The following is a 288358-nucleotide window of genomic DNA, read 5'->3' on the forward strand; positions in this document are numbered from 1 at the left end:
TGTGCGTGTGAGGAAGATGGTTGTGTGAGAAAGATGATACTTGAGATAACTCAAGTGACTTGACATGGTGAATGAACATGAGATGTTCAACCTTCTGCTTATGAAGATACCTATAACTTGTCTGTATCGATACTACGACCTGTTGATGCATGCTTTCACAAGCTGATTAATCATGACATTGCACTCAAAATGAGCTTTTTGCAAACTACGTACTTAGTGTTATATCATGCATTGTTATTGCCGCACTCCAAACCTGGGTTGCTTGCGATTACATTCAAAGTACTCATTGGCTTGCCACTGTTTATTTCCTTGACCAGGCATGAGAGAACAAGATGTGGTGAAGAATACCCCAGTGACGTTCGCACAAGCTAGGATGCTACCCAGCCAGAATGCCTATAGGGATAAGGCACATAGCATGGTTTCATGCTAATGATGAGATTTTCGCTACAAATATATGAAGAGTTGGCCATGAATGTCATATTCGAGTAAAACAGTATGTAACAGATGTAAGACTCTTGTTATTTAGTTTCTGTGTGTTCAGTGAGCATTGATCTCTAGGATCACTCTGCACATACATTGGTGATCTCGACTTATGAGTCCGGGTCCCCACAGAGCTGGTATCAGAGCCATCCTGATTGTAGGAAGCCCTTAGTTAGCATGGACATTAGTTTGGACAGACTATTTTTTTCAGACCTTTCAAACCACTTACAAAACCTATATATTTCTCACCTCTCCAAAATTTTCAAAGGAAGCGAGGGTTCTGCCTTAGCACATCCACCCTTATTCTCTTGACTCTCCTCGTCTGCTTTTTCAAAACTTGCAAATGGTCACTAGTGCCCTTATGCCCCAGACCACTGGATTCCTTGAAATCCTTGTGGGAAACTTGAAAGCAAGAAACCTTGCCAAACAATCACTCGCATATCGGTTGACAAGGTTGACAACACTACGACCAGACGATACCAATGGAAGCTACCATCTCGAGGAATGAGGACAACAAGACTCGGAAGATGGTGAAACTCTCGACACTGTCCTAGAGTGATGCAACCTTGGCCTACAACGATTAAGACATAAGATATGCAAGATCAGGATATGCATCGCTAATAGAGCGACTCTGTACTTACCTTTGTTGTGTCGACAACCGCCGGTGGATGGGAACCTCTCCATTTGGTTCGCCTCACCATAGTGAGTAGGAAAACGATTCTCTTCATCCCTCACTCTTGGTGTTGATATTGTCATCAACGTAACTAACAAGTTAGAACTCTATCAAGGTTTGTCGATGTTATTGCATAAAGAATCGTCCACCTAGAACTCTCGGTGCCTTAGAAGACAAGAAGACACTAACATGATTACGAAGACAAAAGAAGACCATGTCAACGACAACCATGAGGAACCCCCTTCGTCGACAGCTCACAAGATGAGAAGTTGTCAAGGACTCTTTCCAGCTCAACCCGAATTGTTTCGACGAACAACAAAAAGAGACATAGTGACACTGAGGGGACTCCTCTCCCACACACGAAGTAAGCACGACTATTGAGTCCGTGAACCCCTAGGGTAGGATGAGTCGTGTATCCCCTATGCGAAGTCGAGTCCATGTGATGGTTCGAACGGAACAATAGTATGTGTTGCTTGTTTTTCTTGTTTATGCTTTTATATAAGTTGCGCTTTTTCCCCAGGCAACAAGTACGCGACTATATCACCTGCCTCATCTTGATGTTTGTGTTTGGCCTTCCGGCACTTATTCGAATGCACTTGCACTATACCACCCCCTTAGACACTCGCCTCTTTGCTACTTTTCTCTCTCTCTCTCTCTCTCTCACCTTTCTCGACAAACGAAGACCAGCAAGACAAGATTCACCAAGCATCCACCTCGACACATGGCTTACACGAAAGAATTTAACTACAACATACTCCACCAGAAGCAACCCCGTAGAGTTATGCTTTTCTCAAGATTAGAAACCCCTCCCTAGACCGACCGAGACCTCACCAACTACCCTGTCTCAAACCTCTGATCTCGTGTTTAATACACGGGTTTGCGAGAACACTTGTTGAGCTCCAATAACCCCTGCTTAGCATTGGGTTCATTATGGAACAAGTGATCACAGTGAACAAGTATCCTTCATTCTTAAGCTAGCACCAGGACCTTGATGCCATAGGAAGGATCGTTCCAAGGATATACGAATTGTAGGCAATGATTTGATCTGACTATAATAGGTGTCTTGAGGATGTAGCTAACCCCCTTTGGTGGATTACGAGGACCTTCATGATGATAGATGACTTGGTGGAACACGTTGATAAAGTAGCATAACCTACATATTCCTGGAGTAGTTTGGATTCAGTAGTACAATTATGATTACGGACAAAAACTCTTGGTGGTGTAATAAATTGACTTTGTCATGTAGCAGTCATGGATTAATAATGACTTGGAGTAGCAAGTAAGAATTCTCTTTGGGCATGAGATTTGAATTTGATAGGTAATCCTAATAGAGTGTCGATGATAAATGGGATCACATGGTTTGGAGTAAATTGGAGTTAGTCAGATGATCTTGATCATGATACCATGTTCCTCCGTGAATGATAGTAGGAGTGATTGGAGTTGTCAAAATTGATTTAAGACTCCATATAAGATTGACCTTGGAGTTTAGTTGGTCATGCTATTGGAAGTTAGTGGATACTGTGATATAGTCCTGGCAATGATTTATGGATAATAGGAACTCTAGGTGATTATATATAACCCCATCAATATTGGATTGTAGGCATTGTGGGTCTGATCAATCGCATTTAACGACCACTTGATTGGATTCATAGGAAGGAAACAAGACATTGGAATGTTATACTACGTGTTTCCTTAAGCATAGTAATGCGGTACCCTAGGCCTTGGATAATTTAGCTAAGCACTTGAATTGTAGAATCCCATTCAAGCATATCGGCTTGCATGCTTTCCCGAAGATTTTTACATAGGGTTATAGATGAGATAGCTATAGCATACTTATGATGTTTTGGTTTAGTCCTTCTCTCAAACCTTGGCGTTGAATAGCACAAGTAATTTTGGAGTTGACTTATATGACGGGGTACCTTTTATGATATCGGATGATTCTGTTTGGAGGATTGGGTAGGAATATTAGCATCTAAGGAAGTGTGCACAAGGATAAGGTGATGGATGTTCACTCACATCCTAAGTTCCTTGAAAACCCGAAGCTTTACCAAGCTATAAAATGGTCGGATTGGGACCATAGGCCTTGGCTCTAAGTCATTAGACTATGGCCAATACTCCACCTCGACCACCACTAAACCCCTCGGCAAGTGACCATCCAAAGCAAATTCCCTCTCCTCTCGGATATCCCATGAGCTATGTGCTTATGTGATGCTTGGGGAAATATGTTATTGTCCTCATAGATGACATACTAATTTACCCAATAACAGAAGGAACACCCTAGTCTTAATGGGTAAGCCTAGAAGCACCGACCACCATGCCTCTAAAGTGTAAGATTTTACCTTGAAGGAGATGGACTCCTCTAAGCACCCTCCAACCAGCCGAAAACAGTCCTACCCAAGCAAGGTGAAGAACCACCATGGCTGAGAAGACAGGACAATGAAGAAGAAGTAATAGGGGTCAACCACCACTCCTCTGTCGGCTACATCAACTATGTCAAGAAGCGTTGACGGTCAAGCACAATGAAGCCTTTGGAGATCAATTGTAATCAAGAGCATCATTTGGCCCAGTCGAGGACATGAGTCCTAACTGGATCAAGGTGAAACCACTGTCAAAGGTGGTACACCCCGCTTGGCAAGTGTGAGACCTTGGGGATTGGATGATTGGTTTATACTTTTTGGTTAGCCAGCTCATCTAGAACCCCATCAAAACTTTCCTAGATGGTAGACCCCGTTCTAAACATCGAGTCTCTAAACTTAGACTTATAGATGAAACCTAACCCAGGCTTTTTCACGAGTAGCTACGAAGAGGCACTCGACGACCCATCGGAAACGTGCGTTCGTGCCGACAAAGACAAACAACTGAAGACAAATAAGGAACATACCTGGACAACTTTTCAAGCTGAAGGTCTCAAGCCTATGTTGACACTCTCAAGAAAGAAAACCACCTACGACTGAAGATCACGTGCTTCAAAGAAGTCAAGGACTTAACCCATCAACGGGAAGCTACACCAAGACTCGACTCTTCTATTCTAACATGAGACATCTAGAGGTCACTAACCAACGTGATCAACACCGGGACCAGCACACAGACACGCTACTTTGTCGTGTTTCCGACTTTGGAATAGGACCAGAACATCACCTTGAACCCAAATCTTTACCCAATGATCATGCCATGTGTATAGGACCACAACATATTTTTATAAAATATTTTTTTAATCAAAAAGAATTTATTTGATTTAGCTTTTCAGAAACCCCTAAATTGAGGTTTGTACAACAAGTCCTCAAATTAGGGATGATGTTTTGCCACAAATATTCTATTTAAATCCTATTATCAAAAAGACTTCCCAACGCAATATTATTTTGAAAGTTATTTTCCTATTTTATGTAAATACCTTTTTCTCAGGCCAAAAATGGTCTTTTATAGGAAAAAATATTTTTAATGCTCTAAAAAGATTTGAGAAAATTTAGGGAAACTCCGTGGACATATATTTTCCATATATAAGAGTTTAAACACATGGTCATGTTCAAAATATTGGACAACCCCCCTCCAAAACCTTTTTTGCCTATTTTTGGTATTTGAAATATTTCTATAAGAAATATTCTCAAATAATTCCACTAAAATTCCATCAAGTCACACATGGTATATGTGATGATCTTGCCAAGTTTCATCTCAATCCAAGTTGATCTGGTTCACCAAAATATTCCGAAACCTATTTGTCCAGAAACAAATTTGAGCAATTGTACATTGTTAATTTTCTCCTTTTGTGCTCCAATTTTGGGACGTATTCCAATCTCCTAAAATGCATCCACACCAAGTGGTGCATCAAGGAGAATGGATCCACTTGTCTAAACACCCTCAAAACCACTTCTGTTGTTTTCTAGAATTGACAATATTTGCATTGTCAAGTTTCTCCAATTGTACCCAAACTCTTTGGGCATGCTCTAATCCTCAAATAATGCCACCACAGCAAGTGGTGCATTAGGGGGAATTAATTTTCATGGATTTATCTAAGATAAAGCATTTCTGCCCATTTCTAGGGTTTGTCATGTTTACATTGTCAACTTTCACAGTATAATCTCCATAATGGTGACTAGCATGAAATGGTGTTACCATTTACCCCTCGTAAGCATAAGGGCCATTGGATACCCCTAGGTGCTCCTAGAGAGCACAAACACTTACTGCCATAAACTAGAGGGCAAGAAATGTTGACCCAAAAGGATTCCCCTTGCCTCCAATTTTCTACCATAGTATTTTCTGACCCTCTTCTACCCCAAGTAACCTTGCTATGGCCCATCATCAATTATTGGAGGGTGCCTCTCTCTCTCTTTCCATCTCCTTTTCATGATGGCAGCACCTCTTTTACCCCTCTCCTTCTATTTTGTTCATGCAACTACCCCAAGGCTTTACCACAACCTCTCTTACATGTTAGTGCATCAAACCAAACACAAAAATGGCATGATCATGTGGAAAATATGAGCAGCCCTTCGAAAACTAGATTTTCAGCAGAAATGTAGCCTTGAACTACAAGTGCTAGCTAATGTCCTTTCCGTGAGCTAAAACTTGGTGGTCATGTAGTCCTTGTGTAGCTAGGACTCTAGACAAAGTTTTGTTCCAGAGGTCATGCAGTAAACACCCTTTGGCACAACCCCAAGTCTATTGTTCGAAGCTTGCTCTCAGGAAAAAACCAAACTAACCTGCTCCACATGGGTCCAAAGTCCTCCATCACCCTCTATCGTGCATGCCATGCCCGTTAGACAACTTTCTCGGACCAAAAAGTCATCATGGACACGCTTTGGTGTGTTGACCACGTTGTTGAATTATAACAACAACGCTTTGCTAGAAAGGGATGTCCGTAGCTCGTGTCCAGCAGCGATCGAGCACCCCAATGCGCCAGACATCACCTCTCATCCTCCCACGCCCCTCACCGACTCTCGCTAGCTCGAAGGTCCCTCTAACATAGGTGTTTGATACGTCACCGTCGTATCTACTTTTCTAAACTCTTTTGCCCTTGTTTTGGACTCTAATTTGCATGATTTGAATGGAACTAACCCGGACTAACGCTGTTTTCCGCAGAATTGCCATGGTGTTGTTTTTGTGCAGAAATAAAAGTTCTCGGAATGACCTGGAAATTTACGAGGATTTTTTGTGAAATATATAAAAAATACTGGTGCAAGAATCAACCGGAGGGGTGGAGCGAGGAGCCCACAAGCCCACCAGGCGCCGCCCCCCTGGCGGCGCCTAGCAGTCTTGTGGGGCCCACGGAACTCCACCACCTCCAATTCCAGCTCTATTTAGTCCCTTTCATCTGGAAAAATCAAGGAGAAGAGTTCATCGCGTTTTACGATACGGAGGCGCCGCCACCACCTGTTCTTCCTCTAGAGGGCAAATCTGGAGTCCGTTCTAGGCTCCGGAGAGGGGAGATCGTCACCATCGTCATCACCAACCTTCCTTCATCGCCAATTCCATAATGCTCTTCACCGTTCGTGAGTAATCTCATCATAGGCTTGCTGGACGGTGATGGGTTGGATGAGATCTATCATGTAATTGAGTTAGTTTTGATGGGGATTGATTCCTAGTATCCACTATGTTCTGAGACTGATGTTGCTACTACTTTGCCATGCTTAATGCTTGTCACTAGGGCCCGAGTGCCATGATTTCATATTTGAACCTATTATGTTCTTGTCATTATATGTGTGTTCTTGATCCTATCTTGCAAGTTGTAGTCACCTACTATGTGTTATGACCTGGCAACCCCAGAGTGACAATAGCCGGAACCACTCCCGGAGATGACCATAGTATGGGGAATTCATGTATTCACTAAGTGCTAATGCTTCGTTCCGGTTCTCTATTAAAAGGAGAACCTTAATATCTCGTAGTTTCCATTAGGACCCCGCTGCCACGGGAGGGATGGACAATAGATGTCATGCAAGTTATTTTCCCTAAGCACGTATGACTACATACGGAATACATGGCTACATTACATTGACGAACTGGAGCTAGTTACATATCTCTCCATGTTGTAACTGTTGCATGATGAATACCATCCGGCATAATTATCCATCACCGATCCAATGCCTACGAGTTTTTCCTACTGGTCCTTTCTACGTTACTTTGCCGCAACTGTTGTCGCTGCTGCTACTGTTACTCAGCCGCTATTGCTGTCACTGCTGCTACTGTTAATTTGTCGCTACAGCTGTCACTGCTGCTACTGTTACCGGTGCTACTGTTGCTATCACACCACTTTGCTACTGATACTTTGCTGCAGATACTAAGTCTTTCAGGTGTGGTTGAATTGACAACTCAACTGCTAATACTCGAGAATATTCTTTGGCTTCCCCTTTTGTCGAATCAACAAATTTGGGTTGAATACTCTACCCTCGAAAACTGTTGCGATCCCCTATACTTGTGGGTTATCAAGACTATTTTCTGGCACCGTTGCTGGGGAGGCATAGCTCTATTCTCTGAGTCACTTGGGATTTACGTCTGCTGATCACTATGAGGAATCCGAGAGATCCAAAAACTAAAGTCTTGCGCTCAACTATGAGGGCAGGTAAGGAACTGTCATCTAGCTCTGCACTTGATTCACCTTCAGTTATGAGTAAGTTTGCGACACCACCTCCTGCTAGAAATTTTGATATGTCGCCTGTGCTTGATGATGCTACTTCTGCTATCCATGATGCTTGTGATGATGCTTTGCATGATACTGCTTTGCCACTAGGTGCATTCCTAGATGCACAAATTTCTAGAGTTGCTGCTAGATGTGATGATACTTCTGAAACTGCTGAGATTATTGAAGTAGAACCTTCTATTTCCCCTGTTAGAACTAGCTCTCCTAGATATGAATTGCCTGATATGCCTGAGGGTTATGTTATGGAGGGAGAGATAGCTGAGGACTTTCTTGCTTGTAAGGATAGCTATGATGTTGAAAATTTACTGCGCAAGTGGAAAGAAAAACCTTTGAACGCTAGGATGAAATACGACCCGAAGTTTGCTACTTCGCCTATCTTTGTGACCAATAAGGATTATGAATTCTCTGTCGACCCTGAGTTAATCACTCTGGTCGAATCTGATCCTTTTCACGGTTATGAGTCTGAAACGGTTATAGCACATCTTACTAAGCTGCACGATATAGCCACCCTATTCACGAGTGAGGAAAAGATCTGCCACTACTATATCCTTCAGATGTTTCCTTTCTTGCTAAAGGATGATGCTAAGACTTGGTTCACTTCTCTTGCTCCTGGTTGTGTGCGTAGTCCCCAGGATATGATCTACTACTTCTTTGAAAAATATTTCCCTGCCCATAAGAAGCAAGCTGCCTTGCAGGAAATATACAACTTTGTGCAAGTTGAAGAAGAGAGTCTCCCACAAGCTTGTGGGAGGCTCGTCCAGCTACTGAATGCTTTTCCCGATCACCCTCTTGAAAAGAATGAAATACTTGATATCTTATATAATGGACTAAGCGATGCTTCTAAGGACCACCTAGATAGTTGTGCCGGTTGTCTTTTTAGGGAATGAACTGTGGAACAAGTTGAGATCCTATTGAATAATATCTTGTGCAATGAGAATGCTTGGACTATTCCTGAACCACCTCCAAAGCCAACTCCCAAGAAAAGAGGTATCCTATTCCTCAGTCCTAAAGATATGCAAGAAGCTAAGAAATCGATGCGAGAGAAAGGCATTAAATCTGAAGATGTCAAAAATCTACCACCTATCGAAGAGATCCATGGTCTTGATAACCCAATACAGGTAGTAGAGGTAAATTCCCTTTGCAGATTCAACGAGAGTGATATTCCTTTTGATAAACCTGCTAGCTTATGCCTCGATGATTTTGATAACTTTGTTGCCAAACAACAAAGTTCCAATGATTATGTTAGCAGACAATTGGAACAGAATGCTCGCATGCTTAGTCATTTAAGTGCTTGTGTGGATAGAAATGTAAATGCTCTTAAGCTCTTGAGTAAACATGCCTCTATGGTTACTACTCAAGTAGAACAAGTACTTAAGGCTCAAGATGACTTGCTGAGTGAGTTGAATGACAATTCTGTTAGAGTCATCACTGGAGGCGGTAGAATGACCCAGGAACATTCGTATCCTGAGGGCCATCCTAAGAGAATTGAACAAGATTCTCAAGGAGTTAGCACTGATGCACCTAGTCATCCTAGGAAGAAGAAGAAAGATGATAGGAACTTGCATGCTAGCAACCCTGCTGCTGTTACACCTGAGAGTCCAAACGATGTCTCTGTTTCTGATGCTGAAACACAATATGGTGATGAACATGAGCCTAATGATAATATCGATAGTGGTGTTCATGATGATGCTCAACCTAGCAATGATAAGGATGTGGAGATTGAACCTGTTGATCTTGATAACCCACATCCTATGAATAAAAGATATGATAAGAACGACTTCGCTGCTAGGAAGCATGGTAAAGAAAGGGAACCATGGGTTCAGAAACCCATGCCCTTTCCTCCCAAACCATCCAAGAAAAAGGATGATGAGGATTTTGAGCAATTTGTTGAAATGATTAGACCTCTCTTCCTGCAAATGTGTTTGATAGATATGCTCAAAATGTCTCCGTATGCTAAGTACATGAAAGATATTGTGACTAATAAGAGGAGGATACCTGAGGTTGAGATCTCCACCATGCTCGCTAATTATACCTTCAAGGGTGGAACTCCTAAGAAACTAGGTGATCCCTGAGTGCCTACTATACCTTGTCCATTAAAGGAAACTACGTTAGAACTACTTTATGCGATCTTGGAGCCGGTGTTAGTGTTATGCCTCTCTCTCTTTATCGTAGACTTGAATTGGATAAGTTGACACCCACTGAAATCTCTCTACAAATGGCCGGCAAATCAACTGCTTTCCCTATCGACATTTGCGAGGATGTGCCTGTTGTGGTTGTTAATGTCACTATCTTAACAGACTTTGTTATTCTGGATATTCCCGAGGATGATGCCATGGCGGTCATCCTTGGAAGACCCTTTCTAAACACTTCAAGGGCTGTTATTGATTGCAACAAAGGAAATGTCAGTTTCCATGCCAACGGTAATGAGCATACGGTGCACTTTCCGAAGAAACAATATCGGGTACATTGCATCAATGCTATTGAAAAAACATCATCGATTCTTATTGGGAGCTTTGAATGCCCTATACCTACTGTCAAGATGAAGTATGATTTGCTTGTTGGAGATATGCAATTCCCCATTGTGGTAACCTAGTGACTATTCGAAAGTTCTCTGTTCTTTTTTCATGCGATTCGAAAAAGTTTGTCAAGGAGACTTGATCAACCTCATTGACGGATTTGTTTCGATGACCATGGGATGGATGAATCGAGGAGTCACAAACCTCTGTTCCAAGCTTTCACTTTCGGTTTCTTACAAGAAAAATGATAGATTTAGCTTTAGTTTTCCCTGTTTTCTGCTTTTTGCGTCCTGTAGAAAAATGTCCCGAAAATAAAAGTTCTCCGAATGCCGTGAAAATCAAGTATGATTTTTTCTGGAATTTTTGAAAAATTCTGAGACGGAGAGCTAGTCAGGGGGATGCACCAGTGGGCCACAAGCCCTGGAGGCGCGAGCACCCCCCTGGCCGCGCCTACCACGCTTCTGGGGCCCACTTGTCCCCCCTCCACTTATTCCAACTCCCATCTCCTTCTCCTACCTCCAGAAAAAATCGTTTCGCAGCTCAAACCCGTGTTCTTGCTGTTCTTGCTGCAATGTTTGATCTCCTTGTGCAAAGCCCCATTCACCAAACAGTTTTGGGGAAATTGCTCCTTGGTATGTGACTCCTCCATTGGTCCAATTAGTTTTTTCTCTAGTGCCTTATTCGTTGCGTATTTTTGCTGCTTTGGTGACCCTGTTCTTGTGCTTTGCATGCTAATTTTAGCTAGTCCCAAGTAGTTTTCATGCGTGATATGGCCTCTAGGCACTTGTCGAAGTAGTTGCTACAAGTTTCGTTGGGCCTTGTTCACTTTTTCCTTAGAGTCACTAAAAATTTGAGAAATTTTCAAAGATAGAAAAAGGAAAGATGAGGAGGTTCTTAAGAGGCTCTTCAAGCCGTGACCCCAAGGATGATGAAAATGAGAAGAAGAAACCCAAGTATCCGGTCCCCCGAGTTGCAGAAGTTCGAGCGTGCGAGTGGCCAAGCGATGTGTTCCTACGCGCCGCCGGACTTTATGAGGACTTTTACTACTTGGTGGAGAACGCAGGCCTCACCGCCTTCGTTGAAGATAAGTGTCCGCTATACCTCCTCCCACTAATATTTTCATGCAAAGCTTTAATTTTATCCAATGAAGAGTCCTCCTATATTTGAGTTCAAGTTATATGATATCCCCCAGCGCATGTCACTTTAGGATTTTTGCAATGTTTGCAAATTACCTTATGTTGGGGATATTCATGAACCTCGTCCATGGGACTTGGGGGCTTTCATAGATACTATTGTTGTAGGAGAGGAGAGAGGAGTGTCTTGCGCTAGAGCTCCTAGCATACATTTTCCCGTGCTTCGGTACTTCTCATTATTCGTGGGAAAATGTTTGATTGTCCGTGGGAAAGCTGGGGCCCTTAGCTCCCCAGGTCTTGCGGTCTTGCGTGAAGCCCTTTATAATGATAAAACTTATAGCTTGGGCGCTATAGTAGCTCAACAGTTGAACACGAACCGTTCTAAAGGCGTTGTTTATGGAGGTATCTATGCTACCCGTCTTGCTAGACATTTTGAGATACCTATTAGACTACACGAGGAAGAAGAGATACTTCTTCCTGAGAGATATCTAGATTATGATAGCATGGTTCGCCATGACTTTCTTGATAAAGATATAAATAAGAAGATGATTTATAACCTTGTATTTAGTCTGGGTACTCATGAGACTATTACTTTGCCTACTCCTTCTTTATTCAATCTTCATCTAGGCAGGTACGTTATCATGCCCTCGGACATCGATGCATATTGGGGCATAGCACCAGCACAGGTGCCCGTGCCCGAGCTACCAGTCGAGTACTAGACGCCAGTTTATCAGTGGGAGCCAGAGGACCTCACCCAGCAGTGGCACCCTCAGTCCACTCTGGAGTACTCCGGAGACGGTTATTTCCCTCCTTGGGAGTAGACCAACTTAGGCCAAAAGCCTAAGCTTGGGGGAGTACGTGTTTCTCACCGACTTTATATTCTTGCTTACGCTTTCACTTTGTTAGTCGGTGTTCACACTTCTCCACTGTATCATCCATGCTAGTTTATTTCTTTTTCTCGCTTTCTTCTCGTGTGTTTGTCCAGCTTGAGAAAACCCAAAAATATTTCTCGTTTTTCTTTTGCTTGTTGGGAGATTTCCCGTGTAAATAGTTTTCTTTTTCTTTGGGTCAAGGTAGAAGACCATGGTTACAATGTTTAGTGGCTCTCGCATGCATATATGTTTATCTGTCAAAGAGCCATATTACTTTGTCTTCTCCTTTTTGTTTTTTTTGCAGATTCCATCTTAGTCCAATGCACAAACACTCTTATTATTCTTTACATCATTCGGTCGTGCTAGTGAAAGGCAATAATGACGATATTTGATGAAGTGACTGAGCCTGGAAAAGCTGGTATGAACTCGATCTAATTTGTTTTTGTAAATATGACTAGCTCATCGTTCCTAGTTCAGCTTTGTTGTGAGAGAAGCATGTTTGCAATAACAGCTTAGAGATCATAGTTTCTGATGCCATGCTTAATTAGCTAGGAGCTTATAAAAGTTTGTCTCGGATGCCAACATGACTTTTGAGATGATTATGATGTAGTATGATAGGATGGTATCCTCCTTTGAATGATTCAAGTGGCTTGACTTGGCACATGTTCACGCATGTAGTTGAAACAAAATCAACATAGCCTCTATGATATTCATGTTCATGGTGATTTATGTCCTACTCATGCTTGCACTCAATGTTGGTTAATCTCAGTGCATTTTGATGACTGTTGTCGCTCTGTAGTTGGTCGCTTCCCAGTCTTTTGCTAGCCTTCACTTGTACTAAGCGGGAATACTGCTTGTGCATCCACTTCCACAAACCCAAAAAATTTCCATATGAGTCCATCATACCTACCTATATGCGGTATCTACCTCCCATTCCAAGTAAATTTGCATGTGCCACTCTCTAAACCTTCAAGAAATAATCTATTTTGCATGCCCAAACCGCTCATGTAGTGACAAGGGGCGAACAGTATCTTCCATGCTCGGCGTGTTATCCTCGATATGTGTTTATTCACTATCACTCACGAGAAAGGGGCCGGTAATTGGAATGCCCAGATCCATGCTCAAATTTAAAAGATAATTGCAAACAAAACTCCCCCTCGATTGATGTTGGTATGGACGGCACCCGAGTATTCGGCTAGTCGTGGAGTGTGATTGATCGGTGGTGGGGGAGTCAAAACTTTACTTTTCTGTTTGGGAACCGCCTATAGTATGTCTAGCATGGAAGATAGTGAAAACTCTTGGTCATTGCGTTGACAATAAAAGCATGCCACCCAAAATTATTTATCTCTATTTTAAAAGCTTGAGCTCTGGCACCTCTGCAAATCAATGCTTCCCTCTGTGAAGGGCCTGCCTATTTATGTTTCTTTTGAGTCATCGTCTTCTTATAAAAGCACCAATTAGAGAGCACCTCCGTCATTTTTATGCTTTGCTTTTGACTGATATTGAGTATGACTGTGACTGGATCTTCTTTGCCATGAATTACAATGTTCAGTCATCCCTTTGTCTTTGAAGGTGCTTTGCATTTATGTTTTGCGGTCTCGGAAAGAGCTAGCGAGATACCATCTGTTCACACTGCTTCATGATTATTTCGATTGAAGTGTTGACGTTTGAAACTTATTATTATTGCTCGCTAGTTGATTATGCCATTGATATGAGTTCCTCTTGAGATCTAAATGTCATCGCTTATGTGGTTAGCTTATGATCTTGCTGAGAATCTGAATATGAGTTAGACATAATTGCAACAACAAGATCAAAGAGAGTTCATAAATTTTTTTCTTTTCTCTCTTTCAGTTTGTCAACTGAATTGCTTGAGGACAAGCAAGGCTTTAAACTTGGGGGAGTTGATACGTCTCTGTCGTATCTACTTTTCCAAACTATTTTGCCCTTGTTTTGGACTCTAATTTGCATGATTTGAATGGAACTAACCCGGACTAACGTTGTTCTCAGCAGAATTGCCATGGTGTTGTTTTTGCGCACAGAAAGTTCTCGGAATGACCTCGAAATTTACGAGGATTTTTTGTGGTATATACAAAAAATACTGGCGCAAGAATCAACCGGAGGGGTGGAGCGAGGAGCCCACAAGCCCACCAGGCGCGGGCCCTAATGGCCGCGCCTAGCAGGCTTGTGGGGCCCACGGAGCTCCACCGCCTCCAATTCCAGCTCTATTTAGTCCCTTTCGTCCTGAAAAATCAAGGAGAAGAGTTCATCGCGTTTTACGATACGGAGGCGCCGCCACCACCTGTTCTTCCTCTAGAGGGCAGATCTGGACTCCATTCTGGGCTACGAAGAGGGGAGATCGTCGCCATCGTCATCACCAACCTTCCTTCATCGCTAGTTCCATGATTCTCTTCACCATTCGTGAGTAATCTCATCGTAGGCTTGCTGGACGGTGATGGGTTGGATGAGATCTATCATGTAATCGAGTTAGTTTTGATGGCGATTGATCCCTAGTATCCACTATGTTCTGAGATTGATGTTGCTACTATTTTGCCATGCTTAATGCTTGTCACTAGGGCCCGAGTGCCATGATTTCAGATCGGAACCTATTAAGTTCTCGTCAATATATGTGTGTTCTTGATCCTATCTTGCAAGTTGTAGTCACCTACTATGTGTTATGACCCGGCAACCCCAGAGTGACAATAGTCGGAACCACTCCCGGAGATGACCATAGCATGAGGAGTTCATGTATTCACTAAGTGTTAATGCTTTGTTCCGGTTCTCTATTAAAAGGACAACCTTAATATCCCGTAGTTTCCATTAGGACCCCGCTGCCACGTGAGGAATGGACAATAGATGTCATGCAAGTTCTTTTCCCTAAGCACTTATGACTACATACGGAATACATGCCTACATTACATTGACGAACTGGAGCTAGTTACATATCGCTCAGTGTTATAACTGTTGCATGATGAATACCATCTGGCATAATTATCGATCACTGATCCAATGCCTACGAGTTTTTCCTACTGGTCCTTGCTACGTTACTTTGCGCTACTGCTGTCGCTGCTGCTACTGTTACTCTGCCGCTATTGATGTCACTGCTCCTACTGTTACTGTGTCGCTACTGTTGTCACTGCTGCTACTGTTACCGTTGCTACTGTTGCCATCACACCACTTTGCTATTGATACTTTGTTGCAGATACTAAGTCTTTGAGGTGTGGTTGAATTGACAACTCAACTGCTAATACTCGAGAATATTCTTTGGCTTCCCCTTGTGTCGAATCAACAAATTTGGGTTGAATACTCTACCCTCAAAAACTATTGCGATCCCCTATACTTCTGGGTTATCAGTGTCCAGCTTGTGAGAGCGCGTCTGAGACCACCCAAGCTCCCTTCGGTCGCCCCCTCTATTTTAGCCGCTCCCCGAGCCCCCACGTGTCCCATCTCGCCCCCTCCCTCCTAATTACCTCCCTGGTCACTCCTTCCCTCTCAAAGCCTCACTAGAGGACCCCTGCTGCCATATGGAGCTCCCCCATGCTCCACTTCCCCCCTTTTGTTGGTTGCTGCCCCGTGCCCGCTATCGTCGCCGGCTACCTCCATCATGGCCAAGGAACCGCTTGACCTGCCCCCTAGCAAAATTGGAGACCTGGGGAGGCGCGGCTCACTCCCCGAGCGCGTCGGTGGTCGTGTCGCCACCAGAGCTGGCCGGAGCTACTAAGACGAGCGTTGGCACGCGTCGGCCCCGCCTCCCCTGGCTCTCCCTGGATCGAGCAGGAGGTAGGGGTGAACTCGACAAGAGGGCCCCACCCATTAGCAACCTTCCAGCCGAGCCCGACTATTTAAGTGAATAGAGCTCGCGGGCTCAGACTCCTACGCGTGAAGAAGGCATACTACTAGGAGTATGCCTTCAACATGGCTACTACGGGCACGCAGCTGCGCTGTCGGACCAGCCCATTTGTTATCTTGTACCATGGGCCCTGTTCTGGCCCATATGATTAAGCCCTTGCCCTTTTTCTTTTTCCAAAGAGGCCATTTTAATTCCTATGTAATTCATTTGTACTCCAAATTTGATGATTCAAATTCCTACAGATTCCTAAAATCATGTGCTATCCAAATATTTGCATTGCACATTTTTTGAGAAACATTTTCTGCAATGTTAATATTCAAATTCAATTTTGAATACCTCACCCCCCCTCTCTCTCTCTCTTTGCAAATTTTCTACAACATCCAAATAAACTCCAAATGGATTGATTCAACTTTCCTGAGACTCTAAAAATCATGCACTATCTTTCTAGCCTTAGTTAACAATTTCCTCATGCATTGTTTATCCTAGGACAAATAAATGGCTCCCTTTTCCACTATTTCGACCTTAGAAAAATCATAGGAAAATCATCCCAACCCCAAATCTAGTGAAACCACTTCCTAAATGTTTATTAAATCAAGCCCTATTAAATGAGTGCCTTCACTCATTTTTTGGAAAATATTATTTGAAGACTTCTTGTGGGGCCAGTGATGCCTCCATTTCCACCATTCAAAATTCTGTGATGATCCAACTTCATTATAACAAACATTAGGAAATTTTCTTATGACCAGAGATGTCCAAGAAAAATAAACTCCTATTTTTAGAGCACTTTTATTTTTTGCTTGTTGTGTTTCTCATTGTGGTTGTTCCGACGATAGTTGATGAAGTATACAAGGTGCTCGGAGTTGGACTAGAAGCTCGTGAAGACCTCGAATACTTTGTAGGACCAGGCAAGCAGCCCTTTGACCATGTCTAAGAAACCATTTTATTGCATGCCATATAGCACTCTACTTTGTTGCATCTGATTCATGTGGAAACAGTGACCACCTTGGTGGGTTTCTCTCAAAAAGCCCTTGTTGATACTTGCACTTGGGCATGACCCTACCTTCCTATGAGGGTTGTGCTGATGGGAAGTAGTTAGGTTGCTAGTAAATGCTACACAAATGGGGTGGGAATATGCATGGTGACGATGAAATAAAAGATTTCTATGACTTCTTGAAAACCCCGTCGGGTGCCACTAATGCCCGAGGGAGATGTGTTGTGCTAGGTAACCGCTTGATAAAGAAGTGGTGTACCGAGGCAAGTTGTGTGTGTGGTTTCTAAAATAGGATTAGATTTAAGATTTGTCGACCGTCCCAACCTTACATTTGTCGACCGTCCCTTTATGGGACAAGCCCTTGTTGATTACTTTGGTCGATGCTAGCAGAGAGCCCGCATTACTAGTGGAGGGAGTGGCATGGTCACTCTCGAGACGGGATCGTGCCAGGAAGGGCAAACTTGGGCTGTTTTCACAACCACGGGGCACACCATTGCGTGCCCTCATGGATGGTACAATCTAGAGCAAGGCTCATATCATGTACATCATGAGGGATGGAACCAGGGAGTGAACTCTTTGTTTAGTGTCGCCAGGGGAAAGGCATTGTTCGAGTGCTTAGCTCGGGCATCTTATATACAGCGAGTCATGGATGACATGGAAGTTCCCCGAGTCTTGTGGGTACAGCGTGCAAACTCTGCACAGTGTATAACTATTTGAATAACCGTGTCCACGGTCAAGGACAGTTGGGTGCTGCTGCTTAAACTATGTCCAGATGTTTTCGCATAAACCAAGTGTGTGTGTGTGTGTTAGTGAGGAAGATGGTTGTGTGAGCAAGATGATACTTGAGCTAAGTCAGATGACTTGACATGATGAATGAACATGATATGGTCAACCCCCTGCTTATGATGATATCTATAACTTGTTCGTATGGATATATGCAACCTGTTGATGCATGGTTTTACAAGGTGATTGGTCATGACATTGCACTCAAAATTACCTTTCTACAAACTACCTACTTAGTGCTATATCATGCATTGTTATTGCCCCGGTCCAAACATGGCTTGCTTGTGAGTATATTCAAAGTACTCATTGGCTTTCCACTGGATATTTCCGTTGGATGTGATGTGATGAAGAATACCCTAGTGATGTTCGTGCGAGCTAGGATGCTTCCCAGTCAGAATGCATGTAGGGTTAAGGCGGATGGCATGGGTTCACGCGAAAGATGAATATTTTCCATTGCAAATATATGAAGACTTGGCACGAAGGTCATATTCGAGTAAAACGACATGTACTAGATGAAAGACTCTTGTTATTGAGTTTCTATGTGTTCAGTGAGCATTGATCTCTCGGATTACTCTACACGTACATTCGGTGATCTCGACTTATGAGTCAGGGTCCCCACAAGTTATGATCAAGAAGTGATCCTGAACACCTACTTATGGTTCAAACATAACCGCACCATCTTCTCTTCCGAACTCCCTCAAAAAGAGACAAGCACGGTTACACACACGGTTGGTGTATCTTAATTGAGTTTACTTCAATTTTGCTATAACCAGGTGTTAAAAAAATTGTAAGTTGCCACATAATTGCAGGCATGGCTTTCCAAAAGATTGAACCCTGCAGGATTTCTCCAACTCATCCATCACAAACTAACCACAAGCTATCGTGGAAAACCTCAACCACAAGATGGCCCAAATAATCCTCGGAAACCCGATGCACAAAACATTTGAGAAGGTTCAAACGTATCAAGCAAGACCGCCCGGCAGGCAAAATACCGATAGGAGCCATGTATCTCATTCTCACAACACTACCAGATAAGCAAAGCATACAGTGGCTATATTAAACACCCAGGTTGCCCTAGGGTGGCCACACACGGTGTTCTAGTCTGGACCAATACTCATGAGGAGCACTGGCCGACGAGTTGATTAGTTATCCATAGGGTAGCTACTCCCTATACAATTTTAATTAGTTATCAATAAATGTAGTACCAATGTTGGGCCTTGCCGGAAGGGTTTTATCCCAAAATGAATAATCAAGGGGGTCCACATAACAACCCCAAGCATGTTAGGAGCTGTCAATATCGAACATAACACCACTAAACGGAAACTATGGCGACAAAGGTGGAATAAAACACCGAGCAAAAGGACAAGCCTTCCACCTTTTACCAAGTATATAGGTGCATTAATTTAAGTAGCAAGAATAATGTGATATCCCAAAGATATTGTGTTATCACATGGATCAACCTGCACCTGCAACTAGTAACGCTACAAGAAGGGCTGAGCAAATCGTAACTTAGCCAAACAACGGTTTGCTAGGATGTGGTTGGTTAGAGGCTTTTCATGGCATATTGGGAGGCTTGAGAGACAAGTGGTAGGCAGCGAGACGTAGTGACAGAAACAATAAAACTTGGTATAGCAATATTAGAAATTGTATCCAGGGTAATGATCATCTTGTCTTGTGCTTCATCGGTAAGATAGTAAGCTTGCTCGTGATAAATGTTCTCGACAGGTTCCTCAAACTCGTTCTCATCACTTGTCGCTACCCAAAACAAATAATAACAACCAATAAACACCCAACCATGGCATAATGCACAAACAAATGTGATGCACGATCATGTGTTGGATTTATCATGGCAATCCGACACTAGTCACATTTCACATGCAAGTTATTAAACTTTAGCATTATGTAATTAATAGCAATTTTAATTGGTTGTACGTGCATGAGAATGGAAATTATGGATTCTATACATGAGTGTGATGCAAAACCATATAAAGAACGTCGCGTTTGGAGCTATGGATGTCTCGAGGCACTCACGACAAGATACGGAAGGAAACGATGGTATATCGGGATTTTAGGAAGGATAGAGGCAAAATCTTGGCATACAAATTTTTCCACTAGATAGAAAATAGAATTTTAGATGGAATGGATGTAAAGATCATGAAAATCCCATGCAAAAAACTCCCACAATGATCAAAACAAATATGTAATGCAATATGTCACAAACAGAAATAGAGCAATTAGCAAATATCAAAACATCAAGCTAAACAAACTTAAAATGCACAAATAAAGCATGGGGCAGTAGTATATTATATGCACTTCATTTCATCAAAATAAATCATACTGAAAAGAGTCATGGATTAATTTCTAGGATGCTCACAACATGACTAGAAAACATGGCATGTAATGACTTACTGGAAATCACTGATTTTCACAAATAGATTTGACATGAAAGCTAATTCCTAGCAAGAATTGACTATGCTACAGAACTTTTCTTGGCATGAAAATGCACAGTATGGTAGTTTACATAGTGTTCTTCATTTTACTCGACATAAGCATGATAAAAAGATGCACACGATCATGCCTAGCATCCACACAAGAAGCGAAGTTGAAAACTAAAGATTCTTAAAATTAGTGAAAATTAGAGTAGACATGAGCAGCAATCTTTAACAAGTAGGCATGTTTAACACCGGAAATAAATATGATGTATAGTCTATTTATGGCAACTAATGCCACAACATGCTTTAAGAAACACCCAAAGTGAGCATACTCAAAGGAGCTTTATGTCGATGGCTATTCACTAGACAACATGCCAAGTTGCTAAACAGTTTCAGACTTGAAATATTTGACTATCTCAAAAATAGTACATTGAGTAAGCAAGAAAAATATAGATAAACATGGATTTCTAAGCATGGCAAAAATATTACTAGTAAGAAGACATAAAAGTAGCCCTAGCTCAAGTGCAAACTTTCATCATAATGTACATGGAATAAATCACACAAAAATGACAAAATGTCTAAAATAATAAAAAATTACATGCACCCAAACTTGCTCGAAATGCAAACCGAATCCCATAGTAAAATTCTATGGATTTTTCTACCCCAAAAGCACATATTATATGTATATGCTATAGTAGGAAAATATGCCACAAATATGATAACAAAAAATCCTGTCAAAATAAATAAAAGGAAAAATTCTAGGGTCATCGGGGACTGCCCCATCCACTTAGCCTAACTGGTGGGCCCTCGCACCATGCATGCCAATGAGAGGCTGACTGGAGGACCCCACATGTTAAGTGGCGTTGGGGGGATTCAAACCCGCGACTCCGTGTATGCAAACGAGCGGAGGCGACACTTGGCTAGGTAGGCAGATTTGACAAATATGGGGCTTAGCTTCATAAGAACAAGCCCCGACGTTGGCCTTCTTCTTTCTTGAGACAGGGAGAACGCCGATGTTGCGGCATGCATCGGCGCATCCCGGGGGAAAACAGAGCGCCGATGGGGGTGCGGGGTCTCATGAGGGGTTTGTTGTTGGCTGCGATGCAGTTCTGTAGTGATGGGTGTATGGGCACTCGAGCCCGCGGCAATGGAGACGCACGGGCAGGGAGGTGAGCGCGAGCGATGATGCGAGCAAGCGGTTGGAGCGTGTGTTGGAGCGCACGTGGAGGCAGGAGCGGCAACGCGGGTGAGGGCGAGCACAGAAGTCTACAAGAAAGGCACATCTTGCCTCGGGACATGGCAGAGTATGGGAGCATGCCAGATGGCATGGCGATTGCGACTAACACGTGGATGTAACAACGCTGGCAAGGAACAGAGAGGAATTAGGGACTACCTCGTCTACCTACGACATCACACCGACGACACATAAGCGATGAGAAGACAATGGCAAGGCGAGGAACTCCAGTGATGCTCCGATCTGAACTAAAGATAAATACGGGGAAGCACGGGACGTCGGGTAAGGAGATCTGGGGCTCAGCTTTGACATGAACAATGGAGCCACGGCTTCGTCGGGGTCTGAAAGGACGTGGATGTCGCCTAGAGGGGGGTGAATAGGTGCTTTAAAATAATTAAGGTTTAGGCTTGAACAAATGCGGAATAAAACTAACGTTTAATTTGTCAAGCACAAAACCTACAAACAAGTAGGCTCACCTATGTGCACCAACAACTTATGCTAAGCAAGATAAACAACTAAGTGATAGCAAGATATATTACAATAAACAATATGTCTATCACAAAGTAAAGTGCATAAGTAAAGGGTTCGGGTAAGAGATAACCGACGCACGGGCACACGATGATGTATCCCGAAGTTCACACCCTTGCGAATGCTAATCTCCGTTGGAGCGGTGTGGAGGCACAATGCTCCCCAAGATGCCACTAAGGCCACCATAATCTCCTCACGCCCTCGCACAATGCAAGATGCCGTGATTCCACTAAGGGACCCTCAAGGGCGGTCACCGAACCCGTACAAATGGCAAACCTTGGGGGCGGTCACCAAACCCGTACACGTGGCAACCCTTGGGGGCGGTTACCCGCACCCATACAAATTGCTCGGGGCAATCTCCACAACCTAATTGGAGACCCCGACACTTGTCCGGAGCTTCACACCACAATGATTGAGCTCTGAGACACCACCAAGCTTCTAGGACGCCAAAGCATCCACGAAGAACAATATCTAGGGTACTAAGTACCAAAGGTAGTAAGCTTCTCAACTTCTCACTTCCACGTATCACCGTGGTGAACTCAAACTGATGCAACTAATGCAATGGCAAGAACACACAAAGTGGTCAAGTCCCTCACACTCAAATCCCTCCACAACAACGAAAGCTATGGATAAATATGAGAGGAAGAACAAGGAGCTCACAAAGAACTCCAAAATCTAGATCCAAGGGGTTACCCTCACATAGAGGAGAAAGTGATTGGTGGAGATGTGGATCTAGATCTCCTCTCTCTTTTCCCTCAAGAACAAGCAAGAATCATTGGAGGGATTGAGAGTTAGCAAGCTCTAAGAATGTCAACAATGGAGGTAGAACAAGAGCTCAACAGATGGATAAAACCAAGGGGGAAGAAGACCCCCTTTATATAGTGGGGGAAGGAATCAGACCGTTACCCCAACTTACAGCCCGAGCCCAACGGTACTACCGCTGGCTGCAGCGGTACTACCGCTGACCCTCCAGCGGTACAACCGCTGACTGCAGCGGTACTACCGCTAAGCCCATGGTAGCGCAAAGATACTACCGGGCCAACCACCGCCAAGAAAGTCGTCGCAAAAAGTCCGACGCAGTACAACCTCAAAGATGACGGTACTAAAGTCCTGGAGCGGTACTACCGCTGACCAGAGGCGGTACTACCGCTGGGCCAGCGGTACTACCGCCAGCTTTAACGGTACTACCGCTAGGGCCAGCGGTACTACCGCCAGCTCTAGCGGTACTACCTCTAGGGCTAGCGGTACTACCGCTAGGTCCAGCGGTACTACCGCTCGCCACTGAAACAGCCATAACTTTCGCATACGAGCTCCGAATCAAGCAAACCCAAGCTTGTTGGAAATCTTAAGACCATGCTGATATGAAAATGTGAATGATCTAGAGATGTGAGACCTCTATGAACGAAGAACCGGAAAAAACTCCAACATCGAAAACATCATAGTAGTTGCATATGGACTCCGTTTTCGATGAACTCGAGCTTCTTATGAAGATGACCATAAGCTCTAAAACTCACAAAGAGAAACACCAAATAAGAACCAAGAAGTATGATGCAAGGATGCAAATGGTTTGAGCTCTCAATGAACGATACGATCAAGCTAATCACTTGAGAGCCCCCCTTGATAGTACAACATTCTATCCTAAACAAAAAACCTATCAAGGGCAAACCTATACCTTGCACCACGACCTCTTGAGCTAGATGATGATGATCTTGGCTTCCTCAAGATGGACCACCTTTCTTGATTGCGTTGGCTTGATGAAGACTAGTTGAGTGCTCCCCCATACTCACTATGGGTGAGCCACTCTTCAGCATACCTTCACAAGTCCATTGCCACCACAATGGACGGTAAGCTTCAAGCATGATATATTCGTGCTGATCCTCTTGAACTTGCACACCGCAATCTTGATGACGATCACCACTTGACGTCATCCTTCATGGGTTGTATGAGATCTTGCTTTTGACGCAAGCCCAAGGAAACACACCTAACACACACATAGAACTCTCACGAAGACCATGGCTTAGTATACAAACACGTAATGGACAATGCTTACCATACCATGGGATCACTTGATCCCTCTCGGTACATCTTGTATGCTTTGTGTGTTGATCATCTTGATTTACTCTTTGTCTGAGATCTTGATCAACCTTGTGTCGCTATGACCATTCTTTGGATAATACCTTGAATACCATCTGGGTCATCATATAAACTCCTTGGACCCAACAGATGGACTTCAAGAAGTGCCTATTGACAAATCCTATAAATATAACCTAAGGCAACCATTAGACCATAGGAATTGTCATCAATTACCAAAACCACATATGGAGATATATGCTCTAATAGGGTGCTTGGGGGCGTAGACGATGAGGCGGCAGGAGCTGCTACACCGACGGCATCGTGGTAATATTTAAAGAAAGAAAAATAAATCAAGTTTCAATTAACTTCAAACTTGACTCAGTTTCAAATTTTCCAAGACATTTTCAATTGAGCTGAAACTTGGAGGGGGGCTTCTTGGCCTGGTTTAGGTGTTTAAAAAAAGATGAACATTAAATTGAGGTAGGGAAGCACACTTGGCAAAATAACAAGAACTTAGGGAAGGGTGAGAACATGAAGTGGTTGGGATGGTTTAAAAACTTGATGCACTCAAAAATTCTCTTACTCAACACACTAGGGAGGCGAAACACCTCAACACACAATACGCACCAACACAAACCATGATGCAAAAAAGAAATGATGCCATGATGCATAATGGATGAGAAGGAAAAATTCATTACTCAAATGAAACATGGAAGAGTCATAGAAGCTTTGTCTCATGGAAATGGTTACAAGAATAGGAATGTTGCTCTTGGACTGTTATAAATCTCCCTCACTACAAAGAGATCTTTTCCCAAGATGTAGGAATGGAAGAAATCGGGATATTCGAAACGGAGAAGGTCCTTAGTTCCCAAGTGGCTTCTTTATAGGAATGATGGGACCACTTCGCTTTCAGGAATTTCATTAACTTGTTGTGAGTTTTGCACTCGGTTTCTTCAAGGATAGCAGCTGGGTGCTCACCATAGGTTAAGTCTTCTTGGAGATCATTTTCTTGGAAATCAATGTGTGCTTGGTTGTCTTGAAGCACTTGCAGAGTTGAGAGATGTGAAAGACATCATGAACATTAGAGAAATTGGAAGAAAGCTCGAGTTGGTAGGCAAGGTCACCTGTCTTGCCCACAATCTTGGAAGGACCCATAAAGCATGGTGCAATCATGCCCCTGATGCCAAAGTGTTGAGTGCCCTTCATGGCAGACACTCGGAGATAGACAAAAATAATCTATTTGAAACGCCATGTAACGAACTTGCTATCATAATAGCTCTTCTGACGGGATTGAGTAGATTTGAGCTTATCATGGATGACACGAGACATATCTTTAGCTTTGGTGACCATGTCATTACCAAGGAGTTGACGTTCACCAGTTTCAGACCAATTGAGCAGTGTAGGGCACTTCCTGCCATGGAGAATTTCAAATGGAGCCTTGCCCGAACTTTCTTGGAAACTATGGTTGTAGCAGAACTCGGCAACGCAAGGCAACCTTCCTAGTTCATGCCGAAGGAGATAAAAAAAACCCTCTGAGCATGTCCACGAGAATTTGGTTGACATTCTCGAATTGATCACTTGTTTGAGGATGGAAGGTTGTGATGAAGCAAATCTTGGTACGCATGGACGTCTGGAAAGAACCCCAAAACCTGGAAGTGAAGATGCTTCCACGGTCTCAAGTTATCAACTAAGGAATACCGTGCAAAGAAACTATCCTTGATGTGTACAGCTCTGCCAGTTGAGATGCCATGATAGATTCTTCGACTAGAAGGAAGTGAGAGACTTTAATAAGCTTACTGATGACCACAAATATGGCATCATTGCCTCTCTTGGATTTAGGAAACGCGGTGACAAAATCCGTCTCAATGTGGTCGAATTTCCACTCGGGGATATGTAGAGGCTGACAGAGACCTGCTAGACTTTGATGTTCCGCCTTCACTCTACAACACACATCGCACTCATTCACAAACTAAACAATATCATGCTTCATGCGATTCCACAAGAAGGTTTGTTTGAGATCTTGATACATCTTGGAACTTCCTTGATGAATCGAGAGGAGAGAGTTGTGTACTTCCTCTATTATGACCTATTCTGAGCTCTCCCTTTGGAACCACAAGACGGTCCTCCGAGAACAAAGTGTCTTTGCCATCGACGCACAAGCACTTAGACTTTTAAATACCCTTGGCCAAGTTGACTTTCACCTTCTTCATCATAACATCAAGAAGTTGTGCTTGGCATACTTGATCTTCCAAGGCTGGAAAAATTCTAAGGTTAGCGAGAAATCCATGAGGAATGAGCTCGAGGTTCACTTTCATGAATGATTCACTCACATCACGATGGAATGGCTTGATAATTAGGTTGCTGCAGTAAGACATTCTCCTCAAAGCGTCTGCAATCACATTTGCCTTGCTTGTAGTATACTCGTTGCTTGGATTATAATCTTGGATCATCTCCACACAACATGTTTTACGGAGATTGAGGTTCGGTTGACTAAAGATATATTTCAAACTCTTGTGGTCGGTGTAGACTTCGAATTGTCTTCTAAACAAGAGATGCCTCCAGGTAACCAAATCATGGACAACTTCCACCAATTCACGATCATGAGTGGTGTAGTTCTTCTCACTTGGCTTCAACTAGTGAGAGGTATAAGCTACCACTTACTTGTCTTGCATAATAACTCCGCCAAGTCCTTGCAAAGAAGCATCACTGAATACTTGGAATGGTTTGGAAACATCGGGAGGAGTGAGAAGCAGAGCAAAATTAACCTTCTCCTTGAGTGTATTGAAAGCAACATGACAGTCATCAGTCTATTCATATTTGACATTCTTATGGAGGAGGTTAGACAAAGGCTTAGCAATCTTGGAGAAGTTCTCCACAAATATTATGCTATAGCTTGCAAGACAGAGAAAGCTTCGAAGTTGCTTGATATTTTGAGGAGGCTCCCACTTGATAATGGCTTCAACATTTTCAGGATTTACTTTCATGACCTCATCAAAGATGATGTGACCAAGGTATAGCACCTCTATGATCCAGAATTCACACTTGGAGAATTTTGCATAGAGCCGATGCTCTTTAGCTTATCAAGAACAAGCTAGAGATGTTCTGCATGTTCTTTCTTGATCTCGGAGAAGATTAGAATGTCATCAAGGTACACCAAGACGAATGCGTTCTTGAAAGGAGAGAGATGAAGTTCATCATGCGGGAGATCGTTGGAGGATAATTTGGAAGACCAGTGGACATCAGCGTGTACTCATAAAAGCCAAAGCTTGTTGTGAAAGCAGTTTTTGGAATATCTTCTTCACGAATAAGGATTTGATGAGAGCCCATTCGAAGATCGAGCTTTGATAAAACCTTGTCCCCTTTCAATTATTCAAACAATTCGTTGATGTTGGGGAGGGGATACTTATTCTTGATTGTCTTTTTATTCAATGGACAGTAATCGACGCAAAGTCATTCCATGCCATTCTTCTTATTGACAAACAGAACAACACAAACCCAAGTTGGAGAACTTGGTCTCATCAAGCCCAGACGCTCTTGTTCATCTAGTTATTTCTTAAAATGTTTCAGCTCTGCGGGGCCTAGTTTATAAGGACGCTTGCAAACCAGTTCAGTTCGAGGTTCGAGTTCAATCACAAACTCCACTTGCCGTTGAGGAGGCATTCCTGGCAATTCTTATGGAAAAACATATTCATACTCACGAACAACGGTGACTTGAGATATAGCTGAGATTTCACCCGTCTCAATGAGAGCAAAGAGACGGATAGTTTCAGTGCGAGCAGCGAAAATGATCACGTTTTCAGAAGGATGAGTCAATTTGACTTCTATAGTTGCACAACCAATCTTTGCCTTATGCGCCTCAAGAAAATTCATGCCAAGAATTAGATCAATGATGGAAGTGTCGATGCCATAAGGAGAAGCCAAGAAAGAATAATTGCCCATCTTGATAGAAACATATGGAACCACCGAATTCGCTCTCCTCATTGATCATGGAGAAACAATACAAACATTGATGATGGAAAATCATGCTTGAAGAAAAATGGTCTGGACATGAAATAATGCGAGACTCCAAAATCAAACAGAACTTTTCTAGGACTAGATTTAACTAAGAGAGTACCCATTATCACTTTAGGAGATTATTTTGCTTGAGCTGAGTTGGCCATGTTCACTCTGACTGCTTCGGGGTTATGCTACACCATTTCATTTCTTGAGGGCCTGACTTGAGGAGGAGGAGGAAGGCGCCTCTGGTTGGTACACATGGTAGCATAGTGGCCCTTCTGACCACACTTGTTACAAGTAACCTGTGAGAATGGCTGGAAGATGGCTGGAGGAGCACCCCCTGACCTGGGCACCTAAGGCCTCTGCAAGAACCTTAGGTTGGGTGGGTGGGAAGAACCATGACCATCGTTCTGCTTATGCTACTGAGTAGGAAGAAACAAAGGAGGGTTTTGTACCATGAAGTTCTGCTACTTAGGAACCACGTGAGAGGAAGACGAAGAAGGGTGGGAGTCTCTAAACTACTTCTTGGAAGTCTCAGCCTTGAGCTAAGCTACTCCGAGCCTTAGAGTCATGTTGTAAAACTGATCAAACCTAGCTAGCTCTGCAAGAATGAGAGAAAGTTTAAGCTCTTCTCAGATGGTACCTCTAAACTGGTAGATCTTGCTCTTCTCGTTCGGCACACATCTTGCTTGGCATAATAGGCGAGATTACGAAACTCGGTATTGTACTGATAGACAACCAGGCTTCCTTGCTTGTGGTTTGTGAACTTCTTACGCATGCCCTCTAGAACACTCATCGGGATAAGATGAGCTTTAAAGTCACGGCAAAAGTCATCTCAACTGACCACTCGACATCCTCTCGAAACCTTGTACTAGTGCCACCATTTTGCTACCTCGTTCTTGAGATGGAAAGTTGCAAACTTGACATAGTCCTCGGGCCTATCGTTGCTGAACTCAAAATGCTTGTTGATGTTGATGAGCCAATTGTCAACATCAAGAGGCTGGCACGGTTGTTTAAGGACTTGTGTTTTTGGCAATGAACTGATTCAGAGTTCCAAACTTGAGGTGATTGTTAAAACTCCCATGTCGGCCTTTATTCCCTTGCTGGTTTTGGAACTCTTGCAATAGGTTGAGCGACATATGGGTATTTTCATTGGTTACATCCATGAACGTCGGCCATGCCTACGAAGGTGGACCTGGGTGGTGGAGGGTTATACTGCTCTCCATCATCACGACCCATATTTTGACGAGTTGTTGGAGCCATCCTGGAGATGGACATGAATATTACAACACCAATAACAAAAGATCGAGATGATAAGTTGAGTCAATGGCTCGAAATATAGCAACATATAGTCTTAGCAATTGCTTCAAAACTAGAATTAGTGAGAATGCTTTCCGGATATTAGACATATCATCATAAGATTTGAAAGTGACTTGCAACTAAACAAAGTATTGAGCTAAGAATTACTCGGAACAAATGTAGAACCCATCATACATCTAATGGAAAACTTCCAAGGTGACTAGTGGAATTCCCACCTATGAACTCCTGAAATCCTTTGGTTATGCATCACTCAACTCCTAGCAACATACTATAACCAAAGGTCTCGAAAAATCATCTACCTTAGACCCTCGTAATCACAACCATAGTAATTATGGCAGTACATGTGATCCCGCTCCCCAGTACTCGATACTGCCACACTCCTCTCGCCAGAAATAGTATTGAAGCAATTTTGAACATCCTCATCCAAAGATACTAAGGTAACTAGACGATATAGAGTATGACAAAAGAAACGCTAGAGCTCAACTCCCCCGGACCAATCCATACATACGGGAGGTACCAAGAACATAGTTCCGATCACACCGACATCATAGAGGTTCCAAAATACCCGCGTGATCCTAAAAAATTGAGTGGGGAGAGGGGTAGAATTAAAATTCGTACATAATGAATCGTCACCACGGTAGGGAAGAGGAGTAAAAATAATCCTACTCTCCGATATATAACTAGACTCAAAATACTTTTCTAGACTCGACTCGGCCATGTTCGGTCAAGCAAGGGGCCCCTATGGTCGGTATGGCTCTAATTACCAACGTGTAACGCTTAAGATGCGGTACTATCCTAATCATGGCTCAAGGCATTGATAGGGATAGAAGCAAATCTTGTCATTTCACAAGAATAGATATCATCACACATACATTTAAAAGACGAGATGAGTATATGGAGTTGGCTTACACTCGCCACAAGCTAAATAACATCATTCAATACAATCATCCAAAAGAACAGGGTCTGACAACGGACGAAATCGAACGGTAAAAGAGATGACATCTATCTCATTAATCCCAAGATGTCGACCAAGTATCCCGCTACTCGTCTAGATAGGTGATGTACATACGCCCACGCTCCTCGTCATATTCCCTCTATATCCTAGAGGCATCATCTAGATCGATCTCATCTGTACATGTACCTGTTGTGTTGTAGTAATCTATGAGCCACACGGACGCAGCAATTTCATCACCGAGGGTATTGAGTGTAATTAAGCTATTAGGTGAAGTATGGTTAAGTGGTAAGGTTGCAGCAAGCTCTAAGCATGTTTAAGTGGCTATCTTACGAGTACAAGAATAAATTGGGTATCTATGCATAAACGAACGTGAACTAGTTATGATTAAAAAGTGATCTTGAACACCTACTTACAGTTCAAACATAACCCCACCATCTTGTTTTCCCAAACTCCCTCGAAAAGAGACAATCACGGTCCTTGTTCAAGAATTCATCTAATTAACCAGTTAACTTGCCGATTAATCCCTACTCGTATGGTCACCGAGTAGCCAATTGATTGATAAATCGTCCGATTAATGGATTAAATGGACGATTAACTTGCCGATTAGCCTATTAATCCCCTACTCGCTAGCCAACTGAGCAGTTACCAGTTAACGATTTCCTCAACAATGATCACGGTTATACACGGTTGGTGTATTTTAATTGAGTTTACTTCAAGTGTGTTGTAACTGGGTGTTAAACAATTTCCAAGTTGCCACATAATTGCGGGCACGACTTTCCGAAAGATTTAACCTTGCAGGGGTTCTCCAACTCATCCATAACAAACTAACCACAAGTTGTGGTGGAAATCCTAAACCTCGAGATATCCCAAAGTATCCACGTAATCCCGGTGCATGAGACATTCGAGAAGGGTAAAACATATCCAGCAATACCGCCCGGCAAGCCAAATCCCGATAGGAGCCATGTATCTTATTCTCAGGACACTACCAAATAAGCTGAAGGGTTTTATCCCAAAACGAATAACCAAGGGGGTCCCCATAACAACCCCAAGCATGTTAGGAGCACTCAATATGGAACATAACAACAAAGGTGGAAGAAAACATCGAGCAAAAGGACAAGCCTTCCACCTTTTACCAAGTATATAGGTACATTAATTTAAATAACAAAAAGAATGTGATATCCCAAATATATCCATGTTATCACATGGATCAACCTGCACCTGCAACTAGTAATGATATAAGAAGGGTTGAGCAAATGATAACTTAGCCAAACAACGGTTTGCTAGGCTGTGGTGGGTTAGAGGCTTTTCATGGCATATTGGCAGGATTGACAGACAAGTGGTAGGAAGCGAGGCGTAGCGATAGAAATGATACAACTAGGCATATCAAAATTAGAAATTGTATCCAGTGTAATGATCATCTTGTCTTGTGCTTCTTCGGTGGGATAGTAAGCATGCTCCTCATAAACGTTCTCGACAGGTTCCTCAATCTTGTTCTCGTCACCCATTGCTACACAAAATAAATAATAACAACCAATAAACACCAAGCAATGGTATAGTGCACAAACAAGTGTGATGCACGATCATGTCTTGGATTTAGCATGGCAATCCAACATTAGTCACATTACACATGCAAGTTATTGATCTTTAGCATTATGTACATGACAACAACTTTAATTAGTTGGACATGCATGAACCTGGAAATTATAGATTCTACACATAGAAACGATGCAAAACCATTTAAAGAACTTTGCATTTAGAGCTATGGATCTCACGGGAAAATCACAACAAGATACACAAGGAAACGATGATAGATCGGGATTTTAGGAAGGATACAGGAAAAATCATGGCATCCCAAATTTGAACTTATCACGAAATGAAATTTTAGATTGAATGGATGTAAAGATCAAAAAATACCATGCACAAAACTCCCACAATGGTCAAAACAAAAGTGCAATGCAATTTTCTCAAAACTACATAATAGCAATTTGCAAACATCAAAGCATCAAGCTACAAGAACTTAAAATGCACAAACAAAGCATGAGACAGTGGTATGTTATATGCACTTCATTTCATCAGTAGAAATCATACTGAAAAGAGTCATGGACTAATTGCTACGATGCTCACAACATGACTAGAAAACATGGCATTTAAGGACTTAGCGAAAATCATAGATTTAACACGAAGGCTTATTCATAGCAAGAATTAACTATGCTATAGAACTTTTCATGGCATGAAAAAGCACAACATGGTAGTTGACATAATGTACTTCATTTCATTTAACATAAATATCAGAAAAAAGATGCACAGTATCATGGCTAGCATCCATACAAGAAGCAAAGTTGAAAACTAAAGATTTTCAGACTTTGTGAAAATTAGAGTAGACATGAGCAACAGTTTTTAATAAGTAGGCATGTTTGACACCAGGAATAATAGGATGCATAGTCTATTCACGGCAACTAATGGCACAACATGATAGTCCACAAAATGCTATAAAAACACCCAAAGTGAGAATACTCAAAGGAGATATAGGTCAATGACTATGCACCAGTCAAAATGCCAAGTTGATAAACAGTTTCAGACATGAAATATTTTGACTATATAAAAAACAGCAACATTGAGTATGCATGTTCACAACAAGAAAAATATATCTAAACATGCATATCTAGGCATGGAAAAAATATTATTAGCAAGAAGAGATAAAAGTAGCCATAGATCATGTGCAAACTTTCATCATAAGGTGCATGGAATACATCACACAAAAAAGATAAAATGCCTAAAATAGTAAAAAATGGCATGCACCAAAACTTGCTCAAATTGCAAAACTAATGCCATTGTTAAATTCTATGGATTTATTTACCCCAAAAGCATATATTATATGTATATGTTACACGAGGAAAACATGCCACTAATAACTATGCAAGTTTTACTCATTTCTAAGAAACAAATGAAATAACAGAAAACGCACTCAAAATATAAAAAAAGTCAAATGTCATGGTAACCAGGGACTACCCTAGTCACTGAGGCTGACTCATGGGCCCTCGCGCCACACATGCGAATGAGAGGTTGACCGAAGGTCCCCACATGTCATAGGCAGAAGCAAATGAACACGGGGTTAAATGGCGCTCACAGGTTCCAAACCTGCAACTACCTATGTGCAAATGGGCACAGGCGACCACTAGTCTAGGCAGGCGAGTTTGACAGATATGGGGCTTAGCTTCATATGAACAAGCCCCGACGTTGGCTTTCTTCTTCCCCGAGAAAGGGAGATCACCGAAGTTGCGAGCGTGTATCGACGCATCTGAGGGGAAAACAGAGCGCCAGCACGGGTTCTTTATCTCACCAGGGGTCTGTTCCCAACTACGGCGCGGTTCGGCGATAAGGGGTGCATGGGCGCTTGACCCCGGGGCCATGGCGAGGGATGGGCAGGGAGGTGACCGCGAGAGGTGATGCGAGCGAGCGGCTGAAGCGTGTTGGCTGGGTGTGAGCGTGTGCTAGAGCGTATGGGGGCGAGAGCGGCAACCCGGGCTAGCGCGAGCATGGAAGCTACAGTTAAGGCACATCTTGTTTCGAGACATGGCAGAGGACTGGAGCGTGATAGATGGCATTGTGATAGAATCTAACACGCAGATCTAGCAGCACTGGGAAGGAACAGAGAGGGGGTAGGGACTACCTCGTCTACCTACTACATGACAAAGATGGTGAAGACGCAACGGGAAGATGACAATGAGGCGAGGAACTCTGGCGATGCTTTGTCTGAAGTTGAAGATCAAGACGACTAAGCAGGGGCGTAGGGGAATGAGATCCGGGGCTCGATCTTGACGCAAAAGCGGAGCCGCGGCTTCGTCAGGGTGCTCGGGGACACAGTTGATGACGCCGGCAAGAAATCTTACACCGACGGTGAGGCTACAGCCGGGCCTGCCTTGGATCTTGGCTGCGGGCATGCGTTGTGAGGAACAAGAACCTCCCCTGTTCCTCCATGCCGGAAGTGCCCGGAGGGATTGATCATGCATCCAACGGCTAAGGGAGGAAGATACCGCTTCGGTGAAGAGGGAGTCGTCATCCGTCGATCCTGCATCCGACGGCCCATCTCAGCTCATGCGTCGTTGTTGGCTTTCCGACAAGGCGCACTACCAACTGTCTATTTACTTTAGTTGCTTTATGCGAGTTGGCTTATAAATGCCTCTCTTTCAAGTCCATTTGGGCATGTAATAGATGTGTGTGTAAAACCCTAAGCCGCCGGTGGTGTGCTCTAGCTACTTTCCCCATTTTGAGAGCAATACAATCCCTTCGTTAGCTGATTTCGATCTCTGAATTTGGTTCAAAAGAACATTCCTTCTTCAGTCAGTTAGCTAGATTCTGACAATTGGTATCAGAGGCCAGTCGATCCTCTTCTGGAGGTGGCGCGTGGAGGAGAAGTGACCAGGAGAGTCCTCTATGAGATCCAGATCGGGCGGAGGTGTTGGTGGTGGTAGATCGACAATCCAAGGTACTCGAATCAATTCCCACCACCCACCCCTATTTCTAGAAGCACCATGACAGGGCAAGCAGCCTCAGTAGTGATAGCGGATCTGCAGCTGGCGTCGTTGGAGTTGGATATTAAAACTCTGCAGAATAACAGAGAAGAGGATCGGAAGGAATTTCATGAATTGCGCGCCATGGTGAATAAAAAAATTGTCACGATGCAAATCAATTTTGACGAGATCCAAGAGAACTTCAGAAAGTTGTTGCTGGATCCTGGCTTTGAGGAGGGACAAATTTAGCTCTCTGAGCAGGATAGTGCCCAGATGAAAATTAATGAGGTGCACTCACCTGTTGTACCTGTAGGTAGGCCGAAGCAGTTGAACAACTTCGCACCACCATCAGTTCATGGGCAGGAGAAAGAAGCACCAGTGGAAGTAGGATCTGCAGTGTTGAGGGATCACACGGGAAAGGAGCTGAATTTGGATGGTACTAACAAGGTCTCATACAGGCATCCTCACTTCACCAACATCAAGCAGGAGGGTAATCAAGCAACAGGGCAACGGCAGCAACTGCAGTGACCCCGAGTTGATATGGGCACTATCGAAGAGTGGCCAGATGGGCAGAAGTAAAGGCAGTATTCTCCTTGAGACAATAGAAAGCCTGTTTTCACAGTGAAACCTGCAAAACTGAACATTTCTGAATTTGATGGACATGATCCTGAGGCCTGGATTCAGAATTTGGACCAGTATTTTGCTGCTGTCAGAACACCAATTGAGCGTAGAACTGAGCTGGCAATATCTTATTTAAAGGGGCATGTTGTTCAATGGTAGAGAGGAACTGGTTATGCACCTAGCAATGTGCCCTGGCATAAATTATATTCTTACTTATCTGAAAGATTTGCTATTGATTCATCCTGTGATATAGTGAGTTCATTCCATGCAATTCATCAAACTTCTACCTTGTCAGCTTATGTGGAACAATTTGAGCAGTTAATGAACATTATGGGAATGGAAAACCCTGGTATTCCAGATGGCTACTATGTGACTAGCTTTGTGACTGGCCTTAACACTTACATTAAGAGACATGTGGAACGTTTCAAGCCTAAGGATATGCAAACTGCTATATGGTATGATAGGAGAATGGAAAAAGCCCAACCACCAGTGCATCTGGTGCAGACTAAGGCTTATGTGCCACAACCAAAGAGGCAAGGAACTTTTGAACAGCCAGAGGTAGAAGGGAGTCCTGTAGTACAGAACAGAAATGTGGTGATACAGCAAGCAAAACAAAATCAAGTCTACTACTAGTGTAGGGAACCCAGGGTCCCAGGACATAGGCAAGTGTCTAAGATGAGTCAAAGAGCACATATTCAAACTCTACAAGCACAAGAAGAGGAAGTACCTGAGACCATCTATGTTACTCATTTTGCTGACCCAGACTTGGAGAACATGGACCAACTTCCAGCTGATGCAATTCTTCAAGTCTATATGCAAGCAGCTATGGGAATTGGAGCAACCAAAAATACTTTTGTTCTGACAGTCAAGGTGGGCAACACTTCTGCAACAGCATTAGTGGATAGTGGTAGTACCTCTACTTTTGTTTCACCAGAGATGGCAACCCAACTACAAGTAAAACCCAAGCCCACCCCTAAAGTTAGAGTGGTTGTGGCAAGTGGGGAGATACTATGGAGTGAGTTCATGGTACATGATTGCCTCTATGAAATACAAGGACAGCAGTTTACTAACAGTTTCAGAATTCCGCAACTGAAAGGGTATGACATGATATTGGGAGTTGACTCGTTAAAGAAGTACACCCCAATACACATGGATTTCATCAAAATGGAAATGAAGGTATCTGCTTTGGATGGCTAGTTAGTCACATTTTCTGATGAAACAGTGCCAAAGGCACAACCTGAAGAAACTAAAGATTGTACTGATAAACTGATGGAGCAAGCAGTGTGTGGGTTTGTCTTGTTTACTGCTTGTGTTGTTGAGACGGGAAGCACAACTAAGGAACTACTTGCAGAAATCAAACTCTATAGAAAAAGTATGAGCAGTTGTTTCAAGAACCAACTAAGCTACCTCCCAGCAGACCATGTGATCACAGAATTCCATTGGTGGAGGTAGCAAAAGTAGTGAATCAGAGACCTTACAGAATGCCCCGTCACCAGAAGGAAATATTGGAGAAGATCATCAAGGAACTGTTAAAATCTGGAGTGATTAGGCCCAGTACCATTCCCTTTTCCTCTCCTATGTTGCTAGTCAAAAAGAAAGATGGATCATGGAGATTGTGCACTAATTACAAAAAGTTGAACTCTATCACCATCAAGAACAAGTACCCAATTCCAATCATAGAAGACTTATTGGATCAGCTGAAAGGACCTAAGTTTTTCTCCAAAATTGATCTCAGAAATGGTTACCACCATATCAGAATGGCAGAAGAGGATATCTAGAGAACAGCCTTTGTCACTCATATGGGCTTGTTTGAGTATCTGGTCATGTGTTTTGGTCTTACCAATGTCCCTCCTAGCTTTCAATCCTTAATGAATTTTCTCCTTGGCACGCTAAAATTTGTAGTAACATTCTTTGATGATATCCTGGTGTTCAGCGCTTCTTTGGAAGAACATAAGAAGCATCTGACTTGGGTGTTTGATATTCTGCAAGAGAACAAGTTATATGCAACATTGGAAAAATGTTATTTTGGTCAAACTGAACTTAAATATTTGGGCCAGATTATTAACCAAGAGGGAGTAGCTACTGATCCATATAAGATCAAGGCAGTCCAGGACTGGCCAGCTCCTACCAACATTACTGAATTGAGAAGTTTCTTGGGTCTGAGTGGTTACTACAGAAGATTCATTCATCGTTATGGCTTAATATGCAGGCCCCTATTTGACTGCTTAAAGAAAGATGCTTTCCATTGGGGCAATGATCAGGACAAGGCATTTGCTGAAGTTAATGGCAAGCTCACTCACTCTCCAATCTTGATCTTACCTGATTTTTCCAAACCATTTATTTTAGAGGTTGATGCTTGTGGATATGGTTTGGGAGTTGTATTGATGCAAGAATGAAGATCCATTTCTTATTTCAGTAAGACAATTGGGCTAGAGCTGCTGCCTTGTCCACCTATAATAAAGAAGCTTTGATAATCATTGAGGCTATAAAGAAATGGAAGCATTATTTCCTAGCAATTGTTCTAATTATCAGAACAGATCAAGAAAGCTTGAAATACATACAAGGGCAGAAACTCACTCAGGGACTTCAGCACAAGTTGCTACTCAAATTGCAGGGATACAATTTCACTATTGAATACATGAAGGGCAAAGAAAACAAAGCAGCAGATGCACTGTCCAGAGTGAAGCATTTAGCTTCCATGCTTATTGCTAGAAGCACTGCTCCCACCTGGGTAGTAGAAGTGGTTAAAAGTTATACTCAAGATAGAAAGATTAAAAAGTTGATTGCTCAGTGCACTGTGAACAAGGATAACACTACTTCATACTCCTATAGGAGTGGTATATTGAGGTTCAAGAACAAGGTAGTAGTGGGGAATGCAACTCCTCTAAGGCAAGACCTATTGAAAACCTTCCATAGCTCTGAATTAGGGAGTCATTCTGGAGAAAGAGCTACTTATCAAAGCGTGAAATTACTGTTTAATTGGCCAGGATTAAAACAGGATGTCACTTCATTTGTCAAGGCTTGCCCAGTCTATCAAATTAATAACGCTGAACACTGTCCTTATCCAGGCCTGATGCAACCACTTCATGTTCCTGATTTTGCTTGGGCCCATGTTAGTATGGATTTTGTGGAAGGTCTACCTGTGTTTGAGAACAAGGATTTATTCTTGGTGGTTGTGGACAGATTTACAAAGTATGCTCACTTCATTGCCATGAAACGTCCTATCACAGTGGAATCTGTGGCAAGGGCTTTCTGTGAAATAGTTTTCAAGTTGCATGGTATGCTAGTAGTAATTGTCACTCATAGAGAAAAAATCTTTACTAGAAACTTATGGCAGCAATTATTTATGTCTCTGAAGATTAAGCTGCACATGAGTACTAGTTATCATCCTCAGTATGATGGGTAAACTGAAAGGGTGAATCAATGCATGGAGAATTACCTGAGATGTGTGTGCTTTTAGTGGCCAAAGAAGTGGCATGGATGGTTGGCTTTAGTTGAGTGGTGGTACAACACTAGCTTCCATACTTCCTTGCAGATGACACCTTTTCAAGCTCTTTATGGTTTTCCTCCTCCCATGGTAGCTGAGTCTGCATTGCCTGATACTATTTCTGTGGATTCTGACAATTTACTCCAAAACAGAGAATTAGCTTGGGAAGTGATCAAGCAAAACCTTATCAAGGCCCAGGCTAGGATGAAATGGTTTGTAGTGGGGTATGGTTTACTTGAAACTACAACCTTATAGACACACCTCTCTCAGTCTCAACAGGCACTTGAAGTTACACTCCAAATTCTATGGGCCCTTCAGAGTTCTTCAGAGGGTTGGTCTTCATGCTTACAAGTTACTACTACCTGAGGGTTGGAAGTTACACCGTACTTTTCATGTGAGTCAGTTGAAGAAGCACACTCGGCCATCAGTAGTGCCTTCCAAAGATCTTCCATTAGTGGGTCTAGATGGGTTAATCAAAATGGAACATGAGGGCATATTGGAGAGGAAATTAATTCTTAGGGTTCAGGGGGCATCAGTGTTCCTTTGGTGAGATATTTGATCAAGTGGGTGAATATGCCAACGGAGGAAGCTACCTCGGAAGATTTAGCCTTTATCCAAAAAGTTTTTTTTTCTTTTGCAGCTTGAGGGAAAGTTGCAGCTTAACACGGGGAATTGTCTGGAACGTGAACCTCCCCTTTTCCTGCGTGCTGGAAGTTCCCTGAGGGGTTGATCATGCATCCAACGGCTAAACGAGGAAGATACCGCTTCGGTGAAGAGGGAGTCGTCATCCGTCGGTCCTTCGTCCGACGGCCCAGCTCAGCTCCCGCGTCGATGTTGGCTTTCCGACACGGCGCACTACTAGCTGTCTATTTACTTTAGTTGCTTTATGCGAGTTGGCGTATAAATGCCTCCCTTTCCAATCCATTTGGGCATGTAATAGATGTGTGGGTAAAACCCTAAGCCGTCGGTGGCGTGCTCTAGCTACTTTCCCCCATTTTATGAGCAATATAATCCCTCTGTTAGTTGATTACGATCTCTAAATTTGGTTCAAAAGAGCATTCCTTCTTTAGTCAGTTAGCTAGATCCTGACATGCGTGCGTGGAGAGGGGCCGAGTAGCAGCAGCGGTGCGGAGGGAAGAGGGAGGAGGAGGAGAGAAACCCTAGGGCGCGAGCTTGGCTTTATAGGGGGCATGGACACGCTGCCATGGCCTCTGTGGTCATGTGCGATGTCTTTGTTGGTTTTACAGTTAAAGGGAGGTGGACGGATGATGAAGAAAAGGACGGGAAGGAGCCACTCGCAGATGGGGTTGTTCCCGGCATCCACGTGGAAGTTACCAAAGGGAGGGGTAGTGATGCGGATTGGGGCAAGATAGGAGGAGGCCCGGGTGGGTTGTGTTGCTTTGCGCTCTCTCTCTATCTATCTATCTATCTCTCTCTCTCCCTCCCTCCCTCACTCACTCACTCACTCTCTCTCCCTCCCTCCCTCCCTCCCCCTCCCTCCCTCTGCAACATTTATGCAATTCCAAAATAGCAACAAAAAGGAGAAAAATGCCAGAGGGTGATCGAAAGGGGTTTTTGTTGAAACAAAAATAGTTTTAGAGCTTTGAAAATATGAAGGATTTAAATAAAATGTCAGGGCAAATTTTAAAGAAAGAATAGTAAAGCAAGTTTGAATTAATTCAAACTTGAGTCTTTTTCAATCTGTCCAGAACATTTTGAGTTGAGATGAAATTGGGAGGAGGGCTTCTTGGCATGGTTTAGGGGGTTTAGAAAAATGATGAACATTAAATAGAGGTAGGGAAGCACAATTAGAAAAATAATAAGAATTTAGGGAAGGGCAAGAACACGAAGTGGTTGGGATTGTTTGAAAACTTGATCCACTTCAGAACTCTCTTGCTTAACACACTTAGGAGGTGAAACACCTCAACACACAACACAAATCATGATGCAAAAAACAAATGATGCCATGATGCATAATGGATGACAAGGCAAAATTCATTATTCAAATCAAACATGGAGGAGTCATACAAGCTTGGTCTTATGGAAATGGTTACAAGAATAGGAATGTTGCTCTTGGGTTGCTACCTGTGGTTTATGTGGAGAGCAGGGTGATAAGTCCATTTTGCATCATGCTTTCATGTTGATATTATCGCTTTATGGACTGTTATTAGACCTTGTGGAACCTTACTTATGCCTTTTCTCTCTTATTTTGCAAGGTTTATTTGAAGAGGGGGAATACCGGCAGCTGGAATTCTGGACTGGAAAAGGAGCAAGTCTGAGTCCTCTATTCTGCGCAACTCCAAATGCCCTAAAAATCAACCTGGATTGTTTTGGGAATATACAAAAAATATTGGGCGAAAGAAGTGTCAGAGGGGAGCACCCAGGGGCCCACAAGCCTGGTTGTCGTGGCCTACCCCCCTGGCCGCGGCAACAGGGCTTGTGGGCACCCTGGTGGCCCACTGGCCCCCCTCTTTTTCTATATGAAGGGTTTCGTCCAGAAAAAATCAGGGTGGAGCTTTTTCGTGGATTCTCCGCCACCACGAGGCGGAACTTGAGCAGATCCAATCTGGAGCTCCGGCAGGACGATCCTGCCGGGGAAACTTCCCTCCCGGAGGGGGAAATCGTCGCCATCGTCATCACCAACACTCCTCTCGTTGGAGGGGAGTCATCTCCATCAACATCTTCATCAGCACCATCTCCTCTCCAAACCCTAGTTCATCTCTTGTAACCAATCTCCGTCTCGCGACTCCGATTGGTACTTGTAAGGTTGCTAGCAGTGTTGATAACTCTTTGCAGTTGATGCTAGTTGCATTACCTGGTGGAAGAGTTTATGTTCAGATCCTTGATGCTATTCATTACACCTCTGATCATGATTATGATTATGCTTTGTGAGTAGTTACTTTTGTTCCTTAGGACATGGGATAAGTCATGATAATAATAGTCATGTGAATTTGGTATTCGTTCCCTATTTTGATATGATGTATGTTGTTTTTCCTCTAGTGGTGTTATGTGAACGTCGACTACATAAAACTTCACCATACTTGGGCCTAGAGGAAGGCATTAGGGAGTAGTAAGTAGATGATGGGTTGCTAGAGTGGCATAAGCTTAAACCCCAGTCTATGTGTTGCTTCGTAAGGGGCTGATTTGGATCCACTAGTTTAATGATATGGTTAGACGATGTCTTAATTCTTCTTTCGTAGTTGCGGATGCTTGCGAGAGGGGTTAATCATAAGTGGGATGCTTGTCCAAGGGTAGTACCCAAGCGCCGGTCCACCCACATATCAAACTATCAAAGTAATGAACGCGAATCATATGAACATGATGAAACTAGCATGACAGAAATTCCCGTGTGTCCTCGGGAGCGTTTTTCCTCTTATAAGACTTTGTTCAGGCTTGTCCCTTGCTACAAAAGGGATTGGGCCACTTTTCTGCACCGTTGCTACTACTTGTTACTTGTTACTTTTCGCTTGCTACGATTCACCTCACTACACCATCACTTGTTACCGCTACTTTCAGTGCTTGCAGTTATTACCTTGCTGAAAACCGTTTATCAGAGCCTTCTGCTCCTCGTTGGGTTCCACATTCTTACTTATTGAAAGGACTACGATTGATCCCCTATAGTTGCGAGTCATCAATACTCTTTTCTGGCGCCGTTGCCCGGGAGTGAAGCGCCTTTGGTAAGTGGAATTTGGTAAGGAAACATTTATATACTGTGCTGAAATTTATTGTCACATGTCACTATGGAAACTGTTCCTTTGAGGAGTTTGTTCGGGGTATCTTCACCACAAACGGAAGAACGAGGAGTTGTTCCTCAACCTGAGGTACCTTTTACAATATCTTTTATGAAATTTCTTCGGGTATGCTTGAGAAACTGTTGGCTAATCCTTTTACAGGAGATGGATCATCACATCCAGACTTGCATCTGATCTATGTAGATGAAGTTTGTGGTTTATTTAAGCTTGCAGGTTTGCCCGAGGATGAGGTAAAGAAGAAAGTCTTTCCTTTATCTTTGAAGGATAAGACGTTGACATGGTATAGGCTATGTGATGATACTGGATCATGGGACTACAATCGGTTGAAATTGGAATTTCATCAAAAGTTTTATCCTATGCATTTAGTACATCATGATCGGAATTATATTTATAACTTTTGGCCTCGTGACAGGGAAAGCATAGCTCAAGCTTGGGGGAGGCTTAAATCATTGCTATATTCATGCCCCAATCATGAGCTCTCGAGAGAAATTATCACTCAAAACTTTTATGGTCGGCTTTCTCATGAAGATCGTACCATGCTTGACACTTCTTGTACCGGTTCTTTTATGAAGAAGGATATTGACCACAAGTGGAATTATTGGAAAGAATCAAACATAAGTCTGAAGATTGGGAGATTGAAGAAGGTAAGGAGTCAGGTATGAATTTCCAGTTTGATTGCGTTAAATCTTTTGTTGAAACAAACACTTCTAGAGATTTTAGCGCTAAGTATGGACTTGACTCTGAGATAGTAGCTTCTCTATGTGAATCTTTTGCTGCTCATGTTGATCTTCCCAAAGAGAAGTGGTTTAAGTATCATCCTCCGGCAGAAGTCAACATAGTTAAATCCAATCTAGTTGAAGAGAAAGTCATTGCCTTTAGTGATCCTATTGTTCCTTGTGCCTACGCTGAGAAACCACCTTACCCTGCTAGGAAAAAGGTTATTCTTAAGCTCCAACTGTGATACGTAGGGGTTACATTAGACCACTTGCACCCCTTGAGGAAATTAGAGTTGAACCGAGTGTTGCTATTATGAAAGATCTCTTAGCCGAAGACATAGACGGGCATATTATCAAATTCTGTGAGGACTCCGCTAGAATTGCTAAACCTCACGCGAAAGACAAATACGGACCTGTAGTTGGCCTGCCCGTTGTTTCTGTCAAGATAGGAGATCACTGTTATCATGGTTTATGTGATATGGGTGCTAGTGTTAGTGCAATACCCCGGTCCCTATATGATGAAATCAAAGATGAGATTGCACATGTTGAGTTAGAACCCATTGATGTCACTATTACGCTAGCTAATAGAGACACTATGTGCCCTCTGGGAATTGTGAGAGATGTAGAACTCCTGTGTGGTAAGACGAAGTATCCTACTGATTTCCTCGTCCTTGCTCCTGCACAAGATAGCTTTTGTCCCATCATATTTGGTAGACCCTTCCTCAACACTATCAATGCTCACATTGATTGCATTAAACAGACTGTCACTGTTAGTTTTGAGGGTGTGTCTCATGAATTTAACTTCTCCAAGTTTGGAAGACAACCCCATGAAAAAGAGTCGTCTGGTAGGGATGAAATCATTGCGCTTGCCTCTATTGACGTACCTCCTACGGATCCTTTAGAGCAATATCTGCTTGAGCATGAAAATGATATGCATATGGATGAAAGAGATGAGATAGATAAAATTGTCTTAGAACAATATCCTATTCTCAAGAATAATCTGCCTGTTGACCTGCTTGGGGATCCTCCCCCACCAAAGGGTGATCCTGTGTTCGAGCTAAAATAGTTACCAGATACTCTTAAGTATGCCTATCTTGATGAGAAGGAGATATATCCTGTTATTATTAGTGGTCACCTCTCGAATCATGAAGAGAAGAAGTTATTAAAAACTTTGAGGAAGCACCGTGCTGCTATTGGATATACTCTTGATGATCTTAAGGGTATTAGTCCCACTCTATGTCAGCACAAGATTAAAACCGATCCTGATTCTAAGCCATTTGTTGATCATCAACGGAGATTAAATCCGAGGATGAAAGAGGTCCTGAGAAAACAAATATTACAGCTTCTGGAAGCAGGAATCATTTATCCTGTTGCTCATAGTGATTGGGCAAGCCAAGTACATTGCGTACCTAAGAAGGGAGGTATCACTGTCGTTCCTAATGATAAGAATGAACTAATCCCACAGAGGATTATTACTGGCTATAGGATGGTGATAGACTTCCGGAAACTGAACAAGGCAACAAGGAAAGACCATTATCCTTTGACGTTTATCGACCAAATGCTAGAAAGGCTATCTAAACACACACACTTCTGCTTTCTAGACGGTTATTCAAGTTTCTCGCAAATACCTGTTGCACAATCTGATCAAGAGAAAACCACCTTCACCTGCCCCTTCGGTACCTTTGCTTATAGACGTATGCCTTTTGGCCTGTGCAATGCACCTGCCACCTTTCAAAGATGTATGATGGCAATATTCTTTGACTTTTGTGAAAAGATTGTTGAGGTTTTCATGGATGATTTCTCCGTTTACGGTTCTTCCTTTGACGATTGCCTCAGCAACCTTGATCGAGTCTTATGGAGATGCAAAGATACCAACCTCGTCTTGAACTGGGAGAAGTGCCACTTCATGGTTAACGAAAGCATCGTCTTAGGACACAAAATCTCTGAGAGAGGCATTGAAGTTGATAATGCTAAGGTTGATGCAATCGAGAAAATGCCTTGCCCCACAGATATCATAGGTACACGAAGTTTACTAGGTCATGCTGGTTTCTATAGAAGGTTCATTAAAGACTTCTCTAAGATTTCTAGGCCTCTTAGCAACCTCTTGCAGAAGGATGTTCCTTTTGTTTTTGATGACGATTGTGAGGAAGCTTTCAAAATACTTAAGAAGGCCTTGATAACCGCACCTATTGTTCAACCACCTGATTGGAACTTGCCCTTTGAATTCATGTGCGATGCTAGTGATTATCCTATTGGTGCCGTTCTAGGACAAAGAGTTGACAAGAAGTTGAATGTCATTCACTACGCTAGTAAAACTCTAGATAGTGCCCAAAGGAAATATGCCACTACGGAGAAGGGATTTTTAGCAGTCGTGTTTGCATGTGAAAAGTTCAGATCTTATATAGTTGACTCCAAAGTCACTATTCACTCTGATCATGCTGCTATTAAGTACCTTATGGAGAAGAAGGACGATAAGCCTAGGCTAATCAGATGGGTTCTTCTGCTACAGGAATTTGACTTGCATGTTGTTGACCGAAAGGGTGCTGATAACCCTGTAGCACATAACTTGTCTAGGCTAGAGAATATCCTTGATGACCCATGACCTATTGATGACAGCTTTCCCGATGAGCAATTGAATGCCATTCGCAGTTCACATAGTGCACCGTGGTATGCTGATTACGCAAACTATATCGTAGCCAAATACATACCACCCAGTTTCACCTACCAGCAAAAGAAGAAATTCTTTGATTTGAGACACTACTTTTGGGATGATCCTCACCTTTATAAGGAAGGAGTAGATGGTGTTATTAGACGTTGTGTGCCTGAACATGAACAGGGACAGATCCTGCAGAAGTGTCATTCTGAGGCCTACGGAGGACACCATGCTGGAGACAGAACTGCTCATAAGGTATTTCAATCAGGTTTCTATTGGCCCACTCTCTTCAAGGATGCCCGTAAGTTTGTCTTGTGTTGTGACGAATGCCAAAGAATAGGGAATATCACTAAGCGTCAGGAAATGCGTATGAACTATTCACTTGTCATTGAACCATTTGATGTATGGGGCTTTGATTATATGGGACCTTTCCCGAGTTCCAATGGGTATACTCACATCTTAGTTGCTGTGTATTATGTCACTAAGTGGGTAGAAGCTATCGCCACTAAAAATGATGATCACCACACCTCTATTAAGATGCTTAAAGAGGTCATCTTCCGAAGATTTGGAGTCCCTAGATATTTGATGATTGATGGCGGTTCACACTTCATTCATGGTGTTTTCCGCAAGATGCTCGCTAAGTATGATGTCAACCATAGAGTTGCATCTCCTTATCACCCTCAGTCTAGTGGTCAAGTGGAGTTGAGTAATAGGGAGATCAAATTGATCTTACAAAATACCGTCAATAGATATCGAAAGAATTGGTCTAGCAAACTTGACGATGCACTATGGGCTTATAGGACTACTTATAAGAATCCCATGGTCATGTCGCCGTATAAAATGGTTTACGATAAAGCCTGTCATCTACCTCTTGAGCTGGAACACAAAGCTTATTGGGAAATCAAAGAGCTCAACTTCGATTTCAAACTTGCCGGTGAGAAGCGGTTGTTTGATATCAGCTCATTAGATGAATGGAGGGCCCAGGCATATGAGAATGCCAAGTTGTTCAAGGAAAAGGTTAAGAGATGGCACGATAAAAGAATACAAAAATGAGAGTTTAATGTAGGTGATTATGTCCTGCTGTACAATTCTCGTTTAAGATTCTTCGTAGGCAGGCTTCTTTCTAAATGGGAAGGTCCCTACATTGTCGAGGAAGTATATCGTTCTGGTGCCATCAAAATCAATTTTCCTAGGGTGGTAAACGGGCAAAGAATCAACCATTATATCTCTGGTACTCCCACAAATGTTGAGACCAATATCATCAATATCATAACTCCACAGGAGTACATAAGGGATGTTTATCAGCCTGTTTCAGACCGTGAAAACAAAGAGCTATCTGTTTCGGTAAGTAATTGGACTCCGAAACTTTTCCAATTGGAAATTTTCTCCGTTTTGGAATTTTTGGAAAATTAGAAAAATAAAAAGCAGTCTGGAGAGCGCACGAGGCGGCCACAAGCTTGGTTGTCGTGGCCTCCCCCTGGCCGCGGCAACAGGGCTTGTGGGCACCTCGTGTGCCTCCCGGACTCCGTTTTCTTGCGGAGCACTCCTTCTGGTCCAGAAAAAATCATTATATATACGCCCGAGGGTTTTGATCTCCGTATCGCGCAGTTTTCATCTGTTTTTGTTTCTAGCCCATTTCTGTTGCTGATCTAGATCGTCATGACTTCCCCAAAAGTTCCTAAGGACAAGATCTTCGAGAATGCCATCAATCCCTACCTCACGGAAGTATTGAGCACCCCCAATCTATCAAGATGAGCGAGGGGATGTTGCACATCCACGATGTTGAGGGGCCTAAGAAGACCGGAAGCGTGGAGACGAGGCTCGAAGCAATGGAGCAACAAGTCTTCAAGTGCCAAGGGATGGTGGAGCGTGGACTCAACGCCAACCACATGATGATCACGGAGTTCACCAGCAATCACAAGATGGATGCCATTGACATTGGGAAGCAGCTCTCCACGCTCTATGACAGGGTTGATCAACTTCAGGGCCAGATCTATGACCTGCGGAACCAAAACTATGAGTATGAGTATAGATTTAAATCAATACGGTTGGCTGCAGATTTAAGGATTCCGGCGACTCGTTCATCCTGCCATGATGGAGCACCTATGCCTTGGAAGACGGAGGACCAGACTACTTCAACAACACCACCACCATCACCACCAAAGGAAGACAACTAAGCATTGGTATGGGCAATCCCCTTGGTTTATGCCAAGCTTGGGGGAGTTGCCCTGGTATCGAATCATCTTTATATATTTTGCTTTTACCTTTGTTTTACTTCTTTCCTTTTCAGTTTTATTTCTTCTCTTAGTGGAATAATTATTTAGTGTTTAGTTTGAGTATTTTGCTTTGTGTCTCCCCCGATGTATACAAGCTTGCGAGCTATATAATAAAGAGTATCTTAGTCAAGGGCTTTGCTTTGTGCCGTGATCAAAAGTATGAAAAGAACGATAGCATGAAAGATCATGAGATGATCTTATGGAAAGTGATAGCTTCACGTATAACAAGTATGATGATTGAAACTTATCGAGAGTAGACCAACATAGACCTCAGTCATTGTGGCAATTAATAAGAAGTAATAAGGAAAGAGAGGTTCACATATAAATATATCATCTTAGACACCTTCTATAATTGTGAGCACTCACCAAACTATTACATGCTTAGAAGTAGATGTTGGACAAGGAAGACAACATAATGAATTGTGTTTGTTTGGTTCCAAACAATGTTATATGATTAGAGATCCCTTAGCATGTGACGATTGCTTCCACCTCATATTAGCCAAAACTCCCGCACCAAGTAGAGATACTACTTGTGCATCCATAAACCTTCAACCCAGTTTTTCCATGAGTGTCCACCATATCTACCTATGGATTGAATAAGATCCCTCAAGTAAGTTGTCATCGGTGCAAGCAATAAAAATTGCTCTCTAATATGTATGATCTATTAGTGTGTGGAAAATAAGCTTTGTACGAACCTGTGATGAGGAAGACATAAAATCGACAGACTGCATAATAAAGTTCTTTATCACAGCAGGCAATATAAAGTGACGTTCCTCCGCACTAAGAGGACACGCATCCAAACCTCAAAAGCGCATGACAACCTGTGCTTCCCTCTGCGAAGGGCATATCTTGTACCTTTACTTTTTGCCCTTGTAAGAGTCATGGTGATCTTCACCAATTCCTTATTTAGCCTGTTTCTTGGTGAAGGTCATATGCTTGGGAAAGATCTATATTCATATATCAACTTGGAGCTGAGTACTTATGCTTTATTATTGTTGACTTTACCCTTGAGGTAAATGATTGGGAGGCAAAATTATAAGCCCCTTATATTTCTCTGTGTCCAACTAAAAATTTGATACCATGAGTACTACGTGAGTTGTAACAATTATGGAAAACAAAAGAGATGATTGAGTATGTGGATTTGCTTTTCAAGTTCTTATTTGACTCTTTCTGATGTTATGATAAATCGCAATTGCTTCAATGACTATGGACTGTTGTTGGCTACTTCTCGGTAAGGTTTTTGTTTCATACTTTGCTTTGTGAAGGAATTGTTACTTTCCCGTAAGAATCTCTATGATGTATTGCTGTTCTATGTGTGATCATAATGCCCTCATGTTCGTATTATGTTTTATCGACACCTTCATCCCTAAACATGTGGACATGTTTTGGGTCTTGGTTTTCGCTTGAGGACAAGCGAGGTCTAAGCTTGGGGGAGTTGATACGTCCATTTTGCCTCATGCTTTCATGTTGATATTTATCACTTTATGGGCTGTTATTATACCTTGTGGAACCTTACTTATGTCTTTTCTCTCTTATTTTGCAAGATTTATTTGAAGAGGGAGAATACCGGTAGCTGGAATTCTGGACTGGAAAAGGAGCAAGTCTGAGTTCTCTATTCTGTGCAACTCCAAATGCCCTGGAAATCAACGTGGACTTTTTTGGGAATATATAAAAAAATACTGGGCGAAAGAAGTGTCAGAGGGGAGCAACCAGGGGCCCACAAGCCTGGTTGCCGCGGCCTACCCCCTGGCCGCGGCAACAGGGCTTGTGGGCACCCTGGTGGCCCACTGGCCCCCCTCTTTTGCTATATGAAGGGTTTCGTCCGGAAAAAATCAGGGTGGATCTTTTTCTTGGATTCTCCGCCACCACGAGGCGGAACTTGAGCAGATCCAATCTAGAGCTCCGGCAGGACGATCCTGCTGGGGAAACTTCCCTCCCGAAGGGGGAAATCATCACCATCGTCATCACCAACACTCCTCTCGTCGGAGGGGAGTCATCTCCATCAACATCTTCATCATCACCATCTCCTCTCCAAACCCTAGTTCATCTCTTGTAACCAATCTCCGTCTTGCGACTCCGATTGGTACTTGTAAGGTTGCCAGTAGTGTTGATTACTCTTTGTAGTTGATGCTAGTTGGATTACTTGGTGGAAGAGTTTATGTTCAGATCCTTGATGCTATTCATTACACCTCTGATCATGATTATGATTATGCTTTGTGAGTAGTTACTTTTGTTCCTTAGGACATGGGATAAGTCATGCTGGTAATAGTCATGTGAACTTGGTATTCGTTCGGTATTTTGATATACTGTATGTTGTTTTTCCTCTAGTGGTGTTATGTGAACGTCGACTACATAACACTTCACCATACTTGGGCCTAGAGGAAGGCATTGGGGAGTAGTAAGTAGATGATGGGTTGCTAGGGTGACAGAAACTTAAACCCCAGTCTATGTGTTGCTTCGTAAGGGGCTGATTTGGATCCACTAGTTTAATGCTATGGTTAGACGTTGTCTTAATTCTTCTTTCGTAGTTGCGGATGCTTGCGAGAGGGGTTAATCATAAGTGGGATGCTTGTCCAAGTAAGGGAAGTACCCAAGTGCTGGTCCACCCACATATCAAACTATCAAAGTAGCGAACGCGAATCATATGAACATGATGAAACTAGCATGACAGAAATTCTCGTGTGTCCTCGGGAGCGTTTTTCCTCTTATAAGACTTTGTGCAGGCTTGTCCCTTGCTACAAAAAGGATTGGGCCACTTTTCTGCACCATTGCTACTACTTGTTACTTGTTACTTTTCTCTTTCTACGTTTCACCTCACTACACCATCACTTGTTACCGCTACTTTCAGTGCTTGCAGTTATTACCTTGCTGAAAACCGTTTATCAGAGCCTTCTGCTCCTCGTTGGGTTCGACATTATTACTTATCGGAAGGACTACGATTGATCCCCTATACTTGTAGGTCATCAGAGGGGTCTTAGGAAATCGATTAGGACTGTTTTTTCTTTTTGAGAGACTAGGAGCTATTATGTACATGGTCTGCGTGTATGTAGAGTAGCCAACTCTGTGTATTCCCATCAATTTAAGTCAATTGCTATTTAGAAGTGGACATGTTTTCATGCTTATCTGAATTTAAACGGAACCAGATATGTAAGGTTGTCAGGTTTTCAAAAAAGCATTTGTGGTGTTAGTTAATTGAGCTCTAGCTTTTTCAGAGGACCACCACCGGTGAATGATTACAGAATTTTGCATGTCATTATAGACTACTTTTTTTTCTTTGATACCACTCTTTGCGCTACTAAAATCTTCATTTCTTCTTAGGATAGAAAAACTTGCATGTGTACTTATATTTTCTTGTACTAAGTGATGCTACGTTTATGAGACCATGTCAAAATAAAATTTGTGTTTGAGGTAAGAATTATATCTTCATGTGATGCTCTCTGCTATGCCTCTCCATTGTGTTGCATGGATCTATATCTGTTTTTCTACCTATTATTCACAAATTATATTTTAGAAAATCTGGAAGGCCCTCCCCGGCCCCATTTATATAAATGAAAACACCTTCCGACACAACAATCTTCTTCATAAAATGTATCAAATTATCAATCAATTAGGCAAGCTACCTCTCGCTCTGCAACTTTGTTCTCTTCCAAACTTCTGTAGCTATTTTGTTGCCCCTAATTATCTATACTAAATCATAGAAGTGAGCAGTTAATTTTATACTAACATGTCAGTCCATCAATATTTCTTGTCAGTCTTCAGTTTACTTTTTAGACCCTCAGCATGTATCTTCTTTCTTCAGTTTGTCTTATTTTCTAGAAAATGTGATTCGGCGAGCAGCACAGCATGAAAATAGAAGCGCGTGGGGAGGTACCGTCGTTGAATCACATTTTATCGGAAGGCACAGGACACTATCGCTAAATCTCATTTTTATTTGAGTAGAGGAAGCTATCGCTGAATCATAATTTTATTGGAAGGCAGAGGAAGCTATCGCTGAATCATAATTTTATTGAAAGGCAGAGGAAGCTTTATACCATGGGAAGAACATACTCCCTCCATTTCTAAATATAAGTCTTTTTAGAGGTTTCACTAGAAAACTACATATGGATGTATATAAACATACTTTAAAGTATAGATTCATTCATTTTGTTCTGTATGTAGTCCCTTAATAAAATATCTAAAATGTCCACGAAAAGAATACCCAAGAAGTGGGATGGAATTTAAACTCGGCTCGAGCGCCCCCCCCCCCATCTGCGGTGTGGCCTCCGTGGCGTGCTTGCCATCACCCCTCCTGTCCCCGACGTCATCGGCCCCCTGTTGTGGTGAGATCCCCGCCTGCGCCGCTCGGGGGTCCTCCCACCCCTACGCCGTCCCCTTGTCGCCTTCGGTGTCGCACTTGCCGTACGTCGTGGAGGCGGATGACATCGCGGTCGGGCGACCAGGGGTGCGCTGGACTCTACCGGCTCGTGCGGCCGTGACCAGCCTGGAGAGCGGCTCGACTCCCCGGTGCGGCGGTCCGATTGCTCTCTCGCGGTCGTGCACGCACCCCGTTGTGGCTCGCTAGTCGTTGCCTCTCAAAGGCTCGTCCTTGGTGCACCAGACCGCTCGCCGCCGCCGTGCTTCGGCATGGGGTCTAGCAGGGCGGTCTGATCGTGGTGGCGCCCGGGCCTCGTGGCGCGCTCCTGGCCCCTCCATCCCCAGTCCCGGTGGCTCACTCCCCCCCCCCCCTTCGCCAAGGCTACAAATCCCCCGGCGTGCTCCTGCATCTCCGGCCGCTGATCACTATTCTATCCCTTCATCACTTCTTTTGGGTCCTCTGCGCTCCAGTTTGTCACTAGCCCCCTGCTCCTTCAGCGCGAGCGCGCTGTGGCATCCGCGATGTTGTCGTACCCAGCCGCGGCGACGATCGTGGAGCGTGCAAAAACCCTCGGTGCTGGCAACCACCCTTGCGGCTGGGCCGTGCCCAAGTGGGCCGGTGGTGCTCTTCCCCCCCCCCCCCCATGGTGGTAGGGCGGCCTGGTCCCTCGTGGGCCACTTCGGTCTTGGATCTGGCCCCCTTCCTAGATCGGCGCGGACCTTCCCTCTTGGGCCGGTCTCTCGCCATATATGGCCCCCTGCCGGTTTCCCTCGGCGCCCTTCCTTGCTTCGTCCCCCGACTCCTGATTCATTAACCCTCGCCCCCATTGATGACGCTGCTTCCCCTCCTCGTTCCCTCCCCAAGCCGGCTCTTCCACGCCCCCTCCCATGTCGCACGAATGAGGATACGATGAGAGCCGCCAGAAGCATAGTCTGGCCGACAACCAGGACGCCCCTCGCCCCTCCCCTGATGCCATGCATCGAGAGGAGGACCTCCGCTAGCATCTCTCCTATCGGGACATGTACCGCTCGCCGTCGCGTCGGGATCTCCGCTCGCCTCCCTCTTGCACAACTAACCGCGAGGATCGCCGCTCCCTTAGCCACGAGGACCGTTGCGGCCATTCCCGCTCTCCGCCCCCCGCTGAGGCTTGGAGGAGGTCGCATCTCTGCTCCCCCTCCCCGGTCCGACGGCCGGAGAGGAGCTACTCTCCGGGTCATTCAAGCCGCTCCCTGCCTTGCATTCAGCAGCAATAGTAGCAGACCGACCCCCCCCCCCCCGCGCTCCTCCTCGCCGGTACCACCTGCCGCGCATTGAGCTCGGCTTACCCCCAACGGCAACGGGGCTGCTCGGGACAGGCAGGGGGCGAAGAAAAAGATGAAGCGTCGCGGCCTGCGTGGGGGAGCCGGCCCAACACTACCCCCAGGAGCGGCGAACCTTGTTACCCCCCACCCATGGCGCTCGCTCCCGCATTTGGCAACTCCTTTGCCCAAGGGACTTGCTTTAACTGCGGCGTTTTCGGACACTCACCAATCTCCTGCTCCAATCCTCCCTACTTCTATTTGTGCCAGGACCCGGGCCACCCTGCTCTCCTCTACCTAGACCTCCCAGTGAAGGAGGAGCTCATGATGTATGGACACGGCATCGAGGGTGTGGGCTTCTTCCACATCGAGGTGCCCGACATCCCACCTCCGACCCCCCCCCCTTGCTCCTTGCGATGGTAACCGTCCTGGGTGAGGGCGTGGCCTCCCGTGTGATGATCGAGGCCAAGCTCAACCACTGCTGCCACTACAAGTGGGGCTGGCAGATGACCCCAACCTCTGAGAACGTGTTCATGGTTCTCTTCCCCGATGCGGTCAGCCACGGTTACGGTACCCGCACTGGAGAGATCACGCTCACCCTCAACAAGCTCATGGTATACATCTCGGAGCCGGTGCGTGCCCCCAAGGCGCCCTCTGTTTTACACATGGCATGGATCCTCATCGGCGACTTCCCTGACATTGCCCGCTCGGAGCGGGTGATTTGCCACATGTCTCGGTTCATCGGCGTGATGGTGGTTGTGGACAAGCTCTCTCTCCGGAAGGAGGAGGAGGTTCGGGTCAAGGTGAAATCCTTTGACTCGTCCAAGCTTCGCACCACGGTCCGCGTCTTCTTCAACGATCAAGGTTTTGACCTCCGGGTCTCCCCCGAGCCCCCAACCACGTCGGTCGTCCTTGCCTACCTAGCTTTGGGGGTGGCCCGGGGGCTGGGGGAAATGATGGCCACCAGGGTCACCACTGTCACTCGCGCCACTCGGAATCGGATGATCACGAGGAGGAATCCAACGAAAACCGCTCCCCCTCCATCGACCCGCAGTCCCTGCCCGCTGAAACTGAGGGCTCGACTACGGGACGCTCTCTCAGCTCACTGCCCGTCGGCTCAGACGCTGGCCCCGTGGTCCAAACCACCCCCCCCCCAACACACGGTATGGCCTCTCTGTCTTGCTCGGACGTAGAGAGTGGCACCTCCAGCGTTAGACTGCTGTCCACCCGGTGTCATCGCCCCGGTCCCCCGTCGTGCTCCAGCCCATCCCTGACTCCTCCCTCGATGCTCCGGTCATTTTCGTGGATGTGCCCCAGCTCCCTCCATCCTCCGACCCTAGGGTTGCCGCCCTGGAGCCCATGGCGCTATTGAAAACTGCTCATGTGACAACAGCTCCAGCTTCGGGACTCGGTGGCGACTTCCCGGTCCTCTGTGCTCCTCCGTCCTGCTGGCCTCGCCGTCGGCCCCAACTCCGACCTCTCTGTCCCCCGAGTATATGGTGGTGACAGCGGTGGTCACCACACCAATGGCATCCCACCCATTGGCTCCTCACTCGGCTGCCTACTCCACACGGGGCAGAGCATCCTCGATGTCGGTGACATCCTCGTGCACTAGTGCTCAGCAGGAGGCGGCGCGCCCCATTGGGAGCCCGACGTTGCCTATTCTGGAGCGGTTCATGCTTCAGACGGCGGTATGGAACCTTGAGTCAGGTACCACGACATTCCTTGCTAGCTCCACAACTTGTTTGCTTTCTGCACTTGAATTGATTCTGCTTGGCCTCCTTGTGATGCTTGCGGCCGACTCGGCGATTGTGTTCAAGGGCGAAGTCGATCCTCCCTTAACCCAAATTAAGGAGATTCGTGCTTGAGAAATTCTCGACGGTCGTCTGGCCGAGGCTCGTGCTTGCCTTCAGTCTATCGTCGGATCGGACCCGTCTGCTCGCCCTAGGCCGTCGCGGACACCCCGCCCCCCGGAGGAGGCGGTGGAGGTCCAAGGCCGCACTCCCTCTCGCATCGTCGTCTTGCCCGCCCAGAGCGCACCACTTGTCTTGGGGTCAAGCAGCCCCCGATGGCTCAGTGATGCGGACGCTCTTCTGGAATATCTGTTGCTTCGGTCAGGATGGCCGGTGCCGCCAACTGATCGAATATATGCATGACAAACGGATTGACATACTAGCCATTCAGGAGACAATGGGTACTGAGTTTTCTCTCTCGGAGCTCGAGCCTTTGAGCTCCCACTTGTTCGACTGGCATTGGCTCCCTTCTAGTGGGACCACTGGTCACTCGGGTGGCATCCTTTTAGGCTATAAGGATGCCACCTTCAAGGTTGGAAGCATGGACCGAGGCAAGTTCTTTGTGAGCATGGAGCTCTTTGAATGGGCGTTGAACTACAAGTGGGAAGTGATCGTGGTCTATGGACCTGCCGACCATGGTAGATCTGTTTCTTTCCTTGAGGAGTTAAGGAGGAAAGTCGCCACGGCTCATCTTCCCGTGGTTGTTGGTGGCGATTTTAACCTCATTCATTCGGAGGAGGACAAGAGCAATAATTTGGTCAACTTCCCTCAGATGCATATGTTCAATGATTGCATCGTCGAGCTTGGCCTCCGGGAGCTAGATAAGGTTGGTGCAAGATTTACCTGGACCAACCGCCAGGCCCACCCTATCCACTCTGTCCTCGATCGGGTTCTTGTCTCCCCCGAGTGGGAGGTCCATTGTCCTCTTGCCTCGCTCCGGCGATTACTCGGGTTGGGTCAGACCATGTTCCCTTCCCCCTCTCCTTCGATGACGACCGCGCGCCACCTCCTCCGCGGTTCCGCTTTGAGCTCTTCTGGCTTAACAAGAATGGGTTTGTCAAGGCCATCAATAACAAATGGTGGGCCGCTCGCCTAGCCCCTCTCTGCACCCCTTCTGCAGTGGATTCCTGGCATCTCTGTGTAATGCGATCATGCCAATGCATGAAGTTGTGGGGTGCAAACCTCGGACGGGACCTGCGGGTGCGGAAGCAATCTCTGCTTGCTTCCATTCAGCTTCTAGATCTCCATGCTGATAGGACGGACCTCTCCACCAAGGTATGGATGCACAGAAATGATCTTGAGGATCCGCTCACCGTCATCGACACTAATGAGGAGGCTTATTGACGGTTGCGAGGTACCCAAAATTGGTTCCTCAAGGGAGATGCCAATACGACCTATTTTTAGGCTACCGCTAATGGTCGTAGCCGTCGGAACTCCATCCCCTTGTTTTGGGACCGTGATTACCTATTGCAGCGGTCGACAGACATCCATGCCCACGTAGATGGATTTTACAAAGCCGTTTTTCCGCATCCCCACGGGGTGGGCTAGCCCTGGCTCCCGACGTTTGGCCGGCCCACAGGTCGGTCTCCGTGGAGGAGAACGCGGCCCTCACGGCTCCTTACTCGGAGGAGGAAGTTTTGTTGGCCATCAAGGGCATGAACCCAACCTCCGCCCCAGGCCCCGATGGCCTATTGGTAAAGTTCTTTTAGACCTTCTGGAATACCATTAAACCATAGGTCATGATCATATTTGAGGAGTTCTTTGTTGGCGCCATTGACCTCGCTCGCCTCAACTTTGGTATTATCTCCCTTATTCCCAAAGTTCCTTGGGCATCTGACATTAGTCATTTCCGCCCGATCACGGTGATTAGTGTCATATTCTGCATTGTGGCAAAGGAGTACGCCAATATAGACCATTCTGCCTTTATTCGAGGTCGGTACATCCTCGATGCCATCCTCGTCTTCCATGAGACTCTCCATGAGGTCAGCGCCAAACACCTCAAGGCGGTCTTCCTAAAGCTGGACTTCCACAAGGCCTATGACACTCTCAGCTGGGCCTTTCTTAGGGAAGTTCTTCTCCGGAAGGGTTTCAATGATTGTTGTATGACACGGGTGATGTAGATGGTCTCTACGGGCCCGACTGCGATCAACATCAACAAGGAGATCGGGCCTATTACCCCACCCGATGTGGGGTTCGCCATGGCGATCCTGTTTCCCCATTCCTTTTTAACATGGTGGTTGATGCGCATGCTTCTATCCTCGACAAGTCCAAGGAGGTCGATCATATCCGTGGCATCCTCCCGAACCTAGTGGGAGGGCATGGTGTCTCCCTCCTGCAATATGACGATGATATGATCATCAAGGTAGAAGGCTCCCAAGCAGACATCTCACACCTGAAGTCCCTCCTCCTCTGCTTCCAGCAAAGTCGGCCTCAAGATAAACTTCGATAAGAGCATTGTTGAGGAAATCGTTAACTCGTAGCCGCTCGGTTGGCTAGCAATTTGGGGATTAATAGGCTAATCAGTAAGTTAATCGGTGATTTAATTAGTTAATCGAGTGATTTGTGAGTTAATCAGCTACTCAGTGACCCAACGAGTACGGATTAATCATCAAGTTAAGTCGTTAATCAGACAAATTCTTGAACAGGGGATAAGAGTGCGGTCATGGTTTTGGGATACCCCCTTTCCGAGGCCTAGAGCATAGCTGACCGGCTCAATTGTCAGCTGGGCACCTTCCCCGCTTCCTACTTGGGGATCCCCATTAGTGACCCACGCCTCATGGTAGGGGAGCTCTGATCAACAGTCAACAAGCTTCAACACCGTATTGAGCTGTGGCGGGGCCGATGGTTGTCTAAGGCTGCCCGGATGGTCCTCGTTAACTCTTCTCTGTCCAGCCTACTCCTCATCTTGATGAGCTTCTATAGCTTGCCCGAGATGCTTCATCGGGAGATTGCCATGGTTCACGCGCAGTTCTTCTGGGCTGACGAGGGTTATAAGCATAAGTACCACATGGTTCGTTGGACCGAAGTCTGAAGGCCTTGTGAACACGGTGGGCATGGGATCATGTCCTCCAAATGCATGAATATCGCTCTGCTCACCCGCTGTCTCTGGAGGATTGCCAATGGGGAGGGTGGCCTTTGCTTGCGCATCATTCAGAATAAGTATTTGCATGTCTAGCCCCTCGCCTTCTGCTAGTGGTCTGGTGGTTCTCAGTTCTCGCAGTCCATCATCCAGCTTCTCCCAATCCTTCGCATTTGGACCTCTATTGCAGTTGGCTTTGGCGTGTCCACCATGTTTTGGTTTGACCGCTGGGCTAGCGAGACCCCCTTTGTGGCGTGTTTCCCGGACCTGTTCGACATGGAGGTCGAGCCTAGGATCTTGGTCGAGGTGGCCCTTATTGACTTAGGGCCCTTGCACTCCAGCGGCCATTAGGACCGATGGACGTGATCGCCTGGCGGGACCTCCTAGATTGCATTGCTTTACATGAGCCGGATGTGGAGCAGTCGATTGGTCGCTTCTCCTGGCATCTAGAGGCCTCAGGTAGATTTTCCATGAAATCCCTCTAACTGGCCATCGCGCTGGCTCGAGGACCCGAGCCGCTTGCAGCTATCTAGTCATTCTGACTCCCTCTGAAGATTCGGATATTCCTCTCGTAGTGGATTCGCGGCCGTGGCCCCTCGGGTGTTGAGGTTCTCAAACAAAATGGCCCTCGGGACGACGTATGTCCACTTTGTGCGGAGGAGGAAGACTCGAACCACATCTTCTTCTCTTGCGTGTCCGCGCAATTCCTTTGGAGTTGTTTCCGTGAAGTGGTCAGCGGCACTTGGTGCCACACTAACTTCCCTGACCTATACGTTGAACTCCACGCCTTGCCTCCATCTATCTACCATACTATGTGGCTAATGGTTGGGGTGCTTGCCAATACGCTATGGACGGTTCGAAATAAGCTTGTGATTCAGCATGTTCCTCTTCGATGTGCCTCTGACATTGTGTTCAAAATGTGTGGCTTCTTGCAGCTTTGGCAGCCTCTTAGCCACCCACGAGATCAAGGTGCCATCAACACCATCATATCCCGTCTTTGTGTGATGGGTCTTTGCTTGGCTCCGCCGCTTCCTCTGCCGCCTCCGAAGCTGGATTAGTGTCCTCACTTCAGATCAACGCCTCCTGTGCTCTTTTTTCCTTTCTCTTGGCTTGTTGAGCTATGCCCTTAGGAGACCTTTGAACCTTATGTTGTGCTACCTTGCGTGCGGCGTGTGTGGGTGTGTGTTTGTTGTGATTGTGGTTGGATGTTGTGCTTCGGTGGTTTGCTCTATTTATAAAGCGGGGAGAAAGCCTTTTTCAGAAAATATTGAAAAAGACTTATATTTAGGAACGGAGGCAATAGTTGCTTAATTCCATTTTTATTGGAAGGCATGCCAATGAAAGTACATACATACATGATTGATTATCTGCGGTAAGTACGATCCCCTTTATCTCAGTGCTGGAAATTTAGGTGCTAAATAATGGAAAATGTCACATGAGCTTGTGGAGTGCATTGGCCAACCCACTCATTTTGGTTTACAGTTATTTATGCTCGAAGACCAACATGGCTTTCTCAGCCAGTTGAAAACATGCATATATTTTATGAAACAATGAAAAATACTTGCCATTTTCATTAATTAAGTAGAAGATTTAGACATGAGCCACAAAGCGGCAAAAATAAAAGATTACTCTCGTGATATAAGTGCACTCAGATGTTTAGCTCCCGCCAACACCCAAAGGCAAGCCTCCTCTTTGATCTTAGGAACAATAATGGTGGTCAGAAGCCGTGTTGCGAAAGACTCTCACGTTTCTCTCCTTCCAAATTTCCCACATGACAAGCATCTGAATTGATACTGAAGCTTTCTTGAGGTGTCCTCTCGTGTTGATCGTCTTCATCCACCAATCTTGGATCATGTCTTCGTGTCACCAAGCCTGTGGTGAGCGGTCGTGTATGCTGAGCCAGGCGGCTACCTCATTCCAGACGCGGGTAGTGAATCTACACTAGAAGAGAAGATGGGTGGCGAATTCTTGGACTTGATTACAAAGGGGAAATTGACCGCAGTTTGACCATCTACGATGTTGCAACCGATCTGTGGATCCCAGTTCCTCCAGATTGTGGTGGAAGTTGGGCTGCGATCTTCTCCCTAGAACTGCGCCATGTATGCCATAGACGCCGAATATTCACCACCAGAGGTGAATATCCATGATATAGTGTCCTTCCTAATAGGATTGAGAGCTACACCATCAATCATCTCCCAAAGGACCATGAACTACTAGAGATGCGCCAAACTGAGTCCCTGTGTTATGTTAGTTTGTTGGGTACAGAAGTTGTTATCAAGAGCCTTGCATACCAAACATGTCTTTTTCTTGGATATTTTGAAGATCTTTGGTGCAATATATTTAGGTCGGAGGCCATTTAACCATTGTTGAGGAAATCGTTAACTGGTAGTTGCTCGGTTGGCTAGTCATTTGGGGATTAATAGGCTAATCAGCAAGTTAATCAGAGATTCAATTAGTTAATCGGGTGATTTATCAGTTAATCAGCTACTCGGTGACTGAACGAGTAGGGATTAATCGGCAAGTTAACTAGTTAATCGGACGAATTCTTGAACAGGGCATTTAACCAAGAGGATTCCCCAAATTTTGCCATTTTTCCATCTCCAATAGTCACCATCGTGGATGCCACAAATAGATCTCTGTCACTTTCACTATAGGGTGTTTCCATCCCCACCTAGGAGTTAGGAGCGTTGACCCATTCGAACCAAAGCCATTGAAGACGAAGGGCGGTTGCAAATATCTCGAGATTAATCACCCTGAGGCTGCCAAAGATCTTGGGTTTGCAGACAAGCTCCCAATTGACCTTACACTTTCCACCGGGAACCTTACCGCTACCAGCCCAAAGATATGCACGCCGCAGGCTATCAATCTTTTTCCAGACCTCCGCAGGGAGCTCCAGTGGCATGAGGTGATATATCGCAATGGCCATGAGGACCGCTTAGACCAAAATTATGTGTCTAGGGGCAGCTCCATGTATACTCGACCAAGGCAGCAGTTTGCCCGCAATCTTGTCATCGAGGTATTGAAAGTGGATGCCCTTGAGTCTCGTGAGCGACAAGAGAAGGCCAAGATACCACAAGGGGAAAGAGGTCCGAACCACCGGGGAGGCCTGGAGAATATCATCAAGGTTAATGTTGGCACAACGAATGGGTGCCACTAAACTCGTGTTGCAGTTGGTGACTAATCCAGTGACGTCACCGAACGCAGAGAGCGTTGAAGCAAGGAACTGTATATCTTCCTTGATGGGAGCAACAAAGATGGCCGCACCGCCAACATATAAGGAGGCCCGGATGGGGTTGCCATGGAGGGGGTGGAGGTTGCCTTGTGCGGTAGCCTTGGCCAGGATATGGTCCAGAGGATCAATGGCAAGGAAAAAGAGCAGGGGGAGAGGATCCCCGTGTCGAAGCCTACTTTGATGCTTGATTGGGTCGCCCGCAACACCATTAAGTAGAACTCTGGACGATGCCATGGAAAGGAGAGCAGATATCCAATCATAGAATTGGCTCAGGAATTGATAGTGGCACGGCAAGTCCATAAGGTAATCCCATCGAACAGAGTTATAGGCATTTTTCATGTCCATTTTGAGAAGCAAGGTTGGGGTTTTTGTACGGTGGAGTCGTCGGTCCAGGTTGCGTACGAACATGAAGTTGTCGTGGATACTTATTTTCTTAATGAAGGCGCTTTGCGTGTTGGAGACAGGCTCGGGCATGTGAGGGGCTAACCGAGTAGCCATCATCTTAGGCAATGATCTTAGCAACAGCATGAATGCGATTCATAGGCCGAAAGTCGGAGATGTCTTCCACCCAATCTTTTTTAGGGATGAGGGCAATGTTAGCCGAGTTGAGCGAGTGTAGGTTGTTGACATGAAGATTGGAAATATTATTGAGCACAAGCATTACCTTCGGCTTAATGATGTCCCAACATTCTTTGAAGAAAACATGCATATAGAGGTCCTCTAAACTGAACTTCTTTGGGGGTATATGATGGATGAATTTTCTATTCTGACTTCACCCAATAATTACCTTTTGCGGCACTAGCCTTGTGATGCACTTAAAGTGTGCAGTATGAATTAAACTGGATGAGCTTCATCACACACTTCTTTTAGTTGGGAAAAGGAACTCTTCTCTCGTAAATCCATGTTTCCTTCTACTTGCTCTACTTGTTGTCTATTACATATCTTACGTTCTTAATAAGTTGGTACCAATTCTCTCAACATGCACGGCGCCAATCTAAAATCCCACTAAGCAATGCATTTAAATCTTCACTCCCACTAATCCATTTAAAATCTGCCACATAAACGCTCTCAACATGCATACTGTCCATCTCAACTCCCACTAAGTCATGCAAAATCTGCCACATAAGCGCTCTCAACATGCATAGTGTCCTCCTCAACGTCCCACTAAGTCATGCAAAATCTTCCACCTAAGCGCTCTCAACATGCATAGTGTCCACCTCAACGTCCCACTAAACAATGCATTTAAATCTTTTATCCCACTAAGCCATGCAAAATCTGCCACGTAAGTGCTCCAAACACGCAAAGTGTCTACCTCAACGTCCCACAAAGCAATTCCTTTAAGTCTTCTCTTTCATACCCCATACAAAATTTGCCACATAAGCGAGTTATGCATTTATCTTATAAATTACAATTATTTTTTCATTATTTTATGCATGTAACGCTCCCACACCATATATTCATGTTAGTCATCCTTCACATTTTTGTTCGGAATGACATTTAACTGTAATTAAAAAGTCTTTACTCTATTTTTAAACACTTTATTTTATTGATTTTTAAGTTTATATTTCCTTTTCATTATATTTAGCAACTACTTGCGCATTTTTTATCAAAGTTACCGCACGAACACGCGGGGGAGAGTCAACCTCACTACTCATGTCCAAATTTTCCTCAATGAAGAAGACACCTGCATTGACAACTCCAAAGCATTTTAAAATCACATTATGCTACTTATGTTTCAAAATTATTTTGCAACAATAAACTAATCAAGTGAAATAAATCTTATATAAATGTATTTTAATGCTCATATATTTAATTGTAATATTCATGTTCCACATAACCAAGTATCATCTAAACATATTGCCATCAATTCTCGCAGAAATGTGTGGGGAATTGTCTAGTATTTAGTGGTTTGCTCACAGAGGGGTATATCAATCAAACTATGATGTTATAAGTGAAATACTTTGAGATATACTTTTGTGAAAAGGAGCATACACCCCATGCCTCTGCATTTGGGTGATGCATCCACCCACTTCAATAATTATTCACAAAAAACTTACAAAGTAATACATCAGTGAGCTTGAAGCCACCATCTTGGCAAAACCTGTCGCTACTTATATGCCCTTGATGAAGGGGTGCCGAATATCCGAGCCTAATACCAAACACACATCGCGCCAAAGCCTAACATCTAAAGTCAGGCGCCCTAGCCAAGCCACATACTAGGAATGTGTCACACAGCGGTCCATGCACACTCTCAGAAGTCGTCGCCATCGTCTTCCATTGGTCCATCTCCACAGCAGGTACTAGTGCACCAACCTTGTCAAGCCTGCCATCGACACCACCACAATGCCAGACAGTGCCACCATCCTACACATATCCATCCGCCCGCGCCCGTCGCCGAGACTCCATAGCGCCATGTCATCGGGATCCGTCGGTGGCCTTGCGGCAGAGGGAATACGGATCCTCCTCAAGTCCCCTCCAGCCAACACTTGCTCCAAAATGATGCCCATGGGAGGTCGGACAAGACTAAAGGCGTTGTCGTCATTCCATCCGGGAGACCCAGATCTAGGGTTTCCTTCGAGCATCCAGAGACTAATGACACAAACTACAAAGACGATGCCTCAACAAGGGAACGACATCGGAGACGCCGCCATCGACTGCCATGATCGAAGTCATCGTGATATTCATCGGCAGTCACACCACAGTCTGTACACCGTGGGCGTCGCTAGTCCCTTCCACCTGATTAAACTCCAAAGACGATGCCCTCAAGAGGAATTATGATTTGAAAGCATCGTCATCGCTTGATCCCAATGAGACCTAGGGTTTCCCCTAGAGTTGCCCGCGGTGTCAAGGACCCAGACTAGGGTTGAATCCCGACATGATCAGAAGAGCTCGTTGAGATCCACCCAGTTGTCAGTGGGCTGCACCCGCCACTGCATCTTCCGTAACTCGGTGACCAAGGGTCAGCCACTGGACATCACGAACGCGTCTAACCACCAGCCACGGCCAGGTCTGGCCGAGGCCAACGACCCCCGCCCGTGATCCCATGTCGTCGTCGCCCTCGTCATTGTATGCTTGGATCTGATGGAACCAGCATAGCAGCTAGCCGCCCCGCCTCACCACCACGCCAACATGTCCCGCCAAAAATTTCATGCACCCGCCTCCGCACCATCGCACCGTCGCGCCCTTAGCACGGTCGGACGCGTCGTCGCCGAGACGCCCCATGAGAGTGCCTCGCTCCTCACCAATATGTTGTGTCCCGCGCTGCATAGCACTAGGGGACGAGGGAAAATGGCCCGGCAGCCGCCGATGCCAACCGGGCTTCACCAGACGACGACGACGGCTAGGGTTTCCAGGGTGATGACGACGATGAGTGGTAGGGGAGGTGAGGAAGATGCCTCTGGCGGGCGGCGGCTAGGGTTTCCCCGTGGTAGCCCATGGGGGCGAACGAGGGGGTCCTATAAAATCTGGGTTTTCCTGGGTGATGGTATGTTTCCAGTTAATTGTTGTAACATTATTAGAAAATATTACCACTCTTAAGTGCAAGCAAAATCTCTTGATGATAGCTTATGTGTCTTCTAGACTTTTAGATGATGAATCTTACATTCTTAAGAAGTTGACCCCCACTACTACCAATTCTCTCAACATGCACACTATCCACATCATCATGGTGCCGCGTCAGCATTCAGTTTCCAAGCGATGTGACACATCAGCGGTTACATCTTCCAGTTTGTTTATAGAACAATTCCTTCGGTGGTTCTCTGCCAATGAATCGTTTCTTAGCACGTTGTCATATGAGCATTAATAACTCAAGAGACTACTAGCCCAATGCATTGTTTCTTAGATGATACCTCTAAATTTAATGATTTGGTGCTCATGCATAGATGTGATTAGGTTATTAACCATTTTTACCTATGGTGGCGTGCAAATGTTGTATCTTAGCTAAGATACAACCCTACTCTCTCTCATCATTAACTAGTGTGACACATCAGCAAAACGCCTATGAACCCATGCTAAGAAACCTCCATTGGCACAGGCCTAAACAGCAAGTACATGCAGTACATTACTCCATCCACAATTCCACATGCATCCCATTCATAACAAGTGATCCAACCAGCTGAGATCGCGATTGGCGATGCATGCGGTGGCCCGCCTCGGGCACGGTGGGTTGATTGGGCGGAGGCCGAAGACCGTGCGGCGGAGGCCATGGTGGTGGTCATTCGGCGTCCCGCCGTGCGCTGCTACGTGGACCGGCTGGCGGAGCTTGTTGCCGTGAAGCTCGCTGGCTCTGCATCCCCTCCCACTCCTTGGTACGTCCCCATCCCCCTCCTCTTTCTCCTCTCTTAGGCTGGGTCGGTCCTCCTCTCCTCATGGCGGTAGGCATCGTCGGTCGTGATCCTGGGGTGTGCTGGGTGGGGCGAACCTCGGGGCGACTGCCAGGTCGTGGTGCCGTTCGGCGGGCCTTAGCGGCCGACAGGATGTCGTTGTGCCACCCCTAGGAGCAGGTTCCTCCCTTTGTCGGCTCCTCTATGGTTCCCCGCATGGCATCCTTCCGTGCCTTCATGTCGTCGCCACCAACAGTGGGTGTTGGCCGGATGGCACCGTCACGTCTCTCATGGAGCGGCGGCCAGGTGGAAACCCTTCCCCCCATCCCGCGGCGGTGCACGATGGGATGGGCATGTACTTGGGCCCTGGGCCGCAAGTGTCGGGGGTGGCTGGGCTCCTGGCCCCAGGATAGCGGTGGGCCTAGATCCTGGGGTGGGCTTGGTCTCGCCAACTGGGCTTTCTCGGTCAATGGTGGCGTGCTACCTCTTGAGCTTGCTTTGGTTTTTTCCCTTGAAGAGGAAAGGGTGATGCAGCATAGTAGCAGTAAGTATTTCCCTCAGTTTGAGAACCAAGGTATCAATCCAGTAGGAGTATCAAGATGAGGCACCAATATACGTACGCAAAAACTGCAACCTTGCACCCAACGCTACGAAGGGGTTGCCAGTCCCTTCACGATTGATTGCAAGGTGAGATCTGAAGGTGGAAAGTGCAACAAAGTAAAAGTGTAGGGCTGAAAATATGATGTGAAGTAGACCCGGGGGACATAGTGTTCAATAGAGTCTTCTCTCAAGATAGCAAATATTACGGTGGGTGAACGAATTACTGTCGAGCAATTGATAGAACCGCGCAAAGTCATGACGATATCTAAGGCAATGATCATACATATAGGCATCACGTCCGAGACAAGTAGACTGATACTTTCTGTATCTACTACTATTACTCCACACATCGACCGTTATCCAGCATGCATCTAGTGTATTGAGTTCATGATAAACAGAGTAATGCCTTAAGCAAGATGACATGATGTAGAGGGATAAATTCATGCAATAGATATAAACCCCATCTTTTTACCCTTTATGGCAACAACACGATGCGTGGCTCGCTACCGCTTCTGTCACTAAGTGAGGTCACCGCATGGTATGAACCCAAAACCAAGCACTTATCCCATTGCAAGAATCATAGATCAAGTTGGCCAAACAAACCCACAACTCGAAGAGAATTACAAGGATATGAATTCATGCATATAATAGATCAAAAGAAACTCAAATAAGATTCATAGATAATCTGATCATAAATCAACAATTCATTGGATCTCGACAAACACACCGCAAAATAAGATTACATCGTATAGATCTCCATGAAGATCATGGAGAACTTTGTATTGAAGATCCAAGAGAGAGAAGAAGCCATCTAGCTACTAGCCATGGACCCGAAGGTCTATGGTGAACTACTCACGCATCATTGGAGAGGCAATGGTGTTGATGAAGAAGCCCTCCGTATCAGAATCCCCCTCCGGTAGGGCACCAAAACGTGCCCAGATGGGATCTTGTGGAGACAGAACCTTGCGGCGGCAGAAAAATATTTTGTGGATTTCTCTCGTGGTTTTGGATATTTCGGGGATTTATAGGCGAAAGAAGTAGGGCAGATGAGCCACACGGGGCCCACAAGCCTGCTAGGCACGGGCCCCCCTAGGCCGTGGCTAGGGGGCATGTGGCCTCCCCTGGCGCCCTCTAACTTGGTTCTCAAGCTCCTTGCGTATCTTCTGTTCCGGAAACAATCTTTTCAGAGGTTTTATGCTGTTTGGACTCCATTTAATATTCTCCTCTGAAAAGGGTCAAAAACACGGAAAAAACAGGAACTGGCACTTGGCACTGAGTTAATAAGTTGTTCCCAAAAAATATATAAAAGTCATACAAAACATCCAATGTTTGACAAGATAATAGCGTGGAACCATCAAAAATTATAGATACGTTGGAGACGTATCAAGCATCCCCACGCTTAACTCCTTCTCGTCCTCGAGTAGGGAAGTGATAAAGACTGAATTTTTGATGTGGAATGCTACCTAGCATATTTGTCCTTTGTAACTTCTTTCATGTGACATGAATGTTCAGATCCGTAAGATTCAAAACAATAGTTTTCTATTGACATGAAAACAATAATACTTCAGGCAAACTGGCAAGGTAATCATGAACTTTCGAAATAACAATGCCAAAGAAACTTATCCCTACAATATCATATAGTCTCGCTATGCTCCATCATCCCCACACAACTAATTTAAATCATGCACAACCCCGGTATTGGCCAAGTAATTGTTTTTGCACTCTTACTTTCTCAAAACTTTTTCAACTCTCACGCAATACATGAGCGTGAGCCATGGATATAGCACTATAGGTGGAATAGAGTGGTGGAGGTTGTGAGACAAAAAGGAGGAGATGGTCACATCGACTCGGCGTATCAAAGGGCTATGGAGATGCCCATCAATAGATATCAATATGAAAGAGTAGGGATTACCATGCAATGGATGCACTTAGAGCTATAAGTATGTGAAAGCTCAAAAGGAGAACTAGTGGGTGTGCATCCAACTTGCTTGCTCACGAAGACCTAGGGCAATTTTGAGGAAGCCCATCATTGGTATATACAAGCCAAGTTATATAATGAAGATTCCCACTAGCATATGGAAGTGTCAAAACAAGAGGCTCTCAATCATGAAGAACATGGTGCTATTATGAAGCACAAGTGTGGAAAAGATAGTAGCATTGTCCCTTCTCTCTTTTTCTCTCCTTTTTTATTTTTTATGTTTTTGGGATCTTTGGCCTCTTTCCATATCTATCTCTCTTTTTTGTGTGTGGGCAACTTTGGCCTCTTTTTTTATTATTTATTTCCTCACATGGGACAATGCTCTAATAATGATGATCATCACACTTCAATTTACTCACAGCTCAATGCTTAGAACGATGAGGACTCTATATGAAATGCCTCCGGAAGTGTACCGGGATGTGCAACGATCTAGCTTTCCGTATGACATTGAAACATCTCGCTAGCTATCTTACGATCATGCAATGGCAATATGAAAGTGACGGCACATGTCATGAGACGGAACGGTGGGAGTTGCATGGCAATATATCTCCGAATGGCTATGAAAATGCCATAATAGGTAGGTATGGTGGTTGTTTTGAGGAAGGTATATGGTGGGTTTGTGCACCGGCGGAAGTTGCGCGGCACTAGAGAGGCTAGCAATGGTGGAAAGTGAAAGTTCATCTATACCATGGACTCACAGTAGTCATGAAGAACTCACATACTTATTGCGAAAGTTTTTATTAGTAATCGAAACAAAGTGCTAAACGCATACTCCTAGGGGAAGGGTTGGTAGGTGTTAACCATCGCGCGATACCGACCGCAACACAAAGGATGACAATCAATAAATCAATTATGCTCCGACTTCCTAACATAGCGGTTCACCATACGTGCATGTGACGGGAGTCACTAACTTCAACACAAGTATTTCTAGATTCACAACAGCCTACTAACATAACTCTTAATATTACCAAATCCATGTCTCAAAACTAATTGAGAGGAATCAAACTTCTCTTTCTAATCAATGCACATTAATATGGAAGTTTTATTGTATCCTCTTCGCGTGCCTATCACCTTTGGGACTACTTTGATAGCACAAGCCAACTACCAAGTTACTCAGAGAGAGCACTCTCAAAAAGATATAAGTGAAGATCGAGAGTTCTTATTTCTCCAAAATATGAAACTGTCGTGCTCTAAAAGATCTAAGTGAAGCACTTAGAGAACAGTTATCTAGCTCAAAAGATATAAGTGAACCACATTTGAGCTAAATTGCCTAACTAAAAAGATATAAGCGAAGCTCTATGAGTATTCTAGAAAATACACGATGAGTGCATGTATGTCTCAAAAGGTGTGCAGCAAGGATGATTGTGACGCAACAAAAAGAAAAGACTCCTATAATACACGATGCTCCAAGCAAAACACATATCATGTGGTGAATAAAAATATAGCTCCAAGTAATGTTACCGATGGATTGAAGACGAAAGAGGGGATGCCTTCCCAGGGCATCCCCAAGCTTAGGCTTTTTGGTGTCCTTGAATTTGGCTTGGGATGCCTTGGGCATCCCCAAGCTTGGGCTATTTCCACTCTTTATCCCTTTTGTCCATGAGAACATCACCCAAAACTTGGAAACTTCACAACACAAAACTTAAACAGAAACTCGTGATAACATTAGCACAAGAAAACAAACTACCACCTCATGAGGTACTGTAGCAGCCTTGATTTCTATTTATATTGGTGTTAGATTACTGTATTCTCACTTTTCCATGGCTAGTACCCCCCGATACTATCCATAGTATCATAAAAATAAGCAATCAACACAACAAAAACAGAATCTGTCAAAAACAGACCAGTTTGTAGCAATTTGTATACTTCGTATACTGCTGTTATCTCAAAAATTCTGAAAAACTACGACAGTTTGGGCAGTTGGCATATCAACCAGCAGAGAAACGAATCAACTCAAAAGCTCTATCTGGATAAAAATGAAAGATAATTTTGTGAGCAAAAAGTTTCTGTCTTTTTCCAGCATGATCAAACAACCATCACCAAACTAGTCATAAAGGTTTTACTTGGCTCAAACACAAAAAGAAACACAAAAGACACAATCATAACAGAATTATGATGGTGTGGATGCAACAAAACAGAAAGCAAAAAAGCAAAGATAAATTCATTGGGTTGCCTCCCAACAAGCGCTATTGTTTAACGCCCTTAGCTAGGCATAAGGCGATAGAATCACGTATCGTCGTCTTTGGTACTCAAACCATAAGTGGCCCTCATCATGGATTCATAAGGCAATCTTATTTTATTTCTAGGAAAATGTTCCATGCCCTTCTTTAAAGTAAATTGAAATCTAATATTCCCTTCCTTCTTATCGATGACAGCACCAATAGTCCTTAGGAAAGGTCTACCAAGAATGATAGGACATGTAGGACTGCAATCAATATCAGGCACAATGAAATCTACGGGTACATAGTTCCTATTTGCAATAATAATAACATCATTGATCCTTTCCATAGGTTTCTTAACAGTAGAATCCGCAAGATGCAAATTAAGAGAGTACTCATCAATCTCATTAAATCCTAGAACATCACATAAAGACTTTGGAATCACGGAATCACTAGCACCCAAATCACACAAAGCATTGCATTCATAGTTTTTTATCTTGATTTTGATAGTAGGTTCCCACTCATCATGAAGTTTTCCAAGAATAGAAACTTCCAATTCAAGTTTCTCTTCAAGATATTTCATCTTAGCATCGACGATATTATCGGGAAAGGCCTTGTTTTGGCTATAAGTGTGTGGAGAGTTTAGCATGGATTGCATCAAGGAAATACATTCAATCAAAGAGCAACTATCATAATTGAATTACTTGAAATCCAAAGTAGTAGTATCATTACTACTCAAAGTTTTGATATCCTCTACTCCACTTTCAACGCTTTTAGCATCAAGATAGATAGACTCGGAATCATTGGGGCATTTTTGAACCAAGGTGGATTCATATTCAGCCCCATCATCATTAGGTTTGACACTAGAAAACAAGGATTCAATGGGAGTCACACCAAGCACTTCAATATCTTTGTGATTCTCACCACGAGAACACGCCTTTCTAAGCCATTCATGTCTAGCACGAATTTGGGCGGTTCTTTCTTTACTCTCATTCATGGAAACACACATAGCTTTCAAAGTTTCATCCATATTGATCTTGGGAGGAGCACATCTAAATTTCAAAGCATCAATATCAAGAGACATTGTATCAACGCTCCTAGCCAAATCATCAATTTTGAATAGTTTTTCTTCTATGGACGCATCGAAAATCTTTTGCGAGTTGATAAACTCTTTAATATTACTCCCTAGATCAGAGGGTAATTTATTGTAATTTCCATGAGCATTGTTGTAGGAGTTGCCAAAGTTATTAAAGGGATTACTAGGGAAAGGCCTAGGAATATAGTTTCCTCTAAAAACATTGTTGTTGCCAAAATTATTCCTTCCAACAAAATTAACAACCAAGCTTTCATTGCTACTCTCAATCAAGGAAAATAAGGGCATATCATTTGGATCTAAAGGAGCAACTTTACTAGCCAACAATTTCATTAACTCATCCATCTTAGCACTCAACGAGTTAATTTCTTCTATAGCGTGTACTTTTTTACTAGTAGGTGACCTTTCAATGTGCCACCAAGAATAGTTTGTCATGATATTGTATGGGAGTTTTGTGGCTTTTCCTAATGTGATATCCATGAAAGTTCCACCGGAGGCGGAGTCCAAGATATTCCTAGAAGCAAAATTCAAACCAGCGTAGAAGATTTGTATAATCATCCAAAGACTCAAGCCATGAGCGGGACAATTTCTAATCATCAATTTCATTCTCTCCCAAGATTGTGCAACATGTTCAAGATCAAGTTTCTTAAAATTCATGATATCATTACGGAGACAGATAATCTTATCCGGCGGAAAATACTTGGATATATAAGCATCTTCGCACTTGTTCCAAGAATCAATACTATTTTTGGGCAAAGATGAAAACCAATTTTTTACTCGATCTCGCAATGAGAACGGAAATAGCTTCAATTTAATCGCATCATTATCCACATCTTTCTTCTTTTGCATATCGCATAACTCAATGAAGGTATTAAGATGGGATGCGGCATCTCACTAGGAAGGTCGGAGAATTGCTCTTTCATAACAAGATTCAGCAAAGCAGCATTGATTTCATATGATTCCGCACTAGTGGCGGGAGCAATCGGAGTACTAATAAAATCATTATTATTAGTATTAGAGAAGTCACAAAGTTGTTTTCAGTCATGGTGACTTCAGCAAGCACACAAGCACACAAGCGAACAGAAAGCAAGCGAAAGAAAAGGGCTAACGAAAAAAGGAAAATATTTTTGTAAATTTTTGTTTTTCAGAAGTGGGGGAGAGGAAAACGAGAGGCAAAAAAGTAAATGCAAGAGATGAGTTTGCGAAACTTACTTGGATAAGCTTCACTTGATGCTCCCCGGCAACGGCGCCAGAAATTCTTCTTGCTACCTCTTGAGCTTAGGTTGGTTTTTTCCCTTGAAGAGGAAAGGGTGATGCAGCACAGTAGCAGTAAGTATTCCCTCAGTTTGAGAACCAAGGTATCAATCCAGTAGGAGTATCAAGATGAGGCACCAATATACGTGCGCAAAAACAGCAAACTTGCACCCAACGCTACAAAGGGGTTGTCAATCCCTTCACGATTGATTGCAAGGTGAGATCTGAAGGTGGAAAGTGCAACAAAGTAAAAGTGTAGGGCTGAAATATGATGTGAAGTAGACCTGGGGGGCCATAGTGTTCACTAGAGGCTTCTCTCAAGATAGCAAATATGACGGTGGGTGAACGAATTACTGTCGAGCAATTGATAGAACCATGCAAAGTCATGACGATATCTAAGGTAATGATCATACATATAGGCATCACCTCCGAGAGAAGTAGACCGCTACTTTCTGCATATACTACTATTACTCCACACATCGACCGCTATCCAGCGGGCATCTAGTGTATTAAGTTCATGACAAACAGAGTAACGCCTTCAGCAAAATGACATGATGTAGAGGGATAAATTCATGCAATAGATATAAACCCCATCTTTTTATCCTTGATGGCAACAACACGATGCGTGCCTCGCTACGCCTTCTGTCACTGGGTGAGGTCACCGCACGGTATGACCCCAAAACCAAGCACTTCTCCCATCGCAAGAATCATAGATCAAGTTGGTCAAACAAAACCCAGAACTCGAAGAGAATTACAAATATATGAAATCATGCATATAAGAGATCAGAAGAAACTCAAATAAGATTCATAGATAATCTGATCATAAATCCACAATTCATCTGATCTCGACAAACACACCACAAAATAAGATTACATCGGATAGATCTCCATGAAGATCATGGAGAACTTTGTATTGAAGATCCAAGAGAGAGAAGAAGCCATCTAGCTACTAGCTATGGACCCGAAGGTCTTTGTCGAAATACTCACGCATCATCGGAGAGGCAATGGTGTTGATGAAGAAGCCCTCCGTATCCGAATGCCCCTCCGGCAGGGCACCAGAACGTGCCCCAGATGGGATCTTGCGGAGACAGAAGCTTGCGGTGACGGAAAAGTATTTTCGTGGATCTCTCTCGTGGTTCTGGATTTTTTGGGGATTTATAGGCGGAAGAAGTAGGGCAGAGGAGCCATAGGGGGCCCACAAGCCTGCTAGGCACCCCCCTAGGCCGCGGCTAGGGGGCTTGTGGCCTCCCCTGGCACCCTCTGCCTTGCTTCTCAAGCTCCCTCCCTATCTTCTGTTCCGGAAAAAATATTTTCGGATGTTTTATTCCGTTTGGACTCCGTTTAATATTCTCCTCTGAAAAGGGTCAAAAACACGGAAAAAACAGGAACTGGCACTTGGCACTGAGTTAATAAGTTAGTCCCAAAAAGGATATAAAAGGCATACAAAACATCCAAAGTTTGACAAGATAATAGCATGGAACCATCAAAAATTATAGCTATGTTGGAGACGTATCATGGCATCAGGATCATCTGCGGGGTTAACCCTAGCAGTGCCGCTCGTCTTGGATGCCTCATCCGCTCCTCGTGCACCTCCCTTACCGCATCCCCCTACATACTATTGCTTGTTGTTGTCCGTCCCCATGGCACGTGACATCGACGATGGTGCTCCCCGCCCCAAGCGACACGCCCCGACGCGAGAGGGCGAGCGGGAGGCCGTGTCGCGGTGCCCTTCCCCCTCGGCCAGCGGTCGGGAGTCTGAGCTTCGCAGTTCTGTGCTCAAGGGAAAGGTGGAGGCCATCGAGGAGACCTCGTCCTAGAATGACTCTCGTCTGTGCGCTCACTCCCCCGACCACTGGAGGGGCCAGGATGACCGATCCTCGTCTCGTGGCCGGCGATCTCGCTCCCGCCGGGCTGAGGTGTCCCCTCCATGCCATTACGACCCACCCTAGCACCAGCCCCAGTTCCCTCCGGCTGGTATCTGGTGGAAGGAATGACAAGGGGGCCTTACCCAAGAAGAAGAAGAAGAAAGGCAGCCAACCTTTTCATGGTGGTACCGGCCTGGCATCCTTGGTGTCCCTTCCGCCAACCTCCCCCCCACCCCCTGTTGGTGGAAGCGCCTTCCTCGGTGGCTCTGTGCACCACGTCCGTGGTCTGCTTCAATTGCGGGGTGGAGGGGCATTACCAGGTTGATTGCAAGCAACCTCCATCCTGCCACTAAAAGTGCATTATATCGACTAGAGGGGGGTGAATAGGAGATTTTTAGAATTTCATCACTGAGGAAATTCCTTTTGAGGAAATTCCTCACTGATGACTAACTTATAGCGGAAACAGTAAAGGATCAGAAGTGCAAAGTTTCACAATAGCAGTTTTTCAGAGTGAGGAATGTGAACACAGATTGCACAATGAGCAGGCACGCAGAAAACAGATGAGGATTAACTAGCGTGAAGAATTTGGGGTTGAGGAAATTCAGAGAAAATCTTCAGCAAATTCTTCAAACAGTAACAGTGAAAGTCATCAACACATAATCTGAGGAAAGTAAGGAGTTGAGGAATTAGAACCCGTTTCTGAGCGAAGACAATAGTTGATGACCCAGTTCCAACTGTAGTGACAGTCGTACATCTGGTTTGGAGCGGAACCAAAGGACACACAGTCCCGGGACACACAGTCCCTACCGTGTTCTCCTTGGGCTAAGAACACACGGTCCTCGCCCAACACTCGTGGTAAGTCTTCAGGGCAGACTTCCAAACCCTCACAAACTTGGTCACCCGGCGATCCACAATTGACTGCTAGAAAGCTCTAGACCATGATGCCTAACCGTCTGGAGGATGCACAATCCTCAAAGGTAAAAGGCTTCAGTCCCACACAGGAACAACTTCTTCAGTGATGCTCAATCACTAGGTTTGGTTTGTTGTTTCGGTGTATGGGGTATTTCCTCACTGATGAATTACTCTCGAAGACTCTGAGGAATTTGGGTTGCTCTTATGACAAGTGTCAGTTCCGAATGGAGCAGCCAACCAGCTAATGGTTGTGGGGGCGGCTATTTATAGCCTGGGAGCATCCCGACATGATTTGACACTAATGCCCTTAAATAATATGACCGTTGGTGTGGATAAGACCAATGACTTGGCGTGGCTATCAAAACGGTTGGAACCCTCAATTGTGAGAGTCGTCATGTCACTCGTATTCCTCACTTGAGGCTTTTGGTAGGATTAGGCTTGGGTTGAGCATCATGAGGAAATTCATTCCAAAGTGTAACTTCGACTCCCTTTAACAGTACGGTGTTCCTATTACTCAAGTGTGAAGAAAATAAAACAGAAAGAGTAAATCTTCATGCTTCACAGTCTTCAAAATGATTTTCTTCAGGACACACTGAATTCCTCAATTTCAGTATCTTCATGAGGAATATCAATTTCATCGCAGTTTCTTCGCGATTCAATTCTTCAGCTTCAGACCAATTTCTTCAACCGAAGATATACATTTTTAGGTGTCGATATTCATCAAATATCTCAAACTCCTCAGTGACTTATAGATCATGTGTACACTCATAAACACATTAGATACTTAACCTATAAGTCTTCAAAGCACCAAAATCACTAAGGGGCACTAGATGCACTTACAGCCACAAGTGCAAGAGTGTTGACCACCCGGCCTTGCTATGCCCGTAGGGCGGTCTGGATGATGATATGGCATTGTATGGCCTCGCCCTTGATGTCTTTGGTTACTATCAGATGGACATCTCCGAGGCGTCGACTTGCTCGTCCCTCACTGCCCTCATCTCTATTTTGGGCGAGAGGACTGCGTCTCCGTCCATCATTACGGCGGAGCTTCAGCACCTCTTCTGGCCATACTAGGATTGGGGGGTCACTCCGATCTCGGATCACGAGTTTACCGCCATCTTCCCCGACCTAGCAAGTCTGTGCTTGAGAACGCACAGTTATGAAGTGACCATGTCCCTCAACAAGCTCACGATGAATATCTCGGTCCTGGAGGTCGACCCACTTGCCGCAGCCGTGCTTGAGCCGGTGTGGATTCAGATTCGGGGCCTTCCTCCGATCGTCAAGCAGACCAAGGTGATTCCCAAGATGTCTCACCTCCAGGGCAAGATTGTGGAGGTAGATGATGCCTCTCTTTTTTGGGCGAGAGTGTGCGCCAAGGTCTTGACCCCTGATTCATCCAAGCTCCAAACCACTGTGCGTGTCTTCTTCAGTAGAGTGGGCTATAACCTACGCATTTCCATCAAGGGCGAGGGGGTGCAGTGTGGTGGGAGCTTGCCGCTCGGCGAGGACCCTCCCGAGCCCCAGGCTGATGGGGACATGAGCGATGGCCGGGGACCTCCCGATCGCCGTCGGTATGTGACCCCTACCTCCGACGACGAGGATCGGGCCTTGGGGTTGGACCCACCGCCCAAGCGCGCGGCTCGTCTGGGGAAGTTGAGGGTGGCCCCAGATGACGTTCCGCTCGATGCTGGTGCCCGGGAAGCTACTCCCACGTGGCTCGGGGATGTTTCTCGTGACACATTGTTGGGGATCGTAGTAAATTCAAAAAAAATCCTACGCCATACAAGGATTTATTTATGGAGAAACCAACAACGAGAGAGGTTGTAGAGCATCTTCATACCTTTGACGGTCGCTAAGAAGAAGCGTTACTATGAACGCAGTTGATGGAGTCATACCCGCACCGATTCAGGTCGTGGTGGATTCCTATCTATGTGTCGAACTACGGCACCTCCTCGTTCAACACACGTGCAGCCCCGTGACGTCTCCAACACCTTGAACCAGCAAGGAGGAAGGAGAGGTTGAGAGAGAGAGCTCAGGCAGCACGACGGCATGGTGGCGGTGGAGCTACGCGGTTCTCCAGCACAGCTTCGCTAAGCTGTGCGGAGGACGAGAGGAGAGAGGTGTAGGGCTTCGCCGGGAGAGGAATAAATCGTGTCTCCAAAAGCCAAAAACCTCCACTATATATAGGAGGAGAGGGAGGAGGTTGCCCACCCTTAGGGTTCCCACCCCCAAGGGTGAGGCAGCCCTAGATGGGGTAGGGAGGGCGGCGGCCAAAGGGTGGAGAGGGGGCGCGCCCTAGGTGGGCCTTGGGTCCCCTCTGCGCCTAGGGTTTGCCCCCTCCACCTCTCCTTGCGCCTTGGGCTGAGAGGGGAGGGTGCACCAGCCCATTTTGGGCTGGTAACCTTCCACCTGTTGGCCCATGTAGCCTCTTGGGGCTGGTGGCCCCTCCCCCTGGATCCCCGGGACCCTTCCGGTGGTCCCGGTACGTTACCGGTGACACCCGAAACCTCACATCCTATATATAAATCTTTACCTCTGGACCATTCTGGAGCTCCTCGTGACGTCTGGATCTCATCCAGGACTCCGAACAACCTTCGGTAACCACGTACACTGTTTCCCTATAACCCTGGCATCATCGAACCTTAAGTGTGTAGACCCTACGGGTTCGGGAGACGTGCAGACATGACCGAGACATCTCTCCGACAAATAACCAATAGCGGGGTCTGGATATCCATGTTGGTTCCCACATGTTCCTCGATGATCTCATCAGATGAACCACGTTGTCAAGGATTCAATCAATCCCGTATGCAATTCCCTTTGTCTATCGATATGATACTTGCCCGAGATTCGATCGTCGGTATCCCTATACCTTGTTCAAACTCGTTACCGGCAAGTCTCTTTACTCATTCCGTAACACATCATCCCGTGGCTAACCCCTTAGTCACATTGAGCTCAATATGATGATGGATTACCAAGTGGGCCCAGAGATACCTCTCTGGCACACGAAGTGACAAATCCCGGTCTCGATTCATACAACTCAACACACACTTTCGGAGATACCCGTAGTGCACCTTTATAATCACCCAGTTATGTTGTGACGTTTGGTACACCCAAAACACTCCTACGATATCTAGGAGTTGCACAATCTCACGGTCTAAGGAAATGATACTTGACATTAGAACAGCTTTAGCACACGAACAACATGATCTAGTGCTATGCTTAGGATTGGGTCTTGTCCATCACATCATTCCCTAATGATGTGATCCCGTTATCAATGACATCCAATGTCCATGACCAAGAAACCATGATCATCTGTTGAGCAACGAGCTAGCCAACTAGAGGCTCTCTAGGGACACATTGTGATCTATATATTCACACATGTATTACGGTTTCTGGTTAATACAATTATAGCATGAATAATAGACAATTATCATGAACTGGAAATATAATAATAACAACTTTATTATTGCCTCTAGGGCTTATATCCAACAGTCTCCCACTTGCACTAGAGTCTATAATCTAGTTACATTGTGATGAATCAAACACCCATAGATTTCTGGTGATGATCATGCTTTGCCCGTGGAAGAGGTTTAGTCAACGGGTCTGCGATATTCAGATCTGTATGTACTTTACAAATATCTATATCTCCATCCTGGATGTATTGACGAATGGAGTTGAAGAGGCGCTTGATGTGCTTGGTCTTCTTGTGAAACCTGGGCTCCTTTGCAATAGAAATAGCTCCAGTGTTGTCACAGAACAGAGTCATCGGGCCCGACGCACTTGAAATCACTCCTAGGTCGGTGATGAACTCCTTCATCCAGACTCCTTCCCGTGCTACTTCGTAAGCAGCTATGTACTCCGCTTCACATGTAGATGCCGCCACGACGCTTTGCTTGCAACTGCACTAGCTAACTGCCCCATTATTCAAAATGTACACGTATCCGGTTTGTGACTTGGAGTCATCCGGATCTGTGTCGAAGCTAGCATCGACGTAACCCTTTATGACGAGCTCTTCGGCACCTCCATAAACGAGAAACATATCTTTAGTCCTTTTTAGGTACTTTAGGATATTCTTGACCGCTGTCCAGTGATCGACTCTTGGATCACTCTGGTTCCTCCCCACCAAACTTACGGCAAGGTTCACATCAGCTCTGGTACACACCATGGCATACATGATATAGCCTATGGCTGAACCATAGGGGACGGTACTCGTCTTTTCTCTATGTTCCACCGTGGTCGGTCATTGAGTCGCACTCAACCTCACACCTTGCAATACAGGCAAGAACCCCTTCTTAGCCTTCTCCATATTGAAATTCTTCAATATCTTGTCAAGGTATGTGCTTTGTAAAAGACCTATGAGGCGTCTCGATCTATCTCTATAGATCTTGATGCCTAATATGTAAGCAGCTTCTCTAAGGTCCTTCATTGAAAAATACTTATTCAAATAGGCCTTCATGCTTTCCAATAGTTCTATATCATTTCCCATCAACAATATGTCATCCACATATAATATGAGAAATGCTAGAGATCCCCCACTCACTTTCTTGTAAATACAGGTTTCTCCATAAGTGTGTATAAACCCAAATGCTTTGATCACCTCATCAAAGCGAATGTTCCAACTACGAGATGCTTGCACTAGCCCATAGATGGAGGGCTGGAGCTTGCATACCTTGTTAGCACTGCTAGGATCGACAAAACCTTCCGGATGTATCATATTCAATTCTTCTTTAAGAGAACCGTTCATGAATGTTGTTTTGACATCCATTTGCTAGATTTCATAATCATAAAATGCGGCAATTGCTAACATGATTCGGACCGACTTCAGCATCGCTACGGGTGGGAAGGTCCCATCATAGTCAATCCCTTGAACTTGTCGATAACCCTTAGCGATAAGTCGAGCCTTATAGATGGTCACATTACCATCCGCATCAGTCTTCTTCTTGAAGATCCATTTATTTTCTATGGCTCGCCGATCATCGGGCAAGTCCACCAAAGTTCATACTTTGTTCTCATACATGGATCCTATCTCGGATTTCATGGCCTCAAGCCATTTGTTAGAATCCGGGCCCGCCATCGCTTCTTCATAGTTCAAAGATTCACTGTTGTCTAACAACATGATTTCCATGATATGGTTACCATACCACTCTGGTCCAGAGTGTACCCTTCCCGACCTTCGAGGTTCAATAGCAACTTGATCCGAAGTGTCATGATCATCATCATTAACTTCATCTCTAGCCGGTGCAGGCGCCTTAGAAACATTTTCTTGCGCTGCGCTACTCTCCGGTTCGAGAGCAGGTACGATTACCTCATCTAGTTCTATTTTCCTCCCACTTACTTCTTTCCAGAGAAACTCTTTCTCTAGAAAGGATCCGTTCTTAGCAACAAAGATCTTGCCTTTGGATCTAAGATAGAAGGTGTACCCAATAGTTTCCTTAGGGTATCCCATGAAGACGCATTTTCCGCTTTGGGTTCTAGCTTCTCTGGTTGAAGTTTCTTCACGTAAGCATCGCAGCCCCAAACTTTAACAAACGATAGCTGAGGTTTCTTGCCAAACCATAATTCATATGGTGTCGTCTCAACGGATTTAGACGGTGCCCTATTTAAAGTGAATGCGGCAGTTTCCAATGCATATCCCCAAAATGATAGCGGTAAATCGGTAAGAGACATCATAGATCGCACCATGTCCAATAAAGTGCGATTACAACGTTCAGACACACTGTTACGCTGCGGTGTGCCAGGCGGCGTGAGTCGTGAAACAATTCCACATTTTCGTAGGTGTGTGCCAAACTCATGACTCAAATATTCTCCCCCAAAATCAGATCGTAGAAACTTTATTTTTTGTCGCGTTGATTCTCCACCTGACCCTAAAATTCCTTGAACTTTTCAAAGGTTTCAAACTTGTGCTTCATTAAGTAGACATATCGATATCTACTTAAATCATAAGTGAGGGTGAGAACATAACGATATCCACCGCGAGCATCAACGCTCATTGGACCGCATACATGGGTATGTATTATTTCCAACAAATTAGTTGCTCGCTCCATTGTTCCGGAGAATGGACTCTTGGTCATCTTTCCCATGAGGCATTGTTCGCATGTGTCAAATGATTCAAAATCAAGTGACTCCAAAAGTCCATCTGTACGGAGTTTCTTCATGTGCTTTACGCCGATATGAACAAGGCGACAGTGCCACAAGTATATGGGACTATCATTATAAACCTTGCATATTTTAGCACTCGCACTATGAATATGGGTAACATCACGATCGAGATTCATTAGAAATAAACCACTAACCAGCGGGGCATGACCATAAAACATACCACTCATATAAATAGAACAACCTTTATTCTCAGATTTAAATGAGTAGCCATCTTGCATCAAGCGAGATCCCGATACAATGTTCATGCTTAAAGTTGGCACTAAATAACAATTATTAAGGTTTATAACTAATCCCAAAGGTAGATGTAGAGGTAGCGAGCCAACGGCGATCACATCGACCTTGGAACCATTCCCGGCGCGCATCGTCACCTCGTCCTTAGCCAGCCTACGCTTGTTCCGTAGTTCCTGCTTAGAGTTGCAAATGTGAGCAACACCATCGTATCAAGTACCCAGGAGCTACTACGAGCGAAGGTAAGGTACACATCGATAACAAGTATATCACATATACCTTTGACGTTGCTGGCCTTCCTGTCCGCTAAGTACTTGGGGCAATTTCGCTTCCAGTGACCGGTTCCCTTCAGTAGTAGCACTCAGTCTCAGGCTTAGGTCCTTTCTTTGACTTCTTCCCGGCAACTGGCTTACCGGGCATGGCAACAGCTTTGTCGTCTTTCTTGAAGCTTTTCTTACCCTTGCCCTTCTTGAAACTGGTGGTCTTATTGACCATCAACACTTGATGGTCTTTCTTGATTTCTACCTCTGTAGATTTCAGCATTGAATACAATTCGGGAATAGTCTTTTCCATCCCTTGCATGTTGTAATTCATCATAAAGCCTTTGTGGCTAGGTGGAAGCGACTGGAGGATTTTGTCAATGACCGCATCATCTGGAAGTTCAACTCCCAGTTGAGTCAAGCGGTTGTGCAACCCAGACATTCCAAGTATGTGCTCACTGACATAACTATTCTCCTCCATCTTGCAGCTAAAGAACTTGTCGGATACTTCATATCTCTCGACCCAGGAATGAGCTTGAAAAACAAGTTTCAGCTCTTCGAACATCTCATATGCTCCGTGTTGCTCAAAACGCCTTTGGAGCCCAGGTTCTAAACTTTAAAGCATGCCGCACTGAAAGAGAGAGTAGTCATCACTCCACGACTGCCAGGCGTTCCTAACGTCCTGGGTTGCCACGGGAATGGGAGGATCACCTAGCGGTACATCAAGGACATATGCCTTCTTGGAAGCCATGAGGATGAGCTTTAAGTTATGAGCCCAATCCGCATAATTGCTACCATCGTCTTTCAGGTTGGTTTTCTCTAGGAACGCGTTGAAGTTGAATGGGACATTTGCGTTGGCCATTGGATCTATAATATTTGTGTAACACCCTCTGTTCAGCTTTCCTGACTAATTAACTTATTTCAAAAATTAGGACCAATTAATTTTTTTGTGAATGCTTGTGATGCTTGTAGTGACTGTTGTTTGCTTGCTTGCTGGTATGTTGTGTTGACTCTCAATAATTCTTGTTATTCTCCAACTCACCTCCTTAACCCATGTTCTCCTGCCTAATGATCATGCCATGTGTTTAGGACTAGAAAGTATTTTTACCAAATATTATTTCACCAAGAAGGCCTTTCTTTGAATTAAGCTTTCAAACCCCTGAAATGAGATTTGTACTACAAGTCCTCCAATTAGGGAATTTATTTTTCACCAATTATTTTATTCGAAGCCTATTATCAAATTGTCTTACAAAAACCACAATATTATTATTTTAAAAGTTATTTTATTATTTTATTTAAATACCTTTCTGTGAGGCCAGAAATGGTCTCTTATGAAGGAAAGTTATTTTTATTGCTTTCAAAATATTTAAGAAAATTTAGGGAAACTAAGTGGATATATTTATTCCATATATATGAGTTTCAACACATGTTCATGTTCAAAATATTGGGCAAATCCCTCCAAAACCCTTCCTCCCTATCTCAAGCTTTTGAAATATTTCTATTAGAAATATTCTCAATAAATTCGAGTAAAATTCCAGCATGTCACCTATGATATGTTTGATGATCTTGCCGAGTTTCATCTCAATCCAAGTTGATTTGACTCCCCTAATTATTCAAAAACCCTATCTGTCCAAATTCAAATTTGAGCAACTCTTCATTGTCAAATGTCTCCTATTGTGCTCAAATTTGGTGGGCATGTTCTAATACCCAAATAATGCATACACACCAAGTGCTGCATCAGGGAGAAGAAAAGAACTTGTCCCAAGCCCCTCAAAAACCCTCTCTTTTGATTTCTGACTTTGAGAAACTTTACATTATAAAGTTTCTCCAATTGACCCCAAACTTTTTGTGCGTGCCTTAATGCTCAAATAATGCCCCCACACCAGTTATTGGATTTGTGGGTTTGATTTGAATAGTTCTGTAAGCAAAAAAGCCATTTCTGCCCATTTGATGGGTTTTCCAAGTCTACATTGGAAACCTTCTCCACCAAATCCCAAATTTGGTGTTCAAGCTTATTTTCATCTATTATTTGATCCTGTTAAGTTTCATATCCATTGAAGTCCATCTGATTGCTCTGCACATATCAAACACCTTGTGTGTATTCACTTTATTGGCTACTTTGGCCTCTTCCACTATAACCCTTGAGCTCAACTTTCTACCACAGCTTCATATAATTACATTTTACCTCCAGTAACATTTCCATGGCCACTGGTCAATTATTGGAGAGAGGCTCCATGTAGCTACTTGTCATTTTCACCATAGGATCACCATCTTTACCCCTCTTGCCCCACTAGTGCTTAAGCCAAAGCTTCCATCTCTTTCCAAAGGACCCATAGCATCCCAGGGAATCATGTTAAACCAATAGATGGCATGCTCATGTAGGAAAAATGAGCAACACATCTACAAGTTGATTTATGGCAGAAATGTAGTTTTGTACAACGAGTACTAGCTACACACCTTTGTCTGATCTCAAACTTGGCATTATTGTAGTCCTTCCATGATTAGGACTGGTAGACAAGGTTACACCTCCCATCCCTTCCTGTGAAAACCACTTGTGCCAGCCCCAAGTTTGTTGCCACCAACTTAACCAGAATCCAAACCTATTCAAGCCACCTCCACTAGTTGCCAAACTCCAGAGTATCCTTCTAGCATGTGTGCCCTATGAATGGGACACGTTGGACTGGTCCTAGTGGCCCTGTGGACACGAGTGGCCATGGTGACCGTGCTGGCAACCTGCAGAAACGGTGCTCTACACCCATTCATCGTCCTACAGCTTGGGTCCCTCCATGGCAGCATGTCCCAGCGCTCCAGGACGCTCCCCTTGAACAGTCCAAGCCCTCCCCATGTTGGAAATATGCCCTAGAGGCAATAATAAATTAGTTATTATTCTATTTCTTAGTTCATGATAATCGTTTATTATCCATGCTATAATTGTATTGATTGGAAACACAGTACTTGTGTGGATACATAGACAAAACACTGTCCCTAGTAAGCCTCTAGTTGACTAGCTCGTTGATCAAAGATGGTCAAGGTTTCCTGGCCATAGGCAAGTGTTGTCACTTGATAACGGGATCACATAATTAGGAGAATCATGTGATGGACTAGACCCAAACTAATAGACGTAGCATGTTGATCGTGTCATTTTGTTGCTACTATTTTCTGCGTGTCAAGTATTTGTTCCTATGACCATGAGATCATATAACTCACGGAGACCGGAGGAATGCTTTGTGTGTATCAAACGTCGCAACGTAACTGGGTGACTATAAAGATGCTCTACAGGTATCTCCAAAGGTGTTCGTTGAGTTAGTATGGATCGAGACTGGGATTTGTCACTCCGTGTGATGGAGAGGTATCTCGGGGCCCACTCGGTAATACAACATCACACACAAGCCTTGCAAGCAATGTGACTTAGTGTAAGTTGCGGGATCTTGTATTACGGAACGAGTAAAGAGACTTGCCGGTAAACGAGATTGAAATAGGTATGCGGATACTGACGATCGAATCTCGGGCAAGTAACATACCGAAGGACAAAGGGAATGACATACGGGATTATATGAATCCTTGGCACTGAGGTTCAAACGATAAGATCTTCGTAGAATATGTAGGATCCAATATGGGCATCCAGGTCCTGCTATTGGATATTGACCGAGGAGTCTCTCGGGTCATGTCTACATAGTTCTCGAACCCGCAGAGTCTGCACACTTAAGGTTCGACGTTGTTTTGTGCGTATTTGAGTTATATGGTTGGTTACTGAATGTTGTTCGGAGTCTCGGATGAGATCATGGACGTCACGAGGGTTTCCGGAATGGTCCGGAAACGAAGATTGATATATAGGATGACCTCACTTGATTACCGGAATGTTTTCGGAGTTACCGGGAATGTACCGGGAATGACGAATGGGTTCCGGGAGTTCACCGGGGGGGAAACCCACCCCGGGGAAGCCCATAGGACATAAGGGTGGCACACCAGCCCTTAGTGGGCTGGTGGGACAACCCAAAAGGGCCCTATGCGCCATAGAGATAAAAAATCAAAGAGAAAGAAAAAAAAGAGGAGGTGGGAAGGAAGGGAAGGACTCCCACCCACCAAACCAAGTCCAACTCGGTTTGGGGGGGAGCCTTCCCCCCTTGGCTCGGCCGACCCCAAGGCAAGGTCCCCTCCCTCCCACCTATATATACAGAGGTTTTTGGGCTGATTAGAGACGACTTTTCCACGGCAGCCCGACCACATACCTCCACGGTTTTTCCTCTAGATCGCGTTTCTGCGGAGCTCGGGCGGAGCCCTGCTGAGACAAGGTCATCACCAACCTCCGGAGCGCCGTCACGCTGCTGGAGAACTCTTCTACCTCTCCGTCTCTCTTGCTGGATCAAGAAGGCCGAGATCATCGTCGAGCTGTACGTGTGCTGAACGCGGAGGTGCCGTCCGTTCGGTACTAGATCGTGGGACTGATCGCGGGATTGTTCGCGGGGCGGATCGAGGGACGTGAGGACGTTCCACTACATCAACCGCGTTCACTAACACTTCTGCTGTACGATCTACAAGGGTACATAGATCACTCATCCCCTCTCGTAGATGGACATCACCATGATAGGTCTTCGTGCGCGTAGGAAAATTTTTGTTTCCCATGCGACGTTCCCCAACAGTGGTATCAGAGCTAGGTTCATGCGTAGATGTCTTCTCGAGTAGAACACAAAAGTTTTTGTGGGCGGAGATGTGCGTTTTGCTGCCCTCCTTAGTCTTTTCTTGATTCCGCGGTATTGTTGGATCGAAGCGGCTCGGACCGACATTACTCGTACGCTTACGAGAGACTGGTTTCATCGCTACGAGTAACTCCGTTGCTCAAAGATGACTGGTGGGTGACAGTATCTCCAACTTTAGTTGAATCGAAATTGACCGATGAGGTCCTTGGATGAGGTTAAATAGCAATTCATATATCTCCGTTGTGGTGTTTGCGTAAGTAAGATGCGATCCTACTAGATACCCATGGTCACCACGTAAAACATGCAAACAACAAAATTAGAGGACGTCTAACTTGTTTTTGCAGGGTATGCTTGTGATGTGATATGGCCAACGATGTGATGTGATATATTGGATGTATGAGATGATCATGTTGTAGTAGTTAATATCGACTTGCACGTCGATGGTACGGCAACCGGCAGGAGCCATAGGGTTGTCTTTATAACTAACGTTTGTGCTTGCAGATGCGTTTACTATTTTGCTAGAACGTAGCTTTAGTAGTAATAGCATGAGTAGCACGACAACCCCGATGGCGACACGTTGATGGAGATCATGATGATGGAGATCATGGTGTGACGCCGGTGACAAGAAGATCGTGCCGGTGCTTTGGTGATGGAGATCAAGAAGCACGTGATAATGGCCATATCATGTCACTTATGAATTGCATGTGATGTTAATCCTTTTTTGCACCTTATTTTGCTTAGAACGACGGTAGCATTATGAGGTGACCTCTCACTAAAATTTCAAGATGAAATTGTGTTCTCCCCGACTGTGCACCGTTGCTACAGTTCGTCGTTTCGAGACACCACGTGATGATCGGGTGTGATAGACTCAACGTTCACATACAACGGGTGCAAAACAGTTGCGCACGCGGAACACTCGGGTTAAGCTTGACGAGCCTAGCATGTGCATACATGGCCTCGGAACACATGAGACCGAAAGGTCGAGCATGAATCGTATAGTTGATATGATTAGCATAGAGATGCTTACCACTGAAACTATTCTCGACTCACGTGATGATCGGACTTGAGATAGTGGATTTGGATCATGTACCACTCAAATGACTAGAGAGATGTACTTTTTGAGTGGGAGTTCTTAAGTAATATGATTAATTGAACTAATTGTCATGAACATAGTCTAATGGTCTTTGCGAATTACGATGTAGATTGCGCTATAGCTCTACTGTTTTTATATGTTCCTAGAGAAAATTTAGTTGAAAATTGATAGTAGCAAAACTTTGCAGACTGGGTCTATAAAAACCGAGGATTGTCCTCGTTGCTACGCAGAAGGATTATGTCCTTAATGCACCACTCGGTGTGCTGCACCTCGAGCGTCGTCTGTGGATGCTATGAACATCCGACATACACGTTTCTGATGACTACATGATAGTTCAGTGCAAAATACTTAATGGCTTAGAAGCAAGGCGCCGAAAACGTTGTAAAACGTCACGGAACATAAGTGATGTTCTAAAGAGATGAAATTGTGATTTCATGCTTGTGCCCTTGTTAAGAGGTACGAGACCTCCGACAAGATTCTTTGTCCACAAAGTAAAGGAGAAAGGCTCAATCGTTGAGTGTGTGCTCAGATTGTCTGAGTACGACAATCGCTTGAATCAAGTGGGAGTTAATCTTCCAGATGAGATGGTGATAGTTCTCCAAAGTCACTGCCACCAAGCTGTGAGAGCTTCGTGATGAACTATAACATATCAAGGATACATACAATGATCCTTGAGCGATTCGCGATGTTTGACACTACGAAAGTAGAAATCAAGAAGGAGCATCAATAGTTGATGGTTTGTAAAACCACTAAGTTTCAAGAAAGGCAAGGGCTAGAAGGGATACTTCGTGAAACGGAAAAACAGTTGTTGCACTAATGAAGAGACCCAAGATTAAACCCGAACCCGAGACTAAGTGCTTCTATAATGAGGGGAACAGTCACTGAGGCGGAGCAACTCTAGATACTTGGTAGATAAGAAGGCTGGCAAAAGTCAAGAGAAGTATATTAGATATACATGATGTTGATGTGTACTTTACTAGTACTCCTAGTAGCATGAGGGTATTGGATACCGGTTCGGTTGCTAAGTGATAAGTAACACGAAATGAAAGCTACGGCAAAAACGGAGACTAGCTAAAGGCGAGGTGACGATACGTGTTGGAAGTGTTTCCAAGGTTGATATGATCAAACGTCGCACGCTCCCTCTACCATCGGGATTGGTGTTAAACCTAAATAATTGTTATTTGGTGCTTGCGTTAAGCATGAACATGATTGGATCGTGTTTATTGCAATACGATTATTCATTTAAAGAGAATAATGGTTACTCTATTTTCTTGAATAATCACCTTCAATGGTTTATTGAATCTCGATCGTAGTGTTACACATGTTCATAATATTGGTGCCAAAAAGATACGAGTTAATGATGATAGTACCACTTACTTGTGGCACTGCCGCTTGAGTCATGTTAGTATAAATTGCATGAAGAGGCTCCATGCTGATGGATCTTTGTACTCACCTGATTTCGAATCACTAGTGACATGCAAACCATACCACATGAGCAAGGCCTTGTTTCATTGAGATGAAATAAGATAGTAACTTGTTGGAAGTGATACATTTTGATGTATGCAGTCCAATGGGTACTGAGGCACGCAGTGGATATCATTATGTTCTTACTTCACTGACGATTTGAGTAGATACAGTAGTATTTACTTAATGAATCACAAGTCTGAAATGTTGAAAAGTTCAATTCCGTTTCAGAGTGAAGTTCGTCGTAACAAGAGGATAAACTGTCTACGATATGATCATGGAAATGAATATCTGAGTTACGAGTTTTGGTACGCAGTTAAGACAATGTGGAAATTGTTTAGCAGTTCATGCCACCTGAAACATCATAGTGTGATGATGTGTTTGAGCGTCATAGCCACGCACTATTTGGTATGGTGCATACTATGATGTCTCTTATCGAATTACCACTATCGTTTATGGGTTATGCATTAGAGACAACCGCACTCACTTTAAATAGGGCACCGCGTATTTCCGTTGAGATGACACAGTATAGACTGAGGTTTAGAGAAATCTAAACTGTCGTTTCTTGAAAGTATGGGGATTCGACACTTATGTGAAAAAGTTTCAGTCTGATACGCTCGAACCCAAAGTGGATAAATGCATCTTCATAGGATATCCAAAACAGTTTGGTACATCTCCTATCTCAGATCCGAAAGCAAAGTGTTCGTTTCTAGAAACGGATCCTTTCTCGAGGAAAGGTTTCTCTCAAAAGAATTGAGTGGGAGGGTAGTAGAACTGGATGAGGTTACTGAACCATCACTTTAACCAGTGTGTAGCAGGGCGCAGGAAGTTGTTCCTGTGGCGCCTACACCAATTGAAGTGGAAGCTGATGATGGTGATCATCGAGCATCGGATCAAGTTACTACAAGCCTCGTAGGTTGACAAGGTCGCATACTACTACAGAGTGGTACGGTAACCCTGTCTCGGAGGTCATGTAGTTGAGCAACAGTGAACCTACGAGTTATGGAGAAAGCGATGGTGGGCCCAGATTCCGACAAATGGCTGGAAGCCATGAAATCCGAGAGAGGATCCATGTATGAAAACAAAGTGTAGACTTTGAAATAACTACTTGATGGTCATAAGACTATTGAGTAAAGATGGATCTTTAAAAGAAGACAGACGATGATGGTGATAAGTCACTATTAAGAAAAGCTCGACTTGTCGCAAAGATGTTTTCGACAAGATCAAACAGTTGACTATGATGAGACTTTCTCACTCATAGCGATGCTAAAGGTCTGTTAGAATTATGTTAGTTGTTGATGCATTATTTATGAAATATTGCACGTAGGATGTCAAAACATTGTTTTCTCGACGGTTTCCTTGAGCAAACATTGTATGTGATACAACCAGAAGGTTTTGTCGATCCTAAAGATACTAGCAAGTATGCAAGCTCCAGTGATCCTTCAATGGACTGGTGCAAGCATCTCGGAGTTGGAATATACACTTTGATGAGATGATCAAAGATTTTGGGTTTGTACAAGGTTTATGAGAAACTTGTATTTCCAAAGAAGTGAGTGGGAGCACTATAGAATTTCTGATAAATATATGTGGTTGACATATTGTGGATCAGAAGTAATGTAGAATTTCTGTAAAGCATACAAGGTTGTTTGAAAGGAGCTTTTCAAAGGAATACCTGGATTGAGCTACTTGAACGTTGAGCATCAAAGATCTATGGAGATAGATCAAAAAAGCTTAATGGAAGTTTCAACAAGATGCATGCCTTGACAAGTTTTGAAGGAGTTCAAAATAGATCAGCAAAGAAGGAGTTCTTGGTTGCGTTGTGAGGTGTGAATTTGAGTAAGACTCAAAACCCGACCCCGGCAGAATAAAGAGAATAGACGAAGGTCGTCTTCTATGCCTTAGCCGTAGAATCTAAAGTATGCCATGCTGTGTACCGCACCTGATGTGTGCCTTGACTCAAAGTATGTTGAGAGGTACAGAGAGTGATCCATAATTGAATCACTAGCAGCGGTCAAAATTTATCCTTATTAACTAATGGACTAAGGAATTTTTCTCGATTATCGAGGTGGTTAAAGAGTTCATCGTAAAGGGTTACGTCGATGCAAGCTTTGACACTAATCCGAATAACTATGAGTAGTGAAACGGATTCGTATAGTAGAGTAGATATTTGGAGCATTTCCGAACAGCACGTAGTAGCAGCATCTATAAGATGACATAAATATTTTTAAAGAACGCACGGATCTGAAAGTTTCAGAACCGTTGACTAAAACCTCTCTCACGAGTAAGACATGATCAGACCCCATAACTATATGGGTGTTGGATTCGTTGGAATCACATGGTGATGTGAACTAGATTATTGACTCTAGTGCAAGTGGGAGACTGTTGGAAATATGCCCTAGAGGCAATAATAATTAGTTATTATTATATTTCTTAGTTCATGATAATCGTTTATTATCCATGCTATAATTGTATTGATTGGAAACACAGTACTTGTGTGGATACATAGACAAAACACTGTCCCTAGTAAGCCTCTAGTTGACTAGCTCGTTGATCAAAGATGGTCAAGGTTTCCTGGCCATAGGCAAGTGTTCTCACTTGATAACGGGATCACATCATTAGGAGAATCATGTGATGGACTAGACCCAAACTAATAGACGTAGCATGTTGATCGTGTCATTTTGTTGCTACTGTTTTCTGCGTGTCAAGTATTTGTTCCTATGACCATGAGATCATATAACTCACAGACACCGGAGGAATGCTTTGTGTGTATCAAACGTCGCAACATAACTGGGTGACTATAAAGATTCTCTACAGGTATCTCCAAAGGTGTTCGTTGAGTTAGTATGGATCGATACTGGGATTTGTCACTCCGTGTGACGGAGAGGTATCTCGGGGCCCACTCGGTAATACAACATCACACACAAGCCTTGCAAGCAATGTGACTTAGTGTAAGTTGCGGGATCTTGTATTACAAAACGAGTAAAGAGACTTGCCGGTAAACGAGATTGAAATAGGTATGCGGATACTCACGATCGAATCTCGGGCAAGTAACATATCGAAGGACAAAGGGAATGACATACGGGATTATATGAATCCTTGGCACTGAGGTTCAAACGATAAGATCTTCATAGAATATGTAGGATCCAATATGGGCATCCAGGTCCCGCTATTGGATATTGACCGAGGAGTCTCTTGGGTCATGTCTACATAGTTCTCGAACCCGCAGGGTCTGCACACTTAAGGTTCGACGTTGTTTTGTGCGTATTTGAGATATATGGTTGGTTACCGAATGTTATTCGGAGTCCCGGATGAGATCACGGACGTCACGACGGTTTCCGGAATGGTCCGGAAACGAAGATTGATATATAGGATTACCTCATTTGATTACCGGAAGGTTTTCGGAGTTACTGGGAATGTACCGGGAATGACGAATGGGTTCCGGGAGTTCACCGGGGGGGCAACCCACCCCGGGGAAGCCCATAGGCCATAAGGGTGGCACACCAGCCCTTAGTGGGCTGGTGGGACAACCCAAAAGGGCCCTATGCGCCATAGAGATAAAAATCAAAGAGAAAGAAAAAAAAAAGAGGAGGTGGGAAGGAAGGGAAGGACTCCCACCCACCAAACCAAGTCCAACTCGGTTTGGGGGGGGGGAGCCTTCCCCCCTTGGCTCGGCCGACCCCCTTGGGGCTCCTTGAGCCCCAAGGTAAGGTCCCCTCCCTCCCACCTATATATACAGAGGTTTTTGGGCTGATTAGAGACGACTTTTCCACGGCAGCCCGACCACATACCTCCACGGTTTTTCCTCTAGATCGCGTTTCTGCGGAGCTCGGGCGGAGCCCTGCTGAGACAAGGTCATCACCAACCTCCGGAGCGCCATCATGCTGCCGGAGAACTCTTCTACCTCTCCGTCACTCTTGCTGGATCAAGAAGGCCGAGATCATCGTCGAGCTGTACGTGTGCTGAACGTGGAGGTGCCGTCCGTTCGGTACTAGATCGTGGGACTGATCGCGGGATTGTTCGCGGGGCGGATCGAGGGACGTGAGGACGTTCCACTACATCAACCGCGTTCACTAACGCTTCTTCTGTACGATCTACAAGGGTACGTAGATCACTCATCCCCTCTCGTAGATGGACATCACCATGATAGGTCTTCATGCGCGTAGGAAAATTTTTGTTTCCCATGCGACGTTCCCCAACACCCCGTTACCAGGATGCAGCCAAGGTGGCTCAGGCACGTGTGCCAACCGTGCCAGAGAGCACCAGGGAGCATTCGAGGTCTTCTCATCTCCCCCCACCATTTTGACCGTGTCCCGAGCCCTTCTTCACCCCATGTCCTTCTCATCTCCTCCCGGAAGCCCCTGGATCAAGCCAATTGAGCTCCCGAGCTCCCCATGCCCCTCATGGCCGTGAGGGAGCCGCCTCGGCCTAACCTAAATCTCGGCTCCCCCGAGCTCCTCTCACCTCCCTCTCGCCCGTATTGGGTTCCCCGGAGACGCACCATCCTCCGCGGCACTTCGGTCGCTCTCTCCATCATCATGGCATGCCAGCCAACAGCAGCCGGCGTCGCCGTCCGCCCCCTTCGGGGCCCATCGTCCGCGGGCGTCCCCAACAAGAGCGAGTGCCCCCACGCAGATGCGGCGCTCGCTCCTGAGCGCGCCGGTGGCGAGGCCCTCGCCGGAGGAGGCTGGTAGGGCAGACCAGCGACGGGCGCCTCTCTCTTCCCCTCCTGCTCGGGCAGGAGGAAGGGGAAGGGCCCTACAAGCGGGCCACCCTCGTCAGCCTCATGACGGTCGGGCCCTCGATTTGAGTGGTCGCGCCCTCCGTTGGCTACCGCCTCCCTGCGGTGATGGCGCCCTCCCGAAAGCCGTTTTCGGCGTGTCCTCCTGCTGCCTCCAGGCCGACCAATGGGCCGGCCCACTCCTTCTCCCTCGCCCAGGGCGTAAGATAACCCCCAAGGCTGAGCCTTTTCTCTTTTTCCTATTTTGGATTATCTTCAAAAATCCATTATAAATTCATTTTAGCTCCGATTCTAATGATTCAAATTTATATAGGTTCCTAAATTCAACTCCTATCCAAATATGTGTGTGGCACATTTTTCCAGAGCAACTTCTAGTGGAGTATCTATTTAAATCCAAATCTAATTATATTTTGCCCCACTTTATAAAAATCCTTGAGGACTCAAATCAGCTCCAAATGGAGTGATTCCAAATTCCAGAGCCTTCTAATAACATGCCCTATTTTTAGAACCTTGGTTAACATTTTTGTCAGGATTGTTCTGTTGCATTAAATAAATAGCTCCCTATTTTTATTTATTCCATATTAGGAAATTCCTAGAATATTCATTTCAACTCCAAATCCAGTGAAACAACTTCCTATATATTTCTAAGATTTTTCTCTGTTAAATGAGTGCCTCCACTCATTTTTATCATAATATCTTAAGTGGGCTTCATAAAGAATCCCCTACTCCTCCTTTTATCCATTCATAAATCCCTGATGATCCAAACCTCCTATGGTAAGCTTCAGGTATTTTTTTCTTATGGCCAGTGAGGTCCAAGAAAAATATAACTTCTATTTATGTAGCACTTTTGTTTCTGCGTGCTGTGTGGCTTACCATGGTTGTTTCTGACGATAGTTGACGGGTAGACGGAGTACTCGGAGTTGGAGCGGAAGACCTCGAAGACCCGAGGACTTATATGAGCAAAGGCAAGCAGCCCTTTGACCATGACTGAGCATATGTTACATTGCATGTTAAGATAGCAAGTATTTCTGTTGCATAAGATCATAAGTTCCGGTAATCATTTGATATGATGTTATCGATGGCTCCTCCGGAGCACATGCATTGATCCTGATCCTACCCCTTTTGAGGATCACGCTATTATCATGTTGACAAGTAATGCTAGAGCAAATAGCATGAGCATGTTGTTGGTATAAATTAAAGATTTATGAAAACCCCGTCGGGTGCCACCAATGCCCGAGGGTGATGATGAGTTAGGTGGCCACTTTTGGTGAAGTGGTGCACCCGGTATTTGTGTGAGTATGGTTTTGGAAATGGGATTAGATTTATGATGTGTCGACCGTCCCAACCTTACCAGTACGACCACGTTACCCCTTATGGGACGGGGCTATGTTGATTACTCTGGTCGGTGCTAGCAAAGAGCCACATTACTAGTGGCGGGAGTGACGTGTGGTCATCTCGTGATGGGGTCGTGCCAGGTAGGACGACTATGCCATTTTTATGAGTTCTAGGCACACCGTTGGTCCCTGCATGGTTGATATTGTCCAGAGTCAGTGCTCGTAAGACGTACAACATGTGGGTTGGGTACCAATCGAGTGGACCTCTTTGTCTAGTATCGTCAGGGGAAAGGAATTGATCGGGTACTTACCTCGGGTATGTTATATACCGCGAGTCGTGGATGACACGGAAGTTTCCCGAATCTCGTGGGTCCAGCGTACTACCTCTGCAGTGTGTAAAACTATTCGAATAGTCGTGGCAACGGTCAAGGACAGTTGGGTAATCCTGCTTAAGCTACGTCCAGTTGTTTCCGCATAAACCTAGTGTGTGTGAGTTGTGTTGAAAAGGAGTTATTATGAAAGTAGTGATATTACCAAGTTTGGTGACTTGGCATATAGGGTGAACCCGGATAGTTCAGCCCTCGACAGATACATTGATATCTGTAACCTATCCTTCAAAAGTAATTCTTTAACTTGATGCGGACCTGTGATCATGTTTATTTACCACCAAGAGACATCCACCAAAGATACATGTTATTGTTATCCTTCACTTCCATTGTTCACGTCATGGGCTATTTGCGAGTACAATCAAAAGTACTCATTGGCTTGCCACTGGTTATTTGATTGACCAGGTATGAGAGAACAGGATATGGTGATGAGTAACTCGGTGACGTTCTTGCGAGCTAGGACGCTTCCCAGTCAGAATGCCTGTAGGTTAAGGCTGATGGCATGGGTTCACGCTTTCAACCAATAATTCCGCTATTGGTCCAGTTGGTGTGTTGGCCTATAAGGCCCTATATATGTAAGACTCGATCGAAATGGGCACTTATTGTATCAAAGAGTATGTATGGATGTAAGACTCTTATTATTCAGTTTATGTGTGTTCGGTGAGCATTGATCTCTAGGATCACTGAGCACGATCATTCGGCGATCTCGACTCGTAAGTCGGGGTCCCCACAATTTGTAAAGACAATTTTAGACTACGTTCATGATAATTAAGTTCATCTAATCAAATTACTAACGAGCTCCCACTTAGATCGACATCCCTCTAGTCATCCAAGAGTTACATGATCCACGTCGACTAGCCCGTGTCCAGTCATCACGTGAGACGGACTACTCATCAATGGTGAGCATATCCATGATAATCGTATCAACCATATGACTCATGTTCGACCTTTCGGTCTCCCGTATTCGAGGCCATGTTTGTACATGCTAGGCTCTTCGATTTAACCTAAGTGTTTTGTGTGTGTAAACTGGCTTACACCCGTTGTATGCGAACGTTAGAATCTATCACACCCGATCATCACGTGGTGCTTCAAGATAACAAACCTTCGCAATAGTGCACACTTAGGGGAATACTTATCTCGAAATTTTAATGAGGGGTCATCTTATATTTGCTACCGTCGTTCTAAGCAACAAGATGTATAATATGATAAACATCACATGCAATCATATAGTGACATGATATGGCCAATATCATCTTTCTCCTTTGATCACCATCTTCAGGGCACCATGATCATCATCGTCACCGGCATGACACCATGATCTCAATCATCATGATCTCCATCATTGTGTCTCCGTGGAGTCGTCACGCTAACTATTATTTCTACTACTATAGCTAACCATTTAGCGATAATGTAAAGTAATCAACATGGCGTTGCATCTCATACATAAATTAAGACAACTCCTATGGCACCTACCGGTTGTCATACTCATCGACATATAAGTCGTGAATCCTATTACAAGAACATTATCAATCTCATACATCACATATGTAACATCACATCCTTTTGGCCGTATCACATCACATAGCATACCCTGCGAAAACAAGTTAGACGTCCTCTAATTGTTGTTGCAAGTTTTACGTGGCTGGTTTGGGTTTCTAGCAAGAACGTTTCTCACCTACGTGACAGCCACACGTTGATATGCCAATGCTATTTACCCTTCATAAGGACCCTTTTCATCGAATCCAATTCGAATAAAGTGGGAGAGGCAAACACCCGCTAGCCACCTTATACACCAAGTGCATGTGTGTCGGGGGAACCAGTCTCACGTAAGCGTACGTGTAAAGTCGGTCCGGACCGCTTCATCCCACAAAACCGCCGAAAAAATATAAGACTAGTAACGGCAAGCAAGTTGACAAATCAGCGCCCACAACTTTTGTGTTCTACTTGTGCATAGAATCTACGCATAGAACCTTGGCTCGGATACCACTGTTGGGGATCATAGTAAATTCAAAAAAATTCCTACACCATACAAGGATCTATCTATGGATAAACCAGCAACGAGAGAGGTTGTAGAGCATCTTCATACCTTTGAAGATCGCTAAGCGGAAGCGTTACTATGAACGCGGTTGATGGAGTCATACCCGCAGCAATTCAGATCGCGGTGGATTTTGATCTATGTGCCGAACTACGGCACCTCCTCGTTCAACACACGTGCAGCCCGGTGAAGTCTCCAATACCTTGAACCAGCAAGGAGGAAGGATAGGTTGAGAGAGAGAGAGCTCCGACAGCATGACGGCATGGTGGCGGTGGAGCTACGTGGTTCTCCGGCAGAGCTTCGCTAAGCTGTGCGGAGGACGAGGCGAGAGAGGTGTAGGGCTGCACCGGGAGAGGAAGAAATCATGTCTCCAAAAGCAAAAAAAACCTCCACTATATATAGGAGGAGAGGGAGGAGGATGCCCACCCTTAGGGTTCCCACCCCCAAGGGTGCGGCAACCCTAGATGGGGCAAGGAGGGCGGTGGCCAAAGGGTGGAGAGGGGGGCTGATATGTCTCCATCGTATCTACTTTTCCAAACTCTTTTGCCCTTGTTTTTTACTCTAATTTGCATGATTTGAATGGAACTAACCTAGACTGACGTTGTTTTCAGCAGAATTGCCTTGGTGTTATTTTTGTGCAGAAATCAAAGTTCTCCAAACGTCCTAAAAATCTATGGGGAGCAGTTTTGGAAAATAAGAAAAATATCTGCGCCAAGTTCCACCTAAGGGGGTGGGCCAGTGGGCCACAATCCCTGGCTCCGCCACCACCACCCTTGGTGGCGGTGGGCAGGCTTGTGGGGCCCACACGGCTCTGCCGCCCCCAACCTCAGGTCTATAAGTTCACTTTCGTCCCAGAAAAAATAAAAAGAGAAGTTTTCGTCGCGTTTATGATACGGAGCCGCCGCCACCACATGTTCTTCATCTGGAGGGCAGATCTGGAGTCCGCCTTGGGCTCCGGAGAGGGGAAATCGTCGCCATCGTCACCATCAACCTTCTCCCCTCTCCAATTCCATGAAGCTCTTCGTCGTTCCTGAGTAATCTATTCGTAGGCTCGCTAGGCGGTGATGAGTAGGATGAGATCTACCATGTAATCGAGTTAGTTTTGATGGGGATTGATCCCTAGTATCCACAATGTTCTGAGATTGATGTTGCTACTACTTTACAATGCTTAATGCTTGTCACTAGGGCCCGAGTGCCATGATTTCAGATCTGAAATTATTATGTTGTCACCAATATATGTGTGTTTTAGATCCGATCTTGCAAGTTGTAGTTACCTACTATGTGTTATGATCCGGCAACCCCGGAGTGACAATAACCGGAACCACTCCCAGTGATGACCATAGTTTGAGGAGTTCATGTGTTCACCAAGTGCTAATGCGTTGGTCCAGTTCTTTATTAAAAGGAGAACCTTAATATCTCGTAGTTTCCTTTTGGACCCCGCTGCCATGGGAGGGATGGACAATAGATGTCATGCAAGTTCTTTTCCCTAAGCACGTATGACGACACACGGAATGCATGCCTACATCACATTGACGAACGGGAGCTAGCCACATATCTCTCTGTGTTATAGCTGCTGCATGATGAATATCATCCAAACAAATCACCGCCTCATTGCCTACGAGTTTGTCCTACTACTGCTATTACTTGTCTTGCTCTGCTGTTGTTGCTACTGTTGTTACTTGTCTTGCTCTGCTGATGTTACTACTATTGCTACTGATGTTACTTGTCTTGCTATGCTGCTGTTACTACTGTTGCTACTGCCGTTACTTGTCTTGCTCTGCTGCTACTGTTGCTACTACTGTCGGTTGCTACTGTTGCTACTTGCTACTGCTGTCACTACTGTTGTTCCTTGCCACTGCTATTGCTCGTTACACTGCTGCTACCTGCTACAATCTTGATTCGTTGGTCGTTGACGGGAACTGACAACTTCCGTCAACGAGGCAACTTGGCGCCATTGATACAATCGTTAGAAATAGGCTGTCATGTCAACAGATCGTTTCTGACACCGTTGTTATCATACTACTTTGCTACTGATACTTTGCTTGCAGATACTAAACTTTCAGGTGTGGTTGAATCTGACATATTCAGCTGCTAATACTTGAGGGTATCCTCTCACCTCCTATAGGCGTATCAACAAATTTGGGTCGAATACTCTACCCTCGAAAACTGCTACGATCCCATGCGCTTGTGGCCGTCAACAACATTCTTCTAGTTTCGATTGCCGGAGAGTGCTAGCAGCATTCTTGTTGTGCCGTTGCAAAGGGGAAGAACAGTTGGCATCAAGCATTTTTCTAGCGCCGTTGCCGGGGAGGTATTGCCATATTCTCTGAGTTACTTGGGATTTATATCTGCTGATCACTATGAAGAATCTGAAGGATCCGAAGACCAAAGTCTTGCCCTCAACTATGAGGGGAGGTAAGGAAGTGCCATCTAGCTCTGCACTTGATTCAGCTTCAGTTATGAGTAAGTTTGCGACATCACCTCCTGCTAGAAGTCTTGATATGTCGCATGTGCTTGACGATGCTTATGACGCTACTCCTAGAGATGCTATGCTTGATACTATGCCTGATGATACTATGCTTGATGTTATGCCTGATACTGATATGCTTGATACTTCTAGAGATGCTATGCTTGATACTGCTTTGCCTGATACTGCTAGAGATGCTATGCCTAATGATGCTTTGCTTGATACTTCTAGAGATACCACTTTGCCTGATGTTCCTCTAGGGGTGTTCCTTGATGCTCATATTGCTAGAGTTACTGCCAATGCTCGTGATGCTTCTGATATTGGCGATACTATTGAGATAGAACCTGCTTTTGCTCCTGCTAGATCTAGCTCTCCTAGATATGAATTGCCTGATATACCTGAGGGTTACGTCATGGAGGGGGAGATAGGTGAGGATTTTCTTGCGTGTAAGGATGCCTATGACGCTGAGAAATTACTTCTCACGTGGAAGGAAAAATCTCGGGAAGCTAAGATGAAATATGACCTGAAGTTTGCCACTTCACCTATCTTTATCACCGATAAGGATTATGAGTTCTCTATCGATCCTGAGATAATCTCTCTAGTCGAATCTGGTCCTTTTCACGGTTATGAATCTGAGACGGTCGTAGCCCATCTTGCCAAACTACACGATATAGCCACCCTTTTCACTAATGAGGAGAAGATCCGTCACTACTATATCCTTAAGATGTTTCCTTTATCTCTAAAGGATGATGCTAAAGTCTGATTCACCTCTATTGCTCCTGGATGTGTGAGTAGTCCCCAGGAGATGGTCTATTACTTCTGTGAGAAATATTTCCCTGTCCATAAGAAGCAAGCTGCCTTGCAGGAAATATACAACTTTGCTCAACTCCAAGAAGAGAGTCTCCCACAAGCTTGGGGGAGGCTCATCCAGCTACAGAATGCTTTGCCTGATCACCCTCTTAAGAAGAACGAGATACTTGATATCCTCTATAATGGACTTACCGATACCTCTAGATACCACCTAGATAGTTGTGTCGGTTGTGTTTTTAGGGAAAGAACTGTAGAACAAGTTGAGACCCTTCTGAATAACATCTTGATCAACGATAATGCTTGGACTATTCCCGAACCACTTCCTAAGCCAACTCCGAAGAAAAGAGGTATTCTATTCCTTAGTCCCGAAAATATGCAAGAAGCCAGGAAATCTATGCAAGAGAAAGGCATTAGATCTCAAGATGTCAAAAATCTACCACCTATCAAAGAGATCCATGGTCTCGATAACCCGATACAGGTAGTGGAAGTGAATTCTCTGCGTAGGTTTGATGAGAGTGATATTCCTTTTGATAAACCTGCTAGCCTATGCTTTGATGAATTTGACAACTTTGTTGCCAAACAACAGAGTTTCAATGATTATGTTAGTAGACACTTGGAACAAAGTACTCGTATGCTTAGCCATTTAAGTGCTTGTGTAGACAGAAATGTCAACGATCTGAAGCTTCTGAATAAACATGCCACTATGATTACTACTCAGATAGAACAAGTACTTAAAGCTCAGAATGACCTGCTCAATGAATTAAATGACAACTCTGTCAGAGTCATTACTAGAGGAGGCAAAATGACTCAGGAACCTTTCTATCCTGAAGGTCATCCTAAGAGAATTGATCAAGATTCCCAAGGAATAAATTCTCATACACCCAGTCATCCTAAGGAGAAGAAGAAGGATGATAGAAACCTGGATGCCAGTTTGCCAAATATTGTCACACTGGAAGAACCTAATGATATTTTTGCGTCTGATGCAGAAACACAATCTGGTGATGAACATGAACCTGGTGACAATATGGACAGTGATGTTCATACTAATGCTCAACCTAGCAATGATGAGGATGTGGAGATTGAACCTACGGTTAATCCTAATAACCCACAACCTAAGAAATACGATAAGAATGACTTCACTGCTAGGAAGCATGGTAAAGAAAGAGAGCCATGGGTTCAGAGACCTATGCCCTTTCCTCCTAAGCCATCCAAGAAAAAGTATGATGAGATTTTTGAGCGCTTCGTTGAGATGATAAGACCCATCTTTCTGCAGATGCGGTTAACTGATATGCTCAAGATGTCTCCGTATGCCAAGTACATGAAAGATATCGTGACTAATAAACGGAAGATACAAGATCTTGAGATCTCCACCATGCTTGCCAATTATACTTTTAAAGGTGGGACTCCTAAGAAACTTGGTGATCCTGGAGTGCCCACTATACCTTGCTCCATTAAAGGAAACTACGTAAGAACTGCCTTATGTGACCTTGGAGCCGGTGTTAGTGTTATGCCGCTCTCTCTTTATCGTAGACTTGAATTGGATAAGTTGACACCCACTGAAATTTCTCTGCAGATGGCCGACAAATCGACTGCTTTCCCTATCGGCATTTGCGAGGATGTGCCTGTTGTGCTTTTTGCTTCCTGTTTTGTTTTCTCCACACCATCATAATTCTGTTATGATTGTGTCTTTTGTGTTTCTTTTTGTGTTTGTGCCAAGCAAAACCGTTATGATTAGTCTTGGTGATGATTGTTTGATCATGCTGGAAAAAGACAGAAACTTTCAGCTCACGAAAAGAATTTTCATTTTTATTCTGTAAGAGCTTTTGAGTTGATTCTTTTTGGTGCCGATTGCTATGCGATTTCTTCAGACTTTCGTAATTGTTCAGATTTTTTGAGGTAACATAAGTATACAAAGTATACAGATTGCTACAGACTGGTCTGTTTTTGACACATTCTGTTTTTGTTGAGTTGGTTGCTTGTTTTGATGAAACTATGGTTAGTATCGGGGGGTACTAGCCATGGAAAAGTGAGAATACAGTAGACCATCATCAACATAGATGGAATTCAAGTTTGATACAGTACAGAAAGAAGTGGTAGTTTGTTTTCTTGTACTAATGTTATCACAAGTTTCTGTTTAAGTTTTGTGTTGTGAAGTTTTCAAGTTTTGGGTGACGTTCTCATGGACAAAGAGATAAGGAGCGGAAAGAGCTAAAGCTTGGGGATGCCCAAGGCATCCCAAGCCAAATTCAAGGACACCAAAAGCCTAAGCTTGGGGATGCCCCGGGAAGGCATCCCCTCTTTCGTCTTCAATCCATCGGTAATGTTACTTGGAGCTATATTTTTATTCACCACGTGATATGTGTTTTGCTTGGAGCGTCTTGTATTGTAGGAGTCTTTTATTTTCATTGTGTCACAATCTTCCTTGCTGCACACCTAGAGAGAGAGATACATGCACTCACCGTGATTTTGTCGAGCTTCACTTATATCCTTTGAGTTAGGCAATTCAGCTCACATGTGTTTCACTTATATCTTTAGAGCTAGTTGATTTTGCTCTATGTGCTTCACTTATATCTTTTAGAGCACAACGGTGTGTGGCTTGGTAGTTGGCTTATGCTATGAAAGTAGTCCCAAAAGTGGTAGTTATCCAAAGGGTTACGAAAACTTCCATCTTCTTGTGCATTGAGTAGAAAGAGAAGCTTGATTCCTCTCAATTAGTTTTGAGTTGTGGTTGTGGTAATATTGAAGTTATATTAGTAAGGTGTTGTGGATCTAGAAATACTTATGTTGAAGTTAGTGATTACCGTAGCATGCACGTATGGTGAACCGCTATGTGATGAAGTCTGAGCATGATTAGTCTATTGATTGTCATCCTTCGTGTGGCGGTCGGGATCGCACGATGGTTTATACCTACCAACCCTTTCCCTAGGAGTATGCGTTGAATTCTTTGTTTCGATTACTACTAAAAATTTTGCAGCAAGTATATGAGTTCTTCATGACTAATTTTGAGTCCATGGTTTAGATGCACTTTCACCTTCCACCATCACTATCTTCTTTAGTGCCGTGCAATTTTCGCCGGTGCACAAAACCCACCATTAGCCTCCCTCAAAACAGCCACCATACCTACCTACTATGGCTTTTTCAAAGTCATTCCGAGATATATTGCCATGCAACTACCACCATGACATGTGCCACCACTTCTACATTGCCATTGCATGATCATAAGATAGCTAGCATGATGTTCCCATTGATGTCTATGCCATGTTAGATCATTGTCACGGTACACTACCGAAGGCATTCCATATAGAGTCATCATTGCTCTAAGTTTTGAGTTGTAAGTGTGATGATCATCATTGATGGAGCATTGTCCCATGTGAGGAAATAAAAGAGGCCAAAGATGCCCACCAAAATGAATAAAAAATATAAAAATATAAAAAAGAGGCCAAAGAGCCCACCAAAAAATGAGAGAAAAAGAGAGAAGGGACAATGCTACCACCTTTCCACACTTGTGCATATTAAGCACTATGATCTTTATGATTGAGAGTCTCTCGTTTTGTCACCACCATATAGCTAGTGGGAAATTTTCATTATATAACTTGGCTTGTATATTCCTATGATGGACTTCCTCAAAATTGCCCTAGGTCTTCGTGAGCAAGCAAGTTCGATGCACACCCACTAGTTTTCCTTAAGAGCTTTCACATACTCATAGCTCTAGTGCATCTCTTGCATGGCAATCCCTACTCATTCACATTGATATCTATTGATAAGCATCTCCATAGCTCATTGATATGCCTAGTCAATGTGACCATCTTCTCCTTTTTTGTCTCACAACCTCCACCACTCCATTCCACCTATAGTGCTATAACCATGGCTCACGCTCATGTATTGCGTGAGAGTTGAAAAGGTTTGAGAAAGTAAAGGTGTGAAAACAATTACTTGGCCAATACTGAGGTTGTGCATGATTTAAATTCGTTGTGCAAGGATGATAGAGCATAGCCAGACTATATGATTTTATAGGGATAACTTTCTTTTGGCCTTTTTATTTTGAAAGTTCATGATTACCTTACTAGTTTGCTTGAATTATTACTGTCTCCACGTCAATAGAAAACTATTGTTTTGAATCTAACGGATCTGAACATTCATGTCACATAAGAGGAGTTACAAAGGACATCTATGCTAGGTAGCATGAAAGCATCAAAAATTCATTCTTTGTCACTTCCCTACTCGAGGACGAGCAGGAGTTAAGCTTGGGGATGCTTGATACGTCTCAAACGTATCTATAATTTCTGATGGTTTCACGTTGTTATCTTGTCAAACTTTGGATGTTTTATATGCCTTTTATATCTTTTTTGGGACTAACCTATTAATTCACTGCCAAGTGCCACTTCCTGTTCTTTCCGTGTTTTTGACCCTTTTTCAGGCGGAGTCCAAACGGAATAATTCTTTCGCGATGATTTTTTTTGGAAAATATCAAAAATACCGGAAGAAAAGGATACCGGAGAGGGTTCCCGAGGAAGCCACAAGCCCTGTTGGCGCCGCCCCCCCCCCCCCCAGGCCGCACCAACCAAGCTTGTGGGCTCCTCAGGGACCCACTTGACGCAACTTCACCGCCATCTGGTCCTATGAATCCAAAAACCTCCAGAAACAAACCTAGATCGGGAGTTCCCCCGCTGCAAGCCTCTGTAGCCACCAAAAACCAATCTGGAGCCCATTCCAGCACCCTGCCAGAGGGGGAATCCATCTCCGGTGGCCATATTCATCATCCCGGCGATCTCCATGACAAGGAGGGAGTAGTTCTCCCTCGGGGCTGAGGGTATGTACCAGTAGCTATGTGTTTGATCTCTCTCTCGTGTTCTTGAGATGGCTTGATCTCGATGTACCATGGGCTTTGCTACTATAGTTGGATCTTATGATGTTCTTCCTCCTCTCCCTCTTGTAATGAATTGAGTTTCCCCTTTGGAGTTATCTTATCGGATTGAGTCTTTGAGAACACTTGATGTATGTCTTGCATGTGTCTGTCTGCTGTGATCAACTTGCGGTTTTGTGACATTGGGAACCTATGCATATGGGTTGGCACACGTTTGATTCATGTGAGTACTGGATGTCTGTTTTGGCTCTCCGGTAGAAACCTTGGGGCGCTGTTTGAAGTTCTATGTGTTGGTTGAATAGATGATTCTGAGATTATGTGATGCATATCGCATAATCATGCCCACGGATACTTGAGGTGCCAATGGAGTATCTAGGTGACATTAGGGTCTTGGTTGATATGTATCTTAAGGTGTTATTCTAGTACGAACTCTATGATGGATCGAACGGAAAGAATAGCTTCGTGTTATTTTACTACGGACTCTTGAATAGATCGATCAGAAAGAATAACTTTGTGGTGGTTTCGTACCCAACAATAATCTCTTCGTTTGTTCCCCGCTATTAGTGACTTTGGAGTGACTCTTTGTTGCATGTTGAGGGCTAGTTATATGATCCAATTATGTTATCATTGTTGAGAGAACTTCACTAGTGAAAGTATGAACCCTAGGCCTTGTTTCCACGCATTGCAATACCGTTCGTGCTCACTTTTACCATTTGTTGCCTTGCTGTTTTGTAATTTCAGATTACAAAAACCTATATCTACCATCCATATCGCACTTGTATCACCATCTCTTCGCCGAACTAGTGCACCTATACAACTTACCATTGTATTAGGTGTGTTGGGGACACAAGAGACTCTTTGTTATTTGGTTGCAGGGTTGCTTGAGAGAGACCATCTTCCTCCTACGCCTCTCGCGGATTGATAAACCTTAGGTCACCCACTTGAGGGAAAATTGCTACTGTCCTACAACCCTCTGCACTTGGAGGCCCAACAACGTCTACAAGGAGAAGGTTACGTAGTAGACATCACGCCCCCTTTTATTTTCCGTTGTTTTCCTTCGAACTGCTAGTGCTGCTTGTTTACCTAGTGTGTTCCCTCTGTTAGAGGAGTTGCACCGCAGCAGTGCAGTGGCAACAGAGCCACCTCTCATGTAGCAGGCAGGGGTTCGACTCCCCTTGTGCCCCTTTTTATTTGTTGGGTGATTTCCCTCCTCGTTAGTGAGGCAGAGCTAGTATATGTGGTGCGCTTCCCTTGTTAGTGCAACTACACTTGCTTAGCCTGGTGGCAGAATGTTGTGGGTGTGTGGATGAGGTGGTGGGTTCGACCCCCACCAGACCCCTTTTTATTTCATGTTGATTGTTGTGTGTAGGTGCCACTAAAAGTGGGCCACAGGGCCCATGTGTAATGCACTAGGGGCCCTCGTGCATATGACCAGTGGGCCCCCTGTCAATTAATTGTAATATTTTATTTTATTTTCTGTTTGATGTGTTAATTCCATTTTTGGAATAGTCCGGAAATGGAATTTTCCTTATCTGGTATATACCAACTCTCGCAGGTACAAGAAGAGTCCCTATTCCTGACATGAGTAGATTTTGATTCTCGTTAGATTTTCCCTATTGTTTTCTCATGTTTTTCTGCATGCAAGTATATAGGTATGATATATGGATTTGGGCTAGAAAAACCCCAGGAATCCAATGGTGGCACTCGATTCCATATTTGGGAAGTTCTGCAAAAGTGTCGTTTTGTGATGAGGTGGCACTTTGTCGTTTGAGTAGGATTGTTTCTGTGCATATTTTGAAGGTTGTGCATACATGCATCATATTGTCTGTTGCAGTATCATTTGCTGGTGTTTATTTGTTGTTATTTCATTGGGTGGCATTGGGTACGGGAAACCAGTTCGATGAGTGCGGTGAGTTCATTCTGGAAGATCAGGAGCAGTTCCACTCTAAGGATTTCGCACGCAAGATGATCGTGACCTTGACATAGTTTATAGCTTTGTTATGCATAGTTGATTTGTTTCCTTCATTATTTCTCCGCTGCCTACCACATGATATATATGCCATCAAACATTTCCATGAAACCACAAACACCTCCCCTCCTAGCAAAAATTGTTTGGCTAAGTTAGGCTTGTTGAACCATTTTATTAGCATTGCTAGTTGCAGGTGCAAGCTGGTCCATGTGATAACATGGGCAATTTGATATCATCTTATTTAAATGCTATTTAATTAATGCACCTATATACTTGGTAAAGAGTGGGAGGCCTGGCCTTTTGCCGGGTGATTTGTTCCGCTTTGGCCGCCTTAGTTTCGGCTACCGGTGTTTTATTCCAAAACTGAGTGCTCCTAACGCGTTTGGGCTTGTTATCTGGACCCCCTTGGTAAAGTGCTTTAGTGTTAACGCTTGTCTGGCAAGACTCAACTTTGGTGTTAATTGCTAACAACTTAATAATAAAAGGCATAGGGAATAGCTACCCCGAGGAATTTAATCAAACCCCCGGTCTAGTGCTCCTCATGATTGTTGGTCCAAACTAGAGCACTGTGTGGGCCCAACCCAGGGCAAACTTGGGTGATTTCTATCAGGCCACCGTACGCGTCGCTTATCCGGCGTGTCTTGAGACTGAGATACACGGCTCTTATCGGGGACGTCGCCACATAGGGTGGTCTTGTTGGACTTGTCTTACATTAACGATATATCTTGTGCATTGGGATTCCGGTGAGACTTTGGGTCTTCTTAGAGTTGAGGTTTTCATCTAAGGAATCCGATGAGATCGCGAGTTTCGTGGTCGAGGATTACTATCCGGTCTTTGGTAATTTGTGATGGATTAGTTGGAGCACCCCCGCAAGGTTAAATCTTTCGGAAAGTCGTGCCCGCGGTTATGTGTCAATCATGGATATTTTGTTAACATCCGGTTCTAGATAACTTAAGGTAACTTAACTAAAACCTGCCAATCATGTGCGTAACTGTGACTGTTTCTTTCAGAGCTCCTTTTCTCATCGAGAACACGGTGGGGTTATGACTGACATAAGTAGGTTTTTAGGATCACTTAGTGATTATATTAGTTAACGACTGTCATGTGTAGACCACTGAATTATTCTTGTTCAACGCAAGTTAGCCACCATAAATGCTTAGGTTGGTGCAAACTCATACACATTCCACATCCTTACCTAATAACTTAGTTAGATTCGATACCAAGGTCATGAGATTGTTGAGTCCCTATGGCTCATAGATTACTACAACCACCCACACGTATAGGTACCACAGATACACATGCTTCCGAGGAAACCCAGCTGAAGTGGGAGTTCGACGAGGCCAGTGCCAGACTATACGCGATGTATCCCGAGGACTAGAGGCACTTGGTCGTGATCGTGGGCCTAGCAAGGTGGGATAGCATTAGCTTTTGTCGTTTATCTTGTCTGTAGTCGGACCTTGTTTTCCATTTGATTAATGTATGACGGTGTGACTCTGTAATTTAGCTTGTGGCGAGTGTAAGCCAAATCTTATTACTCTTCCATCTATTATGTAATGCAATGTTTATCCTTCTTGCGAAACATTTAGATGTGACTCTTTTCCCTTTTGAGGCCTCGCCCCCAAATAAGGAAAGTGACGCATCTTAGTCGTTACAACCATGTACTCCTATTGCTCTCATCGGCGGATGAGAGCCCCCCCCCCCCGCACTCGGGTCCGCTTTGAGGCCTTTTGGCTTCGACCATCGGGCTTTGTCGAGAGAGTAAGGGAGCATTGGATGGACGCTCGAGGGGAACCCCATCGGATAATGTCCGCGGTGGATGATTGGCACTTCTTGGTCAAACGTTCCAGAAAATTTATGGAAGGGTGGGGTACCAATGTTGGGCAGGACCTTAAGCTCCGAAAAGATGTGCTTCTCCTCGAGATGCAATGCATGGATCTGCATGCAGATACGTCTAGACTCTCCGCTGATGAATGGGACTTACGGTATAATCTGGAGGATGAGCTCTTAGATATCTATCAGTAGGAGGAGGCATACTCGTGTCAACGGGGTCCTTCAATTGGGTCCTCTTTGGGGATGCTAACACGACTTACTTTCAGGCCATCGCCAATGGTCGCAAACGTAGGTGCACCATCCCACTCCTTTGGGATGGTGATCGGCTGTTACAGGACCCCGAAGAAATCCGGACGCATGTGGACGGCTTCTATAAGGAGCTCTTTGATGCTAGACCCCAGCCGGGCATTGCCCTTTCAGAGTCCATCTAGGGTGAGGGACAACGGGTCGCGTCCGCGGAGAATAGGGCCCTTCTTGCTCCCTTCGAGGAGGACGAAGTGGCCGTGATCATCAAGGGTATGAATCCCTCTTCGGCAACGGGGCCAGATGGGCTCCCGGTCCATTTCTTCCAGACATTCTGGCCCTCTATCAAAGGGGAGATCATGGCGCTCTTTCACGAGTTTGAAAATGGTGTTTTCGATCTCTCTCGGCTGAACTTAGGGATTATCACGCTTATCCCGAAGGTCCATGCGGCCTCAGATATTAGGTGGTTCCTGCCTATTGCACTCATCAATGTGATCTTACGGATTCTGGCTAAAGGTTACGCCAGTAGGGCAGCCATGACAGCACCCCGGATTACTCATCCCAATCAGACGGCCTTCGCCAAAGGCTGCCTCATCCTTGATGGAATTTTGGTCCTACACGAGGTTATCCATGAGATCAAGTCAAAACGCCTTCGTGTTGTTTTTTTCAAGATCGACTTCCACAAAGCTTACGACACGGTCCATTGGTCCTTCTTGTGGGAAGCGCTTCTCAAGAAGGGTTCCAACCCGCAATGGATCACGCGGGTAATGCAAATGGTGATGAGTGGTAGGACTGCCATTAACATCAATGGCGAGGTTGACCCCTACTTTCCCACGGCTCAGGGCGTCCGGCAAGGAGACCGCTTCTCCCCATTCCTATTCAACCTCGTGGTGGATGCCCTGGACGCCATCCTTGACAAGGCCAAGGGGTCAGGCACCTTACGGGTTTATGTTGCCACCTCCTTGGGGCTAGCGGCATCACCCATCTCCAATATGCGTATGACACGATCCTTATGGTAGAAGTATCGTGCGAGAACATTGTCCACCTAAAATTCCTCCTCCAGTGCTTTCATGAGATGTCTGGCCTAACAATTAACTTTGCCAAAAGCAGGTCGTGGTTATGGGCTATTCGGGCGAGGAAAAGCTCAGTATAGCGAGCAGACTTAATTGTCGTCTGGGGACCTTCCTGACCACCTACCTAGGCATGCCCATAAGTGACACTTGCATCCTAGAAAAAGATTTGCAACCCTTGATGGCCAAGGTCCAACACCGGGTGGAGCCGTGGCAAGGACGTTGGTTGTCCAAAGCGGCTCGAGTTGTGTTGATCAACTCGTCAATGACTAGTTTATTGATGTATTTGATGGGATTCTATAGCCTCAATGAATCCCTTCATCATGATATTGCCAAGTACCAGTCCCGGTTTTTCTGGGCGGGGAAAGGCGATAAACAGAAGTATCACATGGTCAAATGGTCGCAGATATGTAAACCCAAGGACCAGGGCGTTCTTGGGATTATCTCATCCAAGCGGATGAATATTGCCCTCCTGTCTAAATGGCTATGGAGGATCGCCTCCAGAGAGGGAGGTTTGTGGTTAGATATTATTCGGGCGAAATAACTACATGGACAGCCACTAGCGTTTGCCCCAAGATCTGGGGGATTGCAATTCTGGCAGTCCATTGTTCAGCTCATGCCCGTTCTATGGCTTGACTCCTCTATCGAAGTGGGAAATATGCCCTAGAGGCAATAATAAATTTTTTATTATTATATTACTTTGTTCATGATAATCGTTTATTATCCATTCTATAATTGTATTGATTGGAAACACATTACTTGTGTGGATACATAGACAAAACACTGTCCCTAGTAAGCCTCTAGTTGACTAGCCCGTTGATCAAAGATGGTCTAGGTTTCCAGACCATAGGCAAGTGTTGTTACTTGATAGCGGGATCATATCATTAGGAGAATCATGTGATGGACTAGACCCAAACTAATGAACGTAGCATGTTGATCGTGTCGTTTTATTGCTACTGTTTTCTGCGTGTCAAGTATTTATTCCTATGACCATGAGATCATATAACTCACTGGCACCGGAGGAATACCTTGTGGGTATCAAACTTCACAACGTAACTGGGTGACTATAAAGATGCTCTATAGGTATCTCCGAAGGTGTCCGTTGAGTTAGTATGGATCAAGACTGGGATTTGTCACTCTGTGTGACGGAGAGGTATCTCGGGGCCCACTCGGTAATACAACATCACACACAAGCCTTGCAAGCAATGTGACTTAGTGTATGTCATGGTATCTTGTATTACGGAATGAGAAAAAGACTTGCCGGTAAACGAGATTGAAGCGGATACCGACGATCGAATCTCGGGCAAGTAACATACCGAAGGACAAAGGGAATGACATACGGGATTATATCAATCCTTGACAATGAGGTTCAACCGATAAGATCTTCGGAGAATATGTAGGATCCAATATAGGCATCCAGGTCCCGCTATTGTATATTGACCGAGGAGTCTCTCGGGTCATGTCTACATAGTTCTCGAACCCGCTGGGTCTGCACACTTAAGGTTCGATGATGTTTTATGCGTATTTGAGTTATATGGTTGGTTATCGAATGTTGTTCGGAGTCCCAGATGGGACCACGGACGTCACGAGGGTTTTCGGAGTGGTCCAGAAACGAAGATTGATATATAGGTTTGTCTCATTTGATTACCAGAAGGTTTCCGGGCATTACCGGCATCGTACCGGGAATGACGAATGGGTTCTGGAGTTCTACCGGGAGGGGCCCACCCACCCGGGAAGAAGCCCAAAGGCTTTGTGGGGGCACACCAGCCCTTAGTGGGCTGGTGGGAAAGCCCAAGAAGGCCCTTGCGCAGGAAGAAGGAAAAAATAACAAGGGAGAAAAGGAAAAAAGGAGAGGAGGTGGGACAAAAGAGGAGGACTCCTCCCCCTCCAAACCAAATTGGAGAGGGACTCCTCCTCCCCCTTCGGCCGAACCCTTGAGGCTCCCTTGAGCCTCAAGGCAAGGTCCCTCCCCTCCTCCTATATATATTGCGGTATTAGGGCTGATTTGAGACAACTTTGCCACGGCAGCCCGACCACATACCTCCACGATTTTTCCTCTAGATCGTATTTCTGCGGAGCTCGGGCGGAGCACTGCTGGGATAGATCACCACCAACCTCTGGAGCGTCGTCACGCTGCCGGAGAACTCATCTACCTCTCCGTCTCTCTTGCTGGATCAAGAAGGCCGAGATCATCGTCGCGTTGTACGTGTGCTGAACGCGGAGGTGCCGTCTGCTCGGCACTAGATCGGGAAGGATCATGATGAGATCGCGGGACGGATCGCGATGAAGTTCGCAGGACGGCTCGTGATGAGATCGTGGGATGGAGTGTACGACTATGGTGATTTGAATCATGCAAGCTGTTCCACTACATCGTCCGCGTTTCTTAACGCTTACCGTTGTGCGATCTAGAAGGGTATGTAGATCTGAATCTCCTCTCGTAGATGAACATCACCATGATAGGAATTGCGTGTGCGTAGGAAAAAAATTCCCATGCGACGTTCCCCAACACTGGCATCATGAGCTAGGTTCATGCGTAGATGTTATCTCGAGTAGAACACAGAATTTTTTGTGGGCGGTGATGTGCGATTTGCTGCTGTTAGAGCATATATCTCCATATGTGGTTTTGGTAATTGATGACAACTCCTATGGGCTAATGGTTGCCTTAAGTTATATTTATAGGATTTGTCCATAGGCACTTCTTGAAGTCCATCTGTTGGGTTCAAGGAGTTTATATGATGACCAAGATGGTATTCAAGGTATTATCCAAAGAATGGTCATAGAGACACTAGGTTGATCAAGATCTCAGACAAATAGTAAATCAAGATGATCAACACACAAAGCGTATAAGATGTACCGAGAGGGATCAAGTGATCCCATGGTATGGTAAGCATTGTCCATTACGTGTTTGTGTACTAACCCATGGTCTTTGTGAGAGTCCTATGTGGGGGTTAGGTGTGCTTCCATGGGCTTGCGTCAAAACGAAGGTCTCATACAACCCATGAAGGATGACGTCAAGTGGTGATCGTCATCAAGATTGTGGTGTGCAAGTTCAAGTGGATCAGCACGAATATATCATTGAAACTATTGTTAATGATCATGTGTTGATAAGGACAAGCTCATGTGCTAACAAGGAAAAGATCAAGATAAGCATTCCTGAGCACTACATGCTTGATTCTTGTGGATGTTCACATGGTGGACAAATGAATATGAATACATAAGCTAGGCTTTCCACATTGTGTATGGGAGAGCTACTTGAAGACTTCATCATGTCTTGCTTTCAACTTGAGCCAAGAAGGAACAACAACATCAAGCTCAAGTGAAAGGGCCAACTCAAAGGTATCAGTTCCTTTGACGTTAGTGGTGCGGAGTGATGATCAGCGAATAAAAGTATACACTCAAGTATGGATCATCAGTATCCTTTTATGATTCTTGAGTCCTTAGGGATCCCGCACTATTAAGAGGGGATCACAGGTTTTGCGATGAACTTGCTCAAACTAAATCTCCACTGTTCTGCTAAGACCACATCTCCACTGCTCTGCTGTTATCTGAAAACAGAACCAGTGCCTCGGACATCCGGCTTCCTCCGGACGTCCGAGGGTTGGACGACCGACTGCTTCAGAAATCCGGAATCCTATACCAGAGAAATCAGAGCCATATAACTCGGACTTCCGGCTCCCTCCGGACGTCCAAGGCCCGGACGTCTGACCAGCTTCGGAAATCCGAAACTATGCACCACATAAACTTGAGCCATATAACTCGGACTTCCCGCTCCCTCCGGACGTCCGAGGGCCGGACGTCCGGCAAGCTTCGGAAATCCCGAGCTTTGCACCAGAAGAACTTGAGCCATATAACTCGGACTTCCGGCTCCCTCCGGACGTCCGAGGGTCGGACGTCCGTCCCCTTTCGGAAATCCGGAATCTTGCACCACAGAAGTTTGAGTCGAATAACTCGGACTTCCGGCCTTCTCCGGACGTCCGGTCCCTGTTCAAATCCATAGTGGTTCCAGATATATTTACAGCCCTCGGACGTCCGACCCCTGTCGGACGTCCGACCCCTTGTGGACGCCCGGACATCCGTGAACTGTCGGATGTCCGACCCCTGTGTGACTTAAAGTGTCCCCAACGGCTGTTTTTTCTCCCCACTATAAATACCCCCCTCCCACTTCGTGAGAGGGTGCCCAACACAGCCTTATCCTCATAAGAACACTTTTCTACCTCACACACATTTTCTCACACCAAATCTTAGATCCCAAGAGCATTTGTGAGCCCCTTTGAGAGTTGTTCCAATCAAAAGATAGATCGTCTCCCTCTCCTCCTCTCAACCCAAGCTATTTGAGATTTGAGCAAGTTTTGAGCATTCCCCGTGATCTTGTTACTCTTGGAGGTTGGAGACTCCTAGGCGGTAGGAGTTCTTCGGAGAGGAATCAATCTGTGTGATTTCCCCCGGAAAAGTTTGTGAGGGTTTGGAAGCCACCTCAAAGGCTTACCACTAGTGGTTGAGAAACGCCTTCGTGGTGTTATCTCAAAGGGAGAATAGGGTGAGCCTTCGTGGCGTTGGTGTGCCTTCGTGGTAACATCCACCTCTCCAACGGTGACTAGCTTCCCTCCAAGGAAGTGAACATCGGGATACATCTTCGTCTCAGTGACCTTGGTTATCCTTAACCCTAACTCCTTACTTGTGTTACTTGCGCATACATACATTGCATATTGTTTGTGCTCATTATATTGTGTTGGCTATTTCTTGTACAAGATTAATCATTCAAGCATACCCTCTATATCCACACGTTCACACTTGTAGCTTTTGATATATCGTGTGCTATAGTGTGATCTAGTATCTTGTGTCGTTCACCTACTTGTCGTGTGATATAGCTCAAGTAAGTTTGTGTAACTTACTTGTGCTTGTTAGTAACTGTATTGTGTCCATCTTGGTAGATCGTGTTGTTGATACACGTTGCAGTGCCTAGTGCATTTAGGATTTGTGCTTGACAAGTATCCTCTTAGTTTATTTCCGCATTAGGTTTAAGCCAAATCCGAAGAAGTTTTTAAATAGCCTATTCACCCCCCCCCCTCTAGGCGTCATCGAGGTCTTTTCAATTGGTATCAGAGCAAGGTCTCTCTTTAATTATGTTTCACGACCTAGAGATTATCGATGTCGACTATTGGATTAGTGCACAATGGCACCTTTGACTTTGATGGCACAAATTATACCCTACGGAGAATCTGTATGCTTCATCACTTTCGGGCCATGGGCCCAAATACTTTACGAATTGTTCTTGTAGGGATTGCCGACAAAAAGGATGATGCATCTTCATCTACTAATGAAATGTATCTTGATTGTGAGGCTTTTCTTGCCATTCATCGAACCATAAGTCCTGAAGTGTTTAAGTCTATCTCGACTTGCAAGTCAGCTCATGAAGTTTGGACTAAACTTGAAGATATATATGGTGGGTCCAATCTTGATGAAGACGATATTATGATGAAGGAGTTGGTGCATGAGCTCTTCACTCTTTTCGATCATAAAGAGTCCACCACTACTTCCATATCCGATTGCTTGCACACCTCAGCATCTTCAATCTCACAAGGTAATGACATGGTGAGTGAAGAAATATATGTTGATGAAAATGTCATAGCCTCTATGGACATGAGCATATCTAGCACCACACTTAGTGTAAATTATTGTGCTGATAGGTCATGCATTTCACCTAAAGATCCCTCGACAAATGTCTGTGGTGATATGCCTGCTTTCCCGTGTCCTCTTGATCAAAATATCTTGTTTCTCCCTAGTTGATCTATGACTAATCATTTATGGGAAATCAAGAAATATGAAGTACTTTTGACTAATGAAGAATCCGATTCACCAAAAGAATCATCAACTCCTCCAGTTCACATGTGCCTCATGGCAAGAGGTAATAATGAGGTATCATCTTCCCTGTGCAATAACGATGATATTTGCGATGAGGATGATGATGATGACTTGACTGAAAATATCTATGTGATCAGTAAAATTCTTCATAAAGCTAAAAATAACGCTCTTCAAAGGTTCCAAGATGTTCTTGCTTACTTTGAAAATTGTAATGATTCACTTAATCATGAACAAGCTAAAAGTGAACAACTTGAACATGAACTTGAGAAGAGTCATCAAGCATGTAGAGACTTAAGATCTTCAAAAGGAGAGATTGAAGTTACTCATGATAAACTTAAAAGGGATTTTGATGTCCTTCTCCTTGAATGCAAGAATGTCAAGGGAGAGCTCGTCAAAACCTCTAAGATCTATGAGGAGCTTCAATCTACTCATGAGAACTCTCTAATCGCTACTTACTCCTCTCATATTGTTGATGATACTTGTACATCTAACCCTATCTCTTTTGAAGTATCAACATTGAAGGAGAATGTTGAGCTACGTGCTCAACTTGATTTACTAACTAGCAATTATGGGAAGTTGGAAGAAAACCATTTAATGCTCACAAGCTCTCATGCCGATCTTCTAACATCCCATAATGTGCAAAAGTTAGCTCATGAGGCTATCATCACCAAGGTAACATCAAGTGAGCCTCATGTGGACAATGGCACTACTTCTAGTCAAAGTACTATATTTCCATGTGCTAGTCCTCGTAATTCGTCTACTCATAATGTTGCTACCTCGTGTGATGAATTACTTTCCTTGCCTTGTTGCTCTAACATTGAAGCTTACACTTCCTCTAGTACTTGCATTGATACTAACCGTGTAGAGGAAATCGAAGAGCTCAAGGCCCAAGTCACTTCTTTGAAGAAAGACTTGGAACAGTGTCATGAAGGGATGTCCACACTCAACAACGTCCTGTGTGAGCAAACATCTCCGAATGACAAAAATGATGTTGGAGTAAACTCAAACAAGAACAAGAGGGGCCTAGAACAAGTCAAGAATTCGGCCAAAATCATTTGCTTCAAGTGCAAAGTAAAAGGGCACCATGTTAGATCTTTCCCTCTGAAGACGAAGTCTCAAAGTCACAAGCAACAAGGGAAGCGGCCACAAACTCAATCACATATTCAGCTACAAGTTGAAGGAAGGCCTCTTCCCAATAAGACCCAAGCCAACACTCCCCGAGGTGAGAAATCAACTGGGAAGAAAGCAAAGGGTAGATGTTGCTACTTATGTCGTGAGAAGGGTCACGTCGCTTCGTCTTGCACAAGAGGTAACTTATCCAACCCAATCACTATTGATGATATCTATTCCCTTGGGAAGGATAAGGTTGGCAATGTGTTTGCCAAGTTTGTTGGTACTCAAAATGGTGTCAAGAAAAGAACCATTTGGGTGGCCAAGCCTATTGTGATTAACCTCTTAGGACCCAACGTAGTTGAGGACCAACGAGCTCAAACTTGATCAATAGGTGACTATGGAGGACATTAGAGACTTGGATACATAATGAAGAATTAAGGGGTCTTCATCATTCATATTATCTCAAGCCAAGTCATTTGGATTATCGAGTTTCTATCTTATATCCAATGTGCCTCCTTACGGTAACTTGTACTTAAACTGTTTACATTGTTAAGTGCTTGCCCCTTTGCATGTTGTGGTTTTGTACCTTGCATACGTTTGTATATGTTGTGCTTCCAACTTGCTTATCTTGAGTAATCGAGTATGTGTATGTTGGTTTGCATCTCATGTACATGTGAGTCTTGTATTGAGCCTTTTGCATCTTGTTTGTATTTTTGTTGGCTCTTGTGAGAGATTAATGGATTATCCCATTGTGGGGGAGTGATGTGCTTTGCACACCTCACAATCCTATAAATGTGTATACATGGGGAATACCACTTAGTTTTGATATTTCAAGATTATCTAGTTTCTATGTGGTATGTCTTACTCATGAGAAATTCAAATTCTATATGGTCCATTAATTATCTCTTGTTGGTTTTAATTTGCCACTTGTTAATATTGTTGGTTTATCACATTATGGGGGAGTAATATGCTATGTGCATATTACAAACCTAGAAAATGTGTACATTTGAGGTGTTGCCACTTAGTGTTGATATTGTAAATTATCTTGTTCCTAGGTGGCATGTTAGCTCTACAAGTGTCATTTGCTTGCGTTTTATGGGTAAAGATGATCTTGGATATATTTGCGATCTACCAATGAGTATCACTTCCAAAATACTTATTTTCCTTAACAATTGGTATTCCCATGATGTGATAGGAATTGCTAATCGTCTTTACATTGGATTTTATGTTTCGTTTGTCTTCCTTGCCTCTTATGGATCTATTTTAACATGTCTAGTGTTTCTATAGATATAGAGAACGTGATGATCCCATCGTGTGCATTTTGTATTTAAATGCAAATTCTATATAATGCACGTCCCTTGGGGGAGCTATTCTATTTACTTTAGAACACTCTCTTTATTCACCCATCATAAAATCTTTTGATCCCCATCAAGTGTGTGTTGATGGGAGGCAAGTCTTGCTCTTTATGATCCTTTGTGCCATCATGAAAATTTGTTGAGGGCTTGGTTTGTTGGAACCTAGCTCTCTTTTGGAAATTAGATAACCTTAAGTGATAGTTCTTTTTTTTGTTTAGGATCTTATTATCACTTGATACCTTGTCTTTTGGTGACTTATCAACTTTGTGTTGAGTTGATTCTTGAGAGTCTTGAGCATGCATATCTACTATATACAACTTCTTTTGCTTGCTTTCCTTCTTTGACCCAATATATAGGGGAAACTCCACCTTGTCATAAATTGGCTAAAGTGTGCATGAAATTCAAATTCATATCTATATGCACATATGTATGTGGAGTTTGTCCTATGTATTGCTGGTTTTCTAACTCTTTGGTCCCAATGAGTTTGGGCACCATTTTGTTTGTTTTGCTGTTCCAGGAACAACTGGAGATGCATTGGATGCTCGGCTCACCTATAAGGAAGGTGTTGAGACCATGTGATTATTGGAGCCAAGTTAGGATGATCAAAGAACAACTATCTACTATATCAATCCAATGTTGTCTCGGTAACAAGTATCCACTTCATGCATTCTTTTCTTGCAATGGCCCCAACCTGTCTTTTCTTTTCCAGGTTGCATCATGGCATGAATCTCTTGATTCGTTCTTGTAGTACCTGTTTGCTTTCTCAAAGCATCCGAACGATGATGTCTTACTACTAGTTGGGATGTCTTTGATGTTCGTATGTTGGAAGTTCATATTGTAATATAAGAAAATATTAGGCCATGTGCTATGCTTCCAAGCAAAATATCTCATTAATATATTTATGACTTCCTTTTGAATATCTAGTTTGTTCCTTCTTGTAACCATTTCGTGTGTACATCCTTGTTTGTGGATATATATCATCATGATTGTCTTCTACTTAGAATCTTTTACACATGAGAGAAGTTACATCTCTAATTGATATCCTCTTTTCTTTCACGTCCATCGTTGCATTTCCTTTTTCAGTTTTTGGTGGCTTCGTGAAAGGATTTGTTTTGAGTGTGTATCTTATTTTCCTACATCTTGATGCACTCTTTGCCCGTGAAGATTATTTTTCCTCATGCTTGTCTTGATGAGGGTTTTGCCATTTCAATTAGTATCCTTCCTCTTGACAAGGTTCTTACTTCCTATCTTCACAATGGGTTGTCACAAGCGTTGGTTCTTATTTTGTTTATTAGTAAGCTTGTGAACCCATTTTCTAGTATGTGTGTGTGGGAATGATATGTCTTGCACTTTGTATCTCATTTCATCAAGACTATGTTGATGAGTAATGCTCATCCTTATCTTAGTCTTCTCAAGTGCTTTGTCATGACTCACACACATTACTTTGGTTGAGCCTATTCTTAAGTTGCTTCTTTTACATGTTGCTCAACCATTTGTTTTGCGCAATTGATATGCTTATTGTCTCATCTATCTTCTTGCACTCGTTGTGTGTTTTTATTCATTTTGGGGGAGCAACGATCCTATTTTGTGCACCTGTATCAAATACAAAAATCTCGTACTAGTGCACAAATCATGAGGAGCTTCTCTAGTTTTTGATAAAACACTATGTTGTCTTTATCATAATATCTTTTATTCATGCGGTTCGAAGGACCATATGATTGTTTGTTCCATCTAGAATCTTTTGATTGCTTGCCTCTATTTTTGTATGTCTTTGTGGCATACGATCCTTTTATTTGTAATCTTTGGGTCCTCAATATAGTTTGTTTTCCTCCAACTACTTATCATTGTATTTGTGTATTTCTCTGCACTAATTTGCTGAGAAGTACACACTTTTTGGAGGACCACCTACTATATTGGCTTTCTCAACTTTTCGTCCATTTTGGCAATCGATGCCAATGGGGGAGAAGTTTAGAGAGTTTACTTTGGATATGTTTAGAGGGTTTTGCTTTTATTGCGTAAGCATTTACATCTTGCACGCATGCATTATTACCTTGTATGTGTGCACTTGGTTATGCTTATTTCCTTATATAAACTCTCTTGAAGTGGTTGTCTTCAATTACCAAAATGGGGGAGATTGTTAGAGCATATATCTCCATATGTGGTTTTGGTAATTGATGACAATTCCTATGGGCTAATGGTTGCCTTAAGTTATATTTATAGGATTTGTCCATAGGCACTTCTTGAAGTCCATCTGTTGGGTTCAAGGAGTTTATATGATGACCAAGATGGTATTCAAGGTATTATCCAAAGAATGGTAATAGAGACACTAGGTTGATCAAGATCTCAGACAAATAGTAAATCAAGATGATCAACACACAAAGCGTATAAGATGTACCGAGAGGGATCAAGTGATCCCATGGTATGGTAAGCATTGTCCATTACGTGTTTGTGTACTAACCCATGGTCTTTGTGAGAGTCCTATGTGGGGGTTAGGTGTGCTTCCATGGGCTTGCGTCAAAAGGAAGATCTCATACAACCCATGAAGGATGACGTCAAGTGGTGATCGTCATCAAGATTGTGGTGTGCAAGTTCAAGTGGATCAGCACGAATATATCATTGAAACTATTGTTAATGATCATGTGTTGATAAGGACAAGCTCATGTGCTAACAAGGAAAAGATCAAGATACGCATTCCTGAGCACTACATGCTTGATTCTTGTGGATGTTCACATGGTGGACAAATGAATATGAATACATAAGCTAGGCTTTCCACATTGTGTATGGGAGAGCTACTTGAAGACTTCATCATGTCTTGCTTTCAACTTGAGCCAAGAAGGAACAACAACATCAAGCTCAAGTGAAAGGGCCAACTCAAAGGTATCAGTTCCTTTGACGTTAGTGGTGCGGAGTGATGATCAGCGAATAAAAGTATACACTCAAGTATGGATCATCAGTACCCTTTTATGATTCTTGAGTCCTTAGGGATCCCGCACTATTAAGAGGGGATCACAGGTTTTGCGATGAACTTTCTCAAACTACATCTCCAACGTTCTGCTCAGACCACATCTCCACTGCTCTGCTGTTATCTGAAAACAGAACCAGTGCCTCGGACATCCGGCTTCCTCCGGGCGTCCGAGGGCTGGATGACCGACTTCTTCGGAAATCCGGAATCCTATACCAGAGAAATCAGAGCCATATAACTCGGACTTCCGGCTCCCTCCGGACGTCCGAGGCCTGGACGTCCGACCAGCTTCGGAAATCCGGAACTATGCACCAGAGAAACTTGAGCCATATAACTCGTACTTCCGGCTCCCTCCGGACGTCCAAGGGCCGGACGTCCAGCCAGCTTCGGAAATCTGGAGCTTTGCACGAGAAAAACTTGAGCCATATAACTCGGACTTCCGGCTCCCTCCGGACATTCGAGGTCCGGACGTCCGTCCCCTTTCGGAAATCCGAAATCTTGCACCACAGAAGTTTGAGTCGAATAACTCGGACTTCCGGCCTTCTCTGGACGTCCGGTCCTTGTTCAACTCCACAGTGGTTCCAGATATATTTACAGCCCTCGGACGTCCGACCCCTGTCGGACGTCCGACCCCTTGTGGACGCCCGGACATCCGTGAACTGTCGGATGTCCGACACCTGTGTGACTTAAAGTGTCCCCAACGGCTGTTTTTCTCTCCCCACTATAAATACCCCCCTCCCACTTCGTGAGAGGGTGCCCAACACAGCCTTATCCTCATAAGAACACATTTCTACCTCACACACATTTTCGCACACCAAATGTTAGATCCCAAGAGCACTTGTGAGCCCCTTTGAGAGTTGTTCCAATCAAAAGATAGATCGTCTCCCTCTCCTCCTCTCAACCCAAGCTATTTGAGATTTGAGCAAGTTTTGAGCATTCCCCATGATCTTGTTACTCTTGGAGGTTGGAGACTCCTAGGCGGTAGGCGTTCTTCGGAGAGGAATCGATCTGTGTGATTTCCACCGGAAAAGTTTGTGAGGGTTTGGAAGCCACCTCAAAGGCTTACCACTAGTGGTTGAGAAACGCCTTCGTGGTGTTATCTCAAAGGGGGAATAGGGTGAGCCTTCGTGGCGTTTGTGTGCCTTCGTGGTAACATCCACCTCTCTAACGGTGACTAGCTTCCCTCCAAGGAAGTGAACATCGGGATACATCTTCGTCTCAGTGACCTTGGTTATCCTTAACCCTAACTCCTTACTTGTGGTTTACTTGTGTTACTTGAGCATACATACATTGCATATTGTTTGTGCTCATTATATTGTGTTGGCTATTTCTTGTACAAGATTAATCATTCAAGCATACCCTCTATATCCACACGTTCACACTTGCAGCCTTTGATATATCGTGTGCTATAGTGTGATATAGTATCTTTTGTCGTTCACCTACTTGTCGTGTGATATAGCTCAAGTAAGTTTGTGTAACTTACTTGTGCTTGTTAGTAACTGTATTGTGTCCATCTTGGTAGATCGTGTTGTTGATACACGTTGCAGTGCCTAGTGCATTTAGGATTTGTGCTTGACAAGTATCCTCTTAGTTTATTTTCGCATTAGGTTTAAGCCAAATCCAAAGAAGATTTTAAAAAGCCTATTCACCCCCCCCCCTCTAGGCGTCATCGAGGTCTTTTCAGCTGCCCTCCTTAGTCTTTTCTTGATTCCGCGGTATTGTTGGATCGAAGCGGCTCGGACCAACATTACTCGTACGCTTACGAGAGACTTGTTTCATCGCTACAAGCAACCCCGTTGCTCAAAGATGACTGGCGAGTGTCGGTTTCTTTTACACATGAGAGAAGTTACATCTCTAATTGATATCCTCTTTTCTTTCACGTCCATCGTTGCATTTCCTTTTTCAGTTTTTGGTGGCTTCGTGAAAGGATTTGTTTTGAGTGCGTATCTTATTTTCCTACATCTTGATGCACTCTTTGCCCGTGAAGATTATTTTTCCTCATGCTTGTCTTGATGAGGGTTTTGCCATTTCAATTAGTATCCTTCCTCTTGACAAGGTTCTTACTTCCTATCTTCACAATGGGTTGTCACAAGCGTTGGTTCTTATTTTGTTTATTAGTAAGCTTGTGAACCCATTTTCTAGTGTGTGTGTGTGGGAATGATATGTCTTGCACTTTGTATCTCATTTCATCAAGACTATGTTGATGAGTAATGCTCATCCTTATCTTAGTCTTCTCAAGTGCTTTGTCATGACTCACACACATTACTTTGGTTGAGCCTATTCTTAAGTTGCTTCTTTTACATGTTGCTCAACCATTTGTTTTGCGCAATTGATATGCTTATTGTCTCATCTATCTTCTTGCACTCGTTGTGTGTTTTTATTCATTTTGGGGGAGCAACGATCCTATTTTGTGCAGCTGTATCAAATACAAAAATCTCGTACTAGTGCACAAATCATGAGGAGCTTCTCTAGTTTTTGATAAAACACTCTGTTGTCTTTATCATAATATCTTTTATTCATGCGGTTCGAAGGACCATATGATTGTTTGTTCCATCTAGAATCTTTTGATTGCTTGCCTCTATTTTTGTATGTGTTTGTGGCATACGATCCTTTTATTTGTAATCTTTGGGTCCTCAATATAGTTTGTTTTCCTCCAACTACTTATCATTGTGTTTGTGTATTTCTCTGCACTAATTTGCTGAGAAGTACACACTTTTTGGAGGACCACCTACTATATTGGCTTTCTCAACTTTTCGTCCATTTTGGCAATCGATGCCAATGGGGGAGAAGTTTAGAGAGTTTACTTTGGATATGTTTAGAGGGTTTTTCTTTTATTGCGTAAGCATTTACATCTTGCACGCATGCATTATTACCTTGTATGTGTGCACTTGGTTATGCTTATTTCCTTATATAAACTCTCTTGAAGTGGTTGTCTTCAATTACCAAAATGGGGGAGATTGTTAGAGCATATATCTCCATATGTGGTTTTGGTAATTGATGACAATTCCTATGGGCTAATGATTTCCTTAAGTTATATTTATAGGATTTGTCCATAGGCACTTCTTGAAGTCCATCTGTTGGGTTCAAGGAGTTTATATGATGACCAAGATGGTATTCAAGGTATTATCCAAAGAATGGTAATAGAGACACTAGGTTGATCAAGATCTCAGACAAATAGTAAATCAAGATGATCAACACACAAAGCGTATAAGATGTACCGAGAGGGATCAAGTGATCCCATGGTATGGTAAGCATTGTCCATTACGTGTTTGTGTACTAACCCATGGTGGGGGTTAGGTGTGCTTCCAGGGGCTTGCGTCAAAAGGAAGATCTCATACAACCCATGAAGGATGACGTCAAGTGGTGATCGTCATCAAGATTGTGGTGTGCAAGTTCAAGTGGATCAGCACGAATATATCATTGAAACTATTGTTAATGATCATGTGTTGATAAGGACAAGCTCATGTGCTAACAAGGAAAAGATCAAGATAAGCATTCCTGAGCACTACATACTTGATTCTTGTGGATGTTCACATGGTGGACAAATGAATATGAATACATAAGCTAGGCTTTCCACATTGTGTATGGGAGAGCTACTTGAAGACTTCATCATGTCTTGCTTTCAACTTGAGCCAAGAAGGAACAACAACATCAAGCTCAAGTGAAAGGGCCAACTCAAAGGTATCAGTTCCTTTGACGTTAGTGGTGCGGAGTGATGATCAGCGAATAAAAGTATACACTCAAGTATGGATCATCAGTACCCTTTTATGATTCTTGAGTCCTTAGGGATCCCGCACTATTAAGAGGGGATCACAGGTTTTGCGATGAACTTGCTCAAACTACATCTCCACTGTTCTGCTCAGACCACATCTCCACTGCTCTCCTGTTATCTGAAAACAGAACGAGTGCCTCGGACATCCCGCTTCCTCCGGACGTCCGAGGGCTGGACGATCGACTTCTTCGAAAATCCGGAATCCTATACCAGAGAAATCAAAGCCATATAACTCGGACTTTCGGCTCCCTCCGGACGTCCGAGGCCTGGACGTCCGACCAGCTTCGGAAATCCGGAACTATGCACCAGAGAAACTTGAGCCATATAACTCGTACTTCCGGCTCCCTCCGGACGTCCGAGGGCCGGACGTCCAGCTAGCTTCGGAAATCTTGAGCTTTGCACGAGAAAAACTTGAGCCATATAACTCGGACTTCCGGCTCCCTCCGGACATTCGAGGGCCGGACGTCCGTCCCCTTTCGGAAATCTGAAATCTTGCACCACAGAAGTTTGAGTCGAATAACTCGGACTTCCGGCCTTCTCTGGACGTCCGGTCCTTGTTCAACTCCACATTGGTTCCAGATATATTTAGAGCCCTCGGACGTCCGACCCCTGTCGGACGTCCGACCCCTTGTGGACGCCCGGACATCCGTGAACTGTCGGATGTCCGACACCTGTGTGACTTAAAGTGTCCCCAACGGCTGTTTTTCTCTCCCCACTATAAATACCCCCCTCCCACTTCGTGAGAGGGTGCCCAACACAGCCTTATCCTCATAAGAACACATTTCTACCTCACACACATTTTCGCACACCAAATGTTAGATCCCAAGAGCACTTGTGAGCCCCTTTGAGAGTTGTTCCAATCAAAAGATAGATCGTCTCCCTCTCCTCCTCTCAACCCAAGCTATTTGAGATTTGAGCAAGTTTTGAGCATTCCCCATGATCTTGTTACTCTTGGAGGTTGGAGACTCCTAGGCGGTAGGCGTTCTTCGGAGAGGAATCGATCTGTGTGATTTCCACCGGAAAAGTTTGTGAGGGTTTGGAAGCCACCTCAAAGGCTTACCACTAGTGGTTGAGAAACGCCTTCGTGGTGTTATCTCAAAGGGGGAATAGGGTGAGCCTTCGTGGCGTTTGCGTGCCTTCGTGGTAACATCCACCTCTCTAACGGTGACTAGCTTCCCTCCAAGGAAGTGAACATCGGGATACATCTTCGTCTCAGTTACCTTGGTTATCCTTAACCCTAACTCCTTACTTGTGGTTTACTTGTGTTACTTGAGCATACATACATTGCATATTGTTTGTGCTCATTATATTGTGTTGGCTATTTCTTGTACAAGATTAATCATTCAAGCATACCCTCTATATCCACACGTTCACACTTGCAGCCTTTGATATATCGTGTGCTATAGTGTGATATAGTATCTTGTGTCGTTCACCTACTTGTCATGTGATATAGCTCAAGTAAGTTTGTGTAACTTACTTGTGCTTGTTAGTAACTGTACTGTGTCCATCTTGGTAGATCGTGTTGTTGATACACGTTGCAGTGCCTAGTGCATTTAGGATTTGTGCTTGACAAGTATCCTCTTAGTTTATTTTCGCATTAGGTTTAAGCCAAATCCGAAGAAGTTTTTAAAAAGCCTATTCACCCCCCCCCCCTCTAGGCGTCATCGAGGTCTTTTCAGCTGCCCTCCTTAGTCTTTTCTTGATTCCGCGGTATTGTTGGATCGAAGCGGCTCGGACCAACATTACTCGTACGCTTACGAGAGACTGGTTTCATCGCAACAAGCAACCCTGTTGCTCAAAGATGGCTGGCGAGTGTCGGTTTCTTTTACACATGAGAGAAGTTACATCTCTAATTGATATCCTCTTTTCTTTCACGTCCATCGTTGCATTTCCTTTTTCTGTTTTTGGTGGCTTCGTGAAAGGATTTGTTTTGAGTGCGTATCTTATTTTCCTACATCTTGATGCACTCTTTGCCCGTGAAGATTATTTTTCCTCATGCTTGTCTTGATGAGGGTTTTGCTATTTCAATTAGTATCCTTCCTCTTGACAAGGTTCTTACTTCCTATCTTCACAATGGGTTGTCACAAGCGTTGGTTCTTATTTTGTTTATTAGTAAGCTTGTGAACCTATTTTCTAGTATGTGTGTGTGGGAATGATATGTCTTGCACTTTGTATCTCATTTCATCAAGACTATGTTGATGTGTAATGCTCATCCTTATCTTAGTCTTCTCAAGTGCTTTGTCATGACTCACACACATTACTTTGGTTGAGCCTATTCTTAAGTTGCTTCTTTTACATGTTGCTCAACCATTTGTTTTGCGCAATTGATATGCTTATTGTCTCATCTATCTTCTTGCACTCGTTGTGTGTCTTTATTCATTTTGGGGGAGCAACGATCCTATTTTGTGCACCTGTATCAAATACAAAAATCTCGTACTAGTGCACAAATCATGAGGAGCTTCTCTAGTTTTTGATAAAACACTCTGTTGTCTTTATCATAATATCTTTTATTCATGCGGTTCGAAGGACCATATGATTGTTTGTTCCATCTAGAATCTTTTGATTGCTTGCCTCTATTTTTGTATGTCTTTGTGGCATACGACCCTTTTATTTGTAATCTTTGGGTCCTGAATATAGTTTGTTTTCCTCCAACTACTTATCATTGTGTTTGTGTATTTCTCTGCACTAATTTGCTGAGAAGTACACACTTTTTGGAGGACCACCTACTATATTGGCTTTCTCAACTTTTCGTCCATTTTGGCAATCGATGCCAATGGGGGAGAAGTTTAGAGAGTTTACTTTGGATATGTTTCGAGGGTTTTTCTTTTATTGCGTAAGCATTTACATCTTGCACGCATGCATTATTACCTTGTATGTGTGCACTTGGTTATGCTTATTTCCTTATATAAACTCTCTTGAAGTGGTTGTCTTCAATTACCAAAATGGGGGAGATTGTTAGAGCATATATCTCCATATGTGGTTTTGGTAATTGATGACAATTCCTATGGGCTAATGGTTGCCTTAAGTTATATTTATAGGATTTGTCCATAGGCACTTCTTGAAGTCCATCTGTTGGGTTCATGGAGTTTATATGATGACCAAGATGGTATTCAAGGTATTATCCAAAGAATGGTAATAGAGACACTAGGTTGACCAAGATCTCAGACAAATAGTAAATCAAGATGATCAACACACAAAGCGTATAAGATGTACCGAGAGGGATCAAGTGATCCCATGGTATGGTAAGCATTGTCCATTACGTGCTTGTGTACTAACCCATGGTCTTTGTGAGAGTCCTATGTGGGGGTTAGGTGTGCTTCCATGGGCTTGCGTCAAAAGGAAGGTCTCATACAACCCATGAAGGATGACGTCAAGTGGTGATCGTCATCAAGATTGTGGTGTGCAAGTTCAAGTGGATCAGCACGAATATATCATTGAAACTATTGTTAATGATCATGTGTTGATAAGGACAAGCTCATGTGCTAACAAGGAAAAGATCAAGATAAGCATTCCTGAGCACTACATGCTTGATTCTTGTGGATGTTCACATGGTGGACAAATGAATATGAATACATAAGCTAGGCTTTCCACATTGTGTATGGGAGAGCTACTTGAAGACTTCATCATGTATTGCTTTCAACTTGAGCCAAGAAGGAACAACAACATCAAGCTCAAGTGAAAGGGCCAACTCAAAGGTATCAGTTCCTTTGACGTTAGTGGTGCGGAGTGATGATCAGCGAATAAAAGTATACACTCAAGTATGGATCATCAGTACCCTTTTATGATTCTTGAGTCCTTAGGGATCCCGCACTATTAAGAGGGGATCACAGGTTTTGCGATGAACTTGCTAAAACTACATCTCCACTGTTCTGCTCAGACCACATCTCCACTGCTCTCCTGTTATCTGAAAACAGAACCAGTGCCTCGGACATCCGGCTTCCTCCGGACGTCCGAGGGCTGGACGACCGACTTCTTCGGAAATCCGGAATCCTATACCAGAGAAACCAGAGCCATATAACTCGGACTTCCGGCTCCCTCCGGAAGTCCGAGGCCTGGACGTCCGACCAGCTTCGGAAATCCGGAACTATGCACCAAAGAAACTTGAGCCATATAACTCGGACTTCCGGCTCCCTCCGGACGTCCGAGGGCCGGACGTCCAGCCAGCTTCGGAAATCTGGAGCTTTGCACGAGAAAAACTTGAGCCATATAACTCGGACTTCCGGCTCCCTCCGGACATTCGAGGGCCGGACGTCCGTCCCCTTTCGGAAATCCGAAATCTTGCACCACAGAAGTTTGAGTCGAATAACTCGGACTTCCGGCCTTCTCTGGACGTCCGGTCCTTGTTCATTCCACAGTGGTTCCAGATATATTTACAGCCCTCGGAAGTCCGACCCCTGTCGGACGTCCGACCCCTTGTGGACGCCCGGACATCCGTGAACTGTCGGATGTCCGACACCTGTGTGACTTAAAGTGTCCCCAACGGCTGTTTTTCTCTCCCCACTATAAATACCCCCCTCCCACTTCGTGAGAGGGTGCCCAACACAGCCTTATCCTCATAAGAACACATTTCTACCTCACACACATTTTCTCACACCAAATGTTAGATCCCAAGAGCACTTGTGAGCCCCTTTGAGAGTTGTTCCAATCAAAAGATAGATCGTCTCCCTCTCCTCCTCTCAACTCAAGCTATTTGAGATTTGAGCAAGTTTTGAGCATTCCCCATGATCTTGTTACTCTTGGAGGTTGGAGACTCCTAGGCGGTAGGCGTTCTTCGGAGAGGAATCGATCTGTGTGATTTCCACCGGAAAAGTTTGTGAGGGTTTGGAAGCCACCTCAAAGGCTTACCACTAGTGGTTGAGAAACGCCTTCGTGGTGTTATCTCAAAGGGGGGATAGGGTGAGCCTTCGTGGCGTTTGTGTGCCTTCGTGGTAACATCCACCTCTCTAACGGTGACTAGCTTCCCTCCAAGGAAGTGAACATCGGGATACATCTTCGTCTCAGTGACCTTGGTTATCCTTAACCCTAACTCCTTACTTGTGGTTTACTTGTGTTACTTGAGCATACATACATTGCATATTGTTTGTGCTCATTATATTGTGTTGGCTATTTCTTGTACAAGATTAATCATTCAAGCATACCCTCTATATCCACACGTTCACACTTGCAGCCTTTGATATATCGTGTGCTATAGTGTGATATAGTATCTTGTGTCGTTCACCTACTTGTCGTGTGATATAGCTCAAGTAAGTTTGTGTAACTTACTTGTGCTTGTTAGTAACTGTACTGTGTCCATCTTGGTAGATCGTGTTGTTGATACACGTTGCAGTGCCTAGTGCATTTAGGATTTGTGCTTGACAAGTATCCTCTTAGTTTATTTTCGCATTAGGTTTAAGCCAAATCCGAAGAAGTTTTTAAATAGCCTATTCACCCCCCCCCTCTAGGCGTCATCGAGGTCTTTTCAGCTGCCCTCCTTAGTCTTTTCTTGATTCCGCGGTATTGTTGGATCGAAGCGGCTCGGACCAACATTACTCGTACGCTTACGAGAGACTGGTTTCATCGCTACAAGCAACCCCGTTGCTCAAAGATGACTGGCGAGTGTCGGTTTCTCCAACTTTAGTTGAATCGGATTTGACCGAGGAGGTCCTTGTAGAGAGGTTAAATAGCAATTCATACATCTCCGTTGTGGTGTTTGCGTAAGTAAGATGCGATCCTACTAGATACCCATGGCAACCACGTAAAACATGCAACAACAATTAGAGGACGTCTAACTTGTTTTTGCAGGGTATGCTTGTGATGGATATGGCCAACGACGTGATGTGATATATTGGATGTATGAGATGATCATGTTGTAATAGTTAATATCGACTTGCACGTCGATGCTGCGGCAACCGGCAGGAGCCATAGGGTTGTCTTTAAACTAACGATTGTGTTTGCAGATGCGTTTACTATATTGCTAGGACGTAGCTTTAGTAGTAATAGCATAGCTTACACGACAACCTCGATGGCGGCACGATGATGGAGATCATGATGATGGGGATCATGGTGTGGCACCGGTGACAAGAAGATCGTGACGGTGCTTTGGTGATGGAGATCAAGGAGCACTTGATGATGGCCATATCATGTCACTTATGAATTGCATGTGATGTTAATCCTTTATGCACCTTATTATGCTTACAATGACGGTAGCATTATGAGGTGATCTCTCACTAAAATTTCAAGCTCAAATTGTGTTCTCCCCGATTGTGCACCATTGCGACAGTTCGTCGTTTCGACACAGCACGTGATGATCGGGTGTGATAGACTCAACATTCACATACAACGGGTGCAAAACAGTTGCACGCGCGGAACACTCGGGTTAAACTTGACGAGCCTAGCATGTGCAGACATGGCCTCGGAACACATGAGACCGAAAGGTCAAGCATGAATCGTATAGTTGATATGATTAGCATAGAGATGCTTACCACTGAAACTATTCTCGACTCACGTGATGATCGGACTTGAGATAGTGGATTTGGATCATGTACCACTCAAATGACTAGAGAGATGTACTTTTTGAGTGGGAGTTCTTAAGTAATATGATTAATTGAACTAATTATCTTGAACATAGTCAAAAGGTCTTTACAAATTATGATGTGGCTTGCGCTATAGCTCTATAGTTTTTTATATGTTCCTAGAGAAAATTTAGTTGAAAGTTGATAGTAGCAACTTTGCGGACTGAGTCTGTAAAACTGAGGATTATCCTCATTGCTGCGCAAAAGGCTTATGTCCTTAATGCACCACTCGGTGTGCTGCACCTCGAGCGTCGTCTGTGGATGTTGTGAACATACGACCTACACGTTTCTGATGACTACGCGATAGTTCAGTGCAAAATACTTAATGGCTTAGAAGCAAGGCGCCGAAGACGTTTTGAAACGTCACGCAACATAAGAGATGTTCTAAAGAGATGAAATTGTGATTTCATGCTCGTGCCCTTGTTAAGAGGTATGAGACCTCCGACAAGATTATTTGTCCACGAAGGAAAGGAGAAAAGCTCAATCGTTGAGTGTGTGCTCAGATTGTCTGAGTACGACAATCGCTTGAATCAAGTGGGAGTTAATCTTCGAGATGAGGTAGTGATGGTTCTCCAAAGTCACTGCCACCAAGCTGTGAGAGCTTCGTGATGAACTATAACATATCAAGGATAGATACAATGATCCTTGAGCGATTCGCGATGTTTGACACTGCGAAAGTAGAAATCAAGAAGGAGCATCAATAGTTGATGGTTAGTAAAACCACTAAGTTTCAAGAAAGGCAAGAGCTAGAAGGGATACTTCGTGAAACGACAAAACAGTTGTTGCACTAATGAAGAGACCCAAGATTAAACCCAAACCCGAGACTAAGTGCTTCTGTTCTGAGGGGAACGGTCACTGGGGCGGAGCTACCCTAGATGCTTGGTAGATAAGAAGGTTGGCAAAGTCGACAGAAGTATATTTGATATACATGATGTTGATGTGTACTTTACTAGTACTCCTAGTAGCGCGAGGGTATTGGATATCAGTTCGGTTGCTAAGTGATTAGTAACACGAAATGAAAGCTATGGAATAAACGGAGACTAGCTAAAGGCGAGGTGACCATACGTGTTGGAAGTGTTTCCAAGGTTGATATGATCAAACGTCGCACGCTCCCTCTACCATCGGGATTGGTGTTAAACCTAAATAATTGTTATTTGGTGCTTGTGTTAAGCATAAACATGATTGGATCGTGTTTATTGCAATATGATTATTCATTTAAAGAGAATAATGGTTACTCTATTTTGCTTGAATAATCACCTACAATGGTTTATTGAATCTCGGTCGTAGTGTTACACATGTTCATGATATTGGTGCCAAAAGATACAAGGTAATGATGATAGTACCACTTACTTGTGGCACTGCCGCTTGAGTCATTTGGTGTAAATTGCATGAAGAGGCTCCATGCTGATGGATCTTTATACTCACTTAATTTTGAATCACTTGAGACATGCAAATCATACCACATGAGCAAGGCCTTGTTTTCATTGAGATGAAACAAGAAAGTAACTTGTTGGAAGTAATACATTTTGATGTATGCAGTCCAATGAGTGCTGAGGCACGTAGTGCTTACTTCAATGATGATTTTAGTAGATACAAGAGTATTTACTTGATGAATCACAAGTCTAAAATATTGAAAAGTTCAATTCTGTTTCAGAGTGAAGATCGTCATAACAAGAGGATAAACTGTCTATGATATGATCATAGAGATGAATATCTGAGTTGCGAGTTTTGGTACACAGTTAAGACAATGTGGAAGTTGTTTCGCAATACATGCCACAAAGAACACCATAGTGTGATGGTGTGTCCGAACATCATAGCCACGACCTATTTGATATGGTTCATGATATGATGTCTCTTATGGAGTTACCACTATCATTTATGGGTTATGCATTAGAGACAACCGCATTCACTTTAAATAGGGCACCGCGTAATTCCGTTGAGATGACACAGTATAGACTGAGGTTTAGAGAAATCTAAGATGTCGTTTCTTGAAAGTTTGGGGTTGCGACACTTATGTGAAAAAGTTTCAGTCTAATAAGCTCGAACCCAAAGCGGATAAATGCATCTTCATCGGATATCCAAAACAGTTGGGTGCATCTCCTATCTCAGATCCGAAAGCAAAGTGTTTGTTTCTACAAACGGGTCCTTTCTCGAGGAAAGGTTTCTCTCGAAAGAATTGAGTGGGAGGGTGATAGAACTTGATGAGGTTATTGAACCATCACTTCAACTAGTGTGTAGCAGGGCGCAGGAAGTTGTTCCTGTGGCGCCTACACCAATTGAAGTGGGAGCTGATGATAGTGATCATTAAGCATCGGATCAAGTTACTACAGACCTCGTAGGTCGACAAAGTCGTGTACTACTACAGAGTGGTACGGTAACCCTATCTTAGAGGTCATGTTGTTGAAAAAACAATGAACCTACGAGTTATGGAGAAGCAATGGTGGGCCCGAATTCCAACAAATGGCTGGAGGCCATGAAATCCGAGAGAGAATCCATGTGTGAGAACAAAGTATAGACTTTGGAAGAACTACTTGATGGTCGTAGGACTATTAAGTAAAGATGGATCTTTATAAGAAAGACAAACGATGATAGTGAAAAGTCACCATTAAGAAAAGCTCGACTTGTCGCAAGGAAGTTTTCCGATAAGTTCAAAGAGTTGACTATGATGAGACTTTGTCACTCATAGCGATGCTAAAGGTCTGTTGGAATTATGTTAGCAGTTGTTGCATTATTTATGAAATATTGCACATAGGATGTCAAAACATTGTTTTCCTCGACGGAAAGGTTGTATGTGATACAACTGGAAGGTTTTGTCGATCCTAAGGATACTGACAAGTATGCAAGCTCCAGCAATCCTTCTGTGGACTGGTGCAAGCATCTTGGAGTTGGAATATATGCTTTGATGAGTTGATCAAAGCTTTTGGGTTTATACAAGGTTTATGTGAAACTTGTATTTCCAAAGAAGTGAGTGGGAGCACTATAGAATTTCTGATAAGTATATGTGGTTGACATATTGTGGATCGGAAGTAATGTAGAATTTCTGTAAAGCGTAAAAGGTTGTTTGAAAGGAGTTTTTCAAAGGAATACCTAGATTGCGCTACTTGAACGTTGAGCGTCAAGATCTGTGGAGATAGATCGAAACGCTTAATAGAAGTTTGAACAAGATGCATGCCTTGACAAGTTTTTGAAGGAGTTCAAAATAGATCAGCAAAGAAGGAGTTCTTGGTTGTGTTGTAAGGTGTGAATTTGAGTAATACTCGATACCCGACCCCGGCAAAATAAAGAGAATAGGCGAAGGTCGTCTTCTATACCTTAGCCGTAGACTCTAAATTATGCCATGCTGAGTACCGCACCTGATGTGTGCCTTGCTACAAGTCTGTTAAGAGGTACACAGAGTGATCCAAGATTGAATCACTAATCAGCGGTCAAAGTTATCCTTAGTAACTAATGGACTAAGGAATTTTTCTCGATTATGGAGGTGGTTAAAGAGTTCGTCGTAAAGGGTTACGTCGATGCAAGCGTTGACACTAATCCGAATAACTATGAGTAGTGAAACGGATTCGTATGGTAGAGTAGATATTTGGAAATTTTTCGAATAGCACATAGTAGCAGCATCTATAAGATGACATAAAGATTTGTAAAGCTTGCTCGGATCTGAAAGGGTTCAGAACCGTCGACTAAAACCTCTCTCACAAGCAAGACGTGATCAAACCCTAGAACTGTAAGGGTGTTGGATTCGTTAGAATCACATAGTGATGTGGACTAGATTATTGACTCTAGTGCAAGTGGGAGACTGTTGGAAATATGCCCTAGAGGCAATAATAAATTAGTTATTATTATATTTCTTTGTTCATGATAATCGTTTATTATCTATGCTATAATTGTATTGATTGGAAACACAATACTTATGTGGATACATAGACAAAACACTATCCCTAGTAAGCCTCTAGTTGACTAGCCCGTTGATCAAAGATGGTCTAGGTTTCCTGACCATAGGCAAGTGTTGTTACTTGATAACGGGATCATATCATTAGGAGAATCATGTGATGGACTAGACCCAAACTAATGAACGTAGCATGTTGATCGTGTCATTTTATTGCTACTGTTTTCTGCGTGTCAAGTATTTATTCCTATGACCATGAGATCATATAACTCACTCGCACCGGAGGAATACCTTGTGTGTATCAAACGTCACAACGTAACTGGGTGACTATAAAGATGCTCTACAGGTATCTCCGAAGGTGTCCGTTGAGTTAGTATGGATCAAGACTGGGATTTGTCACTCCGTGTGACGGAGAGGTATCTCGGGGCCCACTCGATAATACAACATCACACACAAGCCTTGCAAGCAATGTAACTTAGTGTAAGTTAGGGGATCTTGTATTACGGAACGAGTAAAGAGAATTGCCGGTAAACGAGATTGAAATAGGTATGCGGAGACCGACGATCGAATCTCGGGCAAGTAACATACCGAAGGACAAAGGGAATGACATACGGGATTATATGAATCCTTGACACTGAGGTTCAACCGATAAGATCTTCGGAGAATATGTAGGATCCAATATGAGCATCCAGGTCCCGCTATTGGATATTGACCGAGGAGTCTCTCGGGTCATGTCTACATAGTTCTCGAACCCGCAGGGTGTGCACACTTAAGGTTCGACGATGTTTTATGCGTATTTGAGTTATATGGTTGGTTACCGAATGTTGTTAGGAGTCCCGTATGGGGTCACGGACATCATGAGGGTTTCCGGAATGGTCCGGAAATGAAGATTTATATATAGGTTTGTCTCATTTGGTTACCGGAAGGTTTCGGGCATTACCGGCATCGTACCGGGAATGACGAATGGGTTCCGGAGTTCTACCGGGAGGGGCCCACCCACCCGGGAAGAAGCCCAAAGGCTTTGTGGGGGCACACCAGCCCTTAGTGGGCTGGTGGGCAAGCCCAAGAGGACCCTTGCGCAGGAAGAAGGAAAAAACCAACAAGGGGGAAAAGGAAAAAAAAGGAGAGGAGGTGGGACAAAAGAGAAGGACTCCTCCCCCTCCAAACCGAATTGGACAGGGACTCCTCCTCCCCCTTCGGCCGAACCCTTGAGACTCCCTTGAGCCTCAAGGCAAGGTCCCTCCCCTCCTCCTATATATACTGGGGTATTAGGGCTGATTTGAGACAACTTTGCCACGGCAGCCCGACCACATACCTCCACGGTTTTTCCTCTGATCGTATTTCTGCGGAGCTCGGGCGGAGCCCTGCTGGGATAGATAACCACCAACCTCTGGAGCGCCGTCACGCTGCCGAAGAACTCATCTACCTCTCCGTCTCACTTGCAGGATCAAGAAGGCCGAGATCATCCGTGCTGTACGTGTGCTGAACGCGGAGGTGCCATCCGTTCGGCACTAGATCGGGAAGGATCATGATGAGATCGCGGGACGGATCGCGATGAAGTTCGCAGGAAGGATCGTGATGAGATCGTGGGATGGAGTGTACGAGTACGGTGATTCATCGTGGGATGGAGTGTACGAGTACGGTGATTTGAATCACGCAAGTTGTTCCACTACATCGTCTGCGTTTCTTAACGCTTACCGCTGTGCGACCTACAAGGGTATGTAGATCTGAATCTCCTCTCGTAGATGAACATCATCATGATAGGAATTGCGTGTGCGTAGGAAATTTTTTGTTTCCCATGCGACGTTCCCCAACAGATCACCCGGGTAATGCAAATGGTGATGAGTGGTAGGACTGCCATTAACATCAATGGCGAGGTTGACCCCTACTTTCCCACGGCTCAGGGCGTCCGGCAAGGAGACCGCTTCTCCCCATTCCTATTCAACCTCGTGGTGGATGCCCTGGACGCCATCCTTGACAAGGCCAAGGGGTCGAGCACCTTACGGGTTTATGCCGCCACCTCCTTGGGGCTAGCGGCATCACCCATCTCCAGTATGCGGATGACACAATCCTTACGGTAGAAGGATCGTGCGAGGACATTGCCCACCTAAAATTCCTCCTCCAGTGTTTTCATGAGATGTCCCGCCTAACAATTAACTTTGCCAAAAGCGAGGTCATGGTTATGGGCTATTTGGGTGAGGAAAAGCTTAGTATAGCGAACAGACTTAATTGTCATCTGGGGACCTTCCCGACCACCTACCTAGGCATGTCCATCAGTGACACTCGCATCCTAGAAAACCTGTTTCTAGGACATTGGACACAATTTTGGATGAAGTTATTTTTTTATCAAGTTATGATTTTCGACTGCAGTATAAATTATAGATAGCTAAGCTGTTTCTATAGATGCCGACGAAGGCGTTAGGATGGTTCGTTCACATGAATACTTCATGATCCAGAAGCGATAATTCAAGCCGTAGCAACACACGAGGAGGGTAACCTTACTTTAGGGTTTGTCAGTCAGATATGAGCGGTGTGTAATGTAGTGGCAAGCGGAGCAGGTGTTGCGGGTTTTTTAGCCGGTTGCAACTCACGGGCATATGTACTAGTTTCTTCTAAATTAAACTACAATAAACAGCATCATCAATTGAACAGTTTAGAAAACCAACAATCTTGTATGTCTTTCCAACATCTAGCACAGCAGTACGTAATAACGAGGAGCAATTCACATCTGCCGCAAACCTTACCTAGACTAGACTAGAGAAGTATTGTTTCATCGGTCAGTTGGGGAGCAGCTCCGTGGTTTTATTGCCTGCTTTTCTTGGAGCTGCAATCAGGGCACTTGTAGTGCTTAATGTGCTCCGCTTTGGCCGGAGTTATCCTCACGCACTTGCCATGGAACCACCGCTCACAAATATCACACCCAATCCAGAACTCACTTGCATTGTAGCGACCACCGCAGGTTCCACAAAGGGTTTCACTGTGTTCATCATCATCCTTGTAGGCGTCATCAACAACAGCTGGCCTTGAGTTCTTTGTCTGCATGTCATTATTCGTTCGCTGCATAACAAAGTTAGGTTTCAGTTTGTGGACGCTGCATAACAAAGTTAGGTTTCATTTTGTGGAAGATCGACAAAAACAAACTGCATAATTTTCTGGCATGAGATAACTAATAAGTGCACTCATAGCACCTTTCCCGAGTGTCTTGATTTGCCACTGTTGTCAACACCAGATTTATTATCCCTCCCATGCTTCCGTTCAGATAATGATTCAAGCACAGTTGGTTGGTCATTGATCATAGTAAATAAGCGCTTCCTGATAAACAAGAGAGCAAAGTATTGATTCCAGGGAAAAGGCTAAAGTTAAAGTTTTGTAAAAGAAACATTTCATGAACCATGACACAAAACCTTGCATTCTCAAAAAAGAAAGATGATGTGTGACACACAAGTGACTTTTAATCAGATAGAGAATCCAGGACATAAAGTACTCTACACATGGTAGGGGTAGCACTGTAAACGAACCGAGCTCGAGCAAACAACCCAATTAGACTCAGAGAGAGGATGGGTGGTCTGGTGAGTGCCAATCAATCGGCATTTATCCGAGGACATAATCTGCATGACAATTCCGTATTGGTTCGTCAGTCGGCGTGCCAACTGCATCAGCGGGAAAGCCAAAGGTGTGCTTCTAATGCTTGACACCTCGTGTGTTTGATTTATCTCCTGGCCCTTCGTCTCTGAAGTTCCTAAGCACAGACTGCTCTGGTCATCTACGGTGAGAACTTATGTGTTTTTCATATGGCATGTGTTTCACAGAAGTTGATCAGAGCAGTCCGTGCTTCCAGCTTGCTTCCGTTCAGATAATTGCAAAATCTTCATTGGGCTTGCCCTTCAATATCGCTTACTACTGTCTGACAAAAGGACTAGGAAAGGGTTGCAAAACCAAGTCAACCCGTACTACCTCTGCGACCAGTGTGAGGATTGTGCTGATCATATCCTCATGCAATGCACCTGTTCGAGGCAAGTTTGGCACCTCTGCCTTACTGCTGCCCGCACGAGCAGGACTCTCCTGCCCAAATTGAAACTGCACGGCTTCAATTATCATGCTAACTTGTTGGAGCCAATGGAAACAAAGGAATGCGCGGGCATTTGCCAAAGCTAGTCAGCCAAGGAAGGTTGATGAGCTGAGCACACGAATCAGGTCTGATCTGCACCTTTGGTCGCTGGCTGGAGAAACTGTGCTTGCTGCATTGTGTGAGTAGTTCCTCTTGTATCTAGGAGTGGTGTGTACCATGATGTTCGTCTTGTTACAGCAGCCACGAGTCAGCCTCCGGCGCCTTCACCACCGCCGCCACCACCACCCAGCACCCTTGAAGACATCATCGCCAAGAAACGCGAAGACCACCAAGGCATGGTTCCCGCCCTCCACAGCCTCGTTGACAACTTCCAAGTCAATGACAACGAGTGGCGCGCCGAACGCACCAAGCTCGACAAGGTGCTACAGCAACTATCCACAATGCTAAAGTCGGTCCAGGACCAAATCACCGAGACATCACAGCAACAGCGTGCTCAACACCTCACTCTACTTCGCCTAGAGCAGGGCAAATCCAAGGCATGGTCATAGCCAATGGCGGCCCTTACGAATGAATCTGAGCGGGGCTCCGCGCCCACTACAAGCTCGATCTTCCCACGTTCAATGGGAAGTGCGACCATGACCAGATGTAATTTGTTCTTCCTCGGTCAGCGCCCGCAAGAGTCAGACAAGAAATGGCTGACTTCCTACCACCTCATTGGCATCGCCAGGCTGTGGTACGACACTTTGGAGGAGCAGATCGGTCATAGGGAGAGGTCCATCAATTCATTTTCAACCACTTCGGACCACCAACACTCGCCAATCCATTCCGCGAATTGATCTCGATTCGCCACTCGGGCACAGTCACGGATAAACCAAGCGCTTCCTCGAGCACCAAATTCACATTCAACCAACAGCTGACACCGAGGAGCGGCACATCTTCACCAACAACCTGGCAAGCCCATGAGGACGTAGGTCGAGATGATGAAGTCGGACTCTTTGGAACCAAACGTGGATCTGGTCGTCTCCTTCAAGCACCTCCACAACACCTCGACAGCCGCCATGGCCACTCAGGCTCTTCCGGTCCATCGGCTAAAAGCACAATTGCTCCCTAGGGTGGTTTTGATAATTGATCACAACATATGCATCATTGGACTAATATATTTTTCAAGTATATTTCAGAAAGTTCAAAAGATGCTTTGGCTAAAGGTTTTTGTGGAGATGCCCCTTGATGCAAGAAAGAAATAATATTGGCTCAAGCTTCAAGCTAGAATACTCTTCATTTTATATTTGTGACAAATCACTTTTAAGTTCATAGGAAAGCCAATACTATTAAAAGGGGGTGAGGTAGTAAAATGAACTGATTGCTCAAGTGCTCTAAGTTAGCCACCAAAATACTCAGTCATTTTTCCCACATAACCATTCTGTCAATATCCACATGCACAAATTCGGTGTCAATAACTTTCATATTTCAGACCCACCGAGTTTGACCTCAGACAAAAACCCTAGCCACTGCCACCAAGTCGGTGCAACCGAATCCATATCGGTGCTGTCGAGTTTGGGTGACCAACTTTCGGTGCCTCGATACACAAAATCGAAAATTCCGAGTTTGAGTATCGGCGCCACCGAGTTTGGGCATCTGACCATTAGACACCTTTTCGATGCCACCGAGTTTCATATATTGGTCTCTTCGAGATTCAAAAGTTCACACCTTTGTGTTAATTGGTACAACCGAGTTTTCATCTTCGGTGTCACCGAGTTTGCCACTTTGTGTGTAACGGTTGGATTTTGGTTGCTGCCTATATATACCCCACCCACCTCTTATTCGTGGAAGAAGCACTCAGAACACACACTTCATATCCAGATCCATTTTTTGAGAGAGAACCACCTACTCATGTGTTGAGACCAAGATATTCCACTCAAATCATTTGAATCTTGATCTCTAGCCTCCCCAAACTGCTTTCCACCAAAATCAACCTCTCCTACACATGCATATTCTATGAAAGAGTGATTTTGTGTCGAGGAGACTATCTTTAAAAGCACAAGAGCAAGGAGTTCATTGATCTACCACATCTATTACCTTTTGGAGGGTGGTGCCTCCTAGATTGGTTAGGTGTCGCTTGGGAGCCTCCTACTTCTTGTTATGGAGTTGAACCAAGATGTTTGTAAGGGCAAGGAGATCGCCTACTTCGTGAAGACCTACCACGAGTAAGGCTAGTCCTCCGTGAACGGAAGCCGTGGTGGAATAGACAAGGCCGCTTCTTTGTGGACCCTTCGTGGGTGGAGCCCTCCGTGCACTCTCCAGCCGTTACCCTTCGTGGGTTGAAGTCTCCACTGACATGGACATACGATAGGGCCACATATCGGAACCATGCCAAAAATCGTCGTGTCAACCTCTCATGCGTTTGATCTCCCTACCTTACTCCTTTACTTTACACTTGCATGTTTTACATTCCGCTGCTACACTCTTAGAACTGCATGTGTAGGGTGTACTTGACTTGATATAACTGCCATAGCTGCCTCCCAACTAAAATTGGGAAAAGGCAAAAAAATTATCTTGTCAAGTAGTCTAATCACCCGCCATACTTTCGATCCTACAAGTGGTATAAGAGCTTTGGTCTCCATTGTATTGGTTTCACAACCTAGGAGAGTATGGCGTTTGGTGAGGGATACTATCATCGTAGAGATCCATTTTTTGAGAGAGAACCACCTACTCATGTGTTGAGACCAAGATATTCCACTCAAATCATTTGAATCTTGATCTCTAGCCTCCCCAAACTGCTTTCCACCAAATCAACCTTTCCTACACATGCATATTCTATGAAAGAGTGATTTTGTGTCGAGGAGACTATCTTTAAAAGCACAAGAGCAAGGAGTTCATTGATCTACCACATCTATTACCTTTTGGAGGGTGGTGCCTCCTAGATTGGTTAGGTGTCGCTTGGGAGCCTCCTACTTCTTGTTATGGAGTTGAACCAAGATGTTTGTAAGGGCAAGGAGATCGCCTACTTCGTGAAGACCTACCGCGAGTAAGGCTAGTCCTCCGTGAACGGAAGTCGTGGTGGAATAGACAAGGCCGCTTCTTTGTGGACCCTTCGTGGGTGGAGCCCTCCGTGCACTCTCCAGCCGTTACCCTTCGTGGGTTGAAGTCTCCACTGACATGGACGTACGATAGCGCCACATATCGGAACCATGCCAAAAATAGTGGGAACAATTCCAGTTAGTACCCTCACTGATGATGGTGTGCAGGTTCATGTTGAGCCAACTGTTGATACACTTAAGATTGGTGCTCTTCGGGTTCCTGTTTGGGATCGATGGCAGACGAACACCCTGGTGTACTCTCGACGGCAACCACACGTGCAAGGGAAGCGGCAAGGCAGTGAGGCAAGAGTGCAAGGGGAGCAACAAGACAGTGAGATAAGCTCATCTGACACAGTGGAGCTGCTCATTGCATTGCGAAAGGCTACACGTGAAGCGGCAAGAAAGGGTGAAGTAGCAAGGAAGGCTCTACCAAAGGATGATGCTTGTGATGATCTTGATATTAACAATTTTGTGTCTTATAAGGCTTTGTTACCCTCATATAAGGTGTTTGTTGCCTCCCTTCAAACTGTGTCAATTCCAAAGGAATGGAAGGCTGCAAAGCAAGATCCGAAGTGTCGTGAAGCGATGATAGAAGAGTTGGAAGCACTGAGAAAAAACTGTTAGGAAAGCAACTTATCTTTATTGAAAGCCCAAGGGGCACATATATATTACACAAGACTTGAGGTGTAAGAAAAGTAAACATAGACTAATAGGACTCCTAGACCAATACTAATACTTCCTAACACCCTCGTCGAATGCAAAGCGTATGCAATAGCATTGTATTTGAAGAAGTGTAATACTAAAAAAATGATAATCCAAATCCGCGTCTTGAAGGTGTCGTCGTAGCATGAAGAGTCTTCAAAACCTGTCGAGTCAAGCCAAAGGGGATAACAAAGAGATGGCACATCAGAGGAAGACGTCGCATCACTTGAAGATACAACATAAATATCAAGAGAAGATGGGTTGTCAAAAGGAGATGGCACATCAAAAGAATGAAGCATTGCTTAACGAATCATGGCCCATAAAAACCGACGGCGAAAGAAGCTCGACGGCAAGAGAACGAGATTGGATCAGGAGGGCGAGTTGCGGCGCCCGAAAAAAATAACCTAAGCTCTGATACCATGTTAGGAAAGCAACTTATCTTTTATTGAAGGCCCAAGAGGCACATATATATTACACAAGACTTGAGGTGCAAGGAAAGTAAACATAGACTAATAGGATTCCTAGACCAATACTAATACTTCCTAACAAAAAAAAGACATGGGTGCTCACCACATTGCCGGCAGAAAAGAAAGCAGTGAGTAGTAAATGGATCTATACAGTGAAGCAGAATCCTGAAGGGAAGGTGAAACAGTATAAGGTCAGATTGGTCGCCAGAGGATATAGTCAGACTTATGGAATTGACTATGACGAGACATTTGCTCCCATGGCAAAGATGAGCACAATAAGGATATTGGTCTCTTGTTCTGCAAACTTTGGGTGGAAGTTGCATCAATTAGATGTCAAGAATGCCTTCTTACATGTTGAGTTGCAGGAAGAAGTGTACATGGAGATACCACCAGGTTTTGGTACTTCAAAGACTACGACGAAGGTATGCAGGCTGAAGAGATCCTTGTAAGGACTGTAGCAATCACCAAGGGCATGGTTTGATAGGTTCAGACATGGTGTCCGTGGTATGGGGTATGGTCAGTGTAATGGTGACCACACGATGTTCTACAAGCACTCTGATCGGAAGATCACCATTCTTGTTGTTTATGTGGATGACATTATCATCACTGGAGATGATAAGGAGGAAATAGAGAGATTGAAGGGTTGTTTGAGCAAGGGGTTTGAGGTAAAGGATTTGGGTAACATAAAATACTTCCTTGGCATTTAAGTGGCTCGGACAGAGAAGGGAATCTCTTTGTGCCAACGAAAATACACCTTGGATCTCTTGAGTGACGTGGGCATGATGGGATGTCGTACTGTCCCTACTCCGATTGAACAAAATCACCAAGTGACAGCACAATCAGGAGAGCTAGTCAATAAGGAAGATTATCAGAAATTGGTTGAAAGGTTGTTGTACTTGTGTCATACCAGGCCTGACATTACGTATGCTATGGTGGTGGTGAGCAGATACATGCATGAACCAAGGAGTGGGTATCTTGATATTGTGCACAGAATCCTGAGATACTTGAAGGGGACTCCGAGTAAAGGGTCGTGGTTTGAGAAGAGTGGACATCTTGAGGTGGATGGCTATAGTGACTCTGACTGGGCCAGTTGTCAAGATGATAGAAGATCAACTTCTGGCTACTGCGCGTTTGTGGGAGGAAATTTGGTGTCATAGTGTCATGGAGAAGCAAGAAACAGTCGGTTGTGTCAAGATCATCAGCAGAAGCTGAGTATAGAGCATTATCTCAAGGGTTGTGTGAGATGCACTGGGTGAAGTACCTGATGAGCGAGTTGAAACTTCTGAGGAAGGGACCCTTGAAGGTGTGGTGTGAAAATCAGTTAGTTGTAGCTATCGCTAATAACCCAGTTCAAGATGATAGGGCAAAGCATGTGGAAATTGATCGCTTCTTCATTAAGGAGAAACTTGATGCCGGGATCATCAGCCTTACTCATGTCAACTCTGGGCAGCAGTTTGCAGATTGTTTGACAAAGGGACTGGGAATAAAGGATTGTAACTTGGCATGTGACAGTATGGGAATGATAGATATCTACCATCCATCTTGAGGGGGAGTGTTGAACTGGTATGGACCCAGTCCATCCTCTTCTCACTTAGGGCCCAAGCCCATGTAGAGGGATTGACCTAGAAAGGAGGCATCCAGCCATCCCGTTCCCAGTTGAGTCGCCACACACACAAACCACTCACGCACGAAGCAAGACGGGCAGGCCATGGTCTGGAGGTATTCCCCTCTCCCGATTCAACACTGGAACACAGCCTCATCCGCCGTACTTCGTCGGTTTTCTCCTCACCGATGCTCCTGGTCTCCACGTGTCGACTATTGGGGATTCAATAGCGTCACCATCAAGGACAAGTCCCCCAATGGTAAGCATGGTGAACGGCATGTACCTAGATTCCTCCTGAGATGCCAGAATGTCATGGTTGACGCCGTCCCTCGACGCGACGTGTCGGGGGCCTACTTGTGTGCCATCATGAGGCCAGCCTTCGACCTCTTCGACGGCCTTGACAGGCCAGGTGGAGCAGCTAGAGTCCAGCGAGTTGGGCTCACCCTGGGCCCTTGTCGATGACATTGTCACATTTAAGCACCGCGCATACGTGTGTCCCATGTCTTCACTAGTGGTCTATATGTTGGTTGTTGCCCATGGACAAGGGCCATGAGGCCATTCAGAAGTCAATGCATCACCTTCGCCGGGATTTTCACTTTCCCCAGGCTTTGGTGTCGCTCCAAAACTACATCTGCACCAACACCGTGTGCCAGCCTAAACAAGACAGAGCAGCTTCATCCAGACAGTTTGCTTCAACCACTGATGCTGCCATCGCGCCTTTGGGAGGACATTGCAATGGACTTCCAACATTATGCGCCTAGATGGATTTCTGGCTTCCTTTGTCTTCGATAGTGATGTAGTTCTCATTTCGGGATTTTGGAAGGTCTTATTCACCGATGTAGGTAACCGCTTGCACACGAGCTTTGCCTTTCACCCTCAATCAGACGGCCAGTCTGAGGCGGTAAACCGGGTGAATGGCATGTACCTAGATGCCTCAATGGAGATCGTCCTCGCGAGTGGCTCCAATGGCTTCCTTGGGCCAAATACTGCAACAACACCTCCTATCACTCAATGCTCAAGGATACTCCCTTAGGATCATGATCCTCTCCGCACCTAAACTCCAGGGGAGATTCGCAGTCAAGAAGTGGAGCGGCAGATCGTCCACCACGAAGTGTGTCAAAGTATCCAGGTGCTCTTTTTCCGCCAACTCATCCTGAGAATCGCCGCAGATTTTACGTCATCAAAACATATTGTGGTGGCAAACAACAAATTTAGCCACAATTGTGGTGGTTTTATGCGATTCGGGCCATACATGAACCCGACGCACAAGCAATAAAGAGCATTACATACTACCTCCGTCCGGAAATACTTGTCCTAAAGATGAATGTATCTAGACTTATTTTAATTGTAGATACATCCATTATATGCATTTTTAGGACAAGTATTTTCGGACGGAGGGAGTACAAGACAGGAATGTAGATCAACAGTACATAAATTTTTTTCTCGCCGAGAAGTTACCTTCCAATAACAACGGCAATACCAATTGACATTCAGCCCCAGGCTTATAAAGAGCAGAAAAATTGTTTGTTAAACTGTTACTTTCAAAAAATCTTGAACCTGGGGCAGAACCGTACCTCTCGTTTGCATTGAGACGCGCGCCAAAGAAGAAGGCAACGGAGAGCAGCCACGAGTCTGAGTGGACGGCAACGAGGGAGAGCCAGTCACGGCGGTGCATCCCATCCCTGGCGAAGTTGATCCCCAGCGCCGGCTCCGGCATCTCCGGGGGCACCTCCTCCGCCGGCAGCGCGACCTCCCAACTGCCGTTGGGGTGTCCGTACAGACACAAATTCTCCTTCTCTGCGCACCAGCCAAAGAAACCGATCAAACCCCACGACGCGAAGAACCCAACCAATTCGAGCCATCAGATCCGATCCGGTCTTACCTGGGTCGCAGTACCTGTAGAAGTCTTCCACATCTGCAAGAGCCACGAACCACGCGGGGCGACGCGCCGTCACGTTAGATCTAATATACGAGAGGAGCTACACAGAGTGAGAGCAGGACGGTGCCTGGGTCGCTTACCGACGGTGAGAGCGCGGACGAGTGTGCTGCGGCGGTTGGAGAAGTCCTTAAAGATGTCCTCGACTGTGCGGGGAGCGGGGGAGACGGGGGCAGCGACCATCTCCATCGGCGGAGGCACGGTGAGCGGCGGCGCAGGCAGCAGTGTAACACTGGCCTTCCGATGTGCTGGAAGTTCAGGTCGGAGCTATGACGCTGAACATAATCTAAGGTTAGAGCATTTCTACAGGTATATCCCGGAACCGAAAATGGTTTTGCGGGTAGGCCCGGTTCCCGCATAGCGGAGTCTTTGATCACAGTCCGCCTCAATCCGCAAATCATTATTCGAATTTCTCTACTATTAAAATAGGATCGAATATCGTGATGGTTCAACCTAGCGATGGTTCGACCTCTCCCAGCGGTCCCACCTCCCACGTAAAGAAAATCGGCAAGCGATCCCACCTCCCACGTAAAGAAAATCGGCTCCCACGTAAAGAAAATCGGCTCCCAGCAAGACTATTAACCAGAATAAAAAACCATCTCGCAAGAACCTCTCGTACACCTAATAAAAAAACCTACATCGCAAGGTCGACCTCCTCCTCCCCCGTACAGAAAAACGGCAAGAGAGAAAAAAATGAAAAAGAAACAACGAGAAGCCCACGAACCCACGATCCAATCACCCCCGACCCCGTCGCCCCCGTTCTCTCCCGAGAAGATGACGCCCCGCCCACCCTGACCCCCTCGCCGTCGGCCACCCCATGCTTCCCCCTCTGCCCGGTGACCGCGGCCGGTGCGCGCGCGCTGCGGAGGGTCGATGCCAGCGCGCTCAGGTCCTTCGCCATCGACCTGCTCGTCGCGTAGGCCGTGCCCGACCGCCCGCTCTTCTCCGACTACGCCATCCTCTCCCCCTACGCCACCGCGCCGGACGACATCGTGCGGGGGTTCGCATCCGCCGCCGAGCAACCCGACCCCCTCTGGCGCGCCGGGGTCGACCCGCCGCTGATGCCCGTCTCCGCCGACCTCCTCACGCCCACGGTGACCTCAAGCGGTTGCACACTGCAGCCAAATTAGACGGGAGCGGTGGATCCAAGCCCTCGCGACCTCATCTGTTCTTTACTAAGTCCATCGGGAGCTCGACGCGGAGAGGGAGACGAGCAGGAGCGCCGCGTCCACGACAGCAATGACAGAGGCCCAGGTAACGCTCCCTTGCTCAAACCCATCTTCTCCCCGTATCCTGTACTGGACCACTCCCACATTCTCATCTCCCATGGGAGGGAGCGGGGAGTGGCAACGAGTGGCTGTAGACCGGCTGTTCGCGCAACGGACCAGAGAGCAAAGGGGTTCTATGGAGATGAGGAACGAAGCGGTAGTGGGCGCGGCTGGAAGAACGGAGAGGCGGCGGGGCATGCCGGTGGCGAGACAGAGAAGGAGTGTGGAGGTAGCGCGGCTTGCGGCTCATGGTGGACTGGATACAGCGAGGGGGAAGTCAGATTTGTGCTGATGTGAAATCCTATTTTTTGCAGATCGGGGCATGGAAAGAAAGTGCTTACAGTCACGCAGAAATGACCACCTAAGGTGGAAGCCGCACCGGGGAGAGCTCCCCAAATATGATGTGACGACGAGACGGCATGTGTCGTTCACCGCGGAATCAACAAGCCGGGCGGTGACGACGGCAACGATGCTTGTCAGAAAGTAATCGCAGGTATACCATATACTCCACTTCTCCAACTGAACACAAGCCATTGATGGTTATCTTGCCTCTGCCAATGAAAAGAAAGTTTTGGTGGCATATCAAGACTGCAAAAAAAATTGATCCATCCGGGATAACTCGAGCAGAGAAAGAGTGCATGTTTATTCTTGGTGGACAATAATGGATATTTGAGATATAGTGCTACGTGTTTCCTCTCCATCTTTGTAGGGATTGGAAATTCGGAATATATTGGCAGATTGTTTTACTGTGAATTATCTGAATATTGTTAGTGACTAACTGTTTCTTAATTTGTTTATTTAGGTTGGAGAAAATATCTAAGGCTAATGTTTGAGCAGAATGAGAGTGAAAAGATGCAAGAGTGATACATCCAAGCACTTGACTTGAGTCAAACATGGTTTGTTTGTGAGGATTCCACCGTATTTGTCGACACAAATAGTTCTTGATATTTAGTCATGATTGTTTTTCTCCATAGTTCGGTGTCTATTTCTTCATTCCCCTATTATAGTTATACTGTCCATTTCATAAAGTGGAGATGTACTTTGGCCAATTGATGTTAGTAGAGCTCCTGTTTGTACAGTATGGATGAAAGGTACATTGAAACATCTTGCAAAAGAAAAAAATAGCCTTGTGCTGGATGCACATCTATAATCAGTTCTATAACCAAATCTATAATCAGTTCTATAACCACATCTCCACATCTCCAACTGAACACAAGCCATTGAATCATGTTTTTGGTACTATATTGAACTAAATTTAAATGAGGTTGAACACGTAGATTGCAAATATAACCAGTTCTCCCAAAATTGTTATGAACTCATAGGCACCCTCCTACTTATCACGCATTTCCCCCACCATGATATTCTTATTTCGAGGGAGGCAAACTGTTTGATGAAATGTGACTACAAAATTTGTTTTCTGTGCTGCTACATGGTCAATTTAGAGTATGTAGAAGATGATATCCTCGGTGTATAGACATGCATGTGTGGTTTCTTGTGTGACGCACATATATGTTAATTCGTGGCTGGTGTGTGTGCAGGATGCCAACAGCGACAACGAGTAGAAGGCAAGTGTATTGCGGCGAGCAGCGAGACAATGGTATGAAGCAGGCGAGCATGTTGGTGGGGGCGACTTGCTGTTAAACTAATAGCCTTGACAGAGCACCGGCCGCCGGCTCCCCAGGGCACGCCGCTCGCCGGTGGACGCCCTGGTTGTGCACGATGGAGATGAGCCTAGCTTAGGCTCCATCCATGTCGCCTTCACCGACTTTGTCACAAGATCATTAGCCATTGCCTCTGCCTACTTCACCGCAATTATCTGTTTTCTTTGTGCAAGTTATGATGGAGCAATATTTGATTTACAACCAAAGTTTACTGATTGTTACAGCATGAAAAAGACATGCATAAAAGTTGCAAGATTTTAAATAGCAATTCCAATGTATATATGAATGCGCTATGGAGGTAAGACAAATTTTTAATCTAATACAAAGCCCTTTGTCCTTTCTATTATTCCCCTGTGTGTGCCTGCTGCTGTTGTGCGTCTATTTGCTTGATGTTTTTAGATATTGTGTGAGGAGCAGAGAGGATTGAGATATTTGTTTGTGCTCCCGCTTGTTTGAGAGCAGGAATGTGAGATAATATTTTATCTTGCTGATTTTGCGGATTGTATCCATAACGACAATGATGACATGAAAAAAACAATATTGGTAACTACACTCCTCCTTGATTTGGTCTGAAATATAAATATTTATATTTGGGCAGCTATCAGACATCAAAAATATTGCATTGGTAAGTACATTATTCTATATAAATCCATCATTGTCGGGCGTTCTCGAAGGAGTAGTAGAGCAGAGGGTCTTCTTAGCTATTTGGATGTACAAAGTTTATGATACAAAGATCTATTTGTTTTTGTACTGACTCTTGAATTTTCTCCTTTCTATTTCTAAACCCTTTTGATATGTTCTTTACTCCTGATTTCAACCCTTAAAGGCGTGTTGTTCTTCTAGGATTGCAGAGAGCATGGACCACCATATGGACGAAGGAGATGCCATCCTTGACTATTGTTGTCCTTGGCGTGTTGCTCGTATTTTCTAATCCTTGCACTGCAGAGACCTTAGTCTATCCATGTAGGTAATGGCTTCTGATCAATTTTTTGACTTTTATGTACGCGTGTGTTGTTGCATTACTTACTAGATCTTGTTCTGTACGATGATCCATTGTCAGCTATACAAAGGTTCTGATTTTAAAATTTTGTAAAGTTCAGTTTAGATTTAGTTTTATTCCACTTCTTTTTGCATGGACAATGTGTGTGGTGCTTAAACTACCACTATGTGAAATTCATAGGCATTGTGAGGACATAGAGAATGGATTCGATTTTGATTCTTTTTTTCAGGGTTCAGAGATGTTACTTGCTACACCCACACACTTGGAAAACTTACACTTGGCAGTCCAAAATTAAGCAGCAAACTTTATTGCTGGTCATCTAAAAATTCAGTGACAACTGCTGACACCCAAAGCTTCATTTTTAGTAGAGATAGTAGATGAAGAAGATGACAACTCTACCTCTATGACTAAAACAAGAACTTTCTCACCAAGAAAAACACACACATAACTAGGGCATACCTACAGAAGGTCCTAAGGCACGCATCACACATTCACAAGAGATATAGAGCTGACATTTTAGATTAGCACTAGCATATTGGTACGTAGTGTGTGTTTTAGCATATTAGTACTAGCATACCTGCAGAGCGTCCTAATTTTCTTCAGTTCTATACAAATTTGTTTTGGCATGTGGTGTGGACAGGATCCTAAAATATTGTACAGTACTATATAATCTCTTTCCAAGTTTTTGAAACTTGCAGTCTTTTGTTGAATTTTGCATTTTGGTCGACCTGTACTACATTTATTATTGTTGTCATCCTATAAATATATCACATTTTGATCTTGTACTACATTTCAATCGTTTCTCAAGTTTGAATTGTTAATAGACCCGTTGGAGGATTAGTTGTCCACCTGCGCAAAGGACCATCAATTGCTGCAAACTAAAATATTCGGCAAAAGGTAAGGTATGCAGTCACGCATATATTTTTTCCTTCACATAAACCCGATCCCTTTGGCAGCGTGCCAGCACTAGAGGCTAATCAGGCGATGTGCAGGGAATACGGCCAGATGCATAATCAAGAGATGACCATTTTAATGTTCATCATACAGAGAAAAAGGTTGGACCTTCATTTGGTTGGTGTTCCAGTTTCACGTAATCAACAGGTACACCTTTTAATGCTCTATTTCTTTTGTTTCCCGTGTTTCTCGTGTGATTAATCTTCTATTACAAGTGTTTCTCGTGTGATTAATCTTCTATTGCAAGTGTTCCTCGTGTGATTAGAGCAGGAGGTTTATCTGAATAATGGCATATTGTGCAGGTGCCAGTCCCATTAATTAGTCTGATGTTCTAGCTATCGTCTCTTCGGATATTTTGGTCTCAAAGCAACACCATTCATTAGTCATTACCTTAGAGGGCATGCTGCCGAAGGCGATAACGATAACATGTACCGGCGACCCAGTTGACCATGAACCACATGGTTAAATTCTTGAGTCCACCCTCAGGTAACGCCTATCTGAGAAAATGAGATTAGAAAAATCACGTGATAATGCCCTACCTGAGTTTTTTTTTCTCCAAGAGTTCAACATATTATTTAGGAGGAACATATGCACTAATTAATATCTAGACCCCTACACTAATGATGTTAACCAAGGAAATTTTGTACCATGACGGTCTGTTAGTACGTGACAAGTTTCCAGCAAGTGATAACCATTAAACCGATTTTATTTGATAACTCCGTGGCAATACAAGTTGCATAGGAAAGTTTAATTTAATGTCAGAATTTGGTTAATGAGTTCATCTCACACAAAAGCTTGCACGCATTGTGTCACGCCCAAGATGCGACCCTATCCTCAATTTGGCACGAAGGCCTCGTCAGGGATAGAAGCGCATCTCGTCGTGTCGCAAGAATGGATATCGTTACAAGTACATGTACTGAAAAGAAGATATATATATAGAATTGGCTTACACTCGCCACAAGCTACATCAGAGTCACATCAGTACATTACATAATCATCAAGAGTAAGAGCAGGGTCCGACTACGGACGAAAACAAACGAGAAAAATAAGAACGACGTCCATCCTTGCTATCCCAGGCTGCCGGATCGATGAAGAAGAAGAAGAAGCAACTCCAAATGAACAATCAACGCGCTCGCATCTAGTAACCTTTACATGTACCTGCAACTGGGGTCGTAGTAATCTGTGAGCCACAGGGGACTCAGCAATCTCATTTCCAAAGGTATCAAGACTAGCAAAGCTTTATGGGTGAGGTAAGGTTAAGTGGTGAGGTTGCAGCAGCGGCTAAGCATATATTTGGTGGCTAAACTTACGAGTACAAGAAATAAGAGGGGGAAGATCTACGCATAGCGGACGTGAACTACGGATGATCAAATGAATGATCCTGAACACCTACCTACGCCAGACATGACCCCACCGTGTCCTTGATCGGAGAAAGAACTCACGAAAGAGACAGTCACGGTTACGCACACAGTTGGCAAGTTTTAATTAAGTTAACTTCAAGTTATCTAGAACCAGTGTTAAACAAAGCTTCCACGTTGCCACATAACCGCGGGCACGGCTTTCCGAAAGATTTAACCCTGCAGGGGTGCTCCAACTAGTCCATCACAAATTACCACAAGCCGCATAGAAATCCTCAATCACAAAGCTCGCGATCTCGTCGGATTCCCTAGTGGAAAAGCTCAACTCTGAGATTACCCAAAGCATCACCGGAATCCCGATGCACAAGATATCTCGTCAAAGGTAAAACTAATCCAGCAAGGCCGCCCGACGTGTCGACGAACCCGATAGGAGCCGCATATCTCGTTCTCAGGACACGACGGATGGAACTAGCTACAGGTGCGAAACCTCGAGTTTCCCCGCGGTGGCCCCGCAGGCAGACCGTTTGGGACCAACACCATCAGCACTGGCCTCCCTGTTTATGTCAAATTATTCCTCGGGTAGCGCTAACTCCCTATGCATTTCAGTATTATCAAATTATTATGTTGGGCAAATGTAAAACCAATGTTGGGCCTTGCCAGACCAGCTTTAATCTAAAACGAATTATCAAGGGGGTCCCCATAACAACCCCGATCGTGTTAGGAGCGCTCGATTATGGAACATAACACCGGTAGCCGAAACTAAGGGGGAAAAGGTGGAACAAAACACCAGGCTAGAAAGGCCGAGCCTTCCACCTTTTACCAAGTATATAGGTGCATTAAATTAAATAGCATTTAATATGGTGATATGACAAGGAACCCATGTTTTCACATGGAAGCAACTGCACCTGCAACTAGCAACGCTACACAGGGTTAAGCAAGCGGTAACATAGCCAAACAGTGGTTTGCTAGGTCGAACAGGTTGAAGGTTATCATGGCATTGTTGAAAGGCTGGTATTTAACATGTGGTAGGCAACGAGACATAATCGATAGAAGCGGTAAAACTAGCATGGCAATGATAGTAATGGTATCTGGGGAAATGGTCATCTTGCCTGAGATCCCGCTTGGAAGAAGAATGCCTCCGTGAAGCAGACGAACCGACGTAGTCGAACGGGTCCTCACATCCGACACGCTTGCGGAACTCTATCGAGACGGAGCAAACCGGAAACACAAATCAACACACGGAATTCACCACACGATGCACAACACAAATGATGCATGAACAGTTGGATACATGCAAGTCACGGCATGACAAATCACACAATCAAACACTACACATTAAGTGAAGTTCACTATGCAACGAGTTGCATATTGACGAAACTCCACGTTAATCATTTAGTTCTATCCCGATTAGATACATGGCAATATTAAATGTGATTAAACATGGCAAGAGGTGAAGCGTAATTAATCTACATATCTAGGCATTTTAAATGAGGTCGGAAATGACATATAGCACCTCCGAAACGACCTCACATGGTAATTTTCAATTCTGTCCAGATCTGAATTAACACATTTAATTAGTTGTTAAACAGAAAAACAAATAGGTTCTCGTGGTTCTACGCGTCATTTCAAGCAATCTACACATAGAAAACATCTCCAACGGAGCTACGGATCAAAAGATACGGACACCGCAAGATATGATGGCATGAATGCAATATGTGTGCAACGACGGTCACGAGCACTTCAAAACATAGAAACAGCAAGAGAAAATGAAACTACACAAGATTGTAAGCAAGTTTCATGTAGGACACGATCAAATCGGAGCTACGGTTCAAAAACTACGGGCAAAACAAGAAATCACTACAATCTGCCAAAATCAGCCACATAGCACTTTCTACGCCCCACAACTACGAGCTACGCAACTCCGATATGCTCAAGCAAGGCATGGAACGGAAGAGGGCAAGAAGCACTACTACAAACAACTAACAACAACTAGCATGGCAGCAAGGAACACTAGGGAAAGAAGTCACAAAATGGCTTCCCACACACTATTTCAGACTTAGTGAAAATTACACCTTATGAAAGTGCAGTTTTCGATCTGAAGCAATATTGACAGCAGCAAAACCTACAGCTACAGGACTCCAAATGGCACGAAACTTTACAACATGCTAGAGAAACACAAGGGGTACAACTAACTCCATTGGACCAACCTCAAAAGAGCTACAGATCACAAGATGCAAACAAGACAAGACAACAACAAAATATAACAGATTCCAGACTTAGAAATATTTCAGCTCCTCTAAAACAGCACTATTTCTAGCAAGTTGAGAGCAAGCAAAACACACCCAAACATGCATTTCTATTGCAACCAAAAATACCAGGGGCTAAACAAAACATCCCAGATCAACTCCCTAGTTGACAACTAATTCAAACGAGGCACGGAATAAATCCTACGAATTAAACAAAAGGGCAACATAGTAAAATATCTCGCGAACTAACTTGCTCTAATGCTAAAACTAATTGCACAGAAAAATCCATGGGATTTTTCTACCAGGGAAACATATAAAATATGTGGGGTTTGCAACACAAAATAATGCCACACGAAAATGCGGGAAAATAACCTACGTACGGGAAAATAAACTACCGGCAAACCCTACATGCAAAGATACGATTGACCGCTCTAAAATACATGCAAAAATGATTCCTAAAACATGGACATTTATTCTACGGCATACGAACAACCCGGACTTGCGCGAAAAATTATTACGGGCGCTATTCTAATGGGACAGCACGCTAATCTATATATTTGACACGTTAAACTACGTCAAATAAACATGCAAGTTACACCATCGTATTCTACGCGCAAATCTACGCGAAATCCATATTTAAAACGTTCCGATCCGATGCGCGGTTTAGAAACTACACGCGTTTTAAATATATCTATTTTCTGGAATTTATTAATTCCGAAAATTAAAAAAAAACTAAATTATCTAAATGGGCCGAAAACATTTCTAATACTACACAGGGGGTGGCGCAGGTTTCTATACAGCGCCTAGTGCGCGATTTAGGCGACAGAGGGGTCTCACCTTCGCGGGCCGAGGCCCAAGTCGGAGGAGAGGCTGGCCTGGGGAGGCGCTGGCCACCTGGGCCAGCTGGGCCGAGGCGGCGCTGAGGCGGTGGGAGGCCTGGCCTGGTCGGGGCGCTGGAGCAGGCCACGGGCGATGGGAGGCCGAAGCTGGGGCGCCGCGGTGGGAAGGCCCAGACGGGGTGGAGGCTCAGCAATGGCTGTGCACGAGCGGTCACAGGGGGGATCTCCTCGTCCTCCCGTGCAGGGTCCCCTGGCGGCGGCGGCGGCTGCCGGCGATGCGTGGCGGCGGTGAGGCGCCGGAGGCGGTTGGGAGGCGGCGGCCGGTCGGATCCGGGGCCACCGGGCCCATTCCCGCCGGTGGGAGCCCGAGCCGGGGGCCGGTGGAGGAGATCGCCGGCGACTGAAGGGGCAACGTGGCGAGGGCTTCGCGCGGGGCGGCGCTGGAGCCCACGGCGGCGCGTTTCCTAGTGGCGGCCGGCGGCGGGGAACCTCCGGCGAGGAGCTGCGGGGTCGGGGTCGAGGTGGCGCATGGCGAGCACCGGCGAAAGACGCGGCGCACGAGCAGGAAGAGCTCGGCAGGGAGCTCTCGGGCGAGGCGGCGGCGGTGGTTGGGCCTGCCCGGGCCCGATCTGGGCTCGGCGGGCCCGCGGCGGCTGGGGGAGGAGAGAGAGGGTAGGTGGGAGGCTAGGGTTTCGAGTTGGTTGCACGGATTTTGAGGCAGAGGGGGAGTGGCTCTCTAATTAATGGCATGGGGGCTATATATAGACAAACGGGGGGGGGGGGGGGCTCGGTTAACCGGAATCGCGTTCCGGATCCAACCGCTGGGTCGGATTCGGACGATTCCGAACGCGGGTATGGGTACGCGGCCGTGTAGAGGGAATGTCCGGAGACGAGAGGGAGAATGGGCGGCGCGGCATGAATTTTTAAAACACCGATAGACGTCCGACGGTAGACTGAATACGGTGCCGCTACGGTCGACCGTTCGGGTACCAGAGGGACTCCGATCGCGACGGAATTTGACAGGCGGCCTACCTATATTAAAATAAAACCGCACGACAAATTCCAGCTCAACCGGAGAAAGTATTATCCACGCTTTAAAAACAGAGTTTCGACGGTGCCGCGGACGCGTGCGTGTGCGGTCGGACTCAGAACGGACAACGACGAGAACCGGCAACTACTAACGGATGCAAGTTTGAAAACTGGCGGCAACGGAGATGCCGATGCAATGCACATGATGTGCATGATGCGATGATGACGCGCCAAATAAAAAGAGACACACGACGGAAACGGAAAGAAAAAACGGAATCTTCTGGAACGTCGGTATCGGGCTGTCACACATTGGCACAATGGCACGATTGGTTTTTTGTTTACGATGTGCAGATCAATTCTCACTTGAGGTTGAGTTGCCCATATGACCGTTTAGTCCACTGAAGATCACACACGCCATCATTATATTATTGAGACTTCAGTAATATTATTTCGACTGACAACACACCATTGCTACTTCTTGTTCTTGCTTTCTGTTGAAAACCGGCATGTAAGGTGTTTTTCACTGTAGACAACACACAATTGCTACTGCTTGTTCTTGCTTTCTGTTTAAAATTGTCATGTAGAATAACCTACTCGATCATCAGGATCTAATGTTGTGAGATTTTTGCGTGGTTTGGATTATCTTCCTTTGTAAATCCACGAGGACTTAACCAGATAGATGATCTATAAATATACTTTTGGTAAATTTCTATCAATTTCTAGGAGTTTATCCCTTACTATGCAACGTTGTTCATAATTTAGAATGGTTGTCCTCAGCATAGTTGACTTGAGTAACCATGTTTAGAACGTGAACTCGTAACATGTCACACCTGAATGGTTACAATTACTGAGTAGAAAAAGAGAAAACCAATTTCTAGGCTTAAAATATGGTTTCTAAATTGAAAGTACACATATTTTGAGAACACATTTCTTGAATCAATGTTTAATTATTTTAATTCCTTGGATGCTTAGGTTGGTGTTGTTTTTTTCAGTAGTGTACAAAGAGAGGTAGTAGCAGGATCTATATATGTTCAAAGTTTTATTCCAGTAAAGTAAAATTTTGTACCCATGTAAAGTTTGGATTATGCATGGTGTATAATGGAACATAATATGAATTATTTTAAGCTAATAGTTGTCTTATGGTTGTCATCTTGATTTCGTGAAGATAATTACATTTCTCTTGACAAGCTGTCATTTGTTTGCAGACTCAGTACAGGATGATGATGGCAATTATATGCATTAACAGGTATGCACACATGTATGAGTTTTGAGTTGCGTAAATATGAGAATGAGTATTCACTTGTTGTTTTAAGTCTGGTGTACGCATTTAGACCTAGAGAGGGAAAGAGAGACCTTCTAACTCATACTTGAGACTAGAAGCCATTAGGGCAATTCTAACCGGTCGACCCAAACGGACGGCGATTTTGTCCGCCTTTTGTCCATTTGGTCCGCCCGACGGACACCAGAGCCCGTATCGACGTTTGGGTCGGCGCTGCTCCTCGTGCTTCATTGCGAACCAGACCTCCCAATGAGGAGAGTCGGCCGTGTACACAGGGTTGAGCCACTGCTCCGGCGTTAGCTGCCGCCGATAGCGACTCACCTCATTCGCGTGCATCCGCGCTGACCGCGGCACGGCCGACACCGGGATCCTCGTCAGATCCAGATGACAGTGGTGCAAGAGGGTGACATTCGGGTACGGCAGCGGGGCGCGGTGCTCCCAATGCCACCGCGCTTGGTGCACCGGGACGCTGGCACACTCGCGAGGCCGGTGGGGAGATCGTGCGGGGTAGACGGAGGACTTGCCCTTATTTTGGAAGGAGCCGGCCATGACTGTTGGCTAGGTGGCGAGATGGGGACGGGGGGTTCTGGAAGCTGATGAGGCCGAACCCCACCGCACGCTCAGATTAAAAAAAAGGCCGACCACGGTCTTTGACGCGTGCACCCGTGGAGTGTGGACGTCATAATTAAGTTGACTACGAGTGGTTGGGGCGTACACCGAGAGGGCGCGCGCACGTCCGCTTCGCGTTCACGCCGATGCATTTCAGTCCCAAATTTGGGCCGGAAATGGGTCGGCGCGAATCCGTTTTGGCAGTGTGTTGGCGCGTTGGGCCATCACTTTTGTCCGCACAGACCCAAACAGACGGCGTCAGACGAAATGGGTCACCCCGTTGAAGTTGCTCTTAATGCTTACAATTTTATACATTATTGCCATATACACATATACCTGAGATATTTCTGTGTGAAGCTGGAGCTGTTAATCTAAGCTTTGCTTTGTGTACCACTTCATTCCTTACTCTTTCCATCAAACTACAATCAATCATGGTGATGTACACATCATCTTACCATGGATTATCATCGGTATAAAAAGTATGATCTCATGAAATTAAAGTGGCAAATACATAAAGTTAAGCTATTAGGGCAAATTCAAAGCCCAAAACTCATAGGGTCATTAGTATGTTTTGTTTCCAAGCTATGTTTTATTCTTTTGCTTGATATTAGATAGCATGGTATGTGTTCGGTTTACATTATTAAATTTATTCCAGCCCCTTCACCCCACCCAGGAATTGTTGATGTGGAGAGGCAAATTTGTTTGCACATTAGTTCACATTGTTAAGTTTTGGTTGCACCATGTTGTGATTGTTATATATCCTCCTTGATTATCTTTTTTTAAGCTTCTTTATTTTTTTATATTAATATGTGCTCTCTATGTTTTACCACTTTTTGTAGGAAACAACAATACACTAAACCGGACGCACGAATGAAGACCAACAGAAAAGAGAAGTAGCCAATGAGGAAGATCACCCTCACACTTTATTTTCTTGTCTTTTGGGTGGGACCTAGGTGTGGAGGAACAAACATGGTGATCACCGTGGAGGGTAAAAGACATCTGAGTTTGTGAACGAGTTTTCAAAATTTCATGAAGAGAGATATTAGTTCAACACGTGGTAGGAAACTTCAAGCTATGTTTGTAAATAAGTAAGCTAAGTATGTACTTAGATAAAAAAGAGAAGGAAGAATGACTTTTGTCTTATTAGTGTGTATGTGAAATAAGATGTGTGTAAAGAAAAAATAAAACCAATAAAGAAGTAAATGAAACAAACCAATAGAACTAGAGTGATATTGTTATACAATCCCGTAACAACGTACGGGCATTTAACTAGTCTACTATTAAAACAAGATGTGCCGTCGTGATGGTTCAACCTCCGCGATGGTTCGACCTGCCAGCGATCGATCCCACCTCGCAAGAAAGAAAAAAACATATGATCCCCCCACCCTCCTCGTACTAATCAAGAAAACCCACGACCCCCCATCCCCGCACTCCCCGCTCCTCTCGCACCGCCGCTCGCCGCCGCACACGCCCCCGCGCCGCTTGGCACTGGCCGGACCTCCTCGCCGCCGCGCTCCCTCCCCGCCGGCCCTCCGCGAGTGGAAACACCCCCCCCCCCCGCCGCTCGATGCCGCCGCCACCCCCGCGCCGCCACCGCGCCCTCTCCCTTCCCACCGGTCCTCGCCGCCGCGCCCTCTCCCTCCCTGTCGTCCCTCTGCGAGTGGGCCGCCACCGCGCCCTCTCCCTTCCCACCGATCCTCGCCGCCGCACCCTCTCCCTCCCCGCCATCCCTCCGCTAGTGGGCCGCCACCGCTGCCCCCGCTGCCCCCTGCGCTGCCCAACCCCGCCGACGGAAAGAACGACACCTTCCACACCGAGCAGGCCATCGAGTACGGCACCAACACCTCCCTCCTCAATGCCTTGCCTGATCCGTTCATTTCGCCCTCCTTGGTGCGGCTCTAGGGTTTGAGATTGAGAGTTAGGGCCGACAATGCGCGATCTCGTGGATGGTTGGTTGTCGATCTCCATTTCCTTGCCTTTTAGGGTTTCGTCTCTTATCGATGCATGGCTCCACGATGTTATTCTGTAGATCAAACCATGAGGAACAAACGTTCCTATGGGTCCCTTGACGTTTTGTAAATCTAGGGCCTGGTCGATCTGTAATTTTCCATGTGCACGCCGTGTAATTTTCAAGCCGCTATGGAAAATCGAACCGAACTAAATTTTATGCATCGTAATGCTAGAATTCTTCAATAAGTGGTGTGGATACACCGAGTCATATTTTACCTCTCATATTAATGGTAGCAATTTCGGCAGGGTTTCCCACACAATAAGAAAACGGTCATGTGGATGGTAAGAATTATGTATGCATTCTGAGAGTCATGTTGATGGTTCTAATTCCATTACTACATTCTTGACCAGGAGCTCAGAGATAACTGTCACATACTGGGTGTAACAGTGACATACTGACCTTTTCCCACTACGGTTACTTTTATACGTTGAATCATTAGTTCACTTATGAATGCATCTGCGATGATCCCTTTGCACCATAAAATCAAAGCACTGACATGTTTCTGTAAGGTTGTTTTGACTTCTCTTAAGTCTAAGATATATAGATATGTAGCTTAATTTTTAAAATATTAGTATCTTCAACTAATTAGCATGTCTCTGCTGTGGTTTTCATCAAATGATTCCCTTTTAACTTCAGTACTTTGAATTGAACAGGTAGGTGGAGTTACTCCCAAGAAAGGTGAAACTGAGCACCTAGGCCTTCCAGTTTTCAACTCAGTAGCAGAAGCTAAGGCTGAGACAAAGGCCAATGCATCTGTTATATATGTTCCACCACCATTTGATGTTGCTGCAATAATGGAGGCATTGGAAGCAGAGCTTGACCTTGTTGTCTACATTACTGAAGGGATACCTCCGCATGACATGGTATGATATTTTAACAATTAAGTACATCACTAAGCACCTTGTTTGTTGTGTATCTGAGCATAATAATTTTTGTGATGCCATTTCTTTTTTATTTTGTCTATAGCTGTCCATGCAAGCTGAGTTTTCTTAATACAGAAACACTAGAAAATTTAACGCGCGATCAGTGTCACTCAATGCATATGGATATGTAGCTATATGCAGATAGGTACATATTGAACAGGTTTCGGTTTTACTTGTAATTTTGACTTGACCCATTTTACGGTTAATTTGTTGACATTAAGTGCACAATGTTAATAATCCATACTATACCAAAATTATGTGTTTATCTTTCTCAAAGTTTAGATGACTTATTTTTGTTTTGCTTTGTCAGCGGCCTGCAAGAGCGCTGCGTCAGCGGCAACGATGGACGACGACCCAGTTAATCCCTTGCACCCCATCTAATCCTATATCATGTACACCCGCACTGGCGCACCCCATCGTTTTCATCTCCCATCGCTTCTCCCCTCCCTCTTCATCCCACCAAATCACACCTTTGAGAAACCATGGCCGAGCTGCAGAAAATTGATGTTATCTTTCATGTAAATGTGTAAAGAACAAAATGATTAGGTAACTAGGTCTCCAGTTCTAGCACGGCCCAATATATCCAGTGGAGTAATCCTACATTGCACAACCACCTTTTACTGGAAAATTGACTTGCTAACAATTCTATTCTTCACAGTACAATGTAAAGTTATCTGGTACTTTCCTTTATCTCGTAGATTTATCTGTCGTTGAGAAGAAACTGGGAAATATAGGTGATGACTTTTCATTCCACCCTTCAGATTTTTTTTGCTAAGTAGCCTGCCCATATCAATCAGATGCAATCTCTGTTTGATTCATTCTATCAAAAAAAGAGTGCACGCTGAAGGGAAAACCATTGTATATTATAAACCAAGATAGTAAAAGGCGTTAAATTAAATAGCATTAATATGGTGATATAACAAGGAACCCATGTTGTCACATGGAAGCAACTGTTCCTGCAACTAGCAACACTAACACATGGTTAAGCAAGCGGTAACATAGCCGATTAGTGGTTTGCTAGGTTGTAGAAAGGTTGAAGGTTTTCATTGCAATGTTGGCAGGCTTATTAAACAGGTGGTACGCATCGAGACATAGCGATAGAAATGAAACGACTAGCATGGCAATGATAGTAATGGTATGGAAATGATCATCTTTCCCGAGATCCCGCTTGGAAGAAGAACGAATCCGTGAAGCAGACGAACCGTCGTAGTTGAATGGATCTTCACATTCCGACATGCTTGCAGAACTCTATTGAGAAGAAACAAACCGGAACACAATCAACACACGATAACACCACCACAAATGCACAATATGATGCACACACATATGATGCATGACCATTTCAATTATGCAAGGCATGTCAATTCATAACAATCAAACACTACACATTAAGTGAAGCTCAATATGCATCGAGTTGCATGTTGTCGAAACTCCACATTTGAATTACTTAATTCACTCCCGTTTAGGTACGCGTCAATATTAAATGTTGTTAAACATGGCAGGAGGTGAAGCATGTGATTCTACACGTCATCCTAGTCGGTTAACACATAAGAACATTGAACGGAGCTACGGTTAAAAGATACGTGCAACACAAGATATTATGACATGGATGCCAAATGTATGCAAAATAATATTGATGTGGCTGGGACTCGAACCCAGAACCTCCTAGGTGAGTGCCACTCTAGCAACCCACTGAGCTACGACGCGATTAAGACAAGGTATGGGTTTTTCTCAATATGAAGCTGCAAAAGGAGTCAACGTGAAGCAAAACAAAACAAAACGGAAATAGGGGTGCTTGGGATTCGAACCACCGACCCCAAACATGCATCCGTGGGGACTCGATCCCTGGATCTTTTGGATATATCGAGTTGGCACTAACCACTCGGGCTACTACACATGGTCGCGCATAAGCATGATGGATAGTATAAGACCTTCACCTATCACACTGATTAAGGAGAAAAATAGAGCTGCAGATCGGGATGAACTTGCTTACAGCAGGGAGACAACAAGGTCGACGCCATGTCTCTGTTCCTCCTGGATCGATGAGGAGGTGGCAGCAGCATTGGGTGGAGTCCTGGAGGTACGCGGACGACGGCTAGAACGACGACCAATGAAACTTCAGCAACCACGAATGGGAGCTCATGTAGGCGACACCATGGCAGCTCATGTCCATGTAGGAAGAGGGAGAGTACTAAGAGAGAGATGGACAAGAGAGGAAAGGAATAGGAGGGGGAGCAGGGAGGAGAAGCAGGGCAGCGGAGAGCTTGAAGGAGGCGGCATGTTGCTCACCGACGAGGGAGAGGAGACACCGGAACACGCGCCCCATGAGTGCTTGCGTGGTTGAGCTCAAGAGCTAGGGTTGTGCGCTGGTCGTGGCTTCGGCGACTGCGAGAATGATGGGCTCGCCGGATCTGGCACGGGAGGCTCCGGGGTGAAGTACCGGCTGGAATCCATGGCGGTGACGAACTCGTGCGAAGATGAGAGAGAGAGTTCAGGGTGGAGGGAGAGAAAGAAAGAGAGCAGGGGAGGCAGGGGACAACGACGCGAGGCTGGTCTTGGTCCTTGGCGGCGCGACGCTCCGGCGGCCGAGGGGCGCGGCGACACAGCTTCGGGTGCGAGGAGCGGGAGTGGCCTCGGGCGGCGCTCGCGGCTGGTTGCGGGGCGACGGGCGGCTGGCCTCCTGGTGATTGCCGGCACGGGGAGGCCGGAGGGGGAGCTCGGGCTGGCTCGCGGGCTGGAGGAAGGAGGAGAAGTTGCAGCTTGCCCGATGGAAATTTCTAGGTGGGATGGCGGCGCTGGATGTGACGGGGGAGGATCGCTATGTTTTGGTCTTATTGGGCTAAGTAAATCTATATATAGTAAATGGGTTTAGGTCCAGGGTCTATTTGGACCCTCCGACTTAAATCGGATGGTCAAAAATAACTAGGTTAGGGGGGCCAATTGACAAACCGATGATGATTTGGGGTAAAACGGGGTTGATCTGGATCCAACGGTCATGACCGCCCGGTCCGGGTCCGGGGAGAGTGCGCGAAGGTTCTGTGCACTATGCAGAGTGGCTAGGCGGAGATGAGAGGAAAAACAGGCAACCCGGCGACAGAGTTTAAAACAACGAAAATGTCCGACGATGGGTCGGCTATAGTGCCGCTATAGGTTTAACGGCTCGGGTATCGAACAAACTCTGATTGCGACGAAAATTTACAGGCGACCTACCTACACTATATTAAGACCACACGCCAACTTTCAACCTAATCAGAGAATATTTTATACACACTCTTTTTAACGATGCCGCGGGCGCGTGCGTGTGTGGTTGGTCTCAAAACGGTCAACGATGAGAATGAACAGAACGGACAACTACTAACGGATGCAAGTTTTGAAAAATGATGACAACAGAGTGCCGATGCAATGCGGATGATGCGAATGATGCGATGGTGAGTGTGAGAAACAATATAATCACACGGTAGCGATGGAATAAAAGGGGAATCTTCTGGAGCGTCTGTCTCAAGCTGTTACAACTCTCCTACACTAACAAGAGATCTTGCCCCAAGATCTAAGAATGAAAGGGGAAGAGGATGAGAAAGCAAGAGGTAAAACTTAGTTGCTTTGTGTCAAAGGAGTGAAACCAATGACTCTTGAAGGTTGCAAAGAGATGGAGAAAGATATGAGAAACAAGCAAGAATTCACACAAAATTTCGGTAGCACTTCGGTAGGAAAGAGAGGCCAAAAATTGATAAGATGGAAAGATCTTGACAAGATTCACAACAAACCAACTAAATTGATATGTAGTAAAGAACATGAAAGAAGACACAACACTTCGGTTAAATGAATAAGAAATGAAGAACACGATCTTGACAAAACTAGATAATGGATAAGGAGAGCAACATCACAACAACTACGGAGTAAGAGAATAGAAACTAGATCATTAGGAAGAAAGAATGAAGAATAAAATGACAAATGCTACCTCAATTGAATTTGAGAAGCATCTAGAAGAAGAATTGAGCGTAGTTGTTGAAAAACCAATGATAACCCATAAGTATAGGGGATCGCAACAGTTTTCGAGGGTAGAGTATTCAACCCAAATTTGTTGATTCGACACAAAGGGAAGCAAAACAATATTCTCGAGTATTAGCAGTTGAGTTGTCAGTTCAACCACACCTGAAAGACTTAGTATCTGCAGCAAAGTTTTAGTAGCAAAGTAGCGTGATAGTAACAATAGCAGCGGTAACAATAGCAGCAGTAACAACAGTACCGGTAAAATAACGTAGCAAGGACCAGTAGGAAAAGCACGTAGGCATTGGATCGGTGATGGATAATTATGTCGGATGACATTCATCTTGTAACAGTTATACACATGGGGTGATATGTAACTAGCTCCAGTTCGTCAATGTAATGTAGGCATGCATTCCGTATATAGTCATACATGCTTATGGAAAAGAACTTGCATGACATCTATTGTCCATCCCTCCCGTGACAGTGGGGTCCTAATGGAAACTAATGGATATTAAGGTTCTCCTTTTAATAGAGAACCGGAACAAAGCATTAGCACATAGTGAATACATGAACTCCTCATACTATGGTCATCTTTGGGAGTGGTACCGGCTATTGTCACTCCGGGGTTGCCGGGTCATAACGCATAGTAGGTGACTACAACTTGCAAAGTAGGATCAAGAACACACATATATTGATGAAAACATAATAGGTTCAGATCTGAAATCATGGCACTCGGGCCCTAGTGACAAGCATTAAGCATAGCAAAGTAGTAGCAACATCAATCTCAGAACATAGTGGATACTAGGGATCAATCCCCATCAAAACTAACTCGATTACATGATAGATCTCATCCAACCCATCACCGTCGAGCAAGCCTACGATGAGATTACTCACGAACGGTGAAGAGCATCATGGAATTGGAGATGAAGGATGGTTGATGATGACGAAGGCGTTGAATCCCCTTCTTCGGAGCCCAGAACGGACTCCAGATCTGCCCTCCAGAGGAAGAACAGGTGGTGGCGGCAACTCCATATCGTAAAACGCGATGAACTCTTCTCTCTGATTTTTCCGGGCGAGAGAGAATATATAGAGCTGGGATTGGAGGCGGTGGAGCCACGAGGGGATCACAAGCGTGCCAGGCGCGGCCAGGGGGGCGCCTCCTGGGCTTGTGGACTACTGGCTCCACGTCTCCAGGTGATTCTTGCACCAGTATTTTTTATATATTCCACAAAAAATCCTCGTAAATTTCTAGGTCATTCCGAGAACTTTTATTTCCACGCAACGTCAGTCCGGGTAAGTTTCATCCAAATCATGCAAATTAGACTCCAAAACAAGGGCAAAAGAGTTTGGAAAAGTAGATACGATGGAGACGTATCAACTCCCCCAAGCTTAAAGCCTTGCTTGTCCTCAAGCAATTCAGTTGACAAACTGAAAGAGACAAAAGAAAAACTTTTACGAACTCTTTTTGATCTTGTTGTTTGATACGTCCATTTTGCATCATGCTTTCATGTTGATATTTATTGCTTTTTGGGCTGTTATATTACTTGTGGTACCATATTTATGCCTTTTCTCTCTTATTTTGCAAGGTTTATTTGAAGAGGGAGAATTCAGGCAGCTGGAATTCTGGACTGGAAGAGGAGCAAATCCTAGTCCACTATTCTGCACATCTCCAAATGCCCTGAAAATTTACGTGGATTTTTTCAGGAATATATTAAAAATACTGGGCGAAAGAACTACCGGAGGGGGGCCACCAGGGCCCCACAAGCTTGCCCATCGGCACCACCCCCTGGTGGCGCAGGGCAGGCTTGTGGGCTGCCTGAAGGCCCACTAGCCCCCTCTTTTGCTATATGATGCGTCCTGACCAGGAAAAAATCATAAGGGAGCTTTTCCGTGGTTTCGCCGCCGCCATGAGGCGGAACTTGAGCAGATCCAATCTAGAGCTCCGGCAGGACGATCCTGCCGGGGAAATTTCCCTCCCGGAGGGGGGAATCGTCGCCATCGTCATCACCAACACTCCTCTCGTCAGAGGGGAGGCATCTTCATCAACATCTTCATCAACACCATCTCCTCTCCAATCCCTAGTTCATCTCTTGTAACCAATCTCCATCGCGCAACTCCGATTGGTACTCGTAAGGTTGCTAGTAGTGTTCATTACTCTTTGTAGTTGATGCTTGTTGGATTACTTGGTGGAAGAGTTTATGTTTAGATCCTTGAAGCTATTCATTACACCTCTGGTCATGATTATGATTATGTCTTGTGAGTAGTTACTTTTGTTCCTGAGGACATGGGATAAGTCATGCTGATAATAGTCATGTGAATTTGATATTCGTTCGGTATTTTGATATGATGTATGTTGTTTTTCCTCTAGTGGTGTTATGTGAACGCCGACTACATAACACTTCACCATATTTTAGCCTAGAGGAAGGCATTGGGAAGTAGTAAGTACATGATGGGTTGCTGGAGTGACAGAAGCTTAAACCCCAGTCTATGCGTTGCTTTGCGAGGGGCTAATTTGGATCCACTAGTTTAATGCTATGGTTATACTTTGTCTTAATTCTTCTTTTGTAGTTGCGGATGCTTGCGAGAGAGATTAATCATAAGTGGGATGCTTGTCCAAGTAAGGGCAGTACCCAAGCGCCGGTCCACCCACATATCAAACTATCAAAGTAACGAACGCGAATCATACGAACATGATGAAACTAGCATGACAGAAATTCCCGTGTGTCCTCGGGAGCGGTTTTCCTCCTATAAGACTTTGTTCAGGCTTGTCCCTTGCTACAAAAGGGATTGGGCCACTTGCTGCACCATTGCTACTACTTGTTACTTGTTACTCTTTGCTTGCTACATTTCACCTCGCTACACAATCACTTGTTACCGCTACTTTCAGTGCTTGCAGTTATTACCTTGTTGAAATCCATTTATTAGAGCCTTCTGCTCCTCATTTGGTTTATCACTTGTGGGTCATCAAGACTCTTTTCTGGCGCCATTGCCGGGGAGTGAAGCGCCTTTGGTAAGTGGAAATTGGTAAGGAAACATTTATATAGTGTGCTGAAATTTATTGTCACTTGTCACTATGGAAACTCTTCCTTTGAGGAGTTTGTTCGGGGTATCTTCACCACGAACGGAAGCACGAGGAGTTGCTCCTAAACCTGAGGTAACTACTGAAAATATCTTTTCTGAAATTCCTTTGGGTATGGTTGAGGAACTGCTGGCTAATCCTTTCACAAGAGATGGATCTTCACATCCGCACTTGCATCTAATCTATGTAGATGAAGTTTGTGGTTTATTTAAGCTTGCAGGTTTTCCCGAGGATGAGGTAAAGAAGAAAGTCTTTCCTTTATCTTTGAAGGATAAGGCGTTGACATGGTATAGGCTATGTGATGATACTGGATCATGGGGCTACAATCGGTTGAAATTGGAATTTCATCAAAAGTTCTATCCTATGCATTTAGTACATCGTGATCGGAACTTTATTTATAACTTTTGGCCTCGTGACAGGGAAAGCATAGCTCAAGCTTGGGGGAGGCTTAAATCAATGATATATTCATGCCCCAATCATGAGCTCTCGAGAGAAATCATCACTCAAAACTTTTATGCTCGGCTTTCTCATGAAGATCGTACCATGCTTGACACTTCTTGTGCCGGTTCTTTTATGAAGAAGGATATTGATCACAAGTGGAATTTATTGGAGAGATTCAAATGCAACTCTGAAGATTGGGAGCTAGAGGAAGGTAAGGACTCAGGTATGAATTTCCAGTTTGATTGCGTTAAATCTTTTGTTGAGACAAACACTTCTAGAGATTTTAGCGCTAAGCATGGACTTGACTCTGAGATAGTAGCTTCTCTATGTGAATCTTTTGCTGCTCATGTTGAACTTCCCAAAGAGAAGTGGTTTAAATATCATCCTCCTGTAGAAAGCAACATAGCCAAAACCAATCTAGTTGAGGAGAAAATCATAGCTTTTAGTGATCCTGTTGTTCCTTGTGCTTACACTCAGAAACCACCATACCCTGCTAGAATGAAGGATTATTCTAAAGCTCCAACTGTGATACGTAGGGGTTACATTAGACCACTTGCACCCCCTGAGGAGATTTTAGTTGAACCTAGTGTTGCTATTATCAAAGATCTCTTAGCTGAAGACATAGACGGGCATGCTATTAAATTCTGTGAGGACTCTGCTAGAATTGCTAAACCTCACGCGAAAGACAAGCACGGACCTGTAGTTGGCCTGCCCGTTGTTTCTGTTAAGATAGGAGATCACTGCTACCATGGTTTATGTGATATGGGAGCTAGTGTTAGTGCAATACCCCGTTCTCTCTATGATGAAATCAAAGATGAGATTGCACCTGCTAAGATAGAACCCATTGATGTCACTATCACGCTAGCTAATAGAGACACTATCTGCCCCTGGGAATTGTGAGAGACGTAGAAGTCCTGTGTGGTAAGACGAAGTATCCTACTGATTTCCTCATCCTTGGTACTGCACAAGATAGCTTTTGTCCCATCATATTCGGTAGACCCTTTCTCAACACTGTCAATGCTCACATTGATTGCATTAAGCAGACTGTCACAGTAAGTTTCGAGGGTGTGTCTCATGAATTTAACTTCTCCAAGTTTGGAAGACAACCCCATGAAAGAGAGTCGTCTGGTAGGGATGAAATCATTGCTCTTGCATCTATTGCCGTACCTCCTACGGATCCTTTAGAGAAATATCTGCTTGAGCATGAAAATGATATGCATATGGAGGAGAGAGATGAGATAGATAGAATTGTCTTAGAACAACATCCTATTCTCAAGAATAATCTGCCTGTTGAACTGCTTGGGGATCCTCCCCCACCAAAGGGTGATCCTGTGTTCGAGCTTAAACAATTGCCTAATACTCTTAAGTATGCCTATCTTGATGAGAAGGATATATATACTGTCATTATTAGTGCTCTCCTCTCAGAGCGCGAAGAGAAGAAGTTACTAAAAACTCTGAGGAAGCACCGCACTGCTATTGGGTATACTCTTGATGATTTTGAGGGTATTAGTCCTACTCTATGTCAGCACAAGATTAAAACCGGTCCTGACTTCAAACCAGTTGCTGATCATCAAAGGAGATTGAATCCTAAGATGAAAGAGGTCGTTAGAAAAGAAATATTAAAGCTTCTGGAAGCAGGAATCATTTATCCTTCGAAATACTTAAGAAGGCTTTGATAACCGCACCTATTGTTTAACCACCTGACTGGAACTTGCCCATTGAAATCATGTGTGACGCTAGTGATTATGCTGTTGGTGCTGTTCTAGGACAAAGAGTTGACAAGAAGTTGAATGTCATTCACTACGCTAGTAAAACTCTAGACAGTGCCCAAAGAAACTATGCCACTACGGAGAAGGAATTTTTAGCAGTCGTGTTTGCATGTGAAAAGTTCAGATCTTACATAGTTGACTCCAAAGTCACTAGTCACTCTGATCATGCTGCTATTAAGTACCTTATGCAGAAGAAGGACGCTAAGCCTAGGCTAATCAGATGGGTTCTCCTGCTACAGGAATTTGATTTGCACATCGTTGACCGAAAGGGTGGTGATAACCCTGTAGGAGATAACTTGTCTAGGCTGGAGAATGTCCTTGATGACCCACTACCAATTGATGACAACTTTTCTGATGAGCAATTAAATGTCATCCGCACTTCACTTAGTGCACCGTGGTATGCCGATTATGTAAACTATATCTTAGCCAAATACATACCACCCAGTTTCACCTATCAACAAGAGAAGAAATTCTTCTTTGATTTGAGACACTACTTTTGGGATGATCCTCACCTTTATAAGGAAGGAGTAGATGGTGTTATTAGACGTTGTGTGCCTGAACATGAACAGGGACAGATCTTGTAGAAGTGTCATTCCGAAGCCTACGGAGGACACCATGCTGGAGATAGAACTGCCCATAAGGTATTGCAATCAGGTTTCTATTGGCCCACTCTCTTCAAGGATGCCCGTAAGTTTGTCTTGCTTGTGACGAATGCCAAAGGATAGGGAACATCATTAAGCGTCAAGAGATGCCTATGAACTATTCACTTGTCATTGAACCATTTGATGTCTGGGGCTTTGATTATATGGGACCCTTCCCGAGTTCCAATGGGTACACTCACATCTTAGTTGCTGTGGATTACGTTACTAACTGGGTAGAAGCCATCCCCACTAAAAATGCTGATCACCACACCTCTATTAAGATGCTTAAAGAAGTCATATTCCCAAGATTTGGCGTCCCTAGATACTTGATGACTGATGGCGGTTCACACTTCATTCATGGTGTTTTCCGCAAGATGCTAGCTAAGTATGATGTCAACCATAGAGTTGCATCTCCTTATCATCCTCAGTCTAGTGGTCAAGTTGAGTTGAGTAATAGGGAGATCAAGTTGATCTTACAAAAGACCATCAATAGATCTCGAAAGAACTGGTCTAGCAAACTTGACGATGCACTATGGGCTTATAGGACTGCTTATAAGAATCCCATGGGCATGTCACCGTATAAAATGGTTTACGGTAAGGCCTGTTATTTACCTCTTGAGCTGGAACACAAAGCTTATTGGGCAATCACAGAACTCAACTTTGATTTCAAACTTGCCGGTGAGAAGCGGTTGTTTGATATCAACTCGTTAGATGAATGGAGAGCCCAGGCATATGAGAATGCCAGGTTGTTCAAGGAAAAGGTTAAGAGATGGCACGACAAACGAATACAGAAACGAGAGTTCAATGTAGGTGATTATGTCTTGCTATACAGTTCTCGTTTGACATTCTTTGCAGGCAAGCATCTCTCTAAATGGGAAGGTCCCTATGTTGTCGAGGAAGTATATCGTTCCGGTGCCATCAAAATCAATAACACGGAAGGAAATTTTCCTAGAGTGGTAAATGGGCAAAGAATCAAGCATTACATCTCTGGTACTCCAATAAATGTTGAGACCGATATCATCAATGTCATAAATCCAGAGGAGTACATAAGGGATGTTTATCAGCCTGTTTCAGACCTTGAAAACGAAGATGTATCTGTTTCGACAAGAAATTGGACTTCGATGCTTTTCCAATAGGAAATTTCCTCAGTTTTGGAATTTTTGGAAAATTAGAAAAATAAAAAGCAGTCCGGAGAGCAAACGAGGCAGCCACAAGGGCCCACTCCGCCACCACCCCCCTGGTGGCGGCGGACAAGCTTGTGGGCACCTCGTGTGCCTCCCGGACTCCGTTTTCTTGTGGAGGACTCCTTCTGGCCCAGAAAAAATCAATATATAGTCGCCCGAAGGTTTTGATCTCCGTATCGCGCAATTTTCCTCTATTTTCGTTTCGAGGCTGTTTCTGTGACAGATCTAGATCATCATGACTTCCCCAAACATTCCTAAGGACAAGATCTTCGAGAAGGTCATCAATCCCTACCTCACGGAAGTGCTGAAACACCCTCAATCTATCAAGATGAGCGAGGGGATGTTGCACATCCGTGATGTTGAGGGGCCTAAGAAGACTGGAAGTGTGGAGACGAGGCTCGAAGCAATGGAGCAACAAGTCTTCAAGTGCCAAGGGATGGTTGAGCGTGGACTCAACGCCAACCACACGATGATCACGGAGTTCACTAGGAATCACAAGATGGATGCCATTGATATTGGGAAACACCTCTCCAGGCTCTATGATAGGGTTGACCAACTTCAGGGCCAGATCTATGACCTGCAGAATCAAAACTGTGAATATGAGTACAGATTTAAATCAATAAGGCTGGCTGCAGATTTGAGGATTCCGGCTACTTGTTCATCCTGCCATGATGGAGCACCTATGCCTTGGAAGACGGAGGATCAGACTACGACAACAACACCACCATCACCGCCAACGGAAGACAACTAAGCATTGGTATGGCAATCCCCTTAGCTTCTGCCAAGCTTGGGGGAGTTGCCCTGGTATCGTATCACCTTTATATATTTGCTTTTACCTTTGTTTTAGTTCTTTCCTTTTCAGTTTTTATTTGTTCTTTTAGAGGAATAAGTCTTTAGTTTTTAGTTTGAGTCTTTTGCTTTTGTCTCTCGTCCGTTGTATTCGAGCTTACGAGCTATATAATAATGAGTATCTTAGTCAAGGGCTTTGCTTTGTGCCATGATCAAAAGTATGAAAAGAACGATAGCATGGAAGATCAGGAGACGATCTTATGGAAAGTGATAGCTTCACTTATGACACGTATGGTGATTGAAACTTGTTGAGAATAAATCAACATAGACATTAGTCATTGTTGCAATTAATAAGAAGTAATAAGGAAAGAGAGGTTCACGTATAAATATATCATCTTAGACACTTTTTACAATTGTGAGTACTCACCAAACTATTACATGCCTAGGAGTAGATGTTGGACAAGGAAGACAACATAATGAATTGTGTTTGCTTGGTTCCAAACAATGTTATATGATTAGAGATCCCTTAGCATGTGACGATTGCTTCCACCTCATATTAGCCAAAACTCCCGCACCAAGTAGAGATACTACTTGTGCATCCATAAACCTCCAACCAGTTTTGCCATGAGAGTCCACCATACCTACCTATGGATTGAATAAGATCCTTCAAGTAAGTTGTCATTGGTGCAAGCAATAAAAATTGTTCTCTAATATGTATGATCTATTAGTGTGTGGAAAATAAGCTTTGTACGAACCTGTGATGAGGAAGACATAAAAGCGACAGACTGCATAATAAAGTTCTTTATCACAGGAGGCAATATAAAGTGACGTTCCTCTGCACTAAGAGGACACGCATTCAAACCTCAAAAGCGCATGACAACCTCTGCTTCCCTCTGCGAAGGGCCTATCTTGCACCTTTACTTTTTACCCTTGAAAGAGTCATGGTGATCATCACCAATTCCATTTTTGTCTTTGTCTTGGCTACCGTCACATGTTTGGGAAAGATCTATATTCATATATCAACTTGGAGTTGAGTACTTATGCTTTATTATTGTTGACCTTACCCTTGAGGTAAATGGTTGGGAGGCAAAACTATCAGCTCCTATCTTCCTCTGTGTCCAGGTGAAACTTTGACACCATGAGTACCACGTGAGTTGTAACAATTGTGGACAACGAAAGAGATGATTGAGTATGTGGGTTTGCCTTACAAGCTCTTATTTGACTCTTTCTGATGTTGTGATAAATTGTAATTGCTTCAATGACTATGGACTATTGTTGGTTACTTCTCGGTAAGGTTTTTTGCTTCATGCTTTGCTTTGTGAAGGAATTATTATAAGAATCTTTATGATGTATCGCTGTTCTATGTGTGATCATGATGCCCTCATGTCCGTATTATGTTTTATCGACACCTTCGTCCCGAAACATGTGGACATGTTTATGGAACTTGGTTTTCGCTTGAGGACAAGTGAGGTCTAAGCTTGGGGGAGTTGATATGTCCATTTTCCATCATGCTTTCATGTTGATATTTATTGCTTTTTGGGCTGTTATATTACTTGTGGTACCATATTTATGCCTTTTCTCTCTTATTTTGCAAGGTTTATTTGAAGAGGGAGAATTCAGGCAGCTGGAATTCTGGACTAGAAAAGGAGCAAATCCTAGTCCACTATTCTACACATCTCCAAATGCCCTGACAATTTACGTGGATTTTTTCTTGAATATATTAAAAACACTGGGTGAAAGAACTACCGGAGGGGGCCCACCAGGGCCCCACAAGCTTGCCTACCGCCACCAGCCCCCTGGTGGCGTAGGGCAGGCTTGTGGGCTGCCTGAAGGCCCACTAGCCCCCTCTTTTGCTATATGATGTGTCCTGACCTGGAAAAAATCATAAGGGAGCTTTTTCTTGGTTTCGCCGCCGCCACGAGGCGGAACTTGAGCAGATCCAATCTAGAGCTCCGGCAGGACGATCCTGCCGGGGAAATTTCCCTCCCGGAGGGGGGAATCGTCGCCATCGTCATCACCAACACTCTTCTCGTCGGAGGGGAGGCATCTTCATCAACATCTTCATCAGCACCATCTCCTCTCCAATCCCTAGTTCATCTCTTGTAACCAATCTCCGTCTCGCAACTCCGATTGGTACTTGTAAGGTTGCTAGTAGTGTTGATTACTCTTTGTAGTTGATGCTTGTTGGGTTACTTGGTGGAAGAGTTTATGTTCAGATCCTTGATGCTATTCATTACACCTCTGGTCATGATTATGATTATGTCTTGTGAGTAGTTACTTTTGTTCCTGAGGACATGGGATAAGTCATGCTGATAATAGTCATGTGAATTTGATATTCGTTCGGTATTTTGATATGATGTATGTTGTTTTTCCTCTAGTGGTGTTATGTGAACGTCGACTACATAACACTTCACCATATTTGGGCCTAGAGTAAGGCATTGGGAAGTAGTAAGTACATGATGGGTTGCTGGAGTGACAGAAGCTTAAACCCGAGTCTATGCGTTGCTTCGTGAGGGGCTGATTTGGATCCACTAGTTTAATGCTATGGTTAGACTTTTTATTAATTGTTCTTTTGTAGTTGCGGATGCTTGCGAGAGAGGTTAATCATAAGTGGGATGCTTGTCCAAGTAAGGGCAGTACCCAAGCGCCGGTCCACCCACATATCAAACTATCAAAGTAACGAACGCGAATCATATGAACATGATGAAACTAGCATGACAGAAATTCCCGTGTGTCCTCGGGAGCGTTTTTCCTCCTATAAGACTTTGTTTAGGCTTGTCCCTTGCTACAAAAGGGATTGGGCCACTTGCTGCACCGTTTCTACTACTTGTTACTTGTTACTCTTTGCTTGCTACGTTTCACCTCGCTACACAATCACTTGTTACCGCTACTTTCAGTGCTTGCAGTTATTACCTTGCTGAAATCCATTTATCACAGCCTTCTGCTCCTCGTTGGGTTCGACACCCTTACTTATCGAAAGAACTACGATTGATCCCCTATACTTGTGGGTCATCATTGTTGCAATTATGTCTAACTCATATTCAGATTTTCAGCAAGATCATAAGCTAACCACATAAGCAATGACATTTAGGTCTCTTGGTAAACTCATATCAATGGCATAATCAACTAGCGAGCAATAATAATAAGTTTGAAACGTCAACACTTCAATCAAAACAATCATGAAGCAATATGAACAGGTGGTATCTTGCTAACCCTTTTTGAGACCGCAAAACATAAATGCAGAGCACCTTCAAAGACCAAGGGTTGACTGAACATTGTAATTCATGGCAAAGAAGATCCAGTCACAGTCATACTCAATATCAATTAATAGCAAAGCATAAAAATGACGGAGGTGCTCTCTAATTGGTGCCTTTATAAGGAAGAGGATGACTCAACAGAAACATAAATAGATAGGCCCTTCGTAGAGGGAAGCATTGATTTGCAGAGGTGCGAGAGCTCAAGCTTTGAAGACAAGATAAATAATTTTGGGTGGCATGCTTTCATTGTCAACGTGATGACCAAGAGTTTTGACCATCTTCCATGCTACACACACTATAGGCGGTTTCCAAACAAAAAATTAAAGTTTTGACTCCCCCACCACCGATCAATCACACTCCACGACTAGCCGAATCCTCGGGTGCCGTCCATACCAACAACAATCCAGGGGGAGTTTTGTTTGCAATTATCTTTTAGATTTGAGCATGGAACTGGGCATTCCAATTACGGGCCCCTTTCCCGTGAGTGATAGTGAATAAACACGTATCGAGGATAACACGTGTAGCATGGAAGATATCGATCGCCCCTTGTCACCACATGAGCGGTTCGGACATGCAAAACAAATTATTACTTGAAGGTTTAGACAGTGGCACATGCAAATTTACTTGGAACGGCAGGTAGATACCGCATATAGGTAGGTATGGTGGACTCATATGGAACAACTTTGGGTTTATGGAAGTGGATGCACAAGCAGTATTCCTGCTTAGTACAAGTGAAGGCTAGAAAAAGATTGGGAAGCGACCAACTAGAGAGCGACAATAGTCATCAATATGCATTGAAATTAACCAACATTGAGTGCAAGCATGAGTAGGACATAAATCACCATAAACATGAATATCATAGAGGCTATGTTGATTTTGTTTCAACTACATGCGTAAACATGTGCCAAGTCAAGCCACTTGAATCTTTCAAAGGAGGATACCATCCTATCATACTACATCATAATCATCTTGAAATTCATGTTGGCATCCAAGACAAACCATTATAAGCTCCTAGCTAATTAAGCATGGCATCAGAAACTATGATCTCTAAGTTGTCATTGCAAACATGTTTCTCTCACAACAAAGCTGAATTAGGAACGATGAGCTAGTCATATTTACAAAAACAAAATAGATCGAGTTCATACCAGCTTTTCCAGGCTCAGTCACTTCATCATATATCCTCATTATTGCCTTTCACTTGCACGACCGAATGATGTGAATCATAATGAGAGTGTTCATGCATTGGACTAAGCTGGAATCTGCAAGCAAACTCAAAGGAGAAGACAAAGTAATATGACTCTTTCATGGATAAACATATATGCATGTGAGAGCCACATAACATTTTAATCATGGTCTTCTACCTTGACCCAAAGAAAAAGAAAACTATTTACACGGGAAAGCACCCGACAAGCAAAAGAAGAACGGGAAATCTTTTTGGGTTTTCTTTTTTAAACACCACTAAGCAAGCTGGAAAGCAAACTTACAACTATTTATTTTTTGTTTTTCTCAATCTAAACAAACACACGAGAAGAAAGCGAGAAAAAGAAATAAACTAGCATGGATGATACAATGGCAAGGTGTGAACACCGACTATCAAAGTGAAAGTGTAAGCATGAATATAAAGTCAGTGAGAAACACGTACTCCCCTAAGCTTAGGCTTTTGGCCTAAGTTGGTCTACTCCCAAGGCTGGTCCAGGCGATATCCAAAATCATAGTGGGGGTTGTACGGGAACGCGGAAGCTACCGCCTGAATAGCTGCCTCACGGAGGCGAGCAGCCTTTGCCTCCCTCTCATACTCCTGTGCCTCTCCTCTGGTTATGTAATATCTCCGTTTTACCTGAAAGTCAAAGAAGGCAGGAACAGGAAGGGTAATATGGAAAACACGCTGTCGGTTAAATATTAACCGGTATAGGAGGGATTCATTATCCCTCTCAAGAAACTGATAACGTGTCATAGCGGCACGATCAAGGAAAGCTGTATGGAGCGGGGGATCTCCTTCGTGGATGGGTACTCCAAGAAAATTTGCTATGCGAGTGGCATAGATCCCATCAAAGAAATCCCCTTAATTAACATTATTATTTAGCCTCCTCGCTATTATAGCTCCCATGTTGAAACTTCTATCACCCGTTACTGCGCTCTTAAGAATACTAAGGTCAGGTGCGCAAAGGTGACAATGCTCAATCTTGCTGTTAATGCATCTACCTATGAAGAGGGCAAAGTAATGCAAGGCAGGAAAATGAATGCTCCCCATGGTAGCGTGCGTAATATCTCTAGTTTCTCCAACAATTATACTACAGATAAAATCTCTAACCATAGACTTAGGAAGATCATTGAGACTACCCCAATCAGGTATCTTGCAAATTCTATTGAAATCCTCTAAATCCATGGTATACGATTTGTCATACAGATCAAACAGTATGGATGCATCACGACGAACTGAAAATTTGAATCTACGAACAAAAGAGGCAGTGAGTGTAGTATATTGTTCGCATTTGTTGGAGATGAATTCTTCGAGCCCGACGTTGTGAACAAATGTATCAAACTTGTCCTTGAAACCTGCATCAATCATGAATTCATCGGAAGGCCATTCACATGGTTGTACCTGTGTGTCCCTTGGCTGATAAGGATCGGGCTCCCGAATCGAGAGATGGGGACCCCTTTTGCTTGAGGAACCACCATGATAGTTTCTCCTGAACATCTTCTTTTTCTGAAATTTTCAGTGACTTGAAAGAAAAGTGAACAAGGCTCAACAGAACTCATAACAACTACTCCTACAAGTGCCTAGAGGCCATATCATGCATCAAAACTACCTGGGACCAACTAAAATTAACATGCAAAGCAAAAATATGCAACAAATAAGGCACTAGAGCAAAAACTAATTGGATCAATGGAGGAGTCACATACCAAGGAACAATCCCCCCAAAATGGTTTGGTGAATGGGGCTTTGCACAAGGAGATCAAAAAATGCAGCAAGAAGAGCAAGAACACGGGTTTGAGCTGTGGAATGATTTTTTCTGGAGGTAGGAGAAGGAGATGGGAGCTGGAATAAGTGGAGGGGGGCCACATGGGGACCACAAGCCTGCCAGGCGTGGCGAGGGGGGTGGCCGCGCCTCCTGGGCTTGTGGCCCACTGGTGCATCCCCCTGACTAGCTCCGTGTCTCAGAATTTTTCAAAAATTCCAGAAAAATATCATACTTGATTTTTAGGGCATTTGAAGAACTTTTATTTTTGGGACACTTTTCTAACGGACGGAAAAAGCAGAAAACAGGAAAATAAAGCTAAAACTATCATTTTTCTTCTAAACAACGGAAAGTAAAAGTTCGGAACAGAGGGTTGTGACTCCTAGATTCATCCATCTCATGGTCATCAAAAGAAATCTGTCAATGAGGTTGATCAAGTCTCCTTGACAAACTTATTTTGAATCGCATAAAACCGGAGAATTTTCGAATAATCACTAGGTTACCTCAATGAGGTTTAGCCCCACGAGCCTGCCAGGCGCGCCCTAGGGGGCGCCTCCTCGGCTCGTGGGCCCCTGGCTCCGTGTGTTCGGGTAATTCTTGCGCCAGTATTTTTTATATATTCCACAAAAAATCCTCGTAAGTTTCCAGGTCATTCCAAGAACTTTTTTTTCTGCACAAAAACAATACCATGGCAATTCTGCTGAAAACAGCGTCAATCCGGGTTAGTTCCATTCAAATCATGCAAATTAGAGTCCAAAACAAGGTCAAAAGAGTTTGTAAAAGTAGATACGATGGAGACGTATCAACTCCCCCAAGCTTAAAGCCTTGCTTGTCCACAAGCAATTCAGTTGACAAACTGAAAGAGACAAAATAAAAACTTTTACGAACTCTTTTTGATCTTGTTGTTGTAATTATGTCTAACTCATATTTAGATTTTCAGCAAGATCATAAGCTAACCACATAAGCAATAGCATTTAGGTCTCATGGTGTACTCATATCAATGGCATAATCAACTAGCGAGCAATAATAATAAGTTTCAAACGTCAACACTTCAATCAAAACAATCATGATACAATATGAACAAATGGTATCTCGCTAATCCTTTTTGAGACTGCAAAACATAAATGCATAGCACCTTCAAAGACCAAGGGCTGACTGAACATTGTAATTCATGGCAAAGAAGATCCAGTCACAGTCATACTCAATATCAATTAATAGCAAAGCATAAAAATGACGGAGGTGCTCTCTAATTGGTGCCTTTTATAAGAAGAGGATGACTCAACAGTAATTTAAATAGATAGGCCCTTCGCAGAGGGAAGCATTGATTTGCAGAGGTGCAAGAGCTCAAGCTTTTAAAGCAGAGATAATAATTTTGGGTGGCATGCTTTCATTGTCAACGCGATAACCAAGAGTTTTCACCATCTTCCATGCTACACATATTATAGGCGGTTCCCAAACAGAATAGTAAAGTTTTGACTCCCCCACCACCGATCAATCACACTCCATGACTAGCCGAATCCTCGGGTGCCATCCATACTAACAACAATCCAGGGGGAGTTTTGTTTGCAATTATATTTTAGATTTGATTTGAGCATGGAACTGGCATTTCGATTACCGGCCCCTTTCTCGTGAGTGATAGTGAATAAACACGTATCGAGGATAACACGCCTAGCATGGAAGATACTGACCGCCCCTTGTCAGCACATGAGCGGTTCAGGCATACAAAACAGATTATTATTTGAAGATTTAGAGAGTGGCACATGCAAATTTACTTGGAACGGCAGGTAGATACTGCATATAGGTAGTTATGGTAGACTCATATGGAACAACTTTGGGTTTATGGAAGTGGATGCACAAGCAGTATTCTCGCTTAGTACAAGTGAAGGCTAGCAAAAGACTAGGAAGCGACCAACTAGAGAGCGACAACAGTCATCAATGTGCATTGAAATTAACCAATGTTGAGTGCAAGCATGAGTAGGATATAAACCACCATAAACATGAATATCGTAGAGGCTATGTTGATTTTGTTTCAACTACATGCGTGAACATGTGCCAAGTCAAGCCACTTGAATCATTCAAAGGAGGATACCATCCTATGATACTACATCATAATCATTTTGAAATTCATGTTGGCATCCAAGACAAACCATTATAAGCTCCTAGCTAATTAAGCATGGCATCAGAATCTATGATCTCTAAGTTGTCATTGCAAACATGTTTCTCTCATAATAATGTTGAATTAGGAATGATGAGCTAGTCATATTTACAAAAACAAAATAGGTCAAGTTCATACCAGCTTTTCCAGGCTCAGTCACTTCATCATATATCGTCATTATTGCCTTTCACTTGCACGACCAAATGATGTGAATAATAATAAGAGTGTTCGTGCATTGGACTAAGCTGGAATCTGCATGCAAACTCATAGGAGAAGACAAAGTAATACGAGCTCTCTGATAGATAAACAATAATGCATATGAGAGCCACTAATCATTTTAATCATGGTCTTCTACCTTGACCCAAAGAAAAAGAAAACTATTTACACGGGAATGTTGAAAATATGCCCAAGAGGCAATAATAAATTTGCTATTATTATATTTCTTTGTTCATGATAATCATTTATTTTCCATGCTATAATTGTATTGATTAGAAACACAATACTTGTGTGGATACATAGAAAAAACACTGTCCCTAGTAAGCCTCTAGTTGACTAGCTCGTTGATCAAAGATGGTCAAGGTTTCCTGGCCATAGGCAAGTGTTGTTACTTGATAACGGGATCACATCATTAGGAGAATCATGTGATGGACTAGACCCAAACTAATAAACATAGCATGTTGATCGTGTCATTTTGTTGCTACTGTTTCGTGCGTGTCAAGTATTTATTCCTATGACCATGAGATCATATAACTCATTGACACCGGACGAATGCTTTGTGTGTATCAAACGTCGCAACGTAACTGGGTGACTATAAAGATGCACTACAGGTATCTCTGAAGGTGTTCATTGAGTTAGTATGGATCAAGACTGGGATTTGTCACTCCGTGTGACGTAGAGGTATCTCAGGGCCCACTCGGTAATACAACATCACACACAAGCCTTGAAAGCAATGTGACTTAGTGTAAGTTAGGGGATCTTGTATTACGGAACGAGTAAAGAGAATTGCCGGTAAACGAGATTGAAATAGGTATGCGGATACTGACGATCGAATCTCGGGCAAGTAACATACCGAAGGACAAAGGGAATGACATACGGGATTATATGAATCCTTGGCAGTGAGGTTCAACCGATAAGATCTTCGTAGAATATGTAGGATCCAATATGGGCATCCAGGTCCCGCTATTGGATATTGACCGAGGAGTCTCACAGGTCATGTCTACATAGTTCTCGAACCCGCAAGGTCTGCACACTTAAGGTTCGACGTTGATTTATGCGTATTTGAGTTATATGGTTGGTTACCGAATGTTGTTCGGAGTCCCGGATGAGATCACAGACGTCACGAGGGTTTTCGGAATGGTCCGGAGACGAAGATTGATATATAGGATGACCTCATTTGATTACCAGAAAGGTTTTGACATTACCAGGAATGTACCGGGAGTGACGAATGGGTTCCGGATGTTCACTGGGAGGGGCCACCCCACCCGGGGGAAGCCCATAGGACTTAGGGGTGCCACACCAGCCCTTAGTGGGCTGATTGGACAGCCCAAGAAGCCCTATGCGCAGGAGAAAGAAAAATCAAAGAGAAAAAAAGGGGAAGTGGGAAAGTGGAGAAGGACTCCACCTTCCCATCCTAGTTGGATTAGGATTGGAAGGGGAGGACTCTCCCCCTTGCTTCGGCCGAACCCCTTGGGGCTCCTTGAGCCCCAAGGCAAGGCCCCTCCCCTCCCACCTATATATACGGAGGTTTTAGGGCTGATTTGACACAACTTTGCCACGGCAGCCTGACCACATACCTCCACGGTTTTTCCTCTAGATCGCGTTTCTACGGAGCTCGGGCGGAGCCCTGCTGAGATTAGATCACCACCAACCTCTGGAGCGCCATCACGCTGCCGGAAAACTCATCTACCTCTTCGTCTCTCTTGCTGGATCAAGAAGGCCGAGATCATTGTCGAGCTGTACGTGTGCTGAACGCGGAGGTGCCGTCCGTTCGGCACTAGATCAGAGCGGATCGTGGGACGGATCGCGGGACGGTTCGCGGGGCGGATCGAGGGACGTGAGGACGTTCCACTACATCAACCGCGTTTATTAACGCTTCTGCTGTGTGATCTACAAGGGTACGTAGATCGGAAATCCCCTCTCGTAGATGGACATTACCATGATAGGTCTTCGTGTGCGTAGGAAATTTTTTGTTTCCCATGCGACGTTCCCCAATAGTGGCATCATGAGCTAGGTTCATGCGTAGATGTTATCTCGAGTAGTACACAAATTTTTTTGTGGGTGGTGATGTGCGATTTGCTGCCTTCCTTAGTCTTTTCTTGATTCCGCGGTATTGTTGGATCGAAGCGGCTCGGACCGACATTACTCGTACACTTATGAGAGACTGGTTTCATCGCTACGAGTATCTCCGTTGCACAAAGATGACTGGCGAGTGTCGGTTTCTCCAACTTTAGTTGAATCGGATTCGACCGAGGAGGTCCTTGGATGAGGTTAAATAGCAATTCATATATCTCCGTTGTGGTGTTTGCGTAATTAAGATGCGATCCTACTAGATACCCATGGTCACCACATAAAACATGCAACAACAATTAGAGGATGTCTAACTTGTTTTTGCAGGGTATGCTTGTGATGTGATATGGCCAACGATGTGATGTGATATATTGGATGTATGAGATGATCATGTTGTAATAGTTAATATCGACTTGCACATCGATGGTACGGCAACCGACAAGAGCCATAGGGTTGTCTTTAAACTAATGTTTGTGCTTGCAGATGCGTTTACTATATTGCTAGGATGTAGCTTTAGTAGTAATAGCATGAGTAGCACGACAACCCCGATGGCGACACATTGATGGAGATCATGATGATGGAGATCATGGTGTGGCGCCGGTGACAAGAAGATCGTGCCGGTGCTTTGATGATGGAGATCAAGAAAGCACATGATGATGGCCATATCATGTCACTTATGAATTGCATGTGATGTTAATCCTTTTATGCACCTTATTTTGCTTAGAACGACAGTAGCATTATGAGGTGATCTCTCACTAAAATTTCAAGACAAAATTGTGTTCTCCCCGACTGTGCACCGTTGCGAGAGTTCGTCGTTTCGGGTGTGATAGACTCAACGTTCACATACAACGGGTGCAAAACAGTTGCACACGCGGAACACTCGGGTTAAGCTTGACGAGCCTAGCATGTGCAGACATGGCCTCGGAACACATGAGACCGAAAGGTCGAGCATGAATCGTATAGTTGATATGATTAGCATAGAGATGCTTACCACTGAAACTGTTCTCGACTCACGTGATGATCGGATTGGAGATAGTGGATTTGGATCATGTACCACTCAAATGACTAGAGAGATGTACTTTTTGAGTGGGAGTTCTTAAGTAATATGATTAATTGAACTAATTGTCATGAACATAGTCTAATGGTCTTTACGAATTGCGATGTAGCTTGCACTATAGCTCTACTGTTTTTATATGTTCCTAGAGAAAATTTAGTTGAAAGTTGATAGTAGCAAACTTTGCGGACTTAGTCCGTAAAACTGATGATTGTCCTCATTGCTGCGCAGAAGGCTTATGTCCTTAATGCACCACTCGGTGTGCTGCACCTCGAGTGTCTTCTGTGGATGTTGTGAACATCCAACATACACGTTTATGATGACTACGTGATAGTTCAGTGCAAAATACTTAATGGCTTAGAAGCAAGGCGCCGAAGACGTTTTGAAACGTCGCGGAACATAAGAGATGTTCTAAAGAGATGAAATTGTGATTTCATGCTTGTGCCCTTGTTAAGAGGTATGAGACCTCCGACAAGATTCTTTGTCCACAAAGTAAAGGAGAAAAGCTCAATCATTGAGCGTGTGCTCGGATTGTCTGAGTACGACAATCGCTTGAATCAAGTGGGAGTTAATCTTCCAGATGAGATAGTAATGGTTCTCCAAAGTCACCGCCACCAAGCTGTGAGAGCTTCGTGATGAACTATAACATATCAAGGATAGATACAATGATCCTTGAGCGATTCGCGATTTTTGACATTGCGAAAGTAGAAATCAAGAAGGAGCATCAATAGTTGATGGTTAGTAAAACCACTAAGTTTCAAGAAAGGCAAGGTCTAGAAGGGATACTTCATGAAATGGCAAAACAGTTGCTGCACTAATGAAGAGACCCAAGAATAAACCCAAACCCGAGACTAAGTGCTTCTGTTATGAGGGGAACAATCACTCAGGCGGAGCAACTCTAGATACTTGGTAGATAAGAAGGTTGGCAAAGTCGAAAGAAGTATATTTGATATACATGAAGTTGATGTGTACTTTACTAGTATTCCTAGTAGCGCAAGGGTATTGGATACCGGTTCGGTTGCTAAGTGATTAGTAACACGAAATGAAAGCTACGGTATAAACGGAGACTAGCTAAAGGCGAGGTGACGATAAGTGTTGAAAGTGTTTCCAAGGTTGATGTGATCAAACGTCGCACGCTCCCTCTATCATCGGGATTGGTGGTAAAACCTAAATAATTGTTATTTGGTGTTTGCGTTGAGCATGAACATGATTGGATCATGTTTATTGCAATATGATTATTCATTTAAAGAGAATAATAGTTGTTCTATTTGCTTGAATAATTACCCTCAATGGTTTATTGAATCTCGATCATAGTGTTACACATGTTCATAATATTAGTGCCAAAGATACAAAGTAATAATGATAGTACCACTTAGTTGTGGCACTGCCACTTGAGTCATGTTGGTATAAAATGCATGTAGAAGCTCCATGCTGATGGATCTTTGTACTCACTCATTTTTGAAATGTTTGAGACATGCAAACCATACCTGTTGGTATAAATGCATGAAGAAACTCCACGAGAGATGGATCATTTGGACTCGCTTGATTTTGAATCACTTGAGACATGCAAAACATGCCACATGAAACAAGAGAGTAACTTGTTGGGAATAATACATTTTTGATGTGTGCAGTCCAATGAGTGCTAAGGCACGCAGTGGATATCATTATGTTCTTACTTCACTGACGATTTGAATAGATACAGGAGTATTTACTTGATGAATCACAAAGTCTGAAATATTGAAAAGTTCAATTCCGTTTCAGAGTGAAGTTCGTCGTAACAAGAGGATAAACTATCTACGATACGATCATTGAAATGAATATCTGAGTTACGAGTTTTGGTACGCAGTTAAGACAATGTGGAAATTGTTTCGCAGTTCATGCCACCTGGAACACCATAGTGTGATGATGTGTCTGAATGTCATAGCCACGCCCTATTTGATATGGTGCATACTATGATGTCTTTTATCGCATTACCACTATCGTTTATGGGTTATGCATTAGAGACAACTGCATTCACTTTAAATAGGGCACCGCGTATTTCCGTTGAGATGACACAGTATAGATTGAGGGTTTAGAGAAATGTAAGCTGTCGTTTCTTGAAAGTTTGGGGCTGCGATGCTTATGTGAAAAAGGTTTCAGTCTGATAAGCTCGGACCCAAAGCGGATGAAAGCATCTTCATAGGATATCCAAAACAGTTGGATACATTTCCTATCTCAGATCCGGAAGCAAAGTGTTTGTTTCTAGAAACGGATCCTTTCTCGAGGAAAGGTTTCTCTCGAAAGAATTGAGTGGGAGGGTGGTGGAACTTGATGAGGTTATTGAACCATCACTTCAACCAGTGTGTAGCAGGGCGCAGGAAGTTGTTCGTGTGACGCCTGCACTAATTGAAGTGGAAGCTGATGATGGTGATAATTAAGCATTGGATCAAGTTACTACAAACCTCGTAGGTCGACAAGGTCGCATACTACTACAGAGTGGTACGGTAACCCTGTCTTGGAGGTCATGTTGTTGAACAACAATGAACCTACGAGTTATGGAGAAGCAATGGTGGGCCCGGATTCCGACAAATAGCTGGAGGCCATGAAATTCGAGAGAGAATCCTTATGTGGGAACAAAGTATAGACTTTGGTAGAACTTGATGGTCGTAGGACTATTAAGTAAAGATCGATCTTTATAAGGAAGACAGACGATGATGGTGAATCGTCACTAGTAAGAAAAGCTCGACTTGTCGCAAATATGTTTCCGCAAGATCAAATAGTTGACTATCATGAGACTTTCTCACTCGTAGCGATGCTAAAAGTCTGTTGGAACTATGTTAGTAGTTGCTGCATTATTTGTGAAATATTACACATAGGAAGACAAAACATTGTTTCCTCGACGGTTTCCTTGAGGAAAGATTGTATATGATACAACCAGAAGGTTTTGTCGATCCTAAGGATACTAGCAAGTATGCAAGCTCCAACGATCCTTTAATGGACTGGTGCAAGCATCTTGGAGTTGGAATATACACTTTGATGAGATGATCAAAGATTTTGGGTTTGTACAAGGTTTATGAGAAACTTGTATTTCCAAAGAAGTGAGTGGGAGCACTATAGAATTTCTGATAAGTATATGTGGTTGACATATTGTTGATCAGAAGTAATGTAGAATTTCTGTAAAGCATACAAGGTTGTTTGGAAGGAGTTTTTCAAAGGAATACCTGGATTGAGCTACTTGAACGTTGAACATCAAGATCTATGGAGCTAGATCGAAACGCTTAATAGAAGTTTCAACAAGATGCATGCCTTGACAAGTTTTTGAAGGAGTTCAAAATAGATTAGCAAAGAAGGGGTTCTTGACTGTGTTGTAAGGTGTGGATTTGAGTAAGACTCAAAACCCGACCACGGCAGAATTAAGAGAATAGACGAATGTCGTCTTCTGTGCCTTAGTCGTAGACTCGAAAGTATGCCATGTTGAGTACCACACCTGATGTGTGCCTTGCAGCAAGTCTGTTAAGAGGTACAAAGAGTGATCCAGGATTGAATCACTGATCAGCGGTCAAAGTTATCCTTAGTAACTAAGTGGACTAAGGAATTTTTCTCGATTATGGAGGTGGTTAAAGAGTTCGTCGTAAAGGGTTATGTCAATGCAAGCTTTGACACTAATCCGAATAACTATGAGTAGTGAAATGGATTCGTATAGTAGAGTAGATATTTGGAGTATTTCCAAGTAGCACGTAGTAGCAGCATATATAAGATGACATAAAGATATGTAAAGAACACACAGATCTGAAAGTTTGAGAACCGTTGACTAAAACCTCTCTCACGAGCAAGACGTGATTAGACCCGAGAACTATATGGGTGTTGGATTCGTTAGAATCACATGGTGATGTGAACTAGATTATTGACTCTAGTGCAAGTGGGAGACTATTGGAAATATGCCCTAGAGGCAATAATAAATTACTTATTATTATATTTCTTTGTTCATGATAATCGTTTATTTTCCATGCTATAATTGTATTGATTGGAAACACAATACTTGTGTGGATACATAGACAAAACACTGTCCCTAGTAAGCCTCTAGTTGACTAGCTCGTTGATCAAAGATGGTCAAGGTTTCCTGACCATAGGCAAGTGTTGTTACTTGATAACGGGATCACATCATTAGGAGAATCATGTGATGGACTAGACCCAAACAAATAAACGTAGCATGTTGATCGTGTCATTTTGTTGCTACTGTTTTGTGCGTGTCAAGTATCTATTCCTATGACCATGAGATCATATAACTCACTGACACCGGAGGAATGCTTTGTGTGTATCAAACGTCGCAACGTAACTAGGTGACTATAAAGATGCTCTACAGGTATCTTTGAAGGTGTTCGTTGAGTTAGTATGGATCGAGGTTTGGCTGTTCGACCTGCGTCGGTTGTTGATATTGGATGAGATAGCTCAAGAAGGGAACAAAGAATTCCAACTGGCTGGGATTTGTCACTCCGTGTGACGGAGAGGTATCTTGGGGCCCACTCGGTAATACAACATCACACACAAGCCTTGCAAGCAATGTGACTTAGTGTAAGTTACGGGATCTTGTATTACGTAACAAGTAAAGAGACTTGCCGGTAAACGAGATTGAAATAGGTATGCGGATACTGACGATCGAATCTCGGGCAAGTAACATACCGAAGGATAAAGGGAATGACATACATGATTATATGAATCCTTGACACTTAGGTTCAACCGATAAGATCTTCGTAGAATATGGAGGATCCAATATGGGCATCCAGGTCCCGCTATTGTATATTGACCGAGGAGTCTCTCAGGTCATGTCTACATAGTTCTTGAACCCGCAGGGTCTGCACACTTAAGGTTCGACGTTGTTTTATGCGTATTTGAGTTATATGGTTGGTTACCGAATGTTGTTTGGAGTCCCGGATGAGATCACGGACGTCACGAGGGTTTCCAGAATGGTCCGGAGACGAAGATTGATATATAGGATGACCTCATTTGATTACCGGAAAGTTTTCGACATTACCGGGAATGTACCGGGAGTGACGAATGGGTTCCGGATGTTCACCGGGAGGGGCCAGCCCACCCGGGGGAAGCCCATAGGCCTTAGGGGTGCCACACCAGCCCTTAGTGGGCTGGTTGGACAGCCCAAGAAGCCCTATGCGCAGGAGAAAGAAAAATCAAAGAGAAAAAAAGGGGAAGTGGGAAAGTGGAGAAGGACTCCACCTTCCAATCCTAGTTGGACTAGGATTGGAAGGGGAGGACTCTCCCCCTTGCTTCGGCCGAACCCCTTGGGGCTCCAAGAGCCCCAAGGCAAGGCCCCTCCCCTCCCACATGAGGGTTTAGGGCTGATTTTACACAACTTTGCCACGGCAGCCCGACCACATACCTCCACGGTTTTTCCTCTAGATCGCGTTTCTGCGGAGCTCGGGCGGAGCCCTGCTGAGATTAGATCACCACCAACCTCCGGATCACCGTCACGCTGCCGGAGAACACATCTACCTCTCCATATCTCTTGCTGGATTAAGAAGGCCGAGATCATCGTCGAGCTGTATGTGTGGTGAACGCGGAGGTGCCGTCCGTTCGGCACTAGATCGGAGTGGATCGTGGGACGGATCGCGGGAGGGTTCGTGGGACGGTTCGCGGGGCGGATAGAGGGACGTGAGGACGTTCCACTACATCAACCGCGTTTATTAATGCTTCTGTTGTGCGATCTACAAGGGTATATAGATCGGAAATCCCCTCTCGTAGATGGACATCACCATGATAGGTCTTCGTGCGCGTAGGAATTTTTTTGTTTCCCATGCGACGTTCTTCAACAGGGAAAGCTCCCAACAAGCAAAAGAAGAACGGGAAATCTTTTTGGGTTTTATTTTTAATAACCACTAAGCATGCTGGAAAGTAAACTTACAACTATTTTTTTTGTTTTTCTTATTTTTAAACAAACACACGAGAAGAATGCAAGAAGAAGAAATAAACTAGCATGGATGATACAATGGAAAAGTGTGAACACCGACTATCAAAGTGAATATGTGAGCATGAATATAAAGTCGGTGAGAAACACGTATTCCCCCAAGCTTAGGCTTTTGGCCTAAGTTGGTCTAGTTCCACGGCTGGTTTAGTCGATATCCAAAATCATAATGGGGGTTGTACTCGGACGCGGCAGCTACCGCCTGAATAGCTGCCTCACGGAGGCGAGCAACCTTCACCTCCCTCTCATACTCCTCTGCCTCTCCTCTGGTTATGTAATATCTCCGTTTTCCCTGAAAGTCAAAGAAGGCAGGAGCAGGAAGGGTAATAAGGAAAACATGTCATCGGTTAAATATTAACCGGTATAGGAGGGATTCATTATCCCTCTCAAGGAATTGATAACGTATCATAGCAGCGCGATCAAGGAAAGCTGTGTGGAGCGGGGGATCTCTTGTGCGGATGGGTATTCCAAGAGAATTTGCTACGCAAGTGGCATAGATTCCACCAAAGAAATCCCCTTCATTAGCATTATTATTTAGCCTCCTAGCAATTATAGCTCCCATGTTGAAACTTCTATCACCCGTTACTGCGCTCTTAAGAATACTAAGGTCAGGTGCGCAGAGGTGACTATGGTCATGCTTGCCGTTAATGCATCTACCTATGAAGAGGGCAAAATAATGTAAGGCAGGAAAATGAATGCTCCTCATGGTAGCCTGTGTAATATCTCTAGTTTCTCCAACAGTTATACTAGAAATAAAATCTCTAACCGAAGACTTAGGAGGGTCATTGGGACTACCCCAATCAGGTATCTTGCATATTCTATTGAAATCCTCTAAATCCATAGTATACGATTTGTCATAAAGATCAAACAGTATGGATATGTCACGACCAACTGAAAATTTGAATCTACGAACAAAAGAGGCATTGAGTGTAGTATACTGTTCACATTTATTGGAGATGAATTTTTCGATCCCGGCGTTGCGAACAAATGTATCAAACTCGTCCTTGAAACCTGCATCAATCATGAATTCATCGGAAGGCCATTCAGATGGTTGCACCGGTGCGTTCCTCAGCTGATAAGGATCGGGCTCCCGATCGCGAGACGCAGACCCCTTTTGCTTGAAGAACCACCATGATAATTCTTCTTGGACATCTTCCTTTTTCTGAAATAATTCTGAAATTTTTAGTGACTCAAAATAAAAGTGAACAAAGCTTAACAAAACTCATAGCAACTAGTCCTACAAGTGCCTAGAGGCCATATCATGCATCAAAACTACTTGGGTCCAACTAAAATTAACATGCAAAGCTCAAGAACAGGGTCACCAAGGCAGCAATAGTATGCAACAAATAAAGCACCAGAACAAAAACTAATTGGACAAATGGAGGAGTCACATACCAAGGAACAATTCCCCAAAATAGTTTGGTGAATGGGGCTTTGCACAAGGAGATCGAAAAATGCAGCAAAATGAGCAAGAACACGGGTTTGAGCTGTGGAATGATTTTTTCCGGAGGTAGACGAAGGAGATGGGTGCTGGAATAAGTGAGTGGGGCCACGTGGGACCCACGAGCCTGGTAGGCGCGCCCAGGGGGGTGGACGCGCCTCCTGGGCTCGTGGCCCCCTGGTGCATCCCCCTGACTAGTTATCTATCTTAGAAATTCTTAAATATTCCAGAAAAAATCATACTTGAATTTCAGGGCATTTGGAGAACTTTTATTTTCAGGTTATTTTTTATTGAACGGATAATGCAGAAAACAGGGAAATAGTGCTATATTTTTATTTTTCTACTAAATAACAGAAAGCAAAAGTTGGGAAGAGAAGGTTGTGACTTCTAGATTCATCCATCTCATGGTCATCAAAAGAAATCCGTCAATGAGGTTGATCAAGTCTCCTTAACAAACTTTTTTTGAATCACATAAAACTGGAGAATTTTCGAATAATCACTAGGTTTCCTCAACAGGGATATGCATATCCCCAATAACAAGTATATCATATTTCATCTTGACAGTAGGTATAGGGAATGCAAAGCTTCCAATAATAACTGATGAAGATTTTTCAATAGCGTTAATGAATGAACTCGATATTGTTTCTTCAGAAAGTGCACTATGTGCTCATTATCATTAACATGGAAAGTGACATTGCCTTTGTTGCAATCAATAACAGCCCCTGTATTGTTTAAAAAGGGTCTTCCAAGGATGACCACCATGGCATCATCCTCGGGAATATCAAGAATAACAAAGTCCGTTAAGATAGTAACGTTCGCAACCACAACAGGCACATCCTCGCAAATGCCGATAGGTAAAGCAGTTGATTTGTCGGCCATTTGCAAAGAAATTTCAGTAGTTGACACCTTATCCAATTCAAGTCTACGATATAAAGAGAGAGGCATAACACTAACACCAGCTCCAAGATCACATAAAGCAGTTCTAACATAATTTCCTTTAATGGAGCAAGGTATAGTGGGCACTCCGAGATCACCTAGTTTCTTAGGAGTCCCACCCTTAAAAGTATAATTAGCAAGCATGGTGGAAATCTCAACATCAGGTACCTTTCTTTTATTAGTCACAATATCTTTCATGTACTTAGCATAATGAGACATTTTAAGCATATCAGTCAAACACATTTGCAAAAATATAGGTCTAATCATTTCAACAAAGCGCTCAAAATCCTCATCATCCTTTTTCTTGGATGGTTTGGGAGGAAAGGACATGGGTTTCTGAACCCATGGTTCTCTTTCTTTACCATGCTTCCTAGCAATAAAATCATTCTTATCATATCTCTTGTTCTTAGGTTGTGGGTTATCAAGATCAACAACATGTTCAATCTCCACATCATTATTATTACTAGGTTGAGCATCAACATGAACATAATTATCAATATTATCACTAGGCTCATGTTCATCAACAGATTGTGTCTCGGCATCAGAAATAGAAACATCATTTGGATTCTGAGGTGTAACAGCAACAGGTTTACTAGCATGCAAGTCCCTATCATCTTTCTTTTACTTCCTATTACCAGGATGACTAGGTGCATCAGTATTAACTCCTTGAGAATCTTGTTCAATTCTCTTAGGATGGCCCTCAGGATACAAAGGTTCCTGAGTCATTCTACCACCTCTAGTAACAACTCTAACAGAATTATCATTCAATTCATTAAGCACGTCATTTTGAGCCTTAAGTACTTGTTCTACTTGAGTAGTGACCATAGAAGCATGTTTATCAATAAGCTTAAGATCATTAACATTTCTATCTACACAAGCACTTATATGATTAAGCATACGAGTATTTTGTTTCAGTTGTCTGCTAACATAACATTAAAACTTTGTTGTTTGGCAACAAAGTTATCAAATTCACCTAAGCATAAGCTAGCAGGTTCATCATAAGGAATATCACTCTCATTGAATCTACGAAGAGAATTTACCTCTACTACCTGTGTCGGGTTATCAAGACCATGTATTTCTTTAATAGGTGGTAGATTCTTAACATTTTCAGATTTAATACCTTTCTCTTGCATAGATTTCTTGGCTTCTTGCATATCTTGAGGACTGATGAATAGAATACCTCTTTTCTTCGGAGTTGGCTTCGGAGGTGGTTCGGGAATAGTCCAAGCATTATCATTGCTCAAGATATTATTCAATAGAATTTCAGCTTGTTCCATAGTTTGTTCCCTGAAAACACAACCAACACAACTATCTAGGTGGTCCCTAGAAGCATCGGTTAGTCCATTATAAAAGATATCAAGTATTTTGTTTTTCTTAAGAGGGTGATCAGGCAAAGCATTAAGTAACTGGACAAGCCTCCCCCAAGCTTGTGGGAGACTCTCTTCTCCAATTTGCACAAAGTTATATATATCCTGCAAGGCAACTTGTTTCTTATGGGCAGGAAAATATTTCTCAGAGAAGTAGTATATCATATCCTGGGGACTACGCACACAACCAGGAGCAAGAGAAGTAAACAAAGTTTTAGCATCACCCTTTAGTGAGAAAGGAAAAAACTTAAGGATATAGTAATAGCGAATTTTTCCTCATTAGTGAATAGGGTGGCTATATCATTCAGTTTAGTAAGATGTGCTACAACAGTTTCAGATTCATAACCATGAAAAGGATCAGATTCAACCGAAGTGATTAACTCAGGATCGACAGATAATTCATAATCCTTATCAGTAACAAAGATGGGTAAAGTAGCAAACTTAGGATCATATTTCATTCTAGCATTCAGAGATTTTTATTTCCACTTGCGTAATAAATTCTCAAGATCATAGCTATCCTTACAAGCAAGAAAGTCTTTAGCTACCTATCCCTCCATAACATAACCCTTAGGTACATTAGGCAATTCATATCTAGGAGAGCTAGGTCTAACAGGTGTCACAACAGGTTCAACTTCAATTATTTCATCAGTTTCAGAAGTATCATCAGATTCAGCAGTAACTCTAGCAATTTGTGCATCAAGAAATTCACCAAGTGGCATATCATTATCAAGAAAAGCATCATGGATAGCATAAGTAGCATCATCAAGCACATGAGACATATCAGAATTACTAGTAGGTGGTGGTGTCACAAATTTACTCATAACAGAAGGTGAATCAAGTGCAGATCTAGATGGCAGTTCCTTACCTGTCCTCATAGTTGAGGGCAAGACTTTAGTTTTTGGATCTCTCAGAGTCCTCATAGTGATCAAGATATATAAATCCCAAGTGACTCAGAGAATAGAGCTATGCTCCCCGGCAAAGGCGCCATAAAAAGGTCTTGATAACCCACAAGTATAGGGGATCGCAACAGTTTTCGAGGGTAGAGTATTCAACCCAAATTTATTGATTCGACACAAGGGGAGCCAAAGAATACTCTCGAGTATTAGCAGTTGAGTTGTCAATTCAACCACACCTGAAAGACTTAGTATCTGTAGCAAAGTTTTAGTAGCAAAGTAGTATGATAGTAACGGTAGCAGCGGTAACAGTAGCAGTAGTAATTTGTATAGCAATTGTGATAGTAGTAGCGGTAAAGTAACTTAGCAACGACCAGTATAGGAAAATCTCGTAGGCATTGTATCCGTGATGGATAATTATGTCGGATGGCATTCATCATGTAATCATTATAACATAGGGTGATATGCAATTAGCTCCAGTTCATCAATGTAATGTAGGCATGTATTCCGTATTTAGTCATACGTGCTTATGGAAAAGAACTTGCATGACATCTTTTGTCCATCCCTCCCGTGGCAGTGGGGTCCTAATGGAAACTAAGGGATATTAAGGTCTCCTTTTAATAGAGAATCGGAACAAAGCATTAGCACATAGTGAATACATGAACTCCTCATACTATGGTCATCTCCAGGAGTGGTTCCGGCTATTGTCACTCCGGGGTTGCCTGGTCATAACACATAGTAGGTGACTACAACTTGCAAGATAGGATCTAGAACACACATATATTTACGAAAACATAATAGGTTCAGATCTGAAATCATGGCACTCGGGCCCTAGTGACAAGCATTAAGCATAGCAAAGTAGTAGCAACATCAATCTTAGAACATAGTGGATACTAGGGATCAAACCCCGTCAAAACTAACTCGATTACATGATAGATCTCATCCAACCCATCACCGTCCAGCAAGCCTACGATGGGATTACTCACGAACGATGGAGAGCATCATGGAATTGGCGATGGAGGATGGTTGATGATGACGACGACGTCGATTTCCCCTCTCCGTAGCCGAGAACGGACTCCAGATCTGCCCTCCCGAGGAAGAACAGGCGGTGGCGGCGGCTCCGTATTGTGAAACGCGATGAACTCTTCTCTCCTGGCTTTTTCTGGGCGAGAGAGACTATATAGAGTTGGAGTTGGAGGTTGCGGAGCCACGTGGGCCCCACGAGCCTGCCAGGCGCGCCCTAGGGGGGGCGCACCTCCTGGGCTCGTGGGCCCCTCGCTCTGTGTCTTCGGGTAATTCTTGCGCTAATATTTTTTATATATTCCACAAGAAATCCTCGTAAGTTTCCTGGTCATTCTGAGAACTTCTATTTCTGCACAAAAACAACACCATGGCAATTCTGCTGAAAACAACGTCAGTCTAGGTTAGTTCCATTCAAATCATGCAAATTAGAGTCCAAAACAAGGGCAAACGAGTTTGGAAAGGTAGATACGATGGAGACGTAGCAATGTTGCATGTCAATGTATCTCGGAAAGTCTATGGAAATGCCTTAATAGGTAGGTATGGTGGCTGTTTTGAGGAAAGATATAATGAGGCTTATGTATGACAAAGCGTATGATGTCATGGGTTTGGATGCACCGGCGCAGTTTGCACCAACTCTCAATGTGAGAAACGACAATGCACTGTACCGAAGAGGCTAGCAAAATATGGATGGTGAAAGTGCCAACAGTCGAATACTCACATTAGTCCGAAGAACTCATACACTTATTATCGGTAACTCTCTATCTAGTTAGGAGGTTTACAAAGAGGCAAGTACCCCGAGGAGGAGTGTTTGGGGGTTTTGTTATCCTTGTGCATCCTCGACTCATGGTAACGTGAGGGTACTCTATATATTCCAACCCCTCCAGAGGTTAGCGATCAATTTAGTAGCTAGAGTTCTCAACTAATTTTTAGTTTTTGAAAAACACACGGATTTCCCAAAATACGACACCTATCGCTAATAGGCTCAAGCTGTTGGCACCAATAGTCCAAACATTACTCAAATCAATACCTCAAAACTATTGCAAGTTACTACTATACTTAAATAGCAATCTTAATCACCTACTCATGCAAGACACAAAACTCAGTGCAACGAGCCAACTCTCTAAACAAGATAGGCATGATAACTCAAGAGAGTTCCAAAAGCAATCTAAATAAAAGCTCTTAAAGATAAGCATGAAAACTAAGAGCTAAGCATGACAGTAGCTAAGTAAAGATAAAGAACACACAAAAAAGATAAGCATGAAAACCTATGATGTGTTCTAGAGTGGAATGGAGCGTATTTCTCTCCCAAACAAGGTAGGCTAGGTTTCGACTTGTTATGAACAACACTAAAACAAACTAAAAAGTAAATAGCGGGACGCTCCAAGCATAGCACATAACATATGAAGTGATAAAAATATAGCATGGAGATGGACGAACTGATGATTGTTGATAGAGAAGGGGATGCACGGGGTAATCCCCAAGCTTAGACGCTTGAGTATCCTTGAATATTTCTTGGGGGTGCATGGGGTCATCCCCAAGCTTGAGCACTTGAGACTCCTGGATCTTTTTTCATCATCTTCCATCGCATACTTGAAAACTCCCTTCATACGAAACTAATCATAATCTGATTAGAGTGGTTAGTACCCATGATAAAATAATTCATTACCTACTGAAAATAATGATTTTCATGAAAAACTACTGTTTCTCTTGATTGCCAAACGGTATTTGCAAAGGAAAAGCAACCTTAAGATTTGCAAAATGGTGAAAACGCAAAACATGGTAGAATCTGTAAAAAATATAACAACAGGTAGTAAATAATTTGTTCGGGGTACTTCTGCAACTTAAATTAAAAAACTCAGAACAGATGCCAGAAATACAATTATATAGAGCATGCTGTCAAAAATATTCACATGAAAAAGATGATCTGGTAATTTTTGGCGAATTGTTCCGTCAAGCAGACAGAATCTGTTTCTAGACAACATGTCATAACTTTTGAACTTTCTTGCAATCGGAGGCTAAAACTTGGCACAAAGCTTGAAAATAAAGATACAATGATGTTGCTACAGTAGTAACAAACATCAAGACCACTAAAAACTGAAAGTAAAAACTCAAAGTAAAGATAACAAGGGTTGTCTCCATAGAGCTCTTTCTTTATAGCCATAAAGATAGGCTTAACATTTTAATGATGCTCTTGTAGGAATAAGAGTTGTAGAACCAAAGAGAGCATCAAGAAGCAAATACCGAACACATTTAAGTCTAACATGGTTCCTATGCATAGGAATATTGCAATAGAATAATTCATTGAAGCACAAGGCAATAAGCATAGGAAGGCAAAACAAGTGCAGCTTCAAAACATTCAACATAAAGAGAGGGAACTTGATATTATTGAACTATCTATAAGCATATGTTCCCTTCTCATAATAATTTCAGTGGGATCATGAATAAACTCAACAATATAACTATCACATAAGGTATTATTTCCATGATCCACATGCAAAAAGGTACTCTTACTCTCCACATAAGCATAATCTTTGGGGAGCCCATGGTTAGGACATTTTAGCATTAAAGTTTTCAGTCTCCCCCAAGCTTGAACTATGCTTTCTCCGTCACGAGACCAAAAGTTATAAATATAGTTCCTGTCTCGATGTATTTCATGAAGAGGATAAAACTTTGCATGAAAAAGAGGCATAAGATCTTGCCAATTTAGCAAATGAGAGTTATCAACAAGCCTATACCAATCCGAAGCCTTATCTTTCAATGATAGAGAGAATGGATTTCTCATAACAAAATTCATCGATATACCTGCAAGCTTAAATAAGGAGCATAGTTGTGAAATAAATAACAAGTGTTCGCCTGGATGTCTATCTCCTGCATATCGATTAGCGAAGACACAATCAATAATACCAGTTGGTATTTTGAAGGGCACAATTTCCTTAGGTGGGGGAGGCTTCTCCACCACAATAGCGGTGGGGCGGTTCCCCGCAAGCAGCGAACTAAGAGTGCAATTTTCCGTAAGCCTAACTAGCCATGCCAATCATGAAAAGCAAACTAACAAGACTAAAAAGCAAAGGTAAAAGATAGCATGCAACTCCCCTATCTTGAAGACTGGAGTCCCCAGCAATGGTGCCAAAAAACTTTGCTTGATGACGAGATGATGTATATACTTCTCGCACCTCGTTGGTTACCCCCAAGTGGAAGGTTGAGATGTAGTCAGCAGCAAGTTTTCCCTCACACTGAGACTGTAAGGTTTATTGAACTAGTAGGACTCCTAGGATCAACAAGCATGTGTCTTCCACCCTGACGCTAGCAAAAGATGTGGACCTGTACACACACAAATAACTTTGCTCCCAACGAGTATAGAGAGGTTGTCAATCTCTTCGGCCTTGTAGTTTGCAAAGGATCAAAACACAAGCGGGAATAGTAATAGTGATTGCAATGGAAAAGTAAATGAAAAAGATAAAAGATGGAGGTGTAAACAATGATGGTGATATGGACCAGAGTCACATGATGTTCAGTGATGATGTCTCTGTCCCAAAATACGATAAACAACTATGCTTGGGTAAATAAATCACAGTTGGGCAATTGACAGAATTATGAACGCACCGCAATGCTAATTATGCTACTTGATAGTTAGAGGTTCAATAGTAATGGGCAGTACACCAAGACAAGTAGACCGCTTATTCATCAACATCAACTTACTAATCATCCACCTTGAGATATCTATCCAGAACATCTTGTTGGTATTAAGTTGTGAGCCCCACGCAAAGTGTAAACTCAAAGCAACGGATAACTTCATTAACGAACTATGCGTAAGGTAAACAATCCTTGCAACCGTGGTCACAAGCACCGTTGTTTTCTCCCTGGTGGCAACAACACATCCCCTAGTCTCATGTTTCTGTCACTCAAGCTAGACATTAAGGGGCATGAACCCACAATCATGCATAACACTCCCTCTTGGAGTTACAATCTACTACTCACCAAAGCAATAAATAGCAACGAAGAACATGCATGAATCACTAAGGTACATAATATAAAAGGATAATCAAATATATAACTCATACAATCTGAACATAATCTCATAATCCATCGGATCCCAACAAACCGAGCATAGCAATAGCAAGAGAATTACATAGATGCCTTGATCATATAGGGCAGCTCACAAGGGCTAATCATGGAAGCACAAGATTGGAGAGAAGATATCACATAGCTACTGGTCATGGACTCATGGTACAAGGAGGACTACTCACGGCACGTCCGAGAACCGTCCATGGCGGTGGAGAAGCTCCCGAGGTCAACCCTCCCCCCGGCAGGGTGCAGGGAAGAGGTCTCCTGACGCTCCCGATCTTGGAAGCACTGCGGCGGCGGAACGATGGAGAAATTCGCGATTCTGGATCTTCTTGAAGGGTTTTCTGTCGGAGGAGTAAATATAGGCGAAAGGAGGGCACCAGAGGAGGTGGGACCCACCTAGGTGACCTCTTGGTGCGGCCTAGGGGTGGGCCGCACGCACAGGTTGCCTGGGCGGCCCTTGGCCCCCTCTGGCCCATCTTCGGTGATCTGGAAGCTTCTGGTACACTAATTTTTATTTATTTTTCTTGGGATTTTTGGGATTCAGAAAATTGGGTAAAAGCCCCTGCAAAACAGACATCAGCACAGAAACTGGCAATGGTTGCACTGAGTTAGTAGGTTAGTCCAAATATGTGTAAAATGATATAAAAGTGTAGCAAAACATATAACAATGTCACCAAAAGATCATGGAACAAGCACAAATTATAGATACATTTGGGACGTATCAACATCCCCAAGCTTAATTTCTGCTCATCCTCGAGTAGATAAATGATAACACAATAATTTCTGTGGTGACATGCTAACACACATATAAGAACTTCAAAGTAAAGCAAGTGAGATATGCAATTCAAGTCAAGATAATAACAAGCAAGAGTATATATCTAGTATTGAAATTAGCAAAGTAAGAACATAAAAGTGCAAGAGCTCTCGCTGTGCGTGACTCGAATGTCTCCAAATGGTGTTTGCGTGCAAGAAGTGGGAGATGGGTTGAGATCATAAATAAATTTTTTAATTGAGAACTCAATCTACTAAACCTCACACTTGGTCTCCTTCAGAGTCTTATTTTGACTCATCCCCAGACCACTAGTGAGGCACAAGTCAAAATGTTCCTCTCCCTTTTGACTTTGAGCACTCATGCAATGGATGAGCGTAAGCAAGATATGTTGGCACTTAGGATGGAAAATAGAATAATGATGGGGAAGGAATACAAAAAGGTGTGAAAGGCTCACATCAATGAGTACAACCATATGCGAGAGAAAGCCAAATGATAGATATGATGTGAGGAGTAGGGATTGCATGTAACGGAGGAAGGAGGAGACACTACAATTGGCCCGATGGAAAGTTCTAGGTGGCGTGGCGGCGCTGGATGGGACAGGGGAGGATCCCTAGGTTTTGGTCTGATTGGGCTAAGTGGATCTATATATAGTAAATGGGTTTAGGTCCAGGGTCTATTTGGACCCTCTGACTTAAATCGAACGGTCGAAAATAACTAGGTTAGGGGGTCCAATTAACAAACCGATGATGATTTGGGGTAAAACGGGGTTGATTTGGATCCAACGGTCACGACCGCCCGGTTCGAGTCCGGGGGGGGGGGGGTTTAGGCTAGGTTGCTCGAAGGTTCTGTGCACTGTGCATAGGGCTAGGCAGAGATGAGAGGGAAAATAGGCAACCCGGTGATAGAGTTTAAAACAACGAAAAACGTTCGACGATGGGCCGGCTATAGTGTCACTATAGGTTTAATGGTCCGGGTATCAGATAAACTCCGATTGCGACGAAAATTGACAGGCGACCTACCTACACTATATTAAGACTGCACGCCAACTTTCAACCCAATCCAAGAATATTTTATACACACTCTTTTTAACGATGTCGTGGGCGCGTGCGTGTGTGGTTGGTCTCGAAACGGTCAACGACGAAAATGAATAGAACTTGCAACTACTAACGGATGCAAGTTTTGAAAACTGACGACAATGGAGTGCCGATGCAATGCGGATGATGCGATGATGAGTGTGACACACAATCTAATCACACGGAGGCGACAGAATAAAAGGGGAATCTTCTAGAGCGTCGGTCTCGGGCTGTTACGTGCAGCCTCACCACTTAAGCACACCTCACCCATTAAGCTTTGCTAGTTTTAATACCTTTGGAAATGAGATTGTTGAGTCAATGTGGCTCACAGATTACTACAAGAATAGTTGCAGGTACATGTAAAGTGATACATTGACATGAGCGTGGTGATTGTTCTATTTGGAGTTTCTTCTTCTTCTTCTTTGATCATAGGATGGGTTCCATGCCGACATCCTGGGATTTGCAAGGATGGATGCCGCTTTTATCATTTGATTTCGTTTATAGTTGGACCCTGCTCTTCTGACTCATGACTGAATGTATGTTTGCATTGAGATGATCATGACTACCTTGTGGCGAGTGTAAGCCAATTCCATATACTCATCTCTTCTTTACTTATACTTGCAACAATATCCATTCTTGCGAAACGACGAGATGCGCTTCTATCCTTGTCGTGTCCCTCGTGCTAAAATAAGGATAGTGTCGCATCTTGGGTGTTATAAGTTGGTATCAGAGCAGTACCGACCTAGGAGCCCCCTTGATTGATCGAACTTGGCCGAGTCGACTCTAGTAAAAAACCTACTACGAGTCTAGTCATATATGGGAGAATAGGATTCTCTTTACTCCTCTTCTATGCTCTGGTGAGGAATCCTGGCGTAGTAATTTTGATTCTACCCCTCCTCTCACTCAAAAAACAATTAGGATCATTCGGGTATTTTGGAATCTCTATGATGCTCATGTGACGCAATTCTGTACTTGGTGCCTCATGTTTCCCAGGGGTAGAGCTCCACGGGATTCTTGACACATCATTATCGTTCAGTTTCCTTAGTATCTCAGGACGGAGGATGTTCGAAATTGCTTCAATATTATTTGTGGCGAGAGGAGTTTGGCGTCACCCATTATTGGGGAGAGCGTCGAGATGTACTACAAAAATTAGTATCATTGTGATTACGAGGGTCTGAGGTAGATGAATTCTGAGATCTCTGGTTATGTGTTGATGGATGTGATACACTGGACGGGTAGTATTATTGCTAGGAGTTGAGTGTTTACTCAGTAATTAATCCATGTATCCATTGGACCAGATTGCATAACCAGAAATATTTTGGGAGTTCTAAGGTGGGAATTCAAGTAGTTACCTAGGATTATCTTCCAACAGATGCATGATGTCAGGTTGGGGTTCAACATCTAGTGGTTTGTTTGTTCATGGTCTTTCCTACAGAGGAAAATCCCCATACGCTTCGTCAATCCTTTTAGTTTGCTATGCCTAGGGAGCATATTCGAGTGTCATTTCAATATGACAATCCAATGTACGATCGAGCCCGTGCGACCGTTGCCATGAAAATATCAAGCAAAATCTGTGTGATGTATTTGTTTTCGACTTGTTTCGTAAGCCTCATCCTTTGTTTTGTTGGAGTGTGGTAATTCGAGTTGCTTCGATGTTAAGTAATGATTTCATATCATTCCTAAGCGATGTTTTGATATTTTTGTGGGAATGCTAATGTGTTGGACAAACCGGAGTTGTCATGAAATTCTTTCAAGCGGAGTGCTTCCCTTCAAGTTAATTCAATCTTATCAAATATTTGCAAGATCAATCCTCATATTTCTTTCCGGAGTTCTTTCATGTGTCTCAAGTTTTGTTTGTTTTCCCCACCATCCTGCCCTTTTCTTTAATGATTCAAGTAGCATCCAAGTGCATTTCTTTTCGTTGATGCTTCTTCTATCATCTCTTTTGTGTCGTATCCGGTGATTCTTTGTGAAGATGCTTCGGTGCTAAGTTCACCATTTCTTCGTTGTTGTTTTCTTCTATGGTGGATTCAATTCAAGATTTCAGTGTTCATCATATCCTTTTCATTCGTTCAATGCTTTCCTGTGTTGGAAATTCTTGTCCAACCCTCTCTTATTTATTCATCCCTCTCTGTTCTATCTAGAGCGGTGAAGATTTCTCAGAAGATACGTGTTTCCATTCAAATCCTTTCAATTATTCGAGGGTCTCACATCATGAGTCTTTCATGTGTATCGGTGCAATCTCTTTTCTAAGCAATCGATTCAACAATGCTCTCTTTTGAGTGGGCCCATACACTGCAGGTTTTTGCAGGATCTTACCTGTCTCTTCTAATCTTTTTCGGAGATCTCTAAATCTTTTTAGTTATGACGTAAGAATGAATTCCATCAATCATATATATTATTCTAGGTAGATTTTAATTATTTCCATCATTGGCTCAACCATTCTTTATTCTTCATTCCGACGTGTCTCAATAATTCATTATGTTGTTCCTCATCATTGTTCTCAGCATTGAAGACCGAAGAAGAGTTCCTCTTGAATCTTTATCTGTTCTCATGAAGATTCATGGTTTCAGCTTCATGATATCCTCCCAAATTGTTTTGATTTGTGAGAAATTCCTTCCATATATATCTGGTGCATTTTAGAGTTATTTTCGTTTCTCAATCCTCCGAAGGCCATCATTTTAGAAGATTTATTCATTCTCAAATTCTTCTCAATTTCTGTCCCTTTGTTGGTATCTCAATTATTCTGGGGCCTCATTCAAGTTCCATGCTAGACAGATCATAATATCTTTGTTCTCATGTATTCCATTCATTCGCTTTATCCCCATTCGTTCCAAATTCTAATCGGTGTTCTCATTCAAGACTTCTCCAAGTTTGCTCCATCTCTCTCTCCAATTATTCAAGAAGAATAAGTAGTATATATGCCAAATCTGTTGCTTGTCATCAATTTAACTTGATGAAGGATAAGCATAACATAATTCTTATTCTTATTTAATCTAGGTTATTTCAATCCTTCTTCCGGAGTTGTTCATAATATCAAATTCTTGATTCTAAGTTGTTCATCTTATCTTTTCCGGATCTCCAAGTTTTCTCAAGTATCTCTCCGCGAAGTTCCATCTAAATCTTGCAAGGCCATATTCTTTTTTTAAAACTTCATTTCTTTTGATCATTCTTTTGTATACGGAGGTTCATCATGGTGGTTCTTCAAGGATTTTGATCAGTCTCGAAGTGTTCTTCAAGATTCTTTGTTGGAGGAGCTCAAGCATTCGTTGTATCGCATTTCAAAGTGCATTTTTTCTCCATTATAATTCAGATGGTGTTATAGCGTTCTTGATTATGAGAAGTCTCAAAGAGATTTTTCAAAAATGAGATGGTTAAACCCATCTTTTTCTCCCTTTGAGTTATCTTGGATTAGATTTCACCTAAAGCGTTTTCTAAGGATTGATGCTATTATGGTGACTAGTAATCATACCCTTGCGTCGCAACGGGAGATAGAAAATGATGTAACAACCCGCAAAATAAGCTAACACTGGGCATGCATGGTAAACTGTGAATTTATCTTACCTACCTATCCGTGCCTAACTCTTCTTTTTAATGGACATAGTATTCCATGTAGCTTTCTTTCAGGATCATGGCCCAAATTCCCTATGGTTTAGTTATATACTTCCTCCGTCCAAAATTACTCGTTGCATAAATATATAAAAATGAATGTATCTAGAACTAAAATACATCCAGATATATCCATTCCAGGACAAGTATTTTCGAACGGAGGGAGTAGCTCACACCACCCATCGTATACACAGAGGCTACTTAGGCACATATATCTTCGTATCAAACAATGGTGCTGCCTCTTGTCGATTCCCAACTTGACTTTGCCTCCATGCGGCGTGTGAGCGTATATAAACAGGTGGGGGTTGTTTTACGGGAGCAAGGTGGAACTATAATGTTAGTTGTACGAGCAATCATCAGAAGTGCAATCATGCATGGTTCAAGTCCTGTTGGGCGCATTAATTTTTTTGCCTTTATTAGCCAACCTTTCATTTTTTAGGAAAATTAGCCAACCTCTCACGTCTACCCCAAACTGACCACCTAATCAAAGCCCAAGAGTGGGTAAGAGCCCATCAAACGGCCGACAGCCAAGGCCCAACCTAGGTCGACCTCCTCCTTATTGCTTCTGCTAGTTCTCTTCCCCACCACTTCTCATTTCTTCATCGTCCTTTCTCGTTGACCTCACTGGCTCCCGCGGCCCTGCCTACCTACCGCCGCGTCCCTGAAGTGAGCAGCCACGCCCGTTGTCGCGAACGTCCTCAACAACCTCCGCTTCGCCATGGCAAGTGTCTTCGCTCAACGACGACCACCTTCCTGTCACCCGTCTTACCTCCAAGCTCATGTGCTAGTGCGTACCCGACGCTCTCCCATCCACACATGCCTCGACCGCCTCCAGCATGCTAAATTCAAAGCTTAGGCTTGTGCAACCTAAATGAAAGACAATATTTAGAAAAGCAAAATGAAAGACAATATTAGGCTTGTGCAATACTAAGAAAAGCGAAATGAAAGACAATATTGTGCAAGTATACACGATGCATCCCTCAGGATGAATTACGACCTTGAGTACAAATTAAACTGTTAATTTGTACAATCCATTATTTAAAAGCTTTAGATTAGATCATCATCCCAATAACTTTGGTAAATTATGAATTTTGGACTGTGCCACAAACATTCACAAAAACCACGTGGATGGTCTATTTTGCAAGAGCGAATTCTTCAGATTGCAGTGTTCTGCACACACTCATCTGCACAAATATATTGTGTGCACACACACATTCATGAAGCACATATATATTGTTCTCCTGCACAAATTAATACAACTTTAGATACATCGAGATCATGTTTCTTATAATTGTGTATGTGAGCTCTGTGCAAAATATATTAGACAGAAAATGTTTTACATGCGGAGTTCGGCACGATCCAGCGAGGGGAGAAATTAAATAATTTAACACATGTGAATGGCACAGCTAGGTTGCATGGTTTCCTTCAAGAATTGATTGCAAGTGAAGGTTAGGAGTGGCAATAGTCAGCGCTTCCTTCGAAAGTAAAAGTTTGCCCACGAACACACAGTGAATGGTTTGGCAACATATTGGCTTGGAACCTCTCGATTCAGAAGAAAAGAAATGATGTTCCAGAAACGTAAATTTTGAAACATCCAATGAGCCTATTTGCTTCATGGTTAAATACATGCGTACATGTCTATTACACATAGAATATAATAAGAAACATACAGTGAGCCTCTTTGCCAGGTGGTTAAAAACGTGCGAAAATTTCAATTACACATAGAATAGAATACATTGGTTATTTATCTAAAGTAGTATCTCACAACATTATACAGACGCTGAAGGGCATAAATCACCGCATACTTATCATTTTTAGTTACTATTTCTACTTGAAACATGTATGCAAAATTCAAATAAGAGACAATGTCTCCATGATCCGAATTCATAAGTAACAAAATGTCCCATGAACATGATAGATTGCTATTAAGTTAGGAAAGCAGAACAATATTGATACAATGCTACATTGTTTTAGTTTATTAAACCCAATAATGCTAATTCATTTTGGTGTAATCTTGTTGTGAGAAGTGATTCACGGTATGGGATATACTTTGTGATGAATATAAGTGTTGTATTGATCCTTCCATGCAAGTGAATTACATACAAATGCCAGGATAATTTCAATTTAGAATACTCTAATTATCCAAGCATAACAAGAAAACCATATAATAGTTAGTTAAAAACAAAACAAAGGTTGGACTGAATTAATCAAGGACATGTTAAGTTTGGTGTTTCGAGAGCAAGCCATACACAAAGAGTAAGAAGCGCACGATCATAGTAGGAATGCTTGAACACTTAACAAAGTAGCAATAGCATGATTTATTAACCATAAATAAAGTATGTTCGGCAATCTACGAGCTCCGTGAAATATGGGAGCACATAGAGCAACACTTTGGCGATTCCAAGAAAAAGGCACGCGGGACGCTCCGCTCCGGGACGAAGAAAGCGCGGAGGTGACTTGTTTAGTGCTGCTCCGGCCGTTCCAGGAGCAGAGTTGCAGAGCGGAAAGCTGTCGAACAGGGTCATAGGAAGTTTCACCAAGACACCAGCTATATAATTTCTTCAACGTACAACAAAGCTTTCACAACTAAGAGACCAGGGGCTACACTCTAACACATGACCAAGTAGTGTGTTACCAGAAAAACAAAATCCCTACCCGTGTCGCACTTTTAAACTTGTGAGACTGCTAACCTTTATTCCTCGAGTTGGATGCTAGTCAAAGATTCGAATGAACTTCTCCATTAAGCTGAAGAACAACAGAAATAATTTTATCTAATAAAATGTAGAGTTCTACAATATCTGAATCAACCTAGTATGTGCTTAGCACAGATTCCAAAATGAACATTAATAAAATAAGCAAGTAATAACAATGCAGACAGTCAAACTACAATCAATTTATCTGTGGATGAATTAATTAGTAAGCTCTAATTCATACTAAACATTAATTGACTATGTTCTGTAAACTGTTTTCCGCCAAGAAAAAATGTGAGATTTTCACCGTTGTTTTAGAACTATAACTGATTAGTGGCAAGTTCTCTACAAAATTAGGATGCAAAGGCGACGTTGAATAGTACATGTCTGTACTAACTGTACCTGGCTACAATACTTTGGTTGTACTAATGGACACCCACAATACTTACCATGGGTGACATTGGATTCTGACTAATTGCTGAAGTTTGGCTGGAAGTGCAATGGATTACTTTACCCAACTGGTACACTATTTCGTTAAGCCTATCACTATGAAAATTAATAGTGCGTAGCAAGCATTAGTTCTGAATTCACCAGTCAAGATAGTGCCATATTACTGATATATATCAGTCAAACTTTTGGCTATTGTGTAGTAGCATGGTTCAGTTTAGCTCTTGCCTATAGACCTAAATCAAATTTGGAAACATTTGTAAACTCGATCCAAGGGTCTATCGAATTTTCAGAGATGTGTTTTATTCAGACAAAAAACAAGTGATCTGCAATGATTTTGCTAATCATGAAAATAAGAAAGCTTGAGTTCACACGTAAACTAATTAACTATCAATCGACACGACCAAAACAGATGTTAAATTAGCAGCATGAATATAAATTAGTACTGCTCGAGCACGTGGAACGACGCATCTTGGCTGAAGCATTGGCAGACTTGATTCCGACGAGGTCGGCAGAACAACGAGATTCCAACGAGATCAACAGAACGGTGACATTCCGGCGAGGTCGGCATAACATGGCAAGACATCAATTTGAAGCATTGACAAAACGGTGAGCTTGAAGCAATGTCCATCACGGGAAGCAATTTAGCGGGGCTTCCATCAAGGTAATCAAGAAGCCCCAGCCTCCGTTTGTCCGTGGTGTTGAAGGCCAGCAACACCACCCCTGCAGCAAACATCATCAGTTGTGAAGATGGATTAGGAGTGGGAGAGGCGGAGTGCGTGCGGTACCTGAAAATCGGGCTGATCGCCATGTACGCGGAAGACCCTCTCTAGCCATGGGGGTGCCCCTATGGAACAACCTCATCATGGCCGCCATCAGCTGCGGGAGTGCACATCCGGGGCCTCCCTTGGTCGCAGGCCGACTGGACACCGCGCTTCATTGATGAGGACGAGCCACGGGTGTCTCATCGCTGATCTGGGAGCGTCGTCGACGTGGGCTTCGATCTGGAATCACAACCGCTCCAGATCCTTGCCATCCGTTATCGCTCGCTTCTGGTAGCTTCCGATGTCGTCGTTGGCTACCAGCGTCACCGTCGGTTCCGGTGGCTTCCGGTGTCGCCGCCGGCTGCCAGTGTCGCAGTGGTGCAGGAGGTAGACGGCGGATGGGGATGGCCATCAAGATGAATGGGGACTTTTTTTCTGCAAAAACAAAACGGTATCTCAGATTAGCCACTTTAGAAAGGACTGCGTGTTGCATTCTAAAAACCACAGGGACGTTATTGCAAAAATGCCGTGACGGTGAGCTGTCTAGTTGAACCATCACGACGACGGCAGATTCCCCTTTAATAGTAGAGATTATTGTTGATCCAATTTCTCAATGTATCCTCTTGCTGAAAGAAGTTTTTCATATCTTGTTGCTCCCAAGCAATTAATTTTTTTTTCCATTAATGGCCGATTGTCACCTCATAATTTTGGGATGACTTCCATAAGCCCACATCAAAAATTTTATTTTCGTTGTTGATGTTCCAACAACTCCATTCAATCCTTATTCGTAAGGATGCTTTTAAATCCAATTGTGATAGAAGTTGTCATTGCCTTCTTTGTTCTATTCTTTCCAACGATCGAGCTTCTATTATTTTGTTCTGGAGGCATTGTGATGTTGCTCTCTTTGAACCATCATGTCGTTTTGTCAAGATCTTGTTCTTTCCTTGCTTATCCAATTTAACCCGAGTGTTGTGTCCTCTTTTCAAGTTATTTTTATCTAATCAAGTTTTGTCTCTATTTCCTACCGAAGTCCTGCCCAAATTTCTTTTGAATTCTTGCTTATTCCTCATGTAATACTTCATCTTGTTGAAACCTTCATGGTTCGTTCGTTTCACTCGTTTGTCAAAGAAGCAACTAAGTTTTACCCCTTCCTTTCCTCTTCGTCTTTCTCTTCTCATTCTAAGATCTCGGGTCGAGATCTCTTGTTAGAGAAGGAGAGTTGTAACAACCCAGAACCAACGCTCCAGAAGATTATATTTTTTATTCGATTGTCGTTGCAACAACCCAGAACCAACGCTCCAGAAGATTCTATTTTTTATTCGATTGTCGTCATGTGATTCGTTTGTTTGTAGCATTCATCGTCGCATCATTCGCATCATCCGCATTGCATCGACACTTCGATGTCGTCTTTTTTCAAAACTTGCATTCATTCGTAGTTACCTGTTCTCTCCGTTCTCGTCGACGACCGTTTCAAGACCAAACCACACACACATGCACCCACAACATCTCCAAAATATTATTTTTAAAAGTGCATATAGAACTTTGTCTGAATGGGTTGAAACTTGGTGTGCGGTCTTAATATAGTGTAGGTAGACCGCATGCCCAATTTCACCGCATCCGTAGGTCGTTTGATACCCGAACCGTTAAACATATAATGACACTATAACCGATCAAATTATGAGATATTTCGGTATTTAACAACTCATGCCGGGCCACAATATTCCCTCTCATCCCCACCTAGCCCATTTACACAAGCCATCTAGACCCACCTAATACCTAGCCACCACTCAACCCGTCCGATCTAAATGAGAGTGTCCAAAATAGACAAACCCAAGCATCCACCTGCTATATATAGCAGATGATCCCCTAACCTAAAGAGTCCAACCCTAAAATCTAGGATTCTTGTCCCCGTCACCAAACTAGCTCCACCTCGGGATCCTCCCCACACTCACCTGCGCAGCCATCTCCCTCGTCGTTTTCAACCACCATCCAGTCCACCCGAGACTCCACATCCATCCACCCCGACCGTTGGATCGAGATTGGACGTCTAGGAGGTGTTCCCCGCAGCTCTCGCAGACTAGCTTCCTCGATCCGATCTGGATCGAGAGAGAGCCCCGAGCTCCTTCCGCCCGTGCGAGCTCTGCCACTTCGTCGGACCCCCTCCGCCCGCGCCTTGCGTCGTCCGCCCTTGTCGGAGATCAGGCCGAACACCGCACCACTTCCATTCCTTCCTTTGCTCCATTCCTCTTTTCCTTCTCTCTCTCACCTCGCGGCCATGGATGAACGCAAGTACAAAGGAGCACCGCCTCGAGCTCCGTTCACGGCCGACGTCGCCAGGATCCGACGCGGACCGACCGGATCTGGCCGCTTTCGTCGCCCGCGCTCGCCTGCAACCTCCTCCGGCCTTCGCTTCCCCGCGTGCGTGCATCGTCGCCGTCTGTTCTGTTCGCTCGAGCATAAGCGCTCGAGGAGGACGACGCCCGTGCTCGTTCTATTCCAACGACCGCCAGGTGTGCCACCAGTCGAAGCCCAGGCGCATCGAGCTTGGAGCGCCAGCCCGAGCTCCGCGCTAGGCTGCCTCGGCCAGCCCCACCGTTGACCGCGTGGCTCAGTCGAGCTCCCCTACCGGCGTGCCTCACCTCCTTCTTTGCTTCCGGCCCGAGGCCCAAAGTGATCTCCAGCGCTATACCCTTCCGTGTGGACCTGATTGCTATCCAGCGTGCGCGCGCTCTATAATGATATTGTGCCCAGTTGACCTATTGGACCAGATTCACATTTGGCCCATATAAGGTGTTTTTTTGCAGTTTGATTTTAACAATTATCCTTGATTTTTCAATTATAGAAAATACCCGTATTTTCATTGCTCATAATAAAATAACCATGCCTGAGATGGAAATTTTTTATATATGTAAAATGTTTAGAATTTTGTGTAGATTAATAATATCAAACTTTCATGCATGATAAAATGTTTAACTTGCCGATTTCACGTAATTTGCATAAATTCCATAATCTTGCATAATTGTTGTGGCATTTTTTCCAAAGTAAATACCCACATAATATATATGATTTTGGGGTAGGAAAATTCATAGAATCCATATGTGCATTTGTGTGCAAGATTGTGTGCATATGAGCAAGTTTGTGTGCATGCTATTTTTGTTGTCATGCCCTTTTGTTATTTTCCTGTGATTTAATTTGTGCATCATATTATTTTTTGTTGAACACGAGATGTGCCATTTGCGATGTGTACTAGACCATGGTATATTTTTTGCCATGAGAATGCATGTCTAGATGTTATTTTCTTGGTGCCAACATGCCATAAAAATATTGCAGTTTGTAGGGTCAAAATAGTTCTAAGTATTAAATCTGCTATATTTTGTTGATATGTTTCCATCTCATTTGCGAGTGATCAACAACCCCTTGAGAGTTTGGTGAAATGGAGTGAATTGTAAAGCATGTTATCCTTTGTTAATTTGTGCCATTAGTTTTCAAGTATAGGTTTTGCATCCTAGTTAATTTTGTTGTCAATCATGTCAATGTGATAAAAAACTGATGTTCATGACTACTATAATTTTTTACTAAGTCCGAGAGTCTCCTTATTTCAGATTCACATGTTGTGTTGATGCTAGTTATGATTGTGTGCATAATTAGACCTTGCTAGAATGGAATGGAATGAAGTTCAACACGCCTACTACCTTGTAGTAAATTTTCATGCCATTATATGATCTGTAACATATGTTTTTCTTGTTGTCAATATGCCTTTATAATAAAACTGCTATGTCAAAAACTGTTATTTTCACTTAGTCTGAAACTGTGTTCAAGTAGCCATCTTGTGAGCTCATTTCCTAGTGATCCATGCTTCTTTTCAATTGTCGTTATGAGATGAATTTTTGTACATCATGTCAACTACTACCCTATGTCTTGTTTGTGCATTTTAAATTCCTCTAGTTTGTTGATTTGATGTGTGCAAAATGCCATGTTGCTGTTTTGGGTAAATTATCACTATAACTTGTATTGGTTGTATTTGTTGAACCGTTGCTCCGTTTTGAACATGCCATATATAAAATTTATCTAGAATCTCATGTAGTTTCATAATATCTTGTTGCATACATTATTTAACATGCTTGTGGTTGTCATTTGCATACATTTTTCATTCATGACATACTTATCTTGTGTTGGTCATATTTTTTAGACAACAACTTTGTTTTGGATGATCCATATATGTAAATCGACTAGAATGACGTGTAGAATCTCATCGTGCAATTAATTTTCCTAATTAAATGATTATAAAATATGTATAGTTCAGATCTGGATCAATTTCAAAATTAACATATGGGTTCGTTTTGGAAATGCTATATGTTGTTTCCAACCTTATTTAAAATTCCTAGATATATAGTTTATTTATGCTTCGCCTCTTGTCATGTTTAATTTTTTTTAATATTGTCGTGTACCTAAACGGGTGTGAACTAAGTAATTCAAACTTGGAGTTTCGTTAATATGCAACTTACTGCATATTGAGCTTCGCTTAATGTTAGAATTTGATTGTTGTGCTTTGTCATGTCATGCATAATTAAATGGACATGCATCATATTTGATTGTGCATCATGTCATGAAATATTGTGGTGTTTATCGTGTGTTGATTGTTTATTTTTCGGATTGTTTTTGCTTGATTGAGTTCTGAACCGATTCGGAGTGTGAGGATTTGTTCGACTACGCCCGTTCGTCTACTTCACGGTTTCGTTTTTCTTCTAAGCAGGATCTCAAACGAGATGACCATTTCCGCGGATACCTTTACTATCATTGCTATGCTAGTTTTCGCGCTTCTCTCGTTATGTCTCACTACCTACCACTTGAATGTCAACCCTCCCAACATTGCCATGAAAAGCCTCTAACCTCTCCACATTTGTAACATCCCAATTTTTCAATTTGGATGTTCATAAATAGATCATTCATATGCATCCATGACCTATACATTTTGCCTCCATTTGTTTTATTTGAATTTTGATCCAAGGGACTTTGAGCAACTCAAGAACCAAAAGAGAGAGTTGGAAGATTCCCAAAATTCCATTTTGAAAAAATGGAGTTTGGATCCAATTTGGTTTCATCAAAATTCACTTCCATTATTTCAGAAGAAAAATAATGAGAGGAAATAAAATGACTTGTTCAAAAACAAAAGAGAAGTATTGGAATGTGAATTTGAAATCAAATATATTTATTGCGGTTTTATTTACAAATTAATTTAACGCAATTTTGTTAGCATAGCAAAAAATTCATTTAAAAAAATGCTTTTACGTGAGGAAAAATGTTCACCTAAGTCCATTTATTAGGAAGGATTCATGTGAAATTTATTAGGAAGGCACCGCTCACGAGGCCAGACCGCCTAGCCAGCCACACGCCAAAAGCCCGATGCCCGAGCGAGCGCTAGCGAGGGGCAGCCCTAGCGATGAGGCGAGGAGGAGCGCTCCTCTCGAACCATTGCGATCCCCTGGGCAGACACGCACTCATGCTAGGAGCCGTGCCCATGCTCACGTAACCTATCTCTCTCACGTGCCTATCTCTCTCTCCCTCATTTTTCTTCTTCTTTTGTTTCTGTGCCGTTGGAACCCATCGAACCATATTCTATCGTGAGTATTGAGTCTCTCGAGAATATCAACACGATCTAGTCCCTTGTGGTCTATTCATTCTTGAATCATCAGAACCATTGTATCAAATGAAGAATCAAGAGATCTCAGCAGTTGCTTCACCACCTCATGGTCATTGATGTCTCTGGATCCAAGAGACTGTAGCTCATCCGAAATATCACTGAGGCCATCGAAGGTTTCCTGGTAGCTTTCATTATAAGTCTTTTGAAGCGGTTGAAGAGATTGCGAAGAACATCAACTCGAGAGTCATGTTGAGTAGAGACTCCTTCATTGACCTTGGACAACCTTTCCTATATCTGGTTTACAGAACAGAAAGCACTCACTCTACCATACTGACGTTTGCTCAGATGGCCATAGATGATATTCTTCGCTTGAGAGTCGAGTTGCTTGAACCTCTTCACATCATCAGCATTGATAGTTTCAGACACAATGGGAACACATTTTTCCACAATATACCAGAGGTTGTTGTCAATTGCTTCAAGGTGCATGCGCATCTTGTTCTTCTAGCAGGGTAAGTCCTTTCCTTCGAAGGTAGGACAACCCGCAGTGACCTTCATCAAACCTGCAGTCGTCATAACTAAAACTCCAGGTGGTCAAACCAAAATCACACAGAACAAGGGAGTACCTTGCTCTGATACCAATTGAAAGTGCGTTATATCGACTAGAGGGGGGAGGTGAATATGCGATTTTTTAGATTCATCACTAATGAAATTCCTTGAGAGGAAAGTCCTGAGTCACGAACTGCGTGCAGCGGAATAAGTACCGAAGCAAGCATGCAAAACAACAATAGCATAGTCTTTAGAGTGAAATGTAACATTCAGGTTGCCCAAGTAGTGTGTTTAGGATATGCAGGTGAAGAACATGTGAAGTGAAGAATTTGGGGTGAGGAAATTGAGAAAGTCTTCGGTCAAATTCTTCAAATAGTAAAGATGAAAGTCGTCAACATACAACTAAGGAAATGAAAGGATTGAGGAATTAGAACTAGGTGCCCGATGAAGACAATGGTTTGATGAGCCAGTTCCAACTGCTGTGACAGTCGTACGTCTGGTTTGGAGCGACTTGGTATTAAAACCAAAGGACACATAGTCCCAGGACATATAGTCCTTATCGTATTCTTCTTGAGCTAAGGACACACAGTCCTCACCCAACACTCATGGTATGTATTCAGGGCAGACTTCCAAACCCTCACAAACTTGGTCACCCGGTGATCCACAACTTACTGATGGATTCTCTAGAGCGTGACACCTAACCGTGTGGAGGATGCACAATCCTCAAAGGTAACAAACATCGGTTCCGCACAGGAACAATCTCTTCAGTGATGCTCAATCACTTTAGGGTTTTTGGGTTTTGGTTTGGCTGTTTGGGTTTTTCCTCACTGATGATTTTCTCTCAAAGTCTTTGAGGAATGGGTAGCTCTCAAATAACAAGTGTCAGTTTCTCTCGCAGAGGACGCAACCAGCTAGTGGTTATGGGGGCAGCTATTTATAGCCTCGGAGCATTCCCGACATGATTTGACATAAATGCCCTAATGATATGACCATTGTGGGGATAAGGTTAGGGAAAGCTGGCACACGGCACAACAATGGTCGGATTGTTTCAACTGTGGAAGTCCTCATGTCATTCATGTTCCTCACTGTAGGTAATTCACACTAGCGAAAACCTAACTCCTCAATTGGAGCAAATTCCTCACACACCAGAAGATCTTAGTCTCTGTCACTGAAGGATTTGACTAAACTGGAAAAGATTTCCAAAGGCTTCACTCAAAGGATTTGTGTGTAGGATTTGAGATGAGCATCACTTGGAAACTTTTCCTTAGTTTTACCTTGACCCCCTTTAACAGTACGGTGGTCCTATCACACAAAATACATAAAATGAAACTATGAAAACAAAAGTCTTCACGCTTCAAAGTCCTCGCATCAATTTCTTCATGGACACCCCAATTTCCTCACTTTCAAAGTCTTCGAGGAAATACCATAGTCTTGAGCCGAAGACATACATTTTTAGGGCTCACAAACACATCGGTGACATATAGAGCCTGGGTACACTTAAACTCCTCCTGTGTACACTTAAAACACATCAATCTCTTAACCTATAAGTCTTCAATACAACAAAATCACTAAGGGACACTAGACCCCAAGGCTCGAAACCACATCTACTCTAAGCTCTTAGCGTTTGTATCTCGCTGTAGAGGCTGCACTTCATCGCCGGTGAGCCATCCCAAGCCTCCCTCTTCTGTAATTTGACTTCTCCCGATCCCTAGATTTTTGACATGATCTTAGATCCTCTCTCCATATATCGCTACCGCCTCGAGCTGACAACACCGTTGGAGTTCACGGAGTTCACCTTGACACCCCACTCATCTCTGTCATCCCCAACTTCCAGCAACACCAAAAATCGGTCACACTTGATCTCCTACACGCACCAGACATCATTGCCGATGCCGCCGACGACCGAAGTCCACCACCCACCGGCCTCTTCTTCCGTGCCATGTTACGTTCCTTATTTGTAAGCAACGAGAGTTCCCTGTTTTGTTCCTGCATTGTTTTTAGATCGAATCATTATAGACCGGGTTTCCTCCAGTCTAATCGAAGCGACTAGCAGTTTTCTTTTAGTTAGCTGCTATGTACCGAAATCATTAAGGATCGCTCGTCCACTTATTAGCGTCACATCAAACAACTCTGAGTCATTCATATCGCGCCACTTGTCATTTGCCCGAAATTTCATGTTTTCATAAAAAAATCCCGTTTTAGATTGGATCTCAAATTTGTTTTTTTTATATCTTTAGTTCTACAAGTCCAATTTAATTGATTCTTTTTCGTACGGTTTCATAAAAATCCCATCTATCCACAGAACCAAACTAAAATTATTGTTGAAAGTTTTAAAATTCGAATTTGGACAGATTAGTATACGAATTTCATTAGGTCTTAACTTGAGTTTCGTAACTCTGTTTTAGGTTATTCTTTTTGCAAATCGAAGCTTGTGACGTGTACGTTTTGCTAAAACAAAAATTAGAAGGTTTTTATATTGTTAAAATTTCGTTATGTACAGAAAGATTATTTGGTTCTTTTTGGAGTTTTCATAAGTGTTTTCCTCGTTTTATTTTTGGATATTTGCTTGTATGCTTATGTATGTTATTGCTTGCTTATGCTAGATTGTCTAGAGTGCGAAGCGGAGTACTACCAATCTTTAGAGTTTAGCAAACATCAGCAAGGCAAGTTCACACTTTGATCATACTTCCCTGTACCTAGTTTTTACTATTAACTAGTTTCACTCTTACAAATTTGCATGAGTAGGATTGGGAAATTATGTTATTGCTATGTAGTTCATTAGGTAGGAATCTATGAGTAGGAATCCAATGCTTGACCTAGGGCATCCCGGAGGACCCATGTGATCACCCTCCGGAATGCCACCCAGGCTCAAAGGGGTCATATGATATTTCATGCCTAGAAACTTTTGTGTGCAGCCACAAGCCAATATTGGCTCTAGCATAGTTGAGTAAGTTTGTGTGAGCCTTTCCAGGTAGGCTAGCATATGTATGGGAAAGTAGTTGTACCGGCCTATCCAGGGTTAAGGGGAACACAATCAGAAAGACTATGTCTTGATCTTTTGATCATGAAGGTGGTCGAGTCTTGTTGGTAAACGTGCGCAAACCTTTGGAGAGTGTATAAACTAATCATGATTAGTTGTGTCCCGGTTATGGACAAATTTGACTATCTAGAAGTGAATTATCGATTATTCTCATCACTCTATTTAATTAATGAATTCGGTTATTAATAACTTGGGAATTTGTGGAATTGAGTTGGAGGAACCTTCTGAATAATGGCTCAAACTTGGTAGTAAATAAAATTTACTCCTTTGTTGTAGGAAAAAAATTTAGCTTTATGCAAAATTAAACTTAGAGCCTCCACAAACCAAATTTGCATATAGAGATAGTAATTTTTCATCATTACTCTATGGTATGACATTGCCGACATATTCCATGTGCTGGCCTACGCGTGTGAAATGACTCATGTTGCAGAGTTTTCTAACGAGGATTAAGGTGTGATAGATCGTTGTTATGCACTCGGTTTTGTGAGTGGAGTTGATGGACTCATTTACCTTTGAAGCTCCTGTGGTTATTTTAGTTACATGGTCTTCATCCATATTTATGTAGTGAATACTCTTTTGAGGACCTCGATGTAATAAAGTGTGTGATTGAACTCTGTTATAAGTCCTCAAGTACCGTGTGTGTCAGCATACCGATCCACATATGACACTTAAGCACACAGACTTCAATCCATTAGGATCGGGTCACTACAAGATGGTATTAAAAGCACACGTTGACTGTAGGATGCGACCACTAGGAATGGAAAAGCCATAGGATGAGAAAACTTATTTTACAATTTCCCTATATATCCATTGGTCTTATACTCTTCTTTATTCATTTCTAATTCTTCTCTATTTTCAACGATAAAGATGTCGACCGCCATGACCAAGTTTGCCCAACCCGACGAGACCATGCTCTTCGTACAACACTTGAAGGATGTCGTGAAGTACATGAACATCACCCTACCCACTTTCACTAGAACCTTCACCGCAACCTTGCTGGAGGAGAAGCGTTGGAGAATTGATGCCCACATTCCCGGATGCTCCTTTGAAAAATCCACCAGGGATATCGACATCTTCTTCAATGCACCAACCTGGACCTTAGGATGGAATATTGCCGCACAAAACACATTGGGACACATTTGCGGGGAACACAATCAAGATCTCGAGGAAACCATATATAGGATATGCGGACGCAGGGATCACTCTGGAGAAGTAGTCCGCACCAGGGAAGATGAGTCTATCGCATCATACATACAAAGTCTGGAGCAACACATCTTCCGGAATGGAGAACTAGATGTACTACAACATGGGGAACACCCGGAAGCTAATAACCCAAAATAACGAGCTAGAGGATGAACTCAAGGCAACTTGTGATGGATATGAGGAGAAAATAAATGTGCTATTGGGAAGGCAAAATAAAGCTGAAGAAGAAGCTGGAAAGAGCACACGAGAAGCTCGACTAGGGAGAAAACCTTCACAATGATGACAGTGATGCATCCTTCATCAACAACGATGCCGACTATGAAGAAGATGAAGATGATGAGGACATGATGGAGTCTTCTACCGGTCAGAACTTCTAGACGACCACTACTTTAGATATTAGAATTCCACTTTATTTTTGATTAGTTCGATGTCGTTTGTGAGACTGAGTGTAATAGTTATCTCAGGCCCTGTGAGACTGACTGTAATAGTTATCTCAGGCCCGATTGTGTGAACTTTGTTGAGATTGAATGGAGTGATTTGGAATTGATTGCTATCATTTTGCATATGGGTAGTGTGATTTTCTCATTAGGCACCTATTCTATTCTCAATTTCTCACCCAGTCTAAACCCATTAGATACCTCCGAGACGTGCACCTTTGACCAATGGATCAGGGAACAATGTTCCACCCGTCTTAGAGCAGTTTCTCTAGACCTAGAACTAGATGTTGCAGTTTTTGATGCAGAACATGAACCAAAACAACAAAAACAACAACAACAAAAACAACAACAACAACCCACCGCCACCACCCCAGTTGACGACCTTACCCATTTCTTGAGGTTAAACCCACCAGTTTTCTCAAGCAGCACCGAGCCAATTGTCGCAGATGATTGGCTCCGCAATATCAGAAGGGAGCTGACCACCACAGGATGCACTAATGCTGAGAAGGTGCGCTTTGCCGTGCATCAAATTGATGGACCAGCAGCTTCATGGTGGGCAAACTACACCACCACCATCCCCGTGGTCAATGTGACATGGGATCAGTTCCAGCCAGCTTTCTGCATCGCACATGTTTCATCTGGAGCTATGAGTCTCAATAAGAGGGAGTCGTGCAACTTACGCTAGGGAAATCGTTCACTGGCAGAGTATGTGGATGAATTCAACAAGTTGACCCGTTATGCTCCAGGAGACGTGGCGACAAATGCCACTAAACATGAGAGTTTTTTGGAGGGACTGAATGATGATCTGGGACTTCAGTTGACCGTGGCTACCTTCAATAACTTTCAAGAGTTCGTTGCAGCATATAGAAACCACAAGAGTAAGTACAGACTAGGAAAGTATAACGCTGGAGCTCGACAGAAGCCCCGCTATAGCCGTACTCATGGGGAATTGGATCAGGACCCAATAAGTTTGTAGGACACAACCATCGCAATCATGTAGGCCATTCTCAGTCTGGAGGCAATGGACACAATCATAATGGTCATAGGAATGTGTAAGTGCATCTAGTGCCCCTTAGTGATTTTGGTGGTTTGAAGACTTATAGGTTAAGAGACTGATATGTTTGTGTGTCTACACAAGCTCTATAAGTCACTGAGGAGTTTGAGTTGTTCAATGAAAATCGACCCCTAAAAATGTATGTCTTCGGGTGAAGACTTTGGTCATTCCTTGAAGAATTTGATCATGAAGAAATTGCGAAGAGATTAACATTCCTCATAAAGAAATTAAGATGAGGAATTTGGTGTGTCGTGAAGAAAACACTTTGAAGACTTTAAAGCTTGAAGATTTAATCTTTCTGTTTTATTTTATTCACACTTGAGTCATACGAACACCGTACTTTTAAAGGAGGTCGAGGTAAAACTATGGAACAAATTTCCTCATGATGCTCAACCCAAACCTGCATCTACCAAAGCCTCAAAGTGAGGAATATGACAGACATGAGGACTTTCATAGTTGAAAGTTCCGACCGTTCCGCGCCACGCGCCACCTATCACATATCTTATCCACCCAACGGTCATATTATTAAAGGGAATTTATGTCAAATCATGTCGAGATGCTCCCAGGCTATAAATAGACGCCCCCACAACCACTAACTGGTTGGCTGCTCCGAGAGAAACTGACACTAGTCATTTAGAGCAACCCAAATTCCCTAGAGCCTTTGAGTAAAAATCATCAAGTGAGGAAATACCCCAAACACCCAAACCCAAACCAAAACCCAAGTGATTGAGAATCAATGAAGAAGTTATTCCTGTGTGGAATCGACGCTTGTTACCTTTGAGGACTGTGCATCCTCCACACGGTTCGGCGTCATGGTCTAGAGCATCCAACAGTCAATTGTGGATCGTCGGGTGACCGAGTTTGTGAGGGTCTGGAAGTTTGCCCTGAAGCCTTACCTCGAGTGTTGGGTGAGGACTGGGTGTCCTTAGCTCAAGGAGAATACGATAGGGACTGTGTATCCCGAGATTGTGTGTCCTTTGGCTTCAATACCAAGCCGCTCCAAACCAGACGTACAACTGTCACAACAGTTGGAATTGGGTCATCAACAAGTCTCTTCATCAAGCTACTGGTTCCATTTCTTCAATTCTCTCATTTCCTCAGTTGTATGTTGAAGACTTTCATCTGTAATGTTTGAAAAATTTAACTGAAGACTTACTCTGAATTTCCTCAACATCAAATTCTTCACGTGAGTTAATCTTCACCTGCTTATCCTACACTTGTGACCTGTGCAAACCGAATCTCTGAAATCTCGCTCAGTACTTTGCAATAGACGTTTTTGCGCTCCTCATCTGGTTCCATTTCGGCTGCACTCAGTTCGTCACCGAGGACTTTCCTCACTAGGAATTTCCTCAGTGATGAAATTGTAAAAATCGCCTATCCCCCTATAGTCGATATAACACAGTTTCAATTGGTATCAGAGCAAGGTACTCCCTTGTTTTGTGTGATTTCGGTTTAACTGCCTGGAGTTTTAGTTATGTTAATCGCAGGTATGATGAAGGTTACTGCAGGATGTCCTACCTTCGAAGGAAAGGACTTTCCCTACTGGAAGACCAAGATGCAAATGCATCTTCAAGCAATTGACAACGATCTTTGGTATATTGTGGAAAATGGCATTCCATCCATCACTGCTACTATCTTTGCCGCTGATGTGAAGAAGTTCAAGCAACTTGACTCGCAAGCGAAGAATATCATCTGTGGCCACATGAGCAAAGGTCAGTATGGCAGAGTGAGTGCTTTGGGCATAACTAAGCTTATCTGGGATAGGTAATCCAGAGTCAATGATGGAGTCTCAACACAGCGTGACTGTCGTGTCAATGTTCTTCGCAATCTCTTCAATCGCTTCAAGAGGCTTGCCAAAGAAACCTACCAAGATATCTTTGATCGCCTCATTGACATCTCAAATGAACTACAAGCACTGGGAGCTACAGACATCACTGACCATGAAGTTGTGCAGAAACTGCTACAATCTCTTGATCCATCATTTGACGCACTGGTTCTGATGATCCAAGAATGAAGAGACTACAAGATGCTTGATCCTGCTCACATACTTGAGAGACTCAATACTCATGAATACCAACAAGAAGAAAAGAGAGATCTATATGGATCAAGCTACTCAAGACCTCGTGCGCTGAAGGCTAAGGCTATTTCCTCATGTGAAGAAGAAGAATCTGATTGCAGTCTTGGTGACCCCGAAGAACTGGGACATGAACTTGCTATGCTTGTGAGGAAATTCCAGAAGTTCACAAAACATGGCCAGTTTGGAAAATTTTCAAGAAAAGATATGAGAAAATCAGAATCTTCATCTGAGGACTACAAGAAAAGAACCTGCCACAAATGCAAGAAATCTGGTCACTATATTGCTGATTGTCCTTGTTGGGTGAAAGAATCAAGGAAGAAGAAATACAAGGGTGAAAGTTCTGATGACTCGAAGAAAAAGAAGAAATATTCAAAATCCTCATCTTCAAAGTCCTCATCGCACAAGAAGACCAGTTTCAGAAAGGCTCGGGCACTCATTGGCAAGGAAATGGATTCTGAAGAAGAATCTGAGGAATATGACAAAGAGGAAGGTTCTGAAGTGGAGTCACAGTCTAGTGTGGCAAGTCTTGCGCTGGCTACCACATTCGTAAGCAAGTCAATCTTCAACCTTGAAGAAAATGACAATGTCAAGTACACTGATGAATATGCTGATGACTTTGCTCCAACCTATTGCTTCATGGCAAAAGGTTCAAACGTACCAAACCACACTTCCTCCTCTGATTCTAGTGAATGTGAACCTGATGATTATCAAAAACCCAGTTACTATAAACTTGCCAACATTGCCACTAAGCAACAAAGTGCCATTGAAAAGCTTCAGAAACTGTTAGACAAAAGCAATGATCTGTTGAATGATGAAATGAATCGTACTCAAGTCCTCACTGAAGACATTCAAAGTCTTCAGTTTAGATTTGATAGTCTTGAAGATCGCGATGGCACACTCTTGGCTGATCACGAGGAACTTTCCTATGAATTTCTTCAAAGGAAGCTTGACCTTGAGAAGTCAAGAATGTCTCATGATGATCTTCGAATCAAAAATGATTCATTGCTTGCTCAACAGATTAGTACCGCTCAGGTTGAATCCATTCCACCATGTCTGAAATGCATCGAGCGTGAAACTGCTAATTCTTCACCTAAATCATCAAATGCTTCTATCGCTACAAATTCTTCAACAGTTACTATAGTATGAAATTCTTCACTTGAGGAAATCACAAATGCTACTTACAAAAATCCATGATTGAAGGAATTGTATGTGATAGGCATATACAAAAGTCTCAAAGGGCATCAAACCCTTTGCAATGTGTTCAAAAAGCAGATTCTGAACAAGAACCCGAGGAAAGAGGGCATTGCCATCGAGAGGAAATTGAATGTTGATGGATTAGACTGGAAACCTGAGCAATAGCCCAAAACCTCATGGGTTGCTGCTAAAGGCCCCCCCATTGATCCATCCACTCTAACAGGCTTTACATGTGAAATGTCCTATTCCTCTGATGTGTCATTTAACTCCAACTGTAAACTGTTCAAAAAATCAATCTGGTGTAGTATTTGCTTGATATGTTGGAACTAACTGCCGGAATGGACCACCTGTGAGGAAAATCCGGGTCCCCAAAAGTTGCTTGGAAATTCTTCAGGTGAATGTCCTCATGACACCACGAGTGAAGAACCAGCACCCGAGATCAAATTCCTCTGGTGGACCAAAGTCTTCACGAGGATCAAGTTCCTCAAATGGTCAAAATTATGCTCGTACTCGCACTAATGCTTTTGATATGAAGGGAAACTACAAGGACCATGAATATGAGCATTATTCCTCAAATGATTATGTTCATAAGTCCTCAAAGAATTTCCCTGCCTATTCATTTGAGTATACTACCCCCTATTGTGAAAAGAAGTGCATTAGCTTCAATGCCTCCATTCTGATATGGTGCTCGCAGGATGATGAACTCTTTGCCACCCCTTCATATGTGGGTGGTGAAGAAATTAAACTAATCACTTCCGCAGGACAAGTCTCGAGATGAATATCATCATCTGAAGAATTTGCTGGAGACCTAAGGAAATTGCTTGATTGGATGCAAGCTAAAACATGATGAAATGATAACATTGCACACGTCCTCAAATTTATTGTTTATGATGAAATTCTTGTCTGATGAAATTGATATCATATTCCTCAGGTCTGAAGCATATAAGATGGTAATGTGTACTAATTTATCTGCAGGATGACAAACCCAAAAATACAGAGTGGGTTCTTGATAGTGGTTGCACAAATCACATGACTTTGTGATAAAAGCTTATTGATGAATATACCACTGACTTCATCACCAATGAAGCAAATCACTTATGCTGATAAAGGAAAAATGAAGGTATTGGGACTTGGTAAAGTGGCTATCTCTAAGGATAGACACATGGACAAGGTCATGCTTATAGAATCCCTTGGGTTTAACCTCTTGTTAGTCTTAATGCTTTGTGATCTTTGTAAGTGCATCTAGTGCCCCTTAGTGATGGTGGTTTGAAGACTTATAGGTTAAGAGACTGATATGTTTGTGAGTGTACACAGGCTCTATAAGTCGCCGAGGAGTTTGAGTTATTCGATGAATATCGACCCCTAAAAATGAATGTCTTCGGGTGAAGACTTTGGTCATTCCTTGAAGACTCTGATCGCGAAGAAATTGCAAAGAAATTGGAATTCCTCATGAAGATATTGAAGATGAGGAATTCGGTGTGTTCTAAAGAAAACACTCTAAAGATTTTGGAGCATGAAGATTTACTCTTTCTATTTCATTTTCTTTACACTTGAGTCATAGAAACACTCTACTGTTAAAGGGGGTCGAGGTAAAACTACGGAACGAATTTCCTCATGATGCTCAACCCAAGCCAAAATCTACCAAAGCAGAAGTGAGGAATATGAGAGACATGAGGAATTTCACAGTTGAAAGTTCCGACCGTTGCCGTGCCACGCGCCACCTGTCAGAGATCTTATCCACCCAACGGTCATATTATTAAAGGGCATTTATGTCAAATCATGTCGGGATGCCCCCAGGTTTTAAATAGCCTCCCCCACAATCACTTGCTGGTTGTCTGCTCTGAGAGAAATTGACACTAGTCATTTAGAGCAAACCAAATTCCCCAGAGTCTTCGAGAGAAAATCATCAAGTGAGGAAATACCCCAAACACCAAACCCAAACCAAAAACCCAAGTGATTGAGCATCACTTAAGAAGTTGTTCCCGTGTGGAACAGACACTTGTTACCGTTGAGGATTGTGTATCCTCCACACGGCTAGGCGTCATGGTCTAGAGCATCCAACAATCAATTATGGATCGCCGGGTGGCCAAGTTTGTGAGGGTTTGGAAGTCTGCCCTGAAGACTTACCACGAGTGTTGGGCAAGGACTGTGTGTCCCCGGACTGTGCGTCCTTTGGTTTCAATACCAAGCCGCTCCGAACCAGACGTACAATTGTCACATCAGTTGGAATAGGGTCATCAACAACTGTCTTCATCAAGATGTGGGTTCTATTTCTTCAACTCTCTCATTTCCTCAATTGTATGCTGAAGACTTTCATCTGAATTGTTTGAAGAATTTGTCTCAATACTTTCTCTGAATTTCCTCAACCTCAAATTCTTCACCTGCTTATCCTATACTTGTGACCGGTGCAAACCGAATCTCTGAAATCTCGCTGAGTACTTTGCTGTAGACGTTTTTGCGCCCCTGATCTGATTCTACTTCCGCTGCACTTAGTTCATGACTAAGGACTTTTCGCACTAGGAATTTCCTAAGTGAAGAAATTGTAAAAATCTTCTATTCACCCCCTCTAGTCGATAAAACGCACTTTCAATTGGTATCTAAGCAAGGTACTCCCTTGTTCAGTGTGATTTTGGTTTAACCGCCCGGAGTTTTAGTTATGTCGACCGCATGTATGATAGAGGTCACTGCAGGATGTTCTTCCATCAAAGGAAAGGACTTCCCCTACTGGAAGATCAAGATGCAAATGCATCTTCAAGCAGTAGAGAATGATCTCTGGTATATTGTGGAAAATGGTATTCCCTCCATCATTGCTACTATATCTGCCGCTGATGGGAAGAAGTTCAAGCAACTTGAATCGCAAGCGAATAATATCATTTGTGATCATTTGAGCAAAGGTCAATATGGCAGAGTGAGTGCTTTGGGCACAACTAAGCTTATCTGGGATAGGATGTCCAAAGTCAATGAGGGAGTCTCAACACAGCGTGACTCTCGTGTCGATATTCTTCGCAATCTCTTCAATCGCTTCAAGAGGCTTGACAATGGAAGCTGCCAAGATACCTTTGATCGCCTCACTGACATCTCAAATGAACTACAAGCACTGGAAGCTAGAGACATCATTAACCATGAAGTTGTGAAGAAACAACTACGATCTCTTGATCCATCATTTGACACACTAGTTCTAATGATACAAGAACAAAGAGACTACAAGATGCTTGATCCTGCTGATTTACTTGAGAGACTCTGATGTCCCACAAGCGTATGGGATCGCAACACTTTTCGAGGGTAGAGTATTCAACCCAAATTTATTGATTCACTCACGAGGGGAAGCTAAAGGATATTCTCAAGTATTAGCAGCTGAGTTGTCAATTCAACCACACCTGAACGATTAGTGTCTGCAAGCAAAGTATCAGTAGCAAGGTAGTATGATAGCAATGACACCAGAGAAAAGCTTTGACAATCCCAACAATGGTGCCAGAAAAGGCACGTTGACGGGAGACAATTCTTGAGAATATTGCTATACTTTCCTGGCAACTATGCCAGGAAGAGCCTTGTTGACGGGATGTTAGCGCCAACAAAGTCTTGCAACAAGTAACAACGGAGTAGCAAGGAACAGTAGTAGTAGCAGCAGCAGAGTAACAAGTAACAACAGTTGCGACAACAGCAGCAAAGTAACAACAATAGTGACAGCAGCAAAGTGATAGCAGCAACAAAGTGGCCCAATCCCTCTTGTAGCAAGGGACAAGCCTAGGCAAAGTAACATAGCGAGAACCAGTAGTAAAAGACTCGTAGGCAGTGGATCAGTGATGGATGAGTGTGACACATGTGATTCATCATGTAACAACTATAACACAAAGAGATATGTAACTAGCTCCTGTTCATCGATCTAATGTAGGCATGTATTCCGTATGTACTCATACGTGCTTAGGGAAAAGAACTTGCATGACATATATTGTCCATCCCTCCTGTGGCAGCGGGGTCCTAATGGAAACTACGGGATATTAAGCTTCTCCTTTTAATAAAGAACCGGACCAACACATTAACACGCGGTGAATACATGAACTCCTCATACTATGTTCATCTCCGGGAGTGGTTCCGACTATTGTCACTCCGGGGTTGCCGGGTCATAACACATAGTAGGTGACTACAACTTGCAAGATAGGATCTAAAACACACATATATTGGTGACAACATAATAGGTTCAGATATGAAATCATGGCACTCGGGCCCTAGTGACAAGCATTAAGCATAGCCAAGTAGTAGCAACATCAATCTAGAACATAGTGGATACTAGGGATCAATCCCCGTCAAGAACTAACTCGATCACATGACAGATCTCATCCAACTCATCACCGTCCAGCAAGCCTACGATGAGATTACTCACGAACGATGAAGAGCATCATGGAATTGTCGATGGAGAAAGGTTGATGATGATGATGGCGACGATTTCCCCTCTCCGGAGCCTGAAGCGGACTCCAGATCTGCCCTCCAGATGAAGAACAGGATGTGGCGGCGCCTCCGTATCGCAAAACGCGATGAAACCTTCTCTCTGATTTTTTTCCAGGCGAAACGGAAGATATAGGACGGAGATTGGGGGCGGTGGTGCCATGTGCCCTAGGGGGTGGCCGCGGCCTGTGGGCTTGTGGCCCACTGGCACGCCCCTCACGTGGATATTTGCGCAGGTATTTTTCTTTTATTCCAGAAAAATTCTCCGTAAATTTTCAGGACGTTTCGAGAACTTTCATTTCTGCAGAAAAACCACACCATGGCAATTCTGCTGAAAACAGCATCAGTCCCGGTTAGTTCCATTCAAATCATGCAAATTAGAGTCCAAAACAAGGGCAAAAGAGTTTGACAAAGTAGATACGACGGAGACGTATCAACTCCCCCAAGCTTAAAGCCTTGCTTGTTCTCAAGCAACTCAGTTGACAAACTTAGAGAGACAAAAGAAAAACTTTGATGAACTCTGTTTAATCTTGTTGTTGCAACCATGTCTAACTCACAACCAGAATTTTAGCAACATCACAATCAAACCACATAAGCAAATGACATCTAGGTCTCACGATAAACTCATATCAATGGCATAATCAACTAGCGAGCAAATAATAATAAGCCTCAAGTGTCAACACTTCAATCAAAACAACATGAAGCACTACGAATATATGGTATCTCACTAGCTCTTTCTGAGACCGCAAAACATAAAGGCAGAGCACCTTAAAAGACCAAGGGCTGACTAAACATTGTAATTCAAGGCAATGAAGATCCAGTCATAGTCATACTCAACACAGTGAAAAGCAAAACATAAAAATGACAGAGGTGCTCTCTAATTGGTGCTTTTGTAAGAGGAGGATGACTCAACAGGAACATAAATAGACAGGCCCTTCGCAGAGGGAAGCATTGATTTGCAGAGGTGCCAGATCTCAAGATTTGAAAACAGAGATAATAATTTTGGGTGGCATGCTTTCATTGTCAACGCAATGACCAAGAGTTCTCAACATCTTCCACACTACACATGCTATAGGAGGTTCCCAAAAAAAAGGTAAAGTTTTGACTCCACCACCACCAATCAATCACACTCCACGGCTAGCCGAATCCTCGGGTACCGTCCATACCAACATCAATCCTGGGGAGTTTTGTTTGCAATTATCTTTTCGATTTGAGCATGGAACTATGAATTGCAATTACCGACCCCTTTCTCGTGAATGATAGTGAATAAACACATATCGAGGATAACACGTCTAGCATGGAAGATACCGATAGCCCCCTGTCACCACATGAGCGGTTCGGGCATGCAGAACAAATTATTTCTTGAGGGTTTAGAGAGTGGCACATGCAAATTTACTTGGAACGACAGGTAGATACCACACATAGGTCGGTATGGTGGACTCATATGGCACAACTTTGGGTTTATGGAAGTGGATGCACATGCAGTATTCCCGCTTAGTACAAGTGAAGGCTAGCAAAATACTGGGAAGCGACCAACTAGAGAGCGACAACAGTCATCAAAATGCATTGAGAGTAACTAACGTTGAGTGCAAGCATGAGTAGGACATAGATCACCATGAACATGAACATCATAGAGGCTATGTTGATTTTGTTTCAACTACATGCGTGAACATGCGCCAAGTCAAGCCACTTGAAACATTCAAAGGAGGATACCATCCTATCATACTACATCATAGTCATCTCAACATTCATGTTGGCAACCAAGACAGACCATTATAAGCTCCTAGCTAAGTAAGCATGGCATAAGCAACTATGATATCTAAGTTGTCATTGCAAACATGTTTCTCTCACAACAAAGCTGAATCAGGCATGATGAGCTAGTCGTAATTACAAAAACAAAATAGATCGAGTTCATACCAGCTTTTCCAGGCTCAGTCACTTCATCATATATCTTCATTATTGCCTTTCACTTGCACAGCCGAATGATGTGAACAATAATAAGAGTGCTCGTGCATTGGACTAAAGCTGGAATCTGCAGGCAAACGCAAAGGAGAAGACAAAGTAATACGGCTATGAAAGCTAAACAGGTATGCATGCAAGAGCCACTAAACATTCTAACCAATATCTTCTACCTTGACCCAAATAAAAAGAAAGCTATCTACACGGGAAAGCTGCCAACAAGCAAAAGAAGAAAAAGAAAATCTTTTTGGGTTTTCTCAAACTAGACAGACACACGAAAAGAAAACAAGAAAAAGAAAATAAACTAACATGGATGATACGGTGGCAAAGTGTGAACACCGGCTAACAAAGTGAAAGCATAAGCAATAATGTAAAGTCGGTGAGAACACGTACTCCCCCAAGCTTAGGCTTTTGGCCTAACTTGGTCTACTCCCAAGGAGGGAAATAACCAGCTCCTGGGTACTCCGGAGTGGACTGTCGATGCCGCTGCTATGTGAGCTCCTCCGTCTCCCAGTGATAAACTTGCGTCTGGTACTCGACTGGCGGCTCGGGCACGGGTACCTGTGGTTGGGCTAGGCCCCAATATGCGTAGATGTCCGAGGGCATAATAGTGTACCTGCCTGCATGAAGATTGAACAAAGAAGGAGCAGGCAAGGTAATAGTCTCACGAGTACCCTGACTAAATACCAAGTTATAAATCATCCTTCCACCTATATCTCTATCAAGAAAGTCATGGCGAACCATGCTATCGTAATCTAGATATCTCTCGGGAAGAAGCATCCCTTCTTCCTCCTCAAGTCTAATGGGTATCTCAAAGTGTCTGGCAAGACGGGTAGCGTAGATACCTCCATAGACAACACCTTTAGAACGGTTAAGGTTCAACCATTGAGCTACTATAGCGCCCAAGCTATAAGTTTTATCGCTATAAAGGGCTTCGCGCAAGACCGCTAGATCTGGGGAACTAAGTGACCCAGCTTTCCCACGACCAATCAAACATTTTCCCACAAATAGTGAGAAGTACCGAAGCACGGGAAAATGAATGCTAGCATCTCTAGCGCAAGACACTCCTCTCTCCTCTCCTACAACAATTGTACCGATAAAAGCTTCCAAGTCCCGTGGACGAGGTTCATGAATATCCCCAACGTAAGCTAATTTGCAAACATTGCAAAAATCCTGGAGTGACATGCGCTGGTGGACATCATAAAGTTTAAACTCAACCATAGGATGATTCTTCCTCAGATAGAAGTTAAAGCTTTGTATGAAGATATTAGTGAGGAGGAGGTATTGCGAACACTTATCTTCAACGAAGGCGGTAAGGCCTGCGTTCTCCACCAAGTGATAAAAGTCCTCGTAAATTCCAGCGGCGTGTAAGAACGCGTCGCTTGGCCACTCGCATGCTTGAACTTCCACGACTCGAGGGACCGGATACTTGGGTTTCTTCTCACTCCCATCATCCTTGGGGTCACGGCTTGACGATCCTCTCAAGAACCTCCTCATCTTTTACCTTTTCTATCTCTGAAAATTTCTGAAATTTTTAGTGACTCTAAGGAAAAGTGAATAAGGTTCAACGAAAGTCGTAGCAACTACTCCATATTGATGAATTCCAACAACAAGAAAAGAGAGATATGTATGGACCAAGCTACTCAAGACCTCGTGCACTGAATGCTAAGGTTGTTTCCTCATCTGAAGAAGAAGACTAGGATTGCAGTCTTGGTGACCCTGAAGAACTTGGACAGGAACTTGCAATGCTCGTGAGGGAATTCGAGAAGTTCACAAAGCGTGGTCAGTTCAGAAAACCTTCAAGAAAAGATATGTGGAAATCAGAATCTTCATCTGAGGACTACAAGAAAAGAACCTGCCACAATTGCAAAAAATACATTGCTGACTGTCCTCGCTGGGAATAAGAAATACAAGGATGAAAGTTCTGATGACTCGAAGAAAAAGAACAAATCTTCAAAATCCTCATCTTCAAAATCCTCATCGCACAAGAAGACCAGTTTCAGAAAGGCTCGGGCACTTATTGGCAAGGAAATGGATTCTGAAGAAGAACTGAGGAATGTGATGAAGAGGAAGGTTCTGAAGTGGAGTCAGAGTCTGGCGTGGCAAGTCTTGCAGTGGATACCACATTCGTTAGTAGGTCAATCTTCAACCTTGAAGAAAATGACAGCGCTATCTACACTGATGAATATGCTGATGACTTTGCTCCAACCTATTGCTTCATGGCAAAAGGTTCAAAGGTACCAAACCACACTTCCTGCGCTGGTTGTTGTGACTGAGAACCTGATGATTGTCAAAACCCCAGTTACTATAAACTTGCCCACATTGCCACTAAGCCACAAAGTGCCACTGAAAAGCTTCAGAAACAGCTAGACAATAGCGATGATCTGTTGAACGATGAAATGAATCATACTCAAGTCCTCACTGAAGATGTAAAAAGTCTTCAGTCTAGATTTGATAGTCTTCAAGATCGTTATGACACACTTTTGGTTGATCATGAGAAACTTTCCTATGAATTTCTACAAAGGAAGCTCGATCTTGAGAAGTTAAGAATGTCTCATGATGGTCTTCGAATGGAAAATGATTCATTGCTTGCTCAATAGATCAATACTGCTCAGTTTGAATTCATTCCACCATGTCTGAAATGCATCAAGCGTGAAACTGCTAATTCTTCACCAGAATCATCACAGGCTTCTATCGCTATAAATTCTTCAACTGTTCCTGTGGTATCAAATTCTTCACTTGAGGCAAGCACAAATGCTACTAACGAAAATGCACGGTTGAAGGAATTGTATGTGAGAGGCATATACAAAAGTCTCAAAGGGCATCAAACCCTTTGCGATGTGCTCAAAAGGCAGATTCTGAACAGGAACCCGAGGAAAGAGGGCATTGCCTTTGTGAGGAAATTAAATGCTGATGGATCGTGTTGGAAACCTGAGCAATATCCCAAAACCTCATGGGTTGCTGCTAAATTCCCGCCCATTGATCCATACACTCTAACAGGCTTTGCATGTGAAATGTCCTATTCATGTGATGAGTCATTTGACTCCAACTATAAACTATTCAAAAATCAATCTGGGGAAGTATTTGCTCGTTACGTTGGAACTAACTGCAGGAATGGACCATCCTTGAGGAAAATCTGGGTTCCCAAAAGTTGCTTGGAAAATCTTCACGTGAATGTCCTGATGACACCATGTGTGAAGAACTAGAACCCCAGATCAGATTCCTCAGGTGGACCAAAGTCTTCACGAGGATCAAATTCCTCAAATGGTCGAAATATGCTCGTTCTCGCACTAATGCTTCAGATATGCAGGGAAATTACAAGGGACATGAATATGAGCATTATTCCTCAAATCATTATGTTCATAAGTCCTCAAAGAATTTCTCTGCATATTCATTTGAGTACTCTAACCCCCTTACTGTGAAAAGAAGTGCATTAGCTTTAATGCCTCCATTCTCATATGGTGCTCGCAGGATGATGAACTCTTTGCCACCCCTTCATATGTGGGTGGTGAAGAAATCGAACTAACCACTTCTGCACATCAGGTCTCCAGATGAAAGTCATCATCTGAAAAATTTGCTGGAGACGTGAGGAAATTACTTGATTGGATGCATGCTAAAACGCTGAAATGATAACATTTCACTCGTCCTCAAATTTACTGTTTGTGCTGAAATTCTTATCTCATGAATTTGATATCATATTCTTGAAGTCTGAAGCATATGAGATGGTAAGGTGTACTAATTCATTTGCAGGATGACAAACCCAAGAATACAGCGTGGGTTCTTGACAGTGGTTGCACCAATCACATGACTGGTGATAAAAGCTTATTGATGAATATGCCATTGACTCCATCACCACTGAAGCAAATCACTTATGCTGATAAAGGTAAAAGCAAGGTACTGGGACTTGGTCAAGTGGCTATCTCCAAGGACCGGCACATGGGCAAAGTCATGCTTGTTGAATCCCTTGGGTTTAACCTCATGTCAGTGTGAATGCTTTGTGATCTTGATATGATTGTCATCTTTGGAAAATATAGATGTGTAGTAATCATGGAATCTGACAAATCCAAAGTCTCTGAAGGCTTTAGGAGAGGATATTTGTATATTGTTGATTTTTCCATAGGTCCTCAACCAGCCACATGCTTACTAGCAAAAACCTCAGAAGGTTGGCTATGGCATCAACAACTTGGTCATGCGGGCATGAGGAATTTGCACACACTGGCGATGAAGAAGCATGCCATTGGCATCGAATCCATCAAATTCCTCAAGGACCATCTCTGCAGTGCTTGTGAGTCTGGAAAAATAACCATATCAAAATACCCCTCGAAGACTATCATGACTACTACTCGTCCGTTTGAATTGCTTCACATGGATATGTTTGTACCTACTCATTATGCTACTCTAACTAATGCAGCATCTTTATATGGCTTTGTCATCGTTGATGACTATTCTCGTTATACTTGGGTAGACATCATTCTGTATAAAATTGAAGTGTAGGAAGTCTTCAAACGATTTTCCTCAAGGGCCTCAACGAACTTCGGCGTCAAGATCAAACACATCAGGAGTGATAATGGGACAGAATTCAAAAACACTGGTCTTGATGATTATCTTGATGAACTTGGTATTACTCATGAATTATCTGCTCCTTATACTCCTCAACGGAATGGCATCGTTGAACGCAGGAACTTGACTCTGGTTGAAATTGCATGGACAATGCTTGAAGAATATCAGACTCCTCGTCGCTTCTCGCTTGAAGCAATCAACACTGCTTGCCGAATCATCAACAGGGTATATCTTCACAAATTCTTCAAGAAAACCTCATACGAACTCCTCACTCGCAAGAAACCCAGTGTAAGTGAGTTCAAAGTCTTCGGTGCAAGATGCTGGATTAGAGATCCTCACCATAGCTCAAAGTTTGCACCTAAAGCACATGAGGGTTTTATGCTTGGTTACGGAAAGGACTCGCACACCTACAAAGTCTTCAACACCTATCACAACAAGGTTGTTGAAAGTGAAGATGTGCGGTTCGATGAAACTAAAGACCCGCAAAGAGACCAACTGCCTCTTGTGCCAGATAAATTGACTCCTATGGAATCCATCGAGCTAAAAGCTACTAAAGATAAATTCCTACTGAGGATCAAACCCTTGTTGAAGAAGTCGTCCCCAACACTGATGAAATACAAGCAAGTGCACCTGAGGAAAATGCTACACATCAAATTCCTTAGCCTAACCAAAGTCTTTAACCAGCTCATCCATGGATTGCAAATGAAGTAGAACTTGACAAAATCTTCGATGATATCTATGCGCCAGGTCCTCTCACTCGCTCAAAAGCTTCACATTTAGTTAACTTTTGTGGGCATTCCTCTTTTGTGTCTATCACAGAACCCTCAAAAGTTGCTAAAGCCTTCATGGAACCTGAATGGACTCAATCCATGCAAGATGAACTTCTTCAGTTCAAGCTAAATGACGTATGAGAACTCGTCAAAAGACGAGACCCTCGCAAGCACAATATCATTGGCACCAAGTGGATCTGTCGAAACAAGCAAGATGAGGATGGTCAAGTTGTGAGGAACAAGGCACGACTTGTAGCCCAAGGCTACACACAGGTTGAAGGAATTGACTTTGATGAAACTTTTGCACCTGTTGCTAGACTTGATGCTATTCGAATATTACTTGCTTATGCCAACCATCACAATATTACTCTATATCAAATGGATGTGAAAAGTGCATTCCTCAATGGTAAGCTTGAGGAAGAAGTATATGTTGCTCAACCCCCAGGTTTTGAAGACCCGAAGCATCCTGACAAAGTCTTCACACTCAAAAAGTCACTCTATGGCCTCAAGCAGGCCCCTCGGGCATGGTATGATACATTGAAGGGATTCCTCATGAAGAAAGGCTTCAAACACGGTTCACTTGATCTTACTCTTTCTAGAAAATCCTATGATAATGAACTATTCATGTGCAAAATATATGTCGACGACATTATTTTTTGTTGTACTGACAAATGTTACAATGATGAATTTTCCTACATGATGAGTGAAGAATATCAAATGTCCATGATGGGGGAGCTGAAAGTCTTCTCGGGTCTGCAAATTCGTCAACAACGCAATGTCATCTTCATTTATCACGAGAAATACCTCAAGGATGTTCTGAGGAAATTTGGTATGCATGAATGCAAATGCGTCATGATTCCAATGCCTACCAATGGCCAACTCTGCACTTACGAAAATGGTAAAGATTTCGATCAGCAGGTATATCGTTCTATGATTGGCTCTTTATTGTACCTATGTGCATCTAGGCCAGATATTATGCTTAGTGTTTGCATGTGTGCACGTTTTCAAGAAAACCGAAGGAATCACAACATAAGGTTGTGAAACATATACTTCGATATCTAGCTCATAGACCAACACTAGGATTATGGTACCCCAAGTGCTCAAATCTTCACCTCGTTGGATATTCTGATTCTGATTATGCCGGTGACCGTGTGGACCGCAAGTTAACGTCGGGCACATGTCATTTCGTTGGAAGATGATTAGTCTGCTGGTCCTCAAAGAAACAGAACTGTGTATCACTCTCCAATGCCAAAGCTGAATACGTTGTTGTTGGATCTTGGTGTGCTCAACTCCTATGGATAAAGCAAACCCTGAGAGACTACGACATCAACATGAAGAATGCGCCCCTCTACTGCGATAATGAGAGTGCAATCAAGATCGCCTACGACCCAGTACAATACTCAAAGACTAAGCACATCCAGATTCATCATCATTTTCTTCGTGACCATGTACTCAAGGGCAATATCATCATCGACCATGTGAAGATTGATGACCAGCTAGCGGATATCTTCACAAAGCCATTGGATGAGAGCAGGTTTTGCAAGTTGCGGTGTGAGCTAAATATCCTAGAATCTTCAAATGTCTTGTAAACATGCACACATCCTTAGATTAATGCAAAATTGATGAATTAGATGTTCAACACATAGAGTAACGACTTTCTTCAATCAATAAAGAATATCACTCTAATTGTGAAGAAATCAATGAAGAATTTGGTTCTCAGGGCCCTACGACAATTGTACGCGGCGCCTGAAATGATCATTCTTATACGGTGGGTCATGCCACCACCCAAATTTGAAATTCTTCAAGTTGGAAATTCTTCAAGGTTGAAATTCTTCAATCTGAGACTTTTTCAGAAATTCCTCAAAATTTTCAAAGTCTTCAAAATCTTCAAATTCTTCAAAACTTACTATGATGATCTTCATTTGATTATATATATATATATAATGAGCTTTCAATTTCCTCAACACCATTCACTTATTGCTAAATCCTCAAGCTGGTATTTCTTCTAAGTGAATGTGATCGGACCCGACTCCCCTCTATGCTAAGCTCAACCCCGTTTATTCTCGATTCTTCATATGCGTTATGTTTGGCACTTGTTCAAAATCCTCACTTAGTCCTTGTCAGCTGAGAACTTTGAAACAAAATCCTCAAAAATTAAAAAAATCTTTTTAACGATAACACAGTAACCACACCCACTACTCACGAACGGATAACCACGATCTCCACCGCTTCGATCATGGGTAGCACATGTCATGCGAGGACAAAGGGGCAAGGGCAGTTCCGTCCGATGTTTTTGCCTGAGACCATTTTCACTTGAGCTATAAATAGCCCCTTACCCCCTTAAGTCAAAAACTCTTCCTCCCTCTCGTCTTCTTTGCTCGAGCTCAAAGCCTAGCGCCGCCGCTAGCATCTTCGTCGCCGGTGAGGAAAAGCTGCACTGCATCGGCCTCGCCGTCGCCGGACGCACGCCGACTGCGGACCATCTTCCTCCGCCGCCGGCGTAGCTTTCTTCAGTCGCCAAGTTAGGGCGCTGAAGATCTGGGCCGAAGAACTTCTACTGTTATTCCCTCAATTCATCGTGTTCTTCGCAAAGGGTAATTAAAATCCTATTTTGCTGCCCCTGTTGATCTCTTTATTCTCTTAAGATTTGTGAAATCAGTTTTTCCTGAGAAAATCTCTCAGCTGTGCAAACGCATGTCTAGAGCACTTCATGAATTTCACTAAGCCATAAATTCTTCATGAGATACCTCAATTGTGTAAATTTTCGAATCTGCACAACTCTGGAACCCAAGATCAGAATGCTTAGACAAATTCCTCAACTTAAGATTTTTTTCAATTTCCTCAAATCTGAGAACGCATATGACCTCTCCAAATTCTTCGCACCTATACTCTATTCACAGGTACAAAATGTCAACTGATGAATCACTAGATTCTCATCAACTTAACTCATTTGTAGCATTTCTTGAAGAAACATTACCCGTGTCCTCAGATTCCTCAATAATACAAATTCCTCAGCAAAAACCTCAGCTGAAGGAGGAAGACAGAAAGCAGAAGGGTGGGAAGAAGCTGGAACAAAACGCTGCCTTTGAGATCCGTGAGGAGATATATGCTGAGTACTGCACGCCTGATGAGGAAATTCATGGTAAAGAGACCATGGAAAAACGCAAGATAAGGCTTCAAAAGATTGAACGCAGATGGGCAAATGAGTGGAAGGAATATATGTATGTCACTCCAAAAATATGCTAGGAAGTTTGCCCTAAAACCTCCTTGCAAAAGGTTGCCACAAGGAAATCAACAAGCAACACATCCCTCAAGCATAGATACAATTGAGGATTATGCTGATGAAAAAGACAAGTACTTGTCTAAGCTATAGAAAAGGCTAAAGCTGCTGTCACAAAGTTTAATGAGGACTCTGCTGCTGCAGCTATAGCTGCCACTTATTCTGCTGATGAGGCTTCTGATACAGAAAAACCTCAGAAGAAGGTTCTGGTGAAGAAACAAAGTCTCAAGCCAAAGGCCTCATCGGCAGTATCAAAAGAGCAACTTCCTCACAAAGAAGCAACAACTGCCAAATCCTCAACTACAGCAAAGTCTTCACCTCCTCCGCAGAAACAACTCAGTAAGCTTCACTTAGAAAAGCCAAGTTCCTGTGTGCCATCTGCCCCAGGCTCAGCTCCAAAAATCTTCACCTGGTGTGCTGAAGACAAAGATGGCTGCTAGTAGAGGTACAAGGCCAAGCCCAGTCAAAGTTGTCAAAATTCCTTCTGCATCATAAGGAGGTGAAGAATATGATGATGAAACTCTTCAAGCCATCATCAGAAACAAGCAATAAAGACTTGCACAAGCTACTGGTAGCACCATTCCCCTTGCACTAGATCCGAAAGAACTGCTAAACTTCATCGATCTTTGGCATGAGGATCCAAACACTCCAATTGATGATTTGAAACTTCCTCCTAGAGTCAGTCATATGGTTGCTTCATTCATCAATGAAGAAAATGGAAGGATCAACAATCCAAACAAGCTAGGCTTGCAAAGGTTAAAAAGGAAAAATTTCTAAAGCAAAACATCCTAAACCTGTCGCCTGAGAAATTTGTTTCTACTCAGTCAGAGCTGAAGACCCTCACCGACAGATACACAAGTCTTCATGCTGATCAAAAGGGTGTCAAAGTGCAATTTGTCAAAGCCGCAACTGCTGTAATTGATGAATACAACAACAGGGTTGCCGCTCCAAAGCATCCAACAAAACCTCAACCAAGCTATACTGTGCAAATGGCTGAGGCTGATGAAAATGAAGAACCAGCTGCTGATGAAATTACTCAAAATATTTCAGCTGAAGAATCTGCTAGGCCAGACACTACCAAAGCAATGCCTGATGAAAATGCTCCTTCACCTAAGTCTTCAAACATAAAGAATGTGACTCTTTCGTCTGCAGAAGACGTGAAGAAAACAAAAGCTGCTGAAAACGAAGCCAAGAAGAGAAAGGCTTCAACTACTTCAGAGTCTTTAGAGGCGAAACGCTTGAAGACTATGCCTACCTCATCGTTAGCTCCAGTGGATGCTACTCCCCTCAATGTAGTACCATCATATATGATTGTTCCATTTGGTGAAGAATACATCATTCCAGAACAACATGAGGAAATGGACCATAATCGTTCTGCTGCATCCACGCCAATGGATGAGGGAATTCAAGCAGATCAAATTCCTCAAGTCACAACACCTCCAATGACTACTGAAGAAATGGAGGGTGATGAAGACACTGGATGCAACACACCTATTATCCATGACGAGTTCTGGGAAAAGGCTCACCCAAACTCGCCAATAACAACTCCAATTCCTCAAACTCCCGTAGCCATTGAGATCCCGACTGGCTCTAAAGAAAAGAGATCACATGAGGAATCAGCACAAGACCAAGAATCACCTATATCAGCTGAAGAAAGTGAAGCACCAAAAACTACATCTGCTCCCTCGGATCAGCAAATTCCTCAAGCTAAAGAACAAGCTCTTGCTCAAAATGCTGAAACTGCAATTGTAGTGGTAAATCGTGAAACTGCAATTGTGATGGCCACAACTCTTCAAAATGAGCAACATCATAATCTTCAACCGAAGCCTCATCAACCCTTCTCAAAGAGGCCAAAGTTTCAAAAGCAAGCATTCTATGATGAAGGTCACTACTTGTTAGCAGTTCCTCGGCAACGGCGCCAGAAAAATGTTGTTAGCAGTTCCCCCGCAATGACGGCAGAAAAATGTTGTTGACGTGCAACTATTCCTGACTTGATGCCTCCACGACAAGGATTCAGAAGAGAGCTGCTCCCAATTGCTCAATAAATAGAAATTGTCTTGCAATAGCCCACCAGCGCGTGGGATCGAGGCAATTTTCGAGGATAGAGTATTCAACCCAAATTTGTTGGTTCGCGCGACGGGAAGTGAAAGAATATTCTCAAGTATTAGCAGCTGAATGTGTCAGATTCAACCACACCTGAAAGATTAATATCTGCAAGCAAAGTGTCAACAACAAAGTAGTATGATAACAACGGTGCCAGAAACGATCTGTTGACGGCAGACTATTCCTAACTGTTGTATCAATGGCGCCAGAAAAGTATTGTAGCAGGTAGCAGCAGTGTAACGAGTAACAGCAGTGGCAAGGAACAACAGTAATGACAGCAGTAGCAAGTAGCAAGTAGCAGCAAAGCAAAGCAAGTAACAGCAGCAGCAACAGTAGTAACAGCAGCAGAGCAAAACAAGTAACAACAGAAGTGGGACAAACTCGTAGGCAATGGGTCGGTGATTTGTCGGATGATATTCATCATGCAAAAGTTATAACACGGAGAGATATGTGGCTAGCTGCCATTCGTCAATGTGATGTAGGCATGCATTCCGTGTGTCGTCATACATGCTTAGGGAAAAGAACTTGTGTGACATCTATTGTCCATCCCTCCCGTGGCAGCGGGGTCCAAAAGGATAGTACGGGATAGTAAGGTTCTCCTTTTAATAAAGAACCGGAACAACACATTAGCACTTGGTGAACACATGAACTCCTCAAACTATGGTCATCACCGGGAGTGGTTCCGGTTATTGTCACTCTGGGGTTGCCGGATCATAACACATAGTAGGTAACTACAACTTGCAAGATCGGATCTAAAATGCACATATATTGGTGACAACATAATACTTTCAGATCTGAAATCATGGCACTCGGGCCCTAGTGACAAGCATTAAGCATGGCAAAGTAGTAGCAACATCAATCTCAGAACATAGTGGATACTAGGGTTCAATCCCCGTCAAAACTAACTCGATTACATGATAGAACTCATCCTACTCATCACCACCGAGCGAGCCTACGAATAGATTACTCACGAACGTTGAAGAGCTTCATGGAATTGGAGAGGGAAGAAGGTTGATGATGACGATGGCGATGATTTCCCCTCTCCGGAGCCCAAAACGGACTCCAGATCTGCCCTCGAGATGAAGAACAGGATGTGGCGGCGCCTCCGTATCGCAAATGCGATGAAATATTCTCTCTTGACTTTTTTCGGGACGAAAGTGAATTTATAGAGCTGAGTTTGGGGGCGGCAGAGCCACGTGGGCCCCACAAACTTGGTAGCCACCACCCGGGGGGGGGCTATGGGGCTTGTGGCCCACTGGCCCGTCCCCTCCGGTGGATCTTTGCGCAGGTATTTTTCATATTTTCCAGAAATATTCTCCGTAAATTTTCAGGACGTTCCGAGAACTTTCATTTCCGCACAAAAACAACACCATGGCAATTCTGCTCAAAACACCGTCAGTACGGGTTAGTTCCATTAAAATCATGCAAATTAGAGTCCAAAACAAGGGCAAAAGAGTTTGGAAAAGTAGATACGATGGAGACGTATCAACTCCCCAAGCTTAAAACCTTGCTTGTCCTCAAACAATTCAGTTGACAAACTGAAAGAGAAAGAAAAACTTTGACAAACTCTGTTTGATCTTGTTGTTGCAAATATGTCTACCTCATAACCAAAATTTCAGCAAGATCACAAGTTAACCACATAAGCAACTCACACAAAGGTCTCACGGTAAACTAATATCAATGGCATAATCAGCTAGCGAGCAAATAATAATGAGTTTCAGATACCAACAATTCAATCAAAACAAGCATAAAGCAATATGAATAGGTGGTATCTCGCTAGCTCATTCTGAGACCGCAAAACATAAATGCAGAGCACTTTCAAAGATCAAGGGCTGACTAAACATTGTAATTCATAGCAACGAAGATCCAGTCATAGTCATACTCAATATCAATCAAAAGCAAAGCATAGAAATCACAGAGGTGATCTCTAATTGGTGCTTATACAAGAAGAGGATGACTCAAAAGGAAAATAAATAGACAGGCCCTTCGCAGAGGGAAGCATTGATTTGCAGAGGTGCCAGAGCTCAAGCTTTGAAAACAGAGATAATAATTTTGGGTGGCATGCTTTCATTGTCAACGGAATGACCAAGAGTTCTCAATATCTTCCATGCCACTCATGCTATAGGCGGTTCCCAAACAGAAAAGTAAATTTATAACTCCCCCACCACCAATCAATCACACTCCACGGCGAGCCGAATCCTCGGGTACCGTCCATACTAACATCAATCCGGGGGAGTCTTGTTTTACAGTTATTTTTTCGATTTAAGCGTGGAACTGGGCATTCCAATTACCGGCCCCTTTCTCGTGAATGACAGTGAATAAACACATGTCGGGGATAACACGCCTAACATGGAAGATATCAATAGCCCCGTGTCAGCACATGAGCGGTTCGGGCATGCAAAACAGATTATTTCTTGAAGGTTCAGAGAATGGCACATGCAAATTTACTTGGAACGGCAGGTACATACCGCAAATAGGTAGGTATGGTGGACTCTCATGGAAAAACTTTTGGGTTTATGGAAGTGGATGCACATGAAGTATTCCGCTTAGTACAAGTGAAGTCTAGCAAAAGACTGGGAAGGGACCAACTAGAGAGCGACAACAGTCATCAAAATGCAATGAGTTTGACTAACATTGAGTGCAAGCATGAGCAGGATATAAATCACCACGAATACAAACATCATAGAGGCTATGTTGATTTTGTTTCAACTACATGCATGAACATGCGCCAAGTAAAGCCACTTGAATCATCCAAAGGAGAATACCATCCTATCATACTACATCATAGTCATCTCAAAATCTATGTTGGCATTCAAGACAAACCACTATAAGCTCTCAACTAATTAAACATGGCATCAGAAAATATGATCTCTAAGTTGTCATTGCAAACATGGTTCTCTCACAACAAAGCTGAATCTGGGACGACAAGCTAGTCATATTTACAAAAACAAAATAGATAGAGTTCATACCAGCTTTTCCAGTCTCAATCACTTCATTATATATCATCATTATTGCCTTTCACTTGCACGATCGAACGATATGAACAATAATAAGAGTGCTCGTGCATTGGACTAAGCTGAATCTGCAGGCAAACACAAAGGAGAAGACAAAGTAATATGGCTCTTTGAAATCTAAACAGGTATGCATGCAAGAGCCACTAAACATTGTAACCAATATCTTCTACCTTGACCCAAAGAAAAAGAAAACTATTTACACGGGAAAACTCCCAACAAGCAAAAGAAGAAAGGAAAATCTTTTTGGGTTTTCTCAAAAGGACATAAAATAAGAAAACAAGAAAACGAAAATAAACCAGCATGGATAATACAGTGGCAAAGTGTAAACACCGACTAACAAAGTCAAAGCATAAGCATGAATGTAAGGTTGGTGCAAACACGTACTCCCCCAAGCTTAGGCTTTTGGCCTAGCTTGGTCTACTCCCAAGGCGGGAAATAACCAGCTCCGGGATACTCCAGAGCGGACTGTGGATGCCACTGCTGTGTGAGCTCCTCTGGCTCCCACTGATAAACTGGCGTCTGGTACTCGACTGGCGGCTCGGGCACGGGCACCTGTGCTTGGGCCAGGCCCCAATATGTGTAGAGGTCCGAGGGCATAATAGTGTACCCGCCTGCATGAAGATCGAACAAAGAAGGAGCAGGCAAAGTAATAGTATTTCTTGTACCATGACTAAATACCAGGTTATAAATCATCCGTCTACTAGCATCTCTATCTAGAAAATCATGGCGAACCATGCTGTCATAATCCAGATATTTCTCAGGAAGAAGCATCTCTCCTTCCTCCCCCAGTCTAACGGGTATCTCAAAGTGTCTGGCAAGACGGGTAGCATATATACCTCCATAGACGACACCCTTTGAACGGTTTGTGTTCAACCGCTGAGCTACTATAGCACCTAGGCTATAAGTCTTATCGTTATAAAGGCCTTCACGCAAAACCGCAAGGTCTAGAGAACTAAGTGATCCAGCCTCCCCACGGCCAATCAAACATTTTCCCACAAATAATGAGAAGTACCGAAGCATAGGAAAATTTATGCTAGCAATTCTAGCGCGAGACACTCCTATCTCCTCTCCAACAACAATAGTACCTATGAAATCCTCCAAGTCCCGTGGACGAGGGTCATGAATATCCCCAACATAAGGTAATTTGCATACATTGCAAAAATCCTGTAGTGTCATGCACTGGGGGATGTCGTATAACATGAACTCAACCATGGGAGGATTCTTCCTCGGATAAAAGTTGAAGCTTTGAACGAAACTATTGGTGAGGAGGAGGTATTGTGAGCACTTATCTTCAACGAACGCGGTAAGACCTACGTTCTCCACCAAGTAATAAAAGTCTTCATAAAGCCCAGCGGAGCGCAAAAATTCATCACTTGGCCACTCGCACGCTTGACCTCTGTGACTCGAGGAACCATGTACTTGGGGTGGTTCTTCTCATCCTCCTTGGGGTTACGGCTTGAAGAGCCTCTCAAGAACCTCCTCATCTTTTCCTTTTTCTAGCTCTCAAAAATTCTGAAATTTTTAGATACTTCGAAAGAAAAGTGAGTTAGGATTAACCCAACTTGTAGCAACTACTCCTACTAGTGCCTAGAGACCGTATCACGCACTAAAACTACTTGGGACCAGCTAAAATCAACATTTCAAGCTCAAGAACAGGATTACCAAGGTAGCAAGAATACGCGAAGGATAAAGCACTAGAGCAAAAACTACTTGGACCAATGGAGGAGTCACTTACCAAGGAGTAATTTCCCCAAAACGGTTCGGATAATGGTGCTTTGAGCAAGGAGATCGAAAATCTCAGCCAAATGAGCAAGAACACGGGTTCGAGCTGTGAAACGATTTTTTCTGTAGGTAGAAGAAGAGGATGGGAGCTGGAATGAGTGGAGGGGGTCCCTGTGGGATCCACAAGCTTGGTAGCCGCCACCAGGGGGGTGGGCGGCGGCTACAGGGCTTGTGGCCCACTGGTGTGGCCCCCAGGCCAGCTCTCAGTCCCAGTATTTTTCAAAAAATCCAGAAAAAATCATAGTAGATTTTCAGGACCATCGGAGAACTTTTATTTTCGGGGTATTTTTCTGCGGGACGCTAAAACATAAAGGAGGAAAAACTAAACTAAATCTATCATTTTTATTCTAAGCAACAGAAAGTGAAAGCTTAAAACAGAGGTATGCGACTCTTTGATTCATCCATTTCATGGCATCGTCCTCGGGAATATCCAAGATTACAAAGTCTGTTAAGATGGTGGTGTTAGCAACCACAACAGGCACATCCTCGCAAATGCCGATAGGAAAAGCAGTTGGTTTGTCGGCCATTTGCAGAGAAATTTCAGTGGGTGTCAACTTATCCAGTTCAAGTCTATGATAAAGAGAGAGAGGCATAACACTAACACCGGCTCCAAGGTCGCATAAGGCAGTTCTTACGTAGTTTCCTTTAATGGAGCATGGTATAGTGGGCACTCCGGGATCACCAAGTTTCTTCGGGGTTCCACCTTTGAAAGTGTAATTGGCAAGCATGGTGGAGATCTCAAGATCTGGTATCTTCCGTTTATTAGTCATGATATCTTTCATGTGCTTGGCATATGGAGACATTTTGAGCATATCAATTAACCGCATCTGCAGAAAGACGGGTCTTATCATCTCAACGAAGCGCTCGAAATCCTCATCATCCTTTTTCTTGGATGGCTTAGGAGGAAAGGGCATGGGTCTCTGAACCCATGGCTCCCTTTCTTTACCATGCTTCCTAGCAGCGAAGTCATTATTATCGTATCTCTTAGGTTGTGGGTTATCAGGATTAACCGTAGGTTCAATCTCCGCATCCTTATCATTGCTAGGTTGAGCCTCATTATGAACATCACTGTCCATATTGTCACCAGGTTCATGTTCATCACCAGATTGTGTTTCTGCATCAGACGCAAAAATATCATTTGGTTCTTCAGGTGTGAAAGTATTTGGAGAACTGACATGTAGGTTTTTTATCATCCTTCTTCTTCTTAGGAGGACTGGGTGCGTCAGCATTAATTCCTTGAGAATCTTGATCAATTCTCTTAGGATGGCCTTCAGGATACAAAGGTTCCTGAGTCATTTTGCCTCCTCTAGTAATGACTGTGATAGAGTTGTCATTTAATTCATTGAGCAAGTCATTCTGAGCTTTAAGTACTTGTTCTACCTGAGTAGTAATCATAGAGGCATGTTTACTCAGAAGCTTCAGATCATTGACATTTGTGTCTACACAAGAACTTAAATGACTAAGCATACGAGTACTTTGTTCCAAATGTCTGCTAACATAATCATTGAAACTCTGTTGTTTGGCAACAAATTGTCAAATTCATCAAAGCATAGGCTAGCAGGTTTGTCAAAAGGAATATCACTCTCATCAAACCTACGCAGAGAATTCACTTCTACTACTTGTATTGGGTTATCGAGACCATGGATCTCTTCGATAGGTGGTAGATTTTTTACATCTTCAGATCTAATGCCTTTCTCTTGCATAGATTTCTTGGCTTCTTGCATATCTTCGGGACCGAGGAATAGAATACCTCTTTTCTTAGGAGTTGGCTTAGGAGGTATTTTGAGAATAGTCCAGGCATTATCGTTGATCAAGATGTTATTCCATAGAATCTCAGCTTGTTCTATAGTTCGTTCCCTAAAAACACAACCGGCACAACTATCTAGGTGGTCTCTAGAAGCATCGGTAAGTCCATTATAGAAGATATCAAGTATCTCGTTCTTCTTAAGAGGGTGATCAGGCAAAGCATTCTGTAGCTGGATGAGCCTCCCCGAAGCTTGTGGGAGACTCTCTTCTTTGAGTTGAGCAAAGTTGTATATTTCCTGCAAGGCAACTTGCTTCTTATGGGCAGGGAAATATTTCTCACAGAAGTAATAGACCATATCCTGGGGACTACTCACACATCCAGGAGCAAGAGAAGTGAACCATGCTTTAGCGTCATCCTTTAGAGAGAAAGGAAACAACTTAAGGATATAGTAGTAGCGGATCTTCTCCTCACTAGTGAAAAGGGTGGCTATATCATGTAGTTTGGTAAGATGGGCTACGACCGTCTCAGACTCATAACCATGGAAAGGATCAGATTCGACTAGAGAGATTATCTCAGGGTCGATAGAGAATTCATAATCCTTATCGGTGATAAAGATAGGTGAAGTGGCAAACTTCGGGTCGTATTTCATCCCAGCTTTCACAGATTTTTCCTTCCATTTGAGAAGTAATTTCTCAGCGTGATAGGAATCCTTACACGCAAGAAAATCCTCAGCTATCTCTCCCTCCATAAGATAACCCTCAGGTATATCAGGCAATTCATATCTAGGAGAGCTAGATCTAGCAGGAGCAAAAGCAGGTTCTATCTCAATAGTATCAGCAGTTTCAGAAGCATCACGAGCATTGGCAGCAACTCTAGCAATATGAGCATCAAGGAATACCCCTAATGGCATAAAAGGCAAAGTAGTATCTCTAGCAGTATCAAGCATAGCATCATCAGGCAGAATAGCATCTCTAGCATCATCAGGCAAAGCAGTATCAAGCATAGCATCATCAGGCAAGGAAGTATCAGGCATAGCAGTATCAGGCATAGCATCTCTAGCAGTATCAGGCATAGCAGCATCATAAGCATCATGAAGAACATGCGACATATCAAGATTTCTAGCAGGAGGTGGTGTCGCAAACTTACTCATAACTGAAGGTGAATCAAGTGTAGAGCTAGATGGCAGTTCCTTACCTCCCCTCGTAGTCGAGGGCAAAACTTTGGTTTTTAGATCTTTCAGATTCTTCATAGTGATCAGCAGATATAAATCCCAAGTGACTCAGAGAATATAGCAATCCCTTCCCCGGCAACGGCGCCAGAAAAATGCTGTTTGCAGTTCCCCGGCAACGGCGCCAGAAAAATGCTGTTAGCAGTTCCCCGACAATGACGCCAGAAAAATGCTGTTGACGTGCAACTATTCCTGACTTGACGCCTCCACGGCAATGGAGTCAGAAGAGAGCTGCTCCCAATTCCTCAACAATTAGAAATTGTCTTGCAATAGCCCGCCAGTGCGTGGGATCGAGGCAGTTTTCGAGGGTAGAGTGTTCAACCCAAATTTGTTGGTTCGCGCGACAGGAAGTGAAAGAATATTCTCAAGTATTAGCAGCTGAATGTGTCAGGTTCAACCACACCTGAAAGATTAGTATCTGCAAGCAAAGTGTCAGTAGCAAAGTAGTATGATAACAACGGTGCCAGAAACAGTCTGTTGACAGCAGACTATTCCTAACTGTTGTATCAATGGCGCCAGAAAAGTATTGTAGCAGGTAGTAGCAATGTAACGAGTAACAACAGTGGCAAGGAACAATAGTAGTGACAGCAGTAGCAAGCAGCAACAATAGCAAGTAGCAGCAGAGCAAAGCAAGTAACAGCAGCAACAACAGTAGTAACAGCAGCAAAGCAAAACAAGTAACAGCAGCAGTGGGACAAACTCGTAGGCAATGGGTCGGTGATTTGTCGGATGATATTCATCATGCAACAGTTATAACACGGAGAGATATGTGGCTAGCTCCCGTTCATCAATGTGATCTAGGCATGCATTCCGTGTGTCGTCATACGTGCTTAGGGAAAAGAACTTGCATGACATCTATTGTCCGTCCCTCCCATGGCAGCGGGGTCCAAAAGGATACTACGGGATATTAAGGTTCTCCTTTTAATAAAGAACACGAACAACGCATTAGCACTTGGTGGACACATGAACTCCTCAAACTATGGTCATCACCGGGAGTGGTTCCGGTTATTGTCACTCTGGGGTTGCCGGATCATAACACATAGTAGGTAACTACAACTTGCAAGATCGGATCTAAAACACACATATATTGGTGACAACATAATAATTTCAGATCTGAAATCATGGCACTCGGGCCCTAGTGACAAGCATTAAGCATGGCAAAGTAGTAGCAACATCAATCTCAGAACATAGTGGATGCTAGGGATCAATCCCCGTCAAAACTAACTCGATTACATGATATATCTCATCCTACTCATCACCGCCCAGCGAGCCTACGAATAGATTACTCACGAACGATGAAGAGCTTCATGGAATTGGAGAGGGAAGAAGGTTGATGATAACGATGGCGACGATTTCCCCTCCACATCTGCCCTCCTGATGAAGAACAGGATGTGGTAGCGCCTCCGTATCGCAAACGCGATGAAATCTTCTCTCTTGATTTTTTTCGGGACAAAAGTGAATTTATAGAGATGAGTTTGGGGGCGGCAGAGCCACGTGGGCCCCACAAGCTTGGTAGCCGCCACCAGGGGGGTGGAGGCTACAGGGCTTGTGGCCCACTGGCCCGTCCCCTCCGGTGGATCTTTGCGTAGGTATTTTTCATATTTTCCAGAAATATTCTCCGTAAATTTTTAGGACGTTCCGAGAACTTTCACTTCTGCACAAAAACAACACCATGGCAATTCTGCTGAAAACAGCGTCAGTCCGGGTTAGTTCCATTCAAATCATGCAAATTAGAGTCCAAAACAAGGCCAAAAGAGTTTGGAAAAGTAGATACGATGGAGATGTATCACTACTCCACAGGAGAAAATCCTTACAATAGGCTTCGCATCAGGCACTAAATGTTTTGATCCATAACTCAACTCAACTACCATGCTTCTATGCTCGAAATTCCTTGCTTCACCCCAGTACTGAATTTTTTCACGAAGCAGGGCTACTGCGATTCTGTACAGATATCGGTGACTTGAATACTGACATTATTCTAGAATTGTATGCCATGCTGCATATCTTAGGTGACCCCAAAGATGTCAACACGTGGGTGTTGGAGTGGATGGCACATCACACTCACTACAAAGCTCCATCCACGGAATTGCTTTGAGCGCTTCCAATCTCAATTCCTTCAGAAGATGCAGTCAGAATGTATGATGAAAGGGAACTGCCAAATAAGCTCAAGGAAGTCCTCATGAAACCTTTGGCTCAGGGTCAACCTCCAAGGACTAGATTCCCAGTGAAACACTTGAAGTATGAGCCCAGAACTGTCTACATAATCTTGTCATATTCCATCGCACCTATCAAAGGGCATGACAATGGAGAAGATGTTCTAGGCATCATGAAGAATATCCTGTTCAACGTCATTCATGACATCCCTACAAACCTTCATGATTTATTCTTGAGGACTTTGGCCGATGATTCTTTGTCACCATTTGAGCTAAATATTTATGCGCCTTGGATCATGAGATTCATCAGGAACAGATCCACCATCAGCTACCAAGCCGACTTTCAGAATCACCTCGGCTATCTGTCGCCTATCAAAGTCATCAAGAAATATTTTGAACCAGTTGAAGGCAAAGGCAAGTCAGTGATTGATGAAAGAAATAGGCCCCTGGATGGTCAATTTCGCAAGGATGACTCTTATTCCTCAATGATGCCACCGCCACTCAAGAACCTTCAAGCCTAACTGCCCCAAGGGTGATGACTAACAGAGAGCTTTTCCTTAGTCTTCACCAAAAAGTCGATCACAATCACAACTGGGTCATACGCCTGTTTGGCTCCATTGTGAAAAACCCTCAACGAGACTCAAAATGCTATGAAGAAAAATCACTATTATCTTCATGAGGTATTTGATCGCACTTGGGCCATTCTGTCTCACGTGAAGACTCCATAGGAACTTGAAGAATTGGAATTCTCTCGCGACTTTGACTGGTCATGGCCACCTAAGAGAAAATACAAGTCTATTCGAGTTCCTGACTTGGTGGACAACTCATTTTCTTCATTCTACACTGCTGATTCAGATGAAGAACCTGAGGATACTGCAACAGGCCCAACAAGGAAGTCTGACTCGAAGACTGCTCGCGCCTCTTCGTCAACACACAAGTGAAATTCTTCATGGGCGTTAGTCCTCAGTTTCGTCCCTTTTCGTCAATTGATGACAACGGGGGAGAAATCTGAGAGTTAGTCTTCAAGAGGGATTTATTTATGGGCTTATTAACTTTATCAAGTTATAAACTCTTGGTTCTTCTGAAGTTTTTGCTGTAATGAGTTGTAACTTAAGCCCGATGGTGTTCTGATAATTTTGAACGTTTTTTCCTCGCATGCCCTTTTTTCCTAAAGTTAATTAACACACGCATGCCGAAATTTTCTAGACACCATTTTTCATCATGCGTTTCAAATTCCTCATACTATATGTCAAATGCATGCACATATGCTATTCCAAGCAAATTCCTCAAAACATGCACATCTTCACGGGGAGTTTCTTTGTATCTTGACTTCGAATTCCTCAAACTCAGTACTTATATCTCATATTATTATCCCTATTGAAAACTTAACCTACTTGTCATAAACCACCAAAAAGGGGGAGATTCTAAGTGCATCTAGTGCCCCTTAGTGATCTTGGTGGTTTGAAGACTTATAGGTTAAGAGACATATATGTTTGTGAGTGTACACAAGCTTTATAAGTCGTTGATGAGTTTGAGTTATTCGACGAATATCAACCCCTAAAAATGAATTTCTTCGGGTGAAGACTTTGGTCATTCCTTGAAGACTTGGATCGAGAAAAAATTGTGAAGAAATTGATATTCCTCATGAAGATATTGAAGATGACGAATTTGGTGTGTTCTGAAGAAAACACTCTGAAGATTTTGGAGCGTGAAGACTTACTCTTTCTGTTTCATGTTCTTTACAGTTGAGTCATAGGAACACCGTACTGTTAAAGGGCGTCGTGGTAAAACTACGGAACAAATTTCCTCATGATTTTCAACCCAAGCCTAAATCTACCAAAGCCTCAAAGTGAGGAATATGAGAGACATGAGGACTTTCAGAGTTGAAAGTTCCGATCGTTGCCGCGCCACGCGCCACCTGTCACGGATCTTATACATCCAACAGTCATATTATTAAAGGGCATTTATGTCAAATCATATCGGGATGCTCCCACAATATAAATAGCCGCCGCCACAACCACTTGCTGGTTGGCTGCTCCGAGAGAAACTGACACTAGTAATTTAGAGCCACTCAAATTCCTCAGAGTCTTCGAGAGAAAATCATCTAGTGAGGAAATACCCCAAACACCAAACCCAAACCATAACCCAAGTGATTGAGCATCACTTAAGAAGTTGTTCCTGCATGGAACAGTTGCTTGTTACCTTTGAGGACTCTGTATCCTCCAGACGGCTAGGCGTCATGGTATAGAGCATCCATCAGTCAATTGTGGATCATCGGGTGACCAAGTTTGTGAGGGTTTGGAAGTCTGCCCTGAAGACTTACCACGAGTGTTGGGCGAGGACTGTGTGTCCTTATCTCAAGGAGAATACGGTAGGGATTGTGTGTCCCGGGACTATGTGTCCATTGGTTTCAATACCAAGCCGCTCGGAACCATACGTACAACTGTCTTCATCAAGCTACGTGTTCTATTTCTTGAACTCTCTGATTTCCTCAATTGTATGCTGAAGACTCTCATATGAACTGTTTGAAGAATTTGTCTGAAGACTTCCTCTGAATTTCCTCAACCTCTAATTCTTCACCTGATTTAGTCTTCACCTACTTATCCTGTACTTGTGACCAGTACTTTGCTGTAGACGTTTTTGCGCCCCTGATTTGATTCTACTTCCACTGCACTTAGTTCATTACCGAGGACTTTTCTCACTAGGAATTTCCTGAATGATGAAATTGTAAAAATCCCCTATTAACCCCCTCTAGTCGATAGAACGCACTTTCAATATTGATGTGATTGTCATCTTTGGAAAATATTTTCCTCAAGTGCAGGAAGTCTTCAAACTATTTTCCTCAAGGGCCTCGATGAACTTCGGCATCAAGATCAAACACATCAGGAGTGATAATGGTACATAATTCAATAATACTGGTCTTGATGATAATGTTGATGAACTTGGTATTACCCATGAATTGTCTGTCCTTATACTCCTCAACAGAATGGCGTCGTTGAACACAAGAACATGGCTCTGGTTGAAATGGCACGGACTATGCTTGAGGATTATCAGACACCTCGTCGGTTTTGGCCTAAAGCAATCAACATTGCTTGCCACATCATCAACAGGGTATATCTTCACAAATTCCTCAAGAAAACCTCATATGAACTCCTCACTGACTAGAAACCCAATGTAAGTTATTTCAAAGTCTTCGGTGCAAGATGCTGGATTAGAGATCCGCACCATAGCTCAAAGTTTGCACCTAAAGCACATGAGGGTTTAATGCTTGGTTACGGAAAGGACTCGCACACCTACAAAGTTTTCAACACCTATCACAACAAGGTTGTTGAAACTGTAGATGTGCGGTTGTGTGAAACTAACGGCTCGCAAAGAGAGCAACTGCCTCCTGTGCGAGATAAATTGACTCCTGAGGAAGATATTAAGCACAAGACTGCTGAAGATAACATTCCTACTGAGGAACAACCCCTTGTTGAAGAATTCGTCCCCAACTCTGATGAAATTCAAGCAGCTGCACCTAAGGAAATGCTACAGATCAAATTCCTCAGCCCAACCAAAGTCTTCAACCAGCTCATCCGAGGAATGCAAATGAAGCGGAACTTGATAAAATCCTCGATGACATCAATGCGCCATGCCCTCTCACTCGCTCAAAAGCTTCACATTTAGTTAACTTTTGTGGGCATTCCACTTTTGTGTCTATCACAAAACCCTCAAAAGTTGTTGAAGCCTTCATGGAACCTTAGTGGATTGAAACCATGCAAGATGAACTTCTTCAGTTCAAGCTAAATGACGTACGGGAACTCGTCAAAAGACCAGATCCTCGCAAACACCATATCATCGGCACCAAGTGGATCTACCGAAACAAGCAAGACGAGGATGGTCAGGTTCTAAGGAACAAGACACGACTTGTAGCCCAAGGCTACACACAGGTTGAAGGAATTGACTTTGATGAAACTTTCGCAATTGTTGCTAGACTTGAAGCTATTTGCATATTACTTGCTTATGCTAACCATCACAATATAACTCTATATCAAATGGATGTGAAAAGTGCATTCCTCAATGGTAAGCTTGAGGAAGAAGTATATGTTGCTCAGCCCCCAGGTTTTGAAGCCCCGAAGCATCCTGACAAAGTCTTCAGACACAAAAAAGCACTCTATGGCCTCAAGCAAGCCCCTCGGGCGCGGTATGATACATTGAAGGAATTCCTCATGAAGAAAGGCTTCAAACCCAGTTCACTTTGTCATTAAAAATGACACCTATGAGAAACTAGACGTACCCCTTCATTGTTCGGCGGGGAGTTGGGTGGCGCCAAGAGCAGAGCTAGCGATCAGCACCGGCAAGGTTTTTACCCAGGTTCGGGCCGCTTAGCGTGTAAAACCCTACTCCTGCTTTGCTTGTTGTATTGGGTTCTTACTATAGGGTTACTTGCTACGGTGATTGCCTTTCGTCTAGTGATCGAAGAGTCTAAACCCCAAAAGGTCCAACTTCTAGAACTGAGCTTTGGGCCTCCTTTTATAGGCAAAGGGGTCACCAACAGTGCTCGGTAGTGCGTTCACGAGCCGCATAGTGAACAAGGTTCACTGCTATCTATCTACCGAAGTGTCACGGGCAGTAAATCCCTTATCATCCCCCTGACCTGCATCATGGTGGTATTGACACATGGGCGTTGTGCTGGCGCATGAGGCATGCGCTGGAGCGGCGGCAGTTAGTGGCACTGTGGCAAGAGGGACACCTGGCAGGCGAAGTGGGCTTGCCGGCTTAGCGTCCTTGCTGGTGGCCTAACTTGTCTTCCCAGCAAGCTCGTCGGGGTCTTGGACGTCTTCCCGACAATGAGGGCTTGCCGGGGCCCTGCTTGTCTACCCGACAAGGAGGGCTCACTTGGGCCTCGATTATCTTCCCGGCAAGGAGAGCTTGCGAGGGCCATGGGTGTCTTCCCGGCAAGGAGGGCTTGCCGGGGCCTTGTAGCTTGGGCTTGTTATTCACACCCTTGGAGGGGTGTGGCCTTGGTGAGCTTAGGTTAATCTTCCCGTCAGCCCTCTTCGTGCACTGCCGCCAAGGGTATTGCCGGCGCCCGTGCACAAGTGTGGGGCATAGGAGACCCCAGTCTTTATTGCACCGACAGGAGCCCCGGGCCTGGGCCACACACGCGTACGAGGCATCGTTGGGCCAGGCCCAAAGTGGTGCACGGGCTTCTGTGATAGGGTATCTTGCAGTTTGGAGCCATTGGTGGTAGTATTTCTCCTCGTCGCGCATCGAGCGCACGAGGTGGAGAGGTGTGCGCACAGTGGTCGTCCCACCTCCGGAAATGCTTCTACCATGCGCGAGGCATACGTAGTAACAGACAGCAAGTGGCGATCGTGGCCTTAAAAGTCACACTCGTTGCAAGGCCCGCCCTTGCATGCATTGGTGCAGCATGATAGCCCCATGTTCGCCCGTGACCATGGGTGATTGGGCGAGAAGGGTGGCGGTTTCTTGAGCGAGGAGGGCTAGCCCCCGCGCTTCGCCCTATAAATCAGTGTGTTTGCAAGGGGGTTTTCTCATCCATCCAACTCCTGAAACGCCCATCACCCCTAGTTTGTTTCTGCATCATCTTCCTTAGATTCAGGTGGCGCTCGCTCCCAACCATGGTTAGGGGACGGGGGCGGCCACCATCAGCCGCCAGAGCGGCGAGAGGATCCCGCTCGGATCATGCCACAGCTTCAGGAGCCACAGCTGCGAAGGCCGGCTCGAGTGCCTGATACATGCATTTTGCAAGGTTTATTTGAAGAGGGAGAATACCGGCAGCTGGAATTCTGGACTGGAAAAGGAGCAAGTCTGAGTCCTCTATTCTGCGCAACTCCAAATGCCCTGAAAATCAATCTAGATTTTTTTGGGAATATATAAAAAATACTGGGCGAAAGAAGTGTCAGAGGGGAGCTGCCAGGGGCCCACAAGCCTGGTGGCTGCAACCTGCCCCCCTGGCCGCGGCAACAGGGCTTGTGGGCACCCTGGTGGCCCATTGGCCCCCTCTTCTGCTATATGAAGGGTTTCGTCCGGAAAAAAATCAGGGTGGAGCTTTTTCGTGGATTCTCCGCCGCCACGAGGCGGAACTTGAGGAGAACCAATCTAGAGCTCCGGCAGGACGATCCTGCCGGGGAAACTTCCCGCCCAGAGGGGGAAATCATCGCCATCGTCATCACCAACACTCCTCTCGTCGGAGGGGAGTCATCTCCATCAACATCTTCATCAGCACCATCTCCTCTCCAAACCCTACTTCATCTCTTGTAACCAATCTCCATATCGCGACTCCGATTGGTACTTGTAAGGTTGCTAGTAGTGTTGATTACTCTTTGTAGTTGATGCTAGTTGGATTACTTGGTGGAATAGTTTATGTTCAGATCCTTGATGCTACTCATTACACCTCTGATCATGATTATGATTATGCTTTGTGAGTAGTTGCTTTTGTTCCTGAGGACATGGGATAAATCATGCTAATAGTAGTCATGTGAATTTGGTATTCGTTTGGTATTTTGATATGCTGTATGTTGTCTTTTCCTCTAGTGGTGTTATGTGAACATCGACTACATAACACTTCACCATATTTGGTCCTAGAGGAAGGCATTGGGGAGTAGTAAGTAGATGATGGGTTGCTAGAGTGACAGAAGCTTAAACCCCAGTCAATGCGTTGCTTTGTAAGGGGCTGATTTGGATCCACTAGTTTAATGCTATGGTTAGACGTTGTCTTAATTCTTCTTTCGTAGTTGCGGATGCTTGCGAGAGGGGTTAATCATAAGTGGGATGCTTGTCCAAGTAAGGGCAGTACCCAAGCGCCGGTCCACCCACATGTCAAACTATCAAAGTAACGAATGCGAATCATATGAACATGATGAAACTAGCATGACAGAAATTCCCGTGTGTCCTCGGGAGCGTTTTTCCTCCTATAAGACTTTGTTTAGGCTTGTCCCTTTCTACAAAAGGGATTGGGACACTTTGCTGCACCGTTGCTACTACTTGTTACTTGTTACTTTTCACCTGCTACGTTTCACCTCACTACACCATCACTTGTTACCGCTACTTTCAGTGCTTGCAGTTATTACCTTGCTGAAAACCGTTTATCAGAGCCTTTTGCTCCTCGTTGGGTTCGACACTCTTACTTATCAAAAGGACTATGATTGATCCCCTATACTTGTGGGTCATCGGTGCCCGATGTGGTGGAGGGGAGAGGGGCCGCGGTCGTCACGGAGGCCGTGGCCGGGGAAGGCGGGATGCTACTCCAGCACCTCCTTCTTCTCCGAGGCTTGTTACCGCGGGGACTCACATTGAAAGGACTCTGTTAGAGTTCCTTGTCAAACTGCAAGGCCGCATCAGGACCCGGCTTCAACTCCCCATCGCCTTCGCCAAGGCGATGAGCGAAGAGAAGCTCCCGATGTTGTGGCTCCGGGTGCATGGCTGCGGCAACGGTGCCATACCGGTGTTCGTGGAGCAACCTGGGCCTCGGCTCCCATTCCTTGGCCGTTGGTTGAAGAGCTCCGCTCGTGCCCACAATCTCTGGGATGGGCACGTTCTTTGCTTCAAGATGATGGCGGACAACCTTCTCTCCGTCAAGATATACGGGAGCTCGGGTGTACGCCTTGCCTGTTGCGAAGAGAGCTCGGGCGGGACTGTAAGCCCTTCCTCGCGCGAGGGCGACGAGGATGGGACAGATAGTAGAGACAACGGGTACGGGTCAGATCCTCGGCAGGCTAAGCCTGGGTACGAGGACCTAACCTCAGACTGACTGCCGGCCGCACCATCACCATCAGTCCACGGTTCTCCTCCTCCCGAGTTGGTACCGACGAGCCGGAAGAACCGACACCACCGCATATTGCTGGCAACGCCTCGTTCCCAGCTCCGCCGTCCCTTCTGGCCCCGTTCTCCTCCGCGCAGTGCTGGTCCAGGAGGAGCCAGCCTGGGTCGCGCCGGGGGCCTTGCCGCTTTTTGTCTTCTTGAACTTCTGTCCGACAAGCATTGTCCCTCGCCAAAGACAATATAATAGGTTAGAGCAGCAAAAATTATCCATGTAATTTGTGTGAGTTTGCCTCAAACAAATGAATGAAATGTTGTTTCCTTTCTGTGTGATCCCCCTCTTTGTATGATACACCCTTTGCGTTTTCCGAAAGCTTGCCAGCTTGACTGGTCCTGCCGCTAGTGCTTTGAGGAATGGATTCTTAGCAGTTCGTCGGAGGAGTCTTTACCAGCAAGACTCCTTGCCACACTCAATGCAACCGTTAAATCATCGAGCGCAGATCGAGGCGAAATAAGGCGCTGCGTAGCCGCTTGGTCTGTTGAGCAAGTTCGAAACAGTGTGAAGGCGCTCTGTGTCCGTTCAGGTCATTGAACGAGTTCGAAACAGAAACAAGGTGCACTGGTCCTGACAAGGTTCCTTCTATGTGGAGGTTTCTCAAACAAAGATTGGGATTTCTAGAAAGGAAACAACCTATCTGCTCAAAAAGTCTTATCTAGAGTTTTTGTCACTTATTTGTTGTGCGGCGACACTTCTTCCCGCGACGTCTGGATCTTTTGCTGGGGCCTCATATCCCCGGCAAGAAGGATGGTATACCCCCCTCGGCAACCTCCTCGCTGGCAAGATTCTTGCCGATAGCCTTTGTCCATCGCGTGGGGAAGGGGTTTGCCGGGGTGTAACTCCTTTTTCTCTTTTTGGACAGGCTATGCTGGCGGAGCCCCCGAGTGCATCTTTGGCAGTGACGCGACACTTCCAAGGTAGAAAATATTTCCACTGGAGTGTGTGCCGGGGCTTCGGGACCTATTGGCACATCCTCGACGTCTATGCATCACTCCGCAGAGGTGCGTCCTTCGGAGTATGCGCCGGAGGCCTCGCTGAAGCCCCCATGCACACCCTCGACAGCAACGCACTGTCGTGGAGCGGCGCATCAGCCTAATGACATCGATCTCGGGGTCTCCGCTTCCTTGGCCTGCGCTCACGCAGCAGCGTGCCCGTGCATGTGCTAGGAGGCCATAACAGAGTGGAGCGACCACCACTATGTCCCGCTTCAGGGAATTGCAGTGGTGCGCTCAACTCCTGAAGATCTGGTGCAGAGCTTGCTCGGATTCATGAAAAAGCTCTCGGCCCCCTACATGGTGTGCCAAATATGTCGGAAAAAATGACGCGCCTGTGGGAACCTCGACGGATCCCTTGATCATTCGGCGAGGAGTTGGGTGGCGCCAAGAGCAGAGCTAGCGATCAGCACCGACAAGGTTTTTACCCAGGTTCGGGCCGCTTAGCGTGTAAAACCCTACTCCTACTTTGCTTGTTGTATTGGGTGCTTACTGTAGGGTTACTTGCTATAGTGATTGCCTTTCGGCCAGTGATCAAAGATTCTAAACCCCAAAAGGTCCAACCTCTAGAACTGAGCTTTGGGCCTCCTTTTATAGGCAAAGGGGTCACCAGCAGTGCTCGGTAGTGGGTTCATGAGTCGCATAGTGAACAGGGTTCACCGCTATCTATCTACCGAAGTGTCAGGGACAGTAAATGCCTTGTCCGGCCCCCTGACCTGCATCATGGTGGTATCGACACGTATCGAGGTGTTTTGACACCTGGCGTTGTGATGCACATGAGGCATGCGCTGGAGCGGCGGCAGTCGGTGGCACTATGGCGGGAGGGACACCTGGCGGGCGAAGGGGGCTTGCCGGCCTGGCGTCCTTGCCGGTGGCCTAACCTGTATTCCCGGCAAGGAGAGCTCGCTGGCGTCTTGGACGTCTTCCTGGCAAGGAGGGCTTGTCGGGGCCTTGCGTGTCTTCCCGAGAAGGAGGGCTCACCGGGGCCTTTTTTATCTTCCCGGCAAGGAGAGCTTGCCGGGGCCCTGGGTGTCTTTCCGGCAAGGAGGGCTTGCCGGGGCCTTGTAGCTTGGACTTGTTCTTCACACCCTTGGAGGGGTGTGTCCTTGGTGAGCTTGGGTTTATCTTCCGGCCAGCCCTGTTCGTGCACTGCCGCCGAGGGTGTTGCCGGCGCCCGTGGGCAAGTGTGGGGCACAGGAGACCCCAGTCTTCAGTGCACCGACACACTAGATCCTACTCTTCTCAAAAAATCCTATGACAATGAACTATTAGTGTGCCAAATATATGTCGACGACATTATTTTCGGTTGTATTGACAAACGTTACAGTGATGAATTTGCCTACATGATGGGTGAGGAATATCAAATGTCCATGATGGGGGAGCTGAAATTCTTCTTAGGACTGCAAATTCGTCAACAACACAATGACATCTTCATTTCTCACGAGAAATACCTCAAGGATGTTCTGAGGAAATTCGGCATGCATGAATGCAAAGGCGTCAAGATTCCTATGCCTACCAACGGCCACCTCTGCAATGGCAAAAATGGTATATATTTCGATCAGCAGGTATATCATTCTATGATTGGCTCTTTATTGTACCTATGTGCATCTATGCCAAACATTATGCTTAATATTTGCATGTGTGCATGTTTTCAAGCAAAATCGAAGGAATCACACCATAAGGTTGTGAAACATATTCTTTGATATCTAGCTCACACACCAACACTAGGATTATGGTACCCCAAGGGATCAAATCTTCACCTCGTTGGATATTTTGATTCTCATTATGGTGGTGACCGTGTCGATCGCAAGACAACATCACACACATGTAATTTCCTCGAACGATCCTTAGTCTGCTCGTCCTCAAAGAAGCAGAACTACGTATCACTCTCCACTGTTGAAGTTGAATACATTGCTGCTGGATCTTGCTGTGCTCAATTGCTATGGATGAAGCAAACCCTGAGAGATTACGACATAAACATGAAGAATGTGCCCCTGTACTGCGACAATGAGAGTGCAATCAAGATCGCCTACAACCCAGTACAACACTCGAAGACCAAGCACATCCAGATTCTTCAATATTTTCTTCGTGATCATGTACTCAAGGGCAATATCATCATCGACCATGTGAAGACTAATGGCCAGCTAGTAGATATCTTCACAAAGCTCTTGTATGGGAGAAGGTTTTGCAAGTTGTGGTGTGAGCTAAATATCCTAGAGTCTTCAAATGTTTTGTAAACATGCACACATCCTAACACTTATAAAAAATTGATGACTTAGATGTGCAAAACACGAAGTAATGATTTGCTTCAGTCAATGAAGAATATCACTCGAAGTGTGAAGACATTAATGAAGAATTTGGTCCTTAGGGCCCTACGACAATTGTACGCGGCGCCTAAAATCATCATTCTTATACGGTGGGTCATGCCAGCACCAAACTTTGAAATTCTTCAAGTTGGAAATTCTTCAAAGTTGAAATTCTTCAAATCTGGGACTTCTCACAAAAATCTTTCAAATTGTTCAAAATTTTCTGTGATAATCTTCACTTACTATATATTGTATATTGAGATTTCAATGTCCTCAACACCATTCACTTACTGCTAAGTCTTCAATTTGGTATTTCTTCTAAGTGAATGTGATCGGACCCGTCTCCCCTCTCTGGTATGCTCAACCGAGTATATTTTCAATTCTTCATATGCGTTCTATTTGACACTTATTTAAAATCCTCACCGAGTCCTTGTCAACTGAGGACTTTGCAACAAAAAATTAACTTTACATGTTACCACACTAACCGCACCCACTACTCACGATAGGATAACCATGACCTCCACTTCTTCGATCATGGGTAGCACGTGTCATGCGGAGACGAAGGGGCAAGGGCAGTTCCATCTGAAGTTTTTTGCTTCAGACCATTTTCACCTAAGCTATAAATAGCCCCTTAGCCCCTCAGTCAAAAACTCTTCCTCCCTCTCGGCTCCTCCGCTCGAGCTAAAAACCTAGCGCAACCACTAGCATCCTCGTCGCCGGTGAGGAACAAATTCACTGCCTCGACCTCACCGTCGCCGGACTCACGCCAACTACGGATCATCGTCCTCTGCCACCGCCGTAGCTGTCTTCAGTCGCCAAGCTAGGGCACTGAAGATCTGAACTGAAGAACTTCTGTTCTTACCTCTCTAGTTCATCGTGTTCTTCATACAGGGTAATTAAAATCCTATTTTACTGTCCCCATTTGATCAATTTATTCTCTTTGAATTCGTGAAATCAGTTTTCCTCAGAGAATCTCTTTGCTGTGCACATCCATGTCTAGAACACTTGATGAATTATTCGAAGCCCAAAAATTCTTCACGAGATTCCTCAATTGTGTAAATTGTCAAATCTGCACAACTCTGGAACCCAAGATCAGAATGCTTAGTCAAATTCCTCAACACACTCGTCAAATTCCTAAAGTTAAGTAATTTTTCAATTTCCTCAAAATTGAGAACGCATATGACCTCTCCAAATTCTTCACACTTATACTCTGTGCACACGTACGAAACGTCAGCTGATGAATCACTAGGTTCTCATCACCTTAACTCATTAGCAGCATTTCTTGAAAAAACATTACCTGTGTCCTAAGATTCCTCAAGAATACAAATTCCTCAGCAAAAACATCAGCTGAAGAAAATGGAGGAAGACAGAAAACACAAGGGTGGCAAGAAACTGGAACAAAACACTGCTTTTGAAATTCTAGAGGAAATATATGCTGAGTACTGCACGCCACATGAAGAAATTCATGGAAAATAGACTATGGCAAAATGCAAGATAAGGCTTCAAAAGATTGAACGTAGATGGGCTAAGGAGTGGAAGGAAAAGTATGCCAAGGAGTCTGCCTTCAAACCTCCTTGCAAAATATTGCCATAGGGAGACCAACAAGCAACACATCCTTCAAGCGTAGCCACAATGAGGACTATCCTGATGAAAAAGACAACTATTTGTCTAAGCTTCAGAAAAAGGCAAAAGTTGTTATCACAAAGTTTAATGATGATTCTGTTGCTGCAGCAACTGCTACCACTTCTTGTGCTGCCGAGGCTTCTGCTACAGAACAACCTCAGAAGAAGGTCGTGATGAAGAAACCAGGTCTCAAGGCAAAACCCTCAACCGCATTGTCAAAAGAGAAAATTCCTCAGAAAATTGCAACAACAGCTGCGAAGTCCTCAACTGCAACAAAGTCGTCACCTCCTGTGCAGACACAACTCAGTCAACATCAAACAGAAAATCCAAGTTCCTCTATACCATCTTCCTCAGGCTCAGCTCCAAAATCTTCACCTGGTCTATTGAAGACAAAGATGACTGCTGGTAGAGGTACAAGGGCAAGCCCAAGCAAGATTGTCAACATTCCTTCTGCATCAGAAGGAAGTGAAGAATATGATGATGAAACTCTTCAAGCCATCATTAGAAACAAGCAAGAAAGGGTTGCACAAGCTACTGGCAACACCATTTACCTCGAACTGAATCCCAATGTATTGGTGAATTTCATCGACCTTTGGTATGAGGATCCAAACACATGAATTGATGACTTGAAACTTCCACCAAGACTCAGTCACATGGTCACTTCATTCATCACTGAAGCAAAATGGAAGGACCAGGAAGACAAACAAGCTAGGGTTGCGAAGGTTAAAAAGGAGAAGTACTTGAAGCAAAACATCCTTAACGTGACGCCTCAGAAACTTGTTTCGACTGAGGCAGAATTGAAAACCCTCACTGAAAAGTACATAAGTCTTCATGTAGACCGCAAGGGTGTCAAAGTGAGATTTTTCCAAGCTGCTACTGATGTAATTTATGAATACAACAATAGGGTTACTGATCCAAAGCAACCAACAAATCCTCAGCCAAGCTATACTCTGCAACTGGCCGATGCTGATGAAGATGAAGAACCAGTTGCTGATGAATTACTCAGAATATTACTGCTGAAGAATCTGCCACGCCTAACATTGCTCCTGCAATGCCTAATGAAAATGCTCCTTCACCAAAGTCTTCAAAGGTGAACAAAGTGACTCTTCCGTCTGCATCAAACGTGAATAAAAGAAAAGCTGCTGAGAAGGAAGCCAAGAAGAGAAAGGCTTCAACAACTTCAAAGTCTTCGGAGGCAAAAAACCTGAAGACCATGCCTACTACATCATCATCTCAAGTGGATGCTACTCCCCTTAATGTTGCACCATCATATATGATTGTTCTATTTGGTGAAGAGCACATCGTTCCACAATAGGATGAGGAAATGGATGATAACCGTTCTGCTGCATCCACGCTGATTGATGAGGAAATTCAAGCAGATCAAATTCCTCAAGTCTCAACATCTCCACCTCAAAACCCAGAAATGACCGCTGAAGAAAAAGAGGGCGATGAAGACATTGGCAACAACACACCTGTTATTCCTGATGAATTTTGGGAAAAGACTCACCCAAACTCGCCTATAACAACTCAAATTCCTCAAACTCCAGCCGCCACTGAAATTCTGAATGTCTAAAGAAAAGAGCTCACATGAAAATTCAACAACAGATCAAGAATCAACTACATCAGCTGAAGAAACTGAGAAGGAAACTGCTGCAGCAGAAACTGCATCTGCGCCTTCGACACAACAAATTCCTCAAACTGAAGAACAAGCCCCTGATGATAATGCCTCATCACATGATAACAATACCGCTGATGAAACTACAATTGTAGTTGCAAATCCTGAAACTGCAATTGTGGTTGCCAGAAATCCTCAAGATGATCAACACCATAAGCTTCAACCAAAGCCTCACCAGCCCTTCTCAAAGAGGTCAGAGTTTCTGAAGGAAGACTTCTATGATGAACATCATTTCTTCACCAGAGAAAACCCTTACGAGAGGCTTAGTATCATGCACAGAAAGTTCTGGACGAGAACTCAACTCAATTACTATGCTTCTGTGATTTGTTGAAAAAGGAAGATATTTCATCACACTCACATTCCTCATTGTGACATGGAGGAAATTCCTTGCTTCACCCCAGTAATGAGTGTTCTTCATGAAGCACGACTACTGCTATTCTACACAGATATCAGTGACTGGAATACAAACATTATTCTTCAGGTGCCCCCAAAGACATCAACTCTTGGGTGTTGGACGGATGGCATAGCACACAGTAACACCCAAGATTCGGTCCTATCCTTATTTTGGCACGAGGGCCTCGACAGGGATAGAAACACATCTTGTCTTTTCGGAAGAATGGATATCGTTACAAGTACATGTACTGAAAAGATGAGTGTAAAGTGTTGGCATACACTCGTCACAAGTTACATCACAGTCACATCAGTACAATACATACAATCACGATGATGAAGAGTAGGGTCCGACTACGGACAAAAACAAACGATAAAAGAATGACGTCCATCCTTGCTATCCCAGGCTGTCGGCCTCGAACCCATCCTAGATCGATGATGAAGAAGTAGAAACTCCAAATAGCACAATCAGCGCGCTCACCTCAAAGTAACCCTTTACCTGTACCTACAACTGTTGTTGTAGTAATCTGTGAGCCACATGGACTCAGCAATCTCATTTCCAAAGGAATCAAGACTAGCAAAGCTTAATGGGTGAGGTATGGTTAAGTGGTGAGGTTGCAGCAAGCGACTAATCATTTATTTTAGGTGGCTAACTTACGAGTACAAGAATAAGAGGGGGAAAGATCTACACATAACAACCCCAACCGTGTTAGGAGCGCTCAATTATGGAATATAACACAGGTAGCCGAAACTAAGGCGACAAGGTGGAACACGACACCAGGCTAGAAAGCTGAGCCTTCCACCTTTTACCAAGTATATAGGTCCATTAAATTAAATAGCAATTAATATGGTGATATAACAAAGAACCCATGTTATCACATGGAAGCAACTGCACCTGCAACTAGCAACACTAATACATGGTTAAGCAAGCGGTAACATAGCCAATCAATGGTTTGCTAGGTTGTGAACAGTTTGAGGGTTTTCATGGCAATGTTGAGAGGCTGATATTTAAAAGGTGGTAGGAAACGAGACATATCGAAAGAAATGATACAACTAGCATGGCAATGATAGTAATGGTATCTAGGGAAATGATCATCTTACCTGAGATCCCGCTTGGAAGAAGAACGACTCCGTGAAGCACACAAACTGACGTAGTCTAATGGGTCCTCACATTCCAACACGCTTGGGGAATTCTATCAAGACAAAGCAAACCAGAAAAAAGAATCAACACACGATATACACCATGGCAGATGCACGACATGATGCACACCCTAATATGATGCATGTTCAGTTTAAATATGCAAGGCATGGCATGGCAATTCACATCACACAAACACTACACATTAAGCGAAGCTCAATATGCAACGAGTTGCATATTGAAGAAACTCCATGTTTTTTTATTTAGTTCACTCCCATTTATTTCCACGACAATATTAAATGTTGTTAAACATGGCAAGGGGTGAAGCACAAAGTAAACTACCTATCTAGGCATTTTAAATGAGGCCGGAAACGAGATATAGCATTTCCAAAGCGACCCCACGCATTAAATTCTAAAGCTGTCCCAATTTTGTCCTAATCGCATTTTATGTTTGCTAAACAACAAACCAAGGAGGTTCACGAGAAACTACACGTCATTCTAGTCCATTTACATATATGTCTCATCTCCAACGGAGCTACGGCTAAATAACTACGACCTAAACCATTTCTAACTCATCAACATGCAAACCGATGCAAAAAGCACACTAAACAGCTTTAAACATGCATGAGAGTTGGAAAATCTTAATCTACGCAAAATTCTAGCCAAGTTACATATCTAACTTGTCACGATCCGACACATGGATTTAAAACTACGGTCGTTTCAAAAATATGTGTTTTTCTGAAAATAAAATAAATCGTAGAACGAGAAAAAATAAACATGGGCCGAAACTACGGGCGCAACCTACTAAAAGACGACTAGGGCGGGGAATAGGCGGGGCTCTCACTTTGCGGCCCTGGGCCGGATCGGTGCAGATCTAGGCAGGCGGGCTGGGCTAGAGGAGCTGGGCCGAGGGGCGCACTGGGCCGCGCGTGGAGGTGGGCCGGGGCGAGGCAGGAGGCCCACGCGAGCGACGGCGAGGCTGGCGAACGCGACCTCCATTCGATCTAGATCGGATCGGGGTGAGCCGACGGTGCGGCAAGCTGAACTCGGGACTGGCGGGGAGGGGCCGTAGGAAGGCGGCTGGCGGGGATCGGACCGGGGCGGCCGGATCCGCTGGAGATGGCCGAGGCTTGGCCGGAGATGAGGACCAAGGCCACGAGCGGCGGAGCTACTCCATGGGCAGAGCTGCTCCGGCTCCGGCGAGGGCGGCGGCTGGCGGCGATGGCAGCGTCCTGGCTCGGCTCCGGCGCGGAGCTGCGAGGGCCGGTTGCAGAGCGGTTGCGGGCATGGATCGGGGTGCGTGTGGTCGCGTGGACGTGTCCGGTTTGACTGCGTACATGTCCCGTAGTTGGGAATTTGGCCGATTCTGGGCCTTTGGATGGAGATCCAATGGTCCATATTTGACCCTGGGATGGATTTCGGGAGAGAGAGAGAGAGGTGGAGCTAGCAGGTGGGGTTTTGAGGGGGGTGGCCGCAATTTTGGCTAGGGGGAAATCCTAGTGGAGTGAGAGAGGTCTCTCCATGTGGTGGTTTCTATATGTAGGGTTGGGCTACGCTGGGGTGGACCTCGTCCGTTCGATCGCGATCCGACGACCACAAACGGAGGAAGTGGCTAGATAGGTTTAATGGGCTGTGTAGTTGGACTATGTAGGGATGTGAGGGAAATTGTGCGGCCCATGACAGTGTTTTTAAAACACCGAACGTCCGACCGTTAAACTGGCTATAGTGCTGCTATATATTTAACGGTACGGGTATCAAACGAACTCCGATTGCGATGAAATTTGGCACGCGGCCTACCTATATTAAAACAAGTCCGCACGCCAAGTTTCAACCCAATACGAGAATGTTTTATACACACTTTTTAAAAATATATTTTAACGCTGCCGCGGGCGCGTGCGTGTGTGGTTGGTCTCGAAACGGTCACCGGCGATAACGGGGAGAACCGCTAGCTAATAATGGATGCATGTTTTGAAAACTGGCGGCAATGGAAAGCCGATGCAATGCACATGATGCGGTGATGAATGCGACAGACAATCTAATCATATGGTGGCAACGAAATAAAAGGGGAAATCTACTAGAGCGTCGGTCTCGGGCTGTCACAACTCTCCTACACTAACAAGAGATCTCGCCCCGAGATCTAAGAATGAAAAAGGGGAAGAGGAAGAGAAAGAGAGGTAAAACTTAGTCGCTTCTTTGACAAACGAGTGAAACCAATGAATCTTGAAGGTTGGTAGAGATGAAGAATGATATGAGAAACAAACAAGAATTCACAAGAAATTTCTGCAACACTTAGGTAGGAAAAAGGGACAAAAATTGGATAAGATGGAAATATTTTGAGAAGATTCATAACAAACTAACTAAATTGAACAAGCAAGGAGAGAACATGATCATGATAGAACAAGATGATCGATAGAATGGAGCAACATCACCACAATTCCAGAACAAGAGAATACAAACTAGATCATAGGGAAGAAAAAAATGAAGAAGAAAATGAAAACTTCTACCACAATTGAATTTGACAAGCAGCCTTGCAATAATAATTGAACGGAGTTGTTGTAAACCAATAACAAAAAGAACAAGCTTGTAGTGGGCTTATGGAAACCATTTCAAAATAATGAGGTGACAAACAACCACTAACAGAACCAAGGATTGATTGGATGCAACAAGAAATGCAAAACTTCTTCCACCAAGAGGATACACAAAGGACTTGGATCAGTGATAATCACCATAATAGCAATAATCCCTAGGAAAAGCTTTAGGTGAGATCTAATCCAAGATAACTCAATGATAAAACTATGGGTCAAAATATCTCATGAACAAAGGATTTGGTGGGTTTACATATTTAATTCTTGAGTCAACTTATCTTTGAGACTCCTCCACTAACAAGAACATATAACACCACCTCAAAGGATAAAGGAAAAGATAAAAATGGAGAAGTTGGGAAAATAATTGATATCATGAGCCACTCGGAAGAAGAATTGAAATCACTTGAAACAAGAATAAGAATTATGTTATGCTTATCCTTCATCAAGTTAAATTTACAACAAGCAACGGATTTAGCATACCACTTATTCTTCTTGGAAAGATTGAGGAGAGATATAAGCACAAACTTGAAGAAGTCTTGAAGGAGACACCGGTAAGAATTGGAATGAATGGGGATAACAAGAATGAATGGAGATACATGAGAAGGAACAGATCATGAGCCACCTAATAAAAACTTGAACAAGGCACCCGAATAATTGAAAGACAAACGAAGAAACAACAATTGAGAAGAATTTGAGAATGAAAGCTGAAAGGGTGGCTATATCGTGTTGTTTGGTAAGATGGGCTACAACCGTTTCAGACTCATAACCGTGAAAAGGATCAGATTCGACCAGAGTGATTAACTCAGGGTCGACAGAGAATTCATAATCCTTATCGGTCACAAAGATAGGCGAAGTAGCAAACTTCAGGTCGTATTTCATCCTAGCGTTCAAAGATTTTTCTTTCCACTTGAGGAGTAATTTCTCAACGTCATAGCTATCCTTACAAGCAAGAAAGTCCTCAACTATCTCTCCCTCCATAACATAACCCTCAGGCATATCAGGCAATTCATATCTAGGAGAGCTAGTTCTAGTAGGCAAAATAGCAGGTTCTACCTCAATAGTATCAGCAGTTTCAGAAGTATCATCACATCTAGCAGCAACTCTAGCAATTTGTGCATCAAGGAATGCACCAAGTGGCAAAGCAGTATATGGCATAGCATCATCATAAGAATCAAGGGCAACAGAAGTAGCATCATCAAGCACATGCGAAATAGCAAAATTTCTAGCAGGAGCTGGTGTCGCAAACTTACTCATAACTGAAGGTGAATCAAGTGCAGAGCTAGATGGCAGTTCCTTACCTGTCCTCGTAGTTGAGGGCAAGACTTTAGTTCTTGGATCTATCAGATTCCTCATAGTGACCAGCAGACATAAATCCCAAGAGACTCAGAGAATATAGCTATGCTTCCTCGGCAACGGCGCCAGAAAATGGTCTTGATAACCCACAAGTATAGGGGATCGCAACAGTTTTCGAGAGTAGAGTATTTAACCCAAATTTATTGATTCGACTTAAGGGGAAGTCAAATAATATTCTCGAGTATTAGTAGTTGAGTTGTCAATTCAACCACACCTGAAAGAGTTAATATCTGCAACAAAGTATCAGTAGTAGAGTAGTATGATAGCAGCAGTAGCAAGAGTAACCAGTAGCAGCAAAGTGACAGCAGTAGCAGCAAAGTAACAGCAGGAGCAACAGAGTAATAGTACCAACAGTGACAGCAGTAGAGGCAAAGTAACGTAGCAAGGACGAGTAGGAAAAACTCGTAGGCATTGGATCGGTGATGGATGATTATGTCGGATGCTATTCATCATGCAACAGGTATAACACAGAGAGATATGTAACTAGCTCCAGTTCGTCAATGTAATCTAGGCATGTATTCCGTATGTAGTCATACGTGCTTAGGGAAAAGAACTTGCATGACATCTATTGTCCATCCCTCCCATGGCAGCAGGGTCCTAATGGAAACTACGGGATATTAAGGTTCTCCTTTTAATGAAGAACCGGGCCAACGCATTAACAATTAGTGAATACATGAACTCCTCATACTATGGTCATCTCCGGGAGTGGTTCCGGCTATTGTGACTCCGGGGTTGCCGGGTCATAACACATAGTAGGTAACTACAACTTTCAAGATAGGATCAAGAACACACATATATTGGCGACAACATAATAGGTTCAGATCTGAAATCATGGCACTCGGGCCCTAGTGTGATAGCCCGATACCGACGTTCCAGAAGATTCCCCCTTTATTCCGTTTTCCTCGTGTGTCTATTTTCTTTTGTCGCTTCATCATCGCATCATGCACATCATCTGCATTGCATCGGCACCCCGTTGCCGCCAGTTTTCGAAAGTTGCATTCGTTGCTAGTTGCCGGTTCTCGTCATTGTTTGTCCTGAGCCCGACCGCACACGCACGCGCCCGCGTCATCGTCAAAACCCTGTTTTAAAAGTGTGCGTGAAACTTTCTCTGATCGGGCTGAAACTTGGCATGCGGTCGTAATTAGATATAGCTAGGTCGCGTGTCAAATTTCGTCGCGATCGGAGTCCGTCTGGTACCCGAATGGTCGACCGTAGCGGCACCGTATTCGTTCTACCGTCGGACGTCTATCGGTGTTTTAAAAATCGTTGCCGCGTCACCCGTTTTCCCTCTCATCTCCGGATAACTAAACTAAACGACCACTTACCCGTTTCCGCGTTCGGAATTACTTGAATCCGACCGCACGGTTGAAACCGGGGCGGAATTTCGCTAAACCTAGCCCCCTATTTGTTATAAATAGACCCCCGTGCATATTTTAGACAGCCACCACCCTCCCCACCTCGAAATCCATGCCCCCCATCAAACCCTAGCAGCTCCTTCTCTCTCCTCTCAGATTTGACCTCCTCTCCTCAGATCTCGACCGTCGGATCGAAGATCCAATGACCGACGGTACTCCTGCCTCCTCCCTTAGCTCTCCCTGCTCCCGCTTCGCCTCCCGTCGAGCCGCCTCTCGCCTCGGGCCCCGCGCCACGCCAGGTGCCAGCAGTCGGCCGGATCCCCTCAGCCTCGCCAGCCGCTGCCTTTGGGAGCCCCGCCGCCAGATTCCCCGCCGTGAGATCCCTGCCGCCTCCTCCGATCGAGGCCTTGATCCCGCAACGGTCGGCGCGTACTGCTCCATCTGGATCGAGCCAGGCGCCCCCTCCGAGGAAGCCGGCCTCCCCGTGCCCCGTGGCGAGTCCCAACCGCCAGCGCCCGCGGTCGCGTTGACCGCCTCGCGCCGCCCAGCGACGCAGCGCTCGCCATCACACCCTTGCCCGCCTGGGCCTTCCCCCGCTTCGGCCCACCGACCAGGCCGAGGCCAGGTTACTTCGCCCCAAGGCCGAGACTGCTCCCTCCCGGCCAGGCCGGCCCAGGAGCCGAGGTGAGATGCTCCCCCGCCTGTGCATATTTTTTGTTAGGTTGCGCCTGGTAGGCCCATTAGGTAATTTAGATATTTTCCGAATTTAGTTCTTTTTCAGGAATTAGACGTATAATAAAACTCCCGCAACTTTTAAACCGTAAATCGGTTCGCGACGTGTACCATATGTATCTTGGCTAGAATTTCACGTAGAATCCGAATTTATAACTTGCATAATTGTTTGACGTCGTTTAGCGTGCGATATGCCTAGAATCGTGTGATGTCTATATGTTTTTGCCCGTAGTTTTTTTTTTCGCGCAAGACCGGATTGCTCGAATGTCGTAGTAGAAATGTCCATGTTTCAGGAACCCTCTTGCCATGTATTTTAGAGCGGCCATTGGTATTTTTGCGTGTAGGGATTTGCCGCTAGTTTATTTTCCGTGCTTAGGACATTATCCCGCATTTACGTGTGGCAATATTTTTGTGTTGCAACCCCACTTGTTTTATGTGTTTTTGGGGTAGAAAAAATTCATAGGGTTTTTCTATGCAATTAGTTTTAGCTTTTGAGCAAGTTAGTTCGCGCGATATTTTGCCATGTTGCCCTCTTGTCTAGTTCGTAGGTTTTATTCCGTGCTTCGTTTGAAGGAGTTGTCAACTAGAGAGTTGCCCTTTGATGTTTAGTCTATCCCCTGGTATTTTTGGTTGCAATAGAAATGCATGTTTAGGTGTGGTTTTCTTGCTCTCAAGTTGCTATAAATAGTGCTGATTTGGAGGTGCTGAAACATTTCTAAGTCTGAGATCTGTTATATTTTGTTGCTGTCTTGTCTTGCTTCTATCTTGTGATCTGTGGCTCTTTTGAGGTTGGTCCAATGGAGATAGTTGTAGACCTTGTGATTCTCTAGCATGTTGGAAATTTTCATGCCATTTGGAGTCCTGTAGCTTATGATTTTGCTGCTTTCAATATGCCTTCATGTCGAAAACTGCACTTTCATGAAGTGTTATTTTCACTAAGTCTGAAACTGTGTGTGAGAAGCCATTTTTTGCCTTATTTACCTAGTGTTCCTTGATGCCAGGCTAGGTGTTGTTGGTTGTATGTTGTAGTGCTTCTTGCCCTCTATCGTCTCATGCCTTGGTTGATTATATTTGAGTTGTGTAGCTCGTAGTTGTGTGGTGTAGAAAATGCTACGTGGCTGATTTTGGCAGATTGTAGTGATTTCTTGTTTTGCTCGTAGTTGTTGAACCGTAGCTCCGTTTTGATCGCGCCCTATATGAAACTTGCTTAGAATCTTGTGTAGTTTCATATTTTCTTGCTGGTTGTATGTTTTGAAGTTCTCGTGACCGTCGTTGCACACATTTTGCATTCATGCCATCATATCTTGCGGTGCTTGTATCTTTTGATCCGTAGCTCCCTTGGAGATGTTCTCTATGTGTAAGTTGCTTGTAACGATGCGTAGAATCACGTGAACCTATTTGTTTTTATGTTTAACAACTAATTAAACGTGTGAGTTCAGATCTGGACAGAATTGTAAATTAACATGTGAGGTCATTTTGGAGATGCTATAAGTCATTTCCGACCTCATTTAAAATGCCTAGATAGGTAGTCTAATTACGCTCCACCCCTTGCCATGTTTAACCACATTTAATATTGCCGTGTACCTAATCGGGATAGAACAAAATAAATGAACGTGGAGTTTCGTCAATATGCAACTCGTTGCATATTGAACTTCACTTAATGTGTAGTGTTTGAGTTTTGTGAATTGTCTTGCCGTGTCTTGCATGTGTTCAGCTGCTCATGTATCATTTGTGTTGTGCATCGTGTGGTGTATATCTTGTGTTGATTCTTGTTTCCAGTTTCCTCCGTCTCGATAGAGTTCCGCAAGCGTGTCGGATTGTGAGGACCCATTCGACTGCATCGGTTCGTCTGCTTCACAAAGTCATTCTTCTTCCAAGCGGGATCTCAGGCAAGATGACCATTTCCCCAGATACCATTACTATCATTGCCCTGCTAGTTTTACCGTTTCTACCAACTATGTCTCATTGCCTACCACATGTTAAGTATCAGCCTCTCAACAATGCCATGAAAACTTTCAACCTGTTCAACCTAGCAAACCACTGATTGGCTATGTAACCGCTTGCTTAACCCTGTGTTAGCGTTGCTAGTAGCAGATGCAGTTGCTTCCATGTGTTTACATGGGTTCCTTGTTATATCACCCTTTTAAATGCTATTTAATTTTAATGCACCTATATACTTGGTAAAAGGTGGAAGGCTCGGCCTTTCTAGCCTGGTGTTTTGTTCCACCTTTGCCCCCTTAGTTTCGGTTACCGGTGTTATGTTCCATAATTGAGTGCTCCTAACACGATCGGGGTTGTTATGGGGACCCCCTTGATAATTCGTTTTAGATTAAAGCTGGCCTGGCATGGCCCGACATTGGTTCTACATTTTCCCCACATAATAATTTTAAAAATACTGAAATGCATAGGGAGTTAGCGCTACCCGAGGAGTAATTGTACATTAACAGGAGGGGCCAGTGCTGATGGTGCTCGTCCAAAACTAGAGTCGTTTGCAGGGCCAACCGAGGGCAACTTGGGAGATTTCTATCAGGCCACCGTACGCTGTGCTTATCCGCCGTGTCCTGAGAACGAGATACGCCGCTCCTATCGGGGTCGTCGACACGTCGGGTGGCCTTGCTGGATTAGTTTTACCTTTGACGAGATATCTTGTGCATTGGGATTCCGGTGATGCTTTGGGTAATCTCAGAGTTGAGGTTTTCCACTAAGGAATCCGACGAGATCGCGAGTGTCGTGATCAAGGATTTCTATGCGGCTTGTGGTAATTTGTGATGGACTAGTTGGAGCACCCCTGCAGGGTTAAATCTTTCGGAAAGCCGTGTCGGCGGTTATGTGGCAACGTGGAAACTTTGTTTAACACTGGTTCTAGATAACTTGAAGTAACTTAATTAAAACTTGCCAACTGTGTGCGCAACCGTGACTGTCTCTTTCGTGAGTTCCTTCTCCGATCGAGGACACGGTGGGGTTATGTCTGACGTAGGTAGGTGTTCAGGATCATTCATTTGATCATCAGTAGTCACGCCCGCTATGCGTAGATCTTCCCCCTCTTTATTATTGTACTCGTAAGTTAGCACCAAATATATGCTTAGTCACTGCTGCAACCTCACCACTTAACCATCCCTCACCCATTAAGCTTTGCTAGTCTTGATACCTTTGGAAATGAGATTGCAGAGTCCCCTGTGGCTCACAGATTACTACCACACCAGTTGCAGGTACAGGTAATGGTTACTTGACACGAGCACATTGATTGTTCATTTGGAGTTGCGTCTTCTTCTTCTTCTTCATCGATCTAGGATGGGTTCCAGGCCGGCAGCCTAGGATAGCAAGGATGGACGTTGTTCTTCTTTTATCGTTTGTTTTCGTCCGTAGTCGGACCCTGCTCTTCTTCATGATGATTATGTATTGTACTTCTGTGACTCTGATGTAGCTTGTGGCGAGTGTAAGCCAATTCTATATATATATCTCTTCTTTTCAGTACATGTATTTGTAACGATATCCATTCTTGCAACACGACGAGATGCGCTTCTATCCCTGACGAGGCCCTCGTGCCAAATTGAGGATAGGGTCGTATCTTGGGCGTGACACCTAGTGACAAGCATTAAGCATGGCAAAGTAGTAGCAACATCAATCTCAGAACATAGTGGATACTAGGGATCAATCCCCGTCAAAACTAACTTGATTACATGATAGATCTCGTCCAACCCATCATCGTCCAACAAGCCTATGATGAGATTACTCATGAACGGTGAAGAGCATCATGGAATTGGCGATAAAGGAAGGTTGGTGATGACGATGGCGATGATCTCCCCTCTTCGAAGCCCAGAACGGACTCCAGATCTGCCCTCCAGAGGAAGAACAAGAGGTGGCGGCGCCTTCGTATCGTAAAACGCGATGAACTCTTCTCCTTGATTTTTTGTAGACGAAACAGACGAGATAGAGCTGGATTTGGAGGCGGTGGAGCTTCGTGGGCCCCACAAGACTGCCAGGCGCTGCCAGGGGGGGGGGGGCGCCTGGTGGGCTTGTGGGCTCCACGCTCCACTTCCTCCGCTGATTCTTGCGCCAATAGTTTTTATATATCCCACAAAAATTCTCCGTAAATTTTCAGGTCATTCCGAGAACTTTTATTTCTGCGCAAAAACAACACCATGGCAATTCTGCTGAAAACAGTGTTAGTCCGGGTTAGTTCCATTCAAATCATGCAAATTAGAGTCCAAAACAAGGGCAACGGAGTTTGGAAAAGTAGATACGATGGAGGCATATCATACCGCTATATATTTAACGGTACGAGTATCAAACGAACTCCGATTGCGACGAAATTTGGCAGGCGGCCTACCTATATTAAAACAAGGCCGCACGCCAAGTTTCAACCCAATCCAAGAATGTTTTATACACACTTTAAAAAATATATTTTAACGCTGCCTCGGGCGCATGCATGTGTGGTTGGTCTCGAAATGGTCAATGACGATAACAGGGAGAAACGGCAGCTAATAATGGATGCAGGTTTTGATAACTGGCGGCAACAGAGTGCCGATGCAGTGCACATAATGCGATGATGAATCCGACAAACAATCTAGTCACACGAAGGCAATGGAATAAAAGGGGAATGTTCTGGAGCGTCGATCTCGGGCTGTTACACACACTCACTACAAAGCTCCACCCAAAGAATTGCTTCGAGCTCTTCCTATCTCAATTCCTTTAGATGATGCAGTCAAACTGTATGATGAAAGAGAACTGCCATATAAGCTCATGGAAGTCCTCATGAAACCTTTGGCTCCGGGCCAACCTCCAAGGACTAGATTCCTGGTGAAGGATTTGAAGTATGTGCCTAGAACTGTTTACAGAATATTGGCATATTCCATCGCACCAATCAAAGGGCATGACAAGGAAGAAGATGTTGTTGGAATCATGAAGAATATCCTATTCATTGTCATTCATGGCATCAAGATGAACCTTCACGATTTCTTCTTGAGGACTTTGGAAGATAATGTTCTGTCACCATTTGATCATGTTCTGTCCTATTTATGTGCCTTGGATCATGAGATTTATCAGAAATAGATCCGCCAGCAACTACGAAGCTGACTTTCAGAATCACCTCGGTTATCTGCCGCCTCTCAAACTCATCAAGAAATCTTTTGAACCAATTGAGGGGAAAGGAAAGTCAGTCATTGATGAAGGAAATCGGCCCCTGGATGGTCAATTTTGCAAGGCTGCCTCCTATTCCTCATATGATGACACCGCCACTCAAGAATCTGATGGTAGAGCAAAACCTCCAAGCCCAACAACCCCAAGGGTGATGACTAACCGAGAGCTTCTAGTCAGTCTTCTCCAGAAAGTCGATCACAATCACAATTGGGTAAAACGCCAGTTTGGCTCCATTGTGAAAACCCTCATCGAGACTCAAAATGCCGTGAAGAAAAATCACTATTATCTTCATGAGGTATTTGATCGCACTTGGGCCATATTGTCTCACCTGAAGACTCCACACGAACTTGAAAATTAGAATTCTCTCGCGACTTTGAGTGGTCATGGCCACCTAAGAAGAAATTCAAGTCTATTCTAGTTCCTGATTTGGTGGACAACTCATTTTCTTCATTCCACACTGCTGATTCAAATGAAGAACCTGAGGATACTGCAACTGGCCCAACAAGGAATCCTGACTCGAAGACTGCTCGCGCCTCTTCCTCAACACATAATGAAATTCTTCATGGTCCTTAGTCCTCAGTTTCGTCCCATTTTCATCACTTGATGACAAAGGGGGAGAAATCTGAGAGTTAGTCTTCAAGCGGGATTAATTTATGGGCTTATAAACTTTATTAAGTTACAAAATCTTGGTTCTTGTGAAGTTTTTTGATGTAATGAGTTGTTACTTAAGCCCGATGGTGTTCTGGCACTTTTGAATGTTTTTCCTCACACACTTATTCCTCAAGTTAATTAATGCATGCATACTGAAATTTGTGAGGCAACATTTTTCATCATGCATTTCAAATTCTTCATACTATATGTCAAATGTATGCATGAATTACAAGATACAGGGGGATATCTCCATGATATATATCATCAATATGAATCTGCTATTCAAAGCAAATTCCTCAAAACATGCACATCTTCAGGGGGAGTTTCTCTGTATCTTGATTTCAAATTCCACAAACTCAGTACTTACATTTCATATTATTATCCCCGTTGAAAACTTAACCTACTTGTCATCAACCGCAAAAAAGGGGGAGATTGTAAGTGCATCTAGTGCCCCTTAGTGATTTGGTGGTTTGAAGACTTATAGGTTAAGAGACTGATATGTTTGTGACTGTACACAGGCTCTATAACTTGCTGAGGAGTTTGAGTTATTCGATGAAAATTGACCCCTAAAAATGTATGTCTTCGGGTGAAGACTTTGGTCATTCCTTGAAGACTTTGATCACGAAGAAATTGATATTCCTCATGAAGAAATTGAAGATGAGGAATTTGGTGTGTCCTAAAGAAAACACTCTAAAGACTTTGAAGCTTGAAGATTTACTATTTTTGTTTCATTTTATTTACACTTGAGTCATAGGAACACCGTACTTTTAAAGGGGGTCGAGGTAAAACTATGGAACAAATTTCCTCATGATGCTCAACCCAAACCTATATCTACCAAAGCCTCAAAGTGAGGAATATGAGAGACACAAGGACTTTCATAGTTGAAAGTTCTGACTATTGCCGCGCCGCACGCTACCTATCACTGATCTTATCCACCCAACGGTCATATTATTAAAGGGCATTTATGTCAAATCATGTCGGGATGCTCCGAGACTATAATTAGCTTTCCCCACAACCACTAGCTGGTTGGCTGCTCCGAGAGAAACTAACACTAGTCATTTAAAGCAACTCAAATTCCTCAGAGCCTTTGAGTGAAAATCATCAAGTGAGGAAATACCCCAAACACCGAAACCGAAACCAAAACCCAAGCGATTGAGCATCACTCAAGAAATTATTCATGTGTGGAACCGACTCTTGTTACCTTTGAGGACTGTGCATCCTCCAGACGGTTAGGCGTCATGGTCTAGAGCATCCAACAGTCAATTGTGAATCACCGGGTGACCGAGTTTGTGAGGGTTTGAAAGTCTACCATGAAGACTTACCTCGAGTGTTGGGTGAGGACTGGGTGTCCTTAGCTGAAGGAGAATACTGTAGGGACTGTGTTTCCTTTGGTTTCAATACCAAGCCGCTCCAAACCAGATGTACAACTGTCACAACAGTTGGAACTGGTTCATCAATAACTGTCTTCATCAAGCTACTGGTTCTATTTATTTAACTCTCTCATTTCCTCAAGTGTATGTTGAAGATTTTCATGTGTACTGTTTGAAGAATTTAATTGAAGACTTTCTCTTAATTTCCTCAACCTCAAATTCTTCACCTGAGTTAATCTTCACCTGCTTATCCTATACTTGTGAGATGTGCAAATCGAATCTCTGAAATCTCGCTGAGTAGTTTGAAGTAGACGTTTTTGCGCTCCTGATCTGGTTCTATTTCCGCTGCACTCAGTTCATGGCTGAGGACTTTCCTCACTAGGAATTTCCTGAGTGATGAAACTGTAAAATTCTCCTATTCACCCCCTCTAGTCGATATAACGCACTTTCAGAATGGAGATGGTAATGGAGGCAATGAAAACCATCAGCATTCCAACCCTGCTACACTGGTGAAGAAGTATCTGAGCCACATCACGTGTTTTAAGTGCAGGAAAACGGGACACTACGCCACTGAATGTCCCGAGGTGAAGAATGGGAATGACAATGGGAGCTCTGGAAAGAAGCCCAAAGCTTTCACCAGAGGTCAGGTGAATCACGTCAATGTGGAGGAAATTGACGAGCAACCTGATGCAATTGTTTGTATGTTTCCGATTAATTTATTTACATCCCTTGTTCTTTTTGACATTGGTACATCGCATTCATTCATATCTAGGGGATTTGTGGACAAGTTTAAGTTGCCGACGTAGCCCTTAAATCACCTATGTTAGGAAGTTCCCGACGATCATAGACTATGACTAGTCGAGGATGTTTTTAGTTGCCATTGACCATAGGGAGGCATGTTTTTCCCATAGACCACATCATCATGGAATAAAAAGGATTGGACGTGATCCTAGGCATGGATTGGTTATCCAAGTACGAGGGAAACATTGATTGTGCTAATAAGTCGATTCTTCTCACCACCCTAGAGGAAAAACGAATCAAGTATGTCTTGAGGCATACGCCAAGGAGGACAGAGATGAATTCTCTTCCGGGAGTCATTCAGGAGGAAGTACGAGTTGTAAAGGATTATCCCGATGTGTTTCCGGAGGAATTTCCAGGCATGCCATCGGATCGAGACATAGATTTTTAATCGAGTTGTTGCGAGGCACCGGACCAATATCCAAGAGACAATCCCGGATGCCCGCAAATGATCTAGAGGAAATTATAAAGGAGATTAAGGAATTATTGGAGAAAGGTTATATTCGACCGAGTCCATCACCTTGGGGAGCCCTAGTGCTTCTAGTCGAGAAGAAGCATCGATCCTTGAGAATGGTTGTAGATTATCATGCGTTGAATGAGGTGACGATCAAGAACAAATATATGTTGCCAATGATAAATGATTTATTTGACCAGATAGCTAGAGCTAGTGCGTTCTCCAAGATCGATCGTTGATCAAGATATCACCAGCTGAAGATCCGAGTGTAGGGTATACCCAAGAAAGCTTTTACCACAAGGTATGGGCCTTATGAGTATACGGTCATATGTTTTGGTTTGGCTAATGCCCCTGACTATTTTATGAGCATGATGAACAAGGTATTCATGGAGTTCTTGGATAAGTTTGTTGTGATATTCATTGATGACATATTGATTTTCTCGAAGAATGAGGAAGAACACAAGGAACACTTGTGCTTTGTTCTCGAGAAGCTCACGGAACATCAGCTATACGCGAAGTTCATTAAATGCGAGTATTGGTTGAAGGAAGTCGGATTTCTTGGACATGTTTTATCAAGAGAAGGAATAGCAGTAGACCCTTCCTAGGTTGAAGCGGTGATAGAATGGAAGGCTCACACCTTAGTTAGAGAGATACGCAGTTTCCTTGGACTCACAGGATATTACCGGACGTTTATCGAGAATTTCTCCAAGATCGTGAAGCCCATGACGGAGTTATTGAAGAAAGACACCAAGTTTAATTGGACTGAGGATTGTGAGTTAGTTTTGAGGAGTTGAAGAAACGTTTGGTTACAGCCCTAGTGATAGTTCTGCCGAATGTACACAAGGATTTTTAAGTGTATTGTAACGCTTCATGTCAGGGACTTGGAGGTGTTCTTATGCAAGAAGCAAAGGTTATAGTGTATATGTCACATCACCTTCAACCTCATGAGTTGAATTATGCCATGCATGATTTGGAGTTATCAGCCGTAGTACATGCACTAAACACCCGTAGACACTTCCTTATCGAAAATAGTTGTGAGGTCTACACAGATCACAAGAGTTTGAAGTACATCTTCATGCAGAAGGAGTTGAACATCAGGCAAAGGATATGGTTAGAGCTCATAAAGGATTATGACATGAGATTGGTTTATCACCCAGGGAAGGCTAACATAGTGGTCGATGCTTTGAGCCATCAGAGTTATGTCAATACTCTCACAGCACGAGGATTACCTCAGGAGTTAGCCGCCGATCTCAGAGATCTCCGATTGGAGATAGTTCCAAGAGGTTTTGTTGTCGCAATGGAAATTCAGTCCACTTTGTTGGGAAGGATCAGAGAAGCCTAGAAGACAGACAAAGAGATTGCAGAGGTTATGGAAGGATTTCATGAGGATGATCATGTAAGCTTATGATTTGAGCAACATATATATGTGCCCAATGGCCCAGAGATCAGGAAGGTAAATCTTCACAAAGCGCGTGATTCGCCATACTCGATACACCCAGGCAACAGCAAGATTTATTTGGACCTGAAGGAAAGTTTTTGGTGGACTGGTCTGAAGAAGGATATTGTGGAATATGTAGGAGTATGTGATGCTTTTCACAAAGTTAAGGTAGAGCACCAGAACCCAACTGGATTACTTCAGCCATTGTCAATACCCGATTGGAAGTGGGATAAACTTGGCATGGACTTCATCGCAGGTTACAGAGGACTCGCTCAGGTTATGATTCCATATGGGTAGTAGTTGATCGCTTGACCAAGCTAGCTCACTTCATCCCCATGAAAACAACCTATACAAGTGCTAAGCTGGCAAAGATATATATGACCAGGGTCGTATGTTTGTATGGAGTTCCAAGGACCATCCAATTAGATAGAGCAATGTCACACCCTGTGTTTGTACCACTTTGCCACTACATGTTTTACAAAATTTGGAACCAATTAAATCGTTTGGAGTGATTAACATGATTGAATTGGTTGCAACTTGCTTGTGCGGTTAATTGTGTTTAGCTCAAAAAAACAACTTTCTATCAAAAGCTTCTATATTTGACCCAAACCTTGCGCAATGATCATGCCACGTGTATAGGACCAGAAACTATTTTTATAAAAGATTATTTTAACAAAAATCCCTTCATTTGTTTTAAAGCTTCAAAACCCCTATATTGGGGATATGCACTACAAGTGCCTAATTTAGGAGAGATGTTTTTCCCCAAAGATTTTATTTTGATTCTATTATTAAGATAATATTCTAAAACAAGAAAAACATTATTTTTAAAGTTATTTTCCTATTTTATTTAAATGCCCTTTTCTGAGGCCTGAAATGCTATTTCATAGGGAAACTTATTTTCCTACCTTAGAAATATTTGAGAAAATTTAGGGAAACTCACACGACATATATTTTCCATATATGTGAGTTTCAACACATGGTCATGCTCAAAGTAATGGACAAACCCCCTCGAAACCCCTTTTGCCTATCCTAAGATTTTGAAATATTTCCAGAGGAAATATTCTCAGTAAATC

The 288358-nt window shown here is 43.8% G+C and overlaps 1 protein-coding gene across 2 annotated transcripts; it reads right to left on the minus strand.

Annotated features, from left to right (window-relative positions):
* Positions 1-140178: 140178 nt before the first annotated feature.
* On the minus strand, positions 140179-149747 carry LOC123426080 (PHD finger protein ALFIN-LIKE 2). Of its 2 annotated transcripts, none has more exons than XM_045109855.1 (5): positions 149499-149747; positions 149362-149394; positions 149054-149276; positions 140750-140873; positions 140179-140618 (listed from the first exon to the last, which is right to left on the minus strand). In XM_045109855.1, the coding sequence occupies exons 1-5, from the start codon at positions 149602-149604 to the stop codon at positions 140364-140366; spliced, it is 741 nt and encodes a 246-aa protein (XP_044965790.1). In that variant the 5' UTR covers positions 149605-149747; the 3' UTR covers positions 140179-140363. The 2 variants fall into 2 exon arrangements, with proteins under 2 accessions (XP_044965790.1, XP_044965791.1); XM_045109856.1 differs by lacking the exon at positions 140179-140618 and adding an exon at positions 148938-148980 and having other exon boundaries at positions 140760-140873.
* Positions 149748-288358: the final 138611 nt, after the last annotated feature.

Source organism: Hordeum vulgare, chromosome 2H, assembly GCF_904849725.1.
Source record: "Hordeum vulgare subsp. vulgare chromosome 2H, MorexV3_pseudomolecules_assembly, whole genome shotgun sequence".
NCBI classification, from domain to species: domain Eukaryota; kingdom Viridiplantae; phylum Streptophyta; class Magnoliopsida; order Poales; family Poaceae; genus Hordeum; species Hordeum vulgare.

Excerpts from the sequence above, each read along its gene's own strand:
- LOC123426080 (XM_045109855.1), bottom strand. The coding sequence starts at position 149,604 with ATGGAGATGGTCGCTGCCCCCGTCTCCCCCGCTCCCCGCACAGTCGAG. Across the intron at positions 149,395-149,498 it reads CGTCCGCGCTCTCACCGTCG|ATGTGGAAGACTTCTACAGG; the intron begins GTAAGCGACCCA and ends TGGCTCTTGCAG. Across the intron at positions 140,874-149,053 it reads CGTCTCAATGCAAACGAGAG|GAAGCGCTTATTTACTATGA; the intron begins GTACGGTTCTGC and ends CTTGTTTATCAG.